The sequence below is a fragment of the Dermacentor variabilis genome, chromosome 3 (assembly GCF_050947875.1).
Source record: "Dermacentor variabilis isolate Ectoservices chromosome 3, ASM5094787v1, whole genome shotgun sequence".
Taxonomy (NCBI): Eukaryota; Metazoa; Arthropoda; class Arachnida; order Ixodida; family Ixodidae; genus Dermacentor; species Dermacentor variabilis.
The window spans coordinates 146,415,821-146,704,178 of NC_134570.1; the positions used below are offsets into that span (position 1 = coordinate 146,415,821).

Here is a 288,358-nt window from a genome sequence, read left to right on the forward strand (position 1 = left end):
CTCGTGCTTAGCAGCCCGACACCATAGCCACTAAGCAACCACGGCGGGTCTTCAAGAGGAAGATGACTGTTAATACTATTAGCATTGTATATCATCCCATTCATATCTCTTGTGCCCCAGAAGTTATCTACACGAGATTCTGCTCAGCTATGCTAAGTGCACATGGGCCAAACTGGCCACTGCTACAAGCAACAGCGGGAGCTTGAAAAGGAAGAATACTCTGCCTGGCCGGCCGCAAAGACGCCTCTTACTACACATTATTTGAAGATGTATGTAGTGACAGTCTCTTCACCGCTCGATTCATGGCCGGTCCTCCAGAGTGAATTGCGCAATTTGATTAAGGTACAATAAGGACGCCTTTCGAAGGTGGCATTTCGGTGTGTCGCTACATTGCCTAAATGCTAATCGCATTAACGACAATATTCATCGTCAAATGATTTCGGCCCGAGTTTTTTCATATGCCTGACTTGCGACGCGGCATATTTTGGGGAGGGAAAACGCATAAATTCACTCGTGAATGAAGGGGACTTGAGAAGCACACAAAATGATGCCGCCGTGAATGTTAAAGTGGTGTCGTGTAGAGGTCCGGTGGCATTTACATACCAAAGTTGTACTGTCCGGTGATGTTGATTCGAAGCATTTCGCTCGATGAACTTAAGTGCTGTTACGTGCTTCTTGCAAGGAACATTTGCTTCTTTATGCTAGACTCTTCACTTTTTCTCACTGCTTGCACTTAGAAGCCTGCGATGACGTTTAACGAAGGAGTTCCTCCAGGCGTTGGAGTGTTTTTCTTGAATGTACATTCGCCATGTAAAAGTTTGGTTAGAGGAAATGGGCTGCCTCTTCCATGGATAACCAGCTGTCGTAAGTGTCGTCGAGCCGATGCCATAGACAATCGCTTTATATAGGTTACAGGTATGTGGTATTCTTTTTAGACACCTCGCAAGTGGTACCCTCAAGGGGTCGTCACGCTAGTCGGCTCGCTTCCCACTAGTTATGAACCCTGGAAGCAGTCCGTTTGATATTTTCGCCCTTGGCAGTGTCAAATGCGCGATCAACATGAATACACCGCGATGTATACAAGGTCATCATTTTTTTTATTCGTGACGAGGTAATGCGTTTAAATTCATGCGTGTAGAGTGCATGCGGCGCAAGAGGAGCCGGCAGAGCGCTCGTTTTTCTCCCCTTTCACCCATTAGCGTTCTCAACATACCCGTCGAGTGGCGCAAGGAAGCATCTCTCATTGCATGGTCCCCTTCACTCAAGAATCCCCACCGGCCTGGCACCGCTAGGGTGCCTCGATACCACGCTTCTGTTGACGTCGAGACACCGTATAGGCACCGCCGCTTCACACTGCCATGACGGAAGAAATCGCCGAAGCTTCTCCAGTGACACTTCATCATGCAGCAGTCTGTAAAATCATCTTTCACGTAACCACAGACAGAACTCGGAACCCCCCGGCCACCTCTTTCGTTCCCACCGCTACCGATACCACCCGTCGCTACAATGTGGTCTCTTGGGCCATGCATGCCTGGCGTCGCAAGTCCTTGGCGGACGCCCGACAATCGTCCCATTTCTTTCAGCTGCTGCATTCCTGCATTTATGAGGGAGATGTCGGTTTTGAGCACCAATAGTTTGGGGACGCAAAGCACCGGTGTACAAAAAGAAGCGCACACGTACACAAAAGAGAGGTACAAGCTTTTTTAATATGCTGAATATGTCAGCCTGGCTAATCGCCTGACTTGCTGGTCCAGGAGCTGAGTGAAGATTAGGCATACGCGGTGAGAAACACATAAGCAGCCCGTACAGTGACAGGCAAAAACACTTATATACGCTGTACACAAGTTGGGGTTCTCAACGTATGCGAAAGAACGCAAGCCGGGCACGGGGCTTTGGCTTCGCAGTGAGACGCTCGGGCGCGCTATTTGTAAGACTATCGATAACAGAGTTTTAGGCTTTCCGTACTGAGAGTTAGGGGACGCAAGCCATCGGGCGTGGGGCTAGACATTTGGGTGCGCTAATTCTAACCCTCCCTACTGTAACCTCCAAACCTTTCAGTGATGATGCTGGACGGCTCCGCGTCGGCGGTGAGCCTTTGTCTTTCTCAGGGCCTCCCTATAGGAGCATCGCCAACACTGTGCGCTTGCCTCTGGTGTCGAGACGCTGCGTCACGCTGCCTCGCCGTTCCTGCTTGTAAACCAGCAGGAACAACGACCAACAAAGTGTATACCAGCGAAGGATTTTTGAATTAAGTTTCTGTGGTTTCATGCGTGCCAAAACTATACGATCGCATTGTGAAGCCCGCTGTAGTAGGGGATTCCGCGTTAGGTTTGACCACGTGGGATTATTTAACGTGCCGCAAATGCACGGTACGCAGGTGTTTTTGCATGAATGCGGCCACCATGGCCGTGATTCGATCCCGCGGCGTCGTGCTTATGAGCGCTGCGCCATAGCAACTAAGCCGCCACGGTGGTTATGGCAGCGAATCTATAGCTGCGTAGCCAGAACGTGCCGCAAGTAATCTTCTTCACGCATAGAAAAATGGGGATTCGAGAATGAAGGCCATCAAAATGTTGCTGCGACTATGAGCGTGGTGTTGTAAGGAGGTCAGGCGACATATGTACGTATATACGTGCCAGGAGTATCGTACGTATTGCCCCATGAAGATGAATCTATGCATTGTTCTTCGACGAATTCTACTTTCTGTTACTAGTGTTGTCTTTTCTAGTATCCTTGTACTATACCTTCCGCGTCCCACATCTGCATTCGTTCTCTTATTTCTGTCTTATTCGTGAGCGCGGGAGAGTCCATGCATGGGTCCATCGAACCGTGAGACGTTCGTTTACGGTTTGTTTGGGCGTTTTCGATTCTGTTTGGACGTTTTCGAGAGACGAATGCGACATCCGGGTTGCAGCCCGGAGCCTTTAATCGCACGCACTGGTTCTCCTATTAACCCAAATCGAAAAAAAAAAAAACGCGGTGGGTCAATGACCATGGCGTGCTGCCGCTGAGCTTAACGTCGCGGCTTCGACTCTTGGGCTTGCGGCCACATTCCGACTGGGGCGCAATGCAAAACGGCTAGTTTGCTTAAATTTACGTGCGCGTAAAATATCTCCAAGTGGTCAAAATTAAACGGAAGACGTCCACTAAGGGTGCCTCATAACTGAGCTTTTGTTGTAGGCTTGTAATACATATATATATATGAAGTACAGTACTAGAGGTCCGTTAGCGGAACACTGTAATGGGACTTCTCGTTATAGTATAGGCGCGAGAAAACTAAAAAACTGTTAAGCAATTGTGGAACACATATGAAACGTGCATCTGTCGTTTTGTGATAGTTCACGTAGTATGCCAGGAATAAAGTTATTAAAAGATAAATATGAATGCATGGGCTCTTAATATAGCACATGTGCAGCATTGGCGAAAGAAAGAGCCCCTTCACCCTCCTCCCCAGCCTCTTTACACACGCACACACACACACGTGGCAGATTACACAACTATATACCTGCAGTCACAATTCCTGTAGGCTGTAGCGCGCGCGATCTCGCACGCCATGGTGCAACCCGGAATCCTGTCGTAACCACGGAGTGTGTCAATACATCGCTTATCTTGTCTTCTGCCACAAGCGAGATAACAGCGCGGAATGTTTTCTTACTGTGCACTTGTGGCAGTCATGACATCGCCACAGTTGTAAAAAACGAACCTAGATACAGTTCTGAACGTTTTCCTACTCGTGCTTGAATATATATATATATATATATATATATATATATATAAGTGTGTGTGTGTGTAGAGAGAGAGAGAGAGAGAGAGAGAGAGAGAGAGAGAGAGAAAGAGAAATCTATGCAACGGACGCACACGCGTCCGTTGCAGCACCTGTGGGCTCCGGATACGTTTCAACACTTTCGTGCAACGGCCGAACCCATGCGGTTCTCAGTAGCTTGAAGACAGAAGTCTCAGCTTTTTTCCCCATCCTTAGTCGCTCGCTATACAAAGGACACAAACTTGTACAAACTTTTTTATTGCTTGCTTTATATAAAACGTGGGTTCACTTGAGTATATAGAAAATAGAAAGACTTCACAAAATGAACAAACGAATGCTTCGTCTTAAGAACAGGGTGGGCGAGTTTCTTACGAGTGCTTGTGTGGGATCTTGATCGTGACCTGTGCAAAAAAGAAAGACGAGATGTGAATCAAGTGCTCGGTATTCGAAATTTCTTCTGCTCTATGGCACGCAGTGCCGTCAGCAGAAACGCGCCTATTAGTTAGCGAAATCCATAGAACATTCTTTACGAAATATTGGATTGAGTGCGAATACATTTAGAAAGTAGGCCTTCTTAGATGTCAGACAAAAAGTTGCAGGCGTACCGTCTTTGTTTCGATGTAGTTCAGGATGCCATCCTCGTTGCTGAAAAATAAGGAGGTGCACAGGGAAGGTTAGAAAACTGACGATGTGAGCTGCTCGGGTGAAGCATGAAGCGTGAAGTTGAGAGCAAGTGGCGCGATTGAAGCTAAGTAGACTCATTAAATGCGCATGTCCACTTATTGGATCACCTTGTTTGTGCTGAAGTTCAAAGCAGTACACGTGAGACATCCGCAGTACGCAGAATACACTCGGTGCATCTGTTATCGGGCACACTTAACCATGAGCTACGCGACCATCTATGGCATAAAACAACAATCTGCCAGATTCGGGGCGATGATACGTATCGATAATGAAGTACATGTAACGCAAAAAGAGAAGGGATGCCGGAATCGGCACTTCCTCACTCTGGTGTATAACGCGTACAGTACGATGAGACAGCGGCGTAATTGGCCTGCATAATAAAATATACGGTTACTGAATGAAGGAGGACACCAAATATCTCACCACTCTCGGTGGAGACCGGACATCTTGAAGCCTCCGAATGGGGCCTGGACGTTGGCAGCGAGGTAAGTGTTCACCCTGTCAGAGTAAGATAAGACGCGGGCGTGGTAAGCTGTGATGAGTGAAACAGCTTCACGTTAGAGTTCAAGAGCATCTGAGCGTAAGAAAACCGAGTCATTTAAACATAGTTGACAGAGAGGCACATCCTGAGTGATGCAAGATTACGAGCACAATGTTTGGTACAGCAGTAGCATTCACAAAAATATAGTATGGCTAAAGCTAGCTTTCTCGCGACAAATATTTGTCGCGGGCGTCACCGTACGCACGGCCTAGACACTGAATAGCTGACAACCCGCGAATATAGACCTTGCCTCACTATTCTTCTTCAGAACAACGGTAATCCTATTTACCTTAATAGTGCATACACACCAGAAACTCGCGAATAAAAGAATAAAATACGCCTCATATACTCCGTAAAATAGACTGAACAATTCGCACGCGAAACACCTACGCACACAAGTGACAAATACACAGCTACCCGTGCGCGCTGTACCTGAAGATTTCCTCCGGGCAACGAGGGCCATCGTATAATATAGAGCTTCCAAACCATTTGCATAACTGATTTCATTAAGAAGCACTCAAGACTCAGTAATGAGGCTCCCTTCCATTACCATCAGAACTCGGTTATCGCGGCATGAAATTAAACGTAAAGAACGAGCTAAAGCGAAATGGAGCCCTGAGAATCCCCTTGAAGTACCAACAATTTCAGTGCTATAGTTCCCACAACGATACTTGAAGACAAATTCGCTTGTCGTAACGTTGGATCTACCGCCATCGTTTAAACTGCCGTTCTGCTGCGCAAGAGAAGCTGGAAGCTCGATTTCCGATCAGTGCGGTGGAGGAGAACGGAAAGAAAAGGAAAAACAACAACAGCGTTCTCTAGACTGAGTACATTAAACAACATCAGGTGGTCAAGCGTTATCGGCAACCTATTCATTACACGGTGTCTCACTCAACTTGGACGCTACTTTTAAACGTAATAGTGCACCAGTGCGGTCTTGAACGCGTTGTCGAATTACCTATAGAGACATTGGTCTTATATGCCGGTGACAATGTTGAGTATTTCTATTCAATTGTCACTATTATGAAACTGATATGGTGAAACAACAGTCGGGTTTTTCTTGAGGGTTACTCGATTCCGCAAATTTACGTTTACTTAGTCAATACTGCTATCACTGCGTCAAACATGCACTGTGGTTGATCTCCACAACATGGGCGGAGAGATCATCACAGCACTCACCAGACGGTGCCGGCTTGCACGCCGTCGGAGAACGTGATGGCCGTGTTCAGATCTTTGGTGACGACACCCGCGGCGAGGCCGTAGGTGGTGTCATTTGCACGCCGCAGCACCTCGTCCATGGTCTTGAACTTGAGGATCTGCTGGACGGGACCGAAGATTTCCTCCTTGGCGATCCGCATGTTGTCCGTGACGTTGGTGAACACGGTGGGCTCGACGAAGTAGCCCTCGCTGCCGATCCGCTTGCCGCCGATCTCGACCTTGGCGCCTTCCTTCTTGCCGGACTCGATCAGGCCCAGGATCTTCTGGAACTGCTCGTCGTCGATCTGCGAACCGAGGACGACAGGAATGAGGGCTGTCATGTGGGCTCGTAAAGCCGACACGATTACTTGTATATATCGTACAGCAACTCTTGAAATTTACGCTTGGAGGGCGCTGAACAGTGTTGCTTTCATTTATTTATTTTTATTTATTTAGAACATACTGCAGGCCTACAGTAGGCCCAAGCAGGAGGGGCGAATACATAATATATGCAAAAAGAACAGGATTAGCAAAATTAAAAAATGTTAAATACAAGTTGTAACACAAAATACAGCAATAAATACAAGGCTCAGATGCAAAATACAAAAAGTAAACGTAGAAATAAATGGCTCTCAAATTAAATGCTGTGAAGAAAACGTTGAGTCAAAAGCAAGGGTGTAGCAAGGACAGCCTCGTGAATAGAAGAAGAATAAATTGTTGCAGAATACAGCTGGATTTGAGCTCGTATTTCTAAGCGTACTGTAGCACCGACTGCCGAGTGCGGCTTAAAACGATGCCAGTTGGATGACTGGCAAACTGGTGCCCACAGGGTTAATTTCGGGGATTGGGGTTTAACGTCCCATAACCGTGCATAGGCACGCCGTATTGAGGGTCGAGACCACCTGTGGTTCTCTAATGCACACCCAAAGCTCGGAACACGAGCACTCCTGCATTCCGCCCCCATTGGAATTTGGCTGCCATGGTCGAGACTATCCCGGGACTTTGCACTCTGTTCAGTCATTCGAGCCAGCATTTCGATTGGAGCCTATAGCGTCAGCCGATAGCCAAAGGTAATATGTGTACTGGTAGCCATGTTTTGAGTAGCCACGGCCGGTGCAACGGTGTGCCAAGAGCCAGATGCGAAGGTCTCCGCAAATCTTGCCGGTAAAAAAAAAAATCGACAGTCTGGATGTCTAGAAGAACATGCCCCTCATTCGCCGCGCTTTAAGCGGCCATGCAGCGCACACTGAAGTAGTTACCTGAAACTTATTCGTTCTTTTTTGTGGCTTTTAGATATACGCACGCGTCGATTACAGAAGACTGGGTGAAATTCAAATGCCATTTCCTAACCGGTATTTCGCATCTTAATGTACCATGTACAACACATTTCATTACAAGCATGCCGCGTCTTCAAGAAGGGAAGAAGGTGCCGTGCAGTAGGGCCGCGTCGCCTCACCTGTGGTCCTTGCTCTGTGGCGTCGTCGAAGGGGTCGCCGACCTGAGTCCTGCGTTGGGCGGCCAGCTGAATAGCCTTGGCCACGAACTTGTCGTAGATGTCCTCGTGCACGAACAGCCGGCTGGCAGCCACGCAGCACTGTCCCATGTTGGCGAACAGACCAATGTGTGCGATCTGGGCAGCTTCGTCCACTGCGCAAGCAACGAAGGTGAGAAAAAAATTACCAATGGTTGTGTACGGGCGGAGTCTGCAGTAGCACATATTCAGAGTGACCCAAAAGAATGTTGACTTGGGATGGTTGGTACATGTTAAACATGTCCATGCATGTCAGATGCATGTCAGATGCATGTCCATGCATCTTCTCTTAAAATTTGCGAAAGCTTCACTATCAGTTATCCTTCTTGTAGGTTCTTCTACACTGATGTGTTAGAGCTGCCCCAGAAAAAGTGTGCCAACGGATCTAGAGAGAATTTTCAAAGGTTAGCACTGTAGTGAAGCCGCGAAGTGGATCTTTTCATTAGATTAGTACTGGCACTACTGAGAGGCTAACGCCAATCCTTCAAACATTTTTTTATTATCAAATGCACTGGCACGAAAAGGACACGGCACCTAGAGGAACCGAGCCAAACGCGCATTCCGCTTAATTCTTGATTCGTTAGTGCGCCTGACGATACAGTATCTAGGCTAGCATTAACACCTTTCTGAGCGTTCAGGGAATTCGCACTTACGGTCAGCATCGGGGAAAATGACCAACGGGCTCTTGCCGCCGAGCTCCAGGTTGACCCTCTTGGTGTTGGACCTTCCGGCAGCCTCCTGGATAAGCTTGCCCACCTGCGCAGAGCGGACAGAACGTGTTTGAGACCACCAAGAGGATTATCCACTGAAATACACAGTCGTTGCTAAATGAACGCGCATAGAAAGAAAGACAGGAACGCTAACATGACCACTTGGTTGGCGCCGACGTTTTCTAACCGTTTATGAACCTATATACTGTGCCATCATTTAGAGAGCACGTCAACGACCTCAAGCGCTCCACACTATCAGCATCGTTACTGACATTTTTCTGACACATGTCATTGTTCTTTATTGTGAGCATTCTAAAATAAACTGGTACAAACTGCGCGATAAAACGAACAAAGTATAAAGGAACAGACGAGCCTAGTTAGTGTTCTGAAATGCTCGCATGAGTATTAGTATTCTTTAGTAGTATTTTATATTATCCGGTTCTTCTATATAATTTGTTGGTATTCTAGTCTATATCCTACGAAAGTGTTCCATATTATTACTTTAAAGTATCCGCTTAATTTGTAGTAACAACTGCAAGGTACGTTGTCATCATGCGGTACGCTCGACCGTTGTAATTTCACTTTTCTTCATTACGCGTGTATCCTTGCGGTCCCCCTGTAAAGCCCTTCCGATCTCGCCTCCGCGTGCGGAAGAGGCGGTGGGCGTGCAGCAGCTCGGCGCTCATCACCTCGGTGGATCCGGTGAAGGAGACCTTGTTGATCTCGGGGTGCTCGGCGATGGCGGCGCCGGCGGTGGGTCCGTAGCCGGGCACCACGTTGACCACGCCCTTGGGGATGCCGGCCTCCTTGCACAGCTGGGCCACGTACAGCGCCGTCAGCGGGGTCTGCTCGGCGGGCTTGACGATGCACACGCAGCCAGCGGCCAGCGCGGGGGCAAGCTTCATCGCGATCAGCACCACCGGGAAGTTCCACTGCACGCGGGAATGGGAGGACGCAAGCATTCGGGTATTTGACAATGTCAAGTGGCTAATTCCCGTACATGCTTATCTGTTTTTAACAGAAATATATGTGGTCGGTTATTTAAACTTAAATTCGGGGGACTTAATTAGCCCCGAAGCTGCACAGTGGTCTATGAAGGACGTCGTGAAGTAGGGCTGCTTCGGATTGGTTCTGGCCAACCGTGGTTCAGTAATCTGCATCCAAAGCACTGTGCGCGAGCGTTTGTTGCATTTCGCCTCCCGTCGGAATGTGGCCGTGAAGCATGGATCATCGAACCCGTGACCAAGCGCTCGGTAGCACAACGCCATTGTCACTGAGCTACAGCGGTGCGTTTGGTAAAAATAGATGCTAACATAATTTATACTCTTTATATTACGGTTGTTTGTTCCGAAGGTGACACGAAACAATTGTTTCACCTAGGATGTAGATGAAACGGTGCAAACGCCGGCCAGTTTATCAGCGCGCTCTTGCACTGATAACTCGCACGTCGCGTATCGACAATTGCAAGTCCCTGCCTGTCGCCAGCACCAATCTTAAGGTGTGCTCATTATTCAAAAGACTAACGCAAAGTAGCAGGGACAAGGACAGAGACTGCAACTTTGCGCTAGTCTTTTGAATAATGATGACACACCAACTAGCCCAGCTTTCTGCCTTGATCGCTTAAGGTGTGCGATATACAATTCAAAACGTGCACGCGCACTTTGTGTGGTGGTGGTCAACGACTGTCGATGCTGCATACTCACGGGAAGAATTTGGCCGCAGATGCCGACCGGCTCACAGCGGGTGTACGTGAAGTAGCTGCCATCTGAAAGAAAAAAAAAAGGAAGTTGGAAGGTGATTCAACATTCAGCTGATGTATATCAAAGACCATGTTTTCCTGAGCGATTCGGGGGAGAGAATGAGTCACTGCGCATGGCACTGTATCGCGCCACCACCCTTTGCGTGAGGGGAGTAGGAGGTGCGTCGGACTAAGTTTTTTCATACCTGCACTATCTTCGGGATGGGCCCACATTTTTATACTCTGCACTGTAACCGCTCTGAACGGGCTCACGGAAAAGTCCACTATCTTCGGGATGGGCCCACATTTTTAGACTCTGCACTGTAACCGTTCTGAACGGGCTCACGAAAAAGTCTAGGAACGAAAGCAATCGATACAGAAAAGTAGGGGTAACTAATTAAGGAAGACATTGTCTTAATAAGAAAAAGAAAACAGGTTGCTTAGCGACAGCTGATGCCGCGCGTGCAACGAAAGACAGCGCGCGAGCTTGCGGCTATCATGCGTAGATCGGTGTTACTCGTCAAAAATTGTCAATAGGAAGCACCGAACTTGCCATGCCTGAGTGGACAAGCGGTGCTCGTGAGCACCCCTGAGTGGTTTCGATCAACTATGGTGCCTGCCTAATTTTGCAGCAAGAAATTCATACAAGTTCAAAAACGAACACTAAATGTTTACTGAAGGATAGGCTTCATGAAAAGACGGAAGCTTATTTATTTTTGCCTTATTACGGACACGTGTGGCCTGTGACGCTCAAGGACTGTCACAAAGGAGTTTTGAAAATTAGATATTGTGGGCTTTTACGTGCAAAAACTACGATACCATCATGAGGCACACCATCATGGGACACTACGGATTAAATTTGACCATTTGCGTTTCTCTGACGTGCACCCAATGCAGGGCACACGGGCATTTTTTAGCATCTGGCCCCCCCACCGAAACGTGGCCGCCACAGCGAGGATTCGATACCGCGGCCTCGTGTTTTGCAGCTCAACGCCAAAGTCACTAAGCAACCACGCCCCTTGCAAAGAGTTTTAAACGGGTGCGCTTAGTATTTGCTGAAGAAAGCGATATAGCATGATAGCAGCGGATGGAAAAAGACGACGCAAAGAAATAAAGGGGAGAATTGCGCTGTCCTGGGGTCCGTAACGTTGGAGCAATGCTTGACACATATAGGAAGAACAACAAAAGAATAAAAAGCAACACAGTTATATGTTTTGTGTCCAATAATGTTTCATCTGCAAGACAGCCCTTGTCCCACCTTTCGTCTTCGTTTTCCGTGCGCTGCTATCATGAATTTCCAACCCTCCCGATTTTCCATTACGACTCTTTCAGTGAATTTGGCGCTAAGGCTGCTTTTTTTTTAATTAGTAAACAGAAACTTTAAATGTCACGCGAGGTATGTAGCCCAATTCTACTTCTTGAGCTAGATTACTCATAGAGGCGTACATTTTCTTCTTGAGAAATAAAAAAAAATATTTCGCTAATTATACTTCGCTTGCTAATTAACGTTTAATTTCATTCATTTGCGGAATATATTGCAAGTTGCGAAGAGTAGCATGTGAATTGAAACACTCTATCTGGTTTCTATATCACGGTCATTCTTCTAGTGCTATCGCAGAACGGCCGGAGTTTATTAAGCAAAAAGGGTGGCATAAAGTGCACACGTACTTTCGCGATAACGTGGCCGAATTACAATTGCAGATGCATATCTTGCTATGCGTTTTAATCACTTGCGTGCAGTGGTAAACGTACATGTTTTCCAATTTCGCCGACTTAAAGAAATGTGTTGGCACATCCAGCCCGCCAGAGGGAGCCAAAGTAGCGAAATGATGTATAATGCGGGAATAGCGTGCAGACAAACTAGCGGAGTGATTTATAGCGAGGGAATAGCGTGCATCGGTTTTCACGCCAAATAAGCGCAACGGCAGGAGTGGAAGTCCTGCTTGCATTCTCAATACGCGTGACCGCGAATGCAAAACATGAAACGCGCTGCCACGCGCGGTCGTAATTAAGCGAAACTGTATTAATCATTGCACATATATGTAGGTTCACACTTTGCATGGTCGTGAAATTAGGTCCGTACCAATAATGTGGATAAATTGGTGTCCTTATAAAAAAAAAAAAAAAAAAAAGAGTATTATGAAGCAAAATTGAAAACGCCAGTGTATATGTACCATAGATTCGACAGACAAACAGCTCGTTTTATCTCGAGTGCATTAAAAGATATGCAGAGTCTTACAGCACAGCGCCATCTGCTTGCGTTGATTATCATAAAAGACGTACATTATGTGCAAGAAAAAAAAAGAAAGAGAGCTGTAGAGATAGAAATAGAATAAAAGTGTTACAAAATGAACTGAGATGTAGTACTTCCAGTACGACTACGTTGCCTCGTTATATACTTTTGAGTGTGCAGTGTCTACGAACAGTCTATACTAGCGAATATATCTATACAGAGCTTATATTTCCACTGGCCTGTAATTATTACATTCGAAACTTCGCTGTGTGTGGTTTGCTGAAAGTGCAGAAAACAGTGGACAAACTAGAGTCGAAAGATAGGCAGTAAACTACTGGTTTTATATTATACGTATCTATAGGAGTATCTCACAGAGCCCTTCCTGTATACATTTCTAAAGATCATGTAGGATAATTTTCTGGGGCTATACTCAACGCTAAGGACACCCACCGGCGGGAATGGTCTTGCCGTGCACCTTGTCGGCGTAGCCGGCATAATAGCGCAGGTGCTTGACGGACGTGTCAATGTCCTCCTGGGCGTACTTGTAGGGCTTGCCATTGTTCAGCGTCTCCAGGCTCTGAGAGAACAGGCGCGCAGGTTGAAGAGTTTAGAGGCGCTGCTTTAGAGACTCGCCAGAATCCGCGCACACACTGATCACGACTATAAAAACAAAGAGAGAAAATGAGGCTTTCGCAGTTTTATGTATTCCTGTATTATTTGATTTTTGACTTGTTTGCTCATTTGTACCTTTTGGTATGTCTGCCTCGGTTCATCATTTCTGTATTCACGGTTCGAGTGTCTCAACGCTTCCTTACATTTGAAATTTATACTTATATTGCGTCGTTTCCTTCGTGATTGGTCTTTTCCCCCCTCTCCTCCCCCTTTTTTTTGGCTGGAAACTTGTACACACAGCTTAACCAAGTGTCCTGATGTGGTCTCTACATCGCTCATAGACTCAAGCACGTCGACACTAGGCGAGCATCATGCTCCGTATGTGTGCGTTCATTTCCGTATTTCCTGCTGACATTTCCATTTATTCATTAGGCGATAGAATGTTGCGAACTAGACGAAAGTTGCACACCCCATTTCCAAGAAACGTCAAATAAGTTGATACACGAAGCCACCGACAAAGAACACGCGTGCTGCGCTCATGCTTCGAACGCGCGCAGACCTTTCGAACGCGCTAAAGTACAAGATGGGTGAAAAACGGTGAGCCATATTATATATATATATATATATATATATATATATATATATATATATATAATATGGCTCACCGTTTCTCACCCATCTTGTACACACACACACACACACACACACACACACACACACACACACACACACACACACACGTGTGTGTGTGTGTGTGTGTGTGTGTGTGTGTGTGTGTGTGTGTGTGTGTGTGTGTGTGTGTGTGTGTGTGTGTGTGTGTGTGTGTGTGTGTGTGTGTGTGTGTGTGTGTGTGTGTGTGTGTGTGTGTGTGTGTGTGTGTGTGTGTGTGTGTGTGTGTGTGTGTGTGTGTGTGTGTGTGTGTGTGTGTGTGTGTGTGTGTGTGTGTGTGTGTGTGTGTGTGTGTGTGTGTGTGTGTGTGTGTGTGTGTGTGTGTGTGTGTGTGTGTGTGTGTGTGTGTGTGTGTGTGTGTGTGTGTGTGTGTGTGTGTGTGTGTGTGTGTGTGTGTGTGTGTGTGTGTGTGTGTGTGTGTGTGTGTGTGTGTGTGTGTGTGTGTGTGTGTGTGTGTGTGTGTGTGTGTGTGTGTGTGTGTGTGTGTGTGTGTGTGTGTGTGTACAGACAAGGGCGATGCACTCACGGCGATGTAGTCCCTGTCGCGCTCGAGCAGGTCGGCAAGCTTGAGCAGGTAGAGAGCCCGCTGCGAGGCGTCGATGGTGCGCCATTCGGACTTGAGGTCGAAGGCAGCCTTGGCCGCGGCCACAGCCTTGTCGATGTCGGCCTGTCACGAAGAAGAGGAAAAAGTGTCCGACGATTATGCAGCTGGCTAATGCGAAATTTGAACGCAGCTCGATAAGTGTTTTCATTTCGCGATGTATTGAGGCAAATAATTTGAGACCGAAATCACTGCACCGACTGGGTGTCGGCCAGTGCCGTCAGCGCCTTAGCAGAGGGAGGGGCAGTATGGGAACGCTGGCATGATGAGCGGCATCACAGCCAGCCGTTGAAGACGACGACGAAGGCGCCAGCAGTGGCAGGAGCGCGAGGGGCAGTATGGGAACGCTGCCATGATGAGCGGAGTTCTTGTAATGCGCGCGAGCTATTCGGCAAGACAGCAGAAGCACCCAACCAGCAGCCACGGTCGGCAATGTCCGGGAGGATTCGCAGACTAAAGTATTGCTTTAAAAAAAAAAATATGAGTGGGCGGAGATTTGCGGTGCTTTGAACACTTTGGTCAAAAGCTAAGGTCATCTGAAAAGTTTTTGCTTCATTCCGCTAAGTAAACCCACTCGTGCGAACCCCGATTTGTGCACACGGTTAGGTGCACGCGCAAGAACAGGGTGCAGAACTCTAAGCTTTGTATAGTTACACCAATGATAAATATACCGCACATAATTATTGACAGGGAAACTCACTACAGGATTGACGTAATGCCCCTCAAGCAAATAGTGTTGCTCGCATTGAGTCATAAAAAGCATCTGCTAAAGAACAGCATCTGTAAAGCACTGCCATACTGCGTAGTGCGATTCTTCCGAGTTAAAATGAATCACCGTGCTCGGACCATCGCATCAACAGAGGAAGTTGCGATAAAAGTTTGGCCACAACTGCAGGTCCCAACCCACATGGCACGTCCGGAAGCGGGGTCCCGGCCTGTCCTGGCAACGATGGCCTCCGGAGTGTCATCCCCCCCCCCGTTTTTACCACGGAGTTACATGGCCTGCCATCACTAGTTCAGTCTTCGTGCGCGGAGCAGCGAGCAGACGTGCACCACGGAATGAACGCGGAGAACAAAACGTGTTTGCGTACAGCTCGCCGAATTTTGTTCCAAATGACAGAAGCGCAAGTGTCGCAGATATAGCTCAACCATCAGCGAGCTCAAGCAAAAGCATCAAGTGTCGCTTTTTGCTGCTTTTTTGCTCTTCAGACTTCTGGATTCCAAGTGAACATAGCGTGTAGGACACATCTTCTACATCTGCAACTTTTTTTTTTTTTTTTGAGAATGTTACACATAGCAGATCAGAAATGTAATCTCGTAAAAATCGACAACGTGAAGGTGTTAGAATTCTTTTTGTATAGTACCGAGTGAAAAACGTTGTAGATGGAATTGAGCTACTAATAGGTTGGAACGGTAAAGAGAAATACGCAACAAATAACAGAATTCTACAAGCGGTAAGAAAAGAAAATCGTATAAGAAGAGTCAACAAAGCCAGACGAAAAGGAAAACTTTTCGAAAGGTAGTGTGAGGGGAAAAAAAATGTCAAATAAAAGAAGAGGGGATAGGAAAGATACATGTTGCGGAAAATGAAGACATGCTACATAAAGATAACAAAAGCTAGTTAGGAAAAGAAAGACCAAATTCACCGAACTTGCGACGTCCTAATATAAATGAAGGGCATCGTTGTTTCGAACTGTAACGCCTAATTGAATACCGGTTAAATGTTAAATTGTGGGCATACCGTGCCTGAAAATCCATTCTTGTGACGTCACTCTAGGTCTGTCCTATCGGAACCCCGCCCCCTGATCGTAGAGCAAGACGGCAGCAGCGCACTCGGAGGGCGCGTATGTAGTGCTCGATGTCGCGAAGGTTATGCCTTCGAGTACGCAAGAACTCGGAGTGCTGTTTGTTGCGCTCTGTAGCCCTTAGCGAAGGTGAAGCAGGCTTTAAACATGTGGGCCGATCTCGAAGATAGTGCAATACCGGGCAGACCCGCGGCGGAGGTGCAGTTCGCCAAAAAGGGACCCACATACACATCTTCACTAGTCATCCTTCTTCACATAGTGGAAGGGCATCTGAAACTTTCTGTGATGGTCGCCTGCAACATGACACCTGCATACGCTTGCCGAATATAAAATTGCTGTCATTGTTCGTTCTCTCAGCTTCGCAGGAAAAATTTGTAAGCGTCTCCCCTGACGCTAAACAGGCAGAAAACGACGGCCAAGCAACTATCATTTAGACCCCAGTCGACCAAGGCATATTAAAAATTGGCTGCATATCACTCCTAGGGTATCGATCCTTTATTACCTCTGAACATAAACTCGGAGAATACTGTAATTTTTTCAGAGCACCGCGAAAGAAGGCACATAACGTTTTCTATCTCTTCTGGTCTTACTGGCAGCTTCGACCGTTCGACGAGTTGAGCGTGTCCTTAGCACGTGTCCGTGCGTCTGTGTGTGCGTGCGTGCGCGTCACCGACAATGTTGCCGGCTTTCACAGTACGTATATTCAGGGCATAGCAAGGAAAACTCCTGCAGTAGAATGCATGAATGCCGCAATGAGCACGACACAGTTGGAGGAGTAAACTATAAGTCACGGTACATGCGCATAGGAAAAAAAAAAGAAAATGTAGGCATTGTAGGGCCATGTGTGCAGGAAGAACGCTTGGACTGATCCAATGCTTTCGTGATATGAGCCGACTGTAACGCGATGACGGGTCTCGCCGTAAATGACTGGCAAAAGTAAAAACAAGCAAAAAAAAATGGCGGTCTGGATGCCAGACGTTGCCGCCTCTTTCCGCGCGCCATAAATAGCTTGCCCTTGACGGCTAACAGCCGCAACGGCGTAAACGGAAGGTCAGACTGAGACGATTCGACAATTGAGAAGAACCGAGCAGGGAGGTCGAGAAGGCAATAACAACGAAGGGAGGCGACAACGAGACGCGGTGGCAAGACGCCAAGCGAGCGGCGATGCTACAAGCTCTTTGGCCGCGACAGTAAAATTGTTCCACGTGTCAAGTCGAGCACTGAGAAAAGGAACAGTTCGTCGTCTTCGTCGTCGGGGCAATGACACCCCGGACAAATTATAAACAAAGTGCACTAAAAAAGGCAGCATTGTCTTTTATATCATTCTGAAAACGGAAGGCAATCACTGTTCCGGTCACCACCGCTTATTATCGACTAAGACGCGGCGAATATGGCCACCGTTGACCCACGTGTAAATGTATTGTAAATAGACTTGTGCATCGGCTACACGTAACAAAACGTTGAAGGTTCAGTTATTATATGGGAAATCGGGCATTTTTTTTCTTTTCTTGCAATAACATATGTCTGAAAGTACTTGCAATATCGTACTTCTCACGCGTAGAGTACGCAGTGATGGGTACCTGCGTTAGGCTGCATAATTTATAGAGCAGCGGGAACCACTGCCCTACGAGTTCAATGGAAACGTCATGTGTTAAAAAAACAGGAAAAAAAAACGTACCCCCAGGTGCTTTTCATCGGCTCAGACGACACAACTATGGAAATCAAATTAGTGCCCATTTTACTGAAAGCTGCTGGCAAGAATATGAGTTAACAGTTTCCACCAAGATCCGCACGCATCTCAAATACCATCCGGATTGAATATGTTGCGCAATCGCTTCGAAGGTGATTTTGAAAAAAAGGGTTAAAGACAACGTGTAATATAATGAAGAAGGGATTCGTCCGACGGGGATGCAGTTATAGGTCGCCAGGACGGCTGCTATAGACGAACGTCCCCTTGTTTAGACCCTGGCACGGGTGCAACAGATTCTGTTTGTAATCGACGGTTGCTAACAGAAACCGCCATGCAGCAGACCGGCCCTGCTCCCTCCTGAAGCGCCGACAGTCGACGAGACGCAGATAAAGAGCTAAATTGCGCGTGCGCGAAGACGGAGGAGGACAGGCTAGTCTGCGTGTGCAAAAGACGGCGGTTCTCGGCTTGCCGCCAGTTTTTAGATCTTGTTTGGGTGTCGCGTTTGGCGCTCCTCTGCAGTCATGGTGGTTGTCTGTAGCGGGTACCCTTGCTGCCGAAGGTTTAAAAAAAAAGAAACGATACGCGCTTGTGTCCTCAGAATGCGCCTGGTCTCGAAACAAAATTACGTATATAGGAATAGCACCGAACTTGTCGCTCAATACCAGTCCATAATATGTTTGAACTGTGCGAGAGCAATGGCATGAAATGTCACGTGCTGTTTTTTTTTGCGGCTTCAAGTGGTCGAGTGAAAATGCCCGGATCGCCCAAGTGCCTCGGATGCGTCACAACGCCTGTTCGCGGAAAAGAACCTGAGCAGCCTGCGCGGTGTTTGATAGGCAGCCCACTTTGACGTAAATCATCTCCGGGCTTTGAAATGGCTACACAAATCTGCCTACTGATCACGCGAAAAGGAACTGGTCACTCGGTTTGCGCCACCGCGAGAACAAGATTGAAGCCACTATGTTTGGATGGATTTCAAGGCAAGCTCCAATCGCGCAATCATAAATTACAAAAAAGGAAAAGAAAGCTTTATTCGTGCCAACTTCCGCCACTGCAATTCATTAATGGGTGTTTGCCCGAAGTTATACGCCCGACGGAAACGCCGACGTTTGTTTAACTGGGCTCGATGTTCTACAAGGTGGAGTCGTAGAACAACCAAATTGACAGCTGGAACAGGGTAAACCCCACGCAACTCTTGCGCAGACCGTCCCGCGCAAGTACTCCCTCCAGGCAATTTTAACCTGTCGTCACGCAAGCTTACGAAGGTCTCGCAGAAGAGCATGTGCAGCCATTGCAGGTTATCTGTAATGCACTGCGGCGCCGGTAGACAAAGACTGATACGCGGCTGCGGATTCCCGGTAAACAACGTCCCGACCGAGGTTATTCATCTCCACAGGAAAAAACACTCCTACGTGCATGGGCATACACGCGAGATTATGCGCATGATTTCGGGAGCTCTCAACGAACCGGAGCCGTGTCTCCTCACAGTCGTTCTATTGTAGGCGTTTGGAGAAGTGCTTGAGCACTTGATGGCGCCTGAAACTAAGGCACTTTGGCAATCGCTCGAGTCGCGAGCTTTCTCTGCTATGCGATAATAAAACGGGGGACCGCTAATTGATAGGGCGTCGCGCCCATGTCTTCGAACAATGGCGGCAGAGCACCCATGCCCGCTGGAAGGTCGACAGCACAGTAAGAAATCGAGGTGGCGTGATCGCTCCTCCAATCATTCCGTTGTACATTGAACGTAATGAGAGATAGCGAATGACGTCACCAAGTAGACTCGCCGATGCTCTCGGCAGTAGATCCGCGCGTAAGCTGATAAGAACACATTGTGCGGGGTGCACTTGTGCCGACACGCGCGCAACACTGACATCAGCCGCCAATCAAGCTCCAGGATTTCTCACACGCTACGAACGCCCCGTCAGCGAACATGCCAAACTTTTTACCTGTAAAAAAAAAAAAAAGAACATTCGGAAGACCAAAATTTGAATAGGCGTCCGCCACTTCGAGCGCACATAAGCATTCCCACACCGACGGCCCAGCTGTAGTTTACAACCGTGCCGCCAAACTGACTATTTTGTCTTTGTAGTGTGGTAGGTTCCTCTCATTAAAGACGCAGACCCGTCTTTTATTTTTCATCGCCGTTGCACAACGTGCTTTGCGGTTCGTGAATTCCCTTCGTCAACAGCTCTCTCAACCAGGCTGCTTGCCCCCAGCACGCACGTACGTGTCGTCGCACACAGCAAGAACTGTCACGCGCAGGTACTCGCGCTATTGCTCCTCCCTCGCATTCTTTTCGGTCACAGCACTGGATCCGTTCTCACGAAATCACCGCAGTCATCTGTCGGTAAACTCCATTGAGAAGTGCAACGGAAGTCCTTACTGACTAGTTGCACATGCGGCATTATTGTTCATCTCATTGTAACACCAACCATTTATTCAATTACTCTGCGCGGAGGGAGAGTATTTTATGGCATATAAAGAAAATAAAACGCATGATAAGTGACTCGATGCGTTGTATAGTCAACTACAATACCTTACGGAACACAGGATCCGAGAAAAAAAGAAAGAAAAGAGTTAATATTTGCGCGGTCTCAGAATGCGGCCATAGTATACGATTCACAGCATCTCCCGCGATATGTGAACAACATTGTGGTGTTCGGTTTTACTGACTGCTGATACAGGCTGGTCGGATACTGACTGTTTTCCGAGATCCCGTGGTTCGTAAACATGTGGTTGACTACATGTGCGACGACAAGACGATGGTAAAGAAGTCCTATCGAGTAGCAAGTGAGTGCAGTATGATAAGCGTGAACGGTTTTAGAAGCCATTGTTCTCACAAAACGAAACACAACGAAACAGACAACACTAGCGAACCAGTGGCCCATTAACTAGGGGTCGCAGGTGACAGTCTCCTTCGCGATCGCCGTGTTGCACTTGCCAATAACAGTAAGCAATCATTCTGCGGAGCTTTCTTGTTTTTTCCAACGAGTATCGTGCTCCAAAAATTTTTCACTTTAGAGTAGGCATCGAAGTAATAAGAAAATGTTGACACTGTCTCAAGCATACGATAGCGAACTGTACGCCCCACTTTCATCTATACAGACTGACGGCATTCGGTCTTTGTGGCCAGCTTAGAGGCAAACACTACCCGGTTTACCAGGTACTTTCGTCCAGGTATGCACAATGGTCTCAGTCACCTTCGAAGAAATCAAGTTGGCAGCTCGACGAATCGACTACAGCTAGCTCGACGACCGCAGTGTCACGGTGTCAGTATTGATCTGTCGGGTATCTAAATGCCAAAAGCAGGCTGGCGCGCCAATAGAAAAACATCCCTCCTCAAAGGTATTTTTGCGGCACGACTCGTGCCAGTAGTTTCCTGCCAGGCGAATTGAGCGCTCGACGTCATCGCGCGAGAGGTGTCTCTTACACACACGAGCGATAAGTCGTGTGTCTAAGGACATTTAAAATATGGATGTCATGTTTCCACTGCGAAGCACGCCCCACAATATCTCAGCGGGCGTACCCCGACGGGGTGCCGAACTTTTGAAATAAAACAGTTAGCTTCCCTATCTTGAATTATTACATCGAGTAACGACGTTACGGCGACTGACAACTTTGGCATTGTAAAAAAAAAAATTACTTGTGTGAAGTAACACAGCGGAAGGTTAGGTTCGTATAAGTGGACGTAAAGCGGGCGCCGCAAAGACACAATGCTGTCAAAACTGAAGATCACGTTCGCAGTTGCCTTCTACGCAGATTCCTATTGTCGACGCAAATGTAAAAGAGATGTAGTTATTTCTCGGGTTATCGTTGCATCCTACATTGCTTCAGACCGAACGTGGAAGTGGCCCGGGAAGATCGACGCTGCGCAAAAGCTTGCTAGCGAAAAGAAAAAAAAAACAGCCTTGTAAAACTTTGCAGGAGCCGACCTGCACCGTGCTGAACAAACTGAACCGCTGACTGCCAAGTCGTCGTGAACCATGGCCAGAAAGAATAGGTTACTGGACTCGTGCAAGTTTTCGTGCGTTTCGCGCGAGCTCAGGCAATGACGAGCCTCGTTCCAAGAAAGGCCTCTACAGGGAAGCTACACTCGCGTAAGCGACCGTCGAAGATACGGTCCCCCGTGTCCGCATCCGTACGGCCTCGAAGCCTAACAATACGCACGCGATACGCCTGAAAGCGGAGAACGCGTGGCGACGCACCGGTCGCTTCGCGAGAAGGGCCGCGTCGGTGGGAACGGATCCCCGCCGGCGAAAGCACAGGAAACGCATCGCGGGGCTACGACGCAGGAGTCGACTGACCGACGGATCGGCGTGTCCTCGGCGGCACTATAGTATCGCGCCCCCGTAGGCGATTCGCACCGACCATCGTTCACGGCTGTGTGCCGCGAGCATTAACGGCGGGGGCGACTAAATCGCGGGTAACCATGCGAGAGTCGCCAGGAACGGCCGGCGTCCCGGTGAAGGCACCAGACGCGCCCACCAGGTTGGTAAGCGAACGGCTCCGCTTCAAGTGCTGTTTCACCGCTTCAGAAGGAGTAGGAAAGACGACGAAGCCCGCAGTATACTGTGCGCCGTTGTGTTTCCTGTGCGTCCTTTGTGTTTCCTATGTGCGGCCGCATCTACATCAATTGATTACTACCGATACGGCTTAGCACAGTCATCATTACTTTTTTTTTTTAACCGTGGCGTACTTTACTTTCAGTCGACGTACAACGGTAAATGGTGAAGAGATTCGCGGAATTGTCACGTGTAGCGCTTATCGTTTGAGAAAGGAGTCGGACGTTGAAGAGGGACTCCAGTACTGGCCAGTTATTCTTCATCGTCAAGTCGAGTGCCATTAACCTCGTGTGTGCCTGGGTCCCCTAATGCCGTGAAGTCGTTGACGTTAACGTGTCTGGTGCGACCTGACCGACGAGAAGAAAGGGGGTTAGCCGAGAGGCCGGACTTTTATTAATCGTATGAGGAGAAGCCAACAAACAATGACACCAAGGACAACACCAAAGACGTGGGATCGTTCTCCACCTGCGGCAAAGTTGTTTCTTCACCCACTTTCATTGCCATTAATTTATCATTTCTTTAATTCAATTAGTAAGTACAAGTAATTGCCTCCTATGTTGTCCTTGGTGTCTTTGTTTGTTGGCTTCTCATGACCGACGAACGTGAGAGATATCGTGACGGTAAATTGGGCAAATCCGGCGTCCTCCCAAAGATGCTTCGTGAGGAAGTCGCCTAACGCGCGGAGTGAACCTACCCATGACAAAGCCGCGCGACAACAGTAGCTACCGAGCGAGTTTTGATATCGTTCGCGCAGTATTTTTATATTCTTTTCCTGATACAGCGTACAAGCCAGCTGCGGAAAAAAAATATGTGGAATGTAAAATTTAAGGTCGGGTATTAACAGCTGGCTTGTCCAAAGATGTTGGCTCCAGCATAAGTCGACAAGCTAAATGTGGTACTGCTGCCGAGAGCGCATCGGGCTTTATGTCCGTCTCACGAGCATGCCATGTGCTCTTTTTCGCCCGCCCGTAGTTGCGAAAAAGAAAGAAAAAGAAACAATTAATATACAGGTGCATTCCATGGGCTGCGTGCATGCGTATTATGCGTACGCGTTTCAACAGCTCCGCTCACGTGGGTGCTTTATGACGGTGCAGCTGCGCGTCCTTGTGGCAAATGCTCGTCCCCGCTGCGCCACACCGACGACAGTGCGGCGGATGGAAGCAGGCGCCTTGCAGTATCGCAGGAAAGCGAGCCGCGGCAAAAGGCCCGTTCAATGCCACTGCTACACACGGGGCAAGGTGGCACGACCCTTCAACCGAAAAGATAACTACTGCTGTCTTCGTGCCTCTGTACTGTGCACCCTAAATGCACCGAACTGATGAGTGCGCGAATACTCTTTAACGGTTTCAAATTTAAAGACGGCGTTTCGAAAGAAGAGTGCAATTCGTGCGGAGAGCGAGGGATGTGCCAAGGCTAGAAGAAAAGAAAAAAAAAAAGTAGTGTTACGGAAAAAAAATGACGAGGCGCGGAATCCTTCAATCTCAAATAAAAAAAAAAAACTGTAGCCCCGAAGAATGTCGGGGGAATCGTACAAATGTGGCCATGTGCAAACGGCGCGATAAGACCCATTCGCATATACCGCAACAGGAACTGACACTACAGCGTACTGCGAATGCCAGTATTGGCGGACGCGTTCGGATAACGCCGTGCAGACGTCTTGAGACTAAACTTTCATTCGGAAAACACAGGCATCTCCGCGCGTCACTGTCATTACAAGAAACGCTGATTTACTACGCCATGCCATCGCGGTTATGACGGCAAAAGTTGCATGAAATTGTGTGCCCTATAAGGGACAGGAAGATGCACGCCGTTCTCATCGATATACGCGATGACAAATATACGTAGGAAACGTGAAACGCGCGCTATGTAGCATTTCGTGCACATCCAGTGCGACTGATGTGCAGAGCTCTCTCGCGTCACTAACAAGGAGACACTTTGCATGTGCGACGCGTCGAAAGGAAAGCGTGCTTTGAACGAACGCGGCCTGTGAAGCTGCAAAAACCACGCGTGGAGCTTGCAGCAGAAAAAAAATATAGGGAAAGCCACGATAAAAGAGAAAGCGCACATGCCCTTGGGAAATAAACACTCCCCGAGGTAGAGCTCCTCAACGCCGTTGTTTGCATAGCGTTCGCGACATGCTTAAAAGAAAAAAAGAAAGAAACAGATGGGGAAGTAAAGGGTCACGTGCGAATAGTGGGCGAGTTACAGGAAAGTACGGGGGGAAAAAAGTGGAGGATGGGGCGGGAAGTCCTGGAGGGCAGCTTTGGCGGAAAAGGTAAGTATTATATAGATGGTGGTACGGAAAAACAGAAAAGCAACGTGTTCATAGCACTCCCGACCCCCCCCCCCCGACCCCCTTTTCTGCCTCTAGTTTATTGTTTAACGTCTACCGAACTTTATACCATCATAAGAATTCGTGTGGATCGAAAATACAAGTTTTTTTTTATGCCTTACAGGAACTGATTGCTCGTACCTAACCTGCAATCCGAAATGAAAAAAAAAAAACAAGCAAACAAAGAAGAGGAAGTTATTTCATTATGAAAACCACGCAGTGGATTTCGGCAAAGGAAGAACACTGGACAGAAAACGAACTACTTGGCACGTGGTTGGAGAAACAGTGAATGCGAGCACTTTAATTTCCGCAGTACGGTACAAAGAGAAGTAAGCGCCTTTATATGGTGGAGTCTATTGACGGATTTATTGAATGACAGAATTAAAATCTTAAAAAACAATAATTTTTAGGATGTTACGCACTTAACCCAGGATACGATTATGAGGCATGCCGTAATAGGGGACTCCGGATTAATCTCGACCACCTGGGGTTCTCTAACGTACATCTAATGCACTTTATACACTAGTGTTGAATTTCGCCCCCATCGAAACACGGACGCCGCGCTCGGGGATCGAACCCGTGACCTCACAACGCCCGTAACCGTTAATCCACTACTGTGGGTGAGTGGTAAGGTTTAGCGTAGCAAATCTACACCTATGCTATGAGCAACTCCAGGCTAACTTCATCTACTGCCTATTGGCTACCGTCGACCGAAATTTGAACATAAGCGTGTTTACTATAATCAGACAATTATTGTTACCATTTGCATTTCGCTCCACCGAAATGACAACATTTCATCGATCGCGCGACCTCGTTGTAAGCCTCATATCGACGTTGACAACAGCGCCAATCTGATTAAATACATAGGGACGAACAAGTGCAAACATACACTCACCCTGCATTTTTTTTTCAATTACGTTAATTAACCGCCTAGACGTCCGGTCCCGTTTACTATCGCACCAACAGCGTCTGACACGCGCGCGCACACACGTATATAGAGAGAGCACGATCATCTACCAGCTAGAGGCACCTCGATCAGTCGAGAACGGCGAGCCTCACCTTGTCGCCCTCCTGGACATCGGCGATCTTCTTGCCCGTCGCCGGGTTGTACGTTGGAAAGGTCTTGCCGCTCACGGAGTTCACGAACTCGTTGTTGATGAAGAGCTGCGCAGAGGAGACGGGAAACAGCGCTCGTTAATTGCGCAGTTCGCGTCACGCAATGACGCGAGATCCCGACGTAAGAACGCTTGACCCGAGAAGGAACAAAAGCGATACATTGCACACAACTGTACGGCCTGTAAACGCGACGGCGTTCGACTATGCATAAACAGCAAACTGCTGTTGTTGTTTCCCATAGAACGTGCGACTCATACCCACTATTGGGGATCGGCCGAAAAATGCAAAAAAAAAAAAAATGAAGTTGGTTGGTTCACCCTACGTGATATGGCACAAACCACTAAAGAAAACTAAGAAAGGAAAAGTGAATTTTGCAAATGAAATAGATTATTAAAGCGATAATATATGTAAAGGAATAACTCATAAGAAATGAGCTTATTGTCTAAACTGTTTCATGAATATTAAGCGATATAAGATATAGATGGATGTCTGAAGGGACGTCAAAACGCTTCACCTAGAAAAAAAAAAAAAAAGATGAGCACGATGACTTTGGCAATAAATAAAGAAAATACAGAAACAATACAGCGCCACAAAACAATTTTTCTGATTCGAAGCTCGGTAGCAACGCTTATCGTGGGAAGGGATCGTGCAGACGAGACGCGAAGGATGCTGTGACGATCGCAGAATTGGGAATTGTCGCGATGCCCGTGTGGTTTTCACTGCTCTCACCACATCGGCAATTGCCCCTGCGGAAAGAAAAAAAAGCAAATGCCCAGACGCGAAATGGTTCCCCAACTAGAGTGACTTGGCTCTGAAGCGAGTCTTTTTTTTTTTTTTATTCGCTCGGCTTGCCACGCAATACCGATGCAACATTCAAGCATACGCTCGAACGTGCTCAATTTGAGCTAGAGCTAGCTAACTTGGTCTGTACTTCCGTTCACTGCGGCAAATAAGCATGACACGAAGAAACAAGCATAAAGCAAAAGATTGTCATAACTGCACTTAGTGGCAATAAGTTGGAGCTACATCTAAAAACAATTTAGTATGGTTGGGTGTACGTGTCTGAAGATATATTAAAAATAACATAAACAATAAAACGAAAGCGGTCTAACTTGTTTTAAGACTTGGTAACGGTGAAGACCTACGTGTTTCCAAAATTTTATTTGAACGGTCCACTGTCCGAAGTAATGATTCGAGGCATATGTGCGGCTGCTTTCAGGTAGCAAAATTTTTTAGTGCTAAATGTTTCTCGGTTCTCGATTTTGCAAGGTTCCGCCAATCCAACATAACAGGTTAGACTAGTGGATGAACAGTTTACATAACCTTTCCTTGCGAATTGAGAACCTGGCAGCCATTCAGGAACTCCGATTTTTTTTATAACGACAACTCAAAAACGGAGAACGCATTTTATTGTAGTTTCAGGTAAATGCAGAGGTGCCTCGTTGACTATCGGCCACCGAATTTTGATTTCTGCCGAAAGACTTCATATAAAAAAAAAATGGTAAAAGCTGCAAGAAATGAATTATACCCAACCGCAAAGTTCATAACTAACTGAGAAGCAAAGCCCGCTACCGAATTTCTCTAAAGTTAGTGTGATTCGGAGCTGTACGCTGGTGGATTTAGCACTCTGGCATTATGTTAGATATACCTTTGCGAACAACCCATAACCGAGATAACAAATACATGAGAGCAGTGACCGAAAATAATAATTTTTGTCTAGTTTAGAACTTTGTGCGTAATGGGAAACCATTTTTCTGTTTGGCGTCTGTGTGCTATAGTCTAGACGGTGTACTAGTCCAGACAACCTCAGGCGATGTGCGTGAATTGAGGCAAGGCTTTCATGTTACGAGCCGCACGAAAACGACCCTGCACGTATGCAATCCTTTGCGGCTCAGTTGCTGCCTAATTTACTTGAAGAGACCTTGCGCTGGGCCCATAAACAACACTTCCGGTGCAACTCGCACTGTGCTTCAAGGTCAGCGATACTAACCCTGGACCTACCCGTTCGCGAAACTAATAATTTGGCTAAGCGAAAAGTCGCGTTCAGCCTTCAGGTTTTCCGAGGCTTCCTCAGTAAAAATTTTCGACGGACTCTGCGTGCTTCTGAAATGGGATTCACGGCTAACCCTCGTGGTACCTGACCAAACTTGTGAATTCGCCGAGAACCCTGTAAGAACGTAGCTTTTCTGGCCGCGTTACCATCCTTGTTTGTTCCGTATAACTGGGAGTCCTTGCAGAACCAGACGGCTTAAACAATGATCAAAACTGTACATTCCCAAGACGAAGCGATGGCAATTCTAGCGCTGAATTTTAAGCGCTTCTATGCGCCTAAGACAATTTTGAGTAATTCTAGATTACAGATAAAGCTGAGGCTCTTAGCCTCACAGCGCCGAGCTCTTAGACATGCACGCCTGCCCAGAAGCCCGAGTCTTGCCGAATACGCTGAACCTGACACTTCAACCTTTCTAGAATCAATAAGGCTTGCGCGGCATAACCGGGAAACTGCGCGCGAGTTCCTCACGGATGCATGTATATACATTTCCTGCCGGAACGCGCTGGACCCGTACGCTAATTTCCGGAAAGGTAAGAGTATCTACGTACCTGGGGTCAGTGACCCATTCTTCTACAAACAGTGTGAGTAGCAGCAGCAACGTAGCAAGCCAGGCAAGCTGGTGAATTTGCACTTATAATTATATACTGCGTGAAGAAAGTAGACGGAGCATTCCTACAGCTTGGTGTAGATGATGTTGCTTCGAGGGTTGACGGTGTGCGAGCTAATGCATAAGCTTCTCCAGATAGTGTATACATTTAAATAAATAAATAAATGTAAACGAGCACTAAATATTAGGTCACGGCTTGATTATCTTCATGTTAGTAGGCATGCGTTGTTGTTAAGGAGGCAATACTGAAGAAGTGCTTCTGGCGCGGTCGGAGAAGTTGCGCACAGCGTGACCAAAAAAGAAAAAAAATTACGAGTAAAAATAGACAGCGCTTCTGTTTTAAGCTTAACTTGACCATAGTCTTATCGGTAAAGTCAAGGTCATTAAATGATAAAATAAAAGAAAGAAACAGAAAGAGGAATAGATGGAAAGTACGCCTCTATGGCTAGGTTATCTTTCATGGCTTCTGTTTTATTGTTGCTCTCGACTTTGCACAAACTCACTCTGCTAAGTTGAACGTACTACTCACGCCATACTTTTCCCACTCGGTATCGAGTCAAGAGCCCCCAACTATTGTTCCCTGTTGTCGATATCGCCTTGCTTTGCTCTTGTCTACAAGTCTCGATATCATTTCCCTTATTCAGCTAATTCGCCTGAAACCGTCTCCAGTCATTTATTCTAACGTGCAGCAATTACATTTTTTTTTGTTGATTGCATACTAGAATCTAGTCTTCCTAATACCTACAAAGCGAGATTGGAGGTACGACTTTATAACTGCGAACAGTCTCTACAATGACAGCGCTAAATAAACTGTCTTGCTTTTATATTCCTTGGGTGTTCATCAGGCACCTCTATCCTCAAATTGTGTAATCTCCCATTGTCACTTCATTGCGCACGAAAATTTGTTGCCAGAAATATCGAGCGTCTTTGACTTCGCGGCTGCGTTGGGTTCGACAAAATGCCTGCTTGGCTATATCTTTCGTTCTCTTTCTTAATCTTATGCCCTCCGCTTACCCGTTCTATAGCTTAGCGTAGTAAGCCAGATATTGCCACCTCGTCAACCTCCTTGCCTTCTCCTTCATTCCACTTGCACTCTCACTTGATAGTTCAGCACCTTTCTCCTCTCATTCGCTCTTATCCCGTTATCTACGGTTAAACAGGCGAACACAGCTAGACGTTGCACATTCTTTCCAGGCTATAAAAATCTATAAACAGTGCCACCAACGGCGCTGTCATTTCACTTACGAAATGCGAATTCCGTGGCTAAGCCGATTACTTACGCGAATCTTATATTGCTACACTCGTGTCGGCGTCAGTGTTGCCATACGAAGAAAACCGAAGCAGCGCGAAAATAAAAATTGCTTGTCGGTGTGCGGATTCGAACCACCGATCTCCGGGTTGCGAGAACACCGCGCGAGCCCATTCAGCCAGTGTCGGTTCATCATACGTGCCCTTTACAGGCTTCCCAGAAGACTTCCGGTTAAGCCCTCTGGAACAACGCAAGTTACAATAGCCTATAAATTTAGAGAACCTTCCAGCTGGCATAAGTTTTGCTAAGAAGTTGGAACGTTCTACAAATTAATTTTATTGTTCAGTGCCACGAAAAAATCCCATACATGAGATCTACACATGCCGCACTTTCTTTATGTCTGAACACATCAAGAATATTTGCCTACAGTAAATTATGCGCAAAATACTTCCGTTTTCTTGGCAAACTTGACTGTCATAAATGCATGACCGGAAGTTTTCTGGGATCATGAATGCACTGCTGCCACAGCGTGGATGAAAAAGGCAAAAGCAAGGTGCGAGCCAATCACAGGCGTCCCCTCAAATGGCGTGATCGCGTATTCGCTCGCCTCGTGCCCGCCGTTTTCCGTCAGTTCAGGCCCCGCAGTCAGATGCATGGGAGGCCGCGTTTGGTTCGTTCTGCCGAAGAGCAGTCTGCGTTGAAGGAAAGGCAGCGGGCCGCGCGTCGTGCGTTCTGCCGAATAACAGTCGGCGTTTGATGAACACCACCGGGAGCTCGCTCGAGAAAGCGCTCGTCAACGGCGTGCCCACCTCGTCGTGAGGGGAGCGCGAAGCCGAGGCGTTACGACAACGAAGAGCCGTCGATCCCGAGCTTCGCTTGCAACTCTCTTCACAGTACTAGATGGGCAGTCCTTTTTTTTAAATGAACTTTTTGTTCTATATTTAAACCAAACGGAAATTGTATGCTGACTGTTGGGTTGTTATTTGGCAGCAGGTGCTGCTGTCGCGTCGGGATTTAAACACTCGCATTTGAAGTGCACGTAAACATAAACTTGTCAGCAGTCAAGATAAGCACGCCATGTTTAGAGCAGTGGCGAAACAAAACAAAAAAAAAGGAATATGTTGACACGACCAGATCAATTACCGTCGTAGGTAGCGGTACAGGGTAGATAGAGGCTTACAGGAAAATAAAAGAAAGTTAAGGACATGTAGCTAGTATTAGTATAGAAATCGTGCATAACGTACCTCATTAACTCAAGCAGGCAACGTGGCTATTTTCTCCCAGCCCCGTTTCCAAAGGGGATCCCAATAAATCATCCTCCTTCCCAAATCAGCACCGACAATCTACTCCGCTCATTACTTCTTCAAGCCACGGAGAGTCGAATCCTCCAGAGTCGAGCGATAAACGCCAGCATAAATATGAAGGCCAGATAACGGCTGCACTGGGACGACTCGTCAGTTATTTTATGCACTGCAGCAGTGGTCACTGACGCGGTCCAACGTCCTATCCTCGCACACGGGTGGTAGCGACCAGCGTGACACTAACCACGTAGGTAGCAAAGAGAAAGGCATCGTATATACGATAAGGGAGACTGCAGTGCGGAAATATCCAAGTACGTACAATGAATGCTACGTGCAGTGTTTCCAGACGTTGCAAAGCTCCGTCTAGAGTCAGCTGAACCGGTGGTTCCGATTCCATTTCTTTGCTTTTTAACAAACGAAAACAAGAACAAAAGAAAAGCCCTTGCGCTTTCTGTCACGAGTCCGACATCGTTCGTGCGCGAGGGCACTTTTTAATGAACGCCGTCCAGCTGCATCCAATTGGTCAAGGGTTAGTTTTAGCTCGGGGTCCCAGCTCCCCTCCCTTTATTTAAATACATGTGAAACGTTGACACGTTATGATTAAACAACAGCTTAACGGACTTGAATGAAATTTGTTGCAAGCAAGACAAACACAATATATCTACTGACTGTGTGAAGCGAAAATACTGACCTATATGCTCCAAAGTTAAAACTGAGAATTGATTAAAAAAAAAGAAAAGAACGAATTTACAAACCTGAAGAACTGGAATTCGCGAATGCATAACTCAGTTCAAAGTCAGATATCTCAGTTCTGTCAAGTGCATCTGCTATAGCAATTGAAGCGGACAATATTCACATAAGAGTTTATATATATATGTATATATACGAGGGACTTAAAGAAGTGCTGCTCGCAAAATAATGTTACAATATAGATAGTCGGAAAAATTCATCAATTTGGTCCGCTTAATGTCTTAATAGGCACAGTTTACATAACTGATATTTTATTGCTGTGGTTAAGAGCTTTAAGCTTGAAACTTGAGCGTAATGAAATTTCGCACGTTCCAGTGATGTATTTAAAAGGTATCGATGTACTAAATACAAAAAATATTGCTCCAGTTGGTAGGCTAACTTATTCTTTGAAATGCGAGAAACTTCACTAAATTCGGTGTAGAGGAAGCAGAGAGAGAAAAAGAATTATCTGTTGCCACGTATTTAGATAGGGACTGCCTGTGTATACGTATGTAGAACTTCCTCTTAAGCACTTTCAAGACAAAGCAAGTAACAAATCAAATTATGCGGTCATATCTAAATGTTGACTATCCTTATACAGTTTCGAAGCACGGGGTGCACGACAGAGTTTTTCAATTTTTCTAACAGCCATTTCCTTGATCCATTTATCTGTGCGTAAGGAAGGGGCATCGCTCCACACATATGCGTAGAAGATTTGCAGAGCGTGAATGTGGAGCTGTTATATAAAGCTGGCTTCGTAATTATGTTTAACAAACTTTTTAAACGATAACCTATGGCATAAACCGTAAACTGAGATTGTAGGTATGTATACCCTATCAACCATGCCGAGCTTGGCGTTTTGAAGCACAAATATTTATTCATTGAGCTGGTATACTCGAAGAGCTAGCCGGACATTACTTGCACAAGAGGTGAAAATGGACAACTGACTAATGGAAAATGCTTCGGTATTCAACTTCTCAACTGACCGCTTTAGCGCACATATTGCAATTCAAGAATTCGCGCCAGTGACTTGACAACGCATCTCTGCTTGAACGAGGTTTGAAGCTAGCGCCGGTTTTGATAAAAGCGCTGTCGAACTTGCGTTAAAATACACTGACGTTCCCACTTTTTCTTGTGTATATATAACTTGTACGAGTTTTTATCATGTATAGCCATTATGCAAATGACTCGTAACGCGGCCATTGAGGCACAATAACTTGGGCTTCGGGCCCTGCGTGAGCGTTGTACAGTGTTATTACTCATACTTCAAATCACGCTGCGAAGACTACAGAGCAATTACTAGACTTAACTGACGGCGTTGTGCTTACATTACAGCTAACCAGTGATGCTCGGTTGAATGCCAACAGATTGAACGTAGGTGAAAATGCCGTCCGTCGCATAATGTGCGACTTTAGAAAACCATTTGGTCATAATAATTATTATGACTATTGTTATTAATACTATTATTATTATTACTACAAGTGGATGGACAATTGGGTGGAGTGGGAACGGTAACATATTCTTTGTTTGTAACCCAAAGGGACACAGACGAAGACTAGAAGACCGGAAGAGCGCTCATCCCGTCTTCGTCTGTGTCCCTTCGAGCTACAAACAAAGAATTATTACTATTTCGTATTAATGTACACTCTAAACCTACAACTGCAGAGCTGGTTAGAGTGGACTTCAAACAATATGTACCTTCGACTACGTGGAAGAAAAACAACTTCGTTAGATTGCGGCGTTGCTTCGGGATTGCGCGCGGAGTCTGCCAAGAACGGCAGATGGCTTCACCGCGGGCGGTACGCCTTCGAAGCCAGCTTTCGGCGCCTGCCGGCTCCCGAGAACAGCAACACACAACGCCGCGCCTCAGAAAACGCGTTCGGGATCCACAGCTTTCAGACGAAAAGTTCCAGCGCATCGAGACGCGGCGCGAGGGCGGGTCCTTGACCCGCGCCCAAATTGTTAAATAAAGCTAGAACATCAACCATAACAGTGGCGACGAGTCTCAAAACACGAGGGAAACCGGTGGCGCCGAAAACGGCAGTGTAAAGAAAGAGCAACAGCATCAACCACCGCGGAAGGCGTGGTGAGGGAGAAAGCGAAGCGAGAGTTGCTTTCTTCTTGTTTTTTCTTTTTTCTGTGCGCGCGTTCCTGGGGGACTTACCTGCGTGAACTTGATGGGTGGGTTCCTGTTGGGGGCCATGGCTGGAGGGGGGCGGGAATGCGTCGTCTGCTGCTGCTGCTGCTGCCGAACCACCAAAGGACCAGAAGTCGAATGGCGAAGCAGACGACAACGAGGGGCGGTTTTTATACTCGCCGCGATGTCTGCGCGGCGGCGCTACTGCTACTGCCGGTGCATTGCGGTGCCTATGTGACGGGGATAAAGCGAAGGGGTGAAAGTGAACAAAAAAGAATTGCAGCACAAAATAAACAATAAATAATGAAAAGGAAAGGCAGAGGCGGAATAAAGGCGGAACTACATGCTGCGCCATCTATCACCGTTCAAAGGAGGTGCTGATGCCTCTGAGATTTGCAATCACACCGGTGAGCGTCGGACAACCTCGGAGGGCACGCCTCTTGGTGAAGTAGTTTCTCCGAAACCGCGTCTCCACGAGAAAAGCTGATGTCATGTTGTCATGAAGGCGCCAAATTTTGTGGAGCAGGGCGTATCTTATGCAAAATCATGCGTGTGATATTTTCGTTTCCACAACACCCATTCTTTTTTCCTTTTCTTTTTTTTCTGAGGATCATCCCAAAGCGCACAGTGCCTTTGGTTTTAATTGTGGAGACGGCACAGGTTCATATTCGGAGAGAGCCAGGGAAAGCCATGAAAGAATAAATTGACATCTAGATTCGATTCCATTCTGCTTGAACCTAGTACAAGTACAGTCGCACGAAGGAGAGTTCAAGCGGAGGGTGCAGGGCGAAAATTAGCACCATCCGTTTTTGATGTTACTCGAACAGTCGATACTCATGCCGCAAATCCGCGGAGATATACTAAAACACGTTTTCACTGCAAAAAAAAAAAAAAAAGGCAAACTAATACTTCGCTGTATATTTCAATTTTCAGCCATAAAGAATGAGATGTGGCTTTCAAACGCACCAATTAAATAGCTGCAGCAATGTTGCCAGAATATATGACTATTTGTTACCTGTTCCATGTCGGCCTAGTGATGTGTCAGGACTTCGCGAATAAAACTGAACCGCGGGTGTTATACAAAGCGTGATTATAAGGCTTACAAGATAGAACATTGAGCAGCACTTGCGTGATAGTTGCTATATGTGTGATAAATTGGAGAGTAGTTTGGTGGAAATAAATTATTTAATACTCTACTTAAAGTGGATGCGGTGCCTATGAGTACTATATACACTGCGTAGCAAGCTGAACGTATTGCCATATTTCTAATTTATCACGTAAAATACACTCTCAGGCAAGGCATGCTAGACATTCGCTAAAAGTAGTGCTCATTGCAAAACTCTCGAGAATTCGCGTGATTGAGCTAATTTAATCACGCAGTAAACGCCTAAGCGTTCGGCCATCCATTGTGTTCAGTGGAACTAGGTATTGAAGAGGCGCACGCTTGTACAAATTCTGGTTGGCTCTGAGGAGCTACTATTACCTTCTATCTTAACTGCACAATGCATATAAGAGGAGCGAAATACGGTGATTTACGCGTATTCACTTTTGCAAGACCTTTTTCAAACGGATCACATTTGCGAGATGTCCGCTCGAGAGACTTTGCAAAATAGAATTATAGACCCGCACTTTCCGAATAGAACAAGCAATGCCGAGATGCAGGCTGTAAATTATTTGCACAGTACAGAGACGTGCGTTGGTTCCAGTGGATCATAAAAAAAATATGTTGCGCTTACCACTCCTCTGTTCTTTGTATAATTTCGCAGCAAGATCGCATGCTGTGATCCGGATCACTCATTGTAACATTGGCACTGTTACTCTGTTATTGTGAAAAAAAAAAGAAAATTTCATCTCATCGCCACTCCCCAGTGGTTGATGAAAACCAATTTCGAAGGCCATGTTTCGCCGTACTGCAGATGCAGGAAGTGACACAGCCACCATGCTCGAAACGTCACTCACAGACGAATGGCGCAGACGAAGGCAAATTCACGCTTTCTTTCTTGACAAACTAGGCAAGTAAGAATGCCAAGTGTTGTATCGAGCGATTTGGACCCCAAAAATGCGGCCTTGCTGCGAAGTTCGAGCGCGGATTCCGCGACATGAAAAACCTTTATTTAAAAATTTTGCAGGGAAAGCCGCAAGTCTCTTGTAGTGCATGCTGTTTGTTTTTCCCGGCGTGGAGGAAAAGAGCAGCCGAGGTCATCAACTTTCGCTGCAAGTTTAATGAAAAGAACCGGAGGTAAACAGAACAACCCTTCCGTAAGGTAACTGTTGGTCGTCCACACGTGAAGAATCAAACAGGTGGCGACGGTTCAGGTGCACACCCCCTTGCTGAGTGACACGTACACCTGCGCTCGGCATTGTATCAGAAGCAGGACTTTGGTCGCTGGGACCGAGGGGATGAATTCTCTCGAGCCAGATGGTTCTTATCTGTCCCGGATAAGTAATTGCTGGGACGTGCAGTGGGGCTTATCGCTGTCACTGAAGAGGTATATTGAAGAACGGGTGTGCAGCGAAAGTCCTGCCGAAGCGACCGTGTAATTGTAAACGAGAAAAAGAAAAGAAAACCTGCATGTGCCGTGGTCCAGGAATGAAACGTGATCGCTGAGGTCACATTTCCAATAACGCCTCGTGAACTAGAAGTGTATCTGACGGAACGCACAACAAAGTGCTAATACGATAGCTGCCTGCCTTTCGGGACAGATTGCAATCGACACGGAGTTACATCCTCCTAAGACCACTTTTACAATACACTGCACACCACCTTCAATTCTTTTTTTGAAAGTTCACTTCGAAGCGATTACTCAAAAATATTCATTGCGGATATCAATTCCGGTGAATGTGGAGCTGTATGGAGAAGGTTTACACATACTCTTGTCATCCGCTTTCGAGAAATTTTACACTAACCTGATCTCGACCTCCGGGTTGTCACAGAGGGTGGGAAGCAACCTTAGAATGTGTTTCAAATTCTTAGTGATCGCGCGACAATCCAGGATGCAGCAGCAATATTGCAAGGTACTGTACATACATTCATTTTTCAGCACTCCATTTGGGCAGTGAAATGCAGCTTTTTACCATAACAAACATGAGCAGATGGTTCCTTCTGCAACGTACATAGAGATGCAACATTGGGCATCTAATCGTGGCATTTCTATTTCCAGATATGCCTTTCACGTTCGTAACATACCAGTAGGCAATAAAAAACGAGCTAGAAAAAGCGATTTTGTCCCACAGCTGCATTCGGGTCTCTGGAAGATATATTACAGACAGCAGCCGCGGTAAATAAGTGGCCGGCTCGCTTTGCTGCCGAGCTGCAGGACACGGGTTCGATCCACGCCGGGCCGGCCGCATTACGATGGAAGCAAAGAGGCAAAAACCACTCGGGCACGATAGGTTTTGGTTTCCGGGGTCCATTCCGATGGAGGTGTATAAGAAAGGTGAAAATTCCGACATAGCCCATATTACGGCGAATTTCACCGTTGACACGATGATCTGTACAGATGCAATGCAGCGGCACACCTTTTGGCCAACACATAAACGCGTCATGTTTGAGGGGCGTGCTGTATACGGGCTCTTTTCTCGCACTTCTCTCTCGACACGCTGCGTCATCTGACAGCACCGCCACAAAGTTTGCGTTTGGGTGTGACGCCTGCGTTGAACATATATTCCGAAAATTCGTCTGAACGCAGATATATATATATATATATATATATCGTAATTGAAGAGCAGTTTCAAATACCCAGTTCCTCAGGTTGGTCCGATGGACTATGAACTAACCATTGATGGGAAACGGTTGGCGAGAAAACGGTTACAGACAGACAGACAGACAGACAGACAGACAGACAGACAGACAGACAGACAGACAGACAGACAGACAGACAGACAGACAGACAGACAGACAGACAGACAGACAGACAGACAGACAGAGCTCGGAAAGTGCGTGAAGTATCCTAATAATGTCAATTACGTTAAAACCCTCGTGTAATTTAATTTTGGGGCACATTAAGGAAGTCCAGCAGATTAAAATCAATGCGGACTCTCCCACTTATACTGCCACTTATATAATCTCCTCTCCTTATATAATCTTACTCTGCCACTTATATAATCATGTCGCCGTGGTTTTTATGTATTGCGTACATACTTGCGTTTAGGCCAAGGTCGACAGAGTTGGGCTGTCTCGTAGTGTTGTATGTTCTGCAGTTAATGCGGATACAACCAAGCGTGGTAAGGAGTGAATGTTTTTTTTAATGCAGAAGTCTGATTAAGCGACCGGCTGGGTTAAAAAAATTAAACAAAAGCGGGACGTGCTGCAACCGAGAATTCCGGCCACGTCTATTATTTATTTATTGATTCAAGGCACCCCCTATGTCGTTCAATACGAGGGTATTACGAGGACATTACGATTATTGGTGTTATCCTTGTTCGCACAGAAATGGGCGCTTTGTGTCATCATATTGCTACGACATGGTTATCCTTATGATCAGCGCAGCTTCAACAGCCGTAAATCTTCATGTTGAAACGAGTGTAGCATTAATCCTTTCTCACCTTGTGTCGTAGAAAGTTTGAAGATGTTCCATTTTTCTTACTCCGCAAAATATGACCGAATATATACTGACTTAAAAAAATAACTATATTGTACGTACTATTTCCCTGTTATATTCATGTGAAATATTAATGAAAAACATTTCTCCGCAAGAGCTACTTTCTCTCAGCACACGACTCACGTCTAAGAAACGAACGTATTCATTTCAGCATAGGATAACAAAGAGGATCTAAAGCAATATAGTTTTCGATTCTTTTTCTTCGATTTAAGTGCGGAAACTGAAATACAGGCCTGAACTGAGCCGACGAATGCGGTTTCCTCACCAAGGACTGCAATATCTAAAGCTGCAGTGACGATTTGAAGCTGTGTCGCCATGCTACGTTATAACCGAGAGATATGGAATCAAACAGAATACATAATAACCTAAAGAGTGATTGTTGGTGGGCAAAAAATGCGAGCGGTGGCAAGTGGCATGCGCGCGGAGACGGGGCAATGTAAGACGTGTGGTTGAGATGACGCACGCTGAGAATAAGTTTATTTCGCTTACCTGCAGCGCACAGTAGCACTATTTGGCTAAACATGTGCTCTGGCACCGTTTAACCGTGTTAATGAGATATGGGTGTGAAAAAGGAAAGGAAGGGTAAATCATTGGACACCTTTATTTATTTGTCTCGCAATAATATGAAGAATTGTCGGGCTATACAACATTAAAGTTTCCAAGAAACCAATTGACAGCGCAATAGTAATGAAGAAATATCCAGGTTAGCGTACAAATCAGAAGGGAAAAATCACTTCCCTGAATAAACAATAGCGGAGGTTTGAGGTGCAAGTGTGTATAAGACTACCCCCACAATTACCAGAATGTTAAGAAAAATACACGTACTGATTACAACAAAACGAGGAAAAAAAACGAGCGAGAAAGAAAACCGAATAAAGTGCCCTTTTACCTTCTTTTCGAAGCTAACTTCAAATGACTTCATTGAAGCACCTTGAAAGTAAGTTGTTCCAACGTTAAGATTGCTCGTACAAGGAACGAATATACTTGAAGGTGTCGATTCCTAAAGTTACGTTCGGGAGCCCATTTGTCCGCTGCAGACTGCTCCTACTGAGATGTGGCCGCCTCTGGTGTGTCGCCGATGGGAGGAGACTCAGATTGGGGATAAATGGAGCCTTTTCATTGCAGGATATGCACTCTGCACGATCTGAATTCGGTATTTCTCCCATGGAACCCCCGCTTAGGTGTTGTACTGGAAAGAACGCGAGAAACTAGTACTGAGACACAACCAACACCGGCACTCCTGTTGCGTGGACTTCAGTCCTAGTTTCTCGTGCTGTTTCCACGACGAGACGCCATACCAACTGTAGCTAATTACTTACCTGAGTTTTGCTTGAAAAAAGAAACCCGTTGGGCGGAGTCTTTCGTATTTCGTCCACGCTTTTCTGAAGCGAAGGTAGGGTTTCACCGATTAAGGTACAACTCTGGAGCACCTCCGCACGTCACCGATGGTTGAGGACTTGCAGTAAACGTACTGATGATGATAACCATGACAACTAATGACACTCGCACTCTACGTCACGAATATCTTTGGTTATAAGGGCCTAATTTATATAAACACTTGATACTGATACCGCATTGGGTCTTGAAAAGTGAATCCAAAATATTCATCTTCCCGTTTTGCGGTTCCAGTCTCTAGGGACCACCAACCTCGTATGTCGGGGGTCCCAGCAAACATTAGCCGAACGCTTACAAGAAAAACAGAAGGTTAAAAAACATGGTACAATGTACTATGTTAACAGCTATGGTGTTGGGTCACCAGGTATCTATCTGTCCACCGACCAGCGTAAGTCTTTTAATCGTATTTCGCACCTTCTTTTAATTTTTTTTTCGAACAGCTTGGCGAACGTTAGCTGGAACACACGGTATAGAGTGTGATCTGGTCATAGATTGTTTCGCGGTTTGTCTTGTTTACAGTGCGTTGCGGCGCTCCTCAACAAATTTTTGCGCCTGCGCATTGTCTACAAACGTCTCGAGAAACACTGAGAAGCGCATTACCGGTTCTTTTATTCTTGTTTGTGCTTCATGTATGCTTCGATATCGCCTCACAAAGTTTTGTTGATTGGTTCATGTTTTGCATTCACAATTCAATGATTGGTCTCTTTATTCGACGTTCATTCATTGATTCCTTTATCAATAACGTCGATTGGTTGTGGTTTTTTCGAGTTATTCTGCCACGTCCACTGCAGCGCATACTATAATGCACTGGGAGCAACATGACTGGGAGTGGCTGTTTGTGTTTGTCACTTCCATGGAGATCTACGTCGTCCCGGTATGGTTGTTCCCAGACAACGATTCCCGTCTTATGGCAACACCACGCAAATTACCGCGAAGCAGAGAGGCCGCGACTTCCCGTCGGCGCGAGTTTCATCGCCGGAAAGCAGCCGTTTTTCTTTCTCCGCGGAACTTCTTCGCGGTCTTCTTGCACCCTCCTCAGTGATTCCGAGCTACGAAGCATGCGACAACTCTCACACCGACGCTGGCGGCACTGAACGCGTGAGCGACCATTTCCAATCACCGACCTCATATCAACACTCCTGGTCCTACATAGCACGGCACGTTGAACGTACCATTGCATGCACTCTCCAACATTTTTCACACTTAAATTGGGCCTCACATGACTGAGCTGTTACCGGCAATTCTTGTTTAAGGCCTAGTCGTAGGTCTAATCAAAATGATCATGTGGAAGTAACGGCGACAATTTCCAAGACAGTCTTTACTTAAAGACAAAGCCTTTCTTCTAAAGAGAAAGTCCCTTGGCGAGTTACTCCCGCTTATCCGCGTCGGTATGTTTCTAGCCTCATTCATAGACCGATCCGCAAGGATTCTGCAGTTTAAAGATGTGGACCGATCCCGGAGATAGGACAGTCTAAAAATGTCGGCTGATCCCGAAGAGAATGCAGTAAAAATCTAAGCAGTCAGACGCCATTTCTATACTCTACTTACGCAAAAAGTGCCACGATAGAGTACCGTGCGCAGTGACACCGCGTCATTCTCACTCCCAACTTGCCCAAGAAGACTTTGTTTCCATTATGGTTATTGTTTTCTTTTACTGTCGTTCCTATAACCAAGTTTGACGTTCTTCTCGTGCGTACCATGTACAGGAGGTTGCTAATACTCCGGGACCTCCTCTTGTAGCTGAATTTTGTAATAACATTACATATAGTGATAAAGAACTTGATTTTTAATTCTGAATCGGCGTCAACTGGAATTTCAATCGCTTTCCAACAATATTTCATTTAGTTCAGGGGTGCTACGAGCCAGAACCACGGTCTGATTATGAAACGCACTCTATGATGTATGTGTGTGTGTCGGGGGGGGGGGGGGGGAGGTTTCCGGTTTAAGTCAGACTACATGGGGCGTGTCTACCGTGCGCCTAAATCCATGCAGACGAGCATTTTCCCATTTCGCCTCCATTGAAATGTGACCGCCGCGGCCAGGATTGAAGCCGCGACTTCGAACACAGCCGAGCGATGTCACAAGAACTGGGCTATCGCCGCGGGAGGCGGCAAATTTGGAAGCTTTCGCAGACACAGAGATCAATATCAGACGGGGAACAGCTTGTTTTTGCAGACGCGGGCACGCAGAATAGCTGCTTCTATTCGTTAGCGATAGCGGCCCACTACGGTGTCTCTCCTATAGCCTCTCATAGTGTGGGGCCTTGAGAAATCAAACCCAATACATTAGTCAATCAGCCAATATCTATCTATCTATCTATCTATCTATCTATCTATCTATCTATCTATCTATCTATCTATCTATCTATCTATCTATCTATCTATCTATCTATCTATCTATCTATCTATCTATCTATCTATCTATCTATCTATCTATCTATCTATCTATCTATCTATCTATCTATCTATCTATCTATCTATCTATCTGTCTGTCTGTCTGTCTGTCTGTCTGTCTGTCTGTCTGTCCAATCTAATCTAATCTACTATTACTACTGTTTCCTGTGAATAACCTAAGCGATACGCAGAGGTCGTCAGGAACAGCCCCATCAGTTACGCTTCAAGATTCTCAGATCCGGAAGCAGCACATGTTGATAATTGCTTTTCTAGTTTTTTCCTATAACCACCGGATGCGGTACAAATGTGGAAAATCATTTCTTTTTGTTATAGCCCTGGCTAGATGCAGAAGGAGAGATGTCTACGTTACGCATAATGAGTAATCATCTTCTCGGGATCTTTGTTGTAAAAACTGCTTCTGTTTGCCTTAACACTCAGATAAATGTGTAGCATCGTGTGGTATTGGTTGGCGTGTGGGTGCTCATTCTCAATTTACATATCATCTCGTGGTGTTCAACACACACTTCACGGATGCTTTTCGTCATCTCTGACAACATAAATATTATTATTGATATTAATATCATTAGTAATGTTATAATTATATGACTTATTATATATAGATTAACAAGATCAGTACACTTTTGTCATGTATCCGGCTTCATATCTGCGATGAATATTTTACTTGATCGCTTCCGAGTGAAGCTTGGAAATAATTGAACAAAATGTGGAGTATAATAAGCAAGGGTTCAAAAGGTTAAAAGTCGCGCAAGCGCTGTGCTAAGGCCTCTCTTTGCTTTAACTTAAACCACGTAACAGACCTTTAGAGCGCAATGAATCTCTTTTGCTTTTTGCGCCTATTTGAACCCAAATCCGTATTTTATTTTAGCCTCGTAGACGTGTATGAGAGCCAGGGTTCTAATTGTGTTCCCGGTTTCTATGTGCACGTGAGCCTGCGTGCCGTCCTTTGATGATGATGATGATGATCAAAATTCAAAACATGGAACGCACCGACAACGGGAGATAGGCCACGAATAGGGTGGTTGTACGCATGTTTAACAAATACAGCGAGCCCAATGCTGCACATTACCAGGTAATTACTTCAGGAAAGTGAACTTGAAAGGAGTTAAACTGCGAATGAAGGAGTAGTATGTACTTGTAAGAAGCGATAACGGATGAATATTTAAGGTGACAAAATTAGCACAAACACACAGGACAACCAAAAGAAGAGACGAGACAAACACTGGCGCTGACTAACAACTGCGTATATATATCCTTAATCACGCATGCGCACGCATAAGAAAACAAACTTTTTAGAGTGAAGAAGTTGTGCCTTCTGCAGGCGGACAAGGAAGAAGGGTTTGTTGCGGTCTACAAGGGCGTTCTTTTAGTGAAAAAGCATGCAGGCTGTTTCGAAAAACTGTGCACTTGTTAAGAAACGCGAAGTCTGAGTAAAAATAAATTTGCAGAATTTGATAAAAATCAGGCACTTGCATCACTCGCTGAAGGTACAGAGAACAGTAGATGGAAATGTCTATCAGTATTTTTTACAGCAAGGAGGCACAAACCGGATATGGCTTTCAGTACCATTATCAGTGAATGTGGTTGCTGGCACCATAACGTAAGGCAATTCTTGCAGAAGAAATTGAAGTTGCTAACTGTGAACGGCCCACTCCGGACTAAGAAATCGGATGAAGTAGTGCAGCTTCTTGCATGGCAATGAAGATGTTGGTTATGCTTTCTCGGATGATATAGTAGATTTAGTCTCTTCAGTGCCATAAGCGGCAACTTTTGACTTTGAATTCATGCATTGAGGAAAACGGTACAATACCGTGCCAGAGCAATGTCGGACTGTCAGTGGGTAAGTTCTTAAATGTTTCGGTATAGTATCTTAAGGTTAGATGTATTATCTTTAATGACCAGCCGTTTTCTCAGCGGAACGGCATTTCTGTTGGGTCCTGCCTTACTCCAATGCTCTTAGATATATTTTAGCTAGTGTAGGCCGGTCTTTACACCACGTTTTTAGTGGAGGGAAAATTTTAAAAGTTCTAAGGTACGCCAGTGATTGTTTAGCATTTTTAACGCTTGACTCTTCATACCGGGTACGGTTAATAAGGTTTTAAATAATGTTAAACAAGACGGGTAAGCCCTTCTTTTTACCCACGAGCTACCCCACAAGGAAGTTTTGTAGTTTTTGGACCTTAGGCCCCAGGTCCGCGAATGACATGTGTGTTGGGCTTACAGCACGCGCCAAAAGAAAAAAAAGGAACTCTTGTCATTTAAGTCGGCTCATTCGATGCTAGTAAAGAGAGGGATTGCGCCCTCATGGATGGATTTGTCTCTCGAAAGATCGTGTGCGCAAAAGATTCAGGAGAGCGTTGACTATTAGGTGCGCCTACTTTTGTCACCAGGTTTCCTTGTGTCGCTCTTGACAGCCGTTGCCAAGGTCCTGATTCAGAAAAGCAAAAAAAAAACAAAAACAAAAGAGAGAAAGGGCGGTGACCGAACGTGAAACGTTCAGGCCTGTGATAGTGCCTTGTCTTCACAAGGTCACTCATGAACTCAAGTTGCTAGCAGGCATGGCATTACATTGGAGTTATCTGCGCCGAACAAGCTTGCTCAGCTGTGCTCCCACACTTTAGCAATAAAAAGAATAGTAACAATGCAGGCAAATACAGCTATTCAATAAACACGACTATGCGACGCCAAGTGTAGCACGGAGAATGAAACTAAAAACAACAATGGTACAGTACAAACACGGAGAGTTGAATACCACAATTTTTTTTTCGAAGTACAATCTATGCAACACTTCAGAAGACAATGAGAGCATCATGTGGAGAACTTTTGTGCTTTGTTTAAATGCTAATAAAAACGACAATAGACACCTCACGCAGTAACGAATTCACAAAGTAAAACTATTGTAAAATGCCTTGAAGTTCGAAAAAACAGTAAAGCGCTGACTGAAAGGATTGAGAGTCGTTGGTAGTTTCAATGCTAGATGGCAATGAATTCCATTCATCTATTGATGATATGAGAGGTGAATTCTAGTATTTTTCAGTGTGAGCAAAAATTGGTTTGACTTTGTACTCATGATCTAACCTGGTCGAGATATGATGTGCTGGCAAAACATGTGAGCGGGAAAACAATATGCTACTGTAGTACATGTTGTGAAAAGAAGATAATCGGGTAAATGTTCGGCGCATGGCAAGTGATGACATTCTGAGGGCGTCTTTCAGTTTGGCGACGCTTTGAAATCGTGAATAGGAAGACATGATGAATCGTGCTGCTTTGTTTTGGACCGCTTCGAGATTATTAGTCCAGGTGACGTGATGAAGCTGCCAGATAGTAGAAGCGTATTCCAGCGAAGGCCGCATGAGCGAGATTTATGCTAATAGTCTAGTGTCATGGTTGGCGAGGCGAAGGCGCTGCTTGAGAAGGCCGAGTTTCTTTAATGCTTTTGAAGGTATGTCTTCTCTATCATTGTTCCATGTTAAAGTAGACTTTTTTTATTCCTAGGTATTTAAATATCGAGATTGAATCAACTAGTACATTGTTATTTGCGTATGTATTGACCGTTCTTTTCAATCATGGGCTGAACTTACAATATTTTGTTTTATCTATGTTGATTTGCATCTGTCATAAAGCACATCAATCATTCTGTTAGTTTAATGAGGGCAGACTGCAGGTGAGCAATGTCGGTAGGGCTTGTCATTTCTGTATATATTATGCAGTCGTCAGCGAATAATCGAATAACCGGGCAAAGGAGCAGGAGTTCAAGATCGCAAGTCAGCCTCTAGAGTCTGTGAATGAGTACGTTTACCTTAGTCAACTAATCACAGGGTAGCTTGACCATGAGAAGGAATTTCAGAGAAGAATAAAAATGGGTTGGATCGCATACGGCAGACATCGTGAGCTCCTGACTGGGAGCTTACCGTTATCATTGAAAAGGAAGGTATACAATCAGTGCATTTTACCGGTGCTGACATATGGGGCAGAGACTTGGAGACTGACAAAGAAGTTTGAGAACAAGTTAAGGAGGACCGCACAAAGAGCGACGGAACGAAGAATGCTAGGCATAACTTTAAGAGACAGAAAGAGAGCGGTTTGGATCAGAGAGCAAACGGGTAAAGACCATATTCCAATAGACGTTAAGAGAAAGAAATGGCGCTGGGCAAGTCATGTAATGCGCAGATTAGATAACCGTTGGACCATTAGTGTGACAGAATGGATACCAAGAGAAGGGAAGCGCAGTAGAAGAAGGCAGAAGACTAGGTGGTGCGACAAAATTAGGAAATTTGCGGGTGCTGATTGAAATCGGTTGGCGCAGGACATGGGTAATTGGAGATCGCAGGGAGAGGCCTTCGTACTGCAGTGGACATAAACTAGGCTGCTCATGATGATGATTTCCCTTCAGAATTTTTTTTGTGCCAATCCAGATATGCTTCTGTAATTCTGTTAGAGTGACTAGTTCTGCCAGCCAGACGGAGTGTTCATTCGTTATGCCTTTTTGTATGACCTTTTCTTCTTACTTGGGCACTTGTTTACTTCTCGTGTGAAGCAAATATCGTCAGCACGTGATTTTATCGCAGGTTTCGGCACACAGGAAGCTTCTATCCCCTTTACCTTATCGCGAAATGTGCACCAGTGGCGATTAATCGAACGGTTTTCGAAGTCTCTTTGGAATTCGTTTAAAAACGTTTGCAGCTTTTGGTTCATGTTTTCAATGTCAGCTCGCGCATCGTTCAGAATGCATGTTATTTATTTTTGTTTTGTCAGCATGAGGAAGCGAGAAGAAACATTGCACTACTTTATGGTCACTGATGGCTTCTAAGACAAGTGTTACTGCAATATCAGGGTTGTCTGTGTATAGATCTAAAATCTGATCGCGGTTGATGGGGTTGTGAACTAGTTGCGTGAGGTTATGATAATGAAAGAATCAACAAAACGAAGGTGATCCGTCCGGTTAATACACGTACTAACGGATCATGATCATGAACGGTCTGTGGCACTGTAGTTTAAATCACCACCTATTATTAGGAGGCAGTTAGGGAACTTGTTTGTAACCAGCTCGACTGCTTCGGTAAATAGGTCAGTAAAGTCAGACGACTGTCTGGTGCCGTGTAGCATACGCCCACAGCGCACCGTGGGTGACGAAATTTGAGCGAAACCCAAGGTGCTTCTAAGGGTGAGTCGACAGCATGATTGACGGCTCACAGTCCTCTTTCACTGCAATAGGCACGCCACCTCCTCTCGAACCAGTCCTCTCGTTGCGAAAAATTACAAACGATGAGAGAAGCGAGACATCAGTGCCACTGATGTCGTCTGAAAACCACGTTCCCGTGCCAAGAATGATATCTGATGAGGTGGCATGAATGGTCCCTTTCAATTTCCCAAGTTTGGGGAAGATGCTGCGAAAGTTTGCCAAGAGCAGGGACACCGGGCCGACATTGGTCTACGTGCTGCGCGTAATTACAAGCTGTCATTCAGTTTGATACTTCCCTGCTCCTTGTATACGAATTACTTTATCCGATGCAGGATCATACCGGTAAATTTCGCTGCACGTGTGGAGTTTGGTAAAGCGCACGGAAAAGAGTTCGTTTGGTACCCGTTTTTATTTTGTGATGTCATGCTGTTTGTTTCGCGCAAATTGCACCGCTGGAGAAAAATCTTCTTAGAACCGACCTTCAGGTGTCTCCAGGTCTTTCAGCTTGCTCACAATACTTAAAGCACCCATTTTTGACTTAAACCTCGAAAACTTCACAATAATCGGCCGTTTCGCTCCGTCTCAACACTGGCCTATACGCGGTGCGCGTGGTCGATGTACCTTGCCTCTATGTCCAGGTGATTTCTGAAGAATGCTTTAACAATTGGTTCTGATTAAGCGTATCCCTCCTGCCCTTCCTCGGGAAGTCCTCTGACGATCATGTTATTTCTTCTGTCTTTAACTGCATCCTTAAGACCAGTATTTATTCTTTTTATGTTAGCTTTGGCTTTCTGGAGGGATTGAGCCACCGCATCAACGTTCTTGTCAAATTGTGACACGTTCTGAGTACTTTTTTCCGCAGTGCTAAAACAGTCCTTCATGCTGCTGACTTCTCGTTTGATCTCACTCAGAGAAGCAGTCATTTCAGCATGACACTCCCAAAGCAAGGTCAATACATGCTCGATATTTGTTCCTGGATTAGCCTCCACATCACCATCTCGGTCGGAGCAGCAGTAAGACAAAAAAACATAGAAAACAAAAGCGAGAAAAGCCTAGCAAGAAGGTTGTGGGTACAGTCCGCTCGTGCTAGGCAGCAGTTGTCATGATTGCACTTCAGACCCCAGCAAGAAACAAAATATCGTGGAGACGTGGAGACGTCGAGACCCATTGACGGAGCAATGCCCACTCGAGGGCGGGGATTGACGGCCACAAATTTCTCACCTAGGCAGTTTAACAAGATAAATGCGAAGCGCACATAAAGCGGCGAAGAGCATAAGTTGAGCATCTGTCACTAGTGGCCACAAATCCCAAGGCGGTGTCGTCAAGTCGGTGGTTTTGTGGTTCTCGGTGCAGTATCTTGCGCTTGTTGGTGACACTGTCACTACCGGCAGCGCAGGACGCTGAACCACTGGTCAAGGTAATCACGCCGATGAGGCCAGATAGGATCACGACTGCGCAGAACTTCCGGAGGTGAGCAGCAGCCAGGCGCTTGAACGGCACGAACGCAGGAACGCCAGTCTAAGACAGGGAAGAACAGAGATTGAGCGTCTGCCACCAGATGCCTCGCGGGGATCACAACTAGATCACCTCGCTGTGACAGCAGGCTTGGCAGTGTATAAGCGCGACTGGACGAGGACGAAGTCCTCGTCCAGTCACTACCACGAGGACTGGACTGGACGAGGACGAGGACGAGGACTGAACGAGGACTGAACGAAGACTGGACTGGACGAGGACGAAGTCCTCGTCCAGTCCAGTCCTCGTTTAGTCCTCGTTTAGTCCTCGTTTAGTCCTCGTTTAGTCCTCGTTTAGTCCTCGTCCAGTCGCGCTTATACACTACCATGGATTCTAACCAACTAGCCCGCCAACGTGTTTTAACCAAGCAGGCTTGGATGCCAAATAGGGCACAGAATCACCTGCATCCTATGCACCATAGGTGTGGTTTATGTCTTCCCTCTCTCTTGCGGAAAGACTTACATCGGGCAGACAGGGTAATGTATCAATGAGCGGGGCGAGGAACATGCGTGAAAAGTGAGTAATAATGTAGAGAAAGGTGCACATCTTGTCTCCCATCTTAATTCTTGCCGCGATTGTGCACCATGATTTGATGATACGTCGATTCTCGGCGGAAGCAGAAAATTTACGGACGCTTACGGCGCTTCCTAACACGAAATTTTAACGCAGCTCTGTACCTGATTTCATTTCGTGATATATCGAGGCAAAGAATTTGAGAGAGACGTGTAGCAGAGTCGGCAATCGTCGAAAACCCGACCTACGGGTCAATTAAGCTTGTTAGCTTTTATACATAACTCGTCGAAAGTACCAGTGTAATCGCTGGTGCCACGTGGCTTCCGAAAAGTACTGCACAATTCGCGTCGCGCAAACAGTCAGATTACAAAACAATCGCGAACCATGACAATCGAAATAAGCGCCAACGACACCGTATACGTACGTGTTGGGTCGTTGACTTTTTGAGGCACAGCTCCCTGATATGATGTACTGCTAATTACGCGACGCAGCCGATGACAAGGAAAACTACACGAAGTGTAGTTTTCCTTGTCAATGAATCAATCAATCAATCAATCAATCAATCAGTACATAAATTTTATTAACCGAAATGAACTTACAATACATGTAATAGGGTGACAAATTTTCAAGAAGCGGCCCACAAATACGCACTGTGGGTGCTAAGGCTTGCTATCAGAATCGTATAAAGGGGATTTTCAGCAAGCGCAGGTAGGAACTGGCATTACAGAAGAGTACAAGTGGTTAAGAAATACAAAGGCAGACACTTTAACCACAACACTTATTTCGAGAAGCTGATCATTAACTTGCTAAAACAATCAAAGTAAATACGTTTTTAAAGGCGATCTAGAACTGAATATTCGACAACATTATCAAATGGGGCTATAGAGCGTTCCAGATTGAGGTGAGACTAAAGCAAGCAGACTTTCCCTCCTCATTTCTTGTGACTTTTAGCAAGGGAAAGTTATTTGACAAATGAAACCTTGTTGTGCTTTTATTAGTGAATCGATTGACTGGAAACGCATCAACGGAAACTTGAAAGTGAAGGACTTTAAACAACAGGACCATCAAACTAAATTTATATATGCATATGACGGGTAGCACATCTAGTTGGATGAATAGGAGCTTAGGGTAAAGAAACAGGTGATGTAAAGGTTAATCGAATTATGGGGTTTTACGTGCCAAAACCACTTTCTGATTATGAGGCACGCCGTAGTGGAGGACTCCGGAAATTTCGATCACCTGGGGTTCTTTAACGTGCACCTAAATGTAAGTACACGGGTGTTTTCACATTTCGCCCCCATCGAAATGCGGTCGCCGTGGCCGGGATTCGATCCCGCGACCTCGTGCTCAGCAGCCTAACACCATAGCCACTGAGCAAGCGCGGCGGGTGATGTAAAGGTTATAATTCTTAGAGCTTGTTTTTAATACTTACTAAGCGAGTAATATGCGTATAATGATACTTCTTCAAGCAGTAATACATTAAGTAATGTGTGTACTAACGAATGCGTGGTAAAGAAGTGTTGTAGTGTTAAAAACTAAACGAGTTTTAATTAGGTCTACTATAACGAAACAAATTGTTCTAATAACAGAATAAATGTGAGCGTTGAAATTGAGGTTGGGATCTACAATTACTAGCAAGAATTTCGCACGACCTAGTTGTCTAATTTCAACGTTATTTATCACTAATTGAAAACCAGGTATCACATAAATTTTAGGAAAATGGAAAAGAACAAATTGAGGTTTAGCTAGGTTTGCGCTTATGAAATTCGTCTGGCACCACTCTTCCAACAGGCGTACAGTGTATTTTATTTTATCTAAAAGTTTAGTGGTGTTTTTGGCTGATGCTGCAATCACCGCATTATCTGCGCATAGAAAGCGCTTAGTATTGTATAGATAACTTGGAAGATCATTATTAAAAGTCAGGACTAAGAGCCGGCCAGGAATGAATCATTGTGGGATTTCTTTGGTAGTAATCCTTCGGTCGGAGAAGGCGACATCAATGCAAACAGTTTGTTATCTTTGAGAAATGTAATTATTAAAAAGTTTTAAAAGTAGGCCAGTAATGTCTTAACTTTCAAGCTTAGAAAAAATAATTTCTTGACTGATATTGCCAGAGGCTTTTTTGAAATGAAAGACAGCCTGCGATTAATCCCTCGTTCAACTGTGTCCTAATCTAGTCTGTAATGCTATCACTGCGTGTTTCTGTTGAAGGACCCTCGCGATCCCGAACTGTGAGTGTGAAATATCATAAATTTAGCGTGGTAACGAGAAACACGAATTTGAATTAATTTTTCTTTTATTTGGGGAAGAAATGAAAGCACTGTAATGTTAAGACACAGGAAGAGCGTTATTGATAAAGAGCGGATGCGGGCACAGCTTTATGTGTGAAGTTAAGGAGAAGAAGCGTAAATGGGTATGTGCAAATGCAATGCTAAGTAGATAACCGGCCGTGTGTTGCAACAGGACGGGCGCCTGATGGAGGTAAACGTAATCGAGGATAATTGAAGATTATGCAATATGGCGATAGGTATATGCGGTGACGGGGGTTGGTAAATGTGCAAGCATAGGACCGGAGATCGCAAGGAGAGCCCTTGCTCCTACAGACCAACCATGATAGTTCTGGCCAGCTATCTAGAGATGCGCCTGTAACGTTAAAGATATTTCCACAGAGGCGTCCTTTATCAGCGTCGCTTGTAGGAGTTACTGAAGGGATCGCTTCGTCGCCTACAATGACAGTCGAAGGAGTGGTTGGAAACACCGTACATGAGTTCGGGGAGGGTGGATGGTCGAAACTAGAAAAAAAGTTTGGCAGCACGTTACACTCCTTTAAAACGTGAAGGCGAAAGCCTGCTGCGCCCTTGCTAATGCATTAAGTTATGCGATCGGAGGAGTCAGACTTCTCGCAAGACGTAACGAGCCGCAGTGTGAAGTAAACATGTGGCACGTCGTTGTCTGTGAGTTTCGGCTTCCTCTCTACGTCGCCGTCTCGCGTCGCCGCGTTGCTGCATTGGCAGTTCAGATTCTTCGGCTCGTTTTCGACGCTTAGCTGGGGCTTCGCGCGCTGGTATAGCTGGGTCAGACTCGCGCCAACGACGTTTCTCTCCGACTTTACGTTGCATTATCTAGGCAGGGGGAAACAGCACTCACGGTCGAACGGCTTGCTCCCGCTCCTTCGCACGTCGCACTTCGTTTCTCGCTCGGCGAGCATCCTCGGCCGTAGCGTACTTCCGAGGGGGCGTATGCTATGCTTTATTGATCGTTAGGATGCTTGTTTTGAGCCTGTTCTTTATTGAAACGTATGCTGTTCTGTGTGTTGTATGGTTGATTTCATTGAATGTATGCACTGTTCGCTTCACTTTACTGAGCGCTTGTAGCCTCTGCCTTAAGGGGGTATGAGCAATTTCTTACGGCCGTGTGAGCCATTGCTGATAATGATATTTTTCGGCGTTTAAGTAGTTTCTTGACGCATCAGAAATGCATATGTACACCGAATCTCATTGAAGTAACTTTCACACGTCAAAACGTTGTATATGTGAATGTAATTACTTTTTTTCAGCATTCGCCTATATTCGTGTTACGATGTTCCCGTTTCCATGTTCACTTTTGTTAAAGTATTCTTGTGGCTTTCTTGTACGGATTTGCAAGTGCCGTGCTTAGAACGTGGCAATAGCTAGGGACGTCATTTTTACTTGCAGAAGGGAACGAGAAGAAGGGGAACGGGAGCCAGGTTTTTACAAGTCAGATGTACATAGCGCCAGCAGACAACAACATAAAGGAAAGCACAGGGGAAATAACTTGTTTATTTGAATTGAAAATAGAAATTATAAGCAAATGAAAACGAAAGTTGACGAGAACAAAATGGCTGCAGGTGGGAAACGAACCTGCGCCTTCGCATTGTGCGTGCGATGCTCTTACCAACTGACCCACCGCGGCGGTGTATTCCCGGCCCGTTTCATGGGCATTTATGCATGTTTACTAGAGTTAACCCTGAGAGCCTTTGCCAGCGCGACCGCACACCACCTTGGCGGTTGACGTAGAACATCGTTTCTGCGGCAAGTCCTCAAGCGGCACGTCAACTTGGGAAACTACAATTGACCAATGAACCTTTGCATGCTGCTTAAACGCTCCCAGGTTTGATTGCAGCACATATGCATAAATAATCAAGAAAGTGGACGGCAAAATGGCGCCGCGGTAGCTGAATTGGTAAGATCGCGCGCAGAATGCAAAGACATTAGTTCGTATCCCACCTGCAGTCGGTTGTTTTTTCATACAGTTTCATTGACCTATATATAATTCATAGCTTTCATTGCAATAAACAAGTAATTTTTTCCCCATGCTTTCGTTGTTGTAATTGTCGCTTGAATTTACGTATTTGTTACTCGCAGAAAAAACATTTCTATTTAGTAAATGGCTCAGGAATATTAGTTTTTGCGTATTGATGTTGTGCGTGTGTGCATATGTAATCTTCGGAAATGCTGTCACCACATTTTTTTTCTGTTGTCTGTTTGAAACTTTTGGATCTTGTATTGCGCATTTGTGGTTTAAGAGAAGCAGCCAGTGCCGTCTACAAATGGCAACATTTGTTTGAGAACAGATAATAATAAAAATAAAAAAAGAGATGTCTCTATTTCACGCCACATTTGTCCGGAAAATTCAGACTATAGCTCCTTCTCACTCGCCAATCACACGGACTTATAGCTGATAACAGAGATCGAAAGGTGCTTTTAGACAATGCGCTATCATATTCGTACGCTTTTCAGGAGCAAACAAGTCGATATACCCGCCGTGGTTGCTCAGTGGCTATGGTGTTGGGCTGCTGAGCACGAGGTCGCGGGATCGAATCCCGGCCACGGCGGCCGCATTTCGATGGGGGCGAAATGCGAAAACACCCGTGTGCTTAGATGTAGGCGCACGTTAAAGAACCCCAGGTGGTCAAAATTTCCGGAGTCCTCCACTACGGCGTGCCTCATAATCAGAAAGTGGTTTTGGCACGTGAAACCCCAAATATTATTAACAAGTCGATAAATAGGCGGCGGGAGTGCGTGTGGCATTCAGTCAGACTGCGGCGATAAGATATGATTCCTTTCAGTACCGTAAGGGCAAAGCATGAAAGGTTGTAGAAGCAGCAGGGGGTACTTTAGGAGACCTTACTGCCAGTTCTGTGGAGACCCTCCCCTGGCCACCAAGTTGGACAATCTTCTACCGTGGTGGTAAGCTTGTATCACTGTTCATAAAACAAAGTTATCTTATAAGCTGTATCTGAGGTGCTGCAGCAGTGGTGTAAGTGAAGCTACTTCTGCGTGTTGCTGAGATTGTATGGGCACTATGCTGCAGAAATGACGTAACGAAATAGAAAACTGACACTTATTCAAGCATTAAAAAGCTCACATGCTTTGATAACGATACAGCTAGCAGGGGTCCTACGGTTTAATCTTGCAATCGAGCAATCGTTCTCTGTTCGCAGTGGGCCCGTCATGGTCAGGGGTAGGGTGCGAACCCCTTAATTTGTTTTGCTGGCCCAGTCTTTACGTGCCATTTCTCGACCCTACGTGTCGAATGCGGGAGTGCCATAGCTGAGCAACCGTCGAATTTCCGCAACAAATGGCAGACTTATAGGCCTTATAATTACTGATGAGCACAGGTTTGAGTTAGATGGACAATACCTCTTGTGCCAGAGTGAGATCTCTCAGACGCAACCACCCGTTCAGATATCCAAACGTACTGCATAGCTATGCCTACCTGAACGCCGAGCGAAAGGCCAAATTATAAGCTCCGGTTTCGTCATGCGCTATGCGACAATGGCGCCATCTGTGCAAGCGATACATGTGTGATGAAGCAATGGCTTCTTTTCCATACACAATGATAACAAAGTAAGGCGCGTGGGAAGAACGGTTGGACAGTTACGTTCTATATTAGAATTGTATGTTTTCGTTACCCACCTGCGACGTTACATTCTCGCAAGTGATACCTCGATGCTAACCGAAATGAAAGATGTTTCACTTCAAAAAAGCTTCGACAACGTTTTTCGCACTCTTGAAACACCAGAAGTAAGCGTTGCTTGAAGACACTGCGTGGTGAAGACAGATCCTGTTGCAGACTCAAGAGGCGCCTTCCCTTAATAAGACGTCCCAGTTTCAAATCCAAGAGCCTCCTTCTTCCTTTTGTGCTGAGCTCCTTGCCGTTCGGGAAGCGTTGTGCTCTGTGGCCGCCTTTCCCATGGTCCCCATGGTCCCCACGGTCCACATCGTCATCCGCACTGATGCCCTCCCGGTGACGCGGCTTCTTCGACACGTCAGTCACAGCCCTGAAATATGTCAACAGATCCATCTTCTGGCGGCACGCATTCCGCAGCCAATATCTATCGAGTGGATTCCACGCGACCTTCTGAGCTTCCAAAGCCGTGCGGATTCTGCGACCCGTCTAGCGGCCTCTACATCGGTCCTGCCTCAGATCCTTCACCTAGATGATGTCACCCTCCTTTTAACAAGAAAGGAGCACCTCCGGCGCTGCACACGTGCTCTCATACCTCCGTGTGCGGTAACCCTCCCCCGCGGTCTTACCCGTGCAGAGGAGGTTGCGCTTCAGAGGATCCGGGTCGGGGTTGCCCTCACTCCTGCCGTGACTAAGAAGTGGCCGCACTTTCGCCCGTTATATCCTCGCCCTGGGTGTCGGGTCTGCAAGTCCCGAAATGCTGAAGCCGACATCCACCCCCTGCTGTGGGTTTGCACTGCACTGAAACCGACGGGGCTCCGGCACCTCGCAGCAGCGGGACTTTCGCCGCATAATCCTAGCGATTACACTGCGTGGACGCAGGGACCACATCATCGATCCCACTTGTAATTCATTAGATCCGCAAACCTTTTTTTTACTTAATCATCCTTATTCGCCCACATCCCATACCCCTGTATGTCCTGAGGCATTTACCCTCGCATTAAAGACAGGAGACCATGATATATGCATCAATGCCAGCGAACTACATCAGAACGTTGAGCTGCAGTGGTTGCCAGCCAACTGCGGTGTACAAGGCAACGTCCAGGCTGACTGTACTGCCAAAGCTGGACACAACACGCCGAGAAAAATGATCCAGATACCTTCCTCGAGAAAAACGCGGCGACAGCGGTATATGCACACGCATGGCGTTTACAGCGAACTGTCTGGACAGATGCAAACCATCACTATTAATCCTTATATAACATCGATCCATTTTATGACTTTTATATATCGCGAGGCCTCAACAGGCAAGACCAAAGATGTCTTTACCGCATCAGACTCAACGTGGCCCACGATAATTACTTCAAGTGGAAGATTGAACTGACGGACTCGCCAATATGCTCTGAATATAGCGCCTCTGAAAAACCTGCTACATGTTGTTTGCGACTGCTGCCGCTACTCGTCAGGTACAGACTTTGAAGGTGGCACTACACCTTCAACGGGACTGGAGTTTGGAACTGCGGCAAATTCGCGGCCGGTAGCAAAGCACCATTTGCACGTTACGCACCCCGAAAGCGCTGCTGATGTACTTGAGGGCTACAAGCCTTATCGAAACTGCAAATATTTTTGTAGTGTATTCTGAGTGTGTGACAGTATGTGCTGCTGAAGGGTTTGACAATGTGTATATCATAATATTCACCCAACAACTGTAGTAGCATGACAGGCGATCAGCCAGGCTAACATCTCCAGTATATAATTAAATCTGGTATCTCTCTCTCAAGAGGAGGCTGAGCCGTTCTCATGGGTCGAACGCACTGAGAAATTTACAGTGCGGTCAACCTTCATGACCTCTTCCATCACCTGAGCGTGTGGTCTAACACCTTAACACTCAGTGGACTGTGCGAAATGTTCTGGTGGCGGTTCTATGCAGACATTTACCACCTGTAGTGGTTCGGCTTAGAAACCAGGATAAATGTTAAAGAACAATGCTTAAGAGCTGCCAAGCTACGAACGGATCAGGTTGACAATTATAGTCATTGGCTAACGCGGAACAAGTTCGCTAAGACATTGCTGTAGTTTCGCCATGAGGAGGGCCTCCACGCTTTCATTTGGGTTAACAGTGCCGGAGAACGAGCTTCACACACACAAAAAAAAAGAATATTGGAGCCATCGGCGTTATTCTGGAACGATCGTTTGCAGGAATACTCAACACGTGTCCAAGCAACATTGTAACCAATGAGAAAGCGCGAAAATAATGGATCCCGTAAAGAGCTATTTAAAATACCGCACCTGCATATATAATTTCCTGCTTAATGCCTTCCATAAGATCGATGTAGTTGAATCTACGTAAGTTCTTTTTATGCAAGCTCGAACGCGGCACGTGCAAATCGACCTCACATCGCCGGAACATTGGCGAAATCTACAGCCTGCTCGAATTTTCTAGGGAAGTCGACATAGCTGCCGCAAAAACGGGAGGTAGCCAGCGTGTTAAACTCGGCCAATGACATAACGACACATGTAAATACAGGCCGCATGCGTGGGGGCTCACGCTTTCACCCATCCTCCGTTGGAGGAGCCGAAGCGGCACGGTAAGAAAGTGTGTGACGCGGGCGTCTCCGCTTCTACTCCTGCCATGGCTATGCATGGCACAGATGAGCTCGCCCGCGCGCCTCCTATCTTGGGGGGTTCGAAGGCTAACCGACCCAATATAGCTGATGGCTTCGTGTGCGCTGTGTTCCCACGCGTCTAGTTTGCGTTGAAGCCAGAAGGTGTACGAAGGCGAATTCGCTCTCCGCTGCTGCCACTCTTCATCATCCTAGAGTTCTGACAGCGGGTGTCTGCGGTCATTGAGTGAGATGTATTCATATGTGCCTGTGCGCGCGTGACACCGTGCTTGTTAATTTGGTTAGTAAGCGAATGTTTATGGCAGTTTTACAGCTGATAAAGGTACTAATTCGACCTGTATAATAGTTCGCTACCGCAATCAATGCTTTGTCTTTCTGGCGAAACTACGACTTTTCTCGTATCCTTCTCGGAAACTTTTAGTCTTCTAACTGCTATGGTGCTTGAGCCACAATAAATAGGCAGAACCTGCCTCCTCACTGCCCATGGCGCGCCACTGAGAAACGAGTGCTGAGAAACGGGTTATGCGGCAACCAGGCTTCTTTCTTGCCCTTCTTTTTGCACACGCTACACCATCTAGGGGTGCTGCCGACTAGTCTATGTACCCGTGACCCAAGTAGGCGTGAAACGGTTATATACAAACACGAGTAGACAGACAGACAGACAGACAGACAGACAGACAGACAGACAGACAGACAGACAGACAGACAGACAGACAGACAGACAGACAGACAGACAGACAGATAGACAGATAGATAGATAGATAGATAGATAGATAGATAGATAGATAGATAGATAGATAGATAGATACTTCCAGGAAAGTTCATGAAGGTGTCAAAGAATGCTAATGTGTAGAAAAAGTTCACTGCCCTTACACTCTGTGAGGAAAGATGACCAGCGAAGCTATGTTTGTGTGCCCCTTAATGGAGAACTGCACCTCTGCCGCGGGTCGGCCCGGCATTGCACTGTCTTCGGGATTGGCCTACGTATGGAGAGTTTTGTGTCTACACATGGACATGATCCTGGGGGGACTAGCCCGTAACAGCTTCGCTGTAATTCGCTGTAAACTTGGTTATGTCTTTGTGTTTCTTAATTAATTAATTAGTAGCGACGACGAACGCGGGAGCAGTCTCACAAGCGCGTTCGCGCGGTAGTGCCGAGGGGAGCCAACGAGCCAGCTGTGGAAGATGACGACGACGCTGGAGCCAATTTTGGTGACGATAGTTTTGTGACTGCACATGGAAAAATTCCTAGGGGAACTAGCCCTTAACATCTTCGTTCTAATAATGACAAGCCTCAGAGCGTCGTCAATAATATATTATACGATCTTTTCTAAAGCCAGTTTTGGTCTCGTTTCCCAGGAGGATAACGTTCAAACTGTGAGCCATCTCGAAAAATATTCAGTAACTATATAGGGGTGCAGTTGAAGCCACAGGGATCCTCCCCGTAATCACTTCAGAACACACACTTCGACCCTACAGAAAAAGGTCGTGATTTGTTTGCCCATTGTGCTTCCGCGATGCTGTCACCGACGCCGTCAAGCTAGATGACGGTGGGTGGCCACCCGTTAGTTCACGTGAAGCTTCCATTTCAACGTCGCATTCGACATGGCTAAGGAAACACCGACGCTGCCGTAAAATCCAAAGTTCAGACTACTCTCAAAGATACGCGCACTCGTGGCGCGTGCCTTTTAAAGCGAAAGCTTTACTAGCCGCGAACTTGTGATTCGCGGTGGCGGTGCTCCGAGCAGGCACATGGCGTCACAAGGCGCGCCTCGCCGCGGATATTTCTTTCTCGCTCGCTCCCTAGTCACTACTGCGTATGCGCCCCTAGTAGCACCGAGCCGCAGGTGTTTCACCGCTCCGCAACGCCGCGCCTTTCCTTTACAGCCGTTTGGTATGACGTCACACCGCATTCCTCGTCGCTGCGCTCGCCTCCGCTCGCTTTGCCAGCTGCGTCGAATGTCTGATAACATGTCGGATAATTGAAAAGGAGGGCTCGCGTGCGCCGCAGCCACAGTTGAGGCGGCAGTTTGGACGGCGAATATTCTGACAAGCAGGATGAGTCCTGTAATCGACATCGGAACGAGATGAAGAAGAAACGAATCGGCCAGGAAACAGACGAACAGCGCGCCGAACGACTGGCAAAACGCCGCAACATAGCTAGACAACCAGACTAACCTGGACTTGCAATCAAGATTAACCAAGGCTAACCATGCTATTCCTTAGCTTTCTCTACGTATATCCTGGCATAGTCGAGCTAAGCCACTGCCAATTTTTTATTGTGGCACTCGTGGCGCGTGGCAGAATAGCATGGCTATCCCAGCTGAGCCTGTGCGGGTGATCAAAGCTGTCGCTTGCTTGGTCATGTAGGTCGCTGTGATTACGCAATTATACCTTGAACTGTGCGCAAAAGCGCCCTCTGGTGTTATGGCACAAGGTTAGTGGCAATAATTTACATGCCGAGGAAGTGCTTTTCCGTACGAACAACTCGCCTTGCACTTTTCAATCCAGTACTAACGCAGAGATTTTTCCTGTGTTGCAAGATGGTCCAGCACAAGGGCGCGTTCGAGACAGGATGAGAGGCACAGGCAGTTGACGTTGGCCACTTGGAGACTAACAGGGTTGATTAGGAAATGATTACTACTGATTGACCAGGCAGCCAGCGTCTAGCGTTAGAGCGATGAAACGCGTACTCGTAGCAATAATTTTTGGAAGGTTACGATCCCAGATGCTGCGCTAATCGAATCTCCGAGAAGCAAATTAATCGGGCCGTCAAATCGACGACGTTCGCAGCACTCATTTCCCCTGAGTAGATAAAGTGAAATTTATTGTACTCTTTTGTATAGTATTGTATTGTACGTAAATCATTTAGAAATAACAGAGGGCAACTTTGCCTCGTGAAGCATGGCGCGACAAGCCACATGAAAACACTCTCTCGAAAAGCTACACAAAGAAATGAACTTGGGAGAATAGCAGACTTGTTAAATTGAATCAAGGCTGTTCACAGAGAACCTAGAAATTAAATTCTGGAGTTTTATGCACTATGACCACGATATGACTCTTAGGCACGCCATCGTGTGGTACTCCGGCGTAATTTTGACCACTTGGGGTTTTTTTTTTTTCATGTGCACTCATTGCATGTTACACAGGTGGTTTTGCATTTCGACGCCACCAAAATGCGGCCGACGCGGCCGGGATGTGAACCCGCGACCTCGGTTTAAGAAAAAGTTTATTTCAACAAAAGGCGAAACGAACACTGAGTCACAATGGAGACACAATTCCACCAGGACGATACCATATACAAAGTAAGAAGCATTGTGTACGTGTCACGTTTTGAAAGAAGTGTCCGAGTCCATCCTCACTAACATTAAACCACATTGACCCACAGAAACGCACATTTCCACATCAACCAGTTGTCACATTACACAAAATGATGTGCAGTATATACAGTGTACACAATGGTATAGAATATGCAATGACACAAGCAACCGGGAGTCAATTTGTATACAACGCCAATCGAATGACTGTGCCAGCCATGTAGTTATTCTACAAAACCCTCGTTGTCGGTCAAGCGTACCGTGTAATTTTTTTATAAAGAAAATGTTTCAGAATATCAAGAAAAGCTAGCATATTCATAAAAGAATTATTTCGTTCCCTTTGGACAACTATCTTCTAGCTTAGTTTTGATAATAGAAGGAACCACAGGGAGAATTTATGCAGGTCCAACGCATATCTTCGAATCGATGTGAAGCAACGCTTTCGCGAAGCGCTCAGCCAAACGTCCCTTTTTGTCCACGCTTTGGCCGCAATGCATTCATGTTCCCAGGAAACTTCCGGTCGTGCATTTTTTTGGAAGTCAAGTAAGCCATGAAAAAGGGAGTATTGTGTCGCATGCTATATTGTAGGCACATATTCTTGGTGTGTTCAGATATAAAGAACGTGCGCCATGCGTCGGGCTTAGGTATGGGCTTTTTTGTTGCACTTAAGAATAAAATTCCCCACTTGTCGAGTACTCCAACTCTACAGCAAAAGTGGTAGAGCAGCTTGGACTCGCTGGTTTTCTATCCTGGTGCGAACAGCGAAATCAGACGGAGAAGCGAGACAACGAGACGACTCCATGAGCGCTGTGTCGTCTTCTCGTCTCGCTTCTCCGTCTGATTGCGCTGTTCGCACCAGGAAGCAAATCTGGTGCCAGCTGGAGGGCGGCATAAATTTATAGCCTACTGTAACTTTTTTTGTTCCAGAGAGCTTAACTGGAAGACTTGTGGGAGGCCTGTTAAGAGGGGTCTATAAAAATTGTGCAGATCCAACCCACAAAGAGATTATTTAAGTAATTGATGGTTCTACTGCAAGTCTTGCTGGAGGCCTGTTTTTGAGCATAAAAGGGGTCTATAAAAATTATGCAGATCCAATCCAGAAAGATATAATTTTAGCTAATTGATGGCTCTACGCCTCTGTGGGGAAGTGGGCAAGAGGGGTTGAAATAAGTATGTCTCACTGTGAAAGCTTGCACGTGAAGGAGTGAGTTAAGCGCCTCGCGCCAGTCCATGGTCAAACCATGCCCTCAAACAATGTCACATCCTTATGCCGGTACAGAACGCGGTACCTTCACAATTCAACACGATGCGATAAACATTTGGAGTTCGCTCCCTTGAGCATACATAATATTTCACTTGCGGATCTCATTTCGACCCTGTTGGAATCTGAGAAGCGAAACTTTTCTAAACCGTAGATCAATAAATCTTGTTGTCAGTTTGGGCGGATAACGCATTCTTTAAAAATTCTGTTGTCATTTATTTTGAAATAGCAGGTCGTTTATTAGAAGAGAAAACCGAGGTCAATATTCCAGTTCTTAAATTTTCCGCCGAATCCCCAACGCTGGTACGTCACTCTGACATCCCGCATTTCAAAATATAATTTTGTAGTTAGACAGCGTTGGTTTATCAAAAGTTTCCGAAACTCGCCATGGTAAATATTTGTCTCCTTTAGAATACAATGCAGCCTATCTTTACCGCTAAAGGAAATAACTGAGTCCTAGAAGACGTTGCCAAAATGCATAACGTCGCAGCGAGCTGGTGCGGGAACTTCAAGCAGGCGTCGCCAACCGTCTTTCGTCATCGCGCTTTTTCTGGCTTGCCAAGCACGTTATTGTTGTAAGAGGAATGTTTTCAATATCGTAGGATGGTAATTTCCGGATACAAAATAAGTCATTTTTTCTCTTTAGTGTCCCTTTAGGAAAAGTTGATCCGCCAAAGACAGGCAAGGGCAAGGAAGGTATCGGCAAGGAAAAGCACGTTCTACCAACTGAACTTCATTTTCGTAAGTAAACATAAGTATGGACAACAAGCTCATTTATGGTCAACTCCTCATGTTGATACATCTAACAGAAATCAAATTTAGCTGAAAGTTTGCGCTTGTCCGTGTGGATAACCTCTCGCCCTGGCCTGTCTATGGTGCGGCATCATTTCTTAAGTTGCGTAAAATTTCGAGAAATGGAACAATTTTGCCTTGCACCATAGCCATTACCTGCTTCCTAGAGAAGATGGCGAGACGCCGACAACCCGACCGCATTACCCACGTTGCGGCTCATGATATTGTCTCGAGGCCTGGCCGCGTTATCCATGACAGTAGACAGTTTTACAGTAGCGTTTGCAACCAAACGTAAAGGCATTACGTATCTAAAGAAATAACGTTGTCATCACTGCGCATTCTGCGAGTGGGTTTGCTTGTTGAGTTTGTTTGTTGAGTCTGGCTTACGTGCACTATGATAACGTACGCTATTTGGCGAGTTTAACGTTGCCAATGTTTACGCATACTAAGAAATAGCGTTGTCGAACGTGGCGGTACCCATGGCTCTCGCTTCGGCGTGAATTTTTGTTTTGGCTACGCTGTCGCTCTCGTTGACCGCCAGTAACTATCGAAACCTGTAAGTTCACCTGAAGCGTTAGTTATGAGCGCAGAGCGTGTCCGTTTTCTGAGATTGTTCGGCGATTCCGGCGTCCGTATGCCTAAGCGAGACGCGCCCATAACAACAGCAGGATGGTTCCCAATGGATTGCCGTGGCTTGGATGCGTTTGGCACAGGGCACTAGCCAGCACCCTGTCTTTAACGGCTTCCTTTACGTTTGCGTTCCCGCACGTTAAACTAAAGGTCTTGAAGAGACGCGCAGCGTAACCTCCCGCGAAGGCGCTTGCGTTTAGCGTAGATCTGTACTAAAACCGTCTACTATATCTAAGGTCGGCGCGCTGACTATAGCACGACGATTCTGAGGATGGTGCAATGGTGACCGCACATTACTCGGCAAAAGACTGACCAAGCAAATAAGGCAAGCTCTAACCCTAAAAACGAACGCACCGAATAGTTCGCTTCATTAATGAAACCGCGCTCTTCGTGAAGAAGAAGGTTGAATTTAGGATATTTTGGTGTCATTTGTTTGATCACTGCGTAATTCCAAAGAAAACAAGGTCATCAAGCACGACACCTGAAAGGGTAGTGAAAATGGCAGCGCAGTCCTGCGTGTGCGCTATTCGGCAAGAGAGTAGCAGCGAATAACGCTTCGAATAAAAGGTGTTCATAGTCTTGAATGCCTTTCGCAGCATGGTGATTACGTGCGTGATCGTCGGTTAATAAACGGTGGGCACCTTCACCGCGCTACCCTTTTTCCACGCGGCCTCGAACTGCATTCTCCAGGAATGGTCCATTTTCCATTACGCCATCTGCGGGATCGCCCCAATTTATAATTGAGTCATCTCCAGGACATGTCCACCTTACTCAAGTAGCCGGCAGTACAGACGGGCCAAGGACCTGAAATTACAGCATTAAATGACAGTTAAAAATAACAGCATTCGTTATAAAAAAGATATCAGTCGGAAGGTCCACATTCGTCGCTTCACTGCAGAACTCTATAAAGAACACAGCGGGTAGCCAGCACGATTCTAGGGGCAGTACAGATGAAGCTGCATACAATGAGATTCACTACATGAGTGTTCTGTGCTATTTACATACCTCTATTTACGTACGGAATACGTACCAAGCACTGCCAGAACTATTTCAACAGATGGACATTATTTTAAGCGCTAGCATCAGGAGAGTCAAAGTGGAAAAACGACTATCCATGTAAGTATATATATGCATTGAAGATGAAGACAAAAGGCGAACATTATGGCATATATTTTGTTGACGGTGCCACCGGAGGATCGGGCTTCGTCATCATCATCATCATCATCATCATCATCATCATCATCATCATCATCATCATCATCATCATCATCATCATCATCATCATCATCATCATCAGCCTGGTTACGCCCACTGCAGGGCAAAGGCCTCTCCCATACTTCTCCAAAAACCCCGGTCATGTACTAATTGTGGCCATGCCGTCCCTGCAAACTTCTTAATCTCATCCGCCCACCTAACTTTCTGCCGCCCCCTGCTACGCTTCCCTTCCCTTGGGATCCAGTCCGTAACCCTTAATGACCATCGGTTATCTTCCCTCCTCATTACATGTCCTGCCCATGCCCATTTCTTTTTCTTGATTTCAACTAAGATGTCATTAACTCGCGTTTGTTCCCTCACCCAATCTGCTCTTTTCTTATCCCTTAACGTTACACCTATCATCAGCTTCGTCAGAGTGAACGCAAGTGTAGCCGCGTCACAGTTAAGTATCTAGACACCAGACAGTTATCACTTTGTCCCACACGAACATGCGCATAATCAAGCCCCAGTCAAACAAAGTACAAAGCGAGTACAGGGTACATGCGAACGTCACTACTTGTAATCACATAATCATGCTTTGCTATATAAGCACAATCTGCCCACGAGTAAAAGATGAATGCTAGCGCTGCAGGATTGAAAAATGCAAACACGGATAGATTTCACAACGCACACGTGGACAAAGACCAGTACATCATGCATTATAAAACCAAAGCTTTCTACCGTCTCAAAATTGCAATAGTCACGCCCAGGGCATCAGTCATCATGCAACCTGTGCAGCTTATGCCGTAGTCATAGTTGCCAGCCGCCGGGCACAAATCTAAATTTCCCAACATAGAAAAACCTCGTACAAAAGGCCACCGTGACAACGTGCACAAGTAAGAAGATATATATAAACTGGTAAATCTAAATTAGGGATGCAGGTTAGTTTTCCTATGTTTTCCTTAATACCACAAGAAAGAGCGTTGAACTTGTATATCGGGTAAGATTTGCGGTCTGAACCATCGTGGTGGGAAGGAAAACCAGGTTCAAGTGTGGTCACTCTAATATCGCCGAAAGAGTGCCCAGTTGTACTGAGGTGTTTTAAAAGCGCAAGGTGTGGTAAATGCTATGCCTGAGAACGATGATTATTAAATGGGCTTCTAAACGGCGTTTCTGTTTGACCAATATACTGTAGGAGGCACGGGCCACACAGATAAATGGCGTTCGACATGTTGCAGTTGAAGCTGCCTTTGATGCGGAGCGCGAAGTTTGAAGCCGAGCTTTTCGCTGTTATTACAGTTAGCATACGTGGGGATACTTCACAACATGACGTGCTGCATGGACTACAACCTGCAGGTACGTGGGCGCAAATTTTAAACAGAGGGTATGAAACCGCGAATGTCTTTTGAGCGTTGGTACACTACTCGTGGTGACTCTGGAAAAATAATTCTGTCTTTTACTTTGGCCTAGAATATTTTAATGCCGTTTGAGAATGGCGAACACGTTCGAAATCGACGCTGAGTGCGTGAAAATAAAGTTAGTAGCAGGAGTGATCGACGCCGGCTTTGACTTCACGAGAATATCTTCCCTCTTCCAGTTACTGGTTCGTTTTATTGCGTCATCAATAATTTTTTTAGGGCACTGGCGGTCCACGAGCGTACGCTTTAGCTCTGCGCGGTTAGAATCGAAACCTTTTTGTTCAGAGCATACGTGCCTAAAACGGCGTTCGTGGCTATAGGAGATTGCGGTTTTGCAATATGACGAACTTGGATGCTTTGGAAATAGAGATATTAGTGCTTGTCCGTTGGCTTTTTGTAAAGTTTGGTTGACAGATTATGTCCCGTTGGTGACACTGCAACATTGAGGAAATCAATCTCTGAAGTTGAGTGCTTATGCGAAAACTGAATGCTCGGGTGAACGTTATTGAAGGCAGCAATAAGCTAAGGATTATCGATTCGCCATGGCGCAACACCAGAAACACGGCGTAAATGAAACGCCTATAATATAAAGGTTTTAGGGTGCCAGTTTCAAGAAAGTCGCTTTGCAGTATGTCCGTAAAAATATCATAATTCGGCCCAATCCGTGTTCCCTAGACGTACCAGTGACCTGTACATAATGGCTACCATTAAATTCAGAATTATTTGATTCCTGTATGAGTTTAAATTGTGTGCTCAGTGTGAGAACGCTAATAGGCTTTTCAATTGCAGCTTGTCCATAGGCAAGGGGCAAAGCGCGAATGCCGTCTGAATGCGGAATATTCGTTTAAAGGTATATGACATCCAGCGCCACAAGCAGTGAGCCAGAGGGAGTGTGTAGGTCTACTATTTCGCTTAAGAAATGGTTAGTGTCTTTTCTATAAGATGGGAAGGTTGGGGGAATTGGTTTTATTAGCTGGTCTACATACCGAGAATGATCCTCGGTATGTAGACTGTATGCCGGAAACAAGTGGACCTCCTGAGTTTCCTGGCTTATGAATTTTCGGTAATAGATAAAAACGACCTGCTACTGGACTGAGTGGCATTAGAGACCGGAACGTGCTTTCGTCTATGAATTTTTGTTGATGCAGCTCCGACAGCGTTTCTTTAAGCTTTACCTTGAAGTCACTAGTTGTATCATTGGGAAGAGCTTGATAAAACACGCTGTTAGATAACTGCCTATTCGCTTCATCGGTATAGTCTTGGCGGTTCATCACTACGATCACGCCGCCTTTATTGGCTGGTTTGATAACAAGTTCTTGTCGTGAGCTTAACTGATCCAAGGCGCTGGTTTCATTTCGAGATAGGTTGTGATAAAAGGGCGCATGCGCTTCATAGGCGTTAAGGATATGCCTCTGAACCACTCGGATGTATTAAATCTAAGCATTTGTCTCGCTGTGGTGGGGGAGTCCAATGTTCTTGAAAGGAAAGTATATCACTAGTACCAGTTTCACGTGGTCGTCCATGAACGAATTCCCGTAACTTCAAATTTAGCGCAAAATTATCTAAGTCTTTGAATTCGTTTGAACCTAAGTCTGGAATTGGCTGAAACCACCAGTCGCTGGATGAAAACGATCCTCTTGAAAGCACAGGAATTTCTACTGACGACAAGGACGAGTTCGAAAGATTTATGATATTACTACTCTGCGGTGATGCACCTTTCTCGGAATGAAGTTCCTGGTACTCCGAGTTTACCGTTGGCGGCGAGTGCTGCCGTGGTGCGTACGTTCGGGGAGTTCTTACAGGAAATAGCGTCCACCTATCTTCGGCGCGCGCTCTGTCGGGTACTCTGTCGTGTAACAGCTTTCTCGATTTTGTTCTGCTCAGTGCTCCTGTTTTCTGTGCCTGATAATGTGCTCGAGAAGTTTTGTCCTGGGAAGAAGCCAAAGAAAACACACCGCGTTCCTAAAACACGTTGACACACAGGACTCGTAGTGGGATATCAAGATGCGGATTAGTTCAAGCGACGCATTATTTAACGCGTGCTGACATCTGGTCTTATTGGCACTGCGTAATTCAGAGGTTGCTGGGCGTAATTTGATTCTCAGACTCGTTGGTATACTTGAAGCATTTAGACATCTCTTAAGCGCATCAATATAGGATTCGGCACCAACCCGCTCCTCAACAGTCTAACTACAAGGAAATCTTGCGAATGGGCGAAAGAAGAAACATTACCGGTGCGTAGCCAAGTTGCAGCACAGTTCGTCCTATCACTGCGCACCGTCACGAAGGCAGTGCGATCCCTGGAAGGAGATGCACCAGAAGCCCCGCTGGACGGTCTTGCCACGATGCTGTCACGACACCGTGGTGTCACATCGCCGAAGCTTGCTGCAACGGTGTGTGTGCCCAGTGAAATGGCAGGCACGAGCGGATTCTTACTGTGGGGGCACCACGTCGCTGTCAGAGCTTGAAAAGGCGGGGTTCGAGTACGCCTGCCGTTTTGCGATGTCTGGGATTTGTTGCGGCCTGAAGCCGCTGAGCTAGTCTTGCCAATCGTTAGAAGAAGGGACACGTATCCTATAGCACAGAAGACGGAAGTGGCCAGCCAACAGGCTAACACGCTCTAAGCCAGGATGGAGGTCATCCGCAGCCAATACTCGGTAAAACGGCGACCATTCGAAGCCGTGATCAACGTAGAATACCTTCTTTGTCCTGTGGCAGAACTCGCGCAGGAGCCATGTTGAAGTGCTGTGCCTTCCTGCTGCAACACTGCTCCAAAGCCACGCTGCCTCTGCTCCCTCGACATCGGTTCAAGCTCCTCAGTAGCACAAGGCTAGCATATATCCAGGATACCTGAGCCAGTTTCGACATGGCTTGGTTCACATGTGACCGGTAAATTCGGAAGACGGTCACGCCGCTCATAGACAGAAGGTTATTTGTGCCCACGTGAAGCACAAGGGTCGCTGCGGTGGCAGGAACAAAGCCCAGCGATTGAGCAGTGTCTGCAGTGCAGGAGACGGTTTACGTGACGTAGGCAGGGGTACCAGTCAAACTTGGGCTCGAAGTGCTGATGCAAGTTCTTTGTTTACGATTTGCCGATAATAACAATACTTGTAGGTGTGCAGGGGAACTTCTATAACGTCGTCTTGGCAGTGTCTATGGCGGTAGAGTAATGCATACAAGACGAAGTGTTTCGCGCCAGACCCGAAGGTATAACATTCAAAAAAGAAAAAAAAAGACGAATGTTAGGGCATATATCTTTAATGACGTTTCGGGTGGAGGACCGGCCTTCGTTGGAGTGAATGCTAGTGTAGTCGCATCACAGTTATCTATCTAGGCACCAGACGCTCATCACTCTGTCCCACACGAACATGCACATAATCAAACCCTAGTCAAACAACATACAAATTGAGTGCATGGTGAGTAAAATGTAAAAATAGCCAGGAAGTTCTAGAAAACACAGCTAATAGACAACGTCACAGCATGTATTGACACAATCATGCGGTGCTAAAGAAGCACAAGCTGCACACGTGTAAAAGATGATGGCTAGCGCTGTATCACGAACTGCCGCAGAAAGCAAGATTGGGAAACGCACACTCGGATAATTTCACAACGCACAGGTGGGCAAAAACCGGTATATCATGCATTATAAAACGAAAGCTTGCTAGCAAGATTGTGAAACGCACACTCGGATAATTTCACAACGCACAGATGGGCAGAAACCGGTATATCATGCATTATAAAAGCAAAGCTTTCTATCGCCTCAAAACTGCAATATTCCCACCTGTAGCATCAGTCATCATGCTACCCTTGCAGCTTATGCCATAGCTGTAGTTGCCAGCCAGCAGGCACAAATCTAAGCTTTCCCAATATAGAAGAATCTCGTACAAAAGGCCACCGTGACCACGTGCATGAGTAAGAAGATATATATAAAATAGGTCCATCGAAATTAGTGATGCAGGTTACTTTTCCGATGTTTTCGTTAATACCACAAGAAAGAGCGTTGACTAAGTATATGAGGTAAGATTCGCGGAGTAAGCGATCGTGATGGAAGGAAAACCAAATTACAGTGTGGTCACTCTTAAAGTGTCGAAAGAATGTACAGCTGTACACAGGTGTTTTTACAGCGGAAGGTGTGGGAAATGCTTTACTTGAGAACGATGATTAATAAATGGGATTCTAAACGGAGTTTCTGTTTGACCAATATATTGTAGTTGGCACGTACCACACTCAACCAGATAAATGGCGTTCGACGTGTAACAGTTGAAGCTGCCTTTGATGCGAAGCGCGAAGTTTGAAGCCTAGCTTTTCGCTGTTATTGCAGTTTGCATGTATAGGGATACTTTACTGCGTGGCGTTCTGCATTGACTACAACCTGAAGGTACGTGGGCGCCGATTTTAAAAGAGGTTATCAAATCGCGAATGTTTTTTTGAGCGCCGGTACACTACTCGCGCTGCATCGGGAAAGACTGTTCCAAGTCTTTCACTTTCGTCTAGAATAATATGATGCCGTTTGAAAAGGGCGGCAACATTAAGAATTGACGCTGAGTGCCTAAAATAAGGATAGTAGCAGGAGCGGTTGCCGCCTGCTTTGACTTCAGGAGAATATCTTCCCTTCTGAAGTTACTGGCTTGTTTTTTGCGGCAACAATAACTTTCTTATGGTACTGGTGGAGACGCGCTCCGCGGCAGATTCAACGTAACTCCGCTGCTGGCGCTGAGACCAATTGCGCTCATTCCTTATTAAAATTTTGCTTTATTTCAACTGGAAATTTATAGCGACACCTTTTTGCTATGGATACCTATTTTAGGCTTGGGTTATACAACACATATAATAATATGTGTATGTACACCCCCATATATATATATATATATATATATATATATATATATATATATATATATATATATATATATATATATATATATATATATATATATTGCAAGGGAGAGAAGAGAGACAGCGCCCGTTCACTGGGCCGGCTGTTCTATTCTCTGCCTTTTCGTCTTCCCTCTGTCTCAGCACGCAGTCCGCGAGAACGAGCCCAGATGCGTTTCACTTCATTAAACTCGGCCACGACTGCCGAGGATAGCTGAGGTAGTTGGGAGGGAGCACATGGCGATGGAAAACCGTTAGTTGAAAACCGTCAACCGAGCGTCGTTAAGAGGAAGCTTTAGCTCAGGTGCTCTTATCTAAATACATGTAAAAGGAGAAATAATTTTTCTCGGCAACCACCGCGCGAAATTTGACGAGGTTTGTTGCATTTAAAAGAAAAACGTAGAATGTAGTGACTGTTTGTTTAGAAGCTTCTATTTAGGCCTTTAATTTTTTATTAAACATTTGCAAAAACCGCAAGCTTTCAGAAAACAAAATTATCAAGTTCACAACTGTGTAACTAGGCCATGAAAAATTAAATCATAATTATGTGAATTGCATCTAATAGTACATCTAAGGCGGATCAGATCGATATGTTACACATTAATGTAAAAAAATTTAGTTATTTGGAAATACGGCTTTGCAGAACCCTTATAAATAACGCAAATCACGTAAGATATAAACTGACAGATCGAATTTGTTCACTTTGAATGATCTGATGGATACCGTTTACCGAACCGCGATAACTGTTCTTGATGCAGAGCTATTAATTTGTAAACTTCGTGCTTCTATTTTTATCGAAGTTCTGAATTTTTGAAAATTCTTTTAACAAAATTCACGCCCTAAACAGAAATTCCGCTCGAAACTGTCACTAGAATTTACCTTTCTCTTTGAAATGCAACAGATTTCATTAAAATCGGTCCATGAGTTACCTCAGAAAAGTGTTTCAGCGTTTTACATGTATTTGAATAGGCCGCGTCAGAGTTAGGCCCAAGCTGAAGCTTCCTCTTAAGGCCGTCCTGTGCGCAACCAGCTTCTCTGGGGTGGAGGTCGGCACTGAGTGTTGTGCTTTTGTCGCATGCTTCGCCGAAGATTATCTCGTCGCACTTGACAAAGCACGGTAGTTCTTGCGCACGGAACCGCGGCAGACAGTACGGACATGTCGTGCCAACAACGAAATCCTCTGCTCAACCGTGGCGTGCTTTTTCGCAACGTTGCCGCTGACCTATCGAGACTCGCCATTGCGCTCGAAGTAGCCGAGCTTGTCGAAAAACCGCGTGCCTTGCGCGTCTGGTCTTTTGCGCGTCTCTTGCGCTGTCTTGCTCACCCTGCGCGTCTTTCGCGGTAGGGCAGCTCTTTGATGATGAGGACCTTAAGCGAGGCCTTGCTCCGCGCGGTGTGAACGGCCGCGTCTTCGACCAACGACTGCGTGGACATCCTACGATGTGGCTCCGACGAGTCAGGAAGGATCTCCGTGGACAAGTCTATTTCCTGCAGCGTAAGGGTCGGCGCTTGCATGCGCCCTGGCGATGGTGTGTTTCGGAGCCATTTCACTGACTGCTGTGGACCGAAAGTGGTCTCGGTCTCTGGAAGTGTTCGCACGGTGTCGGAAGCCGACGCAGAGTCCAAGACGCAGAGACCCGAGGTGGTAAAAATGGCTAGCATTTGGGGTCTACATCGGAGAAGGTGGCGTGGCAATCTGCAACAAACCTTGCCGGGTGCAGCTTCTGGTAGGTGTTCGTACGGCGGACAGAGCAAAGATATGGAATGCCAAAACTTGTTATTTCCTCCCGAACGACCGCTTGTATAAGGGAGATAGCGGGCACGCTTTCCCGACAGTCGGAACGAACTGGAGCTGGAGCCATGGCCTCAAGCTCACGGCGAACGATGCGCGTTATATCTTCGGGTCCTGTCGGCTTAAGGAACCGCGGCGGGTCTTCGCAAGAAGCTGTCGCGGCGGTATTGGGCAATCGGTCGAAAGTTTGAGCGACGCGGCGGCCCTTCGCTTGTTCGAAGCGCCGGCACTCCTTTATAATTGCATCCACAGTGACACAATCCTTATACATAAGGAGATTGAAGGCATCATCTGCAATACCTTTCAGTATGTGACCAATCTTGCCTGCCTCGGTCATGCTGTTATCAGCCTTGCGACAGAGGGCCAGCACATCCTGTATGTAGACGACATAGGATTCTGTGGACGTCTAAACGCGGCACGCTAGTTCTTTTTTTGCTACCAGCTGACGACCGACAGGTCTGCCAAACAGGTCTCGCATTTTTTCTTTGCAGACATCCCAGCTCGTTAGGTCACCTTCATGCGTGTCGTACCATTGCTTCGCAGTTCCTCGCAGATAAAATATCCCGTTTGCTAGCATCATTGTTGGATCCCACCTGTTGTTGTCGCACACTGGCTCGTACATCGTAAGCCAGTCCTCGACGTCGGCGTTGTCCGTGCCACAATATGTCTCCGGGTCCCGCGGATGAGTGAGGATGACCGTTGGCAAGGGCTGCTGAGGCGTTGTCACTTGTGTCGCTTGATTTGCCATTGGGGCGGCAGGTAGATGACGTGCGCTGCGAAGTTCCGTGATTGTACCCCGCACCTTCCACAAAAATGCTGCAGGAAGAAAGCAGGCCCACGAATGTAAAATATAGTATATTTACAACTGGAGTATATGGCGTTCAGGCCACTGCCAGACTTCGTCTTCCTCTAGTCTAAATCAACTTCTTCCTTCCCTTCACCATAACAATATATATTGTCACGTGGTAGTGACGGTTAAGAAGGCAGCAAAACTGTCATTAACGAAACTAGCGTTTTATTGGGCGAACTTGTGCCCTCAAAAGCTGGCTACAGTCAAAGAACAACGATAGCGGCAAACACACTCGGCGATCGGCGAAAATGTGATCAGCGGGACATGCGCGTCGGCTTTTAACATCAGTCGTCGAATGCTCCAGAGTAATCGCTGGGACCCGCGTGCCTTCCACAAAGTTCTACATTATTCGCGTCGCGCATACATGCAATCAGATTACACAAGGTTCGGTGACAGACAGCGGATGGAACCATCGATAACATTCTAGAAACTTCCTATACATGCAGGCGCGTCCTGCTCTGTGCGATAACGTTTGTTAGGCGGTGAAGCGTGGTCACCCGATAAAGATAAACATGTACATGCACGTGTCTATGCCCCCCTGTTAAAGAGCATCGACCCGATGCTGGAAACGAACGAAAGTAATAAACAAAACCACCCGTAGCAAAGAAACAACAAACTAAGGAAGTTCATCAGCGTGCGTTAAACGTTTTAAGACGCACCACGTGGACCATTTCAGATCGTGCACGGCGCCGCTGTGAATGCGAAACGCCGTCTGGCACGACCTCATAGTCCACTTCGCCAACACGTAGGAGGATCTCGTAGGGTCCGAAATAGCGTCGCAATAGTTTCTCACTGAGTCCTCGTCGATGTATTGGGTCCAAACCCAAACACAGTCGCCAGGCTGGTACTACAGGTGTAGCGTCGTCGGAGGTTGTAGTGTCGGCTGTCTGTACGCTGCTGGTTATTGATACGTAGGCGGGCGAGCTGTCGGGCTTCTTTGGCGCGCTGGAGATAGGCAGCGACGTCAAGATTCTCTCCGTTGGTGACGTGCGTAAGCATGGCGTCGAGAGTCGTCGTCGCTTTCCTGCCGTAAACCAGCTTGAACGGCGTGATCTGTGTTTCTTGCACCACCATGTTGTTCAGGAAGTCCACGCCAAGAATGACGTCTCGTGAACACTGTTGGAGGATACTGAAGATGGCAGGGTAAGTCCGGTCATGAACGGTAATTCTTGCTGTGCACATTCCAGTCGGCATGATGAGGTGTTTTCCAGCGGTCCCAATTCGAGGACTTTCCCATGCAGTCTTAATTTTCTTCAACTGCGCGGCGATGTGTCCACTCATGAAGGAGTAATCAGTCCCTGTTTTCACTAAGGCGGTGACTGCGTGGCCGTGGAGAAGCACATCGAGGTCGGTGGTTCTTTGTCTTTCGTCACAGTTACGTTTTGGCGTTGGATCACGGCTGCGTCGTGATGAACTGAAGCTGGAACGTCGCGTCGTCAAGTCGTCTTTCGTCGATGTATTCTTGACTTTATCGCTTCGTCGGGATGGCGGCGTCTCGTTGATATATCGTCGAGATCGTCTTTTCGGTGTCTTCGTCGGTGGCGGAGGATCTTCATCAGTTCGACGAACAGCAGCCGCACCTCCATCGGGTGCTGCCTTTAGTTTTCCGGATATGGGCTGACGGACCGGCCCCTGCCTTTGCCGGCGTATGGGCGGCGCTGCGGCGGCAGGTGACGGCGCCTGGTGACGGCGAACGGGACGTTTGTCGACGGCTGCACTGTGTGGCAGCGAGATAGTCGGCGATGTGATGTGGGCGTTCGCCTTGTTGTGGCCACGGTGCGTTGATGGCGAACCCTGGCAGTCCCATCTCGCAGTAAGGGCATCGGCGGTTGGTGTGCCCGGCTTCTCCGCAGTCATAGCAAAGCGCACGGTGGTAGGGGGCGCGCCAAACGTCAGTCTTCGTTGGAATTCTGCGTGGGGCGGCGGGTTGGCGTGCTGGCGGCGGAGGACGACGGAACTGTGTCGTCACTGGGCCCTGCCGTGGGCGCTGAGGCGGAACTTGACGGCGGGCTACAGCGGCTTATGTCATCGCTTGCGGCTGAGGCTGCGGCGATTCAGGGGCTATTACGAGTTGTTGTTGGAGCTCCTCACGTAGGACGTCGGCAATCGAAGCCACTTGAGGCTGTGATGAAAAGCACAGCTTCTGTAACTCCTTCCGCACGACCGCTCAAATACTCTCGCGCAGGTCGTCGGTGGCCAGTGACTTAACTCTGGCGTACTTTGCCGAGTTCGTGCGGTGGTTGAATTGCCGGTTCCGCATTTCCAGTGTCTTCTCGAGGCTGGTGGCCTCGCGAACAAACTCATCGACGGTCTTCGGTGGGCTTCGTACCATTCCGGCGAAAAGTTCTTCCTTTACACCATGCATGAGTAGGCGGACTTTCTTCTCCGACATTTCCGGGTCGGCATGGCGGAATAGGCGGCTAATTTCTTTTGTAGAGATGGCAACATTCTTGCTTGGTAGCTGCATTCGGGCTTCCAATAGAACCTCGGCCCTTTCTTCTCGGATGATTCTCGTGGAGGTCCGTAAGAAGTTACTTCGGAACCGCACCCACGTCGTAAGGGTCGACTCCCGGTTCTCGAACCACATCCTGGCGGCGTATTCCAATGCGAAATAGACATGTCGCAGCTTGCCGTCGCTGTTCCAGCTGTTAAACGTAGCGACCCTCTCATACGTCTCCGGCCAGCTTTCCGGGTCCTCGAATGTGAAACCGCGGAACGTCTGTGGCTCCCTGGGCTGCTGCAGAACTATTGCGGACGCTGCGGCTGCCATTGGGGCTGTGTTTGCCACGATCTTCTTGATCACTTCTGGTAGAAGACCGTGTTTCGGGGGCAACTGCTTTAGTCTTGGTGAAGAAAAAGGACGGAAACCTACGTTTCTGCGTCGATTATTGTCGACTTAAGAAGGTCGCGGATATGAAGAAGGTCAAATTGACACGCGTAAATATCTATCTTTATCGGGCGACCCTGTTTCACCACCTAACGAATGTTATCTCACATCGCAGGACGCGCCTGCATCTATACTAATTTTCTGGAATGTTACCGATGGTTCCATCCGCTTTTGACAGCGACAGGCTAGCATAAGATATCACCCGTTCAAGTGCGTCTTTCCTCTGGGTTAGGACAGCACCGAGGCCTAAGCTACTGGCGTCAGTGTGGATTTCGGTATCGGCGTCCTCGTCGAAGTTCGCAAGTACGGGCGGCGACTTCATGCGTCATTAGTGTTCTTGAAATGCATCGGGCTGCGGCGTTTCCCACGTGAACTCAACATCACATTTGGTTAGATGTCTTAGTGGCTCCTCGATGCGTGAAAAGTCCTTGATGAAGCGCGTATAGTAGGCAACCCCCGCACCTCCACCAGATGTCACGTGGTAGTGACGCTGAAGAAGGCAGCAAAACGGTCATTAACGAAAGTAACGTTTTATTGGGCGAACTTGTACCTCAAAAGCAGGCTACACTCAAAGAACACTGATAGCGGCGAACACACTCGGCGATCGTCGAAAATCTGATCAGCGGGACAAGCGCGTCGGCTTTTATACATCAGTCGTCGAACGTTCCAGAGTGATTGCTGGGACGCGCGTCTTCCACAAAGTTCTACACTATTCGTGTCGCGCATACATGGAATCAGATTACACAAGATTCCGTTACAGACAGCGGATTGAACTATTGATAACGTTCCACAAACTTCCTATACGTGCAGGCTCGTCCTGCGTTGTGCGATACCATTTGTTAGGTGGTGAAACGTGGTCACCTGATAAAGATAAACATGTACATGCGTCAATATATGTATATTTTCTGCGCCAAAAGAGTTATCCGCTCCAGGTAAGCTGTAGGTGTATTTCTGTGTATAGTGTACTCGTACAACACTGCAATAAAGAAAAAAGAAAAGTGACAGCACTAATCTCGACGCTAAACAAGACGAGGTTGGCGCACATGGCTGTCCAGAAACTTTGATGATTAAATGTTGATTTGATGCTGGCATTGTGTGTCTGCCTTACGCTGATTCACTTAATTCGCCTCGTAATCGTTTCGTATTTCATGTGCAATTACGATGCCCATCCGGGCCTCCTTGGTCGCCTTCCAATGTGGCACTCCTTGTATTCTTCGGAAGTCTTGGCAGCCACGTATCTGTGTTGTCCTACTCCCTTCGGTCAGGGCCACCGAGCGTAGCTCGACGTTCTGCGGTTCCCGGCGGGCACGATACGAATAATGCATTTGGGCGAGACGGCCCACGAGAGCTTCGGCTGGCTTCTTGGTTGGGCTGGCTTGTGTTAACGGACGTCGGGCAGGCAGAGGCAAGCACGCCAAGCAGAGGCTCAGTGACGTGATTCTCTCGTGGAAATTACTTTACCTGACCAGCTGGTATTCGGTCGAGGTCTCGAATAGCATCAGCTGCTATATATACAACGCTGCATTAATGTTAAACAAACCATTCTTTTGGATGCACGTGTCGGACGGTGCACGTCAAAACAACTTATGCTTGGTTCATGATAAGTATCCGCTCGAAAATGACGTCAGAGTCCAGCGACGGACGCAGGCTAAGTTATTCATTGCTAGATTTCGTTACACATGCGTCTCTCTAACCTCTTCCGTAATTTATGAACCCAACAGATAATGAAGTCAAAGAAAGCAGACTGCAAATTAGTTGTGCCTAATTTGAAATGTAGAAATAGGTTAAGGAGAAATAACAGTGGACATAAACAACTGCCACTGCCTTCGGTGGCAGACGAAGCCATAACATCGGCATTTCGCGTGCCTTGCACTACCAATTGTGCCACGGCGCCGGCTGTTCCCACGTCCACATTCTTGGGTACTTATGTAGGCGCACAAGCTCAAAATGGCGAGTGTTAGGCGATGCCCACTCATGGCCACGGCAGCGGATATGAAACATCTTTTTGAGCAATGGCGTGCGTGAGCATACGCGAAACCACAACTTCCGCGTAACACAGGGTACGTGGCTTCGGCTACCACCAGTTGCAAGTTGTATTTCTTTGTCCACTCTCATTTCCCTTGCTCATCCTTTATACACCTAAATTACAACTACAAATAATTTCTCCTATTGTTTCACTGGATTTGCAGTCTGTTAGCTTCGTATGGTTGCGACTTAGAATAATCCGGCCCCTCGATCCTCTTTGTCTTTTCCCATAAATTAGAAAGAAAACGCCGTAGCCGATACCCTAATTGAGGTTGAAAGTAAGAAATAATTTGGACATCTTATCTGTGGCGTAGAGCACATAACCAGTCATCCATTAGGCCAAGGGAAGGCGAATACAGTTGTGGAAGGAGGGTAATTAGGTAGGGGCTACGAGAATATGCCATTTTGTCGTTACAGTGCTTGTCGACCACATGAAGAAGACTACGATGACACCGAATGGTGACGCGAGCGGTGCGTGTAAAAATTTCTCGAGGAAGAAGGTGACGCCCTGCTGAGGCCCGAGACTGCTTGAGATCATCCACTCAGCCGCCTCTATGGTAGAGTAGAGAAAATGTTCAAATTTTTTAAAATCCAGTGGCCATGATAGTAGGTACGGTGGTACGGTGAAGATGGTGTGCAATGCGCGCGAGTAGCGGCCTGCCAAATCGCTGGCCCAATGTTGCTGCAACCTGGGCACAGACGTCACATAAAGCTTGTTCCAGCAGCCCACGGTTGGCCAACGTTGCAGGGTCGTTCAACCCAGATCAGTCCATCGTCTTCAGCGCTGCTTGCGATCCCCGGCTGGCTAACGTTGAAAGGGCGTCCGGCCGTTGCCCATCTGTATCCAACACGACAAGCTACACCGGCGTCGACCGTCGCTGCCTTGTTAGGACTGCGATATCTGCCCAGCAGCCAGTTTAGGCTCCTCTGGCCTTCTTGAAGCCATTGGGTTCAGAGATAGCTGGGGGAAAGTAAGCATGACCGCAGTTTAGATTAACAAGACGCGAATGGAGGTTTGGTGGCAGAAAAGTAGGGAGATGACAAACGGAGGCTTTTAAAAAACAGAATTCCCAGCACGATGAGCAAAACAAGAGCAAGGTAAAAACGGGAGTCAACGTTTCGATAAGTGGAGTTGCCTTTTTCAAGTCGGACTTGTCTTTAGTTGGACTTGTCTTTTTCGCCTTGAAAAAGACCAATCCACTTGTCAGAAAGTTGACTCCCACTTTCCCCTTATTCTTGTTTTGCTCATCGTCTCGAATTTACATCTCCCGCCTTCCCCGTGTGTTCCGTGGACTTCCCAGTAACGGTTCAAAAAGGTTGGTGCTGGGAATTCTTTGTGTTTGTGTGTTTTCTAAAAAAATATACGTAGGACATTAGGCAAAATAAGAGCAAGAGCTTGGTGGCGAAAACCACCACCCCGTTTCAAAGGGAACGCTCATAGCACCCATGTTTACATCCATCCATGAGTCCATGTCTAATATACCGTTGTCACACGGTCACTTTTGTTCACGATCGAGCCAGATTTGGATCGTATTCCTTGATGGCTATTGATAATGATCACTGCTACATGGTCCAACAATCCCGATCGAGTATGGGTGAGTTCAAGCGCACCAGTTGTCTTTAGTGGCTCCAAAGCACTTACAATTTTTTTAATACGCTGCAAGAACTCAAGTAAACATCCCACTTTTTTAAGAAAGCATTTTTTTGTTTATTATTGGGGGTTAAGCTATTATCGTCTGCTGATCGTCTGCAACTCTCAGACTTACACGGTCGTAAGCACCGTGGTCGTCAGCCTACGATCGCGATCAGGAGGCCTGATCGCGATGCATGGATCGCATTTGTCTGGATTCAGATCGAGAAAGATTGTGATCGAAAGTTACCGTGTAGCAGCATTTGATTTGGATCGAACTCAATCCGGGTCGGTCCTGATCGGGATCGAAAGTGACCGTGTGACACCGGTAAAACATCACCGTTGGCATCTCCGCAAGTGCCAGAACGAGAGCCCGCACGAAGGTCAATTCGCTTGCTGCTGCTGCCGCGCTTCCTCACTGACGCGTTTTGGCAGCGAGTTTCCACGGCCATCGAATGAGATGCATCCATGTTTGCTTGTGCGCCCGTGACACAAGGCTTACTAGCATAGTTAGTAAGTGAATGTTTACAAGTTTATACATTGGATAAAACTACTATCCGTACTTCGTATAGCTGTCTACTAATTCGCTATCGCCATTGATTGTTTGCATTTCGGGCGAAACTGCTCTTTTTTACCTATATACGTAGGCGAAAGCATAAAAAAGCGCCCGTTCATATCTTAGAAGGCACCAGAATGTTCTCACTTTAATGAGGTCGGCTGTGTTCTTACACCGTCAGTATATTTGTTTACATTCCTACGTTGCCGCCATAAACTCATCGAGTCTTTCGTCGCAACAATGAAAAAGGCTTCATACTAGGATCGAACACCCTCTCAACGGTTGCGGCTGCGACGCGAGGATACTACTGTCCACAGGCGTCAACTTCGGCGCGTGGAAGTAGCCGATATGCCGCATACAAAAGCACCTTTTTTCCTCTTCAAATTTCCTCATCTCACCACTCGACATGTTGTGCTGCTTTCCTCGCGAATAGGCGCTTCTGCTCATTCGCAACGTTTAAACCCTATCAGGCCTTCCGGTTGTTTTCCGCTTTGCCAACCACTGAAGAGATTGCATGTATCTCTTTAAATGGAAATGACGCACAGAGGCCCACTCGTGCTCCGTTAACAAAAGGGGAATATTCGCAATCTCGCTTCAGTTCTCGCACAAACGCAAAGACAACCAAAAGCGTTCAGTCAGGACCCACACATGGACGAACACGAGTACCTCTGAGCCTAGGCACCCAACAAAAAAGTGAGTGGACGTTGAAGTGGCGGACTGCGTTGTCCGCTCTACGGTTGGGCGGTGATCTCTGTCAGGAAGAGACGGGGATTTAAGTGAAGGGGCAGCATTGATAGTGGTAGACTGATAGCCTCCCTTGTTGCGCAATAACATTATGGCCAGTTGGGAAGGCGACAGTAGATGGCGCGGCTGCTTTTGTATCGGTGATAAGCTCGTGGATTCCGCAATGTTCCTCTCTGTCGAACTGAGCCACCTTCAATAGAAGCAGGGTGCCCTTGAGACTAAAAAAGTTGCAGTTAAGGTCAAGATGCGGTGCGTTCACGGATATTACTTGAACGTTTTTGTTCAGAGTAACATTCGGATATTCTAATCACTTGCAAACAACATTCGAAGCGGAGCGCGAGGAATCGAGTCGTCACCGGTCGTGCATGGGATGTGTGCGCCTATGACGAACCACGAATTTTGCCTCTTCCACTTTGTTCTCTTTGAGGCACGTCGACCTGACCTGAACACTTCTTTATTTGTTTTCTTGCTTTGACACGCACATGTGGCTTCTGACGATTAACCTCTGGTGACTTGGCGCGCACCAGCAGGTGTCAGTAGTTGGCTATCAATGTTGGTGACGACTGGTGTTCGCTGATGTTTGTGTAAAACCTGATTTCTGTGTTACGACGTGTTTATCGGTAAACCCGCAGGCTTGAACAATATACCACACCCTATGGCCGCTATGACGGATTTTGTTAGCTCCGTAAAGCCTGATTATTCGGAAGGAAATGGTGCCGTACGTTAGAGCTTAGCTAGAAAATAGCAGGCATATACGCACATGTCTGTTCATGAATGAGTCATGATATTTGGTGTATAGGAGTAGAGTCACCGTCCCTCTATGAGTGCAAATATTTCGCGTCACATCAGTCACACTAAAGCGACGCTTCAGCAAGCAGTAACCTTCGTCTGCACATGGGAGATTTAACCTGCACTCTGTTAACTGTCCTGTTTTAGAAAAAAAAAGAAAGCTGTTTTTAGGTTGTCTCTAAACACATTGCCACTGTCCACATCTGTTGTTTGGGCTACATTTTCCAGTACCAACACGTAGCTAGATAAAGTCACATTTGAACGATGTTAATATCCAGAAACATGACTATCATAATATGAAAAAGTTGCAGAACCGCCAGAAAGTCTCGACAAGAGATGCAGGGCGCCTAATAAGTGTGGCCCCTCCTGATAAAGATTTCAAGAAAGAACTGCAGCAAAGAACAAAGAGCATGCCCCCTACACATGCAGGTTTCAAACGAGCATGGCATTTTGTAGTTCAACGTGGTCCCGAGTCCCTGCTGCGTTGTTACGATCACAAAATAATTGAACTCTTTCCCCGTTTCCGTAAACCGAAAAATTCTATGGCAAGTTCTGCAATATATCTTCCCAGAAAGCGACAACAACTAAAAAAAGAAGTTGCTTCAGATACTTAAACTGCTTACACGTGAGAATGCGAAAGCACGAGAGTCATACACGTTGTGCATACACGAGAGTGCATATACGTTGGCAACATGCTGCAAACATTCGGACCATCTTGGTGCAGAACAATGAATTTTTTATACACAGCTGACGTGGCATCGAGAGTTGATCGCAGTAGACACGGCACCGATAAAATACGAAGAAGTGACGCGTGGGGGGCAGCGTGCTCCTTTTATACAATCATGACGTGACACCACCACACATCCCCATTGGCTGCGCTGTCACAAGCCCAATGAAGCAAGTTCTAGGCCAATCCTTTATTTAGCCCGATAGCTGCTAGAGACGTTGCAATGGGGCACGCACTTGGCACACCTTTATTCAGCCAGAACCGTGGAGCTGACATGGCGTCGGGGCAGCGTGCTAGTCTAGCACCCCAGAGGCTGGGTTAGGTACACACCGAAACATAAATGTACAAAGCTTTCTTTTTTAAAGATGTTAATTTACTTTCTCTACAGGAATCTCTATGAGAAATTTGACGTCAATCCGATCATTTCTGACGGGTTCTTACGCTTTGCGTCTTCGGCCGTTTTTGGTGCCATGGCTTGGTCACGCCCCCAATGCCGCCGGATTTTCGCCTTATGGGGCATATAATGCTTTCGCATTAAACATAGAGCAGCCTTCAGCAATTCCTTTGGCTGTGAACTCATTTACTCTGACAGCAGCGTGCTTACGCAGTGAGGACCAGCATATTTATTTTAGCTTGCCTGCTTTTATTCTTAAATAATTGCGTTCGCACATTATGGGGACAGGACAAGAACCGAGGGGTCAAAGGGTGTCCTTTCAGCATGCGCTTTCTAGGAAAAGATGTTTCGCCGGTTCGCCGAGAAACGGCGATCCTTGTGGTCAAGCAGCACTATGCGAAGCGCATCTTTGGACTTGTGAAAGTTGATATACTATATAGCAGTTGTCTGCCAAGAAAATATTCGTTTTCGGTTCAGCCTTCTGTATCGTCTAGCACACCCTGCAATTTTTTTGCAGGACACCTAGTTTATTCTGTAAAGCTTGCCGTCGGATTAAATGCTGGTCTGTCGGAAACCGTTAATGCTCGTAAATGGAATAAATGTTTTGTATCACAGTCTCAATACTTCTCTCAACAGTAGAAGGCTTAAGCAAAGTTTGAGAATATTTGAGTGCACAATCGATGGAGTTTTCGGACCCCCACGTGCATGCAACTAGAAGGGAATGACTTATAAAAATGAAAGCAGAGAGCCTGGGTGGAAGTAGTAAGCTCTGGCAACATATTCGGCGCACGGCAAAGAGGCGAGGGGACGTGAAAGAATGATGACAGATAATGATGACAAGAAGAATGAGTATAGTGCCTGTTAAGTTCGACAAACTCTATGATGTTCTGCAAAGGTGCTTCTTCCTGAAACCTACGAATTTTACCATAAGCTGGCAACTATAAAGTATGTGTCCAGATATCCTTGTATTTTGAAAGCCTAGTGCAACACGTTATGGGTGCTATTTCAGGAGTTCGCTATCTTAACAAACCATGTCCAAGCGAGGCACCTAAAGCGCGCTCCGTCGATTAATTCTGTCTGACGCCGCCGCACTACCACTCTCTTGCATTGCATGCAGTAGATGTAATAAATAGCCTGATGCTCCTCAATTGCCTCGCCATGCACCCCTGAGACCTCTAGCTTTCGCAACCAGTCCTCACATTATATACAGGAGTTAGAACTTCCTTAAAAAAGTAACCAGGCGAATGTCTCAGCGCTTTGATGAGAGACCTAGCATCGGTGTGTCGTGGAATGGATTGCTTCCGGCTCACATCTGTCCGAAAACTGAACGCTTCTTGATAACGTTCACGACAGAACGTTATCGGGACCGAGTGCCGTTGACGAGCAGATAAGAAACAAGGACAAGGATACGCGCATTATCTACAAGTAGCCGTGCGATGGCCATAAATCGCACGTCGTGTGCTGGGGTGCTCAAAAATTATATTAAATGATAGGGTATTACATGCCAAAACCACGATCTGATTATGTGGCGCGCCGTAGTGGGCGATTCCGGGTTAATTTTTACCATCTGGGCTTCCTTAACGTGCACCTAAATCTAAGTACACGGGTGTCTTTGCATTTCGCCCCCATCGAAATGGGGCCGTTGTGGCCGGGACTAGATCCCGCGACCTATAGTGCTTAGCAGCGCAGCATCAAAGCCTTAGACTAAGAAACCATGACGAGTATGCTGGGGTCTGCGTTAAGTGAACGCGAAACATATCCGAGGGCACCTGCGCACTTATGAGCTGCGAACGCGAAAGTATTAATGTCCAAGTGAACTCCACTGACCGGTCCTTCGAGTTATGAACTCCTCGATGGTAAGCGAGCGCGTTGAGATGCTTGGCCAACGCATCCTATTAGCACAAGGCCGGTACACTTCAAGTCATAACGTCATGCTACTTCGCCCGAATGCCATAGAATCTGATGGGGACGCTCCTGAGTAAGCCGCGATGATTTTGACGTCACCGCTTTCGTGACGCCAGGCTTCGCAATGAAAATTTCCGTCCATTAGCATGATGTTTTAAAGCAGAGTGCACAGGCCTGCTATGTAGGAGGCGCTGGTTTAGCCCAGTGGGTAACTCACTCGGCCTCTGAGCATGGGATCGTAGGCACGAAACCTGCTGCCACCAAACTTTTTTCCTTTCAAATTTATTGTGTTTTATTCATTAATTTCTTTATAGCCATTACCGAAGCGAGGTTGGAATGCAGGCGAGAGCTCGCGCGGACAATACAGGCGTCCGAGAGCGAGGGTGACGTGGCGTCGTGCCGATTGCGTCGCCCCTCAGGCAACACCTCGCGCGCCATCGTGGCAGCAGGTGTTCTCTTTCGTCCACTCTGCTCCGTCGAGGCGCGCACGGGACGTGTCGTGGCAGCCATAGGGAATTTGGGTGCCCTTTCGTGGCTACACACGCTGGCCTTTCCGCTCAAAGGGCGATTTGGGGCTTCCGCATCAATCAATGTATCTAGGAAGCCGAAGGCAAGGACAACCGTTGTGGTCGCTTCATTGGGGCAACATCGGCCTTGAGAGCCGCCATTGGAGAGACCGGCGCTGCTATCACTATGACCTAGAGATTGACCTCACGCGACTCTCGTTTGCGCTTTTGCCACAGCCAACGGAGTTAGCTGTCTGGGCGACTGAAACATTCATTGTAGGATTGAAGATAACGTGTTTCATTCCCAAGGCAGCAGGTTAGTTGCTCACCACTACAGCGCAGTTAGCTGGGGCCCTATAACTTAAAACTATTCCAATATGTTTTTATTCTAATCTTTGACGTCAAATTTGCGTAAACGCCGACGGAAGCATCAGGCGGTCACCCGCAGGGTTGTCCCAACAGACTAATCAAACGCTCTCCTCGTTCATAGGAGGTCACTTTTGTTTGCTTGAAAAACGAATAACATTGCCTACACTAGGCGGCTTGTCTTCTCTAATTGGCTGACAAGAGGCGAGGAGCACATTCAAGTGGAGAGAGATTTGATGGGGCCGAGCCACTGCACTGAAAATTGATAACCGGATGAAGAGGGTGGTGCCGGCGTCTGCGATTGGTCCGCTTTCTGTCACTTAGCTTGCGTTGGCTGGTCAAAAATCGCGGCGGCATGCAACGGAAGCTTAAGAATGACACCAAAACGGATTCTCAGCAAAGAAGAGTTGGCAGAGCGAGGTCATAAACGTGCATAAAGTGCTGGAAAACGTTGCACGGCCGCACAAAAATATTTACTGCACGCAAATAAACCCATGTTCTCCGGCAGGTGCGAGTAGCCAGTGCCTGAACGATCGGCTGCAGCCATCTTTTATTCCTTTTGGAAAGAGGCAGCCTGCGGCTATTCAGAAGAAAATTCAATTTTGTCCAGCATATTAATGCATCTTTAATGCGTAAACGTCACTTTGACATGGTGAGTTTTAGCGGTTTTGTGACGTTGCGTGACAGGCAGGTGAAGTGGGTGCAGCCCGAAAGCTTTTGACCAAAAGTCGAGGGCTAATGCCGAAAAGCCGTCGAATCAGAAATAAATATTTTTATTTTTTCGGTCAGATCATGCATAAGCAGTGTGTGCACGTCATATTAGATGTGGAGTTACCGCGGTTTTCGTGACATCCCGTGACAGACAGGTGAGGCGGGGGTGGTCCATAACAGTTTTTCACCAATCGTGGAGGACAGATTGCAGAATCGAAGCAGAAAAGTTTCGAATAGTTTAACCTTATAGCACGCCTGCTCAGTGCCGCAGAGCTGGACGTATTCGACCGAGCCCATGTTGGTTTTCATGCGTACCCAAAAAAGAAGCGACAGCGAGTTGATTGGCTGGTAAAGTCACTGAAAACGAAATAATATGGTGATAGCAAAAGATGAGCCCTTATACGCAATGATAAAAAAAAATAAAACAGCTCAATGTTAATAAATCGACAGCGGGCGTTCGGCTTATTCAACATACAGGTGGTAAACAATCGTCCCGCAGAAGTTCAGGCGTAAGTGGCCAGCCGTATTCCCCGTGACCAATGCCCTGAGTAGTACTGTTATTGCAGAAAAAATGCGTATAGCTACTTTTATGGAAGATCAGGAGAACGGAAAAAAAAGGTAGGTGACCATAATATTTGACTTAGGGGTCTCTTAGTGACACTCGCAACTCGGTGTTGGTGTTCTTTAGGTTAACTTTAGGTGAACGCAACGCACGAACCAAACTCCGAGGCAACTGCTTCAATTTATTAGCCATTTAAATATCATGCCACCTTCTTGTATGTGATGTCATTATTGACGTCATTTCTCCCGCTTGTTACTTCCGGGTTTCAAGAAATTTTGCCAAAGCAGTGATCACGTGGCGGGTCTCTAAAATCTTTAGTCCTGTGCTTTGGTGTGCGGTAATCAGTTATTTCTAATTAATCCTAATTATTACATACGTCTCAGTAACTGAACTTGAAAAACTAATGTTCTAATATCGTATCTATCATGGAACCCATGAATATTGCACTGTACTATTTTTTTCTGATTTATATTGAATTTTGTTCCCGGTCGTCTCAGTGACTTCTAAATAATTTTAATGATTCTAGACACTTCAGTAACTCAACTTGTAGCTAAACTTATGCTCCCATAGCATATCTACAATGAAACCCATGAATTTTGTACTGTAGTATGTTTTTCAATTTCTTTTCGTATTTCTTTTGAATGCCCTCCCTGGTCGTCTCAGCAGGTGAACTGGAAGTGCTGCGCAAGAAACAAAGAGAGTCACTCGACGCTCGTGCCACTATTAGCCGATATAAAAGCATGAGGTTGCTCTCTCGCTAAGGATTCTTGATGCCTGCGCACCAGACTGGGATTTACGCGCTAGGTTGTTTTGCAGCCAAAACACCTCACATACGACGCTTAAAAGATGAAAACACTCGGTATTAGTCGTGGGTGAACCGCTGGAAATGCCGAACACTTCGCAGCCGGTTTCCCGCGATGCAGCTTTGCACGTCACGTAGAGATGCCAGCAGGTGCCTCCCCCCCCCTGCCTCCCCCCGGTATGTCCTCAAAGACCATTACCATCGGCACCGCGAGCAGGCATGAATTTTTGTGTTACAGGAAGAAGTTTTGTTTGTTCCTTAGGACATCTTTCTTTGTTTCATTATGGGACATCATATCACTTTCGTGCTACCTGTCCTAAAGGCGATGGTCCATTCATACACGGCACGTTTGAGAGCACTGCGATTGCAGGGTGCAAGCGGCCATATCCCTTACTTTTGCAGTGAAGGTTTTAATGTGACTATAGATTAAACTCTAAAGCAATGCGGACCAGTTTTAATAGTTGTAAAAAAAGAAAGAAAAAAAGCGACTTAATTCTATGGGCTTATATTTTGAGAAAATTTCGCGAATGCTAGGGGAAATATGTAGGCAAATTTGGAAATGTGTGTGCGTGTCATTTAGGGGTTTAATGAAATTTGCCAAATCCTCGCTTTTCGACCGTTTAGTGGCGATTCATCAAACACTTCGCGAGTATTTTCGGTTGCCTGAGAGAGGTCCGAAAACGGCAGAGAACTATTATTTCAAGAGAATGGGGGCCACTTTGTCAGTGACGGCTACTGAAAGTTAAGTGTGTAGAATAATTATGTGCTTGTAAAATATTTACTGAAACTACCGACTAAATTTTTGTCGTATACAAGGCGTGTAGTTGCTTTTCCTTGTTCTCCTCGGTGAACTGTGTGAGCCGCGGGGTTTATATTTCGTTAAAACAGGAACCATGTTGGGAGTTCGGAAGGATAAATGTTTAATTTGTCTAGGTTATTTCGAGGCTTTACAGAAAGTAACTTATTTAAGCGTTCCAGTTTGTTGTAATTCCGTTATTCAAGATGTATGCCAGGTACATAAAAGAAGTGCACAAGCCATAAATGTTAGAATTCTGTGAAAATAGGGGCAATGTTAAGTGTACTGTGTCGCGAGAATTTCATGTTACAGGCTTGAACAGAAGCGCTAAAATATTTATTGAACTGTCGTTTATTTCGGCATTTCTTTGCATAATGCGAGGATTGTCCTCGGACTATATGGTGTCCTCGGGGAACTTTACATGACATCTTGTTTATATTCCACAAAATTAGAGGGCAGGTTGTGTGTAAGGTGTACGAAATGTGATAATCAAGGGCGTTAAATAACGCTTTTGCAATGAATTATGTATTCATGTGGCCAGAATGATTACGAGGGTGTCTTAAAATTTAGCCAGCTGTGCTGACGTAACTACAGATGCCACCAAAATCGTATTAAAAACGTTTGGAGATAATGATATCGCCAATCTGAAGTTGAGCATCAGGCGAAAAGCCGTCTGATTGGGTGAAAGCATTAAAAAAGAAGGAGGACCCTGACCACAGTCAAGACAAAATGACATTTCGGCATGGTCCCCAAGCGTCACCGCTGTTGTGTCTTTTTACTGTGGTCAGTAACCTGCTTTTTCTCTATGGCGAATTTTTGTGCCAAGTTAAACGCATCTGGGTCAAATACAGCTTTAAAAATATTTTAGCAAGTTCTCGAAAGTGTCACGCTGCCGTCTTGAGTTACGTGTCTCAATGTTCTGAGTGAAGTCTGCATTAGAGAAAACTTACATTTCGGAAATATACGAAATATATATATATATATATATATATATATATATATATATATATATATATATATATATATATATATATATATATATATATATAAAGTATTACGGGCTTCCCGAACTTCCTGCACACATACCTTTTCCACTTTGACATTCCTAATGCTAAGCGATCAATGTTAGCCTTCACAACCTAAAATTTCCGCAATTTCAGTGGCGCCACTCTTTAGGGGCAGCGCAATGGCGCCTGTGCGATGCCATTAGAGGTCCCATACGGTGTGTTCGAGCTTTTAAGGTTGCCAGAAATTTGGCCGCCATCGCGTATGCCGCATTCACGTATAGCTGCACCCGCGCATAGTTAGAACACCGTCCGAGGGGTCCAAACACAACGTAAAACCTCCATATCGCTTTGAGTGCTTCGCCTGTCAGGCGAAGCCGTTAATTATTTGTTATTTCAATGACACTGACTGGAACGCACCGATATGTATGGACTCTTGCTTTATAAGGAACATGCAGAAGAAACGGAGCGAAAATACCCAGTAGACCCGCAGAATTGGGTAGTTTATCTAGCAACAAAAGAGCGTCGCTACTTCTTGTGACTATTTGCCAAAAGCAAACAGGTCCATGAAAGAGCACGTTTATACAATGCTTATAAATAGAAAAAAAAGAAGTCATTTTTAGCCTGTGGAGTTTTGGAGTTCCGCTGAATTTGCCAGCTTCGTAATTGTTTATGGATGGTGGCATGTTTGTGCCCTCAGTCTTAATTTTACAACGAGTACTTTAAATGTGGCATTTCTACAATCTGTAAAACAGCGATATATGGTCCAGCGACGCAGTTAAGTTTCAACCATTGAGGAATAATAGCGTCCCTCCATATCTCATACTCAGGCTGCTGAGCCTGTACAGTCTTGGGACAGCAGGAGCGTGTGATCGCCTCGCAAAAAATTTCGTTCTCCACTATATACCTTTTTTTTTGCCCCGTGAAACTGCAGCTAATGTAAGAATTGCGCACGATGCGCAGGAACTCCTGGCAGACTTTATGGAGGAGGAGGAGGAGGAGGAGGAGAAAAAACTTTATTCTTGTCCTGCGCAAGGTGTTGCCACCTTCCTGGCTAGTACCACGTTGGGACCGGGAGGTCAAGCCTCCTAGCCCTATCACGGGCGTAGTGGACAGCCAGGACATGAGGGATATGATCTGGAGATGAACTTGTACGGTGCACGTGTGTATTTACCTGTGTACTGAGTGAGTGTACGGCGATGTTATCTGTGCAGTATGATATTTTCAGTTTTCTGTGCTACTGAAGAAAAAATGTCTGTCAGTTTCGGTCCCAAGAGCGATGCCGTGACAGCGATAACAAAGTTAAGCGCTTAGCTTACACTCCACGCACGGTATTCTAATTATAGGTGAGTTGCGACAAAATAGAATGACGCAACAACACGCAAAGCAACTACTACTACTGCCTGGAAGGAATAGTGCCTTGGCAGCTACTAGGCGTTTCACAACGCTGAAGTGACAAAGAGCGCAACCAATGAATGCTCCATGGTGCACGAAATTAGAGACCGACGGGAAACCGCGGGCACTTGTCAGTGCCCAGTAAAACATTACATAACCTTAACCTAAAAGGACGCTAAAGGCATGATGAAGCACTGCGCTGCAAAGGAATACTTTCGACACGGAGTTAGTGAACTAAGAAACTAGACATACAAGAAGAGCAGACTGACAGCTGTTCAATGATAGCGGTGGAAGAAAGGCATATATAGCAAGAATAAGCAAGATGGAGGTCACATCGGTTTTTTATCGATACATCGAGTAGTGTGCGCGTCAGTTTCGTTTTCAAGAAGTTCGATTTTTGTCAACTAGGGGCGCTATAACGTAAAACTCTTCCAAACTTTTCTATTCTAATTCTGCAATCAGCCCTCTGCGATTGGTCAAAAACTTTTTTGGGCCACCCCCAGTTCATTTATCTGTCTCGCGACGTCACAAAACCGCGATAGCTCCACATGTAACATGACGGGTATACACTGATTATGCATGATATGACCGAACAAAAGAAAAATAGTTATTTCTGATACGACGCCTTTTCGCCATTATCCCTCGGTCATTGGTCAAAAGCTTTCGGGCTGCGCCCACTTCACATGTCTGTCACGCGACGTCACAAAACCGCCAAAACTCACCGCGTCAGTGACGTGTACGTGTTGAAGGTGCATTAATATGCCGAACAAAACTGAATTTTCTTTGGGATAGCCGCAGGCTGCCCCTTTCCAAAAGGAATAAAAGATGGCTGCAGCCGATCGTTCAGGCACTGGCTACTCGCACCTGCCGGAGAGCATGGGCTTATTTGCGCATAAAAAACCCTTTTTGCGTGGCCGCGAAACGTTTTCGAGCACTTTGGGCACGTTTACCATCTCGTTACGCCAACTATTCTTAACCGAGGATCGGTTTCAGCGTCATGTTTAAGCTTCCGTTCCATGCCGCCGCGATTGTCGACGAGCCACCGTAAGTTAACTAAGGGAAAGCAGACCAATCAAAGACGCCGGCACCACCCTCTTCATCCGGTTATCAACTTTCAGTGCAGTGGCTCGGCCCCATCGAATCCCTCCCATTTGAATGTGCTCCTCGCCTCTTGTGAGCCAATTAGATAAGACAAGCCGCTCAGTGTAGGCAATGTTATTCGTTTTTCAAGTAAACGAAAGTGACCTCCTATGAACGAGGAGAGCGTTTGATTGGTCGGTTGGGACAACCCTGCGGGTGACCGCCTGATGCCTCCGTCGGCGGTTACGCAAATTTGACGTCAGAGATTAGAATAAAAACATATTAGAATAGTTTTACGTTATAGGGCCTTAGTTCTACAGATGGTGCACTAACGCACGTACCGTTTAATCGCGATGCAATATGAAACGCTTCGATGCTCTGTCAGTGCATTTTTTTCTTCTTTTTTGTCCTGCGTGGCAATGATGGAAGTTCTTTCAAGCTCTGGCTGGCCAGCACAGCGAGGTTTTCGCATGCCGGTGACTATTTACAGGCGTAGTTGTGTTCTGTAGCTTTCCGTTTAAACATGGACCAGTCTGCCTGACGTGCTCATGCTTACGATGCAAGAAAAATTGATGTCGTAGACCGCATTTTCGAGCAGTCCACGTATTTGGACCTGTGTATTCGTGTCACAGGTTTAACTTCCTCGATCTTTTTTGGTATTTTGTTTACATTGGAACACATTCCTTTGAGCTTCATGAGTGTCTAAAGAACAAAATTTAGTTGTTTTTTGTTGGCAATCTTCTTGATCTTCTACAAGATACCGCGAACTTGCGGAAACACAATAAGCACGCGATCTTTGGATGCTTCACAGTTCTTTTTGCTTTGTTTTAATCATGGGCCTGAGTAATTTTTGCGCAACTGCTGTCAGCATCTGGTTGAGGTATCCGCGGTCGACAAGGAACTTTAAACCTTCATTGAATCATGCTTCCATGCTTTCTTCAGGTGCCTTGGTTGGCAGCTCGTGCAATGAAGCGTGCCTCAACGAAGTAACTGACGCGGCGACAGAAAGAAGCTGCGCGACGTAACCCTATGAGTTTGAAACGCAAAGTTATTGGTTGAAGGACAGGGATTGCAGGCTCCTGTTAGGTGACACGATATGAGTACTTGTTATGGAAAAGTATGCCTATCGGCAAAAAGTGACAATTCGTGAATAATTCTGAGGAAAATAGTGGTGTGAGCGAGGATTTCTTGCCTCGCTTCCGCAGTCAGGCATCAAAATTATGTGAAGAGGCAGGGCTAGTGAGGCAAGCAAGCAAGGGACGAGCAGTAGCAATTGAGTTAAGTTCTAGCTCCTTCTTGACCGTAAAGACGCAGAAAGAAGATCTCTCCTTCCGAGTAGTAGTCGAAGACAAAGACCCATGGCAAATAAAGGAAGTTGTCTATATTCCTATAAAGATGTCTCAGAAATCGCAAGGTAACGGGCCTTTACTCCGAACTTCGACGGATTACATGACTACTTGAAGGACCAGCAACCAACAGTTGATCTTTTGTGTGCTGACGTATATGACATGTTTTACAAGTCCCGAATGAAGGTGAGGTATAGGTCATACATATAGGTATGATAATATATATATATACGTATAGGTCATACGTATAGTATAGGCATAGAAGTTTACGGAAACACATGGTTTCAAAACCAGTAAGGCAGGATTACAGCTAATTTTATGTCGTATGCAACTGTACTTCTACACCCTGTTCGTCATCAAATAAGAAAATGTGTACCCAGATAAGAAGGGAATACCCATTGGAATATGGATAGCACCAATCCTCTGCGACTACTACTTGGCAAAAGACAACCAAGCTCTCAAGGAAACACTTCATCACGTTTGAGTAAGCTGATGCTACAAGTACGTTGCTGACTATTTCGCATGCTTCGAAGACTAAGGTCGAAGTGAAGAAGAGACTAACAGCGCGCTACTCATGCTTAAAATCTCAAAGAGCTTTAGAATTCATCCACGAAGTACCACATGGCTAATGCTTGCAGTTTCTGTGTGTTAACATTACATTCCTCACAGGACACACTTGCTGGAAATACTCCACTACATGCCCCCCAAAAAAGGATGCCCAATTTTAACTCGGGGCATTCTAAGCTAACCAGACTGGCCATAACAGCTCCTTGCTTCGAACAGGCAGCCAATAAATATTGTCCACACAAAGTGGATGAAAGTTTACGTATGCAGATCAGGCACCTCGTGGCGGAAACCCCTACCAGATGATGCCAGCAGTTGCAGAAAAGTGCTTCATGCCCACTAAGAAAACAAAGCCGAACCGTGAAACTGTCAAAAAACTTCCACTTATTGTGATGCCGTACGCTGATGCATACTCGTCCCAAGAAGGTTGCCAGCAAGGACCAAGAAGATTTGATGTTTTCGGCCCCCATCAAACTCAAGGCAATGTGCGCCAGAGTAAAAAAAAAACAGCAAAGAAGATCTAGGAAAGTCAACGTGTGGCATTAAAACATGTGCAAGTGTGCATACTGCACAAAAAAATGCGGCTTACAACGTTCGTCTGTCTTGTGGGCTTGTGTAACCCTAACACACTAGTCGATGTTAAAAGGACAACCTGCGAGAAGACACCTCGAACAGAAAAACCTCGCGGCGCACTACTCGAGGTGTGTCTGCCACCTAGAGCTTGAAGAAACTTCTGTCCTGACCACGCACAGCAAACACATCGAAAGATTATCGAGGCAGTCCATATTGCATCGCTTTGAAACGGCACGTGTGATAGTGCACCATGTGTAGACTAATCGACAAAGAAATACAACGTCTGAAAAAACATTAACAAGCATGCGACTTGATGCATAGATTAAAAAAGACATGTGGCCATGCATCTTTCTTACTCTCGCTATATGTACCTTTTTTCCGTCACTGTCATTAAATAGTTGTTGGATTGCGCTTCTTGTGTGCGGGTTTTCTTGTTCATTACTTATGAGTCCGAAGTATTGCCCAGCAGCGCAGAGTTCCATCGTTTCACACAACCAACTGTTTCACTACAACACACAATCGGGCACTAAATAAATGTAATAATTTGAGATACATCAACATTGTATTCTTCAAGATGTCTATCATTGTTTGCTTCGCGGAAAATGCACACCGAACGTTCCGCTGCTGCGCTTCAGTTTGAACCATCCGCGGCAAAGGGGAGGACTTGATGTCATGTGTACGTGGCCTTCCTCTATGCCATTGCTATTTTGTAAGCACTCAATTTTGGAATGTATATAATGCATATATACTGCTTGGAGGCTTCACGTGTTCTCACGGCGTCCATAACTCCGCGGCTCTGCTTGCGCTTACGACACCGGGTCCGGTCACTCGAACCTCCGCGACCGGAGCCGGTAGGGTGGTTGCTACACGTTGCCGCTTCGGTTGTTGTGAACTGAGAAAAACGATGAAACTCACCGTGGCTCGAAGCAGAACACCACAAACGCTCTGTGCGAATGGAACTTCTGAAGTCGCACATGAGAGGTATCAGAGATGTCAGGCGCCAGATGGCACTACTCCGATTTTAAATTTTTGTCATTTTTTCCTTACAACAGCCTTACTACTGTCACAAATGACGAATTTGTTACTACAGAATCCTAGCTTTTTAATCTAGCTTGACCTAACATTTCCCATTTATATTAAATTTAACGTGTGCTGTCCATTTTGCTAAGACTTGATGATGCATGCACAGAGCTCAGAAGGAACTCTAGAAGGTTTACAGTGTTTATGCTTAAAGCACTCACGCCAGCAGCAAAGGCGGAACGCTGTCCTTGTTCACTTCATCGCCTTTTTTTTGGTAACCGAACGCATTCCATATTGGTGGAGACCTTTAAGGGAAGGTTTCATGGTCACGTGGTGGCGGCGTCGACCACGTGAATGCGCCTCGAGTGGCCTCATGTTTGCTATCGTGATGATCAGAAATAGCTGGAATGCGTTTAGACCTCTAGTTGCCGTCGATCACAGGAAATGCCTTCCTGAGCGAGTTGGGGGTTGAATTGGGCGTTTTCACTGCCCACGACACTATCCCGTCACACCTCGCGTGAAGGTAGTATGAGGAGCATCGCATTGCCTAAAGTATACCAAACTGCGCTATCTCGCGATTGGCCCATATTTTAATAGGCCTAGCATTCTTCCGCAAAACGATTGCCTTGTGCGAGTACCTTCGACAGCGTCGTGCTGTTCGCGCGAGCACACATATTAACTACATTCCTCGCACTCTCTTCCTTCTTTCTGTTCCTCTTCTTCTTTTCCCCAGCATAGGGCAGCCAACCAGGCACATTTTGGTTAACATCCCTGTCTTATTTCTGTTGTCTCCCTCTCTCTCTACGTTCTTTGTCTCTCTATTTTCTCGAGTGACGACAGCTTCTGCCGAGGCATAGATTTTGAGCCCCAGTTCAGGCGGCTGAGCGTTATCTGCGGCCTCAAAGAGGCGCCATAGCACGCGGCGCCTTTACGTCAAAACCTCGCTGCCTCTTATCTCGATTCTCCTCTATGCGCGCGAGCATTACGCAGTTCGCAACTGGAAAGGTGAGCCGGCTTTTCGTTTCTCACACGTTCACGGTTGACACTTGCTTCCGCGAAAGCTATGCGTGAGGTGGTAGTTGACGGTGTTATTTATTTACTGCTACCGTAGGGGAACGTTGCTTGTAGAGGAGACTGCTTCGAAATCGTGCATAAAGATAGGCAGGTCGCTGACTATATTACGAGCGCTTTACGGCTCCAAAGTTCCTTTTGATTTCACCTTCTTGTAGTAGGCTTTGGCCGATGCTTGTAAGGAGGCGCGTCAACATTCCGGACATGAGCTTTACTGAACACGCTCACATAGTCTGATGTAATAGTTCTGCAGGAACCCACAAGGTGGAGATAAGTAACCAATAAAGGGAAATGAGCTCATTGGTTCCTTTTGTAGCAATTGCTACGATTAGGTGTATGTCCCTCATTTTCCCTTTATTGATGCGTGTATAGTTTCAATGTCTGATTCCGATAGGCTATTATTAAGTTCGAACGGCACGCATTGTAAACATTAGAAGGCGCGAGACCAGCGAAACGAGGAGTGTTCTGCTTTATAATGAAGTTATCTAAATGGCTTCATGTGTCCGCAAAGTATTCGTGTTTCGACTTTCACGGCAATTCCCTGTTTTGCTCCTGCCTTCGAATTTATGTTGAAGAGTTTAATTATGGCACTTTGCAAGTTGGACAACAAGTCCCCTCTGTGACGAAGCCGCGTGCTACAACATGATGCTAGTGCGTGTAGCGACATACTCTGCGCCCGAAACGTACACCCCTACATTCCATTGCCACATTCGTACTTGCTGGCAGAAGGGCAAACAGCCCGCTTTCTCGACATAGCTTTATCGCGAGGCTTTATCGCGGCTCTTTGCACAGCCATGTGGAGTCGTTTACCCCCTTGTATTAGGGGAGATTACGGAGTTGGACGGAAGTGGCTCTTGACCTGTTACACCTATAAAAGATGTTACAGTAAAAAGCTGGCCCGACAGTGCACGAGGGAACGCTTCACTTTATTGGCAATGCTGCACTTCATGGTGTGAGCCATGTTTGGCAATTGAACTTTACCTGTACGCCTAAGACAGCGGTTACCAAGTGCAGGGAAGCATTCTTCCCAGAAGGCGCACAATGCGCCTAGACGGCGATAACAGGGGGAGGGGGAGAGGGATCTCGACTCGCTTGCATTTGTTTGCACTCAGTCGCATGTCGTAACACGTTCAATGGACTGGTTGGAACCGGCGCATAGGTACGGCGCCTGCCGGAAAACCACCGCTACTATCGATTTTTGTGAGCGCTTCCCGCGTGAATAGCAATTTAACCACCTCGACGTAATCATACGGTATGCTTATGTCGTGGGGGCAACATGTGTACTTTAGTCAACGTACATAAGGTAACGACACTTACACAGAGAGTCGCCAAGAACTTCAAAATAACATTTATGCTATGGTAATTCTGATTGCCGCGGTATTCTATTAGCAAAGGCCGACAGTCCTTTTTTTCGCGTTTAAAAGCGCTTAGAAATGCCTATATTACTGAAAATCCGATCAGCGTAAGTGTTCTATAGGTTGTCTTCTGCACGGTATGATCTTTATGAGAGCACTGTTTCGCAACTAGGAATGGAAATTTGTGGAAACGAAGTATGCATAAGAATTTATCGTCTACAGAACTGCACTATTCTGCAACTAGGAATTCAAATTTGTGGAGGCACAGTAGAGCATCGAAATCTGTGGCTTACAGATCCACGCTATTTCACACTAGAAATCTAAATTTGTGGAGGCGTAGTATGCATCGGAATCTGTGGCTTACGGAACTTTTCATAGTTCGCGCGTCTTCTGCCTTTGCTAAAAGTAGCGTAACGTAGGTGCGTGGCTGCCGAGACTTTGGATGAATACATCAAACGCCTCCTACGTTGCAGGACGTCCAAGGAGACCCGAAGGGAATCATTGCAATTGCGCGTGAAAAACGATGACATTTAGACAATATTCAAGTAAGAAATAAACAAGAAACACGATAAAGAGACAGAATAGACACGTATAATCTGCATTTATTCATCGAGCCATTTGAACAACCATCTACGTCGCCCTCGTCGTCTGCGGCGTCGACACTTGGTCGACACTTCATTTCTCTCACATCCAGGAGCATGGCGTCAGCGACGTTCACCTACATACCCAGCAGAGCTGGCGGGGGCAGCGGCAAGAAGGGCCTGCAGGAGAGCTCCCTCGAGCTGCTCAGCAGCATCCCGGAGGAGTCTTCGCTGTCGCGCTCGTCCGGCCGCCTGCAGCGTTCCCTGCGCGGGCCGCTGCTGTGCGCACTGGTGTCTCTCCTGCTTTCGGCCGTGGTTCTGGCGAGTTGCGCCGTGCTGGTGTACGTCGAGGTCTACTACCGGTGGTCCTTTCCGCTGCGCGTCGACTGCAACCTGGACCCCACAGGGGGAGCGGTGGATTACGGCCGCTGCTTGCGCAGAGGGTAAGGAGTTGTGATTGGACGTGATGGAGTATTTCCTGTTTACAAGAGAGATAATGAGGTTCAGCTAGTGAGCTTTATACACGCAAGTACAATGGGGAAGGGGGGGGGGTGCGAAATGCTGGACGAAGGCTTTTTCACACTGCATATTAGGATGCCTTACACCATGTAGCTGACCACTTGCTCATAGATTGAGGCGACGGGTAGGCTTGCAAAGAGCCGTGATATAGCATGAAGCATGCGGTGGCTATAGGATAGCGGCACGAGCTCGTGTAATTCTGCTTTCATCTTTTAAGTATACGTCCTAAATCTCTTGTGGGTCAAACGAAATCTGTGGAGTTGCACACTTGCACAATTTCGCATGTATTCTATTGATGTTATATTTCTAATGTAAAGTTGTACTTCAAAGTCGACGATCAAAACCACATGGGAGCGGTATGTGGTCATATAAGCGCTGCATGAGAGGTAAAGTTGCGCAGACTGACACGTTATATGTGACTGGCCGGCTAGGGCGGACTCTTGCGTGATTTGGCCCTGTCGTGATCCCTTACGTGCAGTGCTCGCAAAAGGCAAGAAACGAAAGAAAGAATGACGCTCATACGCAGAACTGTATGCGTCCTTCTTTTGTGTCGCTCCGTCGTGCGCGCCGTACGTAGACGGACTTACACCTTAAACGAGCGCAGTAAAGTTGACAACCAAATGTCGGAATCCTTAATTAGCGCACCTCTTGCCTGTGCGAAAAGCACGAGGGCTGGGACACACGTTTCGTACGCCTGATTGTTCTTAAATTGTGTGGAAGAGACCGATAGTTCAGATTGTAAGAAGAATGTTCCAAAAATGTATTGCTGCGAGATTTATTTACCCCGGTAAAGTGACAAAATGAGTAATGTCCAGAGGCGTGTCGGGCATAAAATGAAAGCTATATACAGTTCAGCTTATTATTACTCTCTTTCTCTTTCTGTACAGTGGCTTATAGCATGTCTGTAACCAATAGGGTTGACGTTTCATTCTTAGGAACAAGAGGGAGAATATTGCTTATTATTCGTCATCCAACGAGGGATTCTACGTACACAGTTACAGAGGAATAACACAGGCTTTGGGGTAAATGGAGACGCTCGCTTATAGGACCACAGAGAGAAAAGAAAAGAGCGCCGAGAAACTTATGAAGTATATATTTTGCAGCCCTAACGTGAAATAATCTTGCATCGTATATTTCTGAGTCAGAACGAAGCTCAAAACAGGCTTACAAGAGTCAATGAATTTCTGCGTCACCTCTCTACGACTTTTTCGATGGTGCCGAGACCAGGAACATCACCTAGATATTACTATAGCGGTTCATCAAACAGTTGCTTTCCTCTGTGTTCTCGCGGCTGATTTTCTTGGAATCAGCACTCGTACATGTACTCTACTTCATTAGTTAGTATCGGGCTTTAAAGGCTAAAACGACGCAATGAAAGCTAGGGGAGGACCGCAAAAAAAGGAATTCGTATGAACGAGAATAAAAGAAAAACATGTAACATATCCAATAGCGTTTGACACGAAAGCTAAACCGATTTCGCATTTTGTGTAAACAGAGCGAGAGGAATGACAGAAATGTAAAGCATGTTCATCGGAATACACCAATAAACACTGCCTTTCGGACTAAGCCTACTGGTGCTATATAGACGTGGTCGCAAAGGGGAAGCACTTACACCCGTATTCGCCCAAGTTCTCCCGCTCGACGCTGCACTTGGATTCCTGAATTTGGATTTACGCGTCACCTTTGAAAGGAGTGGTAACTGCATTTCAATGACACACAACGCTGACGCCCGAACAACAAAACAAGAAAAAAGTGTAAGCCGTTGCGTTCGAAGGATATGTCACTTGAATGCTTGTTACCAAGGAACGTTGTTAAAAAGCAACGTCTTCTTTAGTCGAGAGGTGTCAGTGCGCTACGCTTGGTTGAGTCGAGGAATAGCTTCAAGCTTCTTTCATTTTCCTTTATCGCTTGTGACAAAGGTAACACTTATTTTTTGCGTACAAGAATGCAGTACCATTATGTAATCTATGTGAAATATTATACAAATATAAGAATATGTCACTTTAAGAGGACTCTATTTAGGATGCAGAGTATTTGCATTTATATAGCATAACGTAAACGCTATTGTAAGGACGAGTGGTTGTAAAGTACCGTCGAATAAGGCGGGAACCGAGAAATGTAGAAAAAGATAGACACCAGTAAGTGAAAACGAGACATACTTCTAAGAAGGAGGCAGGGCAGGCTCTCCATTTGTGTGGTAAATTGTGCTCAAATATAAAGTCAACTTCATTAGTCAGTACGCCAACTGTGCGATTTAGTTTTATTCGCATGCAAGTCTTCTGACAAACTATGAAATAGGAACAGGTGCAAGAGCTGTAGGGTTATTATGCACCTTGTGTGGCAGTACGAGATAGCCTATTCTGCTAGTTGGTCGTGCATAATTAGGAAATATAACCAGGAACTGCAAGCGCACTTTCTAAATTTCTCAATCCGTATGATTGAGATCAACGTCGGAATGGCCTCCTAAGTTATAAAGAAAAACTGAGTGAAATTAATCAGTCATTACCCAATCGTCTGTCTGCTTGCGCACCAGATGCAAGTACGTGTCAACGGACGGCGTGCTACCGACGTGCTTCTTCCCCGAAGGCTACGGCTACGTCAAGGAGAGCGAAGAACGCCACGTGGACGGGAGCGGATTCACGACTCGTCTGCGGAGACCCGACTTACCGCCATTGTTCGGCGGGGAATTCAGCGAGGTGGTCGTCAATGTTTCCTTCCTGACGCCTTCTAGGCTTCGCGTGCAAGTAAGTAAGCAAGAACGTATAGAACGTTAGGGCGCATTTAACCTCTTCAAGACGAGAGAACGAAGCAACGAAAGGCGGGAACTTAAGCAGACTCACGTCCGATTTACTACACTCCATTGGGGTAAGGACACAAAAGAAAGGAAACAGAGAGAGCTAGAGATCCTAGTTGTGTGCACATCTGAATATACGCACAAAGTCGATAAACAGTCACAGAGACCTGGCGAGTTGAGGTTGTGTAAAGCGGTTAGTAAACTTGCAGTATGCTTGAAACGGCAGCGGTGCCGGCCACGCATGTTGTCCACGTCGGGACTATTGTGACGTACTAAGGAGGCGCACTTCCTACCAGAAGAAGTGCGCTGGCAAAAAAAAAGAGCGACATGGTGAATTCTTGAAAAAAAGTTAGTATCTTGCCCTGAATATTCTCTTGTGGCTACTGCTACGTATTGGAAGCGCAGCGTATGTTTTGTAGGCCTCGTAAGTCTTCAACCACTAGCGTGCCGAACTAAATTTCTTTCTTTCCCAGCCGTGCTCTCAGTACTTGTCGATTACTCCTTTAATGCCGGCCGTATTTGTGGTAACCCAAATACCAGTCCACAAAGCTAGCGTCATCATACATTCAAGTTTACTGCCTGCCACGAACTTAAACATCCCAGCTTCGTAGTAGGCGGACTGGGGCGTATATCTCTGGTGGTTCAACTGGTGTATTCAATAAAACATTCCAAGAGACTGCTATTCTGGAGGTTAGATTTTACAGCGAAGCTGTCAGCCTCTAGTTGGTCCGCGTCCAATAGGCGTCAGCGCCCGTTGGGCAAAATGTGGGCCGCTCGCGGCGGATGTGCGGGGCCATGATCAATGGCTCGTACCCCCGTAAGGCAGATGCTTTAATCAGTCAGCAAAGTGAAGCGAACAGTACAAACATTCTTTGTTAATCACGTATACAACATACAAAGCAGCAAACGTACAGTAAAGAACAAGCACAAAACGATCATCGCAAGCACACATCGATGAAAAGGCGCTCCTGATGACGATGCGAAGCACGTAGAGCGCCCCGCATACTTTTTCCGGTAAAGATTACTGTTGCGCAAGCTGCAGAGCCGACGGCAGCTTGAGACGTGGGGAGTGACGCCCTTAGTAAAACTTCTTTTTGGGCGAGTTGGTGCATACTTGACATAAAAATTGTAACAGCGCAAACACATGCAACCACAAAGTATCTCGTCTGGTTACTTTGTGTCTCGCCCTTGCTACTTTGTGGTTGCATGTGTTTGCGCTGTTGCAATTTTTATGTCGATGTCCTTAGCCTTCGGCATATAAAAGAGCCGGCACAGCAACTGGTTTCCATGTTGTTGCGGCACCGCTATGGGCGGCGGCTTGCTGTGAAAATTACCATTCCTCCTGTTACTAACATTATTGTAAATTAGCATTTCTACTATTGCTCTACACCAATAAAACATTGCAAACCCACCTCAGTAGTTGTAGCGGTGATTTTCAGCAGTTTCGCTGGACATTCACTTTCGCAGCGCCGGGATGGCGAGTAAATTTTTTAACCACACATCATTCCCCCCTGATGAACGCGGAAGAATGCATTCGCTACAAAATATTTTTATGAAAATAAAAAAAAACCAAGAAACTGTATTATTCGAAGGAATAATATCGCGTGTACCAGGATTAACAATAAACAGCGTGCAGAAAGAGCATAGTCAGTAGGGTGAAGGGGCGTGTCATTAGAATTCGCTGCTTGGTGCTCCCTCATGCGCGATTTGAACCACAATGTTTCGTTGAAGAATAAAGTGACCTAATAAATTTGTCTGGGAAGTAGGATGTTCTCATCCGTAGTAAAAAAAATCCACGAAGATTTCTTGATTTAAAGAAACGCCCCATAGAAACCCTTTATTCACCAATATCGTTAATGTACTGCGTAGAGCAGACGCTCGTACACGCCAGTTTGACTTGAACAGTCCATCTTGTGCCTTGCCCCTTCCATCCAAAGTGTTCCCCGAAGCTGCGATGGAGCCACTTATCTGTCGTAATTTTCAGGTGATACACGAAGGTCAGAGCTTCAAATCGAATATTTTCGATGACGACAGCTCACAACGCTGCAACGAACACGACACGGCCTACGAAGTGTCACAAACGGAGTCTGGACAGTCATTTGGCCTTGTCGTCACGCGCAAAGAAAACAGCACGGTAATGTGAGTATATGCAAGAACGCAGACAAACCATGCACATTTCTTTTTCGACAATGTTGCTTATATTTCACTGCTATGAAGTTTAAACCCTACATTTGTTAAGTCAATTTTTCGCTAACTGCTTTTAAATGTTGAAGGACGCCTAAGCTAAGTCTAATCCAAAAAACAATCTAGTGCTCTGCTCCGGGTCTTTGCGGTTCTTTTTGGGACGTGGTGATTGGTTAAACAGAGGTTTCATGAGATTTCTTTGCTCCCGCTTGGCGCCGTTTATGTAAGAGAACCGCAAAATTCTTCACTGTTTCTCAGTTTCCTCTACGCGTGCCAAAAGAGTGCCAATGCCATTACATTACCTCTTCGAGTCAACGCCACGACCCATGTGACGCTGAATAACATCATTCATAAGTTGGGTAAAAGAGTCAGATAAAAAATAAATGTGGGGTTTTACGTGCCAAAACCACGATCTGATTATGAGGCACGCCGTAGTGGGGGAACACCACATTAATTTTCACCACCTTGGGTTTTTTAACGTGGCCCTAAATCTAAGTTCACAGGCGCTTTTGCATTTCGACCCCGTATAAATGCGGCCGCTGTGGCCGGGATCAGATCCCGCGACTTCATGCTTAGCAGCGCAACTTCAAAGCCTCTAAGCAACCAAGGAGGCTGCCAGACTTTCGAGTTTTGCCACTTCACAACATTTATCTTAGCGTCGCGCTGCACGTTTCAACTATTCTGTACTTTAAGAGAATAAGCAGACGATGCAGAAAACCTGTGCAGTACACACAAAGAAGAATTTTAAGCTTGAGGATGCTCTGTCGTGGTAAAAAAATCACCTTCCAACCATGAAAATGGTGTTTAGGCGAACTAATACACCAACTTGAAAGTGTGATTTTTCGCAATTGCACTCTTTGCTCCCAGTGTTCGTTTTTGCAAAAATTAGTTTTGTATAAACATATAAACAGGGTGGTACATAACGATGTTCTTAAATATAATATAAAATGGCGAATACATGAACATACAGTAGATACAGGTTATGCAATATATACGAGAATGCACACTACGCTTTATTTCGCAGCGATATCTTTTCAGCTATCAATACACTAGTCTTTCGTACGCCCGCGGTTGTAATCCTGAAGTATTTTCTGAGACGGTTGTATATATATATATATATATATATGTATATATATATATATATATATATATATATATATATATATATATATATATATATATATATATATATATATGTATACACATTCGAACCACTCGACCGACATAACTTCAAAGAATAATGCAGCACCATAAGAGTGCAGAAGCACCTCTAGCTGATCTGATAGGTTGACGCCACGCTCTTGATTATTTATATGATGGATATATTAAAAGCTACAAATTAACTACAAAAAGTAGTTATTCAGACACAGAATACCTTTTTAGATACTACGCCAATATTGGACAAATATATAAATTTTATTGAATACATAATATGTGAAACAAATCCCGCACGAATTGCGCAGAAGCTGAATATGCAAACCTCGATCACACAGCAACTACGGAAACTAACGAATACCTTCACGCATACCAGACGTGCTAAATCATTACCCAATCATATTACGTTTACTGGAGTGTGGAACTTCCTCTAAAGCGTTTAAAAAATGAATGAACTGCTTGCTGAAGGATACAGAAATTCTCACGATGCCTAAAATTCCTAACATTGTGCTTGTATCGGCGTGTAATAGTGCCGATTCTGCCTTTCGCGATTTCGCTTAGTACTGCCACTTCTATCATTCTTACACCGGTTATATGCATGTGCAATCAACTCACTTTTTGTTTTGATTAGATTGATACTTGCACAGCATAAGTATGTGCGTGTTGTGCGTTCCTTTCGTTCTGCTACTATACTGTTCTGCCGCCAAGGTCACACGACCAAGTAAGGCATTTTCTCAGCCTTTAGCCGTGTCTCTTGAAGCAATTTCACATCGAATTTGCCTTGCAAAAACGAAAGCAAAGAAATATTAGCTTTTGTATAGATCATCAACGAAGTGAAGCAATTTAGGCGAAGCTAGATGTAAGATGTGAAAGGCCGGAGCGAGAGAAAAGAACAAAGTAAATGCGTCCGTCAACTTTATGACCGGGATGCACCATCTCCGCAATAAATGCTATTTTCTTCGCGGTGTAACATTGTTCCACACGCATCCACGAATGTTTATTCCAACCGACATTGGATGAAACAGCGCAAGACTTACTGCGCATTACAATGCGCCGGCCCCGATGTTACACCAAAAAGAACATGTGCCTGAAGGGTTGTGTGATAGGCTGACGCGCCAGGATTTGCTGAAAACTCGCAGCTAATCTATGAAACAATACCTAAGTGGAAGAAATTAAACGATGCCAGTGGTGAGAACCGAAAGTCAGGGTAGGAAATAGAAAAAAAAACTGTTTTTCCATTTCACCACCGCAGATGCCATGTGCATGAAGTATCAGGTTGACATCCACATGGCCTACTGCGATCATATGACGGGCCTGAACTACGACTTGGAGCAAACCGCTGATAAAAAGATGCTTATGGTTTTTTACTTGCTTGACGTTTTGAAGTACCCGAGCACCCTTAGATTCTTCAAGGTGTACGTGTTACATAAAACACCATTTTGTACCTAGATATTATTGAAAGACTGCAGTAAGGGTGTTCTGCGAGCGAATGACACCATTGTTCCCAAATTTCACAGACAGTAAGGGTTCAAAAAGCACGTTTCGACATCCAATTCACCATCGAAAGTTTAATCTTGCTTTGAGTGTAGCGTGTAGCAGAACCTAAAGAAATAGAGTACATTCGTTTTTTATGCCCCTTGAAAAAAGGACCTCCAAAACGTCCAAGTAAAATTACACAGTAAGATTTGCAGGGAGCCACAAAAACAAACAAATAAATAAATTTCCTAATGAGTAACTTATTTTATTTGTTCATTTGCTTACCTTAAAGGCCCCTAGCCAAGAGGTACCGCTTGAGGTGTTACCAGTTCTTCAAGAAGGTATTTCTTTTTCTGATGAAAACTCGCCGTCCTGATTACGCACAAACAATTAAACTACATTCAAGCACATACGTCGATACTTGCAAAGGAATTAGATGCATTAAACACAAACACTGCTACTATATTCCAGACTTGACACGAGGCTACCGGGAACAGTGCTCGCGGAGCAGTTTCTGCAGCTGTCCACACGAGTGACAACAGCAAATGTATTCGGCCTTGGAGGTCTTTCCACGAAGGAGACGCTCAAACATGACATCAACTGGAAGACAATAACATTTTTCAACAAGAGAACTCAGAACAGACCGGTAGGTTCCCATTTACTTTCGTCTGAAATTTTACACTTCATGGCATTAGATGAGCAAAACCGTATAGTAAGCTGACTGAAGTAAGCAACCACTAAGTTAGATGAATTGCGTTTGCAGCATTCGGCACTAGTCGCAGACACACCTCTGTGAGAGCCATTGCTTTCTGTCGTTTTCTTGTCGCATGTCAATGAACAGGAGATTCTTTGCAAAATTACGCAGAAAGCTACCGAGATGATTACGCAATTAGCAACGCTTCTTATTGTGTGGAATGTCTTGGCCACCTCTAACTGCTATTGAGCTTTTGGTATATTGGGTAAAACAGCGTGACCTGCCTCATGCCTCTTCACTGATTGACAGGTCGCTGCACTTTCGTATCACTTATATTTTCCTATCTTCTGTTTATTCATATTCAACCAGTACCTAATGTGCGCACCCAATGAATAACCCTTCAGTTGTTAGTTGTGCCCTCTGTACGTGTCGTTCTTCTTGGTCTGGTCCCTTGTGTTCTTTGGCGCTGTTTTCTAAGGGTGTGAGCCAACAAGGCCAAGAGTAGGTATTGACTATTCTCGAGCCGTCTTTGCGTTGTTACACAACAGGCCAACCGAGAGCAGGGGTGCAATGCAGGCCACTGAAATGCGCCCCTTCTGCCGTGACTGAGTTCAAGTGCGCCTCCGCCGCGGCCGATATGACGTCATACTTAGACAACCAATCAAGCGTCACCGCTTCCTACACATGCCCTTTCCTCTCTGCGTCACCACCCCTGACACCTTTCTCTCCACAGTCATCCTCCACACCCACTTTCCACATTTCTCCTTCCGCGTCACAGTAGAATCACCGCAGCATCACAACCCGCCCGACTACGCAAGGATAGCTTTGAAAATGTAGCGGCAGAAGAGGAAAGACTGTTGAAGTAGACTTTGATGGATTCAGATGGAGTCCACTAAATCAGTCGAGCAAAACACGCAAATGTTGTAAGTTTTATATTTCATGTCATCGATATCTTGTATTTCAGAGCGAGTATTTCGGTGTGCATCCTTTCTACGTGGTGGTCGAAGAGGATGGAAAAGCGAACGGCGTATTTCTGAGGAACAGCAATGCAATGGGTAAGAGAAAAGTGCCTGCCGGAAAATTGTGTCCGTTGACATCAATTTGACAAGGATGACATTTCAGTGAGGTTCATGGTTGGCATTCTGATTTAGCTGTGATATAGTGGCACGTGTACTTGTTTGTCTTTCTTCGCTTGACCGCGTTTCGCTAACAAATGCTCTCGCTAAGCACAGGACGCGCCTGCATTTATTGGAAGTTTCTCGAATGTTCTCGGTGGTTCTATGCGTTGTCTGTTGTTACCAAAGCTTGCGTAATCTAATTGTGTGCGCGACGGGAATAGTGTAGTACCTTCTGGAAGACACGTGGGCGCTAGCGATTACTCTGGAAATTTTGAAGACTCATGCAAAAAAGCTGATGTGCTTGACCAGCAGATGAAATTTTCGACGATCTCCGACTGTGTTCGCTGCTGTCGTTTTTCTTTGTAGCCTGTTTCTGAGGGCACATGTTCGCCCAATAAAACACTAGTTTCGCCATTCACACTTTTGCCGCTTTCTTCACCGTTTCTACGACGGGACAATGATGTACTGCATATCGCATTTATTCTAAGCGTAGGCGTAAGCAAACTATGCCCTAATGCCGACATGGAGACATCCATAGCGCAGTATATGCCAAAGAAATATGAGCCCTATCCTGCCCACTGAAAAGATGCGGTAATGAAATCTTGTAGCTGTAAGAAGGCACCTCAATCAACAATCAACATTCGTCTGGTCTTAGATACAGCTTTTGCAAGCTTACACTGCACCATGTCAGGAGAGATCTCAAGGAAATATTGCGGTTATCTTGACTAGGATCACGCGCTTCCGTCGTCTTTGCCTGTTTCCGTCATCGTAGTTGTGATCGCTACTGAATAGGCTGCGATGACAGCACTAAAGCCATGCCATATGGGACCAGCTTGTAGTGAGATAAAATTGTAACATTGCGGAAAGTTAGCTTCGAGACCTTCGCGCATGGAAATGAGATGCCTATTCTAGATGATAAGCCTGTTTGCGCACTAGGTATAGTACTTATATACGCCGTTAAAGATACACCTCAGGGCTTTGTACGGCACGCAACGTAACTTGACAGAGAGTCAGGATACGATAACGCATCAAGTCCAAACGCAAGATACATGTTTCTGTAGTTGCGCACCGGGACCACGACCCTTCACGACTTTTACAAGACAACGGAATTAACAGAAAACTATCGGTCTGCGCTGCCACTATATCGGTAATTAGGCACTTTGTAGGGAACTTCTATACCTTTAAATGGAGCATTGGGTAAATATGTACGCTACATCCTTCCAGTGTTGCGCAGTACGTGCAAGTCAAATGTTCGCTCGTTGGTGAGCTTACAGAGCCAAACATTGCGCACCTGTTTAGGACTTCCTCACTGCGCACCGACATCTGCAGAAATCGTCCTCGCCAAAGAGCATCCCATCCAAACATACATTGCTGCGCATTGTCTGACGTCGAATATACATCATCTTTCCCGTTTCCCCTATCATAATTTGGCGTTCTTGCCCTCGCAGAGACCTCATGTGACGTTTTCTCAGGTTATCATCATCCATGTAGATTGTCTTCCGTCAAGATACACACCAGCAGCAAGCCTTTCTTCTCCTTGTGGTGTCTCCAGTACCCTCAGTTCCGCCTAAGTATTGCGAGTGTAAAGAAGGTTACTCCCCCCAAAATAGCGCTAAAACAGATGATGCCGCTAATAATAAATGAGACATACGGGGATCGAATACACATCTATACCGATGGTTCGGTCTCATTTGCCAGCTCTTCAGGTAACGGTGTTATTCCGACTACGAAAACTACAATCAAATTCAAATTGTCACACATGACAACATCAATGGCGGCAGTGCTTGCTGCCATGCGGGTTGCTGTAACATACTTTCTGCAAGACACCTCGGAAATGGGTCATATTTTTCAACTTTAAGACAGCACTTTAGAGTCTGCATTTTGCTCAACATCACGGGACTCGTGAGCCGCTGACATAAGAGATAAGGGAAGACCACCATCAAGCTATCGTTCAAAGGTATGAAATTATATTGCTGTGGTTACCTGGATATACCAGCATTGTTGGTAATGACCTCGTCTGCCCATCTGGAAGCCCAACGCATTCCAATCCTCTTATCCGGAACCGACACGGCAAGAGATCTTCATATCATGGCTAAAAAAATGACGCACAAATACTGGTGTTCTCCAAACCTCCCGAAGTGTCATCTACATAGACTTGATCCATCCCTAAAGCTACAAGTACCCACAAAAGATTCCCGCTCTGAGGCGACAGCATTGTACCGCCTCTGGCTCGGAGTGGCATTTAGAAAAGCTTACTGTTTCCACATTGGAATGGGGGATGCGCCCATGTGCCACTTTTGTGGAACTACAGAAACGATTGAACGCATGTTATGTCTGCCGCCAGCACGACGTCAAGCGTGGAGCTCTCCGGGCAGCATTTAACCAGCTGGACAATAGACATTTTCGGAAATGAAGTCCTCGGACAGTGGCCGTACGCATCAATAGTACAGAAAGCCACGAAAGCGTTGTTGCTGTACTTGAAGTCGACTGTTCTGGGCGACCCTGTTTAAACTCGGCGCAAACCTTGAAATGTGCGCAAAACTGTGCTTTCTTTCCTCTCTCTCTTTTCATCCCTATAGCCCTTCCCCCATTACAGGCTAGCAAAACGGACCTGCGTCTGGTTAACATCCCTGCCTTTACTCTCTTCTATTTCTCTCTCTCTCTCTTTTAAATGTAGAATTATTCCGTACGACCACTTCGAAACGTGCATCAGACTGCCGCCATGGGCATTGCGAAAGAACGTACGTTTCTAATGTGCACGCCTTGCACAGATTATTTGATCTATTAAAGCATTCATTTGCGGAGAAGGACTCGATTTAAGGAATTACTACGTATGTGTCATAGAAACACAGTAAATATGTATTTAATTACTGAGTTCGATACATAAAGTCACAGCTCTCCAGACGCCGTTATTTCTTAGTATGCTTGCAAACTTACGCATCGCTTACATATATTTAGGTGTGTGTGTGTTATTTTGTGGGTAGTGGATGAGCACGCCGTCCTATTGAATCATCCAGTAGCACCATGTGCAAGTTAGTTATCAGTTCTGCAGTAGAGATGCGCATAAGAGCTAGATTTATGCTGTGTGTGGCCATTGACATGCTTGCCAACTCTCCCGAAGTTTTCGTAAGGTTTGCAAATTTGGGCTCGTTGTGCGAATTTACGAAATATAAAGTAAGTTTGCGAAATAACTTTAAGGGTGTTGATCGTAGAGGTGGTGTGCAATATTAAAAAAATATGAATGCAAAGAAACAGAACTAGTTGTGATGGTATTTGTGCCTGCTTCTTGTGGAAGTGCACGACTCCCTATACATACCAGCCGGGAACTTGCTTCGAGCAAACTTATCCAGCGTAACTTATGCAGCAAGCGAGATCGGCAACAGAAAAGTCGCTTAAGCTATTGTTCAGTGCTTGATTTCAGAAAAGAAATTCTCTGATACAAGGGCAGAAGGCAGATTGGCTCTGCCTGACGGGACCCTCGCGCCTGAACGCAAATACTCAGAGCATGCAGCAACGGAACAAGAACGTCATGCGTTATCGTTATATACGGAGCACAGTACGGCAACCTAAATAGAATGTGTATTTCGTCACTCTCTGCTGTTCTAATTTTCCTACTGCTTGCGAGCTGCTTTCAATGCTAAAGCCTCGTAATAATGTGCGTACGCATCCGAAAAAGGCGTGTGCTCAAAGCAATGTTCCTAAAAATGCGTGCCATGCTCTCTGCGTGCGATCGTAGCGTGTAAAAAACGGCGTGCCGAATCTGCACGTCATCCTAGCATCTAAGGAACGACGGTAATGCGGTAATCGCGGTACTGCGTCCAATCCTTATCTTGCGCATTATTTCTCGATCGAAGCAGCAAGTGCCTACAGTACTAGTTCTATAAACTCAAATATGTGCAAAGGCATCACGGGCGCAAGACCGAAGTGGAAAGGACATCACGGTGATAGTAAAAGGCTTGTTTCGTGCAGCTTTAATCAGGTGGGACCATTCCAAGCATACTGCGAATGAGGGCTATAAACATATCTCTCTTGTGCAATGTCACGAGCCAGTCGCATGCTCTAATATCTCAAAATCATCTTCTCTGTACGCCGAATTATTACAGGCCTCATTAGAAGAGCTGTCACGGTTATTTTAGTTAAGGAATCGCTTTCTGCTTCGTCTAATCTAGGTAGATGCTGGTGACGACAAAAGTAGCCCTCTACTGCATGCAAGAAAACTCAATCATTGTGCCATTACGAGACGTAATCTGAACTCACCTGACAGTCATCTTTCCTTCAGGACGACGTTAAGAATCTGTATACTGTGCTGCACATGGTCCATGAGTAAGTGTCCTGCAATAGAACATCGCACTTAAGGCATGCAGCGAAAGGTGCACTCCGCGCACCTGAAAAAGCCTATTTTGAGTTATATAAGTGGTCTTGTTGCGCTCACGATTATGACAAAGGCTGTCTCAATTTACAGATGTTTTGTTGCAGCCTGAGAAAGTGATCACGTTCAGAACGACGGGAGGCACGCTCGATTTCGACATCTTTCTTGGCGACAATCCCTACGACGTTGTGCGTCAGTTCACAGAGGTGCGTTTAAACTTTGTTTCATACCGGTAGCCTCAAACGCACAGGCCATTTTTTTTCTTTTTTTTAAGACTGTGCAGTCGAAATAATAACAACTGGTTTCAGCGACGTACTGCTATATATAGTAGTTGTGAACGTTACTAAACGTTTCGTAATCGCTATTAATGAACTAAGATCTTCTGAATAACCTTGATGGCTTAGATTAGGGCATACCTTGCAATTAACGTAAAACCAATGTGTACTCAAGGTATGTAAACTTCGAGACAGTTCAGCATTTCAGACATGTGCTTGAAGCTGGTCAATAAGTTATGAAATCTTGCCTAGTGTTATGATGTTTCAAAGACCAAGCTCTAATTGTCTGCAATGCACTCGCTCAGAGGGGTGTCTAAATGCCTCGGCACACGCATGCATGGCTGCATAATATGCTCAGTCTTCCATACGTTCCATCAATTGAACTGAAGGGCCTTCGATTCCTCTTTGAGACTAGAGGATTTAAAGAAGGTTCTCGTACTAAAGAATTTACGGAGAAAATACATCTATAGACTGATTGGTTTGTGGAAAACGTTTGCAATCAGTTATGCGAATCCGATGTAGTGATCCTTACGAATGACTATCGCAATAAAGCCCCTATGTTTTGTAATTTTAGGCTTGCGTAAGGTAGCCGTGCCAGCGGCCAAACCCCATATTGCTCGCATTTCTTCGTACCAAATGAAGCGTTCCGCGCACGATGCCATGCGTAACAGCGGGTTTGTTTCAGCTAGTTGGAAGACCAGCAATGCCTCCTTTCTGGGCACTGGGACATCACATCAGCCTGGATGCTGAGGCCGAGCTTTCACAAGTCTGGCCCCTGCTGCAGAAGCTGCGCAAGGAAGGCCTTGATGTGGTGAGTGCGGGCGCTACGCACATCTGTCAGCGTCTCTTCAGCGTAGCGCACCACTTCGATGCACCGAAATGTAAAAGTGGTAAAACATCCAGTATGAAAGAAACAAAACGATTATTACTATACAGAAGCAAGGCTTTTTTGTGGAAAGTTAGTTCCTACCTGTCGTAATGTCACGTGGAAGAATAACAATGAAACGATAAAGAACTAAGTACCACCCCATATGCGATGAAATCGAAAATGGTAGGTGTTGCTTTAATCGACAGGAAGCTGGCAGTGTGTTAGATGATAGACGAGTATGATGTACAGGTTGAGAATATGAGGGAGACGTAATGTCGGGCAAGTCGTTCATTGAGTAGAGCAGATGTTTGGTTGTGCACTAGCGTGTCAGAATACGGCTTCTAAGGAAAAGGCACCCAACGCAGTACCCAAGCAAATCACGTGATGCGATGAGATTTGGAAATTTTTTGCACCTGATCGAGTAGGCTGCCGCAAGACAGGCGTAAATCGATGTTCCAGGGGATCCCTTTGTCCTGCTGTGGACATGAAATATTGAGTATTTCCCCTATAATAACAGGAAAATTATGCAGGCTCGACGCACATCTTTAAATCTATGTGAGGGGAAACTTTCGTGGAGCAGTTAAAGTAAGTGCCTTACAACAGTTCATCTCCTGCGTAGCGTTTTGTAGAATAGCGATTACGCACCTGCCCGGCATAACGCAACACAACCTACCGCGCAACTCGCGCGCGTTAACCACGTGATCAACCCGCGGTCAACACTCCCCCAGGAATCAGCGCAGTCTTCATTACACAATATCCGGAATCATCCTAGTTTACTCGTGCACTATCTTCAGGATCGGTCCACCTCACTAGGCGAGAAACTGATCGAGCATGCGTTTGAAATCCCGGGAAGAAAAGACATAGAAAAAATTCGCTCTAATAAAGTAATTGTATGCTTGAATGAGCGCACTTTTTGCAACGATCTTTATGTACCGTTTCTCGTTTCATCGTGCAATTCTGTAGAGAGCAGAGCCACCCACCGGTGCATCTGTAGGCGTAATACAGATGTCGGTTAGGGAATGAGTGCTGGCCTGTGTATGAGCCATCTTGAAGACAGCAGCGATAGCCACGATAAGAAAAGGCCGCGAGGGTTTGCAAAGGAAAATTTGTTTTAATATTACTCATTCACTCTCGAGTCAAACGAATAGCTCCGCCAGGTTTGCGGACGCCTTAGCATGGCTTGTAGGGCGTTACCGCCTAGCAGGGAAGAATGTGTGTTTGCGGAAGAGAGAAGGCATGTACTCTCTACACAAAAATGCTTATTTTTTTAGTCCTTATAAGCTTACAGAGCTAGGAAATGAAAAGAATGAACCTGTATATAATAGTAATCATAAGTAACGGTGCCTATACATACATTTTGTCCCTACAAAGCTTTTTACTTGAATATGCATTCGCATATAACAATTATGTTTAGAACAAGGAAAGCAGTTTTTTGTACCAGACTGCTTTTTTTTTGTTTGCCCCGTACTCGAAAGGTTGTTGAAATTCCTGGAATTTAAGATTGTCTGGGAATTTTTCCACGTAGCGTGTTCTCATGAAAGGTGTAATATATAAACTAGTTCTTGAGCAAATAATTTTCCTATGATATACATTACAGATATACATTAAATGCTAATGTACTACTATACTAATTGTAATAATGCATACTAGATATACATTAAAATAAAATTCGACTCCGTTCTTCGCTCGTTCAAGTACACCGTGCTCATTTCAAACTGTTCATAAGCGTATACCAGCACGCGCCGAAACTGACTGCCTCCATCTTCCTTTGCTTACTTTTCCATCAGCGCAGTAGTTCAGGTTTCAAAGTCCATCTGCATCCGTAACCGCTCATAGTCGTATGCATCCTCTCGCGTGTTATGCCGTGTTCGCCCTATTCTGCTTTTTCTTGCATCTGTTCCTCTATTCCCTTACCCCTAGACCAGGGTTGCAAACCGGAGGTTTGTCTGGTTAATCTGCCCGCCTTTCCTCCGCTTCCTTTGTCTCTCTCTGTTCGTGATCCTATCAATGAGGGATGCCGTAGTGAGGCTGAAGTGCCAGTTATCGCGCCAGAATGTGAAGCCTGAGATGGACGGCGACAGTTGCGTAGTGGTCGCGTCGCTCTCACGAAGGGGGTGGTCCTGTTCAGTGTCCGACGACTGTTCCAGCATAGATTGTGGCTCCTATGCGAGCGAAGACATCATACTGGAGGACGCCTTGCTGCGAGTTAACATGACCGCTACCACCAAAATGCAACGGGAGTCCGGCGCCTTGAACGGATTCCAAGCGGTACACGACACACCGAAGTCTCAGCCTTTCCAAAAAAACCCAACTCAACAGTGCATTCAAAGCAATTGAAATGGCAACAAGCTCTTAAGAGTAACAACAGGTTATTTTTATTGCACTAATCATGTAACGATGCAAACTTGCAAAGTAATTGCTCACACATTGCATACTGTAATATGACAAACCATTTTGCTTGATCTCTTCATACTACTCAAGGCAGAAGAACCAGCAGTTGAACACACTGTATCAAGTCAATAAAATCATTAAAGCAGGCTTTGGCCACAAAGCAAGTTTACAAAGCTTTGCAACGTTTCGCATCAGAGCCAAGGAAAATGTGCACGATTAAACAGTACATTCAGAACTCACAGAAAAAGATGCTTGGGACTCTGTCTCGCCTGTTTTACTTCTTGCAGGCCCTGCAAAGTGGTCTTTTCTGAAGTAGTCCTGCATAAAAGCAGTTTCGGTGATAAGTAAACAGCCACCGATACAAGTTCACTACACAACAGCTGTGCATTGTCTGATACCTTGCAGAAGCCCGCGATTTTTGTACATATAGAAGGAACGAAGTAGTGCATATATATAGTGCGATACATGTACCTCCATCCCAACATGAGACTGCAGGTCCTTTAGGTCATTTTTTTAATGAAACAGCGCTTAATGAACATACAGGCCGAATTTTACATTCTTCATTTCAACTGAGGCCGATCAAACCAGCAAGATATTCCGGGCGGTAAATGCTGAAGCTATCACAGCTGTCTCATAAGCGGGAGCGCGCGAGGTTTTCGCTTAATACAAAACAATGAGCACAGCACATCATTCAACGCTACATGGAAAATCAGAATGCCAACAAATGATATATAAAAAAAAACAGAGAAGAGAGAAACCAGGGTGTAGCGGGCAAATTGTATCTGCTAGTATTTACTCTGTTTCGAACACACTGTTCTAGGCCTGCATAGTCAGAACAATCGCACAAGCAACGCAGCGAATTGGGCGATTTGGTAAGTTAACATTCTTGGCGTATATGTGCAGCGCGACACAGACGTGTCGTTCATCCTTTGTTCCGCGTGTGTGTGGCGCTGAACGTATACGCCAAAAATAGTACAACAAGCTCTCTTGCAAGGCGTACGCATCTAAGCGTTAACAAGGGCGTTACTCGAGATAAACGTTGCTTTCCGTGTAAAAAAGGTGAACTGACCTCGCATACCCTGGTCCCTTTCGGACCCGCCCAGTCTTGGCCCATAAGCAGTAGCCGTACCTGTCGCCTGCGCACGTCTGTCTTTCCCCACGGCACCGCGTAAAAAGCTTTGCCACCTCCCTTGCGGCTTTATTTATTTATTATTTGAAAAACACTGTCAGCCTTATACAGGCCATTACAGGCAGTGGACGGGTCGGTACACGTAGGAGTACAATTTATCAACTATACATCACTAATCTTAACCGATACAACAGCAATCGATAAAAAATCCTAGACAACCTATAACAAACAAATCGTAAGTTTCATAAGTAAGCATAAAAGATAAGTAGACATAATATAACCAGCTATAACACATCAATGCTATAGCATAAGAAGGTCTTCTACCCTTTCCACAAATTTCTCTACGCTACCCATGCCAATAATTTCCCGGGGCAAAGCGCTCCATATTTCAATGGTAGCAGGAAAAAATGAAAATTTGAACGTGTTGCAGCGTGTGACGTATTGCCTGATATGTTTATCATGACACTTTCTACGGGAATGACGATGTGGCGTTTTTAAGTGGACGTGTTTATCTATTTTTATACGATCATGATAAAGCAAAAAAAGGAACTTCATTACTGCCACACGCCGCCGACAAGCAAGTGCAGGAATGCCTGCGGCATTTCGAAGAGCAGTGACGCTGTCGTGACGGGAATATTTTGAATAGACGAACGTAATGCCTTATTTTGGATTGTTTCCAATATCTCTATAAGGTATACCTGATCAGGGTTCCAAACTATACTTCCATATTCGAGAATGGGCCGCACTAGAGTCTTATAGGCTAATAACTTAACGAAAGAAGGAGCCGCAGCAAACTTTCTTCGTAGAAACCCGAGTGTTTTAAAAGCTTTTGCGCATGTATTCTCTATGTGAACGTTCTACTTTAAGTTACTTGTAATTGTTACGCCCAAATATTTTATAGCGTCTGTTCGTGTTATGTCAGAGCCCGCTATTCTATAATTGAATGTAATAAACGACTTCCTATGATTAATAGTCATGCACTTTGTTTTTCTGACGTTAATTTCCATGCCCCAGGTTACACACCATTGAGTAATTTTATCTAAGGAGGCATTCAGGAGCTTCTGATCCTCAGCATCACGCACACAGGTATACACAACCAGGTCATCAGCGAATAACCGAACTTTCACGCCTGCTTCAACACAATTAGCAACGTCATTGATATAAATAAGAAATAATAGTGGCCCTAGCACTGATACCTGTGGTACTCCGGAGTATACCTCAAGTAAATCAGCCTTACTATTATTAATGCTCACATATTGTGTACGATTCGACAGATAGGCAGTGATCCAGGCTACTAAAGTGCAATAAGGTGCAGGCTAATAACTGTGCAGTTTGGTGCGCTTCACCCAGTAATACGAAATACAAATGTCAATATGATGCGTTTGGCATCACTTCACCAAGGTCCCTGATTTATATCGTCGAATACCGAACCTGCAACCCGCAGCCGATGAACGAAACGCACGCTCGACGGTGCGCTCATTGCAGTGTCGATAGCACCTACGGAAATGACGAGTAGGCGTCGGGCCCGTAAAGTTGGCTTCGTGGCGGCTCAGTTGAATATTAGAGGTGATTTTCTACCACGCGACAGCGCTCGGCTAATAGCGGTGCGAGCGGCACCGGAAAAGTTACGGGCAGCTCTGCTCCCTGCGGGAGCATATACAGGAACACTAGAAACAATCGCAGTTACCGTCATGCAGTTAAGACAGGTGACACCGACTATATTAAGGCGCCTTTAGACGAGTATATTCGTTGAAAAGAACACATGAGCGCCATTACGCAACGCCAAATGTCCGAGGCGGAGCACGAAATGCTCCTTGACGTAAATAAGCATAAGGAAAACGTGGGAGCGAAATTCTGGGCAAACGCGGCATCCCTCGACAGCCGGCCTGCGGAGCCCACGATTCGCGGTGAGGAGACGGGGGAGAGGACGCCAAGTCTTCAGCTGGCGCTGACTGCTCGCCTACGTCAACTGCACGGAACGCCACAACGCGCGAGAGAGGATGACACTGGTATCTCTACGAGTACGGTTGCGGAAGGAGATACCGACTGGCAAGCTCGCCGAATGGCTGTCGAGAGGGCGACTGGTCGCATCAACACACGCGCTGCCTGCGGTGTGGATGGCATACCGGCCCGAGTCGTCAAGTATCCGTGGCCAGCTGGCGATAATTTTCAGTGGAATTCTCGCCGGCTATGACACACAATCAGAATGGTTCCAGAGCAAGGTCACGCTCATTCACAAGAGAGGCAGTGAAACTGGATTGCTCAAACAGCAGGCGATATATTACGTGTACTGGGGTGTCACTCTGTGTGCTCAGCCTGAATACACGCTGGCAAAAGAAGAGAATCTACGCAAAGCTTCAAGCCTGGCTGGAATGTCTTTCACAGACAAGGGCTCTGGGGCTTTAACCGTTTCTTCGTGGTTCTCGGGTTATGGAATGCGGTCCGCGTCCCCGAGCTTAACTTCGCCAATGCACTCATCGGCCGGACAGCCCAAAACGGGAGTCCATGGAGAGAGGTTAGCGAACGGTAAGCAGTTTAGGAGCGGGCTGCCATGGTAGCGTCGCGAATGATGCTATACAGGGAGACCTCGGATAGTCCAGCTTTGAGGCAAGCGAAGTGCGTAGCAAGATTGCGTATGGTGGCAGACTCCGGCCGACGGCTAGAGAACGCCTTGCGCGTAAAGTCTTCGATTATATCAGTACGAACTGCGTCTGCACATACTGGATGACGCACACTCAACACCTGCGCCGGAAATTCAGCTTTTTCGGCGATGCCATGCGAGCTGTCAGTACGCTAAAATGGGCCAGAAAAGTGGACGAACGAGTGCGCCAACAGGAGAGGGAGGCATTGGGCCTAGCTCTGGAGTCAAAGTTCACGCTGTAGCAATACAGAGCCTTGAAGACGATATCTGCCCGGAGCCGATATACTCCAACAGCGTCGGTAGGAGCCTTGTTTGAGGCGTGGGCTGGCGCCCTAAGCTCCCTAACTTATCCCACGCGCCTCGACACCAATGTCGAATGAACACTGTGTAGGGTGTGTGGCCAGGTAGATAAGGATGTAGAACGCATTGTCAGGCGATGTGCAAGTCTGCGAACACCCCCGGAAGAAGAGGCAGCGCTGCTGACCGCGCTAGGTTTTCGTGGCGATGGCTGAGGGCACCGGAAGCCTGGCAGCGGTAGTGTCAGTGACTAAACGACGCCTCGCAGAGTGATCGATGTGCTTGCGCCGATAGAGCTGCACTGTGAGCAATGGACATGTGACGTGACAGTGCGCATTACGTTCGTGCATTTAATCTTATTTATTTTTTACTAATTATGTTTATCCATTCAGACCAGGGTAAGTTTACCCGCTCGTTACAAAGGTAATGGTCACAGATCATCATTAGCAGCAGCCGCATACGGAATCACGCTAGAAAAATCAAAAAAAGAAATCAAGCATACTTAGTAATCGAATCAGGATGTGGATTACTGGAAGTATGAAAATATATTACATGCAAATGTACGATGCACATACGCAATGTTACGATTCTTTCATCTCGAGAAGTGACTGGCTCTTTGACAGGTGTATACACGACTATAGCCCATAAAGTAAGCTTACATGCTTTCGTGGTGTGGTAAAATTTTGGATCAGCGCAGACTTTGTTTTGAATCCGACAATAACATATTGAGCAAAGTTGCAAGTTACGCAGCCATTCGTTCATGCTATTCATAGGCATGTATCGCATATAAACTCTTTCTCCCATTGTATCGTGATACTCAAAGCAAGACACGTTCTTGATCATCAAATTAAAAATATATTTGACTTGACGTTCTCTTTTCTTTTTCTTCAAGGCAGCCTTGCATCTCAATGAAGGTTTCGCAACCGAAAAAATTGTAACCGACGACTCGTGGGCGGACAAAATCCGGAAACTTCGCAGCGAGACAGAGAACTCTGGCATAAGGTACCTGCTTCGAGCCGTAAGTATGGTGTTTTCGTTATAGAATAAAGTTAAATTAGAGCGCGTACAGCTGTAATTTTGGGTTTCTGTAAGGGGATGTTATCGAGGAGCGGCATTGACAAATCACAACTTATCAACAATTTGTTCCATGTACGTCAATTTACCAAAAAGATCATTGGACAGTACCCATCACATGACGACTGTTGACGGTAATGCGTTTAGCATCGAATCAACATAGCGACGCCTCTTATTGCCACTGTCGAAACGAGTAATGTATGAGGTGTGTACTGCGGCGCGGCTCCTCTTTCGCGCACCCCTAAAAACACTCGGTAGCATCTAGCGCCGCCGTCACGAAGCCTGCGCGTCACCTCCAGAAGCAAGGCACGCCGTAGCGCGCGAACGCTGAGAAACGCGTCTGGCCAAGCGGGCTTCTCTCGCTTCTTTCAGGACACGCTGTGCCATCTGGTTGCGCTAACGCGAAGTCGAAAGTGCTTCTCCCTTGCATTTCTCGCATTTTTTTAGGATACTTGTACCCTGTTCCGTAGCTTACAAAAACAAAGCAAAAGAAAACAGGTAACATATCCAGTGGCGTAGCTGGGTCGTCTGGCACCCGGGGCCCATAGGTCTTTTGTCACCCCCCCCCCCCCCCCGGGTGTAGCCGGCGGAAAGAGGGGTGTCTTAAGACGTATATGACACCCCCCCCCCCCCCCCCCACTGGCCCCTTGCACCCGGGGCCCACGGCCCCCCGGCCCCCCCTGTTGCTACGCTACTGAACATATCAAGCCTATGCGATTGACTCGCTCAACGTGTAACTTCTATGGAGTTTGCTCTTAGAGTGACGAGCTTTTGTTGATATTGGATGTTCTTATAAAACTTATGGCATGAAGCGCATAGCTATACTAACTCGAGCCATTATTTTGTCATTTCAGGATCCCCTGCTACCATTATCAGCGGAGCATACGATCCCATTAATATTGAGTGAAGGTAGAAAGAGCGTAAGTGTAAGTACCTGCTCAAAACTTCGTTCACGTGTTTACATTGCGTCAGATGCGTTATCGTTGGTAATGTCAATGACCTTTTTTGGAGCAGCAAACACTGCGTGGCGCTTTCTGAGGAGCTTATTGTCGTGGGGATATTGTGGACATAAATACATATTGTAACGGTCTTTATTATTGTACGCGGCAGAACCAGCGCTGAACAGTCGTAGACTATAGCGCAAGCTCGAGGAAGGAAGCAACCCTGAGGCTTGGGTCTTCGCATTCATCACTGCAGGGGCCAAGCGGCAGTACCAACGCTTGGCTCTCTTTGCCGTTACATGGTTGTTTTGTGTGTGTGTGTGTGTGTGTGTGTGTGTGTCTTTGTGTCTGTGTGTGCGCGTGTGCGTGCGTGCGTGTGTGTGTGTATGGGGGGGGGAGTGGCAGGGGGTGGAAGAATGAGAGAAGGAGGATCGCACAATACACGCCGGCAGGGCTTCCTAAAGGGAGACATACGCAAGAACTGCCAGGGAAAATACGTATAGACCAATGCTAATAACAAATAAAAATGGAGAATGACAAGTAGTTTTCACCGTGTCATAGTGCGATCGCACTGACATGCAGGCGAATAAACTTCGTGGAGCTAAATTCATCGGTGATGTACCTTATTTCTGAAGAGCCTGACAGATACGGATTTGCATAGGGAAAAACTAAAAAGAAAGCATGCTAGGAAAGACGCTGCGAAAGATAATTCGAGGACACCTAAGCACTTCGTATAAGTTGTGAATACGAAATTATTAATGTCCACTTGGACGCCGCTGAGTGGTCCTTCGAGTTATGAACTCGCGAGCAAGGGAGCGCGTTGAGAAGCTTGGCCAACGCCTCCTAGATAGCATAAGGCCGATGCACTTAGATGCGTGACGATACCTTTCGTGACTGCCATATAATCTAATCAGGAAGCTGCCGAGTAAGCTTCGGGGATATTGTCGTCACCGCTTTCGCTACGCTAAGCTTGCCAATGGAAATGTCGGTCCAAGTAGCATGATGTCATAAGCAGAGTGCGCAAGCCTGCTATCTAGGAGGCGCTGGTTCAGCCGAGTGGGTAAGACACCCGGCTTCTGAGCGTGGGCTCATAAGTTTCCTCCAACGTTCTTCCTTTCGAATTTATTCAGTCTTTTTATACACTAATTTCTTTACAGCGATTACCAAGGCCAAGTTAGAACGCAGTGAGAGCTTGTGCGAGAAATGAGCGCGTGGATAACACGGGCGTCCGAGAGCGAGGGTGACGTGGCGTTACGGCGATGCTCTTTCCCTCGAACAACACCTGGCGCGCTAGCGACTTAAAGGGACACTAAAGGTTACCAGAAAGTCAAGCTAAAGTGATAAAGCAATGCTCTAGAACGTCTAAGACGTCAATATAATCGCAAACAGAGCTTTAGTAACCGAGAAATTGAGGTAAATGCATGACACGATTTCAGACCCCCCAGCGACATTCCGGTACTAGCCCGATGACGAAAGCACTCCTCATAATTTATGTCACTAGTACTCAACTACTCGTATTAAAAAGATAATTTCATTAAATTATAAGACGGAAGAAAATGCTACTTGTCTACTTCTATTCGATTCTAAGAAAAATTAACATTTTGACGTTACCCTTGAATAGAATGGGTGATCGAAAGGTTTCGTTTTCGCTCGACTGCGCGCTCGACTTTGTGCCGCGCGCGCTTCGTAGTTTCAGTTGTTTCTTTATCGCGTCGTGCTGCGGTGGTCCTGCTGGCTCGCGAAACTTGCAGCGAGAATGCCACGTCCATGTGATGTGCTGGGATGCGCGAACGGTCCGCGGAACTTGGCCAAGGGCAGTTGCAGCGGCGAATCCAATGTTACTTATCACTGTGTGCCAACGACTGAACCTCTCCGTTCGAAGTGGTTAAGTGCCGTACCTCTGCCACAGCGCGCTGACAAAGAGCCGAGAAATCACGTAGTGTGCTCGCTGCACTTTCCTCCAGAGGATTACGAGTTCAACGCCGACTTACTGAAGTCGCGTGATGTGCCTTTCAAAGCAGGCCGTCGTCGTAGTAGTACGCATCGACGCCGGCAGCGCGAGCCCTCAACAGCAGGTCACGTTCATCAGTGCTTAAATCGCTGAACTTGAGCCCAGCGTCGCGAGCTAATGTGTCGTTGTCAGGGTCATCCATTGCAACGAGCGTCGAAGTTGGCGTCATAAAATAAAGAACCAGCTTATCGTCGTGCGTTTTCCCTTCCGCTAGCCACCACAGTTCCGCTTTCGCGCTACTGTCGGCTCTGTCTTGGCTTTGTTTCTGGCCGCGCGTTTGCGTTTTGTGCAGAAAAGCCGTAGCGCCGTCTGCGGTAGTCGCTTTACTCACCGACGGCGCAATGTCACTATGAGACCATGACGTCAATACTCCTCGATCGGAGGGCGGGTGATTTGAACTGCGCTAGAGGTACGCGGACGCTTTAGAACTCATTTTCTCTTAAAATAAGTCTCTTCTTCGCACGAAACAAGCGTTTCGAGGCATCCGGGATTGTATTTCAACAGTCCACGTTGACTTAATATTAACTTTTAGGGTCCCTTTAACTGGTTATTCCTTTCGCCCACTCTTCTCCGTCGAGGCACGCACGTGACGGGGCGTAGCAGCCACTGGGAATTTAGGTACCGCTCCACTGCTACAGACACAGGCTCAATGAGCCATTCGGTGCTTTCACATAAAATAGAAGTCAGCGACAATTACGATACTCCCTAATGCGAAATTTGAGCGAAGCTCTATACATGTTGCCTTTTCGGTTATACTGGCGCAGACAGTCTGTTTCGTGCGGAATGTTGCAAGCGGAGCGAATCTGGCGTGAAACATCTCGCTAACCGTGAGATGCCGAGAAACAGTGCCTGGGTGACGCGTTCGCGCGATTCGCACTATTCACCGCAGACAGACTTGCGGTCATGCAGCGGTTTGTTTCCGTATATGGTATCGGTGACGTCATCGACGAACAGATGTCGAGCGCTACTCTGGGGCCATCTCATTGCCATCGTCGCCAAAGGGCCCATGTTGCGCGGCACTACACTTTTCTACAGTTCTCTTTCGCTTTCCGTCTCATGGTTCCGTTGCACCCTTCTCCTCCGCCTTCCCCCTCGCGCTCTCTCACTACAGGCGTCTTTCATTCTCCACTGAGCTCCGCGTTATTTCTTTCACTCTTTCCTGTGCTCGTTCACTCGGTTTAGCCGAGGGCCGCTGATGCTTGCCACAGGAACGTGCGCCTACGAGCTGTGCTCTACAAATATTGGGGTAATACTCCTCGTTCACAATATTTACTATCAGCTGTAACGAAAGCGCGGGGAAAAGCTAGCGCAACTTTGTTCTTCACCGCTTTGAAGAAAGTATGTTCCCTGCGCAGGCGGGTAAACTGTGAAACGCGTTCTGGCAATAGATGTGACCAAGCATACGGATGGCTTATTGTCCGACTGTCTGGTAATGTATACGAAGTTCGCTTTTCTTGTGGTCGCTTCACAGACATCGCACAGGTCGTGGTGTCCACGACCTGCGCGAGCATGCCGACTTGCTTGCTTCAACACCCGCCACGTTCGGACTTCGGGTATCGCGGTGCGCTGCTGTACTCGAGGCTCACACTGCGATTTGACATCGCGGGTTCGATCCAAGAAGCAGCCGTGGAATGCAAAAACTCTTCCGGATTTAGATTCAAGCACGCGGTAAATAATTCAAGGGGGTGAGCCTTAATGTGAATTCCCCACGACGGGTCACCTCATAACGGGAGGATGATTTTGGCACGTAAAATGCCGCAACCAAATGCACCAGATCATAACATCACTGATCACAACATCCAACAATGCCTGGACCATACAGGACAGTCAAAGAAAACTTAGAAATTTGGCAATGGCACTGTCGTTGATACCGAAGCAAAAAGAGCTGCTGGCACAATTGATCGCTCGTTCCTCAAAGCCACCGAGGTTCATAGCCCGACAAGAGCCCGGTACCCGACCAACACTAGATGAGTACGAGGAATATCATATAAGACGACAAGTGGAAGGTAGCCACACTTGGACACAAACATCACAATCATACAACACAAACCCATAGAGGACGTACACGTATACATGTACTCTTCGAACTCGTCTGCAAAGGCAACCAGAAACAAATCGCCTTCGTCCTAAACATCTACAGGGCACACTACAAGGAACTGTCATCTAACCCACGCTCTTCAACGTCGCCATGATCGGCCTCGCAAGAAAACTGCAGGACGTATAAGGTCTTCGGCACTTCATCTATACAGACGACATAATAGTCTTCACCAGAACAGGGTTGTTATAAAAGCTAGAAATTATCTACTATTTAAATTGGCAGGAGGCTTTTGTCGGGTCCTACTGCGACTGCATGACTTTTTTCGAAATTTCATATTCATTTATTTTTTAGGGTCTCGTGCGTTTGAATCTTTGATGACCTCGCTGTTTGCGGTTCAATGAATATGACAATCGTTACTTAGAACTGCTTCTGCGTTTGCTTCACTGAACTGCGTGTTGTATTTTCTTGCTTATAATGAGAGACCCGCAAACTTTATAGCTGTTGGAAGAGGCACTGCCTCAGTTCTGTGACTAAATGCGTATGAGTATTTATGTTAGCGAGTAGTAGAGATGGCACGGTCTAGAGCACATTGTAGTGCTATTTATAAGTGAACGCCCTCTAGTTCTTTCTGAGATGTTAAGTAAGTTGCAGTACTTAACCTATCAGCTCATGTGTCTGTCCACTCCTATTACGGGCGTCTGTCTTCCGGTCTAGCTGTTTAGAGCCGTTGTTCAGCGATGCTTACAATATAGGCGGCCCGCTGTAGTGCTAGTACATTGAGTGAAACCGCACACGATTTGATCGTGTTTAGGAGTACATTGACTTGTGCTGATTTTCTGGGTTTTGTTTGTTGCTCATAAATAGCGGTCCATTGCTCGTGGAGTGCTTATGTCTGTCGTTCGTACTTCCATTTTCAGGACGTTGCTTTTGTAGACTTTACAAACCCGGACGCTGAGAAGGCGTGGACAAAACGCCTCTGGTCGCTGAACGGGGCGGTAGGATTTGACGGCCTATTACTGGTAAGAACATTTGCACTGCGTCGTACCCACGTCCTTAGCGCAGCGTAGAGGAAATGTATCGCACACTATCATGTACATGTATGTTTCGTGCTTTTCTTTCGTTAGTGCTAAACGAGGCGTGCCTCCAGACCCACGTGAGAACGCTTGCAAAATGCTGATTTGAAGTTTGTAGAGGAGCCAGCATGAGCATAACTAGACTATTAGGCTTGGTCGACTTGAGTAGGTGGGAGGGATAATCGCCAACAGTTCGTCAAATGTTAAACCTGTTGCTTTATTGTTTTCCTTGGAAGCAGGAAAAATGAAGATGCATTGGGCGATAAAGCAGGCTCCTCTGCAATACAGATCGGCGCATAACCAAGCTAAGGTGAAGTAATACCCATTAAGCTCCAAGGCATAGCTTCTATATTCGAGTGCAACAGGTGGAAACACAAGGGCCCGTACTCACAGGAGCTTCTTTCGCTAAAAGCGTTCGCAAGAGAAAATTCTAGCCCATCATGGCACATACCATTAGCGAAGGCGGACGATCGATGGCACAAAACACTTATCGATGAAAAGCTTTAAGAATATGGTTCCCGAAGTGCAGTGCCGATGGAAACTCTTGAGAGTGCTTTTCACGCAAGAACTTGCTTACGTTGAGTGCACGATTTCAATATTGAAGTGTTGCCAGGCAGTGCTGATCGGGCGACTCAAGGCACTCACACCATTGGGGAAACTATTCGTTGGATTTCATGGTGTCGCCATGTCATCGTGATTGCGTAGTCAATTCTGACTCTTGTTAGTGCTTTTACGGGCTCTATAGAAACAACGGCATAATTTAGTTGCAGCGGTGAAGTTTTATTATAGTAGTTTCGATCTGGCGATGGTAACCTTATTTTTTTAGATTTTCAAGCAAGCTTACTTTATAACACAAGTTCTGTACTGCACGTGAACGACGAAGGCTAATTATAGGCGGTGTACGTGCGAAAAAATGCATTGTCAAATAAATCACTTACACGGGTAATATGGCAAGAATATTAGCAAAACTGAGCAAAAATCTTTGCGAGGCGCCTTAAAGGCTGGCTACCGCGCATTATTACCGCTAGCAGGGCGAAAACAGCTTCAGCTATTTTCGTTGCCCTTAAGGTGGTACTTCGTGTGTTATAGGTATTTATCGATATGGTACACGTAACTGAGACTACTGTCATGCTTTTTGGTACTGGATGTTTGATAGGAAGAACAATAATGTGCAAATTAGCACGGAGGTGAAGCTGAGGGTACTCGACAGCACAGAAGTCAATCTCAAAGGCACTAAACATAATCCGACGTTTTTGATAGGGAGGCTAGAGACAATCGGTGTAGGCTAATGAGGCAGGTACGAATGGATCGGTTAGAAGTGTTGCACCAATGTGCTTGAAGGTTTGACAGCCTGCTAAAGATTGCTGCCATTGCGTATGCATGTTGGTATCGGGCAGCAGACAGTTTCTTGACGCTTTCTTGACAGTCCCCGTTTCGGGCGGAGTGGTGAGAGATGACAGCAGACAAGAGTCATAACGAACAATAGCTCAAAAGTACGCTTGTTCTGTTTGTACGTCACTTCCTTTTACTGGGGACAGTCTTCGTTAGTCCACTTTCTCATCATGAGCGTCACTCTTGCGATAGGTTGTAGTAAAAAATGAAACTCTGCAAATTATGTTGGCTGCTGCGATTCAAGAGCAAGCTTTAGCTCGAGGTCAGCTAAAAATTTTCATTTAATCGCACATAAAGCGCAGAAACGCTTTTGTGAGAGAACCACTAGGATGATTCGAATGAAGTTTGTTACAAATGCTTCATCAAACTGCTAAGTTCGAAAACAATCTAGGCACGAAGTTTACAAATCTGTAACTCTTCACTGGAACCAGTTATTACAATCTTATAAATTGCGCCTTTAAGGACATAAAGACTGGATAAATTTGCCACGCGAATTCACAGGTTACGCGGACATATTACAAGATTTACACAGGTTTTGCAAACATAAATTAGTGGCATACTTCAGGGCAATGTATACCAAGTCAATTTAGTACGTTTTGAATGTATTTTTTAGGTGCTGCCTTCGGAATTGTGATACAATTTCTTTTTATTGCTGAGTGATGAGTTGTATACTTTGCGCTGTAGTTTATAGAAAATTTGGTACTTTCAGAATTTTTGTCAACGATACATAGTCTAAATAAAAGGTGCACTTTCTAGAGTGAGTTGATTTTTTAAATACACCCGACCTCATCAAATTTGGAGCACTTGTTACCGACCAAAACGATTTTATTTGTTCCCATTGGTCCGATAGGAGCCCCCGAGCTAAAGCTTCCTCTTAAACTAACGCCCTTGCGGCAACGTTCTGTTTACAGCATGATGCACTAAACCCTCAGGTATTGCGCAGCCGTGATGCACAGTAATTTGTGCGCCGTATTGTGGTATAGGGCCAACAGACGCTCTGAGATTGGTGGCGCCTGTGCAAGCATCTCGCAGGCCGCAACAGGACGACATTGTGCGCATGCAAAATAAAATGTTGCTCGCGAGAACATGGCGACATCAACTGTGAGAGGCGCGTGCTGTCGCACAAAATCAGTTCAGAGTCCGCCAGGATTCGCTCAATTTCGCTGCACCTTATTTCCCACAAGATCCGCTTGTATCCTTTCCGGGTGAATTTCTCGCTCACCGAAGCACTCTTTACGCTAATTGTCCTTTTTGCATTATCTCACATGGCTCGTAATAATCTTGTGCCGTACATTTTTTTAGGCTTTGCGAACGCAGCTGCTCCTAGGTAAAAGATGTCGTGAGCGTCATTCCTACCTTTAAGAGGGATTAATTTGGCTCAACGAAATAGCTACACTTTTTTTTGCGACATTCGGTCACACTCGCTTGATTGAGCTTTAGATTGATGGCCGTGTACGTTGGGTCGCCATTTGCCTTCCCTTGCCACCAGTATCAGTAGCCATCAGACCGAGTATGTGAGGGCCACCATATGTTTTAATGTAAATTTGAGGTCTTGACTTCACAGGCCAACAAAACTACCATTCGTTGATATGCACGGGCTCCGCAGTTTTACAATTATCTCTGCTTATGATGGCTAGCAGCAATTTTTAGGAGAGATCTTGTGTGCCAATGATTCCTTCGTGACCGCCTTATTGCTCATATTCAGCAGCGGGTACAGCGAATATGAATTTTGGGAAGTGTGCAAAATATTTGCAAAGTGAGTGGCATTGATAGCATGAATGGTGATTGCGACATGTCTCCTTCTTCAAGGACTTAAACGAGCCAACCTACCCTCGCGAAGTCAACCGATCAAGTTCTAAGTGCACGGCAAACAAGTGGAACAACCCACCTTATCCTGTTGGTTAGTGCTTTCATCAAAACTTGATTTTGCGCCAGAGATGCCAAGGTGTCGCCTAGTGTTTAGATGCCACCGTTTGTGCAAATAATTTTATTACGTGTAGAGATTTTACGAGACATGCTGGCTCGGTAAGCCGTCGTAGCATTGTGTGACGAAGGTATATGATGTTGCTTATTTGAAGGGCAGCAGGCTTGTACCTACAATGACTTTCGTGTTTACTGGTGCTAATTTCTGTCGTTGGCTGGGAGTGTAAACTTGTGCGGTGGCTTTCTCTCTATTCTATATCTGTTCTGTCTGACCTCGCGGCTTTGCTTCTTTATTTTGTATTTTTGTCTGCCTCTTTGCTAGACATATGCTCCGTCGGCTTAAGCAACCCTTGCGGCTTCTATACGCGAAATTGCGAAGGTTGGCTTGCGTGTATACGCCCATTGCATCACCTATATTGAATGCGCTGAACGCTGCAGGCTTTCAGCACGGGGACGGAGGAATGTTCGAGAACAGCGTGTGTGGTGACGCCAACCAGTCCGCCGGCATCCACTACAATCTGCACAATCTCTACGGTTATCACCACTCGGAAACTACTTGGAAGTGAGTCTTCAAGTAATACCCTGCATCTCCGCAAAGGAAGCTCTGAAGTGCGGCATATTGGTTAAGCATGAGGTATAATGCGAAATTCTTTCCACTGGCGTTCTGACCCCCTCAATTCCTGTTATCGACCACCTCCGGCCTTCAGTACCGCTCAACGATTTATACTCAAAAAAGAAAGGAAGAATAAGGAACAAACACCAGCATATATATATGTGCCTTTTTGAGTGTGTCCTCGAAATCGTTCTCAGTGACGGTTCTAAGGTGGGAAAGATGAGAAGGGTATGGATGATGTGTAGGCGAAATACTAAAATTTGTGACCTAATTGCGGCGTGTTCAATAAATTAGATATATGCAAGCGCTCCGGAACATTATAAATGTCTCTTACGAATGCCACATATTTTAGCCCGCTCGCTTGGGAGAAAGATAAATGTCAATAATATAAAGTTTATTAAAAATGGACTGGACACTATGCCAGATTATTAGGCCGAGTTGCGTATCTGTGGATTTAACAGCTTTTCTAAAACAAATTACTATAGAAAAGGCTCAAAAACATTGTATCGCCATATAACGATATGTTTCTTAGTTTCCCCGAGAGAACTCGACATTCACTAAAGTCAAATTTGGTGTGAATGAGTGGCATCTTAAGCGTAATGTGAAGCGCAAGTTTAACGTTTTTGGCTTAAAGGGGTGGAGACATCAAAATTTTCGTTCATGCGTTTGTTGATTCAAACGTTGCGTCATGCTTCAGGGAGCACGATACACACAGCGGGATTTATATATATCCGATAAATAATTTAATAATAGCATTATTATACCGAGCGATTTCGGTTTCGGTTTCTGGGCTCCGGGGGATGCTATGACGTCACAGAGGCGGAAACGCAACATTGCTTGGTCACGTGAGCCACAAAAAATAGTGACGTAAAACTATGCTGCGTCGTCTGCTCGCGCATACGCGTGCTCTGCCAGCAGAGGTCAACAACTGGCGATTCGAAGCTCATGTCGAGATTATTATAATTATTGCGAAGAGCGACAACAACGGTAAGAAAATATTACGGCTTGTGAGAGTCGGTGATTCATTCCGAAGCGCCGTAAGATTTAGCTTTGAAGTGAACCGGAAAAGGCCTAGCGACGATATCGGCGTTGCCGAACGATCAGAGGCGCTGAAGCTGCCGTCGGTGCCAGAGTGACCACTCCTCGGTCGCTGATTGGCCGCTTCGCCGTATGGCTGCCGCACAAATGGGTCCCGGGCCCGTCCTCTCTACGGTAAGGAAATCTCGCCGTTCGCGAGCAAAACCGCCGTCGCACGGCGGCCCGCGAACGGCAAACGGCGTGCGGCGAGTCTCCGTGCCGGTAACGTGGACGGGCCCTCACAAGAAAGGCCAAGCGAACGAGAGACCGCTCCGAGCTGCCGAACTATGCGACTATTCGAGGAGAGAAGCGGACAACACGAACGCCGCATATCCTATAGTCCCTTTCGGAGTCGGCCGGCTAGTGTTATACCAAGGCCCGTCCGCACGGCAACTCGCCGCACGCTGTTTGCCGTTCGCGGGCCGCCGTGCAGCGTTCGTGTTGTCCACTTCTCTCCTCTTGTGTCCGTGTGTGCAACCTTACCCCTTCTTTACATTAAGAAAGGATTTCTATATGCCTGTAGCTCGGTCATAGTGGAGGCTATGCTCGGTCGCTCGGCTGAGCAGGCTCCGTAATCGGCATTTCATCGCTACTCATCATACGTCACGTTTTTGTGCTAGTGTGCTATGACGGCAATATTTTCGTTCCTCCTCTGTGACGTAGTGACTGCCGCGCTAGCGATGGGTCTGGACTACGAGAAGGAGTTTTTAATGACTTTTTGGAGCTGAATTAAAATTATTTTGAAATGTTTGCGGCGTCCAATACCTCGTTCTGGGTGTCCTTGCATACGGAAGCAGCCTACAACATGCTTTTCATAGCCTCAAAATTTGGTGTCCCAACCCCTTTAATTAGGGGCGCTAAAAAGATATACAGAACCCCCTTCTTTTCCGTGGCTTCATGCATTATGCGGTGTTCGTCACTCGTTTTCTCCCGCATCTGCTCTTAACTAAATGAGGCACTTTGTTATATTTGGAGAAAATAAGGGATGCGTTTTGTGCGATGCGATGTGAAGGCCTGTGGCAACGTTTGCAACGAAACTTGCGGAGCGTTATATGTGCGTTTTACTAATGATGGTGGACTGATCGGTTCTCACGGGAGGACTATAGGCGCCACCAAGGTCAAAGTGAGCGAGAATTAGGGGAATATTATAGACGATGTTCTCGAAAAGTAAACTGTGTTAGGACAGTAAACTGCCTTTTAAAAAAACTTCTTCGGCAAGTACTAGAAATTTCTGCGTGCGGGCGAGGTTTCAATCAAGAGAGTAATACGCGTGCTGCGTGTTAAATTAGATGCAACAAGATGGCGAGTCGTGTTCATTGGTATAAGTACATGTTCGATGGATCTTGAAGTGCATCGGCACATAGGCAAAATGCTACAGAAAAGCAGACATCACCACGTTTCCAGTAGTTTATTTACTGGGAACTGACATTCTTAAAGGACTGTTTGAAAGCGGCAGCTTCACTGCAAATTAGGTTTTTGTTTTGTACGCTATACAAGTCTGCTGTCTTTTTCGGCCACTATTGATCACTTCAAGCCTCTATCTTTCTCTGAACCTTTGTCTGGTTGAGACGTTTTCACATATTTAGCAAAAACCCTTTTGACTGACCAAGCATTCATTGCAGGAAACTGGGCTGTACTAATCAGCCATTCTCGGTAGCTTTAGTGGCTTCGCTAGTCACACCTCGCTTATACTGGACATGCTTTATTCCTCCATCAAGTACCGCACATTTCAGGTCGCTCCACTCCGTGGTATATTCAAGACATTTATCTCTAGTTCCTTTGATATGTTGCACCTGACACCGTTTGTTGCAAGCTACTCGTCTAAGTCAAAGCGCGGTCGCCTCCGCTTCGAGGAAGCATTGGTGCGGGTCAGTGACCTTTAACTAGGGCTACCCAGATAAACCATTTAAAGGTCACTGACCCGTCATAGCGGGTAAGGGATGGGTCAGCTAGAAATCATCCGCGGGCCGGAGTTTAGTGACCGTCATACAAGGGTAACGGTTTCATTGCGAAGGGGAAGAACACGCAGTTTGGAAGGCCTGAGGTAGTGGAATGAAATTATGAAATCAGTAAACATTAGATGCAGTCGGCTGATGCTTGAAAATGGCAATTGGCGATCACAGGCACATGCCTAAGCCCAGTGGTGGTCGCTATATAGGTAGATGATGACTACTATGATTAATTGAGTAATCTGCATATTCGCAAATAAAGGCTCTTCAAGCTAAATCACGGTTTGAAAGACAAAGATATTTTGACCATTATTTTACCACTTTATCTTCTTCATTTGTATATATTCATCATCATGGCCAGTGTCATCGTCTTTCAGCGCGCGACCTGCAAAATAAACAGTTGAGGCTTAACAACTGTCTCGCAAGTGGTGGGGCCTGCCTTCGACCCCTTGGTACTCTACGCATTAGAATTTCCCTGGAGCTTTGTTCAGGGCGCCACTTGCTCCGCCTTTCCGCCAGGATGCCCCAAGAAGATCCTCCAGGAGCCTCCGGCATCACCGTTTGCGCCCCACCGGCCGTTTCTTCATGGACCGTCAGCACGCGGCAGCGCGATCCCATCATGTTCGCTGGCCTTCGTAGTGGCGACGTTGATGACTGGCTGGACAATTATGACCGCGTGAGTGAGTCTAACCGGCGCGATGACATGCACAAGCTTCGCAACGTCGCATTCTACCTCACTGACGTTACCAGGACTTGGTTTCCCAACCACGAGAGCACCTTGCCTGACTGGGCAGCATTCAAACACCAGCTTCGGCAGTTTTTTAGTGCTCCCAACGTCCGCTCTGAGGTCGCCAAGAAAAAGCTTGATGGACGCACGCAACTTCCCGGGGAAACATACACCTCTTATATCGAGGACATCCTCGCCCTCTGCAGCAGTGTTGACGCCACCATGACGGAATCTGATCGTGTTCGTCATATCCTAAAGGGAATTGCCCACGTCATGTTCAACGCACTGGCGATCAAGAACCCAAATACCGTTAACGATGTGATAGCGACTTGCCAACACCTGGACGCAGTGCAGGCCATCCATTTACAACATGTCACTGGTGACACGCCTCCTTCGTCGGATACCGACCTGCGTATACTGATTAGGACTGTCATACGCGAAGACCTCCAAGCGTGTGGACGGCTCAGTCCTCTCGTTCTCCAGCCTCTGCCTTCGGTCACTGGCCTGCGCGACGTCATCGTGGAGGAGCTGTCCTCCATGATGTGCGCTGCGAGCTGTGGCCCTCCTTCCCCATCCACCTCGCATGCTCAGGTTGCGGCTATGCAACCAGCGTTCGTTCGGACAGCGCTTCCTGCTCCTGCTACTGCCCCCAACCATCTGGCGACTCTACCACCCCGTCCGCCTGCCACAGCATTTTACACTACCCGGCCGACGCCCCGCCCCATTTGTTATTGTTGTGGTATTCGCGGGCACATATCTCGTTTTTGCCTAAGACGACAACAGGAAGAACGCCGTGGCTACGATATATATGAGGGAGACCCGTTGCTTCCTCCTACCAGCGCTGGCTTGCTCCACGCTCACTTTATCCACCTCCCGAAGCGGCTCGCAACTACCGTCCAGGGCGGCGCCACTCGCCCTCCCCTCTCCGACGCTCGACATCACCCCTGCAGCCGGCCACCCGCACTCCTGACTACGTATCGGAAATCTAGATGGTGCAGTTTTTGGAGGGAAAGCTGCATGGCTCGCACAGACTGCAATGCCTCCAGCGTGCCCGGCCAATACTTTAATCGTGTGCGTAAAAGGTGTATCTGTCCTAGCATTGATTGATACGGGAGCAGCTATTTCTATTATTCACACTGGATTGTAATCTCGTCTACGCAAAGTTACTACACCTTACAGTGGAGCTCTTCTTCGTGGTGCAAATAATGTTGTGGTTCGGCCATCGGCGCAATGCACCGTTAGAGTTTCGATCGACGGGATACGCCACCATATCCAGTTCGCAGTGTTGACTTCGTGTGCCCACATGCTTACACTAGGGTGGGACTTTCTCTCTTCGGCTTCTGCTTTCATCTCGTGCCTCAACGCCTCGTTAACTTGACAGAGACCGACAATTCTGACGACGTGCACAAACCGCGCCTTCGCTTACGAACTGCCGTGGATTGTATGGTGCCCCTTGGCCACGAGCAACTTGTAGTCAACTCTGACATCACCGATGTTGACGTTTTAGTTGTACCGTGAGCCCGCTGCTTATTGAAAGGGATTGCTCTGGCAGCCAGCCTTGTTCGCTTCACCAACGGCACAGCCACTTTAGCTGTACACAACACAACCAATGAGCCAGTCCTGCTTTCTAAAGGCGCCGTTGTCATGTGCGTCTTGGACACTCAGCCTGTGTCTGTGCTTACCTCGACTACTGCTGTTTCACAAACACCCACAGCTATGGATCCGGCTCCTGCTTCTGTTCTCGCTAGTAACATCAGCTCCGATCTAACGCCACAGCAGACGGGGGAGTTACTGGCGTTGTTATCCAAGCATAAAGACTCCTTCGACTTCCACTCTCCTCTTCTGGGACAGACATCTGCGACGGCTCGTCGCCTACATATCGCATACATATCGTATACATATCGGCCATATCGCGTTTCTTCCGCTGAACGCCAGGTCATCGATACCCACGTTGTCGACATGCGGAAACGTAGCATAATCCGCCCATCCTCAAGCCCTTGGTCGTCACCTGTCGTTTTGGTGCGTAAGAAAGACGGCTCAGTGCGATTTTGCGCAGACTACCGTGTCTTGAACAAAATAACCCGGAAAGATGTATATCCACTGCCCCGAATCAATGATGTGTTAGATTCATTACAAGGCGCGGAGTATTTCTCTAGCCTTGATCTACGCTCCGGATACAGGCAGATCCCAGCAGACAAGGAGAAAACCGCCTTTGCCACACTCTATTGACTTTACGAATTTAACGTAATGCCTTTCGGCCTGTGTAATGCTCCCGCCACGTTTGAGCGGATGATTGACACCGTACTACAGAGCCCAAAGTGAAAGACTTGCTTATGCTACCTTCTTCCATCAGCACTTGGAGCGCCTCGACGAATTCCTAACATGCCTCTCAGCTGCTGGCCTTCAGGTGAATACAAAAAAGTGCCACTTCGCCAGCAAAACCATTGAAGTGCTCGGACACCTTGTCAGCAAGGAGGGCCTTCGACCCGACCCTGACAAGGCTACTGTCGTCCGCTTCCCCAGGCCTCAATGCGCCAAGCACTTGCGTAGCTTCCTTGGCCTAGCTTCGTATTTCCTGCGCTTCATACGTAACTTTGCCACCATTGCGGCGCCGCTCCATCAACTACTTCCTTCTGGAGCTCCCTACGTATGGTCGGACGAATGCCAAACTGCTTTTGACGCCCTCAAGCATGCCCTCACGTCCGAACCTGTGCTTTATCATTTCCACAACACCGCACCCAATCTTGTACATATTGACGCCAGCGGACACGGTATCGGCGCTGTTTTTCTGCAACGTCAGCAAAATTCGGAAGAACGTGTGGTTGCATACGCAAATCGCACGCTAACAGCTGCAGAGAAAAATTATACGATTACCGAGGAAGAGTGTCTAGCCGTTGTTTGGTCTGTCCAAAAATTTCGGCCTTATCTGCACGGCCGCCTCTTTACGGTCGTTATGATCACCACGCCTTGTGCTGGTTGGCGACGCTAAAGAATTTAACGGAACCTCTCGGCCGTTGGATACTTCGTTCACAAGAATATTGACGCCAGCGGACACGGTATCGGCGCTGTTTTTCTGCAACGTCAGCAAAATTCGGAAGAACGTGTGGTTGCATACGCAAGTCGCACGCTAACAGCTGCAGAGAAAAATTATACGATTACCGAGCAAGAGTGTCTAGCCGTTGTTTGGTCTGTCCAAAAATTTCGGCCTTATCTGCACGGCCGCCTCTTTACGGTCGTTATGATCACCACGCCTTGTGCTGGTTGGCGACGCTAAAGAATTTAACGGGACCTCTCGGCCGTTGGATACTTCGTTCACAAGAATACGACTTCGACGCCACCTATAAGTCTGGAAAGAAACACCAGGATGCCGATGCTCTTTCTCGTTGTCCCCTACCACCGTCTTCAAACGCTGCTTGCTTACCACCTTCCGCGAGGAAACCGCAGGGCGCGTTGCCTGCATTTCCATCGCTCCCAGTTCTCGACCGGCTCCCTTCCAGCCATTCGCATATGTTTGCCTCTTGCCAACGTAATGACTCCTACAACCACTCCGTTATGTAACGCATTCGCGGTTCATCTCGCACACCTAACGCTCGGCTCCAATGGCAGTTGAAGAACTTCAAGATCGAAAATTCGATATTATACCGTACATGTTTCATCCCGAAGGACACCGTTGAGTTCCTGTCGTTCCCCGAACACTTCGGGCCCCGATATTGGAGACCTTTCACGACGATCCCACTGCCAGTCACTTTGGTTTTCATCAAACCTATGCGCGAATTCGCAGCCGCTTCTCTTGGCCTGGACTTGCAACCAGCGTAGCGAAATACGTGGCTTCCTGTTCACTCTGCCAAAACCGCAAACGACTGACCTCACCTCCGGTTGGACTGCTCCAACCTGTCCTGTGTCCCGAAGCTCCTTTCGCAGTTGTCGGTATCGAGCTCTATGGACCGCTACCCTTAGCCACCGGCGGTAAACGATGGATTTGTCACAGCTGTAGACCACTTGACACGGTATGCTGAAACAGCCGCACTATCTTCGGTATCCGCAGAGCATGTTGCAGCCTTATTCTTGGAAGGCATCTTTTTACGGCACGGAGCCCCACGTGTCCTTTTGAGTGACCGCGGCAGGACCTTTCTCTCGAAACTTCTCGACGATGTTCTCCGTGCGTCCTATACCATCCATAAAACGACTTCCAGCTACCACCCTCAAACTAATGGTCTCACAGAGCGCTTTTCATCGCACTCTGTCCGACATGATATCTATGTACATCAACCCTGACCACACCAATTGGGATGTCATTCTACCATTCGTGTCTTTCGCATAGAACACGGCCGTCCAAAGCACTACGGGGTACTCGTCCTTTTTCCGTGCGTATGGTCGCCAACCGATCCCTATCCTCGACGTTTCTTTCTTCGGTGTCCCCGTTCCCTCGTACACATCAGTGTGTGAGCAGTTCGTTTCGCGCATTGCCCGGTGTCGCCAACGTGACCGTTTCAACACCGACGCCAGTCAAAAAGACCGCAAAATTCGCTATGATGTATATCACCGTGTCGTTTCCTTCCACCTTGGCGACGAAGTGTTACTGTGGACCCCAGTTCGCGCTCCTGGATTGTGCGAGAAATTTCAGTCCCGTTTTATCGGGCCCTACATTGTTCGGGAACAGACTTCGCCAGTTAGCTATCGTGTCACTCCAGTTGTTCCGCCTTTGGACGGCCGCTGCCGTGCCACAGAGATTGTGCATGTTTCGCGTTTAAAGCCTTTCATACGGTGTTTCCCGCCATAACCAGCGTAACCAGCGGCCAGGTTGGACGCTTCCACGCCCGAGGGAAATTGTGTGAGCATTATTTTACCATTTCATCTTCTTCATCTGTATATGTTCATCATCATGGCCAGCGTCATCGTCTTTCAGCCCGCGACCTGCGAAATAAACCGTTGAGGCTTAACAGCTGTCTCGCAATATATCTATTGTTAGCTGTCGTGCAGTTGACGTAGAACACGTTTCAAGAAAAAAGAAGTAGTCGAGGTCAGCACACAATTACGAAATTTGCAGGAAATTGAATGCAGTCGATAACGCAAAATAAAGATAATTTATATCGTTGGCTTGGGTATATCGTGCCGCTGTATACATCGTTAAGGATTAATGCTTTGCTAAACTATCTTGCTAAAGCTTTCGAATATTTTGTAAATAAATATACTTCTTAAATAATTACATCATAGACGTTGCATTTGGTTTAAAAGGTCGCAAAATCGTAAAGGCACATGGTTTTGGACTGCAAACTACATTGTGCCCTACCAGTGACAGTGCGGCCACAGGATCAATGTAGTGTATTTTTAAACGCTACGTGAATGCGATACAAGTATAAAATTTTTCAAAATTTTATGGAGTATCCACGAAATTACTTAATGTCGAGAAAATGGGAAAATAAACTGATGAGACAGAAATCCAGAGCAGTATCCTCGGCAATACGTGATACTGCGGGGCAGTATCAGTGACGAGCTGATGCTTGACTGACCGGCTGATGATTACCTAAGCTGACGGGCAGAATGCACGTCTCTCCAGTAAGGTGTCAAACTTGACACCGCGTAGAGCAAAAGAGATAGTAACCTCAAGATTTGTAGAGATTGAATATCGTCACAGAAAACGGAAAGGAATAGAAAAGAATGATCAGCGCAGGGCTTACCCTGAGCCTATATTGGCATTCGTTCAGGCGGTGTTCCCACGTGCTAGCGCGTTCTTATCGAGCTCCATGGACGTGACAGTAAAGCATTGGTAAAGGTTGTTACGATAATGGCGTGAATCAGTAGCATCCATTCAGAAAAAAATGCCCAGCCATGACAGTGCATCGCCGGCTGTGTTTGCAGTGCAGCGGGCCGCTATTAGGTTGAACCCGGTTAAGCCGAATTTCCGGACATTAGGAACAATGTGTGAACATGTCGGTGGCGTCCGAGAAGCCTAACTCAAAGCAATCCGTTTACCAGGAAATTCGGTTCGCTCGAATTTCCACGGCTGGCGCTGCTTTATGAGCCTGCAGTGTCTAAAATGATTTAGCGCAGCTTCTTGAGCAACTCGAGAACAATGAAGCATTTCTTGGGCAAGCTAGGTGGAATGTGATCTCTTGCAGACGTGCACACGTTCGCGCAGTACTGGAGACAATAATTACTCATTACTTAGCTATAGAGCGCGGAAAGCATCGTGTGCATCCAATAAGCATCTTTTCACAACTGCCTTTTAGTTGTAACGCTGCTTAATTTGTAGTTTAGAGCCGCGATTATAAACGTGCACCAAAAAAAAATACATTACAAGTTTTTTTTTTCTATTACTTATGCTGAGACTGAAACGACGGACAGACTTTCACTGCCCCTTTGATATAGTATTAACGAGAGTATAAGGTATTGCATTTAGAGCGTGCCGTGTTGCGATGAAAACAAAGATAGATCATATTACACGCTTTACCGTCTAAGCAAAATAGCAGGTATGAGAGTGGAAATTTAGAAAATTGGATTCTGCACTGCGAAATACTTTTTGCGCTCACTGACATTGGCACAGAGATGGGGAACGGGACACACGAAGCGCCTGGTACACATGTTGGGCTTTTTTGTGTCCGAAGGCTGTTTCATCTGTTAGAGGCGCTGCACTGTAGGCGGGATGGGGGGGGAGGGGTTGGTGCAGGCATGGAGGGAGGAGGGTTCCCTCAACGTGTTCCTGGATTGCGTACAGACTAGGATTTTTGCATTCCGCCCGCCCTCGGAATGCGCCAGCCATGCCCGCGAATCCAGCCACTCGCGACCAGGTGTTCAACAGAAGAATCTCACAGCCACTGAGCCATAGCGATGGGTCTGGCATGGAAAACGCAAGCGCCAAATTAACACGCCATAAGTAAAGAGAACATCAAAAACTAACAGGCAATGAAGGCGGTTATATGGGGTGAAATTTTTTTACTTCTTAAGTTTTTTTCTAAAAATTCCATTTGGCAAACAGCATAATTCATGCATTTGAGCTGCAATATATGACCAAGCAGGCATTACAAACAGGAGAAATTGAAGCACCTATTTAAAGAATTAACGAAACTTCACCAATTAACTCCATCATTACTGTAGTGTAAATATTTTAATTCACGAATTATAGCCGGCGAGATTTCAAGTCGTATCGACTTGAAATGAACTTTCAGGTTTGCACCCATTTCGGGACGAAATACACGGGCGTTCCAGTTACTTTTGTGCATCAAGGCATAAAAGAGCATTTTATTAAAAAACGTAAGGAGAACAAAAGTGCATTTTTATTACGGCGAGTATGATGGTGCGTATCTCCAAACGGACGTCATCCTGGAAATGGATTTCACGTGGATATTCCTTGCAAACTCTCCAAACGCACTCGTTTTGCGTCCTGTTTGAACATTGCGACCATGGCTGCGGGCATCAAACTCGCACACATCGCACTGGACTGGTACGTCCAGTCCAGTCCAATGCTGATGTCGAACAATGCTGACCGTCGAACATTTCTGTACCGATTGAGCCGGACATTCTTTGCAGGAGCCTGAAAAATCTTATGGGGGAACGAGGCACTCAGAGGCCCATGATTCTGAGTCATGCGACGTTCTCCGGCTCGGGATCTTTCGGTGGACACTGGTTCGAGGAGCCCGAGTGCAGCTGGGAAGGATTGCGTAGGACCATCGTTAAGGCTGTCGAGTTCTCCATGCTTGGAATGCCGTTGGTAAGTGTGGTGGGCGTGGTGTTTGGACCACGCGTTGCAGTAAAGATGGCAAATAAGATTTTAATTAAAACGGTATAGCACGCATAACAATGCTGTCACACGTTTCGTTCAGCGTTTTTTTATCTGAATGGTAGTTATGGAGTAATGTAAGCATAATGGTTGAATACTTAATTGTCTTGCTTGCAAGAAAAGAGACGGCAAGGCCACTTATGTGTGCCAGTAACAAGTACCGCTAAAAGCTTAAGCACACTAACGTGTACCTTAAAAAAACTCGTATTCTTCGTGTACTTGGACCCCAACCATCCTCCACCTATTCGAGAACCAATCTCAGAGTGTAGTTCAGAGTGTAGCTCAGAGTGTAGCTCAGAGTGTAGCCACTCCAAGGCGTGAGCCTTGCAGCGGCTCACGCAGGCCAGGTCTGCCAGGGATCAATGGTTCCTGGCGGCTTAGTTACTTAGGCGCGCAGCAAGCTTCCGGACTTCGAAGCTTAATCAGTGACCACCCACTAACCATAAATATTTTGTTCTGTCTATAGGCATGTCCTAATTGATTACTTTCCGTATCAAGTTGCAACATCCGCGCAAGCACGGGCCAGTGCGTACCGCAGAGAAATAATCTTGAAATTGCCAACACTTCCAAATTATTCGCTCTTAAAGTTTATTGCAAGTTACAATTGGGCTCCGCAGTTCTTTTTCTCCCGCATGTCCTAGACACGGAAAGCTTTCGCTGACCTAATGAGCTCTATGGGAACAAATTTCCCTTTCTCTTTGCGTACGGCTACTGAAACGTGCGAATGTGGGCATATGTCTTGTTAGTGCGCATCCCTGAGCCGGCGCCCTACATCGCCGTCCTATTATATGCAGCAAAGTGATGGTTACCTGTCTCGATAAATAGACGACCTCGGTGCAATTGAGAATTTTAAGTAGGAAATTTACTTGCCCGAAATCGCAACGATAACGGCAGCAAGTGATAAATTGCGCTTCTTGAAATATTAGCATGCTTCTTAGGACTGTGAATTGGGCAACTTAATAACTGTCCACATACCGCAACAGGATAACTTTTTTGCCTTGCGTTTACGAACCTTCCGGTCTTCCCCACGTACCCAGTGCTACAAGAGAACTGCACTTCTTACACGGCAGCTCCTGTACACGAGACTTAAAGAACATCACCTACTTCGAATAAAAAGGGGCTGCACGCATACCGGGCCATAGTTTACCGGCACTGTGGGTTAAAACCAACTTTCGAACACACAGATGTCACCTACAAACACAGCGAAGGGGTAGGTCGTGAGATTGCCAAGGCGTTTAGGATAATAAAATGCGGGGATGCGTGTGCTAGCCACCTTTCTATTGACTTATGCAATCGTGAAGCGGCCCCATTGGAAGGTAAATAACGCTGCGTAAATATTAAATTAAATTCGGAAGTTTAACGCGCAAGAAGTCGCTATTTTTTATGATGCACGCCGTCGTGAGGTAATCTGGATTAAGTTTGGCCACCTGGGGTTCTTTATATGTGCAAGCAGTGCACAATACATGAGTGTTCTTGCATTTCTCGCCCTCAGGAATGCGGCCGGTGCGATCAGGATTGAACCCGTGACATGGTGCTCAACAAGAGGAGAGAGAGAGAGAGAAGGGAGGAAGGAAAGGCAGGGAGCTTAACTATACTGCGTCAAAATTGCTACCCTACACATGAGGAGGGTGTTGGAGGATTGAAAGAAAGAGTGAAAGAGAAGACATGAGTCTATGTCGCACGTTCACGTGCATTAAGCTGGGTGCAGCTGGTCTACAGTCGGGCACCTAAGTCTGTTGCCTTCAGGTACTGAAGAAGCGCTCGAATGGCTTTCGTGCTCAACAACGCTACGCCATAGCCTTTGATCGACAGCGGCGGATTGCGTGAATGTTGGTTCGAATGATGTAGCATCAGATTACAATTTTTGGTGCCCGGACTGATGTCATGTTGGTGTGTACGTGTAGGCGCAGGTTGCAGAATTCACGGATTGCCGTATATAAGTTCCTGTAACTTCACTTTTTTTTGCGATGTCAAGGACAGTACAATGACATATTTCTTGTCAGGTAAAGCGGTGACTGTTATTCTCCATAGTGCTACTCATAGTGAAATAAAGGACAGACGTTTTCGAAGTAACTCTAAAGTATCAAGCGTTATCGCAGACCCGTTATTCAAGCTATACCTGTCGTCGCGTGATCTCATTGTAATCAATTCGGAGTTTTGTGTAATTTCGTTCATTATCGTTTGTCCCAATAATAAAACACTTCTACGATGGCTGACAGTAGGTGGCGCAGCCACACCCCTGAGCCTAAATGGTCAGCTCACGGTAAACTCGGGGATAAAACGGGGTTATTCCAATTCTGGTAGCTGAACGTAAACAACAAACACTAGTCGACGTCTATGCATATCACAGGGACGTGAAGAAAGGTATCATGCAAGCGACGTTACCGGCTGTTTTTTGGCTTGCGTTCGACAGCTACATCGCCGCTAGACATTGCCACCACAGGGGGGAAATCGTTGTGAAGCTCTCCTATTATGTCTCTCTCAAAAAATTAAGGCTCGACCAATGCCGACGCTAAAGCAGATGATATCGTCGTACATGGGGACAGAATGATTCGGTGATTATACATTAATTATATTCCCTATTCCCTGTCTGGTATTCTTCATTATTCAATAATTTCTCTTCTTATTCGAATCGTATTTCAAGCACAATTACGGCGACATCGTCTTTGGCTTGGACACTGGCCAACCCTTTCTTTGTTTTTTAACAAGACGCCAGGTGGGCAGATCCCCGCTATGGTTTTGTGAATGGCGCGGTGTGTCGATTTTCTGCTAATATGGCGGTAATAACGCCAATACCGTTAATTATCCCTACTGTGCGACTATTGCTTGCTTCTTCTCTCTTTGAAATTTACGTTTTGATTGCCTTTCCGACTCAGTGCGACATTCTGGAGGCGCGAATGAGAATTTTTCTTTTCTGGAAGTGGTTACAAGATACCCAGGTCCGAGATACGCCAAGCCATATGTAGTCAGGAAAGAAGAATTCTGCCAGAACAGATCTCACGATCAATGGTGACGTTAATGCGTTTAGCTATGAAGCAATGTATAGACTAACCACCGCATTGCAGCCACAGAAACGCGTTATGCATGAGGCACGTATAAAGCCGAATTTCTCTCTTGCACTTTCCACCGCACATGCTTTGTGATTTATTGGCGCAACCGCGGAGCCCGCGCGTGGCGCTTGTATGAATAAACATTCATACAAGTTTGTCGTAATATATATCACGCGCGTTCAGTTCTTCACAAGCAATGGATAAACATTAACTGGTTTCTTCCCCTTTTATCAGCGGCACATACTAAGTGGCCCATAGTTACCTAAGTTGGCGTCAAAGAGGTTCATTGAAGAGCGGCACATACTGTATGGCACATACACAGCTGCCCAGATAGGCGTCAATGAGCTTCACTGAAGAGCGGAACACACCTACTCGCCTATACCCTGTGACCAGAGTTGTATTCAAAGAGGTTCATAAAAAGGCGGCGCATGCCCAATGGCACAACTCGAGTGCTCCAAATTGGCTTTAAAAAGATTCATTGAATGTATGGTACGCTCATACCCAGTTCCGCATATCGAGTGAGCCATACGGGTGTGAAAAACGCCTTTCGAAGAGCGGCATGTAGCACATGCCATATAGCTGCTGACCAAAGTTGGCCCAATGGTTGGTTTCGAACCATGTTCTCTCAACACAGCAGCCCGACGCTGTAACCGTTCGGCCATGCAGTACGCGGTGACTGGTGTTGGCGGGAAAATGTTAGACATAGTACAGCATCAGATAGCCCCGCAAAGTGTGTTAAGAATGCTAATACCCATTAACAAGAGCAAGACCTGCCGGATGAAGGCAGATGACCCACAGCTAGTGAATGCGATATTTCAAGTGCCACATTGCGCGTATAGTATTACTACGTTAGCTGTTCGAGGTTCTTCACGCCCTTTCTAGGGACTATGTATGTATGTATGTATGTATGTATGTATGTATGTATGTATGTATGTATGTATGTATGTATGTATGTATGTATGTATGTATGTATGTATGTATGTATGTATGTATGTATGTATGTATGTATGTATGTATGTATGTATGTATGTATGTATGTATGTATGTATGTATGTATGTATGTATGTGCCGCTCACTAATGATGAATAACAACCCTTCAGCTACTGCGATGGTGAGTGGAATCGAGCTCATGTCGCAAGGGTTCCTCAATAAGAGGAACCCGACGTTTTACCATGCTGAACCACAAGTGCACTGGGTACGTTTCACTTTTAAATGAACGTTTTTCACGCCATCGCTTGAGTGACTAGCGCCATCAGTACACTGGTTATGTACCGCTCTGCTTGTGTTAAGCGATCAACGTTCGCAGCCATGGGCGCGCCACGCTTCTCGTCTCGGAGGCTAGGCGCGGACTTCTCTGCAGTTTGACTAGATCGCGAAGCGTCGCCAGATAGAAGCGCTAGACAGGAGCACAGGTCCAGCTTGACGCATTTCTCAGCGTTCGGTCACACCAACGCACCGTGCGTTTCGGAGACCATGCACAGGCTTTGCGGCGGCGGCGCTAGATGGCACCGATCCTTTTTAGGGAAACGCGAACGAGGTTTCCTGCTGCAGTACACACCCCATAGACTAGTTTGGACGATAACAGTAAGTTGTGTTGCTATATTGATTCAGTGCTAAACGCATTACAGTTGACAGTCTTCTTGAGATGGGTTGTACCGAATTTTTGGTAACACATCCATGCATAGTTGGTCGCATGTATTGCCGATATTTTGCGTTAACATATATGCATTTCGTGCTTACGTGAAATGATAAGGAGTAGGGTTAAGTCATTTACTTTGGCCGTATGTTCCTTAAATCAAGTATGAACTACAATAAAATATTTGGTCGGTTAGAAAAATGTTTACAAATGTTTGTACCAAGGACAAAGCATTGACAACGAGATTAAGGTTCATCGTAGACTTCTCGGCCGCTGTTGTGACTGTATTGTTCTAACTATATGCACCTTACGCACAAGCATTCCATACTGACAACAGTGCGGATGACACAACTGAGATAGCAGTGGAACCATATCTTGTAGAAAACGCTGAGCGTTTACGATGTCCTGCAGCCAGCGCCTATCCCGAGGTAAGGGTTCTCACGACATGCACATATTATTGCGATAGAAACTACATGGGCACTCCAAGCGCATTTCTCCCGTGGTCGTTGCCGTGATGTTCCGTATGAAGTCCAAACACGATAACATAGTCACTGCGCGCCGTACGCTGTATGTGCAAGTGAAAGCTTGCAACCGTCCGCCGACGATCACATGCGGGTCTATACTCCGGCGGCTGCTGCTTACAGCGCGGCCACGTGGGCGCCCTATCTTGCAAGCCATCTGCGACGTGGACAAAGTGCGCGCCCGAGCAGGCCTCATTTTCAAGGCGATCTGCGATGTGGACAAGGTACCCGGAATGCCAGTAGCTTCCAACGGGCTGTGTTTTCTACGTTTAATTCGTGTTGCAGCGATAGGCAGCACAAAGGTAAATTCGCTCGCTGCTACTGACGTACTTACTCACTCCAGCGCTTTGACGGCGACTTTCGGCAATCATGGAGCGAGATGCGTTCATGTTTACCTGTGCGCGTGTGACACAGTGCTTGTTAATTTAGTTAGCAAGCGAATGCTTGCAAGCTTATAGGGCCGATAGAACTAATATGCTTACTTCGTATATATGTCTACTAATTCGCTGTCGCAATCCATGCTAGCCTTTCGTGCTAAACTATTACTTTTTGCGAGAATAGATGCTCGGAACCTACAGATAAGCTGCAATCGACATAAACTCCATCGCTTTGTTAAACACATACTCCAAACTGGCGCGAATGCTGCGCCACGTCTTTATCGGGCTGGGATTGACACGACGATCATACGACAGGGCCTCTATATTATGCCACGATTTGCGAGGACATTTCAAGCCTCCGGCTTCGGGCGGCGAGGTAGAGTGTAGGGGAAGAGAAAGGAAGCACTCGGCTCTGCATCACTCGGGACCCGCAAGAACAGTCGACAATCACTCTACACCGCCGCCGCACATTCACTGCTCGAGCTCCGCCATTATAATGCGATTTCAAAAATTTCACACCCTGCTGCCAAGAAAACGATTAATTAAACATGTCTAATAGATTAAGTCGATTAAATGATATAGGTGGACAATGATGATGATTAATTGTCTTGCGGGGTACTTTCAATCAATTAATCGTTCATCAATATGACCAACCCTTCTTCACTTCGTCATTGTTGCAGCCAAGTGCACTATGCGTATCTGCAGGGCTTTTGGCTCTTCGCACCTTCGAGCGCGGCAGTTTGACAACGGTGGTGGCTACTGCGGCGCCGATTGCATTTTTGCACTTCGAGTGTCCTTATGATTTCGGTCGCAACAATAACAACAAGAATAATAATTATATAAATAATAAGAAGAAATGACCAACCCTTCCCCTACCGGAAAATGGGGGGTAAGCGAAGCTTGTCCTTCGTGCTCCTGACCTTCATCACGGTTAAGTAACCCACAGGTAATGGTGCCGGATTGGTTCGGCCTTCTGCTTCCGAAGCGGGGTATCTTCTTTTCACTGTTGTCGGATTGCCTAGGCTCGGGCGGCTCTAACGGCTGGATCGGTGCGCCGACGGCGAGCCTTTTCACGGGCGAGTTCCCGTCGCCGCTCGTAGAAAGCTCCCTGTTCATCGGGGGAACGCACAACGCGTGGCCGTCCCATTCGTTTTCCGAGATTGGAATGAACGAAAGCGGAGCCGATGTAGCGCGTGTGAGACCCTTTCCAGCCCTTTCCCTCCCCGGCGGAATTGAAACGGTTCTGACTGGTTGCGCGCGTGGTGTGAGCGCGCGCCTATGCAGCTGGAATCCTTGCCAAAAACTCACACTCCGGTGCCGACGCAGTTGTCAACTCATTAAACCTCCCTTTCCCGCAGCTGCTCTGCTATCAGATAAAGTGGTTTTTATTTCCGTGACAATGACAACGCCACCGTAACTTGTGAGCCATACAAGCTTCGCTTGAATAACAAAGAAGAAGTAAACATTTGCAGTGATAGAGAGCCATTGGCCTCTTGCGCCGGTGGGATGGCGCCACTGTTTTGTAAAGTACAACTTCGTGCCACTCGGCAGCCAGCAGCGCCTCCATTAAGAGCGCCGCACATTTTTCATTCGCAACTCGCACCACTGTTTGCAGCATACTTGCGGTATCTGTGTGCTCCTACGAACACTTGTACTACACCCTAGCGCGCATCGACCAGCCTATATATCCTTTGCTGATTTTGCAAAATTGAAAGCATTGGAGAATTATTTGAACAAGAGAAGTCTGCAGCGCGACGATGCACTCTACGCCTGGGAACGCATGCACTGTACGAAGATAACAAAAGTTGTCAGTGTGGTTGGCCCTTCCCATATTTTTGCACGATATATTGCTGAAAAGCGTTGATTGTGACACGCATAGCTCACGCTCAGGTTGGTGGCGGCGACTGAACATGCGAAACGTTTGGATGCGCCAGAGCTGTCGCTCATACGTGCGCACACATCTGTAGTACACGCAAACGTTCATAACTCAGGGCGTCTGAAATCCGGAAGCACTCATTTCGTGTCAAGGGCGTGGTAGGATGATGTCCAGCTAATGCATCTGCTTTTGTTCAGCCTAATGGACCAATAAACGGAGCGTGGATTTTGAAAGCAGCGCCCACTTGTACCTACTACTTTGCTGTCGAAGCATCATGACTCATATCTAAAGCAGAAACAAGTATCTGTTGGGAACGCCACGACGAAACAGTGCAGGGCAACCACGTGATAGATCCTAAGCGGATATCTGTCGCGCCGTAAAAGTTACCGTGAAACAAGCAATTTCTTGAATGCTCCAGCAACCTTGTGAGCCTGTTCGTTCTTGAGAGCCACATCGCACATGGAGGCTTCGGAGTAAGGGATGACGTCAGAGGAAGTTGGCTTGCCGAGTCTAGCTGAGTGACGTCATGCTCCTTAGTCCCATGGCTTTGCAATATTTCTAGCACTTTGGTAACATCCTATTTCTTTCTAAAATATTGATTTGAAGTGAGATCGGTTGACGATTATTTCACATTTACTGCGAGAAGCCAAATCTCAGGAATCCATATGGGTCCGACAGCTGTTACCACGGGAAATACAATTCGCAAGATACAATCCGATGGCAACACAAATGCTGTGGAAACTGGCGGCAGTGGCTCAGGTTCATTTATCGCAAAATAATTGATGGTGTGTGTTATTATTGTTATATGTGTACTTCTCGCACGAAAAACGTTGGTTCCATATATTGCTACAATGTTCTCTGGCGCTGCATGCGCCGGTTCTGAAGTTTTCTTTCTAGCTTTGTTAGGAACTCTACTCCGAGGTTAATGGCTTTTACGCTGTTGGGTGCGTTGATGTACATCTCTTTGTTAACGTTATTTTTTGTATACAGGTTGGCGGCTACTGTGGTTTGTCTAGGGAACGAGAAGAAGTCCGTTTAGCCTGGCTTCAAACGTCAGCGCTGCTTCCACTGTCTATCACAAGAATGAGACCTGCAGAGGACATCGAGGTAAACCTACTCTATCATTTGCCTCCGACAAATTAAAAAAAAGCGCGTTCCTCAAGTTATCGACACTTTCGGAAAGCGAGTTTATGATTATCTAAATGCTAAATAATTTTCCTGGTGCTATCGAAACATTTAGCAAATAGCGGCATATAGCGGCGTATACCCTGTGTAAAAACAGAAAGCAAACTGCCACGGCGTTGTCTTGTCCACCTGGCTCATTGCCTCTCCTATCTTTGGGCATCTTGTTTCTAAGCGTCACTTACAGTAGGGAGTTGTAAATAAGGGACAACTAAGATTATATCGCGTGCTCCTAGGGTAGATGACGAATACTGAACGATAAATCACGGCTGTTTTCGAGATTGCGTGTCTTTCGAGAGCTTGTAGGCCTCAAGCATGCTGATCTTGGCATGCAAAAAAGAAAGGAGGAGAGCACAGTGCGCAACACAATAAAGCCAAAATGTCGGACCAACACGTGATGGTCACGTCAGAGAACGCGGTTGGTCTTAGTGCTCTCGCTCTGCAGGCAGAGCACCCTAAGATCTGCCCCACATTTACTAAAGCTACAGGCAACCACACACTCCTTTCCAGTATGCTGAGTATCAGATGTCCGTGTTGAACCGGTAGAGCGAGGGAAATAGTGAAGGGAAATGCTTCACGGAGAGTTCGCTTTTGACTTCACGCCACGCTCGCTCCTAGTTTATTCCATTCCTCAGTGGATTTCGGATTGCTTTGGCTGATTACGGCAGCTGCTTACATTGCTTCCGACAGGAAAACCAGCATTAGCTTCGCTGCAAAGATCCAAAAAGACAAATTATTTATGTGGGCTGTGACACTTTGGTAATTATTACTTGAAGGATTAAACGTAGCGCTGACGCGACGCTCTCGAACACGAGATTGACGAGCAGCATTTGTCCAGTCACCTACTACCGCCGTGCTAGAACGTGCGGCCGTGCACTTTTCTTGCCTTCTTCATGTTAACGCTACGGTCATGGCTTTAAGTATGAACCGACTAGAATGAGAACTAGCTTTCACCTTAAGCCTAGAGTTTTATGCGTGTAGCAAGCATCCATTTTATAGATCCCGATTTATTTTCTGAGCGTTGTTCCTCCTATTTTCTTCCGTATCCGTAGCAGTGTTGAGAGCGTTCGACGGCAACGTAAACCTGGAAACCAACAGTTAATAGGCGTCCGCTTCTGGTAATCAGGGAACGTGAAGCGGGCGACCCTATTCTGAAGCATCTCTATAGTCCTAAACTTCTTTCACCGTACCATATCCTCATCCTGACTTCTTTCTTTCCAAACCATCAGTGAAAACACTGGAGAAGATGGGGATTAGTTTCGACACGTTTAATAAAAATGTCGTAGTTTCGCCTGAAAAGCAAATCATCGATTGGGATAGCAAATAAGTGGAAACCTAGCTACAAGTAAAAATGGTAGAATTATCGGCCATAGAAATTTGTAAACATGGGCATACAAGTAAATTAACAAGCATGGGCTCTCGCCCGCACAAGAAAACATGAACAGATCTCACTCGATGAACGCGGAAACTCGCTGTCAAAACGCTCGAGTAAGGAAGCGCGGCAGCAGTAGCGAGCGTGTTGACCTCCGTGATGCGTCTCGCATAAACGCGACCTAAGCTGCGAAAACAGAGCTCATGGCGCACTCTTTCCCCGTCGCAGATGGCTTTCAAGATGCAGCGGCTCGGAACGCCTATTGTAGAATGCGTCCCCCACCTCCTCACCTTCCCCCCGGATCCTTGCGCGCGACTGAAGAGGGCGAGCTTCCTCCCCGCATTCGTCGCTTGCATGCGCGAGGTTGAGCCGCGATCGCCGGCTTATCCTCGCACGCTTTCACTCGCACTTACAGCACACGGCGCCTCGCGACACATTTATCGCCCTGCGACTTTATGCGGAACTTCACAGTCACGGCGACGACGGAAATGCGCCTGGAATGTCTATAATTGCTATCGCAGTAAAAATCAATTATTCGATGGCAGAACTCGCGGAAGCTATTGAGGTTGTCCTATATTAGTCTATTAATAATTCACATGCGTGTTACTTCTACTCTTCTTGATGATTGAAGGCAGCGTCGCGCAAGGGCGCTCAGTGCAAGGCCCACTTATGCGCTGCTTATTTCACTAATCCATGCGCTTTCGCTCGTAAAAGCATTCCGTAGTTTGCACTCGAGCGCGGCGTCCCGGGGTTTCACATTTGGCCATATCAGCAACTGCGATGCTCAAACTCGCGGAGCATGATGTATTTTCATCAGGTTTTCTTTTTCTCCAGGCTGATGGCGTGACGACATGGCTCATGAACGCGTCAGCGGCCTCTCTCGCTGCCCGAAAGCTTTTGTTGCCGTACATGTACACTGTCTTCTACGAGGCACACTTGACCGGCGGTGCCGTTTTGCGAGCACCATTTTACGAGTGAGTACTGAAGAAAAGTGAGAAGAAAGCTGTTGTGAGTGCTGTCCAAAATCAGAGCCCCACGTTGTAGCATGTTATTTTTTATTGTTTTTTTGGCATTAAACTGAATGCCACGATATCAGTTCAACATGCAAAACGCTGGCAACGGGACGAGGGAAATACAAACAAGACAGATTCTCCAACTGTCATATAGTTTTTGTATTCATTTGTGTGTCTCTCATTGAACGTCATGTTGAACGAATACCTAGTCGAGTTAGCGAAATATGCTTAGAAGGAAGGACGCATTGAATTAGAATTACCAGGTTAAGCAAAGGTTAACCATCACATATTTCTGGTTGGCTATATTGTACCGAGAAGGAGAAAAGTGAAAAGAATGACGGAAAAAATAAAAGAAAATCACTAAGGGAACGATGGGAAGGATCAAGAAATATGACTAGGAATGTACTAATTCTCGAAATTTTGAATACTTTGGAAGTAGAACTTGCCATTCGATTCCAGAATTCATCATTCGAAGTTCTCAAGTATTCGATCGTTTGTTCGAATGTTGCAATGAATGATAACGGTTGTTGCAGTCCACAAGGAGAAAGACTGATGCTAGTGGTAACCCTTCGAATGATTCCTCTGCATGACAACCATCGTTATTGCCTAGACACACCCGTATTTGAGCGAGCGTGTGGAGTTCAGTTTTCCATATTCGTGTTCCGTGGCTCAATAATCTTATGCAGCCCACTAATTTGTTGGCTCGATCTAGGAAAAACACAGTATTGCGTGGCGCACATCGGAGTTCGTTTGGACGCATTTAAAACAATGTGCGGTGGCGCTGTATTACACTAAGCGTCCTCAACGAGCGCCCCACCCCACTAAGTGCATGTGGGAACGTTTTGTTCCATCGCTTCATAGCTATCATTGTCGTGGCGTCTCAGATACGGTCACCTTTCAGTTGTTTTTCATTTACGAGCTTCTCAGTAAACTTGACACCCAGTTGTTAAAGGCGGTACCTGTTTAAAACGGCAAAATAAGCCTTTGCTAGTCTTAGACATAGCCTAGCCTAAGGTGCACGTTAAGGGTTATGTTGCACTCAAAGGCAATCGAACACGAGGCAAAACGCACTAGATGGCGAAATAGTTTCAAAGAATGGGAACGTTGAGTGCCCCTCGGGTGTTCTTCCGTCGTTTCTACTCAGAGGTAGCCGGTTATTCTTTCAACCTACTTAACCTCTCGTTCCTTCCCTACATATCACCAGTGGAAAAACAACAATGTAAGCAGGTGAAACACTCAAATATAACGCAGTTTGTACACTCTGCACCAATATGAAAGGGCACACTTGCTGACTGCTCAAGGGTTGATTCGTACAAATGTGCGAAGCAGAACCTTAATTACGGTGGTTAACCATGTACTTCGCATGTTGATGCATCCAGCTCATGAACCTATTTTATTTTAGCAGAGAAACAAACAAAATTACTGCGTTTAAGCACAAATCTGGTGTTTACAGTCATATTGGTGCACCGTGCAAATACACAATAGGGGTCCTATAACGTAAAACTAATCGAATCTGTTTTTATTCCAATCGCTTGATGTCATATTTAAGTAACCACTGACGTAAACATTGTGCGGTAACCCGTAGTGTTGTTTCAAAAGTCCAAACAAATGCTCTCTTCGTTTATAGGAGGCTACTTTTTTGCTTTTAAAGCGAGTAGCATTAGCAGTATAGTATTTTTTTTATCTAATTGGCTGACAATAGTCGAGGAGCACGCTCAAGGGGACAGAGTTTTGATAGAGCCCAGCCAGCACAGTGAAAGTTGATAACGGGATGAGGAGCGTGGTGCCAGCGTTTGCGATTGGTCCGTTACCCCTTTCTTAGCTTGTGATGGCTGGTCGAAAATCGCGGCGGTGGGCAACGGAAGGTTAAATATGCCACCAGAATGGAGCCTCAGGAAAGAACAGTAGGCAGAGCGATGTCGTACCAGTGCCAAAAGGACTCGATAATGTTATAGTGCCACGCAAAAAAAAAATTATTGGATTTTTGTTTTGTTTTACGCAAGTAAATCCATGTACCCCGGCAGCTCTGGGTAGCCAGTGCCGTAGCGTTCGGCAGGCAGCCATCTTCTATTCTTTCCAGAATGGGGCCGTCTCCGGCTATTCAGAAAAAAAAGTTCAGTTTTGTTCGGAATATTATTGCGTCTTTAGCGCGCGCACGTAATTTTGACGCGGTGAGATTTTGCGGTTTTGTGACGTCTCGAAACAGACAGCTGAAGTCGGCGCAGCCCGAAAACGTTTAGTCGACAGCAGAGGGCTAACGGCGAAAAAGGCGTCGAATCAAGAATAATTATTTTTGTTTAGTTTGGCCTAATTTTGCATAATCAGTGTGTACATCGCAAATCGATGGGGCCTTTTCGTGGTTTTCGTGACGTCGCATGACCGACAGGTGAAGTGAGTGATAGCCGGAAAAATGTTTGACCAATCGTGGGTGGTTAATTACAGAATAGGAATAGACAAGTTTGGAATAGCTTTACGTTATGGCGCCCTAGATACCAAGTTCTAACGGTGTCATGCTGAACATGAGCATGAGCATGAACCCACCGTTTTGAGGTACGCCGTGGTTGAGATGTCATGCGCGCTAGCTTTCACCTCAGTTGCTCCTTTGGGTGAAGTGGGCTCGCAGCTTCTGATTAAATAAAGAACGTTGCCCGGCTTAGTGGGGAAGCCAAGCACTTCATCATGACCTCTGCGTAAGGACGCCGAAATATAGAATGTCTACATGTCTAGGAATGACGCAACGTGTGACGAACCAACGTGTTATTTAGGACCCCAAAGTTTCACAATTCTTGCGTATATCAAAGTTATGAGCTTTCATTAGAGCCGATGATTATTTATTTAAGTCGGACAAGTGCTGAACATGGCTAAAATTAAGAAGGTCAAAAAGTATAGCCAGCTAATAAGAGGGCTCGGAATGCATGCTATGCCATTTCGACAGTACCCGCGACGTGGGCCTCAGTGAATTGAATTCATACTTTTAATAGGAGCAGGCAGCAACGATCGAAGAAAAATGATATATATATATATATATATATATATATATATATATATATATATATATATACATATATATAACATACCGTTGCTACGCAGTACTGGAATGTAATGGGACATGTACGGAAGCCAAAATTTCCTAATAATAATAATATTTGGGGTTTTACGTGCCAAAACCACTTTCTGATTATGAGGCACGCCGTAGTGGAGGACTCCGGAAATTTTGACCACCTGGGGTTCTTTAACGTGCACCTAAATCTAAGCACACGGGTGTTTTCGCATTTCGCCCCCATCGAAATGCGGCCGCCGTGGCCGGGATTCGATCCCGCGACCTCGTGCTCAGCAGCCCAACACCATAGCCACTGAGCAACCACGGCGGGTACCAAAATTTCCTATAAGTGTACTTAAGTCGTAGGCGTTAAGGGCTCTGGGCGACGCAGTAGTGAAAGGGGGGAGGGGAGGAAAGGCTGCTGCCTAATTTCCACAATATCTCGATCTTCAGTATGCACCTAAGTACGGTACACAAACGTTGCCATTGCGATTACAATGCTATGCGGCCGTTGCGGCCGAAAGTTGAACCACGACTTTGTGTACAGCAAAAGTAAACTACGGTACCACGGTGGTTAATTTTCGCGTGACGACCGGAAGACGCTGAGTCCTTTTCTATAGCGTCAGAGTCCATGCGTGTACCATGAAATTGTGTGTTGCGCTTTGTAGTATTAAAATCATAAGGAGCATTGTACATATAGCACCGTAGAGACCCTTTAGGACCACCTCTTCAATTTATATGTATAAATTAGAACTGTCTACCTGATTCACAGTCCCTATCATACAGGTTCACAATTCCTTATAGCGAAAGTCTTATCACAGGCTTCGATTTGTGTATAGAGTGTGTTCGTTTTCCTCTCCTAGAACTAACAGGCCCGTGCAATTCATCTGCTTCCGTCACCACTATCAATTCCGACTCTTTGGATCTTTCTTGATGTTGCTGATCATCAGGGGCGCTATAACGTAAAGCTATTCCAAACTTTTCTATTCCAATTCTGCAATCAGCCCTTCGCGATTGGTCAAAAATTTTTTGAACCACCCCCACTTCGCCTGTCTGTCACGCGACGTCACGAAAACCGCAATAGCTACCCATCTGATATGACGCGTACACACTGATTATGCAACACTGGACGGAACAAAAAAAATATTATTTATCATTCGACGCCTTTTAGCCATTAACGCTCGGCTATTGGTGAAACGCTTTCGGGCTGCACCCACTTCACCTGCTTGTTCAGTTCCGCGAGTCGCGTAACCGCGAAACTCACTGCGTCAGAGTGACGTGTACGCATTACAGATGCATTAATATGCCGAACAAAAGTGATTTTTTTTCTGAATAGCCGAAGGCTGCCCCGTTCTGAAAGGAATAAAGATGGCTGCCGCCAATCGTTCAGGTACTGGCTACTCGCACCTATCGGAGAGCATGGGTTTATTTGCGCACAATGCGTGGCCGTGTAACGTTTTCAAGCACTTTGGGCACGTTTACGACCTCGCTCTGCCAACTCTTCTGTGCTTAGAATCCGTTTCAGCGGCAGTTTTAACCTTCCGTTGTATACCACGGCGATTTTCGAGCAGCCGTCGCAAGCTAAGTAAGGGAAAGCAGACCAATCGCAGACGCCGGTACAACCCTCTTCATCCTGTTATCGATTTTCAGTGCACTGGCTCAGCCGCACCGAACCCCTCTTCACTTGAGTGTGCTCCTCGCCTCTTGTCAGCCAATTAGATAACACAAGCCGCTCACTGTAGGCAATGTTATTCGTTTTTAAAGCAAACAAAGGTGACTCCTATAAACGAGGAGAGTGTTTGATAGGTCTGCTCAAACAACCCTGCTGGTCATCGCCTAATGCTTGCGACGGCGGTTACCGAAATTTGACGTCAGAAGATCGGAATAAAATCATATTGGAATAGTTTTACGTTATAGCGCCCCAGGTCCTTTGTAGCACTGGTGAGAATAAAACATACTCCATAGTGCACGCAGGCGGTGTGGGAATATAAGTCGCATGAGCTAAAACATGCAATTGATACCGTTGACATGGAACCACGGAGTGAATGTGCTGCTGTATTCCCTATGCAAACAGGTTTCCCACAGACCTGTACGCGATGAATATCAGCTACCAGTTCCTGTGGGGCTCTGCCGTCCTCGTCTCCCCCAGGGTACAAGAGGTATGCTCATAGTTTTACCTATCGTTACGTAGTTCTGGTGGACATTGATGACTGCTGGAATGAGAGCGAAGAGTGCAGTTGGGTGGCTTCTGGATCATACTTTACGGATATCACCATTCACTTTCGTAAGGCCAGAGTTCGTTGCAAGCTGGCTACTTGTGCGACCAGTTATCCATACACTTTCCAGTATTATAGCACTTTATTTATTTTGCATATGACAAGCCTAATGACACAATATGGTCAACGCTGTCGTATTACGCTTAAGCTGCCATATCTCGCATGACATCAATACCAGGCTATTCCAGGTCGATTTCTTAATTCCGTGGCCCTTGCCATGCCAGAATGCAATACAGCTGCTTCCTATTCATCATTGGAACCCGCATCGTGTGCCGATATACAGAGCAAGACGATGTGCAGGTAGTCTGTTGAAAATTTGCCTTAAGTTCTGTTACTTCTTTTATTACTTCTGTAAATGTGGTGTGGATTATGCATACGAATGAACCTTTCTGCCAATTAGTAGCGACATCTAAAGCTCACAGTCTGGCATCAGTGTTTAGGACGACCAGGACACTACCTTCGATAACCGCTTTTTTAAATCATTTCACTGTTGCATTTCACGATGAACTCTCAAAGTTGTAGTCTACGAGAAAAAATAGAGCCGTACTAACACTGAAAATGTTATCCTTGAGGAAGAAGTGGTTACGATGTATGTAAAATTTGAGAACGTGTTCGGGCATTATGTACACAGACAGGGAAGGTGACCAAAACAAAAACAATGTAGAATGGAAGCCAATAAAGTTGGACTTAACAGCTTATGAAATAATATTGGATATATCCAGCACTTCTTATTTTGAGAGAAAGTAAACATATAGGAGTACTGACCGTCTGCACAGCGTTGCTTCCGTTCTGTTTCCTTTCTTTGGTTTCTCAAAAGTGCTGGAAATATCGAATATCCAGCTGCATTTGTAGCTATATCAGCCATATGCATTAGCTTCCACATAGCTTGTGTAACGGCAGTCTTTGTTGGAGCAGCGCCGAGAACACAGGCTGTAAACTTCTCAATCTCACTGTGCAAAGTCGATAGTGATTAGAGACGACATCGGAATATATCCTTACAGCGAGGTTCTAAGAAAGTCGTATTTGTTTATCGCAAATGTAGAGTTCTTACTGTTTTTTTTCCCCAAGATGACCGATTTCCTACGCAGGACGATCCCGCAGCGGAGGCGTACTTTCCAGCAGGCCAGTGGTGCGACCTCTACACGGTAAAACGACAGGGTCTTAGTGAATAACCTATAACTCTATAACTCCTAAGTAAAAGTCGATAACTAAGAATGCCGGTATATGTAATAATATTGAGATAAAGAAGTCAAGAAATTCAAAATAATGAAATATAAAGACCAAGAAACAAGTTTAAGTAACAATAAAGATTGATTTTCCTTGGTAGCCGGTGCTGCACTTTTGCTTGTAGATAAGAATATGTTTGGCGTGAACTTAAATATTGTTATTATTTGGTTTGCCTATGTTATGGGGGGGGGGGATGGGGTATTTATGCCAAAGTGTATTTAGACTTGCACTGTTCGAGTTATTCTGGTCACTATGGAGGCGCGAACCCATCGGGGAAAGGATGCAAGTAAACGTGCTGTTAACGAAACATGAACATCTAATTAAAACAAACCTTCACACATACAAGTGAACTACATAAGAATCCAAGAGTAATACAAACGTACAGGCAGCCCTAAACGTTCTCAAACAAATAAGTAATTATTAAAAAAACAAGGGTAAGGTCCGTGACCGGTCACTAATACGGGACATGCGTCGTCGCAGCAGTAGAGAGTCGGTCGCGTGATGATAAATCGGGGCTTACCTCCTGAGGATTATCCACAGCTCAGCCAAGGTGTTGCTGATTCTCCTCCCCCTTCAAGAACCTGTGCGTTGTCGTTATTGGCTGTTCACTGAGGTGCCGCTTCCTGTGAGCTCACGCCGAATCCCACCAATCTTTCTTTCTTTTTTTTTTGAGTCACTGGTTGTTCGCCGCACCACACACGCGCACTTTATACCTGGCAAATATGCTTGCACTGATGCAAGCAGTTGATGTAAGTCTTAAATACATGCGCTGAACGCAAGAAAAAAAGGGTAAAGACGCTACACACACAGAGAGACAAAAAAAAGAAAAGGCAGCGCGCACATATGTGTCGACTCCTTCACTCAAGATATATAAAATGCACTGCATATATTGCAACACGTGGATGCACCAAACCAAAATTAATAAATGCATGTTTGAAATACAACATTTCTTATGTAATGCGCGCGATAAATAATTAAACACAGGTAGTGATTGTGCTTTGGAAAATGCACAAAAGTAGGTACAAATTCATCATCTATCACTTACATTTAGAGGAAGCTTCAGCTACGGCAGAACTCCGACGCGGCTTATTCAAATACACATAAAACGCAGAAACGCTTTTATGGGATAACCACTGAACCGATTTTTATGAAATGTATTGCATTTGAGGGAGAAAGTTAAATAGTAATGACTGTTTGAAGCGAAATTTCGATTTAGGGCCTGAATTTTGTTAAATGTAGTTTCAAAATTCGGATGTTTGAGAAATATAGAAGCACGAAGTTTACAAAAATAATCGCTCTGCATGAGAAACACATATCGTGGTTCTGTAAGCGGCATTTATTAAAGTATGCAAAGCGGACAAATTCAACGCGTCAATTTATATCTTGCGAGAATTAATTACGTCATGTACAAGGGTTCTGGAAAATCTGTATTTCTATATTACTGCATTTCTTGAGATTCGTGTGTAAGAAATCAAATTTGTCCGCTATAGACGTACGATTTTACACAATTCACAGAATTGTGAAATCATTTTGCATTGCTGAGTTACATAGTTGTAACCTTGATGGTTTCGCTTTAGGAAAATTTGTGATTCTTGCAAATTTTTATTAAATTTAACGACCTAAATGAGACAGTCTAGAGCAGCAGTCACTATAACTTAAGTTTTTTTTTTATATAAGCAACAAATGCCGTCAAATTTGGTGCAGTGGCTGCCCAGAAAAACGAATTCTTCTTTTACATATATTTAATAAGAACACTCGCGACCTAAAGCTTCGTCTTAAGCGAGAACTTCCTCTTTTTCAACGGTTAGCCTGACTAATCTTGAGTTTGTATCATCATCATCATCATCATCATCATCATCATCATCATCATCATCATCATCATCATCATCATCATCATCATCATCATCATCATCATCATCATCATCATCATCATCATCATCACTCTCCCTGCAATCTACAATTACCATTTTCCTGCGCCAACCAGTTGAAACTAGCACCTGCGAATTTCCTTATTTCATCGCTCCACCTTGTCTTCTGCCGTCCTCCAGTGCGTTTCCCTTTTCTTTGTACCCGTTCTGTAACCTTAATGGACCAACGGTTATCTAACCGGCGCAATACATGACCTGCCCAGCTTCACTTTTTTCTCTTAATGTCAATTGGAATATCGGCTATACCCGTTTGCTCTCTGATCCAAACAGCTATCTTTCTGCCTCTTAACGTTATGCTTAACAGTCTTCATTCCATCGCTCTTTGCGCCGTCTTTAACTTGTTCTCAAGTTTCTGTGTTAGTCTCCAAATCTGTGCCCCATATGTCAGCACTGTTAAAACACACTGATTGTACACCTTTCTCTTCAATGATAATGGTAAGCTTGCAGTCATTAACTGACAATGTCTGCCGTAGGCGATACCACCCATTTTTATTCTTCTATGAATTTCCTACTCGTGATCAGAGCTCCCTGAGATTAATGGACCTAGGTAAACGTACCTAGGTATGAGCCTGGGCCGAAAGGGTGGCTCCTCGTGAGGGGCCATCCTAGGACTGGGGCCTGCCAGATGATAACTGACCAGAATCTAAATAAAGTCGTTACCAACACCTAGGTAAACGTACCTTGGTATGATCAAGTGTAGACAAAGAGTCTTTCAGTATTTAATTAATCAGTGCTCAAGCTGAGAGTGAGCGCTTCGTTTCTTTCCACCAGCCTTTCTATATAACGACTTTTGTGCGGCACGACTAACCAAGAACTGCAACAATGCACTCCTCTGCTTATTTTGTAACGGCTAATTATTACGCCCCTAAATTTCTCCTTCTCTGACAGGCACTTCTTGGAGACACGTAATGGCTCTGATCAAAGATATACACTGCATTTTATCCAAGTACCAAAAAAGAAAGAAAAAATTCAAGAGACGAATAAATTAGGCTGCTGAACTAATTTCGACAACGCGTCTGTTGCAATCTCACGGACATACAAGCAGCAGATTTCGTGCAGGCCTCCTAAGCCCAATCGGTGAATGTTTTCTTAACTACAGGGTGAAGCAATCAATCTACATCGTGGAGGATACGTCACACTAGACGGAGACAAGGTCCCCTTGCACGTCAAGGGCGGCTCCATAATTCCCTTGCTTCGTACCGTCGACGACCGAAGCAGGTGAGTGCGAGAGCTTTATCGGGGGTGACGCGCGAGTAAAGATACGTTCACCGCCGTAGGTTAGCACTAGCCTTGTTCTGTATGCAGTTGTGTATCCAAGCACAGCTAATAGAAAAATCACTTCGTCTAAAGTTTCCTGTTCAGCTGCACATAACTGCATCCATCAGCAAAACTATGTGTGTGGGTGTGTTTAAAATGAGAACGAGTGGTTTTGCTCGCACTGAAAGCGTGCCGAAGTCGTCAGCGCAAAATACGCCTTCACTTAAGATATGTGCAAATAGTGAGTTTACAGACCGTATGGAATGCGAATCCAATAATGCCGCAAGCGAATTGAATCTAATCGAATATCGAATTGTTTTGGAAGAATAAATACCCGTTTTCAGAAATAATACAAGGCGATGTCCACGTCCTAGTATTCTTAAAGTTAGTGAGTTTCTATCATTACATGGCACGTTAGGAAGCATTGCTTATAAAAGCACAAATGTGGAATTAAGAGCCAACAAGTGGTTCCTTCACATGCCCAGGACTCTTCGGTAAGCGCGAATGATCGCTGTATAGCCTGTAATGTACTGCTGCTTAAGTGACGTAGCCTGCTCTACTACTCAAAGTCTCATGCTTTAAGTTTATGCTCTTCTCACGGGGCTGAATATTTACCGTATTTTTTCCGTACTTGTTCCAATGTTACCTTTACTTTGGCACAGTTCACCTTCTCAACAATTCGAAAAGCATTCTAAAAATATTCGCATTTTCAATTGTGACTATTCGACTCGTTAACGGAAAGTTTCCAATATTCGTATTCGTACTTAACTGCTTCGCCTTTCTTGGTCAACATGAGTCGCGGCTTCGGTAGCAGTTGTGGCGGTCACATTACGATGGGGAGGGAGCGCAAAAAAACAACAACAAAGAGAAACGCTCTTGTATTATGCGAAGTGTGACACGTTAAATAATCCCAGGTGACCAAAATTAATCGACAACACCGCTTTACAGCATCCATCATTTAGCCCTTTCTGCAGTTAGGGAATCTTAAATACCACAATTTCATTTAACTTTACCTTCGGAAGCTGAATGTTTATATCTGTGAAAGTCATTAGAAATATTTTAAAAAATGAAGCTTATCGATGCCTTTCTGCTCTGATCATTTGTTTCGTTATCGTGTTGCTGAAGCACTTCAGCGACAAACACTGTGTGAGGGTTGCTACACATGCTGTCCTCGGCACATTGAAATCGCGAAAAGCAAGATGAAGTAGACTAGAGGCAACTCGCAGCGATGAAAATTCCTAATTCAGGTGGCTTACTAAAAGAAAGCATATCTAGCGCACATTTTGGAATCTATGTGAAGCGATACACTGTCGTGAAGTGGATAATGAAATGCTATACATTTGTCCACTTCACTCCTGTGCGTCTGGCTCTCTTACACAATGCGACGACTCCTAAGATGGCTTGCATTTTTTAATTCCTCCTTATTTATTTTAAATGTACCGCCGACTTCCTGGTCTATTTGCCGTTGTGAGCAGGTGCCATACTGTTAAGCTCATTATCACTATCAACACGCAAATACCATCTCGAAGCACTAGTTGGCGCCAGGAGGGCACAAGTATGCAAGCGGGACTGTCGCCTAATGGCTTTAGAGAATAAGGCAGCTGTGCACGCGTAGCCTAGGTTCGATCCCAACATTCACGAGAGCAATAAATGAAGACAACATTCAGCCATTTCGTTCTGAAATACTCTCGAGAAATGGCCACCTCTATTGCATGTGCAGGATGCGCTTGGTTACGATTGACGCACGCTTGTTTGAAGCAGCTAGACCGTCAGATCTAACAACAAACCACATGCTACCGGAAGAAGACTAAGTGCTAACGGGAAGATTGTGACGAAGTGATCAACAGTGGCCGAACAAGGCAAGCGCTAGACAGGAGCCAACCTTTAGATAAGATGAGTTGTCTTCGTCAGTCCTCTGACAAAAAACAGACGAGTTGTCTTCGTAAGTGCTCAGAAATAAAAAAAATTTACGCTGGCTCTGGACCACGTTTGCCTCGTTCTGGCAGCTGCTCACCAAATGTTAAAAAAAAGAAAATGAAAAGTTTCAAAGGAGGACCCGCGCCTCTATGAAAAATATTTGGGTTATAGAGAGTAATATTAGGAACTCTTTATTGCAGTACTGCGACAAAGTTGGAGCTATTCGTCTCCCCTGACCAGAACGGAGAAGCGACGGGTTTCTTGTTCTGGGACGATGGCATCACATACTGTACGTACTTCCATCTCATTTACGCTCCATTTTCACTTCTGCAAATATGCAAAAAATTTCCCGCGACCAAGCTATGTTCTGTCCTCACAGCTTCTCGGATGGTGACGTAAAAACTGCGTTTTTTCTATGGCGGGGGAAGCCGAGCCAAGTTGACGCACAAGGGTAAATGCTCACATTGTAAGGATAAACTTCCATAATCGGTGCATCTGCAGCCTTTACATTGCACAATATATTTGCATGTTCATGGAAAAACATAAAGCAGATATAAAATATTTGATGGAAATGTAAAAGTGTTCTTTATTAATTATCCTGGCACCCTCATCTCAAGTTCCCGAAACTCGATATTAGTTTAGTGTCTGCAGCTCTCAGAATATTTTGTGTGGGTTGACAACAAGAATGAAGTGCGCTTCACATCTTTAGACTTAATACAGACAAATTATAATATTGAAATACAAATAGGCTAGTGAAATTTGGCACACAGTAAGATTAAAATATACGAATGTGTCGTCCGCATTTATGGAGGTTGTTGATAATGAAATTGGTCACCCAATTTTTAATCATATATGTCACACACGGATAAACCTATAAGAGACGCGAGATAAACGTGCTCTGTTACAGGGTTAGATTCTCGGATTGTTGATAAATTTGTTACGTCCCTGGTGATCGGGTCACAAAAATTTTACTGTCCATCAATGTAAACAAGATAGCCGAACAGTTGATTGCTATTGTTATTTGCGATTGTGAGCGTGTTCCCGTGCACACCAATTCCCCCCCCCCCCCCGCCCATCCCTGCCCTTTCAAAAAAACTTAAACATGAGGTTTCATTATTTCTGTAGCTGTTGAATTTTGTTTGTTGAATTTTGTAGCTGTTGAATGTCCCGGAGACCCACCTACAGGCTTGCGAGGGGGGATACGCAGAGACCCTGAACTTATATAGAGGAGCTAGAATTAGATTTCTGCCACCACACAACCCTCACAAAGGAGGAAGCGACCAGCTGGCGCAGACTACAAACAAACGCCTTCCCCAACTTACACGTGCTCAATAAGATGTTTCCGACACAATACAGGACCCCCTGCACTTGGTGCGGTGCCACACCTACACTCTACCACATCACCTGGGAGTGCGAACGCAACAAAGCATTCCACAAACACGAACACCCGAGTGCGGAGCAATGGGAGAGTCGGCTCACCAGCAGCGAGCTCACGACCCAAAGGGCCCTAGTGCAGCACGCGAGCGATGCAGCACGACTCAGTGGAGCCTTGGAATAGGGGCCCACCCTTGCTGAAGAGAAGTCTCAAGTCGCCAGCGCCAAGAAGATGAAGACGACGGAGACCTCGTAACCGCGAAACTCTTAAAAGACTCAATAAAAGTTCTCACTCACTCACTCACTCACTCCACATGAAAACTGAAAACCACATGCTACTCACGCAACCTAGATTTTCTTTAACGGGAAGAACGATGACCCATTGCCAATTTGCCCTTAGTTTATTGCCAAGCAAGCCCCAGTAAAATTGGCAAATTTGCGTATATTTTACGCACGCTGAAAATTTCTGTGCAGCAGTAAATCGCCTGGGCAGTGCGCTTTGTGTCATGGCTGTAGAATAATTATGAGCAAAGTCACCGTGATCATTTGTCGAGGAGAAGGACATTAGAGGCCCTAATATAAAACTATTCCAATCGCCTGACGTCAAATTTACGTAGCCGCCGACGGAAGCATCGGGCGGTGATCCGCCGCGTTCTTTGAACCGATCAGTCATACGCTGTCTTTGTTTATGGATGGTTACTTTTGTTCGCTTTCAGAACAAATAACACTACCTATCTTGACAGGTAGTGTCAAGATAGGTAGTAAATACTTAAGCACTTCTGTGCCTGCACAGCGAAGAAACCCATCCGTCCGTCCCTCCGTCTGTCCGTCTGTCCATCATGGTCGCCTTTAAGACGGGGCCCGCAGCAGCGAACGAATTCGCCTCCGGGCTGCCTCTCGCTTCAACGCGAACTAAGCGTCGAGAACACAGCGCAAATGAATCTGTCAGAACTCGGCACACTGCGTCGCCATCGCAGATCGATTTCAACCTTGGGCCCGCGCGTCCGCGCCATACGCCGTCGCGGCCGGAGTACGGTTGATAACGGTTGACCGTGCTTGGCAACGACAGGAGGCAGCGTCATCGACAACGTCTACGTACAAGGTGTATCAAATGTGACACTGTTCAATTACGTCACAAACGACGGCACGCACCGGCCAGTTTCTTATCCTGCTGGCTGACAAGGGGCGATGAGCCCGCAGTGGTGGAGAGGGATACGGAGGGGCGGAGCTAGTGCAGTGAAAACAGATAACCGGATGGGGCGGGTGGTGCCGGCGTCTGCGATTGGTCCGCTTCCCTTTACATAGCTTGCGGTAGCTGGTCGAAAATCGTGGCGGCATGCAACGGAACGTCACAGGCGATGTTAAAAGCGATCCTCAACGAAGAAGTGTTGACCGAACGATGTCCGTAAACGGGCCGAAAGGGTTCGACAGCGTTATACTACCACGGAAAATTGATTATTATACGGAAATAAATTCAATTTGCTGCGCAGGCCCTAGTAGACAGTGTCCGCATGATTGGTAGGAAAACATAAATTATTCCTTTGTGTTCTTCTGTCTAGTCTCCGGCTGTTCCGAAAATCAAATTCATTTTTGTTAGGAATATTAATGCATCATTAACGAGTACACACCGCTTTGGCGTGGAGTGTTTTCGCAGTTTTGCGACGTCAAGTGATAGAGTGGCAAATTGGACCTAGCCCGAGAGCTCTTGACTAATAGCGGAGGCCAAATGGCAAAGGAGGTGCAGAATAAAAAATAATTATTTTTCTTTTGTATGGTCGAACCATGCATAATCAGTGTGTACACGTCATATCAGGTGGGTAGTTCTGCCGTTTTTGTGACTTCGCCTGACAGACAGGCCGGAGGGCGCAGGTGTCCTGAAAATTTTGACCGATCGTGGAGGGAAGAGCTGGGAATAGCTTTACGTTACAGCGCATAAGGGGAGCTCTGAAAAAAATTTAAGAGGAAAGGTATGCGCTGTGAATGTCACGTTTCATGACACTTCTTTGTTGGCTGGCAATCTCGAAATTCACAGGAATAATTTAGAAAAGAGTATTAGACCTGGTATAAGCAACGTTATTGATCCAATAGTGCAACAATATAGCCCGCTTATACGTCACGGATAAGCAAATATAGGATACATATACCTAAATATATTTGAAACCAAACAGCGACGCATACGGCGTGATGACTGCGAAAATTCGTTTGGAGTGTCCATATAATGGCTATTGTAATAAAAAAAGTACGTGGAAGCGACAACCAACCGGCTGTCCTGTTATGGTTCTGTGGTTTTAGGAACATATGCGCTTCCTACGGAAGTGTTTCATTGCACGTGAAGTCAATAACACTAAACTTGGGAGAATGCACGTGTACCTTTCAGAATCGTCGCATAAATTTTTGAAGTTTGGATTCACTGGGGTACTTTAGACGCTGCGTGTGGTGTTTTTGAGTACTTTATCAAATGTGCTCCTCAATGGTTTGAGCATTTTTCTCCTATCCATGACTTAACCTGGGACGTATATCACTCATGACGATTCTCGTCTTTCCAGACAGTGAACATTTGCCCAGGGTGCTGACATCTTGATCTTTAGAAGTGAGCTCGAGTAGAAGTGAAAACCAGATTTAATAAATGTTAGCTTGTTTCCGGACCTAAACGCTGTATTTGCTAATATGCTGAATTCTGTGTTGTTTTTCAGATGAAGACATGACAAAAGCGCCAGCTATACGCCTCAACTTCACTTTAACCAAGGTAAGTGGCGCTTACGGGTGACACCTAAGTACGTAACTTATACCGCAGGGGTGGCAAACTGATGTCACATACGAGTCACTTTATTAGCCAAAAGGACTACCTTTAGTCGAGCTGGCGAAGTTTAGATCTAGATTATCGTTACACTAGAGAAAGAGTTCAGAAATATTGTTTATCCAAAAGCGACAGATGGACCTACACGTTGATTTATAAGAGACATTGCTAGGTAGAGGCCTCGGAAGACCCTGCCCGTTGTAATGTTTTCAGAAAACCACGAAATGTTGCAATTTTTAATGACTCGTTCATTCTGATTGCCTCGCAATATTGCGGTAGGTGTAGTTTAGCTCTTACTTTTTGTTATGTTTTATTCCCACATATTTTTTCATGTTTTTGAATTGCTGATAGGCAGCGGCACAGGCAGTCTGAGGCCTTTGCATCGGACGAGGAGGAAAGGCCTGCAAACCGGCGCACGACGAGCCTATCCTCCTCCTAAGCATGTCCCATCCAGCGCTGTCCTGCTTGAATCTATTGTCATGGCATGGTGCAGAACCATTTATCGATGTTTCAGCTTGTCCCGCGAAGCACTTACGAGGTGTCAGTTCCAACAAGGTCGTCGAATAACTATTGCGTAGCCTTCGCATGCACCAGTGACGACCGTATGCAGAAATTATACTCTTGGTAGCGCAAACATAAAACGTGCATCATCAGCCGTAGTTTGTGTACATGTTGTGAACTATTTTGTGTACATGTTGTGAACTATTTTGGCTGTGGTAGAAGATTTAGAAGCGGCGCTTCTAAATTGCCACAGTCCAATTTGAAACTTTCTCACTATCTTTGCTTCGCGTGGGAACTGAAATATACGTGCTCTATGAATGGCCAACCCGACCCAACCCCGAAACATGCAAGCGCCGATTGTGATATAACATTTGAACCAGCCAGCAGCATTGTTTTTACGCATTTCAAGTCTACTATGCTATGTCTACGTTGGCGTCCTGTATCAAAGAGATGCGGTAGCTTAACACAGTGATCACTGCAGTTGGTAAGCCAACATGAAACATAAGCTTTTTGCTTTGGCATTGGCTCGACCGCTCCACAGTTCGACAAGTGGGATTCACACAGTACGGTGTACTGCTAATACTAACCAAAGCTGTTGTACTCGTGGGCGAAAACGCTGTCCAACAAACGAAGTAGTCGCGCAATGTATCTACAAATAGGTATTTGCACGCTTGTAAAAGCAAACAGCAGAACTTATTCTGAAGCCTCCAGGCTGGTACCCAGGCTGGTACGTTCGTCGCGTACGTTTCTCAACTACTGATTAATGCTAAGCCACGGCTTATAAGTCCAGGGCAAATGTTGCAGTAGGGGCATATTCATAAAACAACTTCTCAGAAATACGCAACCTACCTCCAAGGCTGAATTTAGACTTAAACATGCATGCATATTGCGATGGATGCTCTATACACCTCACCGGCTGCTGGTGGTTAAATCTGAAATTAAATTACTTCATTAGATCGCACAGAATCGCCTGTTATGTAGGATACGCCACGTCACACTAAGCAGATCACGTGAGGCTGGAAACAACCGCAAGCATCGCCGAGCGCCTACCTGGCATAGAACACGCTGCGTTCACCCAAGCCAGCATGGCGGCGAAAGCATACAGCCAATAGATGGTGCCACTGCCTACGCAATATTGCAGTGCTGATAAAAAGAGGTCCCTGAGAAGCACTATACTTTGTAGAACAGAAGTCAAGCGTCCGTTTTTGATGCTGTACGCGACTAGTCATTGCTTCTACGACGTGTACAGAAAATGGCTGAGGCTCCGTCGGCAAACCGTTCTGGTCCACGCGAGAAGGTTCGACGGAAGCTTTAAACCTTCAGTCCAATCGTCAGTACTAATCTGAAACTTCCAACAATATTTGCCAAAGCTTTCCATGCATGACTGTTTACGCGAGGTAACTAAACGTCCAAAAACATGAATCCGGCAGTGACAAGGCACCATCGTCGCTGCAGCCGCCCCACTGGAGAACCATATTTGTGCCTGACTTTCTTTTTGGGAACTGTGGAAAAAATGTTCTCGGAAGCTGGTGCCATTTAAACGTCTTGCATTCGTAGCAGATTGGTAAAAGGTCTACCTATCGTCCGTGGCACTCAGTAGACGAAAGGTAATTCCATGACGAGTGAGATTTAACCTTGATACGGAACGGGTTAAAGCCAAACTTTCCGACAGCAATAAGTAAGGAATATACTATGAATGGCTGCCTTGACTGCCCTATATTACAATTACAGAAACCTCTTACTCCTGACGTAGGATGTCGTACACCGCCGCAGTCGCCAATGGTACGGAGAACTAATAATAATAATAATATTGGGGGTTTTACGTGCCAAAACCACTTTCTGATTATGAGGCACGCCGTAGTGGAGGACTCCGGAAATGTTGACCACCTGGGGTTCTTTAACGTGCATACGGAGAACTAGGATATATATATATATATATATATATATATATATATATATATATATATATATATATATATATATATATATCATGACATACTTGATGCCTATACTTATGAAGGAGTTGTTGGAACTTCTTTCTCGCATTCAGGCACGGCAGAGGTCCGTCAGACAAGTTGTAGTCTCATGTAGGAGTGTAGAAGATGTAGAAGATGATGTAGAAGACCGGCACGCTGAGAGAGAGAGAGAGAGAGAGAGAGAGCGAACATTAATTTGGACCATCGAGGTCGTTGTTCTTGAGGTCGAGTGGGGGGTATCCTCATTCCAGGACTCCACTGGCCATGGCTGCTCAACGTACTTGCTGGACGAGAGCTTCTTGTCCCGCCAGGGTCTCGCCGGTCAACTGTACCTCCCACCGCTCAAATGACGTGCTAGGCGTCTTTAATTGTTGAAGTTTGCCCCCTCACCCCCACGAAATGTGAATGAGTGTAGGGCGTGTGTCCCCGCACCAGGCGCAGATGCCGCGATATGTATGTGGGAACATTTTACTGTATCTGAGCAGGTTTGGAAATGTGTTGGTCTGAATAAGTCTGAAGGCTACTGCCTCTTCAGTGGTGAGCTTTCTGTGAGGGGGGAGGATAAATCCTGCGGTTGAGCCGCTGGATCTCGAGTCGGTCGCAGTATTTGGATGGCAGGGGCACGAAGGTAATGGGTGGGGATTGATGAGACGATTGGTCTTGCCACGCTCGGTTGATTAGAGCTCGAGATAGGGCGTTCGCACTTTCGTTCCCCTCCAGACCCACGTGGCCCGGCGTCCACGTTGTTTGATGGGGTTCTTGCATCCACGGGCCTAGAATCTGAGCCGCCAGCAGCGGTGTTCGTCCGTTGGTAAAGTTACGGCAGGCCTGTTGCGAGGCGGTAACGACAGGAACTTCCCTGCTTACCCTGCCTTGTTGCTTTATTACCAGTGCCGAGTCTATGGTCTCAGCCGCAGCTGGGGTCTCGGCCCTGACGGAGGCGGCGAGGGTCAAGGAGTTGTCTCTCCAGTTCACGGCGGCTACCACGAAGAGGCCCCTACAGGGTACGCCGCCACGTTCACGTACGTTACGTACGGGTCACCCTTGAATTGTCGGCGCTGTCTGTCGACGCGAGCCTTGCGTCGTCCTTCATGGAGTTCATGACTCATGTGCTTCGGTATCTGGTTCGCCTTGGTCTTGCCTCTGACCTAAGGCGGGAGTGATCATTGCCCATCGAGGACACGGAGCTCCGTTGCCGTTTCGGTCCGGTGGATGATGGCTCTGCCCGCCGACGTGTTCTGTAGTCTGTCTTTTTGCGAAGCCATAACCGCGTCCGACAGCTCAGCGAAGGTGTTGTGGATCCCAAGGACCACTCACTGCTCATTTTAAGTGGTGACAGGGACACCCAGGGCCGTTTTGTACGCGCCTCTGATGATGGCATCGACTTGTTTATGGTCGCGTTTGTTTAGCGAGTGGTAGTGATACGGCATGCTATACGTTACTCTGCCGATGACCAGAGCCTGGACGAAGCGAAGCGTGTCCTCTTCTCGCATGCCCTTGCGGCTTCTTGTCATTCGTTTCGTAATCCGCGCGGTCTAGTTGGTGGCAGGCCTTAGGGTTTCGATGGTGTGGGAGGCTTTCAGGTTGCTCTTGGTCCAAAAACCCAGAATCCTAATCTTATTGCCTTCCGTGATCTTCTGGCCCACAAGATAGATGTCGATGGGGCCGGGGTACTTGTAGATTCCTCCTCCGTGCACCCTAAACACGTCGGACTTCTCGGGCGCGCAACGCATCCCGCTCGCTGCCGCAAATCTCTCCATGGCCGTCGCGGCCTCCTGAAGGATCGCCTCTTTTCGCGCTAGGGAGCTCTTGGTGGCCCAGAGCGTGATGTCGTCTGCGTACAGGGCGTAACCTAGGTCGGGGATCTTCCGCAGCTCTTTGGTCAGCGCTAGGGAATCGGAGAGACTATCGCCCCTTGCGGTGTTTCTTTTTTCGGCACGTCGATTGTATCTGATCGAGTCTGGCCCATTCCGATGGTCGCCGTCCGGCCCGTCAGGAACGATTTAACCTAATTAGAGATGCGCTTCCCGCAGCTGATGTCGTTCAGTACCTTGAGAATCGCCTCGTGAGAGATGTTATCAAAGGCCCCTTTCAGGTAGAGTGCGAACAGGAGGTGTTCTCCTCCCTTCGGGATGCTGTGAGAACTTCTTCCCCTAGGATTAAGAACGCATCTAGAGCAGAAATTCCCGGCCTGAAGCCAAGCATGGTGTGCGGGAAGAGGTCCCCGTCCTCTATGCAATGTAGGAGACGGGTATCAATGACCCTCTCGTACAGCTTGCCGAGGCACGAAGTCAGCGAGATGGGACGCAGGGCGTTGATCGTGGGCTTCTTGCCGGGTTTGGTAATGGTCACGAGTTCCGCGTGTTTCCACTCGTTCTGTACGTGGCCATTGCTCCAGAGTTCCTTGTTTAGGTATTCGGTCAAGTCCTGGATGTGCATCGGGCTCACACGTTTCTAATCATGGCATTGGTGATTTTGTCAACTCCAGCAGCAGTGTTGCGCTGTGAGGCTCATGCCGCGGCATGCACCTCTTCCTTCGTCATCGGAGCGTTACATTCCGGTCTTGGTTGTCCTTCGTATTTTAGGAGGCAGGGTCGTATGGGGTCGCTACCCAGTTATCTGGTTTTTAGGGTGTCAATCAGATCCTGGTAGTTTCCGGGGAACTTGTGAGTGATTTCGAGAAGCGTCTGACTGGTTGTCGATTTCGCCTTGTCGGGCTCGATCAGGCAACGTAGGATGGACCACGTCTGCGCCGTACTCAGGGTACCCTTGAGAGAGGTGCAAAATTGTACATAATTTTGCTGCGTCAGATCTTTCGCGTAATTTATCGCTTCGTCTGTTATTTTCTCGATTCGTAGACGTAGTTTCCGGTTTCACCGCTGTCGTCTCCACCATTTGAGGAGGCCCTCTCGTGCTTGCCACAGGTGTAAGAGCCGGCGGTCGATTTCGGGCGTCTCGACCGTGCGCTGGATGAGTGGTTTGGATGTGGGCGTCCCGGAGGTGCTGCATCCATTCCGCTATGTCCGTTATACCGTTTTCGGCCGGGGGGTACTGCTTGAACACCTCCCAGTCCGTGAGCCTAATTTCGCGAATTGTCTTCTTGAGTTTCAAGGTGTAGTTTCGGGCAGCAAAATACACACGGGCTGACGTGCTCTTCTGTCACTAAGACTCCAAGCAAGAGGCAGTGTATTTAGCATAACAATTTGAACGGCGATATCATTTCAGCTTCGATCCAGCGACTTCAGTATTTGAATATTTTAAACAAATTTAGTAATAAAATTAGTCTACAGCATTTGCACTAATTTGCAGAAAAGAAAAGAATTATCTATACAGAAACTATTTTGACGACGGAAACAACCACATTTTGGAAAAACTCTAGCGAAATCTACCGAACCTTTTCATGTGAGTTAGAGGAAAATTGGCTTCCAACATTGGTAGAACTTCCAGGAAGGATCTTGCACCAGTGGCTTAAATGTTAGCACGTAGGTGGTTAGAGCAGACTAGAAGAAGTACGTTTGTTTTGACTGCCGACGGAGTGTAAGATACTTCAATTGTACTTTTTTTTCCCTAAATTGTAACGACTGTGTGAATGACCCCAGTTACTGTTGTCCACTTTACAGTGCATATATTTCTTCCCCGTCCTCGCTTATTTGAACCCGTCTGTCACGAAGAACGATATACCGCCACCGAGAAACGCTCTCACGCGAGAGACAAATGCAGAATAGCGGAAACTACGAAGAAATACATGTTCCCATTTGCGTGTGTTCCACACTATGCACCCAGGGCTCAGCTCTTATAAATGCCCAGAATGCACTTTCTTCTAGAGTGAACGAACCTGAAAAGTCGCCTGTGGGCACCCTGCGCCTGCTAAGGTGTGACGAAACCATCGTTCTTCGTCTTCTCCTTTCTTGTTTTAACCTCTCATCCCCTTGCCACTCTGCAGGGTAGCAAACCAGAGAGTGCCCTCTTCCGCCAGCTTAAGCGGGCTTGTATAATTAGCAAGCATACGAGAAAGAAGAAAATAAAGATTAGAATAAAGAGAGGGTCGCGGCATGCGCAGCAGCACGACACGGCTACAAATGGTTTCGGAGTTAAAGTTCTCCTCCTGGTGTGCCGTACCTACTGTCGTGTACCGGACGTGATGTTTAACTTCGAGACCCATTAGATACCCATGGAGCACGCAGATACTCCTAAGACCGCGATCGCAAACTCCGTTTGGCCCGTTTGAGCACGTGCGGGTGCCTTTTGGAATCCGCAACTCGGGTCAAACTTTCCAACGGTTGACTGCAGAAGTGACGTCTCCCAACTGTAGTCGTCTTCATCGATGACACTTTTGTCGCGAGTACTACTGCAGGAGACCACGGGCGTCACCCGTGTAGATTATTTAAATACCTGCAGCAATGTGCGCTTGTCGTGAATAACCCGAAATGGGTCTTCCAGACTTCGCAGCTGGAGTTCTCAGGCGAACACATGTATTAGTTGGGAATCTGTGCTCTGTCATCTCACATTCAAGCAGTAAAGAATTTTCCGTGGACGACAACACTTCGCAAATTGCGATAGTTCTTGGGCTCATCAATTTTTCTATGTGTTTAATACCTCGTTGTGTGTTGCTCCTGCAACCACTCACCGACCTTCTTCGCAAAACAAGCAGCCTGTCTGCGACAATTCTGTCGACTTCGGAAGCCACGGTTGCCGTCACAGTCGCAAAACAAGCCGTCACAGACAGTGTGCTTTTCGCTCATTGGAGATCTGATGTTCCGATTCGAGTCATAGCGGATGCTTCAAGCGTAGTGATCGGTGCTGTACTTCAGCAGCTCATTAACTTTGAGTGGCACACTCTGCGATTTTACTCTCGCAAGATTCAACCTGCTGAGAAATTCTACAGCGTTTTTGGTCGCGGGCTTCTCAACTGCTACACTACCATCCAACACTTTCGACCCTTCTTGGAAGGTCAAAAGCTTTGTGTTCTCACGGACCCCAAGTCCCTTGTGTACGTATTTTGAACCAATTTCTCAAAGTACGTCCCTTGGGAGCTTCGTCAATTGGCTTACGTCTCAGGAGTTATTACCACCATGCGGTAATCAAAGGTGTGGACAATGTGGAAGCTGACAGGCTCACCCGGATGGCTGCCATCAGCTCCCCTACGCAAGCCACAGACTGGGAGAGCTTTGTGACGGGGCAGCTTGGAGAAGCCTAGTTGTAAGCTCTACGACATAATACTCATTATCTCCGGCTGCAGTTGTTTCTTCATCCGTGTGCATCAAGACCGCTTTGGTCTGAAGCTTCAGCGAACTGTGCTTAGCCTTTCGTCCCCGTGGCCTATTGCCGTACTCTCTTCCGCTCTTTGCACATTATCTGCCACCCCTAGCATCCGAGCTACGTAGTGCATCGAGGCGGACCGCTACGTAGGATCTCACATGAAAACCGACATTCGTAACTGGACTCGAACTTGATGCCCGCCAATGCGCGAAAGTGACGTGTCATACCAAGTGGCTGACTCAACTTTTCCTTCTACTCGACCGACGCTTCGATCACATGCACATCAACGTGATTGGTTGACGTTCTTCATCATGCGGTTGCAGCTATATGCCAGCAATCATGTACCGCTGTGCGCATTGGCCTGAGGCGATGCTCATAGCAGGCATTACTGCCGAATCTGTATCCCAAGACTTCCTGTCCGCGCGGGGCTCGAGCCTCGTTTGTCCCGAGAACATTACGACAAATCGCGGGCGGCAACTTGAATCCGCCCTATTTACGCCCCTTGCTCACCTTTTTGGCACGACTCACTGCCGAACCACTGCTTACCACGCCCGCGCAAAGAGCATGATCGAGCAGCTACATCGCCAGCTGAAGAATGCCCTTAATGCACGCCTCGACCACGAACACTGGGTTCACCATTTGCCCATGGTGCTGCTCGGTCCGAGCGGTCTATTGCATTAAAGCGGTGGACTTCGTTTTTGGAGCTCCCTTCTCCGCTTCCTGGTGACTTCTTTTCCACCGAGGCCGTATCTCCCCAGCCACAACACTGCCTTCGGCATCTTCACGACTGTGTGAAACTTCTACACCCTGTACTTCCTCGCACATGAGAGCGCGACATCTTCGTGCATCCTAACCTCACGTCGGCCACTAGCGTATTCCTTCGGTGCGATGCCTTCAATTCACCTGTGACGCCTGCCTACGACGGGTTGTTTGTCCTTCTTCAACGAAAATCATATCCGGTAAGGATTCTTCGGAATGGTCGTCAGGTGGTCGTCAGTCTGAACCGCCTATAGCCGGCTTACCTAGAGACTCCTCATCACACCTCGCCTATGGACATCGATGTCACCGCGCTCACTTCCTTATGTACAGTAGATATCATCTCGCCACCATGCCCACTCTTCCCACATCTCCAGGACGCTTGAAGAATTAGCAAGCATAAGAGGATGAACAAAAAATAAACAAGTGTGGTTCGTGGCGGGCGCTCGAACCCGTCACGGTTCACAAACAGGTTTCGAAGCGAAGCGTCTCGTTGTGGTGTGACGTTCCTACACGTCCGTCTCGTTAGCCTCCTTGCCTTTCCTTGCTACTCTCTCTCTTGTTCTCATACGGCAATGAATGCGAAACGCTGTACCACATGCTATGGGCATGCTCATACTCGACTTCACACCTATACCATGTACCAGGACACGGCTAAGGGAGGCAGTGCTGTGCAGCTCCGACTCGACGGACACATCCGAACTGGTCGACCGAGTGAGAAGGGCAACTAAGGCCGCTGGGCTCCTGGACTGAGGGAACTACCTACTGCTGAGTGGAGTAGCTACTCACGCTCGCGTGCTCTTCTGCATAAATGTTATTCTCTCTCTCTGAGAGTCGTAGATTCTCAGCGCAGAGAGCTAGCGTCTGCCACAGTCCGTGCACAAAACCCCGAGACTGCAGAAGAGACGGCGATCGCCGTAGCAACTACCACGTGCATGGACGTAGCTGTCGTTTTTTCCGATTCTGAAGCAGCCGTCAGGAACTACGCTAAGGGTCACGTGTCGGCAGAAGCACTAAAGATATTGAAGCACGACAGCACTCCGATCCCCTACACCTGCGTGACCTCGGTTCCTGGGCATGAGGGGCTGTAGGGGAACAAAGCGCCACACGCCGCGGCCCGAGGTCACACCTGCCGGGCCAACCCTTCCTGCTCTCGAGATGACCGGTCTGCGTCAGCGGAGGCAGAGACCGTACCCATCACCTACTCAGGGATCCTTCAACATCACAGGCTGGAACGTAGGGTGTGCCCACCACTTCACCCAAAGCTCAAGAAAGAAGAAAGAACTACACTCAGAAGACTGCAAAGCAATACTTACATCTACGGAATCCTCATGCTTAGACTATACCCAACGCTAGAAGGATACCACTACCCGATGTGCAGCGCACCGGACACCTTAGCGCACCTGATCCTCGAATGTCCATGGCATCTAGACAAAAACGCATTGCCTTCACCGAGAGACTGTTGCAACGCCAGACAAGAAAGCGAATACCTCATAGAAACGTGGGAGGCCAAGCTCGTCTGCGAGGACCTGGAACAACAACGACGCCTCGTCGCCAGGGCCGAAGAGGCAGCTTTCGATAGAATAAGCGCCAAAAATCGACGGCACACAATAAGAAATACAGACAGGACAAGGCGCTACTTGCAACTGTTTATTGAAATGACAAGTGACTGATTATATAGCCATGAGGAGAGGAGAACGAAAAAAGAGGGACACGGAATATGTGAATACGCACGTGCGAGAACACTGAAGGTATAGGGCATCACGCTTAAACTAAATATAACACTTATCTAAAAACATGCTTTCATTCGTGTATATATTCAAAGACGGGGTACTGACACAGTTGTCCCCTCTTTTCTTAATCTCGTTGGCCTCCAATAATTCACGCGCAACAGAATCTTTACTTTTATACATGATTGTCGTATCATGAAGCCTCGCTTGACAACTTTACCAAAGAGGCAGCAAAGGCCAGAGGGCTCCTGGAATGAGGAGGCCTCCCACCGAGAATATAACTGGGGCTTACCCCGGGATACTGTTTCGAAGATAAAAGTTTATTCCTCCTCCTCCTCCTCCTCCTCCTCCTCCTCCTCCTCCTCCTCCTCCTCCTTCTCCTCCTCCTCTCTCTCTCTCTCTCTCTCTCTTTCTTGTTTTCTCCTCATCTTCTCTAATAGGTTTTCTTTTCCTCAACCCCAGTGTATAGTAGATCAAAAAGCCTTCTATGGTTGACGTCGGTGCATGCTCTATGCTGTATTCTCTTCTTCTCGCGCTTCGAAAAAAAAAACAAGTTCCATTGGCACACTTCAGCTGGCAGGAAGAACTGATTTGTGAAACACAATATTGACAGGTGGACTTGTTTTTCATTTGCGGGTGAGCGCTTTTCACCGCCTAACAAATGTTATGGTTCAGCGTAGGACGCGTCCGCATGTATCGCAAGTTTCTCAAATGTTATCGATGGTTCTGTTGTCACCGAAGCTTGTGTAATATGATTGCTTGTGCGACACGAATTGTGTAGAAATTAATGGATGACACGCGGGTATCATCGATAACTCTCGAACCTTCGATGACGTGTATAAAAGCCGATGCGCTCGGCCGGCAGATGAGATTTTCGACGATGGCCGACTATATTCGCCGCTATCGTTGTGCTTTGAGTGTAGCCGCTTTTTGAGGGCACATGTTCGCCCACTAAAACACTAGTTTCGCCATTCACAGTTTTTCTGCTTTCTTCACCGTCATTAACACGTGACAATATGGATTGCGTATTTTTTCAAACTGCCTTACAATGGCAGCTAATAATGTAAACGCCCACTTTTGTAGTGAAAACAACGATGACAAAACAGCAACAGCTGAGTAATATACACATCCTCCGGTTGCTCTGCAGGAGCAAAGGATATCGAAGTTGTCCATATCAGCAATGGAGAAGAGCTACAAAAAACAAGCCGAACTGATGATAGACTCGGTGACCGTGTGCAATGCAGCTTCTTCTCCAACTTCAGTGTTGCTAGACGGAAACACAAGAGCCAACGCAGCATACGACTCGAACCTTCAGGTATGGAAACCTCATATATATATGACTTGAAAAGCCTTAAATTCTACTGCCTGAACAAAATTTGCTTGAAGGTGCAATTTCAAATAATAATAATAATAATAATAATAATAATAATAATAATAATAATAATAATAATAATAATAATAATAATAATAATAATAATAATAATAATAATAATAATAATAAAGAAACTCAAGTAGCTCAAGTTGTTTGGTAGCGTGCCGCCTTATTTCCTGCATTTCCTGAGTTCTTGTCAATGCAAACTTTGACTCTGAGCGGAGACCACGGTGCAATATGCGGAATTCGCAGTACAAGGAAACGTCGTTTAGCGCGGCATCTTCGCGTGAGAACGCACGTCTCGCCGCTTTTCTTGGCCGCGGATTGGTCACAACTATCGAATAGGAAGTTTTGAAGATTTGAGGTGCGTGTGAATAGCAGTTTGTGAGACCGACTCGAATAGTGCCTGGAGGGAAACGAAGCGAATAGTACAGAAGGGATTCGAATGGAAGCGAATTGAACGAATACCGAATACTTTTCGGGTAGTTCGCGAATAATCTACAGCCTTATCGCCAACAATTTCGAGATCGTGGTATTCAAAACAATAGCAACCTCCTCTCATTGCACTTTACATTAGGCTTTGTTTTTAAACCACACAGACATCATTAGGAGCAACTAAGGTGATCGAAAACTATGGTCTCTTAGAAGCAACGAGTTCATGCCTTTTTAATGTTGTTCATAAATATAACGTAGGGGGCGCGGGGGGGGGGGGGGTTGAATGAATATCTGCGCACACCTTCGCGACCAAACCAGATAAGCGTATAGCCTGCGGCAACGCACGATGCTGCTGCTGTATAAGGTGTGTTACAATGAAATTCTTCTACTGAAATCCGATGATAGGACGCAGGCGTTGCATTTATTTAGAGTACCAGACAATGACAACTGGCGTATGCCGTTTCTAACGAGCATTTTATTAGAACTGATTTCATTTTGCCGAAAACGACTGGCTGCCTGAGAGACAAAGCGTGTTCTAGTAGGTTATACCGGGAGTTTCTGTTAAGTCTTTAAGTAATTTTTGAAGAATCGCTTGTGGGAGATAGCACAATTCCAGTCTGTGAGCTGTCCACCCGCAGAGCTGGGCAATACTCGCATGATAAATTGAACTGCGTCGTGTACTTTTTAACAGCTCAATTATTAGGTTTTCAACTGATTACTTTGTGGTACACATTGAAATTTAGAAACTGAAGCCGGTGAGAGGCAAGGCATATCCACTTGAATATGCGTCTGTGGATGAGATCATTTTTTAGATATGCGCCATTAAACTTGCGGTGAAAAAGTAGCGTCGTTCCATTTGCTTTTTTAACGAAACGTCATTTTTTGTATTGAAGGACAAAAACAACTGAACCGCTAATGCATTTATTTTGCAAAGATCGCGAATACAGATATATATACTAGTGTCATCTGAGAATTTGTTCGAAGTGAATCTGTCTTGAGAGCTCTTCAGCTACAATTAGTAAATTACAATATTTGCTCTCAGGGAAACAATTAAAATAACTTGTGACCGTTTGCTCAGTAGTCAATTACACATTTAGATTCTTTGTTCAATCTCCACCCGCTTGAGAAGTCGAACGAAGTGATTAGAATTGTGTTATCTGTCACAGATAATTTCTCAAAATTGTTTCAAGGGTTCGCAGAAATGCCGAGCTTATATATACGCTTTGGCTGAGGTTAATGTTATCGCATCTTCGCTTCATTTTCTTTAGCTTGATCGCGTACAGCCGACGATTTATAGCCTTCGAAAAGTACTATAAAAATCTCCAATGTTCCATTGGTGGCTATTCGATCATCAAATCAAATAGTTAGTATTCCATTAACTTTCAGTTTCAATTTATTTCTGCCATAAGTGGTAGGCATTCTTGCATAAGTATGCAGAAGGAGGTCCATGCAGAAGGAGGTCCATGCATCTCCATGCATAAGTATGCATGGAGATGAAAGGGGACCTCCGGTCAGAAAATGTATACATTTGTGGAAATATAAGCACAAAGGAGCAATTAGTAGTCACTAAGTGGAATATTATGCACACTAAATGCTGTACAAAGAGCGAACAATGCAAAATCGGTAACTAGCAGTACAACTAAAACAGCCGTTAAGGCATTCGCAACCGCAGAAAGCAAAACTTTTTATAAAGTGTACAACTGAAAAACACAGAAAAAAAGGAAAAACGAAAAAGAAATGAACAGGAGTGAAGTGAAAATCAAATGCTTACTCAAAAGTTGCGCATCTTAGCATGCTCCTAAAATATTTGTTTAATCTTTTAATATTTTAATCTTCGTTACAGAAATATAAACTCGGTGTTTTGCCGGTTCAGCTCTAGGCCACCAGGTGTCTGCATCGATCAGGCCGCTCAAGTTTACGCTAAAACCCCTTTATCACAGCATTAGGAGTACGGAAGGGCTTTAGCTTACGCCTCCACCAATCCGTCAGAACGCCCAGCTTGCGTGCGGTTACCGGAATACTCCACATGCTCGGCGCTGCGACAGAACGTCGCCACGCACAGCTTGGACAGAATTCGTGGGGAATCGACTGCCAGAAGCCTAAAGGAGCGGTTGGAGAGTCTTCGCGCGCTAGCTCCCGGACCACCCGAAGTAGACGACACGACGTCACATCATGACGCAGAGCCAGTGAAGGCGGAGCTTAACCTTGACGACTCGGCGAACGAGTTGAGAACAAGCGTGACTAGGGAGCAGGGTAACTTGTAATCGTCCGTATCTGCCTTAATACAAGATGCTTCAGTTAAATTGTAGCGCTAAATTTTTACTGTAGCTGTAGCCCACGCGTGTACAAAATTTGTGCAATAAGTTTCAGTGACCCTTTAAAGAAGAAAGCAACTTTTCTGGCTATTTCCTTTTCGGTTATGCAATGCATGCCTACATAGCCTATAACGGCAAACCTGCGGTGTTCAGAAAAGTTATTCAAGGATTCCAATGTGTCTTTCACGTATTCACAGTAATTTAATGATCACCGTAGTTTAAGGCGCTATGACACACTTTAGAGCAATCTTTTTATCTATTTGATTGTTAAGCGACTAAGCTATTTTTTATTAAAGTGGCCATACAAGATAAATAGAAATACAGCGTTTTGTTGCTTCGAAGTGAGTCGGTTTCGGTGTTGTGAAAATCTGTTAGCTAGATAATATCAACCAAAGTTTTTTAAAGTCTGATGCCTAAAATTTTTATAATTCGCTTGATTGATGGTATATTTATTCGGGTGTGAGCACTGAGTACAGCTTTGGCTTCTCCTTGTGAGTAAAATGTACAAGCATAACAAGAAGTTTTATATCAATGTAGACATTCAGGAAAGTTATGACAGGTAGTAGCCTCTTTGCAGATTTACACATTATTTCTTTGCCTTTATTCTTTATTTTTCCGCAAGGCATTCCAACAGCCGCAATGATGACAACTGCAGCTTGAGTGCCTTTACGCTCGGCAGTATCTGGTGTTGCATCACTACTCTGTTATTCTGTTCAATTTAAGTTCCGGCAGCAACGATAAAAAATGCAAATATGTTACAGTAACCTGAATGAAATGGCATTTCACATGAAATTATACACTATATAGAATGACATTTCAAATAAGTGAAATGCTTTCCTTTTATATTTATATATTAAATACATGAAACTATGTCCAGAGATATAGCCACTTTTACGCACGACAGTGTTCAACATACATCTACCTATTACCTGGAACACGTTACGTGTGTTACACCGTGTCACGTGTTTGAATATGGTCCCACAATATTGCGATAAAGAATAAGTAAAGGCATATGAAACACTGTTCCGCAGAACACTGGCTATTCCCCTGCAACATAGTTCTACGTAGTTACTGTCGTCTGAATTTTTGAAATAAGGAATAAAATAGTCAGATATATTTAATCCAGCTTCGCATATTTTTTAGCATGTAGAAAGCGGTTTCATTTAGCTAACTAAAACATTTTGCAGAATCTTTCTACTTCGATGTGAAACAAAAGTGGAGCGTTAAAGAGTCCATGACATCTTAAGAAACCGAGTCACACTTATAATTCTTATAATTCTGCAGTGCGGACGCAATCGGGTCATTTTTGAACAGCGACCATCCGTTCGTATTTCTTAGCAAGTTTTCTTGACCAGCCAAACTTGTTTGCATCTCTAGGGCGTTAATATTGCTCAGAATTTTCTGGTCGATTCGCTTTGGGCTTGTGTTTGACGCTGCCTGTAAGCCGATAAGGAAACATACTACAGCAGCTTCAAAATCTCTTTGTAGCTGTCGATTGTCTCTCCGTTCTTCATCATAATTAACAAATACGATATATGGGAAGATTAGTGACAGAATGGGCGGGCTATCATGAAATGTTCCGTAAGAAAACCAACAAAACAGGCAATGCAATTACAGAAGACTATTAATAGAATTCCAAAACAAAGTAACAAAACACTAACAAAGCAAGTCCGCGGGTCCCACAGAAAAGAGAGAGAGCCTCTTTGTACTTCTAAATTGTTTCTCCGTTCTTTATCATAATTATTAGATGCGAAATATGCGAAGATTGGTGACAGAATCGGCGGGATATCATCAAATGTTACGTAATAAAACCAAAAATAAAAGAGGCAATGCAATTACAGAAGCCTATCAATAGAATCCTATAACGAAGTAACAAAACACTAACAAAGAAAGTTCACGGGTCACATCGGAAAGAGAGACAGAGAAATACTACAACAACAGACCAAGAACAAAAGTATGAGTTAAAATTACAAATGCACCTACCCTTCCGTTCACCGAGAATGGATAAAGTCACTATACACGTGAAAATTTCGTATATGCTTGAGAGCAAACTTCTGATTGTTCCGATACAATTAGCTCCCAGAGCTTGCAGATTTTATGTGTAGGAGGTAACCCTCCGGGTTTGTTGTTTAGCTATAGCGCTTTGCTGAGCTAGAGAAGTCTAAGCTTAATCTCGACGAATGACGATGATGACAGCGTGACGTTGACGGCAACGACGATGGCCCGATGGTTCCGCATCGCGTACGACGAAGGGAACAACTAACTATTTCTACGCTGCTGGCATCAGACAAGACAACGTGATGATGCGGTACAGAATACACAGGATTTATGGGGGGAGAGCTCGTCTTGCTTTGTTATAGGTGAATGTTGAAGAGTACCTCTATTGGCCATAATTTGCTGAATTTGCTGGCCATAGCATGCCTGATCATTCTTGTCTGTTCTCACAGAAATTAAGAAATTAATATAAAAGAATGGTAGAGATACTGCAACACTAGTGTTAAACATACTAAGAATAGTTCGCCTTTGAACACTTAGCGCCTAAACTAATGCCATTTTGCTTTCTCGCAGGTTCTCAAGATGGAAGCGTTATCCATGGACGCTACGAGTCATGTCATTGCTATAACATTCTAGAGAACTGCAACAGAATGCATGAAAACCATATTGTATACATAGCCGTCTCTGTTATGTAAAGAATCATCAATTTCTACGGTGTAATAAATCTTAAATTTATGACCACACATTAACTCATTTGCAGCTGAATAAAAGAATTGCTCAATTTCTGTGATTTGTCCTTATATTTTCTGCTGATAGTCAAACAGGATAATTTCGAGGTCTGCAGTTACAAATGCACGACGAATTTATTGAAGTATACAAGTAAGAATAAAGGGTAAACGTTGTGTTGTGTTCATCAATAATAGTATAAATTATTATTTATTCCAGAATTATCATTTTCCACATCTTGGACGAATAAAAACACACGATTCTACATTCTTGTTATGACTGCTTCCGCCTCTCAGGTGGAGGTCACTTCTGCGAGATCCTCCGTATTAAAACACCTGGTCCTGGCAAACACTTTTCGCTTTGGGCAGCTGCTATGCGCGCACCACATGTCAATGGCGTATAAATAATAAATAAAGAGAAATGAAATAAATGTTCATGGGAGAAAGGTTAAGCAGAACAAATAAATCTGCTTTTCAAACACTGATGAAGGGGTAAGGGGAGAAGAAATGGTTTCTATTTCGGCTTGCTGGTTCAACGTACAGGGGGCTAGGACCGAATTCCTACAAAGACGAAAAGATGAAATTGCTGTGTGTGTGTCGCCTTCGTGTCTTTCGTCCTCATCGTCTGTAATCTCTAGTGGGCCCTGTACGAGATGGAAAGGTAGAACACAAAAGCGAACAAGGCAAGTGCATATGCTAAGGGATATACAATAGCACACAAGCACACAAAAACTTTTACACACGAAAAGACGCTGAAGTGTCAGAGTGCTTACCTAATGGTGTCGCTTGAGCGTGCGAACTTCATTAGTGCATTCGTCGCCTTTCGCTGTGAGTACCTCAATAGCCTGCATTACAACATCATCCGTTCTGAAAGTGTCACGTCGTCGAGGTGTGTTAGCGCGTTTGCGAGTGGCTGTCTGTAATGCTAAAGCTAGCAGAATTGCAAGGAACCTGGTTTCTTCACCGTAGCAGTTGTCCCAAGCGCCACTGAACGGTATTCCCGCGCGACAGGTGAAGATATTCGCAAGAGCCGCACAAATTCGAAGTTGTCAAATAACTATTGTCTCGACTGGATGCCGTGCACATGAGATACCAACCGCAGAGAAGGGGCCAGGTGATGCCCACGGGCGTCCCCAAAACCTGGAGTGTTTTAAAAATAAATTGTGAGGTTTTACGTGCGAAAACCACTTTCTGATTATGAGGCACGCCGTAGAGGAGGATTCCTTAAATTTTTACCACCTGGGGTTATTTAACGTGCACCTGAATCTAAGTACACGGATGTTTTCGCATTTGGCCACAACAAAATGCGGCCGCCGTGGCCGGGATTCGATCCTACGACCTTGTGCTCAGTAGCCTAACACCATCGACACTGAGCAACCATGGTGGGTGTGGAGTGTTTTACGTGGTTACTTATACGATGTGGTATCATGTACCAACGTGCTACCGGTCTTACCGCGTGGACCATACGATGAACTGGATAGCCAAAATTATAAGCCATTCAACTCTGTGAAGGCGGATCACCAGCGGAGCTTTGTAGCACACGAAAAAGAGGTGACATAATCTGGAACAAAGGTACGAACACGTTTATTGTCTTGAGAAGGGAATATGCTTGGCCATGTTGGTTATTCGTCGTGATACAAGTAACATAGCGCAGTAAGGACGAGAATCAAGTCGAGACAGGACAAGCGCTAACTTTCAATAAAGATTTATAGCGGATCTTGAGAATATATACGTATACAACCGTGCATGACCGTGATCGGTGGTCCTCGTGAGGAAAGCTGCGCACACGCATTTATTTTTGATACATACGCGTTAATTCGTGTCATACATTCGTTACATATTCGTATTTTAACGCGATAGCGTTAAGGAGCTCGTGTCGCAGAAAAGGCGGTGTCGTCGGCGTCGGTGTCGGTGTCGGCGTCGGCGTCCGCGGCGTTGGCCGTGAGCGATAAATCACGGCAGGCACTTCATAAATAAAAAGCAACTTCCAAGATGGGCTGGGTGGGAATCGAACCAGGGTCTCCGGAGTGTGAGACGGAGACGTTACCACTGAGCCACGAGCTTTTTTTTTTTCTTTATTGCCGGAAGTTTCACCAAGCTAACAAAAAGGGCATCATTTCTTGAAATAAGGTAAGCGATACATAAATATACACTCACACACATTCAACTTTGTGCGCATGCATATTGTGCGGTCAGTGACATTGTGGCTGGCCATGTCAAGTTTAAAATTCCTTTAATGTGGCGAGGGGCTCAATCCTCGCCAGCCAATCCGGAGGACATTCTTGTTCTTTAATTACATCAATGAACTTGGAAATAGCTTCCCGGAAGAGCAGCCGTGCAGGCCGGCTGTCAGGCTCACAAAAGAAACCGGCCATTCGAGCCCTCCATAAACAGTGGAGGCCCATTAGCATAATTAAGTCCAATGGCATGCCATCCTCATTTTCTACCGTCAAAAATCTAATACCTAATGGGCTTAAAGGCAATTCTTTCTGTAGTGTTCTTTGGAGAACGTCCCAAAAGAAAACCCCTGCCCAACAATGCAAAAAAACATGGTCAATTGTTTCTAATTGTTTACATATAAGGCAGTTTGCTCCCCATGGTAAATAAAAACCCTTCTCTTGTAAAAAGGCCCGTACCGGCAAAGTTCCGGTATGCAACTTAAAGAAAAAGGATTTAGTGCTTGGCTGCACCTGCATTTTCTTAACACGCTTTAACACGTCGTTTCCCTGTCCTCCACTGTTTATGGCTCTGTACATCGGAACCGGCATAATCATGTCAACTACATCTCTGTACAATTTCTGCCGCGACACCGAAAAGAGATAATCATTAGAAAAACGTACGGACAGAAAACGGACACTGTCAACGACTTCCCTTAGGTACCCTCGAAGAGCACCAGGCATACTTAAATTGCAGACCACGTACATCGGCAGATGCTTGCTCAGTCGTAACTGGCACATTGTGCGCAGAAAGGGGTCATGCACGTCTCGAAAGAAAATAAACCGGTTTACTAGCTGCTTCGCAAAAAGATGTGACAGGCCTAAGCCCCCGTCCTTGACTCTCCTAAACAAGTTCGTGCGGCTGCACCTCTCCCATTCTGATGCCCAAATGAACACAGCAAAAACTCTGTGGAACCTTTGCACATTTAAACGAGAGCAACAGAAAACTTGCATAACGTACCATATTTTGCTTATTAAAAACAAGTTACATACAGTAGCTCTCGCAAACATCGAGAGATGAGCACCTTTCCAATCTGTTGTTTTTTCCTTGAGTCGTTTGGCCTCTTCTAGCCAATAGTCTTCATTCCGCCGGTAATGTTCGAGCGGAACGCCCAAGTATTTAGCTGGCGCTTTAATCCATCTAATGTTGGCGAACATTGCCGGTGTTGACTGCCATTCACCATGCCAAAAACCGAGACACTTATTCCAATTTGCAAAGCTCCCTGTTGTGTTTCCGAAATGTTTAACAATGGTTGTTACCTCTGTAATGCTTTCTAAGGCTCAGGCGTGCGTCGCTTGCTCAGGCGCACATTTCGTTGTCGCGCCGAACGCTGCGTTGCTCGACGCTCACCGCGTCCGATGCGGGGCGCGTAGTCGCTGCGCCGTAGCCCATTGTCACGGGAACGCTGTCGCGTTCCACTCTTGAAGGCGAAGCTTAAGCGTCCTCCAATTTTTAATTTCGCTATATAGTCAGCCAAAAAATTGGCAGTGGCTTGGCTCGGCTATGGCAGGATATACGTAGCGAAAGCTAAGGCATAGCATGGTTAGCCTTGGTTAATCTTGATTGCAAGTCCAGGTTAGCCTGGTTGTCTAGCTATGTTGCGGTGTTTGGCCAGTCGTTCGGCGCGCTGTTCGTCTGCTTCCTGGGCGATTCGTTTCCTCTTCATCTCGTTCCGATGTCGATTCCAGGCCTCCTCCTGCTTATCAGAATTGTCGCCCTCCATACTGCCGCCTCATCTGTGGTGGCCGCGCACGTGAGTTCTCCTTTTGAATCCCCGGACATGTTATCAGGCATGCGACGGAGCAGGCGAAGCGAGCGGAGGCAAGCGCAACGACGAGGAACTCGGTGTGATGTCATTCCAAACGGCGGAGGCCGAAAGGCGCGGCGCTGAGCAGCGGCGGAAGACCTGTGGCTAGGTGTTACTAGTGGCGCATGCGTAGTAGGGACTAGGGAGCGAGCGAGATATAAATATCCGCGGCGAGGCACGCGTTATGACGTCATGTTCCTCCTCGGAGCACCGCCACGGCGAAATTGCAAGTTCGCGGCCAGTAAAGCTTTCGCTTTAAAAAATATGAGATCGAGATCACCGCTCCGACTGGCAGTCGGCGAGTGCCGTCAGCGCCTTTGCAGAGGGAGGGGCAGTATGGGAACGCTGGCATGATGCGCGGTGACGGAGCCAGCTGTGGAAGAAGACAGCGAAAGCGCGAGCAATGACACGTGCTATTGCTGATCATGATAGTTTTTGCTCACGCAGATTTGTTGACGGACACAAAAAAATGCACTGATCCCTTGGTGTAATGAGCTTCGCTATAATAAATGCGCAAAACTCCTTCCGTAGGCTGCGGAAATCTGCAGAAAGAGAATAGCAGATTCAGTGCTTACAATACATCGTGTAGGCTTATATCAGCGAGCAATATGAGGGGCATTTCGAGCTAAAAGGAGTAATTTTCTCTGTAGTTGTAGTCTGAATTTCGAAAGATGCATTACGTGATTTCAGTTGCCATTGCAAGATATTTAGGTTCATGTGTTTTTATGAATAACAAGCGGAATCCAAGAGAATCCATAAAAAGGCAGGTAGGTTAACCAGAGGTAGTTCCGGTTGGCTACCCTGCACGGGGGTGAAGGTTTAGGGGATAAAAAGCGAAAGAGAGTGGAAAGGGGAGATAGAAAAAAAGAGACAAGCGCGAACAAAGCGCGTACCCTATAGAGCGGTAGGGGGCGGCATTCCTAAAGTATATCGTGAAGCACCGTAGATCGCAGGAACCTTAATAACGCGAGTAAGGTCTTCAACGCGGATGTTATTTGGGAGCACTGAGCTAAACCTTTCAGTTATGATAGCGGACGATTGGGCAATTGGTCCAGTACTCTGCACCTCACTTGTCTCTGGGCACTATATCGCGGGCAGACACATATAATATGTGCGAGCGTCTCATTGGTGTTGCATGTGTCGCTCGTGGGGCTGTTGGTCATTTCATTGAGGAAAGCATATGAGTTCGCAAAGGCAACATCTAGCCACACACGATACAGCATGGTCTGTTCACGTCGTGGTAAGCGAGGGGGTAGGTGCATCCGTATATGCGGAGACAATGAACGCAAACGACACATGGTGAAAACGTTCGAGCCCCACAGAGGCAAAGTACATTCACGGGATATCAATCCCAGCCAGGGGACTAGCCAGGGGTGGGGGGTGCTTATGGGGCTTCAGCAGAATTCCCCCCCGAAATATTTTCGTGCTCTCATGCGCCGCCGATGAAAAAAAAACCGGCGCAGGAAATCAATCCGGAATTTGTCTAGAATGTATTTTTCACGTTCGAAAAGACATTTCAGCGCAAACATTGCGAACTCGGGCTGGATTTCGCTCCGACGCCAATGCAACGCGAGTCACATAACGCAAGGAGCCCCGTCCAAGCACAACGTTTGAAGGAAGTTTTGATGGCCAGCATGCTGGTAGTGACATTTCACGGAGACCGCGGGCGCCGCGGAATGGAGGGAAAGCAAGGATTAGAATTCTGAAAATTTATGGGTATAAAGTTCTCATAAACTTTTGATGCAAAAGGTGCATTGACATTTCCAATGTCGTGCTTTAGATTTTGAATTCCGAAATTTTGTGGTATTAACGTTGTTATAAACATTGGACTCCAAAGCTCCATTCACTTTTCTAAAGTTGTACAACGGACCATACAACGCGACAAGCCAAATCAACGCACTATCATACAAGTTGACAAAGCGCGCAGTGAGGTCTGATGAGGCGAAGCGTTGTGGTGGTTCATTTGTGCCATCGTGTCACAGAAAAGGTTATCACCAACTTTTTCACATGCGCCAAAGCATCCATGTCAAGACACTAAAGCCAGCAAAGGTATATACGTTCTCATTTATTTTTTCTACATTGTCTTTTACTCGCGACAGAACATTGAGCCTCTTCAATTTTCTTCTCGCTACCCGCGGGCTGCCAGAGCCAGTCAGAGCGAATTTGTTTTTCTCGTGTTGCTTCCACCACTGCGCGGCGCACTTTAATGCGTTCGTTTTTCTCTGGCCGAGTGGATTTTTGCCTGGTAGAGCTTTAGTCGCTTTCCGGCTAGCAGACGAGAAAAAGAAACATTGATCGCTTGCCCATACCACTGTGGGTACTCGACGGATAGCAACGCGCACGCTTGAGTGCAAACCCTGAAAAGGGTTGTCTGGCCGTTGTAGTATTCTGAGCAGTATGCACATGGTTCTCTGTGGACTAAGCGTCTGACGTTTCCTTCGATATTCCTTCGGTAGCCCCATTAGGTGCCCAAAGTAGGCATTCAATTTGCGGGCAACATGCTTTTCTTCGGCTTTTGTCATTTCGGTGCCCCCGCCCCACAAAAGAAAAAAAAGTCATTCTAGCGGTGCAGCGAGTTGTCGCATGATGAAAGTTCAATTTCTGTTACTTCTTCTTCATTTCCAGAAAGTAATGGGCCACGGGTTTCTTAATTTGGCGGATACTCTTATTATATTATTGCGATATCAATTATATGGACACTCCAGGCGCATTCGCTGTATCGCCGTCGCCGCCATTTTCCGTATAAAGTCCAAGAGCGATAATGTGACCACGCGCCGCATGCTGTATGTGCGTGTGAAACGTAGGGGGGTGGCATGGGCGAGCCGACGAGGGTGGCTCAGTCGTGCGCAAAAGAGAAAAGTGGCGAAGAAGTGCGCCACCTTCCATCGCACGCGATACGTCAGGGGAGTGGAGGGAGTAGGCGCAAGCCTTAGGATTCTATGATTGTGAATATGTGATCACGCACTATGTTTATTTGCCTTGTTTGGCGCATTATATGCAGTGAATCTTTCTTAGCTACGCAGATTTATTGGAGACATACGTATATTTATATATCTTGGTGTGAGGGTTTGGATATACGTGGAGTGAACTTAGTTTCCAGTGACACTTTTTGACATTTATCAAGCTGTATCTTCGCATTTCTAATGTACGAGGGCGAGTCAAATGAAAATGAGTCACCCCATCCCGTGCAACAATGGTTCCGTTCATTATGTGAGAGGCATGCGCGTAGCACACAGGTATATCTCATTTCCAAAAGTGACACGCAGGTGTCAAGATAAAGGTTCTTTAATGCTCTCATACACTGTGTTGAACATAGCTGCCTGACATGATGGACATTCCTATAGTTGAAGAGCGTGGTGTCGTGAGGTTTTTGACAGCTGAAGGTGTTTCCCAAAAAGAAACTGGCCGCCGTATGGCTGCCGTGTATACGTTCAACATTAAATTTCATTGGCCACTGTGGAGTGCTGGAACAAACTGTTGAAAGAAGAACGGGGAAGAGGCAAATATGATCCAAGACCGGGCCAAAGCCGCCATGCAATCACCCCCAGCACAATCGCAAAGGTTGATGAGCTGATTAGACAAAAATGCAGGATAAGCATCGTTGAACTGGCAGAGCGGGTGAGCATCAGCCACGGTTTGCTTCACACCATAATTCATGAATATATTGGTTATCAGCTCTTGTGTGCGCAATGGATGCCCAAGATTTTGAACCACCGCCAGGAGACTGAGAGGTCCCGTGCTGCTTTGACTCATCTGATCCGGTGTCGCAATGAGGGTGACGATTTGTTGCCTGCAATTACAACAGAGGAGGAATCATGCTGCCGCTACTACGAGCCTGAAACACGTCGGCAAAGTTCACTGTAGGAACATTCGAAGACACCAACCCAAAGAAAGCAAAGGCCATCATTTCCGCCGGAAACGTACTGTTGACTCTTTTTTCAATCGGCAGGGGCAGTTACTGATCGAATTTGCTAGATCTGGAGAGACTATCAACCGTTTCCAATATTGTGAAACGCAGGATTGTCTGCGCGTCCCAGTCAAGAAAAAACGACGGGTAAAATTGACGAATGGGGTAATCTTGCTCCACGACAATCCAGGTTCCCACGTCGCTAATATGGTTACTACAAAACAGGCAAAGTTCAAGTGGGAAACACTGCAACATCGTCAATACAGCCCAGACCCGTCGCCTTGCGATTTCCACATTTTGGGGCTAATTAAAAACAGCTCAAGGGAACCAGATTCGTGTCGGATGATGACGTGAGTCACTTGCTGACATATTGAAGCAACAACCCAAGGAGTTTTATGAAACGGGAATCACGCGACTCGTTAGTTAGTGGGGACAAATGTCTAAGTGGTCATGGAGACTACTTTTAAATAAAGTACGCCGTTTCTCATATATTCGCATCGGCTCACTTTCGTTTGACTCGCCCTCGTATATTTTGCAGAACCCCTGCTTTTTATATGTGCTCTCTGTTGCGACTAGAATTTCAGTGCAATTACTCACAATGCACAACCTGTGACAGCTGCTCCTGGGCAATACATTGGAACAAAGGAAACGGTCATACAAAAATGTAAACAAAGTTCTTGAATGACAAAGTTTCATTGAAATATTTTTCAACTTGTTCATTTCATGGCCTTTAGATTCTTCATATCAGCGACATGCACTGCTTTGCTGGTGTCGAACTGATATAGTTCTAAAGTTCGTGTGATTTTTTCTTTAGTTATTCAATAGACATATACACATGGAAGCATTCATATTAGTTATTTGGGGTACAATGTTTGTACATGCGAGTATATTCTTTATGAAAAAATACATATTTTTCTAGCCTTTACAGTGTGTAGCGTTCAAGAAATCGTTTGCACCATCTTTAGCAATGGCAATGCAGTTATTATTCATGTATTTGATCCCTCAATAAATTCATAACGAGGAGGCCGAGCTGCAACGTGAGCCACTCCCCCTCCGAACAAAATTTCTGACTACGCCACTGACCATAGCCGAGCCGCAGTGTCTGTTCGCGAAAGCGGAATGAAGACATGTTGATCACTTGCAGATCGGGCGGCTTCATCCGCCTGCTCAATCCCGCTGATGTTACAATGTCCTGGAAACCATCAAAACATTATGTTGTGTCGCTTGTTATGGCTGTGACGGTATATATTTCGAATTTCTGAGGCCAGTTGTTCATTGGGTCCGTGGCGCATTGGGCTTTGTATGCACTGAAGGGCTGCCTTGAAGTCAGTATAGACTGCCCATTATTTTGGTGGCTCCTGATTAATGAAATCAAGTGCGCCACAGAGTGCCGCAAGTTCTGCACTCATCTATGTGGTCAAACATGAAGTTTTTAATTTGATTTCTTTAGATTTTGCAGCGATGATGACTGCAGCCACAGAGCTCTTGAGTTTTACCGAAACAACTGTGTACACATGTTGCCGGAATCTGTGCACGTTGTGAATCTGTTCCAAAATTGCTTGTTTCAAAGCTTGCAACGGCGCTCCAGCTTTACTTCTGATGCCTGGAATTGTCAATTGCACTTGCGGCCGCTGCAGACACCACAATGGGTCTGATAATCGTGTAACAGGCGTAAATTGTGATGGCAAGTAGGAGTGATGTGTTAGAATAGTTTTAGCAAAAGGTGAATATGTCCTTTTTGCTGGCAAGCAAGCAAGATGGTGTGATGGAATCCGAGTAAGGTGTCGGATGTGTGCTCTCAGGACATCTGTATCAAGCAGACTGTCAAAGGAGCGTCTCTGGCAATGGCCACTGTCGGAATTGATGATGCAGGTTTTGAGAGACCGAGACAAGTTACATGCCAAGCTAAAGCCAGACAGAAATGCATTCTAAAAAGACACGAAAGTTCAAGAAATTGCAGGTCTCGTCAGAACTCAGCTCCGGCTATTTGCCAAATCATCACCAGCTGGCGCTGAAGTCTGGTCTCGTCTAGAGTGACTATTTAGTAACTCTAGTCAGTTCTAGATTACTTGAGGTATAGATTGCCTGATGAGTGCAAACAGGCTAGGTGGGTATTTGTTACCATTCCGTTTCGAAGGAGACGCCAATAAATCATCATTTTTCATAATCGTATTTTCAGCCCCATACCTAGGTACATTTCTTTTGCACGTATAAACGGGGAACACCCTGTATATTTTGCGCGAGAATTTCATTGCATGCTGAAATGTCGTTTCATAGCGACCACTTCAGTAAGTATTTTTCACTTACCATATATTGCAGTTTTCCTGGAATTCGTAACAAGTGGTAGGTGCCGTTGAAGCTGAGAGAAAAAAAAAAGAGAAATTCAGTGAAGATTGCGACTATGTTATAGTAAGTGTAAAAGTCGATTGTTTATTGAATAAAAGTAATGTCAACTAATGTTTCGCACATCTCAAACACAAGCATTGCGAGCTCCTTGAAAGCAGTAGAAATTGAAAGCAAATTTATTAATCGTACTGCAGGGCAAATAACGCACAGGAGTAAAATCGTAGTTTGCTGCTGTACGTAACTGAATACAATACCAAACTATGCCTGCCTTCACGCTTTTGCTCAACGCACTACGAAAACTGCACGTTACGCCACGCAGTAACTCACATTCCATTACAAAAAACTGGGTGAGAGACAGCAAGTAAAAAAACAATCGCAAGTAACGCTCTACCTTCGTTGCTTGAATTATTTTCCTATGACACCGTGACACATTGCGGCTCTGGACGACCGCGACGTGAACGTGCCACCCACAACTGCATGTATCAAAGACGCTGTTTTAAACGTGAGAGCGAATCACTGACTCATTGTAATGCGAGGCCGACGGGGGATGATTTATGTTGCGTCATTGCGACCTTTAGTAACGTCGTAGGTGAGCATCATGCGGATGTTCATGCGCATCATGTAGATGTTCATGCATGTTCATGCGGATAAACTGTTTGTAATGCCTTAAAATGCGTTTAACTGTTGACGGCTGCTACACCTGCTGCTGAAATAGTGTGTCGTCTGAGTTACGTTCTTTTCTATTCCTATAAACATATATCAGGATCATCCAATGAACGTCGCCTATATTGGTTCCGCCAATTCAATTGTCTCAACAACACAAGGAAAAAAAATGACAGTTGTAAAAAGAAAGTGAAATTTAAGGCAGGCTTCAAGTTATTACTTCAAGATTGATAAATAGTGCATTGGGGAAACGGTAAAAATATCCAGATAGTCAAAACTAATTCGTAGTGCCCTGCTGTACGACGTGCCTCATAATCAAATCGTGCTTTTCATATGTAGAACTCCAGAATTCGTAATTCGAGATGCATAAATAAGAACTACGGTATTTAGGTTGATCTGCCACTACAATAACAATGCGGATGTGCCCATGGTTGTATTCATTTTTATGCTTAGGCATGGGAAGAGCGAAACGAGTCTCCGTAGTGCCACTTTAGGGTGTGGGACCAGGAGCACCTAGCGTGGCAGACAGTAATACTTAGAACAAACTTGGTTCCAAGTAAGCTGGCAAAATATCTCAACTCTTCCGAACGTTAAGCTTGGTGGGAGGTTTGTAATAAATTTAGATATTGATTGCTTGCCTGCGGCTCGCATACAAATAGCTTTCTCGGAGAAACTGCTCACTGTCACGTTGAAAATCCGAAAGCTATCCGTGGTTTTAAAAGAAATATGCGGTCGTTCACCACGCTCATGCACAAGAGAGGTGTTTCGATCAATGCTTCGAAATTTTTCCAATTCGATGAATTTTTATCCAGTCAGTAGTAGACGGTTGGATACAGTTTTGCGATATTGCTTTAATGCAAGGGTAGAAAGTGGAATTAAAATACCTGAGGCTTAGTTGCAAAGTGGCCTTGCGGTTTAAATTGGTGACACTTATTTTGATGGCTTAGTTGTTGAAGAAACTTCCTACCCTTACCAAATAAAATAAAGAACAATGTTGCTGCGCCAATGCGTGTGCTTTCATCAACTTAAATTTACAACAGTTTGTGCCCGACAAGTCTCTCACTAAGACAGCCTCAAGAAGATTTAAAGCTTGGCTATAACTACAACTGTGCAATGACATAGCTTGGGCAACGGAAGTCAACATGGTGCCAAGTAAATAATTACTGCCTTATGCATGTTTGTTCTGGCTTCAACAGAAGTGTAAAAAAGGAATTCCGCTGTTGAGTACAATGAGCTTGGCCATGAGGCAGACCGTCATATAGCACCTGCATGGCGCCTCGTCTGAACCTAGAAATTATGCACGAAGTATTGTCGTCCTCCCGTTGTCCTCACGCGTACATAATTAAACTGCTGCTTAATACCCTACAGTGTCATATGCCTCACTGCACCCTCAAAGTTCCGGTTTTTTATCTCAAGCGTGCGTGACGAGGCCAGAAGCACTAGTCTAGAGCCTCTATGTTGCTTGGACATGTTATGTGTCCAAGCAACATTTGTAAATAACAGGACGCATTTGATTGTTTCTAAGCAACATACGTCAATAAGAAGACGCATTAGATCGCGAATCAGGTTGCCTGAAGTTACCCACGAACAAAATATGGGTCTTCTTAGTTCTGACAAATCGGATTCAAAAGTTTCATGGCTTTTCCTTAGGCAAAGAATAGAAAGTGAAGGAACATCTGAATCTACATAATGAAAGGAAAATGTGCGGAAAGGCGCGACAAAGCAGAGACAGGCTTAGTGCTCGACATCAACAAACATGTTGGACAGCACATAAGTGTTGCAGGAGCAACAGTTACGCGACTTGTGAAAAGCGGTCCGAGGGCCTGATATCGTAGCGAGATTTTCTTTGGCAGGAAAGCAGGGTACCAATAAAATATGCACTGTCTGCGTGAATTTGCCACTACAGAGTACTTTACGTTATTCTTCTCACAGCTTTGACAGTGCCCTCAAAATTACGCCCGCTCAAATAATACGAACTTCTCTAGTTTAGGCAAAACAATTTATTCTTTCGCCATTCGCATAACGTTAACACCTCTACAGAGCAATGCACCGATCGGTAGTATCCGACTTCTTTCAACGAACTCATAACATTAGGTGGATCTGTTGATGTGCTTGCTGTTCTCTGCGTTTTTATTCGTGTCACCATCATGGTGCCCCAGATAACTGAAAGCAACTGTTTCTTCCTCAGGCTCGTCAGCTGACTGGACGTATATTTTGCTAATTGCATTAAATCCAAGATGGTCACGCAAATATTCAGAAAAAATATCTTTACGAGGATGGAGGGGCACATGATACCGGTGTACTACAGGGAAATGTTTCTTTCTCTCTGTTTCGGCTTCGCGGTAATCCAGAAGGACCTGGAGCACGGCCAGGTGCTCACCACACCTACCACAGGTGTGTGGTCCATGACCAGTCAGCCAGAAACAATTGGAGCCATATGTGCGCCCTTTTTTAGATGACAGAATAGGACATCAGTTCGTCATGTTTTCGCTGTGGAGGGCTAGGAACCACACTGTGGTTTGGTTAGGTGGGGCTTATTATTTGTTTCAGCTCCACACAAGCACTGCGCCTTTTCAGTTTCTTTAAGAGAAAAGGTTTCAGAATAAGGCAGGAACAGCAGTGGTACGATGGATAGCTTGCGATGCAATGGATGTGACAATTTGTGGAGCCAACATATCACCCTCTGTGCCCCTATTGCCGGACACCCAGCATATAATGACATACTGCTTAAACACATACACTGTGCACCGAACTGAATAAAGCTCTGTACGTACACGGTTGCTGGGGCACTATAACGTAAAACTATTCTAAACTTTTCTATTCCAACTGTGCAATCAGCCCTCCGCGATTGGTCAAAAACATTTTTGGACCACCTCCTCTTCACCTGTCTGTCACGCGACGTCACGAAAACCTCGATAGCTCACCATCTGATATGACGTGTAAACGCTGATTATGCGTGATCTGACCGAAAAAAGAAAATAGTTATTTCTGATTCGACGCCTTTTCGCCATTAGCCCCCCGGCTATTGGTCAGAAGTTTTCGGGCTGCACCCACTCCACCTGCCTGCCTGTCACGCCATGCCACAATACCGTAAGAACTCACAGCGTCAAAGTGACGTGTACGCAATAAAGATGCATTAATATGCCGAACAAAACAGAATTTTCTTTTGAATAGCCGCAGGTTGCCCCGTTCCGAAAGGAATAAAACATGGCTGCTACCGATCGCTCAGGCGTTGGCTACTGGCACCTGCCGGATAGCATTGGTTTATTTGCGTATAATAAATCTTCTTGCGTGGCCGTGTAACGTTTTCGAGCCCTTTCGGCACATTTACGGCTTTATTCTGCCAACTCTTCATTGCTGAGGATCCGTTTTAGCGTCATTCTTAAGCTTCCGTTGCATGCCGTCGAGATTTTCGACCAGCCACCGTAAGCTAAGTAAGGGAAAGCGGACCGGTCGCAGACGCCGACACCACCTTCTTCATCCGGTTATCGACTTTCAGTGCTAGCTCGGCCCCATCGAATCCCTCTCCACTTGAGCGTGCTCCTCGCCTCTTGCCATCCAATCAGATAAGACAAGCCGCTCAGTGTAGGCAATGTTATTCTTTTTTCAAGCAAACAAAAGTGACCTTCTATGAACGAGGAGAGCGTTTGACTGGCCTGTTCAGACAAGCCTGCGCGTGACGGCCCGGTGCTGGCGTCGGTGTTTACGCAAATTTGACGTCAAGAGATCGGAATAAAAACATATTGGAATAGTTTTACGGTATGGGGCCCCAGGTTACGCTTGAGAAGTGGAGCTCCCATTTCATCAGAAAGCTTTCTTACGCGCAGAGAGAATGGTTCTCCAGCTGTGTGTCGATTAAACAACGTTGCAGATGTCCCGTCACTTATGGCTACACATAAGGGATGGTCGAGATTTTCGTTCACTTTCAGAAAGTATATGAAACTGGAGTACTACCTCTGGAGATAAAGCGCCCACTCATTAGCTACAACGGAGAGACTCTCTACAGGACTTGTCATGAATGAGCCGGTTGCCATGCGGGCACATTCTTAAGTAAGATTACAGCCTTTGGGTCGTATCTTGCCACACAACGATAATTGTCATCTTTCTTGTCCGCATTTCCTTTCTTTAACGCTGCGAGCCCGGCACTTCCAAGTCATGAACGGCATGCACTCTATCAGCATGACAGAGCATTCTCGACAGGAAGGTAGCGATCGCAGCGTTTTCAAGAAAGAAAAACACAAGCAAGACAGACGACGATTATTGTTGTGTGGCAAGATACGACCCAAAGGGTGTAGATTTGCTTTACAGTGTACCTAGGTGGCGAACTGGGTCAAGCATCTTCAACGCGCTTTGACTGGCAGATTGATACACCATGGGACCATAGTCTAAGCGCGTACATACGAGATTTTTGTAGTCGTTCATCAGACACTTCCTGTCGCTGTTTTATGTTGTATGTGATGAAATTGCAACAAGGTTCATCGTTTTTAGACATTTCTCTTTGAGGTGCTTTATATGTGGAATGAAGGTTAGTTTCTAGTCTAATGGACGACTAAAAATTTCTGCTGTGAGGCAACTGGTATAGGTTGCCTATGTAGTTCTAAATTCGGCTCTGCAAACAATCCTCTTTTTGTGTAAAAACGGCACAAGAGCTTCCACGAGGATTCAGGTAAACGCCGTTTTCTTCTGCCCATTAACATACTTTGTCCAAGTCAAGTTGGACATGCCGCTTACCAGTAGCAAGGTTACATGACTCGAAACCTAATTGTACGTCATCTTGTATACCGAACAAAACATATACGGTGATATAGATAAGGGCGAGGAATTCATTTCAACGTCAAAAAGGGCGCAGCTTAACACCACATTTTGAGGCACCCCAGTTTCCTGTGTAAACGGCCTGGATAGAACATTGCGAACACTAACACGAAATTTACGGTAAAGTGAGTAACTTTCGATTAAATTAATTTAAATTATATTGCTTCGAATACCCATTTCCGAGAGGTTTCACAAAATTCCATGTGTCGAAGTTGTGTGATCTGTCTTTTCCATGTCGATGAAAACAAAGATAGAACTACTAATGGATAAAGGCGTCGCAAATGCTTGCCGGAATGCGCATGAGATGAACAGTAGTCGATTGACCCTCTCTGAAGCCGTGCTGATAAGGGTCGAACATATTCTCGATTCAAGGAAATGTAACAGATGAAGGCCAGGACTACGATAGCTTATTTTCATGAGAATGGAAGGTATCTAGCTGCCCAAATAGAGTTGAAAAGCGCCAGAAATATCATACGTGTGTCAGTGCGTAATTTTTAATCATGTCATACCTGATTCTGCCAACTTCTGGCGCAGAGCTCATACATATGCTCAAGGCATCTCTAAGCTCAGCAATATTAAAATTACAGTTGCACGCTAGATTCGGGCTACATTTACGATTCATTGGTTTAATTTCTGCTACTTTCTTGCATTAAAGGAATGATTCTGAGTAGTTTATGGAGCTTGATACATGCACGAAATGTATGCCAAGAGCGTTGGCCTGGTTTGCCTAGGTATGTCCTTGGTCATCAATCAAAAGTAATGGGTTGATCTGCTGCCCTTCTAGCCTTCTGAGCCCATTCCATACTGTAGCAACCTGGGTAGAGGAAGTGATGCCTGGAACAAACCTCACCCAGATTGCTCTCCTAGCCTGCCGTCTCTTGTGCCGTCCCTGTGACTTCTAATGTTTAAATGCAATGACATTTTCCGCCGTCAAAATCACGTACAATATCTTGCGATAAGTAAGCGGATTCTATAAAATTCTTCTGATCAGCCGAGTCAAGTTTCCAGTGAGGAACATGCGGACGAGTGTCGCATTTTATTAGTAAGTTCAGAGTTACCGGGAAGTGGTCACACAAAAACGAATTTTCTATTACATTCCACTCTGTTCCGCAGGTGCTCTTCATATTCCTCTGGGGTGGCGCTCGCGATAAGCAAGTCGTCCAGGTAGGCGTGACGAAAATTGAGGCCCCGTCGAACACCGTCGATAAACCTTTGGAACGTTTGACCCGCGTTGCGAAGGCTGAATGGCGTGCGTAGGAATTCGAATAGACCAAAGGGTGTAGTGATAGTAGTCTTGGGAACGTCTTCTGGTGACACATGTATCTGGTGGTATGCCCGCACTAGATCAATTTAAAAAAAGTTTGGCCCCATGTAGACCTGCCGTGAATATGTGGCACGGGGTACCTGTCGGGCGTTGTGACACTGTTCAGCGCTAGATAGTCTCGACAAGGACGCCAGTCACCCGATGATCGCTTTGGAACCATGTGAAGGGGAGGTGCCCCCAGGACTGGTTGGTTGATACCCAACTTCAACATACGGTCGAATTCTTGTCGTGCCACAACCAGTTTTTCAGGCGACAATCGACGGGGTCGAGCGTGAACCGGTGGTCCAGTTGTAATGATGTGCTGAAACACGTCGTGTTTTACTGGGGATCCCACTTGGCGCCGGTGTGTAAGGTCAGAAAATTTGCTCAGTATGGAAGTGAAACGAAGAGGGCCTGCTGGCTTGATCAACGTAGGGCTAAGCGGCGCATGTGTCTTGAAAGCTTGCCTTTTACATCGCTTTATGACACAAGGTCCTATAACCTCCGGTTACGCGCGTCGACTAACAGTCCGAAGTGGCGCCGAAAAGCCCCCCCCGAGGATGTCGAATTTCACGTCGCCCACTATGAAAATCCATCGTAACGTTCTCTGCAGGCCCATACTGACAGTTAGGGAGTGGTTTCCATACGCGGCGATGGTCGTGTTGTTGACTGCTTGCAAAGGCGATGCGTTGGGGCGCTCGCGGTCCGTGGGCGATGTTGGAAGCACGCTCACTTCGGCGCCTGCGCCGACGAGGAAGCAGAAACCGCTGTTGCGGGCGGTTAGGAAAAAGACCGATGAGCGACGTTCTTGCATGGCAGAAACGCTGGTCGCCCTCAGCGCCTGCCCGGGGTGTTTCCCGAGAGCTCGCAGGGTGGTACGCATTTGCGTGCAGCATTGCCGAACTTGTGATGCTACGAACATAGTTTTTGGCGTTTCATAGGCGACGGCGGAGCATTCTGACTGGTTGACCGTGACGCGGTATGGAGGGCGGCCACGGAATACAGGAGACGCGAGATTTCGTTCTTCATCTCTTGACGTTGCTCATGTGGAGACCGTTCGCTTGTGACGGCGGCGACAGATGAGGGAGCTACCGCCGTGAGCTTGTCGGCTAACTCGGCCAGCTTGGGTAGATCGTTCTCATTTGAGGCAGTCATGACCATTCAGACGTTCGGGGGGATTTTCTGTAGAAATATTTCTCAGAGCAGCAGGCTGTCAAGACCATCCACTTTGCTGCCCAGTAATTTCTGCATATGACGCAGCAGCTGGCTTGGCGTTCTGTCGCCGAGGTTGGCTTCATAGAGAAGCTGTTGTAACCGTTGGCTTTCGGCGGGCGTGGTCCTACGAATGAGTGTTGCCTTCAACGCTTCGTAAACGTTGTCTGCTGGTGGGCAAAGCAACAGGTCTCGAATTTCGCTAGCGCTTGATCGGGCAGACTGCTCACCACATAGTGGTATTTCGTGGAATCTGCTGTGATGCGCCGTGCAACTAATTGTGATTCTACCTGAATGAACGACAATGCAGGACTCGCAGTCTAAAGCGGAGGCAGTTTGATGTCGACGCCGGAGAGTGCCAGAATTTCGGGGCCTTGAGGTGTGTCCACAGCACTTGCTGCTCGTCCGGGTCACCAATTTTGAGCGGGACGCGAGCGCGACTGGAAATCAGCAGCAAGAAGCGAGTAATGCGTCCCAGAAGCACAAGCAACTACTGACTTTATTTTTGTGTTCGTCCAGCCTCTACGGCTCGGTTGCGCACTCTGGCATCACTTTCCTTTCCCGCACACTCCACGATAAGAGTTTACCGAGTCAAAGAGGGTGAAGGGTGTGCGGCTGCTGCTGTGCGACCGTGATGCCGCCACAAACTTGTTCTCGTTTTGCTGATCATCTAGAATTTCTATTTCCCGCCCTCCCCGTGTTTTCCCTCTTCTCCCACAAGTGTCTTTGCATCGAATTGAACGGAAGGTGCTTTAAGAAGCGCCTCTGGGAACAGCAGTCCAATATTAGGGTAGCAACGCACTGGCATTTGACAGAGTGTTTGTGGACCTGCAAATGTCAGCCACTGTTTGAGTAGGCCATGGTGACAAAAAACAAACCTCTAAAAATTTATTTGCTTCCCAGAGCCATTGATTGGCCTGATTGATATAGAAATAACTCAACTGGAACAAAGTTAGTTGAGTGAAGCAGTGGTTTTAATAGCCTTAGCATTCTTAGAGTACTTTATGCCGTGGACAAGTATCCATCTACGTATTTAACCGTTTTCGCAGCGACCAGGGTCACTCGGTAGTCCTTGGTCAAATGCGCAGCACATACGGTTCCAGAGCTGAGGCAACAGGGTTCGAAGCCAACAATCGGACTAACTTGGGTCACTGAGCACGTGTAAATGTGCACATATACGCCGCTCTTTAACGAACCTCTTTCACGCCGGCATGAGTCACTGTAGATGCGGGCTTGGTAGGTACCGCTGTTGAAAGAAACTCTTTGACGCCGACTTGCAGCACTGGCTATGTGCCGCCCGGTCTGCGCTGGTCTTCAATGCACCTCCTTGGTGCCAACTTGGCCCACTTGGTATATGCCAATAGGTGTGCACTGCGCTTCAGTAAACGTCTTTGACGCCAACTTGCGTGACTTGGTATGTATGTTAACGCATCCAACGAGGAGTGTCGACGGTAATACGTTTAGGATTCATTCAATACAGCCATAGCTTATTGCCCACCGTCGAAAGAAGTTATGTATCAGGCGTGTACTGCAGTCGGATTCCTCTTTTGTGCGTTCATAAGAACACTCGTCGAAATCTAGCACCACTGTAGCGAAGCCTGCGCGTGGACAGCAGAATGCACGGCGTACCAGTGCGTGCGAACGCTGCGCAAAGCGTCACGAGCCAACTGGGCTCCTCTCTCGCGCTTCTTTCTAGAAAGGCTGCGCCATCTAGCAGCATCACCAAGAAATTCGCGCGTGGCCACCCAGAAGAGGCGTGGCTCGTCGGTGGTTGCGAGAGATTAGAATTCTCCCTTCGGTTGCTGCACAATCAGTGGCGCATACTCAGTGTCCCAAGTTGGCGAGAAATTCATTCAGGAGCGACACATACCTAGTGCAGGTCAATAAATCGTACACCTGGAAGCCATTCATTCCAAATCGACACATATCCAAAGCATTTATGGCACAGCCTACAAATTCCTATCGTTGCTGTCCTTGAGAAGCTCTTGTTGCGCGGCTTCAGCTCGTTTCAATATCAGATAAGTTTGAGGGATCTTTTCGTCACTAAAGAGCAGCACGTCATTCGCAGTGACACATACTTCATTACCCTAGTTGGCGTAAACGACGTTCATTAAAGGGTGGCGCATGTCCACTGGCACATGACTCTAAAAACCGTTATACCCTTTGTGGCTTATCTTGTCTCCAAACAATAATCGTCATCTCTCTTGCTTGCGTTTCCTCTCTTGAAAACTCGGCGCTCACTACTTTCCTGTCGAGAATGCTGCGTCAAGCTGATAACGCGCAAGCCATTCGCGACTAGGGAGTACCGGGCTCGCAGCGTTAAAGAAAGGAAATGCGGGCATTGTTGTTGGGGGCATTGGGAATTATTGTTTGGGGACAAAATACAACCCAAACGGTGCAAACATCTGTAGATTTTGCCCGGTTTCCAAGGCTGGTATCAAATAGGTTTATCGACGTTCCGTCATACCGTTATACCGCCTTCGTGGTTTTTCTTCATTGATCGACCTCACGGTCTCGTCCTCACACAATCGTCGTCATGCCAGCAGTCCTGTCTGACCCTGCTGCCCACCCCTACCAAGCTAGTGTCAACATAGCACGCCGTTCCTTGAGAATGTGTGTCACATATAGCTGAGGCAATGGAAATTTTAGAATGGCGATTACATATTATAAATTAAGGTTTCTAGGACAATGCGACATGTTGCAACATTGCGCGAATGTAAACTGCATTACTTCAACAGTAATAGCAAAGGGAGTTCTAACGGGAATTTCTCTTACATTTGAATTGGGACAAATCTCTCGAATAAAAAAGAAGAGGTTGGGAATCGGTGTGCTCCAATACAGCCTGGCGTAAAGATACTGCCACCCCATATACTTATTGCGACATTAGCACATCGAGTTTGCCAACTCAGAGATAAAATACCCGACATAAATCAGCGTGGTGCAGTCCCCCCCCCCGCTATACTCTCTACTTACTCAATCTTAACTAAACCAATCATTTATCTTAACTAAAATTTTCCATAAAAAATTTCACGATGGCTTTCTTCCATCCGTGTGGAAAGTCGGGAAGGTAACTCCAATCCATAAATCAGGAAATAAGCATTTTCCTCTAAATTACAGATTGATTTCGCTCACAAGTATACCTTGTAAGATACTAGAGCATATCTTGGCTTCTCACGTAGCTACTTTTCTGGAGCCACATTCATTTTTCGTACCATCACAGCACGGATTTCGCAAATCACACTCGTGTGAATCTCAACACTTGTACACAAACTAAGCACCGTTCTTGACATTAGGTATTTTTCTGTATTTTTCTTGATTTTTCAAAAACCTTTGACAAAGTGCGTCACAAACTGCTCATCTTTAAATTACGACTACTTAAGCACGGTCCCTGCATTTTAATCTGGATTGAAAGTTTTCTTGCTAACTGTTCTCAGTTTGTTTCAGCTAACGGCGCGAATTCCGAAGAATGCATGGTTCGTTCTGGTGTACCGCAGGGCTATGTCCTCGGTCCTCTTCTTTTCCTTGTTTATATTAACGATTTGCCATGTTGTGTGTCCTCATCCCTTCATTTGTTTGCCGATAATTGCGTAGTTTTCCGAAAAAGAACAGGTCCAAACGACGCCGCTCTTCTTCAAGCTGACATTAACGCAGTCTTTGAGTGCTGTACTACATGGCTTATGGAGCTAAACATTAAAAAATGCAAATTCATGCGAGGCTCTAGTAAGATTGCTAGTTTACCCATTTATCACTTAAATAATGCACTAATCGACAGCGTATCTTCATATAAGTACGTCGGAGTTCACGCCAGTAGCAATCTAAAACATGGGATACTCACATCTCTCATGTTGTCTGCAACGCTCCCCGCATGCTCGGACATCTTCGTCGTAACTTTGCAAAATCGCCTTCGTCTCTCAAATAATAGCTACATAAACTCATTCGCCCTAAGTTAGAATATGCTGCTTCGGTTTTTGGATCCACATTATAATAATTTGGTGCATTCGCTTGAAATGGTGCAATATAATTCCGTCCGCTCTATACTCTCAAATTACAATCGAATCGCGAGCATCGCGGTAATGAAAGCTAACCATAACTACCTACGATTGCTTCTTGACGTGCGATGCTTCGCTTAAGCTTTTTTCACAAACTGTATCATCATCACTACCTGCACGATTTACTAATACTTCCTCCCCATTACGTTTCGCACCATGTGGATCATGCTCATAAAGTTGGCATTGCGTTGTGTAAAACAGAATCATTCCTGCAGTCCTACATACCACGCACATCAAATCATTGGAGTTGCCATCCCAAATTGGTCGTAACAATTTCAGATCATGAAATATTTGTCACTTCATTAACCAATGATCTGTAACATCTTGTATTCTGCCTCTTTATAGCTATTATTGTATAGTTAGAAACACTGGACTGCTTCTTGTATGGTTAAAGTTTTCTTGTATTCATGTATTCTATACCACTCCCCTCTGTAATGTCTGTTGACCCTGAGTGTACCATAAATAAATAAATAAATAAATAAATAAATAAATAAATAAATAAATAAATAAATTTTTTTTTAAATTCAATATGTATTTTCCGCCAGTTGACCTTGTTGTTTGATCTCGGCTGTGCTTCTCCTTTGCCATCGGCCAATGTCGGACCTTGTGCATCCAAAATATATGCGCCGATGACGAAGTGGTCTGGTACCAGTGTTCTATTTAATATCGGTATTAGTGGGGCATTCGTGCAATACCGGTAGTGTTGGTAGCGATGATACAACTGGCGTATCATTGTGCGGTATCATTGGTAGCACTGTGCAGTACCACCACATGGTTTTTCGGGCGCGTCATATTTTGAAACCAATCTGAAGACAGCCCATGCCTTTGTGCGTGCTGCCTTCTCGCCACTGCTTGTGTTGAAGCGATGAACAGCACGGAGCTCACTTCGCTCGCTGCTGCTGCCCCGCTTGCTTACGCCAGCGCTTTCACAGCGAGTGTTCCGCGGTCATCGAGTGTGATGTGTTCATGTTTACCTGTGCGCGCTGACACCACGCTTGTTAATTCAGTTAGTAAGCGAATATTTCCAAGCTTATACGGCCAATAAATCTACTATCCTTACTTAGTATAACTGTCTGCTAATTCGCTATCGCAGTCGATGCTGTGGCTTTCGAGAGAAACTACGACTTTCTTTCCTTTAAATGCAACAAACATCATTAACATTGGTGCAGTGGTTGCGGGAAGAAATGATTTCCCCTTTCTCATGTATTTAGACAGGCGACCTCGAGCTAAAGCTTCCTCTTAATGGTATAGCTCAATCTGTTATAATGAGACTGTATTAGCGACACGAATTGTGTAGTAGTTTCTGCAAAGCATGCAGGCACCAGCGATTATTACCCTGGGACTTTCAACGAGCCGTGCATAAACGGCGTCATACTTGACCTGCAGAGGAGATTTTCGACGATCCCCACCATATCTCGTCACTATTGTTGCGCTCGCCTGTTACTTCTTTTGCAGTGCTCAAATTTGCGCAATAGAGTTAAATTCGCAACTCAGGGTTTTGACGCCTGCGTCGTTCTTCACAGCCGCTACAACCACAAAATATTCACTTGTACTAGTTATTACTGCGTAACCGAAAATAATTAGTAATATTAAATATTTGCAGAGCCTTTAGTACATGTGTCCTCATTTCTTAATCTATGAAATCGTACTTCCCTGAATTTACTGCGCTGTTTGTTGTTCAAAATTCTGTAAGAGGGATTTTTGCAGCACCAACTTTGTCCGTTCCAATCGTTTCGAGGTTCTTGGCCTGTTTTGCACCTATTGAACCACTGTTTTCGCGTAAGAAGTAGCAGCCTAAATAAGGTAATTCTTTGCTGCCTGCAAGTGTCTTGAGTTTCTCGTGGCGGAATTTCTTGGTCAGCTCCTATGCGGCATTCTTCTGAATTCAATTCAACTTTTATTTGCTTGAAAGATATGCAAGGATTGAGGTGGCAGCAAATAGCCTTTATTTTGAGAAGCTTCATAGGGCAGCGACCTCCATATCGGCATCGCAAGTGGGCAGAAAAAAAAATGAAACATAGACTTTTTTCTATAAACATGCATTAGTATAACTTGCATCGAGTTCAATAAATGCGCAATTTTTCGTTATGTAGGCTCCTCTTCATGTTAAATTGTAACCAATTTGGGTATTAATTTTGCGTTTCTATTGAGCATCGATGCTTGTTGCAGCTTTGTCTAAGCTTCCAAAGGATGTTCACTGGACGCTCATCTGCGACATTGAAAGTGAACGGATTCTAACTTTAACAGACTGTGCTTAGGCATACATGAGTCGCTGCGGTCGTTCCAGACACCTAAAGTATGTATGTATATGATGTGGTTTTCTAAATCATTAAAGACACCGTCATATAAGGGGAAGGTTATACATAGCTGAGAGTGCTCTTTAGGCTTTTGACCCTACGTGCAATACAATGCGATGGCGAACCTGGAATGAGAACTTCAAGTTCATCATCATCATCATCATCATCATCATCATCATCACCATCAGCCTGGTTACACCCACTGCAGGGCAAAGGCCTCGGCCATACTTCTCCAACAAACCCGGTCATGTACTAATTGTGGCCATGTCGTCCCTGCAAACTTAATCTCATCCGCCCACCTAACCTTCTGCCGCCCCCTGCTACGCTTCCCTTCCCTTGGAATCCAGTCCGTAACCCTTAATGACCATCGGTTATCTTCCCTCCTCACTATATGTCTTGCCCATTCCCATTTCTTTTCCTCGACTTCAACTAAGATGTCATTAACTCGCGTTTGTTCCCTCACCCAATCTGCTCTTTTCTTATCCCTTCACGTTCCACCAATCATTCTTCTTTCCATAGCTCGTTGTGTCGTCCTCAATTTAAGTAGAAACCTTTTCGTAAGCCTCCAGGTTTCTGGCCCGTAGGTCAGTAATGGTAAGACACAGCTATTACACAAAAAAAATTATGGGGTTTTACGTGCCAAAACCACTTTCTGATTATGAGGCACGTCGTAGTGGAGGACTCCGGAAATTTCGACCACCTGGGGTTCTTTAACGTGCACCTAAATCTAAGTACACGGGTGTTTTCGCATTTCGCCCCCATCGAAATGCGGCTGCCGTGGCCGGGATTCGATCCCGCGACCTCGTGCTCACCAGCCCAACACCATAGCCACTGAGCAACCACGGCGGGTGGCTATTACACAGTTTTCTCTTGAGGGATAATGGCAACCTGCTGTTCATGATCTGAGAATGCCTGCCAAACGTACCCCAGCCAATTCTTATTCTTCTGATTATTTCCGTCTCAAGATCCGGATCCGCCGTCACTACCTGCCCTAAGTAGATGTATTCCCTTACGACTTCCAGTGCCTCGCTGCCTATTGTAAATTGCTGTTCTCTTCCGAGACTGTTAAGCATTACTTTAGTTTTCTGCAGATTAATTTTTAGACCAATTCTTCTGATTTGCCTCTCCAGGTCAGTGAGCATGCATTGCAATTGGTCCCCTGAATTACTAAGCAAGGCAATATCATCAGCGAATCGCAAGTTACTAAGGTATTCTCCATAACTTTTATCCCCAATTCTTCGCAATTCAGGTTTCTGAATACCTCCTGTAAACACGCTGTGAATAGCATTGGAGAGACCGTATCTCCCTGCCTGACACCTTACTTTATTGGAATTTTGTTGCTTGCTCTGTGGAGGACTACGGTGGCTGTGGAACCGCCATAGATATCTTTCAGTATTTCTACATGCGGCTCTTCTACACCCTGATTCCGTAATGCCTCCATCACTGCTGAGGTTTCGACAGAATCAAACGCTTTCTCGTAATCAATGAAAGCTGTATATAAAGGTTGGTTATATTCCGCACATTTCTCTATCACCTGATTGATGGTGTGAATATGGTCTATTGTTGAGTAGCATTTACGGAATCCTGCCTAGTCATTTGCTTGACAGAAGTCTAAGGTGTTCCTGATTCTATTTGCCATTACCTTAGTAAATAGTTTGTAAGCAACTGACAGTAAGCTGATCGGTCTATAATTTTTCAAGTCTTTGACGTCCCCTTTCTTATGGATTAGGATTATGTTAGCGTTTTCCCGAGATTCTGGTACGTTCGAAGTCATGAGGCATTGCGTATACAGGGTGGCCAGTTTCTCTCGAACAATCTGCCCACCATCCTTCAAGAAATCTGCTGTTACCTGATCCTCCCCAGCTGCCTTCCCCCTTCGCATAGCTCCCAAGGCTTTCTTTACTTCTTCCAGCATTACCTGTGGGATTTTTAATTCCTCTAGACTATTCTCTCTTCCATTATCGTCGTGGGTGCCGCTGGTACTGTATACATCTCTATAGAACTCCTCAGCCACTTGAACTATCTCATCCATGTTACTAATGATATTGCCGGCTTTGTCTCTTAACGCATACATCTGATTCTTGCGAATTCCTAGTTTCTTCTTCACTGTTTTAGGCTTCCTCCGTTCCTGAGAGCATGTTCGATTCTATCCATATTACACTTCCTTACGTCAGCTGTCTTACGCTTGTTGATTAACTTCGAAAGTTCTGCCAGTTCTATTGTAGCTGTAGGGTTAGAGGCTTTCATACATTGGCGTTTCTTGATCAGATCTTTCGTCTCCTGCGATAGCTTACTGGTATCCTGTCTAACCAGCAGTGAATTACCACCGACTTCTATTGCACACTCCTTAATGACGCCCACAACATTGTCGTTCATTGTTTCAACACTACGGTCCTCTTCCTGAGTTAGGCCGAATACCTGTTCGGTAGCTTGATCTGGAATTCCTCTATTATCCCTCTTACCGCTAACTCATTGATCGGCTTCTTATGTACCAGTTTCTTCCGTTCCCTCCTCAGGTCTAGGCTAATTCGAGTTCTTTCCATCGTATGGTCACTGCAGCGCACCTTGCTGAGCACGTCCACATCTTGTATGATGCCGGGGTTAGCGCAGAGTATGAGGTCTATTTCATTTCTAGTCTCGCCATTTGGGCTCCTCCACGTCCACTTTCGGCTATCAGGCTTGCGGAAGAAGGTATTCATTTTCTGCATAATATTCTGTTCAGCGAACTCTACTAATAACTTTCCCCTGCTATTCCTAGTTCCCATGTCATATTCCCCCACTGCCTTGTATCCAGCCTTTGAAGCCATTGAAGTCCAGCCATTGAAGTCGCCCATCAGTACAGTGTATTTTGTTTTCACTCTACCCATCGCCGATTCCACGTCTTCGTAGAAGCTTTTGACTTCCTGGTCATCATGACTGGATGTAGAGGCGTAGATCTGTACAACCTTCATATTTTGCCTCTTATTAAGTTTCACAAGACCTGCCACCCTCTCGTTAATGCCATAGAATTCCTGTATGTTACCAGCTATATTCTTCTAGTTAGATAGGCAAAACTACAATAAGCTAAAGTGGACATGTTTGCACTTGTAATTTCTCATTGAAGCTTTCAGATAATATTCTTTCACCAGCAGACGCAGTATTGCCTCAACGACCTCAACACGCCATTTGCACTAATAGCGAGAGAGGAAAACTGTACTCCTGCAGTTACCACTTTTCCACAGAGTACAATTACGTCACTTTAGTGCTCGTACTCCCTCCGCCAGAGGTAAGTTCTCTATCCCCGAAGGGAGTGCAAGGGCTCTAAAGAAACAAATCGTATATGTGATACGAAACTGCTCCATTGATAGCGTCAGCTTTTCAACTGCTACACAGAACTTGGGCGCTTGCCCGATAGCGTGAAACGCAAACGTGTTGACACTCCAAGCGGTTTCGCGACGACGTGCAACTTTCTCGCGATTGCGGAAGGTGATAAGCCAGCGACGAGGTCTGTTTTCATTACGTTGGAGAGAGCACTACAGTACCTTCACAAGTCCGGCTCAAGGAAGCAGAAGTTGATATATAATGCGAACTTTTCCATAATCGCCATATCTGCCCGTATCGCCTGAGATTTATTCGTTCAAAAGTCAACGATAGTGGGGAGCGAACATTTTTATTTGCAGTTTTACGACTAAGCTTTGTGAAACAATGATTGAACGCAAGGAATGCTCGAATATACTTCAATCTAAAAGCGTTATCACATTATAAATCATTCAAAAGTAGCAATCCGGCGAGTCGAGTCACGTAAGAGGACCCAAATGCGTCACGCGCATCTTGAACACGAGAACAGAATAACAGCGCCAAGAATATGCCAGGATAGTGCGTTTTGACCGTGTTTACTGATTCTTAACACGTATGTGCAATTAAGTGGGTTCCAAAATTTCGGGTGGGAATGAAGCAAGAAATAGTAGTCCTCTAACAGATACTCTGACATCTTGTTTCGTAGGAAGAAAAAAAAATCAACATGACCACGTTATCTCTTTCTACAACACTCGCGCTGCGAAGTGAGGACGACAATTTAGACCGGCTTTAACGTAAGACTGACATGAATTGAAATTTATTAAATAAGAAACGCAGCTCGGAATCACTGTATCGACCAAGCCGCAACAACCGCGCGAAGCACGAGACCACATTGGGCATTAAATAGAACATAAGCTAAAATACACGTGTCATATATCAACTTTCAAGAAAAATGTGCAAAGTAAATAACGAAAATGAGCCGAAATAACCTGTAGCGGCAGGAAGAGATGTTGCACGTCGGTATGCAATGGCAGCTAACCTTATTTTCACAGCTCACACTGTCGCTCCGCTCGCGCTGTCTTCAAGCTCTTCGTCGTCGTCGGCGCCGCCACAGAGCCCTCCCCCCTTCCCCTCGTAGAGACGGGGTCGTAGTCACAAGCACAGCGTACATGTTTTGTTACGGTCTAGATGGCTAAACTAAAGAGCCTGACAATTGGAAGGTGAAGACTGGTTGCATGACCGACCTGGGTAGCTTGAATGAAGTCGGGCTGGAGGCCGTCAACTAATACTTTATTTCAGGGTTAATGGTCTTTGCATTTATCCTGCATCCCGAACCCGATTTGGAGTGTGGCACAGTGTCGAGAGCTTTTGAAAAATCAATATTTCATCAATTTGATCACTTGCATGGAGTGTCTGTTATAGGACTACTATTTCTTGCTTCATTCTCACCCAAAATCTTGGAACCCACTTAATAGCACATATACGTGTTAAGAATCAGTGAACACGGTCAAAACTCACTGTGCTGGCATATTCTTGGGGCTGGTATTCTGTTCTCGTGTCAAGTTGCATTTCAAGATGCGCGTGGCGCATTTGAGTCCTCTATGCATACCTCAAGCGTGCCTTTAGACAACACCACTCGTTCTACGTCTTTCAGTTGCTGAAGGTGTGAACTATGACCACATTGCAGGTAACGCTACTAGAAAGCCGGATACACGTTGTAAAGATATAAAGATATAAGCCGCAGCTATGCTGTGGCTTAGATGCATTTCTTTTTACATGCTCTTTGCTGACTAGTCAATATTTAACTGTTTTTTTTTCTCTCTCTCTCTCTCGACGCATGTTGTCCCTTTGCCTGGAAAAGAGCTAAAATTCTTCCACTACTCAAATCTAGAAATAAGCAGTCCTAGAGAATTTCTAGAGGGTAATAACGTTTTATCTGATGTTGGCGACCACAACCCGGGTTAGTGAATTTACTCATGATATCCAGACCCTCGATGCAAGTGATCAATTTGACGAAATATTGATTTTTCAAAACTTTCGACCCTGTGCCACCCTCCAAATTGTTGAAAACGCTCACTGTTATTCTTAAAAATCAAAGATTGCTTAAATGGATTTCCTCTTCTTTATCCAATCGGTTCCAGTACGTACTCTTTAGGTCTTCTCAATGCTCCATTAGCAATGTAACGTCTGGCGTGCCTCATGATTGAATATTAGGTCCGCTTCTATTTCTCATTTTGATAAATGATCTTACAAATAATACACCTCTTAAATTCCGCATGCACGCAAATTGTGTTTTGTACCATACAATTAAAACTTATCATGATCACGTTATTAATAATGATTCATTTGCATCATTTCAATCATGCTCTGCGACTTGACAAATGCAAACCAACTTCCCGAAAACTCTGTGTCATTTATCAAACGTTCTTCCCCTTCTCCGTTTACCTATTCGTATAATGGTTACACTCTAGGATATCGTTCACAGTATACGTATCTAGGTCTTCTATTCACTCAAGATTTATCTTGGTCGCATCTCATGGAACTCACGTGCAACTGTGCGCTTAGAGCGTTAGGGTACTTGCAACGCACATTACGCTAAGCCTCACTTAGCACACGACTCCTCACTTATAAATCGCTGCTTCGTCCAATACTGCAGCATGGCTCTGTCGTATGGAACCCAAACAAAATATCTGACTTCGAGAAAATTGAATCTGTCCTGAAGAAAGCTGTGGGCTTCATTTATCATTGCTTTGACAGGAATTTTTTAACCCAATTCCCATCTTATCAGTCTATAACTTACCAGTCTTTCTTCTCGTAGTCACATTCAGTTTTTGAAGTTTATTTATACCCTAATTAACTCCCCACGATTTTCCATAGTAGCCCAATACATCACACTCGCTAGACCCACCACGAGACATCACCATCAGTTGAACACGCCTACTTTTCACCATCATACTGATGCATTTAAATACAGTTTTTTTGTCCATTCTACAGAATTGTGGAATGCTCTGTCTGGTTACGCAAGATCTTTACCACTCGATGAATTTCAATTGTTTATTACTAATCGTTGATGTTCAGTGCTCTTCTTATGCTTTCCCATGTATTTTATTTTTCCCACTCCTGCGATAGCGCTCCGGGGCTGCAGTATGCTGAAATAAATAAATAAATAAATAAACAAATAAATTAATAAGATGCCTTGCCACGTATCAGTGTTCTTGGTATAGGACAGCTCATTCTTATTTACGAACAAGAGGAGCGCTGCCAAACGGGCAGCAAGGCCAAGTGACACGCCTACGATGCCTCCCTAATACGAAAAAGAAGACGGAGTAAAATTATAGCAAGACCACGTTTGCGAGCAGAAGGAAAATACAATGTAATATAATTATGGTCGAACTACTTCATCAGATTCCGTTGGGTAATAAGTCAAAGGAACTTAACGCATGCGGACAAAAAAAAAAGACATTTAGGTCGACGTCAGGTCGGGGACCGGCCTATATCAAGGGTGAGTTTACTAGCAAGGGGGTTCAGTTTGTACATATCCACTTGTTGGCGGTACATTGAGGTACTACTTGTGACTTTAACAGAAACAAAAGGAGCGACAACCATTTTTACATTAAAACATTTAACGAAATCAAGCACAAATGTAAGCTTAAAATCAATTATGGAAGGCACTTCAGAACAACTAAAACAGAATAATTTGCGACAGAGATAATAGTACGGAACATCCTGCCTTCGCTTATTAAATCGTCTCCCGAGAAATTCTGGCACCAAATGACACCTAAATCTTCTTCCACCTTAGGTTTATGATAGACGGCAAGTGATGAGACTGTCGTTTGTTATGCTTTTAACAAATTCTTCCAGTCGGTATTTACCAATGTTAATGGTTGCCTTCCTAACTTTTCTATGGAGCTTCCTGTTATATTTGACGTTGTTATTTCTCAGAACGGCTTTTTAGTTTACTCTTGAACGTTGATACCGAAAGATCAACAAGACCAGATGCTATACCAAAGCGTTTTTAAAGCGTTAAGCGGAATGGTGTGCCAAGTACCTGTACGTCTTATTCACCAGATCTTTACGTGACGGTTCCCTACCGGATGACTGGAGGACGGCCGAAATTAAACCTTTGCATAAATCCGGGTAAAACGCACACGTAGAGAATTACCTACTATTATCTCTTACGTCTACATGATGCCAAATTTTAGGGCATATAATTTATAAACATGTATCAGGTATCTTAAAAGAACACAAGATACTTACAGATGTTCAACATGGTTTCAGACATAGGTTATCCACATGTACTCAATTAGTTGAGACTGTGCACGATCTGGTGCAGGCGATTAATGAAGGGAAGCAAACAGATATTGTGTTGATAAACTTTCGCAAAGCATTTGACAAGGTGGTACATAACAAATTAATCCATAAATTAGGGTATTATACAAAAAATGAACAGATACTTACCTGCATCAGAGCCTACCTTACTAACAGACACCAATTCGTCACCTTAAACAATACTTCTTCTAACAATGTGGAGGTTACGTCCGTAGTCCCTCAGGAATCCGTTTTGGGACAACTTTTATTTCTATTAGTCATTAATGACATAGTCGCAGAACTTTCAGTTTCCGTGAAACTTTATGCAGATTACTGTATCTTATATGAAAATATAACTTATGTTGTTGATCAGGGCGTCTAAATAATGACCTGGCAAATGTGCCTGGTGCGAACAATAGCAGATGTCTATCAATTTTGAAAAAAAGCTGTTTTTATGATAATCACACATAAGAAAAAACCTCTTCAACTTGCATATGGTGTTGACAACCTATCTCTCTTAGAGGTAACAGAGTACAAATATTTGTGCCTATGGATAACCAAAAAGCTTTCATGGACGAAGCACAGAGATACTGTTATTGCAAATTTGTTGCGTAATCTGTTTTTCTTGAGGCGCTCACTGAAATCATCTATGCCTAGTGCTCATTTATTGGCGTACAATTCCTACATTCGTCACTTGCTGTAATATGCCGTAATTATTTGGGACCGATTCACTTTAACCAATATTAGAAAACTGGAACCTGTACAGCATAATGTAGTGAGGTTTGTATTCAATTCATACGGCCGTGCGTGTGTTGGCGAGCTCGTATGACGCAGTGGATTACTCCCTGTGACTGCGCAACCGTATCTTCTGATTAAAGTTCCTCTGTGCACTTGTCAACGGCCATTATAGGGTTAACATTTCCAAGTTCTTTACTTACTCATCAGGTTATACCACGATACGAAGGCATACTTTATAAATAACACCCTTGAACGCATGGAATAACTGTTTCAAATATTTTTTTTTCCCTAGGACAATACCAGACTGGAGTATTCTTAATTCTGAGATTGTTACCCTGAAATCCTTATGAATGTATGAAAAATGCTTGCAAATATTATGAATTTGTGTGCGTTATTTGCTTGTATGTTTTTATGCGTTCTTCACCAATGTTTGAAAAATGCCTGCATATCTGATGAATTTTGTATGTGCTTACATGCTTGCATATTTCTATATATACCTGCCCTGCTATTATCGGATTGGAGATCGCAGTATCTATAAATAAATAAATGAATGAATGAATAAATAAATAAAGTTATAGGTTTTTACGTGCGAAAACCAACTTGTCATTGTGAGGCACGCCGTAGTGGAGAACTCCGGAAATTTCGACCACCTAGGGTTCTTTAACGTGCACCTAAATTCAGGTACACGGGTGTTTTCGCATTTTGTCCCCATCGAAAAGCGCTGCCGTGGCCTGTATTCGATGCTGCGACCTCGTGCTCAGCAGCCCAACACCAAAGCCATTAAGCAACCATGGTGGGTGCATCTGTATACTCATTTCCTTTCAAAAGAAGCCACATTCATGCATAAAAGAATATTTGGGAGAATATATTACCGCAATGAACGCAAATACCTGTACATGCAGTCACACTCACATACACAAATAACTGTGCGAAAAAAATAATTTTATTGGGAAGCCGGCGCCTGTAGTATGCGGGAATACAGGGGATGCATGTTGGCATGGGGCACATGTGTTCAGTCCTATCCTCCTTCCTATTCAACGTGGCAATGAACAGTCTTCCTGCGAGACTCGAAAAGATGGAAGGACACGGACGCAGCCTATACGTGGACGACATCACCCTCTGGGTGGCGGCTGGAAGTGACGGACAAGTGGAAGAGATCCTCCAAACAGCAGTTAACACGGTCGAAGACTACATCAGAGACAAGGGACTGAGACGTTCCTCACAAAAATCAGAACTTCTGCTCTGTAGACCAAAATGCAGGGGTCAAGAACAGCATTAAGGTAAGGACGGGCATCTTTAGTCCGAAGTAAACTCAAATATGCCTCTTCAATCTGGGACCCCAGCACTGCTATATTAACCTCTGCTCTCGAGCTTGTGCAATATAACTCTGTCCGCTTCATTCTAAGAAACTACAGTCGTACTGCCAGTATCACTTTAATGAAAGAGTCCCTACAGCTTGCGTCACTCGCCTGTCGCCGCAAGTTTTCTCGCCTTTGCCTCTTCCACAAGATATACTACAGACCCCCGCCCTACACAACGACCTTATTCTTCCTCCATCATACACTTCCCCTCGTTTCGATCATGCACAAAAGGTGGGAATAATGTCGTGCTTAACGCAAACATGTTATCGATCATTTGTACCCCGCACCTCACAGGACTGGAACCACCTTCCGGGAGCAGTCACGTCCACTGTTCACTATTCCCAGTTTGATGATGTTTTAAACACAAGTGTATTGTAATGTAACTAACCAACTATGTAACTATATTTGTTATCGGTCAATTGCTTGAACTTTTGTTTCTTCCCGCAATTATCTCATTGTTTTAGCTAACATTGTATTAGCAGAAGAAAAAGCTGTATAGTGTCTCTTTTCCCGTATATTCCACTCCCCTCTGTAATGCCTCTGGCCCTGAGGGTAATACTAATAAAAATAAAAATAAAATAAAATAAAACAATCAGAATAATAAAGCGGATATCCAATAGGAACAATGGCATGAAAGAGCAGAATATCATCCAAATAATAGAATAATTTGTGATAAGTGGTATCGTATATGTGGTCCCTTACCTTAAGGTCTACGCCACGGACAAATCCAAAATAGAATGCATCATTAGAAGGGCGTGTAAGCAAGCCTTGAGACTTTCGGCAAATACATCATATGAGAAGTCCCTGGCACTCGGCGTGCACAACACACCAGACGAACTTATTGTGGCCCAGAGAGAGCCGCAGTATGAAATAATCGCACGTAGTTTGATGGGGAGGCAAATCTTAGATTACATCAGAATAGCCTACGAAGCACAGCACAGACTACAGAAAGATATATTCCAATGAAAATAAGGGAACGCCTCTCAATATCCGGAATCCACAAAAACATGCACCTGGAGTTTCAGGAAGATAGAAGAACTGCAATAGCGAGAGCCCTCCAGAAAAGATTTCGTAGTGCCAGGGGCGTGGTCTGTGTGGACGCGGCGGAGTACACAAACAGAATAGGCCCATAGTTGCTACTAGTCCACAGGGTGAGTCCAGAGTTAGTGGCAGTGTATAAACAAGAAAGGCGGAGGGGATGAGTAGGCTGCCTTAGCACTGGCAATAACCTCTACGGAGGCTAATATTGTAGTCAGCGACTCCAAGACCACCGTCAATAACTATGCGAGAAGGAAGACTGACGCCTCAAGCGCTAAAAATTCTAACCAACTTTTGTGAAGATCGATATGTTTACACTGTACAGGCACCCGCACACTCCTTCCTTCCTGGGAAAGTGATTACGCACAACCTTCCTCGAGAACTGGCGGACCGATCAGCTGACATGTAAATACTGGGAACGGAGAGAAAGGATAAACAGCTTTAACCAGATCACCGAACGCTATCAATCGGGAAGGGCCCATTTGTCCCCGGCACACTCCTTTCTAAGTAGACGGCAAACGAAGGCATGGCGCCACCCGGTGGCCTACCACAGCTACTATCCAGACTTTGCACGAATAGATGTCGATTCTGTGAAGGAAGGGCAGACCTACAACATACGGTTTGGGCTTGTCCTCGGACATCCACACAGAATAATACACATAAGACTACAGAGCAGTAGGAGACCGCGTTGCTCAGATGCACACAGCAATACCTACTCAGGCAATCCAGCAGGCCAAAGAAGCCGCCAGGGTCCGAGGGCCCAAAGCCGTCATCTAGGCAGAGAGACCTAGGTCTAATAAATCTGCTGTACTAAACCAAAGTTTATTCCTCCTCTTCCTTAGATGCAAGAGCGAAAATGGAAAACATACAGGATTTTTATTAACCGCTTCACAAAAGCTTTGCTGCCCACAGATTCCAAGACGTTCGTTATATTTGCATATTTGTTTTCTGTGTGCTAAAATAAGAGCATTTTTAAGAGGTCACAAAAACCGTCATACGCACTCACACAGTGACCACAATCTTTAGCAAAGATAGTGTGCTTCTGCCGTATTAGCAAGTGATGTTTCGAGGATCGCTCTTGATTCAGGTAGAGTTGAGCCTGGTTTTTGAGAGCAAGGGAGAGAGACAGAGAGAGAAGGGAAGAAGGAAAGGCAGGCATGTTAACCAGACTGAGTCCAGTTTGCTACCCTACACGCGTGGAGGGAAAGGGGGAGTGAAAGAGAGAGAAAACATGAGTCTATACCGAACTTTCACATGCACTAAGTTAAATGTAGGATGTCTATAGAGCGTTTTTTCGTAGGCGCCGCCATATTGTGAACGCAGTGGCGCCGCCTATGAGCAGCGCCATACTGGCTTGGGTGAAAGCGGTCTTTTGCATGGCAGGTATACGCTGGGCGGCGGGTTCTGGCGTTTGTTTTCGCGGTCGTGCGGTCTGTTTAGTATGACGCGCGTCTTCTACATGGTAAACGGTTCTGTGAGACTTGCTGAAGTGGTTGAAAGCGTCATGGCCGGAATTTCTGCTGGCGTTGAGGTGGACGGAACACGCAGCGCGATGTGTGCGCGCATATTTGAGTCTACAATCAGCCTCGGGGATCAATTGTGTATTTCCGAATGTTCCAATCAGTAATGTGACCTTATTACAGTATTATCTCCTATTTCTAAGCTGCGGTTTAGGAGCCATGAAACATACGCGACGATCGTAACAGCGTGGGTACTGTTCTGATACGATAGGAGCTGTGATATTATACTTTGACAAGCGTTCAAACTATTCGCTGCAGGTTATAGTGCGTGACTACTTGGTTGGATGGATGAGGTTTCCACCCATGAATAAAATAGTTTTGGCTAGTAATAGCAGCATACCTTATACAGTCTGAATTAAGCTTGTCCAGCAAAGCGACCGTTTACGAACTGCGCGAGCGTCCTAAGCAGTAGTAGGTGCTGGATTACAGATACCTTTGTTCTATATAGCGCATGGTCCAAGCATACGGCATCAGCGGTTATATATTTATAAACGTTGTGCGACGTTAGCCCGTTTTCTCTTGCTTTTTAGAGAAGAAGGATGATAACCGAATTTGTTTTTTCGGTTGTGTTCGTTCAGTTCTCTACGACGTACTCACACGTATTACGGAAATCTTGCGCTCAAAAATAGCCATCGCATTCTTTTTATGCGAACCCTCTCATATATTATGGCTGTATACAGGCCAAAAAGGCAATGCCGAAGCACACAGCTTATACATGTATCGTGCCGGCTCACCAACCGCAGTAATCGCTGTGTTGAGCAGCGCCACGGGCCTCATGCAGCAAGGCTAGAGTAGACATATGGTAATTTCAAGCATACTACACTTGAAATGCGTGAGAACGATGCCGGTGTATCACAAATATTTGATAGCGCCTGCCGCTTAGACGTTTCGTGGTTGCCTTAGGTTGGCCGTGCACGAGCATGCGCTCTTATGTTTTACTCCCTACGCCAATCGATCAGACAGTGAGCTGCTTTACCATTTAATGCTGCTAATACAGATACGCCGGTTTTCTTTGTTGAATTAAAATCGATATAAGCAAAATAGTAAACAACACATACACGCACCGCGGCTGATAATGCGCGTACACCGCGGCTGATTGTGCGCGTCACATTTTTGCACCCCCAAGACATATTTCTGCCTACAGTAGTTACCGATGCACCGAAAGGCTTCCCTGACGACCTTATATGAACGAACATGGCGTAAATTTCACAAAGTAAGACCTAAAACATCTCGAAATCGTTCCGCAGCACGCGACAGCAATACTTTCAAGCAGCGCCGCGCCGGATCGCCCAAGCCAGAGAGGAGGAAAGGCTCTCTGCGCGCCCTATCCTCCTCGCCCGATGAAACGGTCTATAGTCTGGCACTCAAGTCTGTTGCCTTCATGTAGTGAAGAAGCACTCGAACTGCTTTCTGGGCTAATGAACTGTGAGGCCAGGCTCCCAACATCTTTGCTTCTGTAAATGGCCTGTCATCCAGTCTATTCAAGGCACACTGAAGAGTCTTACGTTGGTTATCAAAGCGAGAACAGTGGCACAGAAGATGATTGATGGTCTCTTCACACTTGCACTTGGTGCACATTGATGAGTCCGCCATTTCAATACGATAGCTATAGGAGTTGGTGAACGCTACTCCTACCCACAGCCGACACAGTAGCGTTGCGCCACGTCGTGAAAGGTTTGCTGGTAATTTAAGTTTTAGCCGTGGGTCGAGGCTGTATAAACGACACTTAGAATTCTGTGGTGAATGCCAGTAACTTAGTGTGATGGCACTAGCGAGACGGCGAAGCTCGCTTGCAGCGTCTACTCTCGATAAAGGAATGTATGTAAAGGAGTGTCGGTGCGCTATCCTGGGCCCGTCGGGCAGCGTCATCCGCGAGGTGATTACCAACGATGCCACAATGTCCCGGCAGCCACTGAAAGATATGATGTACTCGTTCAGAAGCGCAATGGCAAGTTTCGTTGATTTTAGACACCAGCTGTTCATAATTGCCACGTCGTAAACCTCGCAAGCTCTGGAGGGCTGCTTTCGAGTCACAAAATATTGCCCATTTGTTGGGCGGTTCTTTTTCAACGTATTCGACAGCAGCGTGAAGAGCAGCCAGTTCGGAACCTGTTGATGTCGTCACGTGTGAAACCTTAAACTTGATGACGACCGATTGAGATGGTATAACAATGGCGCCCGTCGAATTTTCCGAGACGGAAACGTCCGTGTAAACATGGATTCGGTTATCATAGGAAGAATGCGAAAGTTCCAATTTGATCTACATGAGAGCCGCGGTGGTCAGGCTAGCTTTCTTCGCTATTCCTGGAACAGCAAGGTACACAGGAGGCTTTTTCAAGCACCACAGAAGGGATGGCGTTCTTGTTGCGGGTGAGTGCATCAATAACAAAGAGTGCCGGTTAGCCGCAACTGATCTGGAGAATGCTGCCTTCAGTCTTTTCTCAGGCAATCGAGCGAGATGGTGGTAAGGGACTCTGGATATATGGCAAACGTGCGCCCGGAGTGCGTCGATAGCTATATGGGTCATTGTAGGGTGGTCTCTTGCGGTGGCAATTGTTGCTACGGTTGGAGCACTTCGAGGTAGCCCCAGACATGTTCGAAGGGCTTGGCCTTGAATGTTCTGTAGGACATGGATGTTATTTTTGTTAGCATTGGACAGCACTGGTGTGCTACATCACAGGTATTCTAGGAAGAGCGTCCTGTAGAGTTGAAGCATAGATGCCACGGATGTGCCCCACGTCTTACTGGCAAGAAACCTTAGTATATGGGAGATAGAAGTAAGCCTCTTCTTCAAGTATGAGATGTGGGGCCTCCATGAAAGGTCTCTGTCGATAATAACGCCTAGGAGTCGGTGAGATTTTGCGTGGTTAATAGAAATGAGATACCAGGTCATGGGCTTGTGGGTAAAATCGACTAAGGCGCACTTCTCGGTCGAAATTCTGAGGCCTTGAGCACGAGAGCAAGATATGTTTATTGACCTGGCCGAACAAATGGCTCACTCGCCACCTGACAGCCGACCAGCCTCGATTCCTTCTGGTCCCTGAGCACTCCTCTAAGCTCAGAAATCCGTTTTACGACGCGACATACGTGCAGGTTTACTACCGAGTGTCAGCTTCCGTAGCCGCAACTTTTTCTCAGTGGAGAAAGTATGTCTGCGGAGGCTTAGGACTGGAATGGCCCTAACTCCTGCTGACCCCTGCGCCTGGTGATCTGCAATTGTTAATCCTACAATGTCCTAAGAACGGAGCATCTGCATCTGCGGCGCACATTAGCCATCATTTGACGCACAAGCTGCTCAGGTAGCGCGAACTAAAACCGAATGTGCCAGATTACTTTACCCGTTGGATGGCGGACAACAGGCGTGCTAATTTATTGCTGCAATACCTGCAACAAAGAGGGCTGCACGCATGTAATTGATGACCTTTGTAAATTTTGGTTGATATGACTTGGGCAAATTGTGGAATAAAAAAATTCGAAAGCACATACGCGAGCTGGGTGGGCGTTGTTTAAGCACTGGCGACCAAAGAGTCGCCCAGCACTCGACAAGGGAACTCGGTAGTTTCGGTCAAGGCGAATGCGAGGGCTCCCGAAGTCGACTAGAGTAGATAGCGGCACCCTAACGCAACACTTTTGCAGTGCATATCAGTATTGGGTTTCCGTGAAGCGCAGACGTTTTTCGTGCACCGGTCATCGACTCTCCTATTTAAACGGAATGCACGGGCTGGCCTCACCATTAGGCGCCTGTAGTGTGCAGTGTTTACGATCGGTCAGAACGATCGCCAGTGGTCCCACGAAATTGAAGTTAACCCACTGCAGTGTGCACAAGCAGAGTAAGTGAATGTCGTGGTTTTCCTTTGATTGTGTTTTGCTATTGAGTCTGGCACCAGTGATTGAAAGCACACTTGCGGAAATAAATGTTCGCTCGCCTGCATTTATTTTCAGCTCAGGGGATATGCCATGAGAAACTGTATGCCTGTGAAACCAACGTAAATGGTTTATCAATCAGAAAGGCATGTTCCGTGCCCAACGATGACCCTGTATCATGCAATCCATGCTCAATTTTATTGTGCAGCTTTCTCTTTGCGGTAGAAAGAAAAAGACAAGTTCAGTTAGGCCAGATCTCCACGGTGTCTGCATTGGATTCGTAATATCATCATTGTGAAAGACGAGAACCCCAGTAAGTGAGATCTCAAATAAATGTTTCAGTTTTGGAGAGCCAACATTTCAAAATCATCAGCCTATTTTTTATGCCCGCTTTCGGACGAAGAACTGTCCCTGCGATCTTCAATTATCCTTTTCTTGCACTAGCTGATTCCAACTTGCGCTTCCAAGTTTCTTCATTTCATTGCCTTACCTAGTTTTCTGCCGTCCTCGACAGCACTTCCCTTTCCTTGGCGCACAATCTGTAACTCTAATGGACCACCTGTGATCTACTATACGCATTACATGACCTGCTGAGCTCCATTGTAATTCTCATAACGGTAACTACAATATCGGCTATCCCCGTGTTCTCGCTAATCCACACCGCTCTCTTCCTATCTATTAAAGTTACGCCCAACTTTTTTTGGTTCCGTAGCTCTTTGCGCAGTCCTTGGCTTCTTCTCAAGCGTATCTGCTAACCTCCAAGTTTCTGCCCCATGTGTTGGCATTGGTAGAATGCAATCATTGTACACTTTTTTTCAACGACCGTGGTAACCTCGCAGTCAGGGTTCAGTAATGCATGCCGTATGCACTCCAGCTCATTTTCGATAAAAAAGCGTCAAATAGCCCAGTGAGCGAAAAAGTCGGCGTCTGTCCTCTGTAACAGCGAATCGGCACCTAAACGCACATCGGCATTCACTGCGATGCCACGTCGCGAGCGCGGCTCGACAGAGTTCCCACTGGCTGGGACACCGCTTCACCAGTTGCGTTTCGACGAAGCTGAGCGTGCGAAAAGGAACACCTGCTGCCATGATAGCGCACCAGCAGCGAACCCAAGTCGCCCTCGCTTACTGTTGGAGCGCTCCTCCCCCGAGCAGAGTCAGTGCCTCTTAGCAGGCTTATGCACTTTGCTTTTTGACTTCATGTGACTTGGACCGAAATTTCCACTTTTAAGCTTGGCATGACGAAAGCGCTGACATCAAAATCACCGCGGCTTACTCGTGATATCCCTATAAGATTATACGGCAGTCGCGCAGGTAGCATGCGTCAAGAATCGAAGTGCGAAGGATTTGTGCTATCTAGAAAGCGTTCGCAGAGCGGGCGAAAGGGCTAAACTTCTGCGGTGTTAGCTCACCAGTTGTTGCGTGAGGGGAGAGAGCATCGCCACGACACGTCTCCCGATGGGTATTGGCACCGCAAACTTCTGCTGCTTGCTCGCTCGGGCAGCACTTACCGATGTGGTAAATTACTCGCAGCGCAAGATTCGAAGGACCGCTCAGCGCTGTCCAATTAGGCGTTAATGAATAGCGTTCACAGATCATTGGAAGCGCTTAAGTGTCCATGGATTTTTATCCTTCTGTAAATTTCCTTCTCATGATCGCGATCCTATGTGAGTAATTCACCAAGGTAAACGTACTCGTGTACAGAACGTAGAGGCTGACTGCCAATCCTGAAACACTGTTCTCTTGCGAGGCCATTGATAATTGTTTCTCTTCTGCATAATAATCTCTAACTCCACTCTTATGTTTTCTCGGTTAAGGTCCTCAATAATTTGCTGTGATTCATTCCCAATGATGCTGAAGAGCACAATGTTGTCTGCAAATCAAATGATGCATAGACGTTCGCCGTTGATGCTCACTGCTAAGCCTTCCCAGCTTGAATACTTCTAAGCATGAATAACATCGGAGGGTTTGCGTATCCTTGCCTCAACGCTTATTTCCTAGGTAACGCTGTACTTTCCTTTGAAAAACGAAGGCAGCTATGGAATCTTTGTTGATATTTGGCAACATATTCTTGCATGCCTCCTTTACTCCTTGATTGCCCAATGCCTCTATTAGCCCTGAGATCTTTGAGTGGCGCCCTCTAGCGCGTGCCGTCATCGAGGAGAAGCCGTGGCCGCGCCGCTCGCGCACTGGATACATGAAGCCCGCTTGGCGCTGCCTGTTTACTTGTTTTGGTCAAATTTTTGAAGTGCGAGTCAGCAGATTTGTAGAAACGTATATGCGCAATGTTTCAGGACACCATTCCTTCGATATTGAGCGCAGTCGCCATCGTCACCACGCTTAATGTCGATTGCTCCTGCTGTCATATGCTATATTTCTCAGGGTGTACGGCGTTCGTTACTTGGGATTGCCGTTCCTTTGTCGCGGCCTACTGTGACAATGATTTGTCCTCCCTCTTTCGACAAAGAACTGAAGCATTTGGCCTTCGGCTATTGCGTCTGCACTGCAGTGCAGACGCAGCAGCCGAAGGCGAAATGCTGCAGTATTACATGTAATACATGTAATACACGGTATTACATGTAATACTGAGTTTGTCTGATCAGCGCGTGCTGCGTGTTCGGTCGCCCTCTTCATTGGCCATAAGCATTCCAAGTTTATTTCTGCCCAGCAGATTAAGGATATCACGAAAGACATTTGATGTCACTCTCAGGAAACGGTGTGGTCGCTGCGGTGCATTCATACATACACTGCTTTAACAGCATTGACTCAAATGCAGTCTGCAGCATCTGATTGAAGGGTGGACAACATTAGTGGGCAAAACTAAGCTATGAGGTCTTGTGCTGCTCTGATGACCTTCGGAAGCGATGAGAATTATCGCTATAAAAACCACTGACAACCTTTGCTTACAGCACCGTTTTCAATATGCATGGTTCTGTGCGCGTCATACGAATTTAACCTATTTGTTGCCATTGTGCCCATTTGGGAACAAATCGCAGCTTAATTTTAGGACGCGACACATGCGTACATATTTACTAAATGTTCTAAAATAAAAATTTCACGTGCTTGAAAAGGTCTAAAATTTTATACAGTAGCACCAATTCACCCGACGGTAGTTTCGTATTTATTGATGGTGTTAAAACTCCGTGGCCAATTTCCCTACAAGCCCTCCCGTCTGCAAGGAGCGAAAACGAAGGTTTATAGGTAACTTACCCGTAACTACTTTGCAAATATTTAGTGTAGCTACAGTGAAAGTGACTACGATATTATGCGCAATTTCAATTATGCAAGCGCGCTAACAAGTATGTTTTCAAATTGGAAGAAAAGCGCAGAACGGTAGCATGCATGTCGCCGATGCTGGGACTGGTACTCACTCGATTAATAACCGTTTTCACGCAAGAGATGCCTCGCCAAGATTTTCGGACCCATGACGAAGCTGTGGAAATGCTCCTCAACGATGATTCTCCAGGAAAAATCGAAGTTGTACTTTTGCCACCGCCGAACGCGGTTGATGTTCTCCCTGACGAAGAAGAGGGGCACACGGACATTGCGCAGATGGATGTATCGCCAAACGATGTTGCAGGCGAAAGAGGGGTGTCCACTTCAGCTTTATATGAAAATGAACATGACCATGACGAAATAGTTCATTCAAGTGGGAAAAAGTGAGCCGAAGTGATTCCTAAGTGGAAGCGCACTAGTAAGTGCAGGAACTCAGTGGGCAGCGCACAGGGCAAGCGCTTATGAGTCACTCATTCCAAACAAGTGGACGAAAACCCATTTCAGCTTTTCATTCGGTTGTTCAAAAAGAAATTACCGATATGATAATTGAAGAATCGAACCGGTATGCGCAACAGCAGAATGATCATAGCTTCGAACTGACTGAAGAAGACGCTTGTTAACTTGGAGCAATTTATTTCTTCAGTGGCTACCACAAACTTTTTCGTGCAGAACATTAGTGGTCAAAAGCCCATCATCTCAGTGTACCAGTTGTATCAGGTACAATGAGTCGTGCCAGATTTCTTGAAATAAAGAAGTACATTCATGCGGCTGATAGCACAATGCTACAAAAGGAAGACAAAATGTCGAAGATTCATTCCCTTTTTCGGTTAATCAAACTTCGATCCAACACTTTGGAATATTCGCAACTAATGTAAATGCTGATCAGCAAATGGTACCATATTTTGTCAGCACAGCTGCACAATGTTTATAATAGGAAAAGCAATACGCTTTGGCTACAAACTTTGGATTCTCTCATCGTCATCAGGTTAGCCCTTTAACAATGACGTTTACAGCGGAAAATCTGATTAGAATAATGTAGAAGATCCGCAGGTAACGCGAGTTGTAAAGAATACGTATAAATGTGTAGAAGTGCCAACAAACCACATCATTTGCATGGACTGAAAATTTGCCGGGTACGAGATTTAAAAGATGTTTCCGAACGAAACATGTGATCCTTTGTATACACGTATGGTATTCAAGTTTTCGTCGCGAAGTAGAGCGACAATAACTGCGCTTGCGTTGCCACAAACTACGACCCCATTCGCCCGGCAGCAACTGCTAGACGCTGCCAGAAGGAGCGAAGGAGGACGAGCATACCACAGTCGAAAGTGATTCAAGTATGCAACAAGCATACGGGAGGCATTGACCTTGACCAATTTATTAGCGAGTATCGTCCATGCATGCACCGCGAAAAGTGGTACTGGCCATTGCTGGGCAATTTACTGGTAACACAGCGTGTCGCTGCTTGTACTCGCTACATAGAACATGCAAGTGAGCCAAAATTTAGCCGGTTACAACTTAGAAGTGGTACAAGGCCTATTGACTGTAAGCGGATCATTCCTGGAGAGCGATAAGTCCCGATCTGAACCCTCTCGTTCCAGTGTGGCCAAGACAGTGGGCGGTCGACGTACAAAGGGGAATGTTCACAGGAATTCCTGAGTTTTTATAGTAATATTTTATTTCTACGCTGATAAAAGGATGTCTTCCGAGTGGTCTCCGGCAATATAGAAGTGCGTTGAATAGGATAGTCCTCAGCTAACCTAAATAGACAATATTTTTGCATTCGAAAGTGGCAATGAGGTGTACATCCAAGAAAGTACAGCAAAGCATATTTGACGACTGCAAACATTATAGATAGAGACGCATGTAGTGTTCGAGATAAACCACTTGTAACTAAAAAAAATATAGTTTTCTGGTCAGAAATTCTTATATATGCAACAGCAAGGTACTGGAGTTGTTAGCGAAAGTTAAAAACTGTATTTAACTCCAACGCCACTTAGCCGGCGCAAATGTTTGTGAAAGAGTCCTGCGATCGTGCTTCATTTCATTTACTTTGCTCATTTACTTTTACTCATTTACTTGCTCAGTTGCAAATTTTATTACTTAGTTACGAGATCTTGTCCCTGCCGGCGAGTGCTGTGGTTATATGAAAATCTTTCTATTAAAAAATGAAATTCTGGGATATTTGGTATCAAAACTACCTTATGATCATGGGGCATGTTGTAATGGAAGACTCCGGATTCACCTTGAACACCTCTGGTGCTTCAACGTTCACCTAAATTTAGGCAAGCGCGAGCGTTTTCGCATTTCGGCGCCATGTAAATACGGTCGTCGCGGCCCGGGTCGAATAAGCGACCCCGAGCTTGGCCGCGCTACGCCATAGCCACTGGGCTACCACATGGGGTGGTGATTATAGCAGGTATACAATAAATATGCAACGTTTGTTGTCCTGCTAATGCTAACATTTATAGAACTGAAAATAGAAAAAACCATACAGACAATTATTGGAGAGCCCGTGGTGCACGAGACGCAGCCAGAGCGCGAGAAAACGCGTGAGGATGAAGTTACTCTACAGCCGGAGCGCCGAATATGAAGTGACTGACGTCACCGGAGCGCCGTTCGCCGCGCCGCCATCGATCGCGCACGAGGCTAATGACTGCTGGTATCTAACGGAATCAAATCACTGAGCCAAAATGTCCGTCATAATCTACGAAAGCTATATAACGAGGTTGATTTCACTCTGCAGATTTCTCCATTACCTCATTGATGACATGAATGTAATCCATTCTGGATTATCCCTTCCTGAAGCCAACCTGCTCTCTTGGTTGACTGAAGTCAAGCGTTTGCCTGATTCTATTGGAAATAATCTTAGTCAATATTTTAGGTAACACTGAAAGCAAGCTAAGACGCCTATAATTCTTTCATTATTCAACGTCTTCCTTTCTATAGATTAGTTTAATGCTGGCATTCTTCTAGCTCTCTGGTACACTAGAACTGGTGAGACATTGTGTATAATGGGCAGAAATATTTTCAAGCGTGATATCGCCTCTATCTTTCAATTAGGCGACTCTTATTCCATCGTCTCCTGCCGCTTTTTCCTGGGTCATGCCTTGCAAGGCCATTCTAACTCATCGTTACTTATTGAAGGTGATCTTGTTCATTACTACTTCAAATGAAGGTAGCATGGCTGCTTTTGGTACTGCGTAGGTCAGCATAGTATATTTCTGCTGCTTTTACTATATAATCGAAATGGCTCATGACATGACCGTTTTTATCTTTCGCTGTATACATCTTGCCTTGTTCTATATCAAGTTTTCTTCTCACTTATTTCATGCTGCTGTAATTTTTTAGTGCTTCCTCCAACTTCACCACGTTATAATTTAGAATATTTTTTGCTTTCTTCTTGTTGATAAGTATTGATTCTTCAGCGAATTTATTCTGATCTCTCGAGCATGACACTTTCGTGCTTTGCTGCTTCTTCATGAGGTCCTTTGTTACTTGGGAGAAAATGCCTACTGGTTGCGCTGGTGCCTTACCTTCCACTTCAATTGCTGCTTCTGAAATCCGCCTAGTTACGGTTTTACTCATTACCTCTGCGTTCCCTTCATCTTGCTGTTCTAAAGCAGCATATTTGTTTGTGAACGCCAGCCTGAATTCGTCTGATTTTACCCTTACTGTTTCTAGATGGGCCTGTTTGTTCTTGATAAGTTTTACTCTTTCTCTCTTCAAACTGAAAGAAATCCTAGACTTACCTAACCTGTGGTCACTACCCCTTACGCTACTTAACACTTCTACATCGTGCACTATGCTGGGATGGACAGACAGTATGAAATCTATTTAATTTCTTGTTCCTCCATTTGCAAGTACGCTTCCTGTTACTGCGCTTCCTGAAGAAGGTATTCATTATTCGGAGACTATGCATATCCATTATTTCTACTAACATCTCTCCTCTATTTTTTCCGGGATTGATGCTGTAGTTGCCAATTGTTTGTTGCACAGCCTCCTCTTGCACCATTTTTGCATTCAAGTCACCCATGACAACAGTATGTTGAGTTTGCACTTTTCTTATTGCTAATTCAACATCATAAAACTACTCTAGTACTTCGTCACTACGACTGGAGGCTGGAGCGTAGGCTTGTACTACATTTATTCTACACCTCTTATTCAGCTTCACTACGATGACTGCTACTTTCGCAGTGATGCCGTAGAATTCATCAATCTTTCCCGGTATGTCTTGTGGATCATGAACCCTACCTTGTATTCTCTCTTATCTTGAGGACCTATGTAGCAGAAGAGGCGGCCATTAGTCAGCACTATACAAGCCTCACGAGTTCTGCTAGCCTCACTAATGTCAATAACATCCCAGGCAATGCTTGATAACCTCTCAAAGGGCCCTCCTAAGGTAGTCTCACTCGAGAATGTTCACGTGGTAAACATTTCCAGCTTCAGTTTTCATTGAATACCTAACGGATGTTTTCTACTCATAACTTGTGACTCGTTCACAACGAGAGCCGCACGAAGTTTTCGTGATGCTCTTTTCTGATCTGAACGCTCTGGAAATTTTCATTATGTTCATCTAGTACAATATTAGAGGGTGGCATAGTGTGCGGGAACGGAAGATGAACAGGATATATCCGAAACATGCTAACATTTATAATGGCACAGTAGGCCGTCGTTGAACGCTTGAGAAATTTTTTTAAACTACAGAAGCACTCCGGGGCAGTTACATTGGTGTCATTGTTTGCGTGGGCTGAACGTGACTAAAGCTGAAGGGACTTCGGCTTCAGTGGCAGTCATTCAGCTACTATAATTTGGTCTGTTTTAGTACACACCGAATAAATCAGCTGTCGCAAAGAGAACTATAAATAACCCTGCAACGTTACCCTGAAATCAAAAACAAAGCCGAACAGTAGAGAAAGCCGGTAACGTCAAACAATATACATGTCACCTGAGAATATATGTTGCGGACCATTTAACTTTAACTAAGAAGGAAGAAGAGAAAAAAAAACATGGCAAGAGAAACCACAGGCACACACACAAGAAAACATGTAGAAAACATTCGTTAATTCTATTCTGCCCAAACATGGTTGCACCACAAAAAAAAATATTTAACAAATTGTTCCATTTTTTTCGGCCACGCACAGTAATTCTACAAGAGAGTGACTATAAAAATCTTGATATAATATCTGAGTTGTAGAATAGTTGTTTATTAGTAACCAGTTACCTAAAATATTGCAGCTGTACAGTACTCCAGCATAAAAAGACATTAATTTAGGAGTTTTAAGGATGTTTTCTCTCGCTTAAGCTAGCCTTTTAAGGCATCAGACTCGGATCAGCAAATATTATACATCCTAAATTATAGGTTGAAATACTTAAAGTGGTTATTAAAGGGCTTCCCAGACGGATTTGATGACTATGTTATCTCGCTGTCCACTGCATAATTCCGAACGAAGCTTTCACCGTGTATCCCATATCGGCTCTCGCCAGTTGGTTGACAGCTCGGTGGCTATGTCGCCCCCCTGCCCAACAATTCACAACACACAACATTCACAACAAAAATTCACAACAAACCGACTTATATTGCACGCGATTCACTCACAAACTGAGGTGCTACTGAGCGCACGTGTGTTCCATGTCACAAATCACAACACGAAACCAGGGCACAAAATTTCACTTTATGCGAATTGCTGGAGTACAGATCTGCTAATCGAAGAGTGCATGAAGTTTACTCGCTTCGGTCATTTTTCTAAATCTTGTTTTGGCCTACCACATTTTTGGGTAGAAGGTTCGGTGCCATCGGCCGCTACTACGTTGCACGTTGACCACCAAAGTGGTGCCAGTGAGTGCACCCCTGTACTGCGCAAGAGAGCAGTTATGATGTAAAACAGTCACGTATAATATCGGGTGACAGGTATCCCTAATGATCCCGGACTTCCTGAAATAGGGAATGATATTCAACAGATTCTCCTATATTCCTAAATAATTATTAGCCCTACCGATTTATGGCCCATTGAATACTTGCCGCAATTCATGTACCCCCTCTTGGTCAATCGTTCAGGATGTCTATGTGTGAAGGGGTGTAAGAAGTGTTGAAACGATGGGTGTAGAGTTCGGTTATGCATGTGCATACTTTCGTGCTTCTGTGTTCATGCAACACTCAGTTAACCAAGCACATACATTGCCTCAGTCCTTGTGGCATCGCGGAGTGGACGTCCTGCAGTGTGCTGAGAGGCTTCGTCTTTGGATTTGGTGTGGATTTGAATTTAGGTTAAGATACCTCATGAGCAACGCGGTGTATAAGTATGCCTTTGAATCAGAATAATAATGGGGCGTGCTACGCTGTGCATGAACGCATATGTCGCATTAAATTTCACGTTACATACAATGAAAACTAAGACATTTGTACGCGTATAGTTCAACTGTATTGCATTTAGTGTACCGCTTCTCTACAGCCTTGCTTTATATAGATTCCAGCATGAACGTTCAAGCTGCATATTTTTTTTCATAGATTATAAGCTCTCAAAACTGTCAATCGTTAATTAACTGGCGAAAGAAGTAACATTTTGCTCCCTGATTTTTGGAGCTACGTGGCACTTCGCAACGCGTACTTAAGTTGCCAGCAGTCTGTATATGCCTGCATACATTTCTTAGAGGTGTCAATTTAATTGAGTCACTAATACTGTATTCATCATCTAGAGGAAGAGCAGCTTCTTGCTGACTGGTGCTGCGGACGGCACCTTCACAACATGGGCGCCTTCGTCTCGGTCATGTCTCTGTATATGCGTCTGCATGTGGTATATTTCTCAACGCCGACGATACACCCCCCCTGCCGAACATCGAATAGGTATCGAAATAACGCTAAGTGTTCAAATGTATTTGTACTTGCAGGTCTCAGCCGGTATACAGTCACTGACCATGGCTGGGAAAATTTTCTTGATCTGCGTTCTTGTCACCACGGTAATCATAGCAGTACCCCTTGTTGCGATCGCATTACCAGCACTCGAGTGGGCCGAGAACTCAGCGCAAGAAGTCGTGGACGCCCTCGCACGTGTTAGGCGTGAGTCGCTTTGCATACTTTCCATAAAAATCTTCGCTTACAGTGCATGATGTCACATAGGCGGCGATAGCGTTTGTAACGGAATTCAATCGTTCGCTTATTCACAAATCAAATGTGCCTTTAGGGAGACAACATTGGTCATCAAAAGTTATTAAGCGCCGAGAAACGCCGGAGAGGAATAGAAAAGCACCAAGAGGCGCGTCAGTGTTCGACAAACGGTTCGTTCAAAGCCGCGGTGCGCGCATTTATTCTGACGGATGACGTATTTCGCCTGAAAATGTCATGCGCGGAGATACGACATTTAGAGTGAATCGGTTTCTATGGCTCCTTTGCCCCCTTTTTCGCGGTTGTAGGCGCTTGGCGATAGGAATTTCAACGTCGATAGAAAGGCCTCGATGCCAGTGGCGTATGTCCTCGTGTAACCAAATTCCAGGGCGCATCTATAAACTCGCATCGACATTTCTAGATCTTTTTGAGACATACGTGCTTTCACTCGGGAGGCTTGTGATTTCTGCAGCTTAGATGCCGTGCTGGACTGGTCGGTGGCGGCGGGAGAGGGCTCCAGTGGCGCGGGATGAATTGTGGCAGTTGCCTTCCACGCCGGTGATCGAGCCGCTGTATTCAACACACGTATGGCGAGACGGCTTATTTGTACAGAAGCCCATACCACAACAAATTTTTCAGATAGCAGCTCGGTTCGATAAGGAATCATGCGATAAAAGAAAGCCTAACTAAACACCTTCGCCGCATCAATATATGCCTTCAAGCGCATCACAGATTTCGTAGAGCCAATAAATAGCTTTTTCAAAGCGTTTGACAATTTGATGGTAGTCACAATAATCGTCCATGGTTCTAGCAAAGTTTTCTTTTTTTATATAGGTTGGCATCTACCACAAAAAATGATAAATAATTACGGCCAGAAAACACGGCTGTACAACGCGAAAGTTTATATGGTTCTTGTTTTGTGGCAGAAAGCAATTCGCCACAGGCAGGGAAATCTTAACAAGCACGTAAATGGCTAAAAATACACATCACTAAAAGGCATTTGTTTCCCACAGTATCGGAATAGAAAGAATCTAAAAAGACGGTAATGAAAAAGATGCTGCCAGAAAATAATGGCGGCGCACCTATCCTTTAGAAAATATTGACGAGTTTAAAGCTAAAAACAACTGATCTGATGGTAACTGCGTATTTTTGGTGGACATGTTTTGCTCACCGATAAAGGGCGGCTCACATGCAGTGACATATATACCCAGTGAGCCGACTTCGCATCGAACACGATCGTTGAAGAGCGGCAAATACCCAGTGGCAAACTCTCTGTGACCCAAGTTCGTGTCAAACGGGTTCGTTGAAGAAAACGCAACAAGTGGCACATACATACGGTACACAGTTGGCGTCAAAGTCCGTAAAGAGCAACACGTACAAAGTGTCACATACGCAGTGACCCGAGTTGTCGTGAAAGAGGGTCCTTGGAGAGCGCCACAAACACAGTGCTGCACGACCAGTGACTCAACTTGGTCAAACGGTTGGTCTTGAACCCGGTTCCCTCAGCACAGCACTCCTATCCGCTACCGTTTTAAATATGGACCACCCAGCGACACAAGTTAATACTTGGGTAAGAGCTCAGGCGCGGACACCACATGCATGGATACGTGCATATACACATATATACCACGCATATATACATACATACAGTACACCTGAGTAAGTTTACTGAAAATGCTAATAGCCTTAATATTGTCAGCGTCACCCGAAGGCGAAACATTAAAACCGATTGCAAGGATTTGCCGAAGGCGTTCCCGGAGGCTGGCGTGATAACAATCACGCAAGCGATCGTCAGGTGTCACGCCTCGATGGTGGCCCTGTTAATACCCAAGTCAAAGCGTATACGCTGGTGAGCGCCCGAAGAAAGGATTGACACAAATTTAGCTTGATGTTCACCACGGTGTTGTATGCGCACAGCCTCTCAGGAGCGACGATAATACTGGTGCGCACTGAGCTCGCGCAATCATTGGTCGTCGGAACGCTGCCTTCGCTCCGGCGCAGCATACTGAGCGAAGGGTGAGGGTGCGATCACGTGGCTTTCTCACTTCTGAAGCCAAGTGCGAATCGCGTCTTTGGGGGCATTCGAATCCTCCGTTCGAATCCTCCGCGCGGGCTGCTGAGCATGTGTCTTTGATAGCAGGATAGCACGACAAAACGAGCAACGACAATGACGGCGCAAATTCGCCTCGAGCATCTGCATACGGGTTGGATATATTTAAGTGTTACGGAATTTCAAACTATCGCCTGTGGCAGACAGCGTAACGCTTGTACTGGAGCTGTATTATTTGAAGAGGTAAACACTTGCATTAAAATAACTTTTAAGGGGTTCATTAATTAACAGTTTCGTGAATTGCTTTACGGTGCATATTGCAATCAGCGATATGCAGCCAGCGAGTTTGCAAGACATATCCACATGAAATGGATTTCCAGGATTACACCAGTTTTTAGATATCATATCTCAAAGTGTGGGAGGAAATTCATGGGCATTCTGGTTACTTTGTGGTTCAATGCATAAAAGAGCGTTTTCTGCAAAAAATTAAGAGGAACAACAGAGCATCTTTATGACGAATTTTTTACCGCATGTCTCCAGATTGGTTTCTGTCTGCAAATTCATGCCAAGTGGATACGCCTTGTGAACTCACCGCTACAATTCATACATTGTCATATGTGCTGTGCAATAATTAGGAAGTTAAGCACATAATCTTGTTAAAAAGTTGAATATCGGTTTCGGTTTCTCATGCATGTCTGCCTCTCTGAGTAATCCAGCTCAAGGACTGGAATTATATTGGCTCCAATGCAAGAGTTTCAAATATTCCGTAAAATGTAACAAAAAATAATCGCTCTGTATATTACTCTTGCAATAAAAGTAACATCATGGAGACCTGAGGCAGCAGCGTGACAAAAGAGAAAGTCACAGAAGAAGAAAAAAAAATTGCATTTCGCTTGCAAAACGAATTCAAAACCTACTCTTCATTCAGTACGAGTGAATTTTATTTATTGCGGACGACATACAGTAAAGCACAAATTCACTGTATTCAGAAGGCGGGGCCGACGCTATCATAATTCACAAACGGGGGTATTCTAAAGAGCGAAGATATAATCGCCAGCACTCAAAATCACGTCAGGTATCATGCAACAAACCGAATGGACCGAGAACACAGGGCTACGGGAACACGACTATGCAACAAACAGCCTTTACTCTATCCGGAAGATCATTCTCATTGGGTGTCTCATTTTATTTTTGACTAACTGAATAAACTTTATTGAAACCAGCAAGCGGTGGTGACTTGGCCTAGGCCTCCCACGTGGGGGCGTCGAGGTGTTGCCTCTTCGCCGCCTCGCAGGCTTGCTGGCTCGCACAGAGTTGGTCGTCAAGGTTGGAGCTACGCAGGGCAGCGCGCCATCTCGACGAGAGGGTCGTAGGGTTAGTGTCGGGGTATTGTTGTGTACAGTCCCAAAGCATGCGTGGAAGTGTCGCTCGCTGTGTCTTGCAGATATGGCACGTGGGATTGGGTAAAGGCCTGGGTAGATCTCGGTGTAAAGTTGTAACGAGGGGTAAGTATTAGTTTTTAGTAGGCGGAACGTTGTAGCCTGCGCTCGGGATAGGTTGTTGTGTGGGCCGGGGAATGTTCTACGCTCTAAGTAGAACGACTTCACAAGACCATTGTAGAGTGTCAGGCGATCCCTACCGGTGAGGGCAGCCTCCCCGTCTCCCGCACGGTTAACTAGGCCATGCACTAGGGTGTGGGTAACCTCCTTGAGGTTGGGGAGGTGCGGGTGGACGGTGTCAACATGAGCTGGGAACCAGACGAGTGTAACCTGGTGGGCGATTGAGCGGGGTGCTTGTTGTAAGATGCGCAAGGCTTGGTGTGAAATATGGCCGTTGATATAGTTGATAATGGCGGAGCGGGAGTCAGAGACGATGGTATGGCATGTTTGGTCTAGTGTGGCTAGCGTGATGGCCACTTCTTCAGTTCCCTCAGGGTGTGGGGTTGCAAGGCTGACAGCATGATGGAGAGAGCCTTCACGCGTGGTGACGGCTGCAAAGTGAGCACCGAGGGGACATTCGGTGACGTCGACGAAACTCGCACCATCGTGGCAAACAAGGAACTTGGTGAGACACGTGCTGGCACGTGCTGTGCGGCGTGAGCGGTTGTATCCGGGGTGCATGTTTCTTGGGATAGGGTCGGCGTGAATCCAGACTCGTGTGGTGGAGGGTATCTGGTGTTTATGGCCGTGTTGATGGTTGTAGGTGATACCCATCTAGGTGAGTATATGGCGGCCTGTCGCTGTGAGAGTGAGTCTCTCCAGCTGAGAGCGGCGTTGGGCCTCGATGAGCTCGTCCAGTGTGTTATAGACGCCTAGTTGAAGGAGGAGATCAGTGCTGGTGCAACCGGGGAGGCCGAGGGCTTGTTTATAGACACCGCGTAGGAGGATGTTGAGCTTGATTTGTTCAGCCTTGTTCAGACTTGTTCAGCGGGGGCCATGCCATTCGCTCCGTTCGCCTCTGTGAGCATGCCGAGCACACGGATATTGGTGACGAGAGGTATGGGGCTGCCAACCGTCAGATGAAGCGCAGTGTCTTCGCAATGGCATTTAGCGCTGGAGTATTTCGGACAGCGCCCACGGAGAGTAGGCATGTAGAGGAGAGTTCGGACTTCGCAGGGGAGCAGTGAAGCCTGACGGATTGTAGTGCCGTTTCTATTTGGTCGTCACTGCCTTGGTAGGCCCAGATGGTTATATCGTCAGCGTAAAAGTTGTGGATGACACCGTACACTTGCTGCAACTCCTTGGCAAGATCGATCATGACGAGATTAATAAGCATCGGGGAGATAACTGAGCTCTGGAGTGTTCCCGCGCTGCCCAGACTCTGGGCGTCGGAGCGGAGATTCCCCACCGAAAGGAAGGTCGTGCGATTAGAGAGAAAGTTTCTGACGTAATTATAAGCTCGCGCCCCGAGATTAAGGCTTGATATGCGGTCAAGAATGGTGAAATGGGTTATGCTGTCAAAGGCTTTTCGACGTCAACACCGAGTATAGCTTTAGTAGTACGTGTTCTACCTCCTAGTATGAGACGCTTAAGTTGTAGCATGACGTCTTGGATCGACAGGTGGGTCAGAAGCCAATGAACGAGTGAGGATACACTGCAATGTCTTCCAGATAGGTGTTAATTCGGGTGAGGAAGGTATGCTCCATAACCTTTCCTACACATGAGGTTAGTGAGATGGGGCGAAGATGATCGAGGCTAGAAGGTTTGCCAGGTTTGGGAATAAGGATAGCCTTTGCTGTTTTCCAGGCCGGCGTAATGGCACCATTACTCCAGCAGTCATTGATGTAATCTGTGAGATGGGTGACGGAGGCATCATCCAGGTTACGGAAGGCTTTGTTAGTGACCCCATCGTATCCAGGGGCAGAGCGGCTGTTTAATTTATGCAGGGCGGCTTGGATCTCAGCGACACTAAAGTCTTCATCCAGTGGCGGGTTGGGGGTCACGGTGTAGGAGCCGTGAGGTTGTACTGGGCTCACGGGGAGATACTTGTTAGTGAGGTAGTCTAAGACTTGGGCGTGGCCCTGTTTCTTCGTTTCCGTATATTATTTTTGAGTGAAAATAATATTAATACTTCTGTATTACCGAGAAGTTATCGGTGCAGTGATCCTGGCATGCAGCGCGATGCTATATTGTTATATTGTTGTTTTCGTTATTCTATCTTGGTTTTTCTTTGCCATTCGTGAGCATAAAGCATTGTCTCTATATTAACGTTCACGTTTTAGTGTTTCTCTATGCAGCCGCGTCTCGGCTCACGCTTAAGCACTTGCTGTAAAAGCAGTGAATTCCTTACATCTAACTGCTCAATCTCTTGTACCATATTAAATTAAATACTTAAGAAACGCTACCTATTGCGATTATCGTCATGGCTCTGGCTAGTACCACCAAGAAATGTCGTTCATTAAAAAAAATTGCGTCCGCAGTCACAGTGACATTAACGAACAAATGCTACAAATTCCTGTTGAAGGTCCACTGCTGTGACTCTTTGGAAGACTTTGTTCGACTACAGTGTCGGGAATAGGTGCGCCCTCAAGAGCATACTGCGGGGCGTACCATCATTTGTGATTAAATTTAATGCTTCACCAACTGCAGACATGGTTATCCCATCTGTATTAATACTTCTCTGGAATGGAACTTTATCAAAAGTTAGCGATTATGAGCTGTTTGCGCGCTTATTCTCGTGAGTCTCGTGAGTCACATGTCATGACCAAAGGGTATGTGACTCGCCAAGGCCATAAGTCTGTCATTCACTTCAACACGAGAGACTATGTAACCGAACGTTATCAACCACCAGTGCTTGCTTCCACAGGGGACATAATAGTATATCTACATACTATAGTACGAATGTGTAGATATTGCGGGAATGATATTGCGCGTGTAGCAACGTTATGACGTTCTAACAAATAGCGAACGCTGTGCGAACACATTTGTGTTAAAGCGTGAATGAAAGCAGTTAAAGATGTCATCGCTATGTCTCCTATTAAATATGCGTTCTACCATACCTACAACTGATGCAGATACCATACAACCCCGACACTGCGGGGACTTATTGGACGCTGGTCAGAGGACGAGCGGTGTGTACACTGTTTTCCACGAGAGTGCCGGCCGCTCAGGGCAGGACGTCTACTGCGATATGCAAACGGATGGAGGCGGCTGGACGGTGAGACCACTTCTCTGCTTACCGCGTTTCACTGTGCGTGACATATTCTGAGTCTTTCGAAACACTCAAGGCTAAGGTCAATGTGATGCTTTCAATCCACACCCCATTTCTAATGAGAGCTTGCTTCAACGACTCAATAATTCAAATGCAAATAATGTCATCTTGTTCAGAAAAGAAATAAAAATTATGCGGGAACCATCGACGACGGTTGCCAGAAATTATGCGCTGGACGACGTATATCTGTTGCGGTACTTAGGTAGCGTTTGTTGTTTCACTCCGCACACCCCTCTGGAACCGGTGCCAAACTGAAAACCACTTGTTGTTCGTAAGTGGATATTCCCAATGACAGGCCGCCTTCACTAATAAAATATGCATCATCAGGGTTGGCGTGAATTCTTGTATGCACGCAATTCTAGCGTGCGCTCTTTCTTTATAGGGGTCCAGAACCAGTGAATGGCGCATGTGTAACGGCACAGCACCGGCAGTTATACACATTCATCATCATCATCTTCATCAACATCAGCCTGGCTACGCCCACTGCAGGGCAAAGGCCTCTCCCATACTTCTCCAACAACCCGGTTATGTGCTAATTGTGACCATGTTGTCCCCATAAACTTCTTAATCTCATCCGCCCACCTAACTTTCTCCCGCCCCCTGCTACGCTTCCCTTCTCTTGGAATCCGGTCCGTAACCCTTAATGACCATCGGTTATCTTTCCTCCTCCTTACATCTCCTGTCCATGCCCATTTCTCTTTCATGATTTCAACTAAGATGTCATTAACTCGCGCTTGTTACCTCACCCAATCTGCTCTTTTCTTATCCCTTAACGTTACGCCCATCATTCTTCTTTCCATAGCTGGTTGCGTCGTCCTCAATTTAAGCAGAACCCTTTTCGTAAGCTTCCAGGTTTCTGCCCCGTAGGTGAGTACTGGTAAGACACAGCTGTTATAAACTTTTCTCTTGAGGGATAATGGCAACCTGCTGCTCATGATCTGAGAATGCCTGCCAAACGCACCCCAGTCCATTCTTATTCTTCTGATTATTTCAGTCTGACGATCCGGATCCGCAGTCACTACATGTCCTAAGTAGATGTATTCCCTTACCACTTCCAGTACCTCGCTACCTATCGTAAACTGCTGTTCTCTTCCGAGACTGTTAAACATTACGTTAGTTTTCTGCAGATTAATTTTCAGACCCACCCTTCTGCTTTGCCTCTCCAGGTCAGTGAGCATGCATTGCAATTGGTCCATTGAGTTACTATGCAAGGCAATATCATCAGCGAATCGCAAGTTACTAAGGTATTCTCCATTAACCTTCATCCCCAATTCTTCCCAATCCAGGTCTCTGAATACCTCCTGTAAACACGCTGTGAATAGCATTGGAGAGATCGTATCTCCCTGCCTGACACCTTTCTTTATTGGAATTTTGTTGCTGGCTTTGTGGAGGACTACGGTGGCTGTGGAGCCGCTATAGATATCTTTCAGTATTTCTACATACGGCTCGTCTACACCCTGATTCCATAATGCCTGCATGACTGCTGAGGTTTCAACTGAATCAAACGCTTTCTCGTAATCAACGAAAGCTATATATAAGGGTTGGTTATATTCCGCACATTTCTCTATAATCCAATTGATAGTGTGAATACGGTCTATTGTTGAGTAGCCATTACGAAATCCTGCCTGGTCCTTTGGTTGAAAGAACCCTAAGCTGTTTCTGATTCTATTTGCGATTACCTTAGTCAACACTTTGTAGGCAACAGACAGTAAGGTGACCGCTCTATAATTTTTCAAGTCATTGGCTTGAAAAATTCTTATGGATTAAGATTATGTTGGTGTTTTTCCAAGATTCTGGTACGCTGGAGGTCATGAGGCATTGCGTACACAGGGTGGCCAGTTTTTCTAAAACAATCTGTCCACCATCCTTCAACAACTCTGCTGTTACCTGATCCTCCCCAGCTGCCTTCCTCCTTTGCATGGTTCCAAAGGCTTTCATTACTTCTTCCGGTGTTACTTGTGGGATGTCAAATTCCTCTAGACTATTCTCTCTTCCATTAGCGTCGTGGGTGCCACTGGTAATGTATAAATCTCTATAGAACTCCTTAGCCACTTGAACTATCTCATCCATATTAGTAATGATATTGCCGGCTTTGTCTTTAAAGCACACATCTGTTTCTTGCCTATTCCTAGTTTCTTCTTCACTGCTTTTAGGCTTCCTCCGATACTGAGAGCATGCTCAATTCTATCCCCATTATTCTTTTTTATGTCAGCTGTCTTAGGCTTGTTGACATACACATTATACCGTTTACACTATATACATATTATTAACTGACCTGTTCTGTGTGCTATCCTTTGGTGAGCTGTGTCGAGTGATGACGTAGTTTCCGTGAAAATGATCTTAGCGGGAGACCTCACGAGAAATCACTTCTTCAGTAAACTGGGACCAGTTTGTCTAATTGGCTGATTCGTTCTCATAAAACACATGCAGGTCATCCAGAAGCGCGGACAGTACGGGAACAATGCATTTTACTTCTATCGGAACTGGACGCAGTATGCCAATGGGTTCGGTGATCCGGCAAAAGAGTACTGGATTGGTAAGGCCCTGTACAGACGCTTCGCCAGGCTGTATGTAATAAAACCAACTGACAAACTAATGGCCCTAAAACGCAAAACTACCAACGTTTACCTAGGTCAACTAATCACAGGGAACCCTGACCATGACAAGGAAACTTACAGAAGACTAAAAATGGGTTGAAGCGTATACAGCAGACATCGTGAGCTCCTGACTGGGAGCTTACCGTTACCATTGAAAATGAAAGTATAGAGTCAGTGCATTTTACCGGTGCTGACATATGGTGCAGAGACTTGGAGACTGACAAAGAACCTTGACAACAAGTTAAGGACCGGGCAAAGCGCGATGGAACGAAGAATGCTAGGCACAACCTTAAGAGGCAGAAAGAGAATGGTTTTTATGAGAGAGAAACATGTATAAACGATATTCTAATAGACATTAAGAGAAAAAAATGGCGCTGGGCAGGTCATGTAATGTGCAGATTTGATAACCGTTAGAACATTAGGGTGACAGAATGTGTACACGAGAAGGCAAGCGCAGTAGAAGACGGAAGAAGACTAGGTGGTGCGAAGAAATTAGGAAATTTTCGGGTGGTAGTTGGAATCAGCTGGCGCAGGACAGGGGTAATTGAAGATGGCAGGGAAAGGCCTTCGTGCTACAGTAGACATAAATAGGCTGATGATAATGATGAACGCAAAACTATTCCAATCTGTTTTAAGAGCATTAGCTCTTACTCATCACGTTTCTAGTTTTCTTGGGGTCTGCTACCACCTCCCTTCGGCGAGAAATTCGAGGAAGTACGAGGATTTCAAGATGGCGGCCCCCATAGTAAATCCGTATAGCAACCCAATCGGTGATTGATTGATGAAGTCACTGATATATCTAAGATGGCCGCCTATTGATGTCATCACAGATAAATCTAAGATGGTGGCCCCATAGTAAATCAATAGTCGTTTTGGAATAGAAACAGATTGTAACAGCTTCACGTTATACCGGCCATGGTACTAAATGCAAAAGAATATCCTTTGAGATTTTATTGCGAAGTTTTCTTTGCCTCCTCCGACTTTTATAGTGATGTTGCTGTTGCTGGCTGTTCTCTTGCCGAATCGCTCTGGATGAATTCGTGTATCATAGTAAAAGTAATGTCGTCATGACGCTATTGTAAACAAAGTTTGCGAGAGAATAATTGGTCCGTGCGCAATGGAAAACGAAGTTTTTCAATGCGCACTGCCTAATTAACTACCGCCCCATCAGAATAGCAAACACTGTTCTAAAGTATTCCGGTATTTCATTTATTCACACTTAGTTCATTTTCCTGGAATTAACTCATTTGCTTTTGATGTCAATGTATTTTTCGAAAACATTGTTTTGCCAAATGAGTTTTTTGCGAACAATTTTCTTGCCACAAATGTATAAAAGAGTTGTGATTGACAGATCGCTTCTACTTATTTAGGCTTTGGAACCTATTTCAGAATGCTATTGTTCAGAGCTTACACAATTTTACACTTCAAAATATTCTACTTACCAAAACTCACTCAGCCATCATCACGTACTATATATTATTGGCTTTCCCTGTCTCGACTAGTGTGTCACATAGGTCGGATATCGTCCCGAAAACTTTGCCTTACAGCGAAGCTGTTTATGACTAGGGTTCCGTGAAAATTTCGTGTGCGCGAGCACGAACTATCATAATTATCAATGGCTCATGCCCCCTAAGGAAGAAAAAATGCAGTGGTTCATCGTTCTCGTAATGCAGAGACTATATATTGTAGCGTTTCGTACTAGAATGGCAGTAGAAAATGCATAATCTCAGTGAGACGGTGCCTTCAGCCATTTTATTCTAACTTCCTCCTCTCTTCACCCCTAGCTCACTTCATCTTCTCTCATGCATCCAGCGCAGACCACTTCACTCTTCCGGACTTCTTTTGATTACACCTCCTGGGGTAATGCTTGAATATGTTTCCAATCGAGGCGCACTCCATTTGATTCCAGGCTCAGGTGTACCAGACGTTCTTCAATATTCCATGCTGGGATGCTGTCTTAATCACTTGAAATGGTCTATAAACTTTGTAAAGTATATATTTTGAAGCTACAACTATTTTTCTTACAAGGACATAGTCTCCAGGTTGTATGTCCGGTATCTCGCTAATCCGCGTTTTATGAAGGTTTCTCTTCATGCTGCGCTTGGAGACCTCCTGTTCTTTGACAGTTTCCCTTACTTCAGCGAGTTCGAAGTTCTCTAGGAGAAGTTTGCTAGCTCAGGATCTGCAGAAAGTATCGGCGCTGTACCTGAAGTGGCAAAATGAGGGCTGCAACCTAACCCTGTGGTGTACAATCTGTTGTGATGTTTCACAGCGGCCTCGAAACAACACTTTCAGCCACCGGCAAAGCCTGAATACATCTTCAGATACCCTTTCACGTCTCGTATGGCATGGTCCGCTAGGACGTTTGTTGCCGGGTGGCATGGAGAAGAATACTTGATCATTATGCCGTGCTCCTGTGCCCACTTTGGCGTACCCAGCACGATCCACCAAATGTAAAGAGGTTTATTGGGCGAGTCCAACAAACAGGCGGTAGCTAGGAACAGTACGCAGGGAGCACACGATTGTGGTGTTCGAGCGCCGATCTCGTGCCTTGTGCTCTTGATGACGATCGCTGAGCCCCATTATATAGTTAACTTATCCAGTGAATGCAGTTATTGCTTGTGATAGTGATACTTAGTTATTTCTTATTGAAGTCTATTTATTTATTTATTTCCTTATTTTATTTCCTAATATCATCATACAACTGTATGACGAACACGGGCGATTGAATGATGACCGCACGATTACGATAGAACGATGAGCTAAGAATGAAGAATATTGATCAACGAAGATGGTATGACGACAATAGGGGGACGATAGTGAAGTTATGGCAATTGTAAAACGCAGCGTGACGACGATGGTACGGCCGCAAAGCTATGACGACGGTAGCATGACGAGAGTCAGATATTGAAATTACAATGGGGATGCTCGAAGGACTGCGACGGCATTCCGACGACAGTATGACAAGGAATGCATGACAACAATGCAACGAATACGATAGCATCTCGATCCCGAACACATACCTTGTGGCCCAAGCTGTTAGATAACTTCAACCAGATAGTGGCAGTAGAAGACGTGACGAGGACAGCCTGACGCCGGTCAGATCACGAACATGGAATGACCGCGACTGCACAGGCACGACTGTATCATAATGGTGATCTGACAATGAATGCAAGACGAATATAGGACGACGATGGTGTGACTACGACGGCATGACGTATGGCGAATGAAAAAAAGCAGGAATAACAGCAATGCTACGACCACAACGGCGTCATCACGAGGAGTTGATAACCAGTGGGCCTAACTTTTAGACATCTAGCTCTATTGGGCCGGGGCAGAAGGCGTGCCGATACGTGCAAACTTTGAATTGTAGTTGTGTTGTATTCAACCCAATGTTCCTAAATGCCGCAGGTGCTTGTAGCTGTTGTTGTTTATTGCATGCAGCTGAACCTGCTTAACTAAGGCAGGCTAGGTATCACCACCCCGTATCTAAGGGAATGCCAATAAATCATCCTCAACAGCATTGTACCGTGCCACGAGTCAAGGGATGTGACATGTGTGCCGCGCTGTCTCGAAAGCTGTGCACTTTATCGCGCGTCCTCGCAGGGTACGAACTGCTGCCGAAGAAGCAAATTGTAGATCTACGTGCGCGGTTCAAATCAGGCAATGTCGGGTTCAGCGACCGCTGCGCAAAGAGCAGCGGTCGCTCTTTGCGAAGAGCTCTTCTTCGACACCTGGCGGACAGTCCAGATTGCTCTCGTGAAAACGACACAAATAGACTTCGCCGTGAAGGCAGTCTAGTGCGTGCTGCCGAAAATGGAGCTGCTATGGGGCCCCTCCTACAGTTTACGCTGTCACTGTGATGGGTATGCCGAGCAGGCCTGTGACCTTTCCCCGTGACATTTCAGCAGAAGTTATTTTTTACGGCATTCTCGTTAGAACTACTACATTCCCCTGCAACATTTATTCGTTCCTCGGAAGGCGGAAGGTGCTATGACAACAATGAGGTAAAGAAACGGAATGATGATTCTCAAATGCAGATAGTAGAACGATAACGTCGCAGCGACAATGGCACAAGGACATTGGGATGACGGCGGCTGAAGACATCATTCCATTGGACGATAAACGGACTACGACGGCTTTATGACGACTACTGTACTATAGCGACAGCATGAAGAAGACAGCATGAGGGTGACGGTTTTATGAGAATTGAATTACGAAGTTAGAATGACAACGATTGAACAGCCACGATAGCATTACGGCGAGAGTATGACAAGGATTGCTATTTGACGGGAGTATGATGGCAGCGGAATTAAAAAGCTGCATAATAAATTGGACGACTACGGCATGATTACGATGCCATAAAACAGTGAATGACGTCGAATGAACAACAGAAGTAGCGCGACAGGAATCGAGTGTACGACGAAGAGTACATGGCGACGACTGTATGCCGACAATCACTTGATGATGACGGTGTGTCAAGGACTCTATGAAGAGCATCAGACGAAGACTACTACAGGACGACGAGGCGTCAGATGGTGTGACGACGATGGTGCATACTCCGTGGCGTGATGATGCAGCCAGCGGCACACACTCATGGGAAATGTAAACTGGACAATTGACTGGATCAGCCAATACTGCAGACGGCGCCAACGGGGCAAAGCTAAGCAACAAGCTAAGGAAGGCCAACACTTTAAAAGCAATTGGTATACGTCTAACTCTATTTGTTCTGATAGTACGCAATATTTAATCTCATTCAGTGTTTGTACAGAGCATGATTCACAAGAATAATTTCAAAGTATGCTTATGTTTCAGGACGTCGTTTAAACGTTATGTCGGAATTTGGGCAACAGATCACACGAATACACACTGTGAGATGTCGGCTCAATTATGTGACGACGACCATGAAGGCTTTGTTTGGTTTTGGTCGAGGGAAGAATGGTAAGTAGAGGCGCACCTGAAGAAAAGCACGACGCGCGTACGCAAGCGAGAGAGAGAGTAAACATCTTAAATGGACATAGCAATAGGGAGCTAGAAGTTTTCTGTCCTAGACGTGTTGAACTCTTCCTGTTTCTACAGCCCTCAACACCAGAAGGCGCTTATCTTCGAAGTTGGAGTTCAGCGCTCTCTTCCAAAGCTTGTGGTAACAATGGAAGGGCATTAAGCGAATGTAGTGAGCCTTTGTCGCAGTCCCCTACCTTAAGAAAGAAGGTTCCGGGGTCTCCAGAGAAGCGGTATAGCGGAGAATGAAGGGTAGGGGACGAGTTGTGGCGTTTATTGTTATGAGGGAAGTGGTCGTCTGAAGGGCGTGCATATTCTCGTGATCCTTGGTCAATGGAACTGGCTTCACCTGCCCAGCTCCCGGCCTTGGCGGGATAAATCTTGGCCCAAGAGGTGGGCGGTTTCGCTGCCCAAGACAACAGAGTGCACGGGCACCCAAATGATGTTGATGGGTCTGTCAGGCGGGTGTTGGGAAATGATATGCTAAGTTGTGCAGTGGGTTCGCCCTCACGAGAAATTACTGCACGCTTGCTGCGAGTAAGTATTGATTATTTGATGACCTCGGCTGTAGTCTGCGCAATGCCTAGAACGATCGCCGCTTCCTACGGCTTTAAAGGCTGGTATGTTCGTAGCGTTAGGCCTCTGACATGTTGATTGCGTTGGGCGACTACGACCGTTGTTGCTGTTCTGGCAGTATCGGAGGCTGCATTCGGTGCATGCGTTTTATGTTCATGGCCCTAGCTTTGTAGATGGCCTTGGCTCTCTCTTTCCTGGGCCCGACGTGAATCTCCGAGTGCATAATACGGGGACGCAAAAGATTATAGTAAGGTTGACTATTATTCCCCAGCTTCATGGCAGAGCCAGTGGCAAAATAGAAACTGGCACACTCATGTGCCTTTGCGCTAACGTGTTCTCGCATGCACAAGCTGCGTGACGTGGCCCACGCATCGTTTGTATGTAAGACTACTTCGTGTTTACGAAATAGAAGTATACGTGCGTATGAGGGCTAATGAGCCAACATTCTTGGGAATATGCGTCCGGTTTTGTGAAAGGGCAGAAAGTACAGACGTGTGTACTGCAGTGGTTTCCCAAATTGGAACTTGCGCATGCTGGAATTGTCATCAAATTTAGCCAACCACGACTCACGGTTCATTGCAGCACAATACTGTTGTACTGTTGTTCTTAATATGTACAATATAAGCACTGTTTCATTCGAGGCCACAAAAAATTTGGCTTACTGCCTAAAGCCTTAGGCTCTTGGCCGGACGATAGGCATTTGAGCTTACTTTTACTGACGTATTTATTTATTTATTTTGGGTGTGTGAACTGTTCTTCAAGAGAGCAGTAGAAGCACCAACCACGATCAGCGAAGTCTTACGTGGTTGGCCTAAAATACCATTGCTTTAACTCGGGGCTCGCGCCACCGAGTCGTTGCATCTGGTGTTCCACAGATTGCGCGGTTTCAAAAGCCATTCTGACACATGCAATACAATATTATATTGAACTTTCGATTGAGCGTATACCCACCGGGACCAACGAAGAACAATGGGAACTGATACTAATAACGGCTGAACACTAAAATAACAAGGATTTGATATTTCCGCTGAAATGTTTGCTTGTCTTCATAATTAATAAAAAAAATTTGGAGGACGCTTAAGCTTCGCTTTTAACAGTGGAACGTGATAGCATTCTAAGACTCCTGACTGCTTTTCATGTTTCTCGGCAACTACAGCTTATGTAACCGTAACGTTTACCGGTAAACGCTGGGGGCGAACGCTATGCACGAAGGCAAGCTTTGTGGTAGAAACGCGGCCTCTTGCGTGAGTTGATGTCTTGTTAAGGTTTTGTACTTTCAATATTTCAGTCTGAGAAGAGCTAACTGAAACGATATGAGTTGTTGTTTCTTTTCCATTACATTTGTTTCTGGGCCGCCGTTCTCAAAATTCTGAGGAATAACATTGTAAAGAATGAAAAACAAGGTATGACATACTTTGCTGGCAAAAGAGCGGTTGGGTATGCGTGGTTCGGATTTCGGTTCGAAATACTTTTTGGCAAAGCGACGCGGAACGCCAGATGCGGGACGTCGACGACGACGCCGGATTTTCTGCGACACGGAGTCCTTAACGCTATCGCGTTAAGATTCTACGCCATAAATTCTTTATTCGTTCAAAACTGAGAATACTGAGTTGGTACAAATACAGGGCCCCATTTACTTCATCATAAATACTCTAGACCTTGCTCAAAATTGTTGTCACCCTTTCATTATTTCATTCCATTAATGCGAATATCATTCTTTGTCTACTTCAGCCGTTTTGAATCTATCTATCTATCTATCTATCTATCTATCTATCTATCTATCTATCTATCTATCTATCTATCTATCTATCTATCTATCTATCTATCTATCTATCTATCTATCTATCTATCTATTATGTTGACCCTGTGGCCCATGTTATCTACCTTCTTAGGCCACTAGGTATCAGCACCTGGAAAAGATGCCATCGTGGTTGTTCCATCTTCGTCCTGATAGTTTCGTGATGATTCTGGTCAAGCTGTTGTTATCATGCCTTCTTCTCCGAACCATTGGTGGAAGTTTTCTAATAGCTTGGACTATTAGGCATGTGTTCGGCATTGCTGTGCCGTTGTGGTCCCGGTATTGTCGTCATACCAGCTTTGTCACCCGATTCTCGCTGTCATCCTCATCACACCATCGTCATCACGCAGTCGCTTTGTCATTGTCGTTGCTTTAATAACGTAATCCCTCTCTCGTCAAGCTTCCGTAGTTATACCACATTTGTCGTTCCATTGACGTTAATCTTACCTCGTCATTGTATGCAACCATACCGTCGTCCTTCAATCGTGATTATGCCGGCCTTCTAATGGCGTTATCACGAGAGAGTCGCTATCATGCCTCAGTTGTCAGACTGTCGCCAGCAATGTCGTCGTGGTCGTGCGATCATCATCACTCAAGTTTTGCCATCCGACCCTCGCCATGCCGTGTCACTACGCCATCGTCCCCAGCCAGCTTTTGTGATTCTCGCCTTTGCTCCATTGTCATCATACACTCGTCGTTATCAAATTCTCCTCATGCCGCTGTCATGCCGTACGCTGTCACTGCTTCGTCGTTTTACAGTCTCATCGTCATGCATTTTCCGTTATCCAAGGTTGGAATGCCATCGCCGTCGTTCCATGAATACCACAGCAAGTTCAACATCCGACTCTAATCATGCCGCCACTGTCGTACCGTTGTCTTCTTGCCATCGTCATGAGGCTGTCGTTTCACCATCTTCATCATTTCTGCGTCATCTTCCCATTGTCGTCATACCGCCCTCGTCATACAGCTTTAGTCAGTCTATCGACGTCATTCGCAGTTTGTCTTTTATAGTAATAATGCTGTCCTCGTGCAATCGTTATTATGTCGCCGTTGCCTCGCCATCGTCGTCGTCACCTACTCGCTGTCGTGCAAACTTTGTCACACCACCGCCCTATTGCCGCATTGGTCGTGTCATCGTTGTCATCTCCGCGTCTCGTAGTCGTCATACGGTCATCATAACTCGATTACCGTCATACATTCGTCATTTCATTGTGCTTACGTCATTGCCACCACGTTGTCGACGTTTTTCCATCGTCATAGCCTACCTACATCTCATTGCCGCATGACATCGTCGTTACAGGCCTTTGTGATTCCATCGATACCATTCCTTCTTCATCATTCCATTGTCACTGCGCCTGCGTCATACAGTCGTCATGCCTCCATGCTCCTAGGTGGTTTTGGCAAGTGAGTAGTGCCACAGGAAAGGGGAACGAACTGGTACAAACGAACAAAAGGGAAATTAACATGGTAAGTGGTTATTTTGGCAGAAATGTTAGGCCCCTAATGCTCATGCATCGTCTTGGACTATCGCTATTGTAGTGACCGCTTTAAAAAAGAACGTTTACGACGACTTTGAATGTACTCATAATTCTATCCTCTCCTAAATTCGCCTTTCTTCGGTTCTAACTTTGCCGCGTGTTGCACGCAATACGCACTGTGGAAGTTAGGTGGCATGAGAAGCTCGGTCGCATTTCAGGCGGCAATGGAGTGAGAAAAAAACGATCCATAAAAGAAAAAAAAAGAAATAAACTGGAAGATCTAGTCTCAACCAAAGTTTGTTGTGAAGGTCAGCGAATATGAAAATAAATTTGACTTGCTGCGTGATTCCTGTCACAGGCAATCAAGCATTGCACACGTTGACGTCTGGCGAGAAGGCGATGGCGCTTCGGGTGTTCGTGGGCAACGCCACGAACCAGGGCACCTGGATAGACTACGAAAGCATGCGAGTCGCCGATGAGAATGAATTCTTCGCAATGAAGATCGGAAAATTCCTTGGGCCAAAAGGTACAGTAACACGGTATTTTAGGTATCATGTAGGAATATGACCATGACTTGTCCGGAGTGGCCGAACTGCTCACTTGATGTAGACTGTGTGAGGGGCGCCTGATTTTGGCTGCTGGAATCTCGTGCCATTGGCCAGGACAGCCGAGAGTACGGATGCGGATATCTGCGCAGGGGCTGTTTCAAGTGAAAGGCTCGTGTGTCATGCAGCTGGCACGTGGGTGCGCTTTTTTTCACTCTATTGGCTGCATATTTTCCTGCAATATTTACTAGGATTGGTGGTGCTGCGAGGGATCTGTTACCATGACACGGCTAATTAGTGCGCGGATATGTTTCATCTTTGAGCTCATGGCTTCAAACGGTCTTTTGACACGGTTTACTAGGCTTCATCTTTTCATATTTAGAGCAGTCATTCTTCTTTAAATATATTTAGGCTATTGATATATCTCACATAGGCTATCATTGCGAAAAGATGCACATATGGCGCAATATTCTGCTTAAAATGAGCAATTTGCAATGTCGCAAAATTTGGCTGAAGCCAGATGGAAGAAGTTTAGACAAATGGAAGCACTGTCCCATACAGTTTCTTTACTAGAGTGAGCTGCGGCGCTAGTGTCGATATGGGAGCTGCAAGCAGGGAATGGATTTAGACTGCCTGGGAAAAATAGGTAGTAGATGGATTTGCCCAAACTACATCCTTCTGGTCTTTAATGATGTCGTGACTTTGCAAAATCATCATTTTTAAGAATGTACAACTAATCTCCGATGGCACGATTCGAACACAAGACCTTTAATACAGCAGTCCAATACTGAAACCATTACGCCACGGACACGTGGACAAGCGGAACGCCTGTGAATAGCAGCAAGTAGGCGTGGTTGAAGAGGCGCAGAAAACGTGATGAGCCCGCTCAGTCAAGGAACCAGCCGGTTGAAAGACGCTGATTTACAGTGCTACCGTGTGTGCATGATGTCTCCCATAGGCTAAAAAAGATTGGGCTGTGTGCAGGAACCACGGTCGCTTTAACAGTCCCAGAAAAGCTGGCAAGGCTGTGTAAGCGCGTCAACGCGCCTAAATCACGTCAGAGTTGTTGCTCTGTCGGGCACGGAAAACGTTTTGGGACATGTGCAACGAATGTGGTTTACCACTTTCCACTGTTTCGCGGCAGTAAATATATTGGACAGACAGGCAGGTGCTTAAACGATCGTTTAAGAGAGCACAATAACAACGTCCATAACACTGTTCAAGGCCACTTGGGCATCCATTGCCGGGAATGCGGCTGCGTGCCCCTTTTTGAAGATACGGAAGTTTTAGCGAGACGCCGCTCACAGATCACCCGGGAAATTACAGAAGCTGATTTCATCAGAAAACTGGGTAGTGCGTGCGTTAGTGCCCCCTGTATCGCGCTGATCCCTAGTGAAGTCATGTATCTCAACAGATACAAATCGTAATGTTCTTTTTTTTTAAGTGACCATATTCTTAGTACAATGACTTCCTGTTAGAACACCCCTTGTGACTGCCTTTCCTTTTCTGCGCATGCCCTTCTTGTATATTTACACACGATGTGGCAGCAAAATAAAATATTGTTGGAAGTCAGCACAGTGTATGTCGTCTCTCGCAGTCCTTGTTCTTTGCGCTGTACGTCATTTTTTGATCTTGCTGGTTGATTTGTTTGTGTCTTCCTTCGCCCTTCGTTTTGTGCCGTTGTTGGTTCTTGGCGCTGTGTTCCGTCTGTTTCTTTCGCCGTCCATGTGCTTTTGCGCTACTGTGTGTATAATGATAATTATCATCTCACTTTGAGTCCGTGACCCTGGCAATATAACTGATCGGGATAGACGGGCTTCATGTATCTCCCAGCGCCTAAATTTATTAACACTGCGAAACATAATTCTGGTCGCCCCGTATATAAACTGGCCCATTTAGCGGCTAGGAGCTGATTTGGCTACACATCCGCTTGTTTTGCCGACATTCATAGGCAACCACGAATGCTTAAAAAGGATGGACCCATCGAGTATCGCGCAGTGTTCTATTAGCATTCTTATTTAACACACACACACACACACACACACACACACACACACACACACACACACACACACACACACACACACACACACACACACACACACACACACACACACACACACACACACACACACACACACACACACACACACACACACACACACACACGCACACACGCACGCACTTATAGATATATAATAAATGTTCCTTGGAGCCGTTAGTTCAAATTAGTAAGAAACGCAGGCGCATGCAAAAACAAAATGCTTAATTTAGCGTTCCGGCCGGGGATCTAGTTTTTGAAGTACCGTAGTCTTTGTCGATGCTATGTTTTTCTGGTATTGAACGTGCGACCAACGCACCCATAACGCTCCCCAAGCAGTTATATTATATAGGTCATGAGATGGGGGCATTCGACTGAAATGGACATTGGAACTCTGAGGTACATGTTTTTTATTCGGAGCTTTCTCTAGGCAAGAATGATAAAATGCCATGCGGTGAATACATTTCATTAATTCCTACTTACTACTAGCAGCTAGGCCCTTCTTGTCTATGTGCTCAGAGTAGCTTCTGCGCGTTTTTAGCAAAATCTACTATCCATGTTTTTATTACCACAATGAGAGTGTTCATACTGCATTAAAGCACTCCATTATTTATGCGTTTAGGATGAATGGCGCTTGGGGACATTTTTCGAACGTTCGTGTGCAGGAGTCATATTTCACTTAAACAAAAGGAAAACTGAAAAAATCTTAGGAACGCAGGTAACACAGAGAAATGTCTATATTCCGTTTCATACTTGTCATGCAGCACTGCGGAAGCCACGTGAGTAACTTCGTAATCGAAAACTGTCACTCCACGTGTATTGTGGCCAAGTTTCGTGGATCACACGTTTCCGCGAGCCCGCACGTGAGGTTGCCGATACAGGAAAGATGAAAAACCCGAAAAGGAAAATAACGATGAGCAAAATGATCTGAAACAACAAAACAACAGTGTAACATAGTTCAATTATTTCTAACGATTACACTTTTTACACACTACTGAGCCTAAATAAAGCTAAGCAATTAATATAATCGCTTGGAAAAAAAACATCAAAACATATCGTCTTGTCAAGGCAGCACTGTGCGCTATGTATTCAATGAAACACAGTAACAACCTAGGAGCATGAGGTTGAAAGCACTCAGTTTTTCCTTGAGCGCCAATTCACTAAGCTGTTCGCTCCTAACTGTTGTTTGCAATTTACCGGTCACCTTCACAAGTAATGTGTCCGACATCGTGATTAGTAGCAGCCTTGAATTAAATTTCGGGGTTTTACGTGCTAAAGCCGCTATCTCATTATGAGTCACGCCGTAGTGGAAGACTCCGGGTTGATTTTGACCACCAGGAGCGTGCTTGTGGCAATCTTGCCTTACGAACTATTTCAGTGTAAATATTTTTTGTGAATAGTGGTTCCATTGCACACAAGTATATTTTTTTTGAAGTAACAGTGATATCAAGGCATTCACCGTCCAGATTAGTTTGTTCGAAAAAGCTTTTACATCACTTAAAAGCAGTACCTGCTTCACGCTGTATTTTTGTTGTTCATCAAGGGCTGAGAGATTTAGTCGCGGGTATTGGTTAGATCGCGTACATACACACTTCCAATTGATAGGCCCAGTATACGTAATCATAGTGAGCTTCGTTTTAAGACTCGAACGACACACAAGAGACAGCAAATCTCAGCTTCGTTACTCGTGGCATTGAGGCAAACTGCCCAATACAGTGACCACTTAGAATTTACTAATTCATGAAGCGTATTCTTTCTATATTGCCCTTCAGGCTGGGACGCCCTGAGCTTCGCCCACAACATGAAGTTCTCCACTTTCGAAGAGGACAACGACAACTCTCCCGACAACTGTGCCTTTAAATACAAAGGGGCCTGGTGGTACAGCAAGTGCTACGATTCGAACCTTAACGGCCTCAACCTCAACGGCCACCACGACACCGTGGGTGATGGCATCGAGTGGATTTCACCGAAGACCGCTAGCCACGGTGCCCACTACTCCTACCCGTGGGCGCGCATGATGATCCGACCGGTGGGATTCGCTGCTCGCAATTTGCGCCCGGAGAGGAATGCTACCACAGGTGCGGCCATGGCCAACTGTGCGACAGGGACAAATGCGACTTTGGCACTCAATCAGTGAATCCACTAACTGGAATTATTCAAGGTACACATCGAGTTATAGCTTGCACGCATTCGTATTTGGGATTGCGGGACACTGCAATGCTCGGTGACGTAGACTTGAGCAGCACCGCCACTAGTGCGATCTTGTGGCACTCACTTAAATGAGATCAGATATATTTCATCGTTTTTGACCTTCCGTCATAAGGCTTCGATAACGACAGACTCCATAACATACAGCTTGTTTCTTCATACTTCTTCCACGAGAACGTTGAAGCAAGCGGCACGATTTCTAACAGGTGGCGGTTAAATGAAGGATCACCAACTGCCACTGCGAGCACTGCAGCCACCGTCCACGAGTACGGTTTTCCCGCGTATCCTAACGAGAAATTTGTATATAAACAAGCCCGAGCCCTCTAGCATCTCGATGACTGACTGCATTAAAGCAAAAAATTTCAACAGTCGAAATTCGCGACTCTTCATTCCGTATCGAACTGCGCAGGCGCGTGACCGTTTGCTGTCTATAGGAAGCGCGTTCATAGGCTTACAGCTCCGAAGCATACTATGACAGGCTTTATAGTTTGTTGAATTGTTCTGAAAGCAGCTCCATGCGGTATGTTTTGCACAGCTGCGCCATTAATTGCGCCTCTCTTTCCCAATGACGTTAAACGCGTGCCGGCAAAATCAACATCACATCGTCTCTCCATCTGGGGCTTGGAAAGTGTCTTTCGCTTTTCAATAAAACTTCTCTCATCGCCTGTGTCATGTTTACTGAAATCGGTTTCACTGTAATTGACTTGATGTGGCATATCATGAAGAACAGCGTAACTTGTAACGCAAATTGCAAAACTTATATTGGATCGTTTATTTTGTAGTAAATATTTTATATTTTTTAAGAAATGATATCAAATGGAGGTAGATAGTCGGATTGACATAAAATAGTTTAGCGTAAAGCAAGAAAACGACTACCGGCACTGAAAAAATATGCGGGGCAGGAATTCGGAGAGTTGCCAAAAACTCTCCCCTTAGCCGGGATATCCACCATAACGATCCTGTTTCGCATTGGATGCTGCTGTCCCCCATTTGTAGTAATATTTGACTACAAAACAAAACGTTTTACTGAGCAAATGCTAAACAACAGTGTTTTTTTTTTACTTGATATGCGACACTGGGCCATGTATCGCTGCTGCATGCACCCCTATAAACAACTGACGACATTTTGCAGCATAATGCGCTTCGGTGCCACGTCGAAAAAGTGCTGCACTGATGCTGGAGGCATTGAGATTCAAACATACCCAAGGCAACATTATGAAACAAAGCTTGAGATCAGCAAATACGGGTAAAGATTGTTGAATAAAAGAGCTGAATAGCCTTATGAGGGCGAGAGCGAATGTGCGATAAATGCGTTCAATATATATTTGTGAGCCCCGACACCTGTCACTTATCCGAGACAACTTAGATAAATGTGTTTTTTCTCTATCTCTGGTTCAGGAATAGATTTGAATAGCGGCCTGGTTCTCAAAACTGTTTCTGGATAGTGTTGCAGGCCTGTTTCTGGATAGTGTTACAATTTAGGAGCCCGAGAGCGAGTATATAGCAAGTTCGGCGACAAAGGAAGAAAGAAAGGAAAGGCTGGCACTTTATGTGCAGCAGAAAATAAGCGTGTCTAGCGAGAATTAGTTTAGGCAACGATTCATTTACCGTTTCAAAAAAATTCTGTTCTTTTTTAGATAGTATTTGTAACTATAGAGCGCACAATGGTGGAAGCGTTTCACGGGGATTATTCCTAGGCGTTGGAAAGGACAAGAAATGTGGGCGAAAGCTCGAATGACACCACACCAGCCTTCAACGCGTTCTAGGAAGAACCAAGTAGCCTTCCATCGCGCTCTTTTGAAGTTGGTCTCCCTAAAGATACATTTGCGGCGTTCCAGCATCAGACACACACCCCACAGAGCAAAGTCTGTCACACACAGTACACCAAACCAAGGTCGTTCAGCACGAGGTGTTTGTCAAAGTATTTGCTCACGCGGTTAAACGACCCAATCCTGTTTCATTGCTGTATACGCACTACATATCGACGCCTTCAAGTTTCGCGTTTACCAGGAAATGGGCAATCGCTTTCAGACCTATTCGGTGCGTAGGCATGTTGCTCGTTTTCGAGTTTACGAGTCCGAATTCGCTCTCATTCGAACTGAGGCTTTGCTTTGGGTCCCGCACGTTCCTGCTTCACTCGGCGCACTGCTTCATCCTCGCTCAGTACACGATTCCGTGTCATGTTGTTTGTGGTGGAGCTCACCTCTGTGCTCTGTTTTCAATGCGCCCCATCTGCCCACCCTCCGGCCGCCATAGCTTTTATTGCTCCTAGACCGGTCCATCATGTCGGACAGCAGCGAACCACCACAAATACTGAGTGGGAAAGGAGGTAAAAGCGAGGAAAATGGTATACTGTGTCGAAGCAAGCCCACTCGCCAAAAAGTAGTTCCAGCCCTGATGCATCGTGACCAATCGGGCAAGGTAGCAGACAGCCGCTTGAACCCGCAAAGAGTCAGGGAGAGGCAAGGAAAGTTTCGCTTTCATTTAGTACCACAGCTTACAAAGTTTGTGCTACCCTGTATAACAGGTGATCATGCTGAACTTATCAATACGGGAACCCTTTTGTGAATGGTCGCCGTGGTCTTGGGCCTATTTTTTATGCTTCTGATTGCACAAAACGACTGTACCAGCCTCTCAGTAAGCAGTGGTCCCCTTGGGTAAGGTGCAGGTATTGTCATTGCGAACCTTAAATTCCGCTACCTCACGTTGCCTTCAGTGCCTGCTTCCGTTCCCGTACACGCTTCCACCGACTAGGTTAATGCACAGCCCTGGCTTTCAGCAGTTCCAGCCATCTGTGGCGCTCTCGATCGTATTCTCGATCCTGCGATGTTCACCAGGCATGGCTCTGGACTTCAATGGGAAAGATTTCTACGCGTCATACGGCGAACGTGACCGTATCGTGGCCACCGGAAGCCGCTGATGTTGATTTCGAGATTGCTTTGTTTTGGTTCTTTTCCTGGTTTAGACACAGACATTCGTTACTTTAGGTTATTGTTGTGGTAGCCTGATTTTTCAATATGTTTACTATTTACATTAGTGATATTCATCTCAGTTCGCGTTTCTGTGCTAGTCAGGAGAGCACTTTACGACCTTTCTTGGTATTCCTATTTTAGGAAGTTTGGTCTATTTCAAAATAAATTGCCGAAGTAACACGGAGACGCTTGACTATAACTATAAAGGTTTCTTTAATATTACTGTGCCTTCTTCGACTAATATTGTGGCCTTGACCTTCCAGACCTTCATGACCAGACTTTGTTTTGGTTACCAGAAACCACACTACAGTAACAACAGTGATCCTTGTTCCGTCCCTCCGTCGTAGCGGCGCTATCAGTTTTCGCAGAAGTAACTCGGTCAGTACAGGTGCTAAGATGCAGCGGAGATTTATCCAGATGAGCGCCGATAAGCAAAATGCAACTTGCATTTCATCCATGTTTGTTTATTGAGGTCAGCAGTCGAAGAGGCCCTTAAGCGAAACCCTTACCACTGAAACAATTTTTCTGCGACCGCACTTAAATTCTTGAAAATGTGTTAACCTTGACTGTTCCTCACTACTGCACTTTCTCGCAGGAGCGCTGTGCAAATACTGCAAGGTTTCGTGCTCCGCACAGACTCCGAAGGCGGTGGTGCCTGTGCATGTATTTCAAGAGCCAGAACAAGCAACGCTTTCAGCGCCTTACCTATTTCAGGACGGCTAGAAATAGGTGCATTTTAGGTGCGTTTACGTTTTAACATTTAGTTAAAGGCCTAGTAGTCTTAATGTAAGAGGGCGAATCAGGAAGCCTTGTCTCCTATTTTTTTCAGACAAATTAAGTCCTAACATATCAAATAACAAACATAACACACATAACATAACAAATTAAGGCACTGAACGTAACTACTTCCAGCGATGGACCATTCTTGAACAGGCCCGGCTCTATCTGCCAGTAGCTCTGCGGCAAAGCGGTGCTGTCAGTTGTTAAAGATAGCGTTTGTGCTCCACACGTCCACGGAGTACGAGCAAGGAATTGCGATTCGTTTTCTATGGAGCAAGGGACGAACGCCCATCGAAATTTACAGTGAAATGCAGCTCACGGATGGGGAAAGATATCTCGTTTTGAGAAGTGTGAGGTGGTGGTGTTGTGAGTTCGTAAAAGGTCGTGCAAACCGGCATGACAATGAGCATTCGGGGAGGCCCCATACGTCGCTGACAGATGACATTTCCCGCGTGGATCTAATGGTGATATGGAATCGGCATGTGCACCTCAAAAACATTTGCCAGCGGCTTGGCATTTCGTATGGCAATGTCTTTTGGTCCGCGGAAGAAGTTCCTGGCAGGACAACAATTCACGTTCAATGACAAAGCCATCACAGCAGTGAGATGGTGGTTACACAGTCAGCCGGGCGATTTATACCCCAGGGGCATCTCAAATTTAGTGCTGCGATGGGACAAATGCCTGAACCGGCGTGGGGACTATGCGGAAAAATAGTGTAAGGTATGTAGAAGAGTCCGTATATCTGTAATTACCACTGTGTATCTTATTTTGGCTAATAAAAATTAGGGCCAGAGGCTTTCTCATTCGACCTCGTATACTGCGATGCCTAAAACTACAGCCGGACCATTGCTGCTTTGACTGAATGTATAGCAGGTAATGATTGCTCACTTAATCTTCGCGATTGCTTATGTAAAACTTAAAAGAAGCACCCCAATGAAAACAAATGAAAGTAATAATTTTGCTATTTTTTCTACAGGTTCTAAAGGCGAAAAGAAATCGCAAATATTAAGAATATTGACCTGGGCCAATATTCAGCAAACGTTATCGCGCTGCAAGCGTTCGTGCCGGCCAATAGTGATGTAGGACATATTATTAGCGAAGGCGATCAGCCAATAAAAAACAGCCCTTACGAACGAAAAGCGTTTTGAATTCGGCCCAGGGTTCCTAGTTCCCAACATATCTAAGTTAGTTCACGAGAAAAAAATTCTAGTGATTTGTCGCAGTCGATACTGGCCATAGTGAGGCCCACGCTATCCGGCAACGCAGTTGTAAAAACGGGTAAGTTCTAATGTAGCGGGAATATTTGTTTTTATGCCATGTAGCAGGCGCGTGGTTTGATTTTCACTGCATTTTCTAGGCTCGCGAAGCAATCGTTGTCAGCTCAAGAAGCATGCAGGAGTTTCCGCTTACTTGATTACTGTGTTCGATCTGCTATTCTGTGCGAGCAAGGTAGCCTAGCGTGCGTTCAACGTGCGCTGGAACCTTTATATGCTTCGCTCATTTGCTGTGCAGTGCTATGCAGTAATGTGGAGTTTTGCACAATCTTGTGCAGTAATGAATAGGCGCACATGTACAGGGGGTTTTCCAAATGTAAGAGATAAGACTGCTAACGAAGCTAAGTTCGAATGTCGGTCTGAAATCGACTGCGTGCTGATGTGCGAGCGAAAACCCCACACAACGGGTAAGATTGCTCGTAATAATTTGTACATACGCTTTTCAAGTGATGATGGGCAAAGGCAACCCACGGCGGGCAAAATAAAGTTGTACTTCAATTTAGCTAAACACTATAATCCCGATAACACGCACTCATGAGCTTGGTGGGGTAGAACGCGGCACTCACAACAAAAGATTTCAGTAGGTCAATGCTTCATGGGCAGTGCCTGTGAGAGCCAGAACGTTGCCCTTTCTAAAACTTTTGTAGACGATTTCTTCCTTTTTGAATGCGAAGCATTTCTTGGCGAACACTTGCCACATTGACAATATCTGTGCGTCTTTCTATCTGGCTGCCTAGGTCTTGGTGCTCTCATGGTCGTTTCGTTAACTTGGTATGTACCAAGATTGTCATTGTACGACAAGAGTGCATGACGAACAGAAATGATTGGTCATGACATTAATATCATCAATTGTGTCATGTAGGTCCTGAAACAGCCGCCTAAATATTGGTGCTGACATTGTCGTTTCGTTAACTTGGTATGTACCACAAATGGCACAGTGTGATAAGAGTGTATTATGAACATAAATTATAGGTCATGACATGCGTGCCATGTCAGTAATAAAACAGCCACTTTCGTCTTGGTATGTTCTAAAATTGGCATAGTATGACAAGAGCGCATGACGAACATAAATGATCGTTTATGACATGAATATCGTGACATGTATGTCATGTAGGTTATGATAGAGCTACGTGCGGTTTGGTTCTCTCGTGGTCGTTTCGTTAACTTGGTATGTACCAAAATTAATATAGTATGAAAAGAGTGCATGACGAACTTCAATGACCGGAAAGTAGATGAATGCCATGACATCGTTATTTTCCTTTTCGGGTTTTTCATCTTTCTGGTCTCGGCAACCTCACGTGCCGGCTCGCCATGACAGCCTTTTTCCGTTTCGTTCCTTTTTTTTCACACACATTTTAAGTGCATTTCAAGTTCGCCGAAAATATATCGTGTACCTAGCCGCGCTCATGGGCGCATGCGTACGTGAGATTTCGGAACCCCGATCTTAGGACCATTGAGAAATGACACTTCATTGTGCTGCCAATCAGCATCAGCAAATCCCGCCAAGGGCGGATAAATTAAGGGGTCTTTTAGGCATGTGAGATTTACGAAAAGGGCTTAGGCATACACTATTGACATACCTTGCGCATACTTCCTAGTGACAACCTTAGAAAATATCACGTTGACAAATTCTTAACGTCTCTAGATGCCCAGATGACGTAAAAATATGGACGAGATTGTCTCTTTGTAAGCCTACATACATAGAAGTTTCTTTATACGTACAGGGTCTATTATGAAAGTAATGCGCATTACATTATTATGAGGCGACTATCAATGGCAGCGCGGTAAAACCGGTCAGTAAATATGGCGACACGTTTCAAGACGCAGCGTCCCGCTATGCTGCGTGAAGAATAGTGGGACGCAGAATAGCTTTCGTTCTGTCTTACCAGGTAGGGCTCTATGATTTCCCGTGCATTGTTGTACTCCCCTGTCACCTCGAGGTGAAAAATAGCCGTTTGTGGTGAGAGTCCGACTGCTTGACTATACGCCTTGCACATCAGGCAGTCCAGTACCTGGACTTCCGTGTTTCCGAAATATAAACATGGTGCCGAATATGCAATGCGGCTCACAATCAGAGCCTGCACTAGTCGAATCAGGTCCTGTTCCGTGATTCTCCACTTCCAGCTGGTAATCGTTGCATCATGTGCAAGATCAGCATGATCGTACATTGTAGCTTCTGTATGGCCCATCCTCCACTGCCGTCTTTTTGTAAGTGTAAGCAAAGGATACGAAGTCTGCCCACTTTGGGGATTTATCGAGGACTTATTTGCAAGTGTATGATTGGTGCCTGAGTTGTTGGGCTTCGTGAGGGCTTCTCGCATATGAGAAGCTCCGACGTCTCTGGCGCACATTGCAGTTTACACGTCTCTGCGTATATTGCTAGTACGTGTACTGCCTTCTATTAGGCCTCTTGTTTTCCCATAGACCCCGTGACAGTCCATATTGACACGTGTTTACCTTTATTGGCTGACCGCGTTTCACCGTCTAAGAAATGTTATCGCTCAGCGCAGGACGCACCTGCATGTATCGGAAGTTTCACGAACGTTATCAATAGTTCCATCCACTGTCTGTTGTCACTTAACCTTGTGTAATCTGGTTGCTTGTATGTGCGACGCGAATTGTGTAAAATTTTCTGGAAGACACTCGGGCACCAGCCATTATTCTGGAACCTTCGATGAATGATGTATAAAAGCCGACGCGCTTGCCCCGAAGATCCGATTTCGACGATCGCCTACTGCGATCGCCGCTGTCGTTGTGGTTTGAATGTAGGCTGCTGTTGGGGGCGCAGATTCACCCAATTAAAGTTAGTTTCCTCATTCGCAGTATTCCCACTGTATCCTCTACCGTCACTACAATATTGCGAAGTCGTCTGCATACAAGGCACGTCTGATCCCCGGTATTTCCTCGGGTTGGGCTGGGACTTTTATTATGGCCACTTTGAAAAGTGTCGGTGACAGCCCTACTCATTGCGGTATTCATATATCAGGTGTGTCTAATCGCTATGACCTCACATTTCCCAGACCTATTGTGGCTGTACGATCTGTGAAGAAAGCCCTCACGTAGTTGTAAGCTCATCAGCCACAATTCGTGTTACTGAGGTCGGCTAGTATGACTTCGAGCGCCACGTCATCAAAGGCCCCTTTAGTTCTAGTGGGAGAATTGCTTTCGGGCAACACGGCATTGCTGCATTCAGTACTTTCTTTTTTTTATGCGAGGGTAAATGCCTCAGTGCATACAGGGGTATGAGATAGGGGTGAATAAGGATGATTAAATGAATGACAAGAGAGTTGGGGGTCTAATTAAGTGTAAGAGGGATCGATAACGTGGTCCTTGCGTCCACACAGTGTAATAACATATATAGGATTATGCGGCGAAAGTCCCGCTGCTGCGAGGGGCCGGAGCCTCTACGGTTTCAATGCAGGGCAAACCCACAGCAGGTAGTGGATGTCGGCTTCAGCATTTTGCGACTTGCAGACTGGACAGCCAGGGCAAGGATATAACAGGCGAAAGTGCGGCCACTTCCGAGTCACGGCAGGAGTGAGGGCAACCCCGACCCTGATCCTCCGAAGCGCAACCTCCTCTGCATGGATAAGACCGCGGCGGAGGTTTATCGCACACGGAGGTATGAGAGCACGTGTGCGGCGCCGGAGGTGCTCCTTTCTTGTTAAAAGGAGGGTGGCATCATCTAGGTGAAAGAGCTCAAGCAGTGACGATTCCTCTTTGAGCTCCAGAAGCACGTCTTGCATTGACAAGTTGGGACGCAAACCAAACACCATGTTCTTCGAGATACATCTGTAGCATGCGTAAGATCACGCGTTCCATGAGTTTACCGAGGCAAGACGTGAGCGAAATGGGTCTTAAGTTCTCCAATCAGGAAGTTTTTCCTGGCTTTGTTATCAAAGTAATCTCTGCATGCGTGAATTGCGCGGATAATGTGCCTCTGCTCCAGTGTATATCGAGAAGTTCCAGTATTGCCTGCATGGTTGGATCGGCCAGGTTGCGTAGCAACTTGGTGATTTCGTCCTTGCCCGGTCTTGCGATCGCTCGCGTGAGCACGAAACGCGTTATGTCCCGATCAAGGTCACTGTTTTCGACTCTGACATAGACAGCTTCAGGTCTGTGTACAGAGTATCGCCTGGCCAATGCACCTGCTTTGTAGAGCACACAATAGCTGATCGTCTGTGCCTCCACATTTGTGTAGTACTTGGCTCATCGTGTGCTTGCTTTCTCTCTTGCTTCGGGTCAGATCTAATAAATGTCTGACTATGGCCCACGTCTTCGCAGTGGCCAGTGTTCCTTGAAGGGAGTTACAGAACTGTCTGTCCCAGTTTGTCGTGCAAGTTTCTCTGCGTAGCGCTCTGCCTCGTCAGTTAGCTTCGCGATGTGTATTTTAGGTCACGGTTGTGCCGCTGCCTTCGCCACTTTCGCAGCAGGCTATAGGGCACTTCCCAGGTGTGTAAGAGGCGCGGCACCACTGCAGGATTTTCCGTGGTGATTGCAACCTCATTGGAGTGTTTGGTCCCCGATTCCTGCAGCTCTTTATTCCAGCCTTCCAGATCTCTTATAGCTTGGGCTTCTTGCGGTTCTCTTTTTCTCCGGAACTTTGCCCAGTCCGTAATTTTTGTAGGGCGTACCTTCTTACTTGGGAACTATCCCGCGTGTACCGCGAAGCCGAGTATGAAGTGGCCGCTTCCTAGAATCTCGTTAGTGCTTTCTCACTCGACGTTCTGAAGTTTGAACGCGAGCGCAAGATCGGGACACGTGTCGCGGGCAGTGATGTTGCCTACTGTCGTTGGATATGTCGGGTCCGTCACTATCGTAAGTCGGTGACGCTGTATGGCGTTGTGCAAGGCTGTTCCCTTTTTGGTGTGTCTGCCATAGCCCCACGCCTCGTGCCAAGCATTGAAGTCGCCTAATATGAGGAGGCCGTTTTGTCCAGCCAGCTGCATCGCTTGCTGCCTTAAATTTTCTAGGGCTGACAGCGTTTCCTTCGGCGCGTTGTATTCATTAGGTATAAAAAGACTCATTTTTCCCCTGCGCTGCGGTTTCTATTTCCGTGAACACGTGATCGTTTCCCGTGTCCCCCATAAGTATTGTCTATTGCGGCTAGGTGTTTGCTCGAGGTTGTGGCCGCACGTGCTTCTGGTGTCGCATAAGGGGGATACCCTATAATTCTCGGTGATTTTTCTGTTTTCTGTAAAGCTATTACGTCGGGTGGTTTCTCTTGTTTGGCAATGTACTGCGACAGCGTCACCCTCTTTCGAGTGAAGACACGGCAATTCCATTGCCAAACGTTGATTCCTTCCCATTGATCATTCGGTTTTCTGGTGATTTTGATCCTCTTGTAGCATTTACTGGAGGGCTGCCTTCCTGTGTGGATAAACTCGTGGGTTCTTATGGCGTTGGTCGTTTACCAGGGGGGGGGGGGGGTGAAAACCTCGTGTAGTTGCGTTGTAACCTGTTGGAGCTCATCGAAACCTTTCTTTATTTGCAAATGTAGCTCTTGGATTGCTTTTCTGTTTCCCTAGATACCTATTTTCAGGCCGTTACTCTCGCTTCTAGCAGTTACGCTGCAAGATCCGGCTCGGGCAGCGTCTCGGTGTTCATTTCCTAGACCTTCGCCTTCACTCCTGAGGCAATGGACGCGCGCTGTGGAGGCGTTGTTCGGGGTTCGGGCAAACTTTCTTGTGTTGGTGGCTTGTTTCGGCTTCGTTCCTCCTTTAGCTGAGTGCGCCATTCGGATATAGTTAGGCGCAGTTCCTGCACTAGGGCCGCAAGCGCCTGTACTCCCACGCTAGCATAGTTTGTGTCATCGTCTCGTGGTGGCTGCATGTGCTTGCGCAGTGGCTATGGTGTTAGGCTGCTGAGCACGAGGGCGCGGGATCGAATCCCGGTCATGGCGGCCGCATTTCGGTGGGGGCGAAATGCGAGAACACCCGTGTACTTAAATTTAGTTGCACGTTCAAGAACCACAGGTGGTCGAAATTTCCGGAGTCCTCCACTACGGCGTGCCTCATTATGAGGAAGTGGTTTTGGCACGGAAAACCCCATAATTAAATTTTTTTATGTGTTGCTCGGTTTTGTCATTTTGTCTCTGTGACTTCGGTAGGCAGTGTTCTGCCCAGCTCACCTCTTGTTCCTTGGAGCTCACGTGACTCACGGTTTTAGACCTACTGCAGCACCTGGTTCTGCTCTTGGACCTGGATCTACTGCCGCCTCGTTATTGCGACGCCACCCTGAGTCAGCACCCGGGGCGGGTCCGAGACCGGGATCGTTGTCTTTGACCATGCTCGGGTGTTTCATCGTGGTGTTTTGTTTGTGTGCCCGTTCCTTTTCTTTCGCGACCTGTGCGGCGAGCGTGGCGCAGGAAAGTCTCTTGGGGCATTCTTTCGACGCCGTCGCTTAATCGCCCTCGCACAACGATCATTTCAGTTTGCACTCGTGTACATTACTAGGCTCTGCTGAATCGCAAATCTCGCAGGTGGGCTAGTCTGGGCGCGCGCAAGCGTCGGTTCGCCTTCCCGTTTGATGGCACGCGTTCGATACCTTCCCCTTGTGTCAATAGAGGTGACAGGGTAGTTCACCTACCTCGAAGATGAACAGTACCTCGGTACTGTTCTTCCCTTGAAAGTGATTGACGCGGTAGCACATGGCCCTAGCATCCGCGCTTGCAGGATTTGTCTTCTGTGTGCATACAGCCCGCGCATCAGCTCCATGGCTGTTGTTCCTTGAGTGATGCCATGGTCCACTCCACGAGCTGAATTCGACAGTGGTGCGATGTTTGTTGCCATCGCATACTCCTTGGCGCCGAGATGCAGAGTGTTGATGTCTCACATGCTAGCTGCCATGTCTTCGCTAGAGGTGCTCTGTAATGCAATATCGTGCTTGCTTTCTGTCCGCATCATAAGTTTCTGGGTTAGAGTAGTGCGTGGGTATCCCCCCGCCTGGAATACTGCCCTGGCGAAGACTGCGTGGACCACAACGAAAAGACGAGGCCTTCTCTTGGCCTTGGTATCATTTTCAGGTGATTCCTCGGGAGTGGTGGTGGTCTCCGTGTTTTCCAGATTATGTGTGTGCCCTTTCAAGTTATGTTTCCTCTTGTATACAAAAAATTAAGTCTTCTAGAAGCTAGGCATTCCAAGAGTTACAGTCGTTTTGTGTTACCGTTTGTGTCCGCCTGCAATCGACGCATTTATCCCTCGTTCAAGTTTTACGTGTTTTGCATTCACGTGTGCGCATAGCTTCTCTCGCTAACGTTTGATGCGCCGTGAGGTAAGTAGTTTCCCGCAGCATGCTCTAACTGATGTGGTGTTCCGCGGGCGGTGGTGGTGCTAAAGATTCCGGCCAGCACCATACGGTGATTGAAACTGCCGTCAGGTGTTCGCGCATGACAAGTGAAGGGTGGTATTTGTTATCTCTGTGGCTCATTCGTGTCGCCTTCCACGCTCGCCGTGCCCCCTTGCCCTTCTCGTGTTTCCACGAGCGCAGTCTGGAAAAGATGCTGACATAGGTGCCGGCTACGAGAGGGAGGGGGAGGTGCTCCGGGGCCCGAACCCACTCTCGGCGATACCGAAGTCTACCTCCTCCCCCTCTATTTTGTTATTGCCAGAGTGTTGTCACCCACATCATCTCAGGTTTCTGTGTTTCTTTTGGCTTGCATCAACTTTTTCAATAAAAAATTTATTGTGGCTAATTGCTTCCTGCATCATTGTTGGCTCGAATGTACGCAGATTTTAATTAATACTTCGTTTTATTTGTACTAATCCTGACAATACAACAAGCGGATTAGAAATAGCAGCGGGGGCTGCCTCATCCGTGTTTTTTCACTTCAACATTGTTTTTAATTTCCACTGTAAAGGCAATGCACATATACAATATACCTAAAAATATATACACAGGATATTATATTTTCAAGGCGAAGGAGGTAGCCAATTAGCAATTATTCTAAAGGTATGGATAGCTTATGGCTAGAGAATGAATCTGTTGCTGTTTGTTCTCCTGAGTTCAAAATAATTTGCGTGCTTTCGTGACCTTGATAAAACCTGTATACTTTAGTGACCCCTCCGGCAGAGTCTTTTGTCAAAGGCTTGTGAAATGCACGTGAATGATATGTGTCTTAGCATCGCTTCTCTTTGCAGTAAGCAATGCTAACGACTCATTAAAACACTTCTAATAATTTGCAGTACTTATTAGGTATGGAAATATCGTCACTAGCATGCAGAGCTTATAGATCTGTACAGGTTGTCCCAATTAACTATCATCATGCTCCCAGATTTAAAAAAAAGACAATGCCTTACTTGAAGAAACCCTAGAGCATATTGTTTCCAGTACAGTGGAATAGCCGCCAGTAATTTATTTGTTACTGATATTTAATTAGGTAACTGTAAATAATTATCTAACTCGAGACGCACTCTCATAATTATCAAAGTGTCAATGAGGCATTTGTAGGCACATCCAAGGGACATCTAACTGCGGTATTTTCAGCAAAGTACTAATGCGTACTGATATTTTTCCGACTGATAAAGAAACCCTGCCAAACATGGAGAATACCATGTGGCTGCGTTCCCGCCCGCATCCTAAAGCAGCGCCCTCGAACAGGCTCCTTTTGTGTTAGCAAGAACGGAATGAAGGAAATAAAGAAAAAAATCACTGCCCAAGCCTTACGTCAGATTGTTAACCAGCGAAACTGAAACGTGCGACTGCGGTGTTTATAACTGGGTTAATCCCGACGGTTCATTACCCGACGGCTTCGTAGGCTGCCGGATACTCGGTACGCAGATGCTGCTTCACTCGGCTGCACGAGCCTATTCTTGGGTCCAGGCTGCAACATCGGGACGGCGTAGACGACCTCGTTCCCGGTTCTGCTCGCGGCTTTGCTGATCGAAAGCTTCCTGCTCCTCAGGAGTACGCATGACGCATGTTCTACCCATTTCGGAGGCTGAGAGAAACTGCTGCGCTCCCGCTCGGCTGCGACGGAGAGCGATGACGTCATTACTCGTGCGCCCAATTGCGCGTCTCTCCTTCGCTTTATTTTTTCGTACATTCGCGTGGGGTAGCACCGGAGGAGTTTTCGGCGTACAGGCGACAAATGTACGGACGGACGAATCGGCTAGCCTATACAGCTTCGCCGTAAAAGATCGTGATCGAGCGTTTACTTTGGCAACGGCTCGGCCGAAGTAACACGTCGCGTGTGGTGTTAGTTGGAACCAAGCTGCGATAGCTGTTGTCTTAGCGTAGATAAAGTGCTCGGATTGTTCTTTTTTTCCACAAAACCTATCACCACAAAAGCGAATTGGTAACGTCAGTGCAAACGTTCAAAGGTGCGCTTTGTTTTCTCCCAGTCGCCATGTCTTTCTCCAATCAGCCGAAGGTAAAAATGATCCTTCCCTTGGGAGCTGCGAGTAACAAGAGGAAGGCCGCACATATATATATATATATATATATATATATATATATATATATATATATATATGTGTGTGTGTGTGTGTGTGTGTGTGTGTGTGTGTGTGTGTGTGTATATGTCAGTCATGGAAGTGCTGCGGTAGAGCAAAAGCGTCGGCTATCATCAGAAATGATGAAAACCTGAGACGAACCGGCAGCTTCAAGAAACAGCGGCGTAGGATACCATCATTGAGTCCTAGCCTAAGTTCTAGCATTTATGGCCTCAAACCCTCATGCTACCGTGCGGGACGTGGCCGTCAAGGTACCACTTTCCAGATATTCAGTTTGAAGGATTCTAAACGACGGCCTTTCACCCGTACCACCTTAACTAGCACCAATACATGGAGCATAGGGACCTGTAGAATCGTCAAGATTTCTTGAATTGGGTCCTCACAAAAGTAGATGAGTCAACGGATTTTTTTAGCGAATTCATGTTCACAGATGAAGCCAATTTTAAGAGAAACGCCCAGGTAAATTTGCATAATGCACACTATTGGAACGACTACAAGGCACACTGAGTAAAACGCACTCGGAACCAGTACCATTGGTCATTCAACGTGCAGCGCAGAATTTACGCCGGTGCTAAAATCAGTCCCATCTTCTTCAATCACACACTGACTGAACAGCGTTACGTGGACAAAATTTTTGAAGGAGTGGTGAATGAGTTTCTCAACGAAGTGGCTCTGTCACGTCTTTTCTGTCGCACGAGCAAGACAGAGCGCCAGCACACAGCAGCAGCCGAGCACGAAACCGCGCAATAGATCGGAAGGCATGGGCCTGGAAATTGGCCGGCTAGGTCACCTGACCTCTTCTCACTCGATTTATTTTTGGGGGGTTAGGTGAAAGATCGTGCTTACGCGATTGAGATGGACGTCAGATTAGCTCAAGTCAAAGACAACGGATGTCTGCCGCAGAATTCAAGGGTCGGTCGTCAAGAAATCCACCGAAATAGTGATAAAGCGGACTCAGTACTGCGTAACTGCAGAAGGAGACCTACTCGAACACGTCCTCTAGGCAGCAGCTGGTGTTCAACGGCGCTTATGAATTCATGGAAAATAAGGGCACATTGAAGTCTGATGTATTTCTCGTTTATTTTTTGTGCAGGCGTCCCGATTGTCAATTCGGCTCATTTAGAAGAACTGGTTATTTACTTTATTGAACACATTGGTTTTGCCCTTTCTGAACACATGGATCGCTTCCCGGTCTATTCATTTCGATTTTATGTTGTGCCATGAACATGTTTTTGCAGCACGTATACACTCTCATGAAAACTAATACTGCCTTCAAGGCGCTTTGCTGTGTGCACACACAGTGTTACCTCTATAGCGCTTTCCTCTATCTGTTCCCCGCTTCCTTTCCCCCAGTTTAAGGTAGCAAAGCGGACGCCCTTCTGGTTGACCTCCCTGCCTTTCCTCTATTTGATCTAGCTGTTTCTCTCTCACTCTCTCTCAAAACCGTAACCTTAATTTGGCTTTGTTCCGAAGCAAGTTTCTGGCGCGAAATATATTTGCGCGCACACTCTGTCGATGCGGTGCGAGCAAAGCCGGGATTTTGAAACATGCTATGCCTGTTACATTGCTTTTCGCGTTTCGTGCGTGGTCGGAGTGGCGCTTCGGCCGGGTTATTAACGGGCTTTCGTTATGAATGTGATCAGTTGGCCTTGAGAGACGGATATAACAAGGACGTAGACAGGAAGGAATAGCTAGCTGCAAAGCCGCGACACCTGCTGTTGGTGATCCTTCAGTACCGTTATCAAGGTAGTGCGCTGTCTCTTCGGGTTTGTGATAGGCAGTGCAGTTGCCTCCAATCAGCCTATTTGAGGGCGCTGCTGTATGATGCGGGTGGGAGCGCAGTCACGTGGTATTTTTCATATTTCATAAGAATTACTGGCGGCTACTCCACTCTACTGGAAACAACGTGCACTATCAGTGTAAATATTTGGGCCTGTTGGTGTGACATATTGCAGTTTTTCTTGTAGCGCAGTTTTTCTCTACTACGACCTTGCTCTTTTCGCGCTACACGAAAAACTGTGCGACTGCTCTTTCTTTAAGCGTTTGTGCTTGATAATTGAGGCACCCTGTATAATTCACTCAGTAACCGAAATGAGGCCAAGCAGGGTTCACTCGAAATCAGAATCAACAGCAATCACGCACAGAAGCGCTTATACTAGCACTCACAGAAAAAGAACAAAGAGAGAAAGGGAGAGAGAGAGAGAGAGACAGACAGAGAGAGAGAGAGAGAGAGAGAGGTTGCAGTTTCGCAGCAACGGCGAAGCAGTATTAGTGATAGCGAAGGATGCGACAATTACACGAAGGAAGATTACACCACCGAGAAACGCCGGATTCTTGGTGGTGGGAGAGTACTCGGGCTGTGAAACTGAACTCTCTCCTACTATGAAGGTCATGTAAATTTTCATATAAGGCTGTCGCTTCAGTGAACACTTACACACACACACACACACACACACACATATATATATATATATATATATATATATATATATATATATATATATATATATATATATATATATATATATAGAGAGAGAGAGAGAGAGAGAGAGAGAGAGAGAGGCGAGAAAAGACACAGTGTTAACCGAGGGTACCGATTTTAATTAATTACATCATAGGCAGGTCAACAAATCAAAACACCAAGAAAAGCACCGGCGAAATTTCTTGTACCTAATAATTGAACTGAAGCAATGATAAATTAGGGCAATTAAAACTAGTTGAAAGGACAACTTGCCCCAGGCGGGGAACGATCCCACGTCTTCGCATCACGCGTGCGAAGACGTGAGATCGATCCCCCCCTGTGGCATGTTGTTCTTCCACGCACTTTCAATTCTATTATCATTTCTTTAATTCAAAGACTAAGTACGCTCAACTTGCCCTGTGCAGTCGTTGGTGTCTTTGTTGGTTTGTGATGTTACGATTATATATATATATATATATATATATATATATATATATATATATATATATATATATATACAGGGATCGGAACGCCGGTCGCACCTCCAGCCCTCCCCGCCCCCCGGAAAAAGGCAAACTTTCCGCATTCTGTCTTGTAGTAATCATGACTAAGTTACACATTTTCCAATGGAACTGCCGCTATCTAGTGTCTTCTTTAATTGATATTCAACGCCTTAATTATACCTTTTACCCAGACATAGGTCTGTAATAAGAATCTTGGCTGATGCCTGTCAAATCATTTTCTTTTAATAATTTCGCTACTTCAGAGTAGACCGAATTTGTGGCTGTGGCGGAGGTGTAGTTGCTATGGTGCCTCCCAAAATTTTTCACAAGGCTGTTATATTTCCTACGGGTGTGCGTAATACTGGCTACTTTGGTGGTTAATTAAGTAAATGGAACAGAGTTGTCATTGAAGGGGACTTTATTTCACATCATATCGCGCGGGGTTACCGGTCACATACGAGTTGTCATCTCCTGGGGTCATGGTTATCATCAAAAATGTTCGCTGTTGTTATAAACGGGCTGTAAGATTTATGCGCCAAGACTCAAGCTACGTGATTGACCTGACTGTGGCAGCTGCTCGAGTCAGCGTGACATCGTAGAGATCTCTAGACAGTAGGACTTCCTGTGACTATTTTCCCAATCATTTTTCTATCATATGTTCCCCACAGAGTCAGTAATAAAACGTTGAAATTTGTCAACACCGGTAAGCATGGAAAGATTGTGAAATCCGCTATTAACTCATTAAGAGTGTGTTCAAAGAGACTGACTGTTTCATCTTCAGAAAAAAAAACAAGAACAGCGCAACATAGGACGACCGAGTAAAGAGCACAGGAGAAAGGGCTGACTAGGTCTGTCAGCGCTCTGTCTAGTCAGCACTCTGTCCTGTGCTCTTTACTCACTCTCCTGTGTTGCGCTGTTCCTGTTTTTATTCTAACTCATTAACTTCGTCTGATAAGGCAGAGCGCGCGGAGCAAGCTCTAAAATGCCTAATTAACGCAACAGAACAGTCCACATTCACTATAGGAGTTTCTACTCGAAACAATAAAGGTTCCCCGCGGTAGACTGAGATATGCCAAAGGCCTATCTTAGCAAAGCTGCGTGGAAGAGCCTTCTTTATAACCAAAACCCGCCTAAATTTGATTAACTAAACCAAATTTTATGCGGCCTCCTTTAAGCGGATAATTGCGAAAGCTAAGGATGATTATAACGCCAATGAAAACACTTATCTGACCCAAAAAACAAGAAAGCCCTATACATATTCATGGACCACAACAAGAAACCTTCGGTCAGCCATATATTGAACTCCGTTGTATTGACCCCAGTGGAAGCTACGAATAATCTTGATTGCATAACACGTGGCCTTACATTGTGATTCCTGTCACAGGGCTCTGATGTATTCAGACTGCTGACACAGTGAAATGACTTTGAATAAGTCAACTCGTCTGAGAATCTTATTAGCCGTAGCTTGTATGAGATCAGCAGCTATGCATTACGATGGCATATTTGTTAGCATGCTCAAATTCTTGGCAAATAGCTTTACGGGTGAGTTGCTAAATATTGTGAACGCTACCCTTGAGAAAACATGGCTACCTGACGAGTGGAAGATAGCTAAAATTATCTTGCTTCTAGAGAACACTGCAAAAGGTCTTGATTTGGACAACATTCGGCCAGTCGCTGTAACTTCTAATATAGTAAAATTGATTGAAAGAGTTCTTTATAATCGTTTATAGGAGCACATTTCCAAATTTAATACATTATGCCACGCTCAGTTTGAATTTCCCAGCGATTGTTCAATTTGTTGAAGGCATACTAATTTAGATAGCAAGATACGGTTATCTAAAACAAACTTTGAAGTTTCGGCACTGGTAGCATCAGATGTTGCAAGAGCTTATGACAGCGTAGATTATAGCACTCTACGGAATAAGCTTGCTGCCTTAAACCCTATATCGTATATAATCGTTTGGATGAAGGATTTCTTGCACGAGAAAACACATTTGTGTACAGATGGAAGGCATCATTCTCAGTGGTTCTCCCAGACCAGAGGTGTACCTCAAGGTTGGTGCTTTCCACATTATTTTTTTGATATACTACTACATAAAATTTCAATAATACAGGATGTCACAGTGTGTGTGTATGCGCTTGGCATTGCATTATTTGATTGCGCAAAAGATATTCACGTGCTTTACCAAAAGTTGCAAGCGTATTTAAATATTCTTGTGGTCTGGCTGGATAATTTTCGAATGGCCCTTAGCATTAACAAAAGCGCCATTCTTGTATTCCCTACGCATCAGTCGGTTTCCTTATCCCTTGTGTATAAGAATCAACTGATCCCGCAGGTAGGCACTATAAGGTAGGTGGGAGTCATTTACGATCCTGATCTAGATTGGTGTTCTCATATGAAAAAACGTTGAGAGAAAAGGTGAAATCGCTCTTGGTTGGCTGACGAGAAAATGCAGCAGGAAGCTTGGTATGCGTTTATCGCGCTTATGTAAGACCCGTTCTGGAATTTGGTTGTGTGTTGATGTCGTACTCTCCAAATTATAAGTTGCACCCTTTATTTATTATAGAGAGACGGGCCCTACGTTGATGTCTTGGAGTTACTAAGTATGTTGCGAACTCTGTGCTGTATTCAGAAGCAAACATGCCAGATTTAGCGTCAAGATTTCAGCTGCTAGCTGTAAAAACTTTTCTTAGAGCATACAAACATGTTGCCGGGCCAAGTTACCCGGTGTTTGTCGCACAACCGGCTCTATTTTTGATTCTATGTGGTCAAGGTAGAAGCTACCCCAAGTGGTGTTTACGCAGTCCTTTCGCAAATACAAACGTTGACCTACAACCAGTTCAATGTGTCACTTCAATAAAAAACATGCAATACTAGTAAGCTTGACAACGTCTTTTCAAAGAATGCTTAATTCATAGCCAAACACACACTAGTCGGACTCTTGAATGTGTATTTGGAAGATTTTCCCCCTTACAATGTTGTGTCTCCACACGCCTCACTAAAAGATGAAAAATCAGCAATAGGCATTTTCTCTCAAACACTATCATGGAGCTTCCCTATCCGCCTTCCCAATTACACTCCTATCTATGTCGCCGAATTCATGGCCATATGCATGGCCGTATACAAAAGTCCGAAAAATTTGTGACGCTTAATATTGCTCGCAGACTGCCTGTCAGTTCTTATGTCGCTAGAAAGCACAAAGAATTCTCCATTGCACCGATCGCTCCACTTTTTTATTCCACATCAAGTTAAACAAATTCGGTTTTGTGGATACCTGGACATTGTGGACTAGCCCTTAATGAGAGTGTAGACCCCTTGGCAAAGGCAGCGTTTTGTGGGCCTGTAGGTTTCTTCATACCCAAACTTACTCTACTGGCGGCGACAAGATTCCGAAGATGACTGCAAGTCCAAGGTAGTAAAGATGAGCCCCTCCTTGCTGCACCGGATTACGAACATTTACTGTTCCCCTGGAATGTCCGGTCTTGTCCCTCTCGGCAATGCGAAGTTCCCGCTACACACTTAGGATGTCGAATACCGCAACTAAATATGTACATAAGTAGGTGTGGGTTCGCACCATCGAGCCTTTGTGCATCATATGGGGATATAGAATCACTGGAACATTTCCTCCAGTGATGTCGAAAATATAATTCCGAGAGGAAGACCTACTTAGAGCAGCCCCTATGGCGTACGAGCCATCCTCTCTAGGTGATGAACATTTTATCTTTTAGAGCAAGTACCCTTGGCCGAGCCCGAAAGGAAGTGTGTCAAATAGTACATGAGCACGTCATTTCGACTGGGAGACTCTCATGTTAAGCAAAATTTCCTCATTATTAACATTGAATTGCGTTATTTTCATAATTTAACATCTTCGTCATAATTTACATGACGACTATTCAAGAAACGGACACAGAAAATTATTTATATTTATCTATAATTAAATATAAACAGTCCATATCAATGAATTAATAGGAAGCAACAAGTTCACATTATGTTTCCACTGACAACCATGGCAAATCCCCCCCCCCCCCTTGTGGGCACGTGCAAAAATGTGAGGGAAGAAGAAGAAGCAAGGGACGAACGTCCATCGAAATCCAGAGGGAAATAGAGGCCACGTATTGGGGAAGGTGTCTCGCCTTGAGAAGTGTGAGGTGGTGGTGGTGTTGTGAGTTCGCAAAAGGCCGTGAACACTTGCGTGACAATGAGCGTTCGTTGAGGCAGCGTGCGTTGCTGACTGACAACTGGGGCATTTCAATTTCAGTGCTGCGGTGGGACAAATGTCTGAACCGGTGTGAAGACTACGTGTAAAAATAGTGTTAAGTACGTAGAATAGTACGTTCATGTGTAATTACCTGTATGTTCCTTATTTTGGCTAATAAGAAATAGGGGCAAAGAGATTCAGATTCGCCCTCGTACTAGCCTCGACTTGTGCGCATGGCACATGCGCAAGGTCCATCAAGAGGAGGCAGAAGTTTGCAGTTGAATTACATAGATGTGGGGGCATTTTTCTTTAAATAATAAAGATGGGTATTTATTGAGAATCCGTGCATCAGCGTAAAGGCTGCATTGCTTGCACACTCGGTAGTTTGACAAAAGAAGAGTAAGTTAATTTTCATTTTGCGTCAGGTTTTTTTTTACTACAGTGAACAAACTGTGGCATGTGATGTAAGGTGTAAAAGACAACGCTAATTCACATTGTATTACATAAACTACAACTTTACACTTCTAGTGCGTAGCAAAAAAAAGAAGCCACCATTTGGCATTTCGCTCAGTTTGCTGCTCAGAAGCTTCCAAATGATGAACAAGGACAGTTTTGCTGATTGATACGTTGATCTTGTGCATCTGCATGTAGTCTTGCGCTGGAGAAGGGCGGCCAAATAATTCTGAAGCATTGGTAGGCAAAATAAACCAACTCGCTCAAACTTGATGACAAATTATACTTTTTTTTGCTTTGGGCGCGCTCGGTCTCTAACGCGCCGATATTCTACTCTGCCGTGCCCCCACAGTCTCAAACGTACCAAAATTCTACTCAGTCTAGCTCATTAATAAGGGGAAATGAGACGTCCAGCAAAACGTAGCTAAGTGCTTCAAAGTAAGCCCATGCGGGTTCCTCGAAAGAAATGCCTCGCAGTTGAAGAAAAATGCGTCCTGGTCCGGTACTCGAACCCGAGACCACGCCTTTCCGGGGCAGCCGCTCTACCATCTGAGCAAACGAGGTGGCTGGCAGATGGCAGGGCGAAGTCGAACTTGTCAATAACTCGAGGCACAGCCAAAAGTTTGACGTAATAGTTCTGCGGAAACCCGCAAGGTGGAGAGAAGTAATTAATAAAGAGAAATGAGACGTTGAGACATTTATTTCAACTGCGAGGCTTTTCTTTTGAGAAACCCGCACGGGTTTCCTTTGTAGCACTTAGCTACGTATGAGTGGACATTTAATTTCCCCTAAATAATTACTTCTCTCCACCTTGCGCGTTTCCGCAGAACTATTACGTCAGTGTGGCTCAATCGGACTCAAACTCACCAAAATTGTACTCAGCCTGGCTCACTCGGACGCACTCACCAGAATTATAGTCGGCCAGGTCTTCTTGGCCTATAGACTTTCACAAACTGAGTCTTTCTCGTGAATTGAACGCATCACTGATTAAAATAGCTTCATGTGATACAATTATTATATCCCACATGTAGAGGGATTACAAACGCTAAATATTTGGAAAAAGCATGCACATGATAGTGGCGGTGGTGCCGCAGCAGCAGGCGGCCACAGCGTGGCACTTAACCCGAAATGGTTCTGCATCAGCATATCATATACGTTAATCCATAAAAGCAAGTTACTTATTTCCTGTGCATCACAATGCCCCGTAAGAAACAAATATACATGACTCCCCATGCTGCCAGTGCTGTATGTTTTCCCCCTAAGCATCAATATAATGCACTAAAGGAATTTTAGAAACACACACACATATATATATATATATATATATATATATATTAATTGTTATTTGCGTGTTTGTGCATGCACGCAGGTATGCATGCGCGCGTGCGTCTCAGGAAAGAACTCGGTCCTGTGTTTCGGCATTGTTTGGCATGAAGGCATACCTCGTAAACAAAAGTGGATGCAGCTAAAATTGTGCGCAAAATATTGCAGTTTCGCCGGAAAGATGAAGCATCGATTTCTATAGCAATTATTATACAGCTATACGAAGTAAGGATAGTAGTTTTATCAGCCGTATAAACGTGGAAAAATTCGCTTACTAGCTGCATTAACAAGCATAGCGCCAGGGCACAAAAACACTTATGAACACATCACACTCGATGACCGCGGACACTCGCTGTCAAAGCGCTGGTGTGAAGAAGCGCGGCAGCAGCAGCGAGCGAAGGGACCTTCGTGCTCTCTGTCCCTTCAATTCAAGCTGAGCGGCGTGACCACAGCACTCACAAAGGTATGAGCCACCTGCAGATTGCTTTCAAGATATAGCGCAAAGTACGTAGTTGCTGGCAGAGAAGCCAGCCCCCAATTCCTTCCGAGCTACCTCCCCGCTTTCCTTCCTTTCGCGCTCGAGATTGAGCCGCGATCTCCCCTTGCGAGTTCCCCTTGCGCCGGGTCGACAAAAGGGTAGTTGCTGATAGAGTACAACGCCGCCCCTCTCTTGCCCGCCTATCCCTCCACACCTTTCGCGAGACGGAAGACTCTCCGCTTTCAGCCCTCGCGCGTGCCAGATTTAGCCGCGATCGTCGGCTCCCGTCGCGTGCTTTCACTCGCAGACAGGGCATACGGCGTGCGGCGACGGTGTTATCGCCCTTCCAGTTTATTCGGAACATCACAGCGGCGCCAATGGCAAAAATTCGTCTGTAATTCCCATATAATTGCTACCACAATAAAAAAACATTGCTTTAGGTAACGTCACTTCTTAACTACGATTCACGATGGCACCGCAGAAAGCCCACCTCACTGTTTTGCTTATTTGGGTTGAAGGACAAGGCGCTAGGCGATGACAATATCGTAAATCCTGATCGTTCCACGGAATCTACTGTAGTTTTGTCTATGACACTATGTGCCATAAGTGCAGATGTACAGTTCCAACAGTGGCACTGCTGACATCCATATTGATTCGCGATCGCAGTGAGCGTGAACATAGAAAAAGAAATTCAAAAAGAGCCGACACTCGGTAAAAACTGGCAACAGGAAATACGTCATGGTAATATTGATGCCAGCCGCTAGCTAAGCGAGCATGCGAAAAAAGAATGAAATGAAGTAATAGACAACGTCTTTTTTTTATTATTTCTTCCTAAAAACTAAACAAAAAGTCTTGCATATAAATGAACTTACACTTTGCGACTTAGTGCTCTTGCGTTCTCTTTATAGCAACTAGTCGCTGACACAAGAGGCGCATGCGGCGTGCGCCAGACACGCCACCGAAGCGAGCGAGGCCGGATGCGCGTGTGCGCGTTCACCTGTTCGGCGACGCATCTATCTATTTTTAGAGCGCAGCTGTGCGGCGAGCGTCGGCGTCAGCCTCGTCGTAACCGAGTGAACGAATACACCAGCGAAGGATGAAAGAGTGAACGCGGAGCCTCAGATGAAAGACGCGGGCCGCGAACGATGAAGACCAATGAGAACGGCATCTTCACTGACGTGCGTGCGGGAAGCTGGTGTCATGCGGAACCGCCCGAAAGCTCGATGCGTACTCGTATCCGGTCTCAGACGGACCCGCTCGTTTTGTCTGCTCGTGTCAGCTCTCGCTCACAGTTCATTTGTTTGCTTGGTTTGGTCTATTCATGCTTCTTTTGATTCTCAGGGTTTTAGAATGTTCATTACGACCATGAGTCTAAACCGAGACGTCCTGGTGGGAAGTTTTTGGAGACGGTGCGGCATATCCCATACTATACGACAAGACGGACCCTGATACAAGGACGCGGAGGCGACACCCAGTACCTCGTTCTCCTTGACTTTGGAACGCGGCGACTCTGCAACAAAAGAGTGCACACCAACATCATTACGAGCATGAAGTCGAGGGTTCGACTGAAGCCCGTCTGGTCGGTTCAAACACGAAGCAATAAAATGACAGACACTGACCAAAAGAAATGCTCAAATGAATAATTCTTTGGTAGGTTTCGGCTTCGCTGCGGAAGCCTTGTTAACAGTGGGGTGAATGAACATTCAGGGAAGCTTATATATTGTTCAACACGTGACGTAAGCAGCGTGTGTACGATAGAGGGAGGGTTCCCCTACTTCGACTGAGCGTGTGACGTGTTTTCGCTATCTCCAATGACAGCAGATACAGCCTTGATTTTACCTTTCTTTCTTGGCCGATAATTCTTAAGCTTTCCCGGTATCAGGACCAATGCCTGGATCATTTTACAAGCGTCTAGTTACACGCCAACTTTCAAGCCAATGTACACGACCGAGTCCGAGTTCGTGCATAGTGTCAAGCTGGACATACTTTCGGAGATTACCAAGCCATACCGGCCGCACAGCAGAAGAACTACGGTGTACAACCTCTCATCATACAGTGTCGATCCTACTGAGGCGTCCATCCTGGAGCTATGAATTTCAACGATGTTCTTGCCCCGGATGTCAGAAAGGTTGTGCGTGCGGTGGAGTGCGCAGTTAACCAAGTTGACCCGTCCCACCTTGACGAGGCTCGAACCCGCGCTATTGGTTGCCTTTCTGGACTGCACCGGCAGAAGTTCGTTTCCGCTCCTCCTGCTGAGGAGCGGAAGGCTGTCTACGACTACCGGCGAATACTGGAATCGTGATTCTTCCAGCTGACAAGGAAAATGCAACGGTACCAATTGTCACGGCTGTCTACAAAAGCAAGTTATTGGCTCTGCTTGCAAGTTATTGGCCCTGCGCTCAAAT

General features: G+C 45.8%; 3 protein-coding genes across 4 annotated transcripts; 2 read left to right on the forward strand and 1 right to left on the reverse strand.

The window, feature by feature from the left end:
- Positions 1 to 4,005: 4,005 nt before the first annotated feature.
- Positions 4,006 to 34,045, reverse strand: LOC142576379 (aldehyde dehydrogenase 1A1-like). Its single transcript, XM_075686486.1, has 12 exons — positions 33,888 to 34,045; positions 25,728 to 25,832; positions 14,205 to 14,345; positions 12,848 to 12,974; positions 10,130 to 10,191; positions 9,116 to 9,358; positions 8,370 to 8,472; positions 7,642 to 7,832; positions 6,168 to 6,490; positions 4,871 to 4,945; positions 4,369 to 4,408; positions 4,006 to 4,164 (listed from the first exon to the last, which is right to left on the reverse strand). The coding sequence occupies exons 1-12, from the start codon at positions 33,924 to 33,926 to the stop codon at positions 4,132 to 4,134; spliced, it is 1,482 nt and encodes a 493-aa protein (XP_075542601.1). The 5' UTR covers positions 33,927 to 34,045; the 3' UTR covers positions 4,006 to 4,131.
- On the forward strand, positions 22,087 to 188,019 carry LOC142576378 (lysosomal alpha-glucosidase-like). 2 transcript variants are annotated; one of them, XM_075686484.1, is made up of 23 exons: positions 22,087 to 22,262; positions 99,661 to 99,990; positions 102,600 to 102,810; positions 104,845 to 104,999; positions 108,147 to 108,321; positions 109,334 to 109,424; positions 113,950 to 114,062; positions 114,817 to 114,942; positions 122,350 to 122,475; positions 123,386 to 123,457; positions 128,439 to 128,540; positions 131,796 to 131,886; positions 132,348 to 132,471; positions 143,803 to 143,983; positions 152,503 to 152,619; positions 154,901 to 155,040; positions 160,194 to 160,278; positions 161,484 to 161,540; positions 164,650 to 164,768; positions 166,925 to 167,013; positions 170,792 to 170,844; positions 182,265 to 182,432; positions 187,808 to 188,019. In XM_075686484.1, the coding sequence occupies exons 1-23, from the start codon at positions 22,204 to 22,206 to the stop codon at positions 187,868 to 187,870; spliced, it is 2,847 nt and encodes a 948-aa protein (XP_075542599.1). In that variant the 5' UTR covers positions 22,087 to 22,203; the 3' UTR covers positions 187,871 to 188,019. The 2 variants fall into 2 exon arrangements, with proteins under 2 accessions (XP_075542599.1, XP_075542600.1); XM_075686485.1 differs by lacking the exon at positions 22,087 to 22,262 and adding an exon at positions 97,451 to 97,545.
- A 55,043-nt stretch (positions 188,020 to 243,062) lies between these two features.
- LOC142574800 (techylectin-5A-like) lies at positions 243,063 to 262,002 on the forward strand. The gene is made up of 5 exons (XM_075683811.1): positions 243,063 to 243,168; positions 245,618 to 245,760; positions 248,245 to 248,350; positions 257,623 to 257,790; positions 261,623 to 262,002. Exons 1-5 carry the CDS (start codon positions 243,063 to 243,065, stop codon positions 261,985 to 261,987), a joined length of 888 nt encoding a protein of 295 aa, XP_075539926.1. The 3' UTR covers positions 261,988 to 262,002.
- The last annotated feature ends 26,356 nt before the right edge of the window (positions 262,003 to 288,358 follow it).

What these genes read in the sequence shown, in the direction of transcription:
- LOC142574800 (XM_075683811.1), top strand. Translation starts at nt 243,063, where the DNA reads ATGATGGAGAGAGCCTTCACGCGTGGTGACGGCTGCAAAGTGAGCACC. An exon ending in CGGATGGAGGCGGCTGGACG is followed by an intron (nt 245,761 to 248,244) that starts GTGAGACCACTT and finishes AAACACATGCAG; the next exon opens with GTCATCCAGAAGCGCGGACA. An exon ending in GGCAAAAGAGTACTGGATTG is followed by an intron (nt 248,351 to 257,622) that starts GTAAGGCCCTGT and finishes TTCCTGTCACAG; the next exon opens with GCAATCAAGCATTGCACACG.
- LOC142576379 (XM_075686486.1), bottom strand. Translation starts at nt 33,926, where the DNA reads ATGGCCCCCAACAGGAACCCACCCATCAAGTTCACGCAG. An exon ending in CATTTTCCCCGATGCTGACC is followed by an intron (nt 7,833 to 8,369) that starts GTAAGTGCGAAT and finishes TTGCTTGCGCAG; the next exon opens with TGGACGAAGCTGCCCAGATC. An exon ending in ACTACATCGAAACAAAGACG is followed by an intron (nt 4,165 to 4,368) that starts GTACGCCTGCAA and finishes TTTTTTGCACAG; the next exon opens with GTCACGATCAAGATCCCACA.
- LOC142576378 (XM_075686484.1), top strand. Translation starts at nt 22,204, where the DNA reads ATGCGAGAGTCGCCAGGAACGGCCGGCGTCCCGGTGAAGGCACCAGAC. An exon ending in AGAGAACTCAGAACAGACCG is followed by an intron (nt 108,322 to 109,333) that starts GTAGGTTCCCAT and finishes CTTGTATTTCAG; the next exon opens with AGCGAGTATTTCGGTGTGCA. An exon ending in CCATGCTTGGAATGCCGTTG is followed by an intron (nt 143,984 to 152,502) that starts GTAAGTGTGGTG and finishes TTTTGTATACAG; the next exon opens with GTTGGCGGCTACTGTGGTTT.